Raw genomic sequence first — 288,358 nt, forward strand, 5'->3', positions numbered from 1 at the left:
CCACTGAATGACGCCGTTTTTGTGATTTTCAGCTTCTCTCAGTGAGATAAGACACTTTTGTCATTTTTAGCTTCTTTCAGTGAACTAAACTCCGTTTTTGAGATTTTCAGCTTCTTTCAGTGAACTGACGCCGTTTTTGAGATTTTCAGCTTCTCTCAGTGAGATAAGACACTTTTGTCATATTAAGCTTCTTTCAGTGAACTGACGCCGTTTTTGAGATTTTCAGCTTCTCTCGGTGAGATAAGACACTTTTGTCATTTTTAGCTTCTTTCAGTGAACTGGCTCCGTTTTTTAGATTTTCAGCTTCTTTCATTGAACTGACGCCGTTTTTGTGATTTTCAGCTTCTCTCAGTGAGATAAGACACTTTTTCATTTTAAGCTTCTTTCAGTGAACTGAGGCCGTTTTTGAGATTTGCAGCTCCTCTGTGAGAAAACAGTTTTGGTGCATGACACACCAAAATGTTTCTAACTTTTGTTTTTGGTGCTTAATTCTCCCAACACAGCACGTACATACAAGAATATCCAAGAGTACACATGAAAACGTGCAAAAGAAGTGGGTTGCATTTACATTATTTGAGATTTGGACATTTTCACTGAACTGACGCCGTTTTTGTGATTTTCAGCTTCTCTCAGTGAGATAAGACACTTTTGTCATTTTTAGTTTCTTTCAGTGAACTGACTCCATTTGTGAGAATTTCAGCTTCTTTCAGTGAACTGACGGCGTTTTTGTGATTCTCAGCTTCTCTCACTGAACTGACTCCGTTTTTGTGATTTTCAGCTTCTCTCAGTGAGATAAGACACTTTCTTCATTTTAAGCTTCTTTCAGTGAACTGACGCCGTTTTTGTGATTTTCAGCATCTCTCAGTGAGATAAGACACTTTTGGTGCGAGACACACCAAAACGTTTTTAACTCTTCTTGTTTGTGCTTAATTCTCCCCATAAAGCACGTACAATCATCAATGTCCAGGAGTACACATGAAAACAAATAAAATAAGGGTGTTGCTCTCCTACAAATGTCTTTTTGTCATTTATTCACTGAACTCATGCATTTTGGTGTTTTTCAGCTTCTCTAAGTGAGATAAGTCACTTTTGTGATTTTTAGCTTCTTTCAGTGAACTAAGGCCTTTCGTGTGATTTTCAGCTTCTCTCAGTGAGAAAAGAAGTTTTGGTGTGTGACACACCAAAATGTTTCAAACTCTTCTGGTTTGTGCTTAATCCTCCCCAAAAAGCGGTTGCATACATCAAGACACAAGAGGACACCTGAGAACAAACGAAAGAAGTGGCTTGCTCTGATTGAATTTGTTATTTGGACCTTTTCACTGAACTGAGGTCTTTTTTTAGATTTTCAGCTTCTCTCAGTGAGACAAGGCACTTTTATCATTTTCAGCTTCTTTCAGTGAACTGAGGCCTTTTGTTGTGATTTTCAGCTTCCCTCAGTGAGAAAATCAGTTTTGGTGCATGACATACCAAAATATTTTTAACTATTCTGGTTTTTGCTTAATTTCCCCTGTGGCGTCATTTCTTCAATGTGGTTAGTCAAAATTCAAAAGGTGTTTTTTTTTTTACTATTGTGAGTAGTTGCATGTAATCTGTCATTTCTGCCTGTGAATAGGATAATTATCGATTTGATACATTTGTTTCAGAAAGCTTTTTTGGACTTCTAATGGCGAAACTCAGTAGGTTATTTGCAAGAATATTATTTGAATGTTTTGGAAACTTTATGAATATAATGAGGGAATGTTAATACAATATAAAGATGCAATGTATTGAATTATATAAGCAACCAAGTGTAATTCGAAAGTTTCAAAGAAGAGGCCCCAAATTTATACAACCACACGTGTGGAATCTCTCACTACATGAAATTGTTATTCTGTACTCTGTGAAAGTAAGATTGGCACCTTAAAAGGTCAAGAGACAGTAACCTACACATCTGTAACATGTTCATTTAGCAGGCTAACGTGTAAAGTCTGGAATGTGTGTCTTTGCGTTCTAAGGCGCTATATATGTGTACGATTCTTGCCATCATTGGGAGACTCTGTATGTTTGACTGCTTGTGTGCAACGCAGTGTTTTATATTCCCTGCAAATCAATAATCAGAGATCAGAAACAGCTGATATTTTTTCCAAATTTCAACTTTTTGGAATTTCTGACTATTTGTTGAAAATTATCACGTTTTTCCTAAAATCTCTGACTTTTTTCATATTTCTGGATTTTTTTCTAAATTTCTACTTTAAAAATGTCCCACTATGTTGTCATTATTCTACCTCATTCATGTGGCCCTAAACCCAAAAATGTCTGCTCCTTTCTATTCCTTTTGAAACTTCTGGTTTCTTTTCTTCAAATTTCTGGATTTTTTTCCAAATGTCAACTTAAAAAAATGCCTGATTATTTTTTTCAAAATGTTAACTTTTTTCCTAAAATGTTTTTCGAATTTCAGACCATTCCTTCAAAATTATCACTTTTCTGCTAAAAGATCTGACTTTTTTTCAAATTTCTGACTTTTTTCATAATTTGGACTTTTCAAAATTCTCTTCAATTTTTCATTGAAGAGAAATCATACTTTTTGTCTCCCAAATGTTTTTCCTTTCTATTTTCTATTCAAACTTACACATTTTTTCCCAAAATTTGAATCTTTTCTAAATGTCAACATTTGAAAATGTCCGATACTTTTTTCAAAATGATCTCTTTTTTCCTTAAAGATCAGATTGTTTAGCAAATCTGTGACTGTTTTTCTAAATTTTGAATTAAAAAAATCTCACACTATTTTCTCATTATTCCAACTCCTTCATGTCGACCTAATCTTTTGTTTTTAATTCATACTTTTTGTCCCCCAATTTTCTTTCCTCTTGATTTTCCTTTGAAATTTTGACTGTTTTTCAAATGTTAATGTTTTCAAATGTTATTTTTAATTATTCTAAATCGTTCTTCATGTGATCATCCTCCACTTTTTGTTACAATTCTTTTTCCTTTCTATTTCTTTTTCAAACTTATGATTTCTTCAAAATTGTCGTTTTTTCCTAAAAGATCAGATTTTTTTTTCAAATTTCTGGATTTATTTCTAAATGACAGCTTTTAAAAATGATCCCTTTTTCTAAAAATTATGAACTGACTAACCAGAGATCAGAAACAGCTGTGCAGAGACTCTCATTTGTACAGTAACCGCAGCAGTCTGATAAATGCAGTAAAAAGTATAACATGTACCTCTGAAATGAGTACAAGTATCACGTAGCACAACATCAGAGTTGAGTAAATGTATGAAGTGTTGGACACATTCGAGACAGAGATGGTGATGCTGTCAGTGATGAGGAGTTTCATCTCTTCTGGGTCAGAGTGCAGCAGGGAGCGGCTGTGGGTTAATCTTTAACATTTACAATATAAAGTCATATACAGTTTTAAGTGAGTGCTGCAGCTTCACACTGCTTCCTCACACTGTCTGACACAGAGGACTGATGAAGAAGCAGAGGATTTACTCCTGATGGAGCACAGATCAACAGGCAAATCTTCTTTAACACAGACCTGGTCCTCACAGCTGATGGATTTCATGAGAAGAAACTGAGTAAGTGGGACTTTGATTCATTCCAGTCTCTAATGTTTGAAACAGCTGCTCTTTGTTGCTTAATGTGTTCACCTCCTTTCTTTATAATGGCAGCATAAAGGTTATCTGACAACTCATATCTGAAACTACAGCCCACTGTCTTTAAAGTATACATGTAGAAACAGATTTGATTTCCTGATCACTAACAAATATAAAGGACATTCAAGTAATAACGTAATGTGTGTCTCCATCAGATGGCTGAAGGTTATCAGAAACATGAAAAGGTATCACACTCAACACTTCACATTATGTTTGAAACTGTTTCACCCTTCAATATGTTCACTCTTACGTTATGTTTACTGTCTCTGCTCTTTCACCTGAACATTGATTTCATATTAAACCTATAAATCTATAAAACACATTCAGATTGAATCCTGATTCTGGACTGCAGTTTGGACTTTGATACTTCTCTTATCCTATGAAGGCTCATATCCCATATTTATTGAGGCCTCAGTTGGTGAAAGTGTTCTCATAGAAAGAAGGATAATTTCTAAACTGTTAATTAATAACTCAGAAACATTGTATTATTATTATTATGTTGGAATAACCAGTCTCTGAAGAAAGAACCAATGTATGCAGAGAGATCAGAGACTAGTTAAAAGGTCTAAGCAATAGTTGCATTGGTATAGGGACCAGTTTGCAGAGGTATAGGTAATTGTTCCAGAACAGATTTGTTGATGTAGTTTCAGTAGTTTAGAAAACTCAGATAGATTTTACATAGACATATTCTGGCTATAATGACTCTCAGTTTCTCCACATGTGTTGTGGTCTAAACCTTGGTCTGCATTATTAACTAATAGCACATCCGACTGACAACCAAATGCAAAAAAAGAAAATACTAGTTATTTGCACAGTAATAGATATGCAGACCTACCACATGTTTGTTGTATATTGCATGGAGTATTTATTTGAATGAACAAAACAAAGTACATTCCTGTTTCCATCAGTTCCAAGCAGCAGAGAGAAGAGTCTCCTGAACCCATCATCTGATTCACTTCAAAGATGAACGCCATTCTTATGACCAAGTTTAAGTACTTCAAAATGTTGAATTAACAGGTGGGCTTGCTGTTCTTGGTCGGATGCTGAATCGGTCGTCCATCAGTGTTATTTGCATCTGGTTTTTATGAATCATGGAATCACACCTTTAACTAACTGTTCATGAGTCTTTGGGACAAGTTGCATTGATTAGGGACTAGTTGCACAGGTCAAGAGACTAGTTGGAGACATGTTTACTAATTGAAGAGTGTTTGGGACTACATGCAGATAACTAGAGATAAGTTGCAGAAATCAACAGTCTAGTTGCAGAGATTTGTTTCCCTGCTTTTTCACTTGAACATTGACTCATAATAAACCTGTAAATCAATAAAACATGGCACTAACAATGTTGAGGATGTGGGTTTGTTCCCATGGACATATACTGAAAATGTATTCACTGCACTTCACTTTACTTATTAGTGTATGCTGAGAAGCATATATATACAGCTCTGCTCTCACGGTCAAATCGGTCACTAAATCTGCTTTCTAGCATCTTAAAAACATCTCCCGACTCCGACCTTCAGTCTCCGACGCTGTCGCAGAAACACTCATACACTCCTTCATCACATCGCGATTGGACTACTGCAATGGTCTTCTCCGGGGTTCCCAGCAAAACCCTGGAGAGACTCCAACATATCCAGAATCAGAGTTCTCACCTGCACCAAGCCATGGCAGCACATCACCCCCACCCTCATCCACCTTCACTGGCTCACGATCAAGTCCCGGATCACTTTCAAAACCCTCCTCCTCACCTACAAGTCTCTCCATGGTCTCGCTCCACAGTACTTACCTCCTCCATCCCTACACCCCTTCACGGAGTCTGCGGTCCTCGGACACGGGCCTTCTCTCTATTCCCTGCACTCGCCTCCGCACCGTTGATGACAGGGCGTTCAGTGTTGCGGCCCCCGCCCTCTGGAACGCTCTTCCTGCAGAGATCGGCAATGCTGCCTCCCTGGGCATCTTCAGCCACAGCCTTGGATACCTAGAAAGGCTCTATATAAATTCAAATTATTATTATTATTATTATTATTATTATTATTATTATTATTATTATTATTATTATTATTATTATTATTATTATTATTATTATTATTATTACTGGAAATAATCAAATGTAATACATGTTAGTGAGTATAACTGTATTAAAACGTTATTATATGTTATTTACTGAATAACATTTATTCAGAGATACTGCTGGCCTAAACTCTGATAGCCAGTAAAAAACAGGCCGTGAAGGCCTTGTTGGCCCTGACGGTTTGCCACTGCAAACAGGGTACGGTTGAGACAGCAGCCCTGTCTGGTTGCTCTTTCCAATGTGAATCTCTCTGATAGCGAGCCATTAATTTTAACTTGGGCTATTGGTTTGTTATAGATATATTTGATGCATTGAATTGTTTTGTTACTGAATCCAAAAGTGTCTAATGTTAGATAAAAATTCTCATTTGACCCTATCAAATGCCTTCGAGGCTAATCAGTGCTGCTGGTATTTTATTTTTAGGTATTCTATGTATGATGTGTAACGTTCTGATATTATCATGCGTCTGTCTACCTGAAACAAAGTCTGTTTGGTCCTCATCTATGAGGTCTGGTATTATTGTTTGTAGCCTGTTTGAAAGTATTGTAGTGTAGAGCTTGTAATCAATATTAAGAATTTAGATTGGTCTTTCATTTTGACAACATGCTTTATTCTTTATTAGTGGTTTGGGGATAACTGTAATAATTCCATGAGGGGGGAGTATCCTCTTTAGAAATGATCCAATAAAAGGCACGTAGTAGCAGTGGTGACACTTCTTTTTTTTGTTTTTTTAACTGCTCAGATGGGAATCCCTCACTACCTGGAGCCTTGTTTTCAGTTTTCCAATTGCCTTATGGATTTCACCTATAGTTATCTTTGCTGTTATACATTCATTTTGAACTTTATCCAGATCCAGAGAGTCTAGGAATGATTTTGTATGCATCTGATTTGTTGCTGAAGTTTGCATGTAAAGCTCTTTGTAATAATCTCAAAAAATATTTTCAATTTCTTTGGGTTCATATTTAGGTTGAATTGTTTTAGGGTCATGTAGTTTGTTGACTGTGATTGCTGCCTGTTGCTTTCGTTATCGTCTTGCTAACAACTTTGCAATTTTGGGGCCTAATTCATAATAATATTGTTTGAGATATCTTGCTTTTATCTCCATCTCATCTAGTAAGCTGTTGGTTTCTCACTGATTTCATTTGTTTTTTTGTTGATCTATCACTTTTTTCTTTATGTTTTAGTTCTAATTGTTTCGGGTTGGCTGAGAGATTATTATATTGCGTTTCTTTGCAGCTCTGCATCCTCTGGTATGCCGTATATTCTCAAGTTGTTCAGTCTGGATTTTGATTCTAAATCATCCAGGTTTCCCTTCAAAATCTTCTGTTGTTTTATTATTTCCTTCATATCGCTTTTTACCTCGTTACTCCAAAGCTCACTACATGCAATTCATAACGCCGTCTTTTTTTATCAATTTGCTGTCCAACTTCTGTGTGTATTTTTGCCAGTTTCTGGTTAATGTCTTCTTTGAATTCTGTCAGCTCGTTTTTTATGTGGGTGGCGATGTCCTCCTTAAAGATGGTCAAGTCTGTTTTCAGCCTTCTTTGCATGGCTGATTTACTTCCTAATGCTGTGCAGATTAGTTTGTGGTTTAGCCATTGCTGTGTTAGCTTCTGCCATTACTGTCCTTTTCTTTGTTATTATTGCTTTTTTCTTTACATTGACAGTCCACGCTTTTCTTAATCCTTGTTTTTGTTTACTGTTCAAGTGGCCATGCTGTTCAGAACATCCGGTGGAAGTCCAAAACTGTAAATATTTTTATTGCACTTTTGGAAATAAATCATTTGAGCACAACTTTTCTGAATGTCCCCATGCTTGATGGAGATTAAAATAGTTTACTCTGTTTACTCAAGCGGGGATGCGAGGAGGTTGCAAATAAACTCGGCAAAGTAGTTCCAAATACTCCAGGTACAACAGAACCATCACATACATATTGACCAGATTCCAACAAACCAACTGCGGGACAGGGTATGCTTGTGTGAGACGATGTGGGACATGTTACCAATGCTGAGTCTAAAACGTATGCCTTTACCTAACTTAGAAAATAATAACTTCTATTCTGCCCCCACATTCAATACAGTTCGGCCTCTGGTTGATCCATTAGCATGGATAGAAAAAAGCTTAAATGATCGAGAGACTCTGTGTGTGGCAGTGAGACAACACACACATGATGACAGTCTGCCTTGCTTTATTTACAGCTAGTAGAAAAAAGACAGAATTTAGAAAAGTGTTTTTCCTGTTGTGGTTTGACGTTCCAATGACAGAGGAATTGAATTTTGTTCCATTAAGCCCTTTTCACATATAATTCAAGTTTAATCAGTGTTGCGACAGTTACCTTGAAAAAGTAATCTGATTACTCATTTAAAAAGTAACTTAGTTACTTTACTGATTACTTGATTTTAAAAGTAACTAAGTTAGATTACGAGTTACTTTATTAGTTACTTTCAGCAGCTGCCGACAACAACCTCATGCTGAAAACGTGACTTAATTGTTGCATAGACGTCACTCCCCGAGACGCAAGAAGAAAGCAAAAATGTATCTTTTTACTAAGGAAAATGACAAAAATAGTAACACACAGTGACTTTGATAAGTAACTTTAATCTTACTGGTACTGATTACTGGTTTCAAACTAGTAACGCGTTAGATTACCTGTTACAGAAAAAATGATCAGATTAGAGTAACGCGTCATTGCATTTAATCAAGATTTCCATTTGGAAACGTTTTGAGTTTAACAATTTAGGTGATGAGTGAGGGGTTGATTGGAGGGCTGAATAGTAAACAGAGTCCATTAAACTTCAGTATGTGTCCCTGCTTTATGTCTTTATGTGAATCTTTATGCGAATTGAAACATTTGAGACTGAAGAGGAATTTACAAAAGCAGCACACAGACGGAATCATTATTATTGTCCATAGCAGCGTAGAAAGTGACTGGTGCTGGATTTTTGTGTCTGTGTGGGTATGTTAAAGTCCAGGTCCTGTGTGGGCAGGGTGGAGAGGTGAGATAGAGGGGAAAGAGTTCAGCCTCCTGACAGCCTGGTGGAAAAAGACATTTTTTCAGTCGGGTGGAGCTGGACCTCAGGCTGCGGAACCTTCTCCCTGAAGGCAAGAGGGTGAAGAGGCCGTTGGAGGGATTGGAGTGTTCACGGTGCGCTGCAGGGTCTTGCGGTTGGAGACTCTGCAGCTTCCGAACCACAAAGTGATGCAGTAGAAGGTGTGCATGATGGGTGTCAGTGCTCCTGCTTTCTTCGGTTTGCAGACAAAGTATGGCGCTGCTGGGCTTTTTCCTTGGCGAGTAAGGTGGTGTTGTTGCTCCAGGAGAGGTCCTCTGTGATGGTCACCCTGAGGAATTTGGTGCTGCTCACCTGCTCCACAGCAGCACCATTATGAAGACGATGAAGTCCAGGCTGCTGGTTGTTTTAGATTTTTTCAACTACAGGAGATCTAGACACAGCAGGTTTTGGGGTGTCCAGGAAGTGCTTTGCTCTGTAACAGAGGAAAAATGCTTGGAGATGTTCTTATTTAATAAATAAATTATTTTATCAACTTATTCATGAAAAGTGTTGACTTCGAGACTTCGAATTGTATCTAGTTTTTTTTTTTTATGGCTTTGAGTGGGAAGTACAATTGCTTTAAATATTCGAAATATGAGTCTCTTTTTCTGCTTTTCATCTTCTCATCCTGTAAAATAATTCCTCAAGTGAACATGTTAACGTCTGTGATTTTAAACAGGTTGAAAGAGTTACTCTCTGCTTTCAAGGTTTGATTTAACCTCCTTTGGGGGGAAGGGTGGGGATTCTGGGAAAACTAGGAAAACCTGCTACACAAAGAACTCAGTCTCTACTGTCTAGTGGAGTGTTATTAGCCAAATACAATTCAGTCATTGGTATAAAAAAATATAGGTAATAACACAAAACACCATTTAATAAAAACATATACTTTATTTTCCTGGTGCATTTCAGTCATTGCACTCGTCACTTCATTTCATTCCATTTCAACAACAAAATCCATTTACAATCAAAACAACTGTCAAGAGTCACAACACGCAACCAAACATCAGGTCCGACCTGCAGCTTGTTATGGAAATAGAAGTCATTTGAACCTAGTTCAGTTCATGTCTAAATAGAAAGCAGCTGGTATGAATCCTAATCCATTTCTCATACATTCTGAGATCTTTACATCTTTTGTACTCATTGATATACTCCAGAGAGTATAGTGGATACAGTGGGCTTACAGTTTATCTTGTCAACCCATTTTCTTCATGTGCAGCACAATGAACTAAGCTCAAAAGTGCACTTATTAGATTTCCTGTGCCTTCAGTTGTATATCTTTGGTGAACTACTTATAAAGAAGAGTATACAGCAAGCTTTCCCAACCTTGCTTGTAACTTGTCCTTCTTATGGTTGATGAGCGATAATGTGAATATCCCAGTGGACATTCACATCCAACATCAAACATAACACATAGACTTAAAGAAAGTTCTTAAAGCTACAAAGTGGACCTTTGAGAGAGATTTTGTTCCCAAGCTCATAACTTTCATAATAAAAACATTTCCCCTCACACTTTCACTGCACTTCTTGTAAAACATTCTAACAGACTGAGTTTCCCTCTGTGATTAAGTACATAAAGGAGATGACTTTACATAATGCTAAACAATAAATCAATCAAACACAAATGTTTAAAGCAGATGTGGCTATTGAAGTAATGCTGATGCAGATCACATGGAGCTCCAATCGTCTTGGCCAGTGGTCCCCCCTGCCCCCACGAGGGAAGCTTCCTGACTGTGGCTCCCCCGTCTCTCACTGCACAAGACCGGACCTGAAGAGTGTTCTCTCCTCCTCTGCTCTCAGGCCTGTCGTCTTAGTAACCAGCCTGTGGCTGGTGTCTGGGTTCCAGACAAGTTGTCATGTGGGGGCATGTGGTGCTCTACGATCCCCCTGTCACTTTCCTCTCCAATCGGTCCAGCTTGGCCAGGTTTTCCTTCAGGAGTTTGGAGCCGGGGCTCAGGAGCAGGGCCCGCTGGTAATACATCCTGGCAGCTGCATAGTCTCCCTGCAAACACACAACAATAAACAAATTACAAACAGGAACTGTGTGTTCAATAATATGTTTTGAGTCAGGAACCAAGTCTCTCATACATCAACAGTCAGTCGGAGTGCTTTAAAAGTTTTGAAAGACAGAACTTAGTACTTAAGCACATATTTTTTACACTGTTTGAAACTGTTACTGTTGTTAGGGAATTTTTGACTTTGGTAGTTGACCTTTGACTTTGCTCATCATTTTCTCCTTCCTCTGTCTGCATTCCCATGGCATAGTTATTTGGCCTTGGGATGCTGTAATCTCCCTTAAGGAGGGGCAGCTTGGGCGCATTGTTGATGTCACTATGACCGAGCACAAGCTACCATGAGTAGTTTATTGTACAGGGACGGTTCCCTGGCGCCAGTGTTAATTTCGTCAACGAAAACTATGACGAAAAATGTTCGTCAACAACCTTTTTTACATGACTAAGACGAGACGATGACGAGCTAAAAATAGATTTTTGATAATAAAAACTATATGACGAAATCTATATTAGTTTTCGTTGATGAGACGAGACGGGACTAAAGTGTTAATGACGGACTGTCGGACATTCAAAATGCAGGATATTTTATTTTCCTCTTCCGGCTTCGGGTTCAATAACCCACTTTGTCCAAATAAGGTAGACAGGCAAGCTCTTCTTCTGGAGGCCGTTGTCTTTATTAAAACCTGTTACACATATGCTTTTGTTGTTGCTGTTCCGCTCACTTCTCCAGACACATACACGCTGGCTCACTCTCGCTCGCTCTACCATGCACACACACACCTCTCTCTCTCTTAAAGGGATAGGCGATCTGCCTCTGTATGACCCTTATAGCGGAACACCAGATATTACACAAAGTGTTAAGAGAGTGAAATGTTGCTTTACGCATTTCAACACTTGATACTGTCACCTTGATTCCAATTTCAGATACCTGTGTTTGCCTAACTGAATTAGTTTATAGAGAGAAAAACATTTTGACTAAAAGTTGACTAAAATGTAATGATTTTTAAACGACTAAAACTGGACTAAAACGTTTTGAGTTGTCGTCGACTAAAACTATGAAGGATAAAAAGGACTAAAATGTGACTAAAACTAATAACCATTTTTGTTCAAAAGACTAAATCTAAAAAAGCTGCCAAAATTAACACTGCCTGGCGAACATTCTTTTCTATGGACGACACCTTTAGCTAGATTCAGGGTCCATATTTGTCTAATCTCGCTGATGAGGAATGCTGATTATACATTCTGAACTGGTTAAAATCTCGTATTGTAGTACAGTTCTTCAGAATTGGTTTGGCAACCACTTTGTCAACTCGTGGCTGCAGCAAATGTCTTGTCAATTCTCCGACCGTAACTTCAAATAAATCATCAGTGTTTGCCATCAAAGTTCCAGCTTTCCCTGTGTCTCTCTGAGTTTCGTATCCATTGCTCCAGAATTTTCCATCACAACTGTTATTATGGCAGGTTAGCCCTTGATCGAACCAATTCACAAAAATACTAGGAGTGTTTATAAATAATATTTAGATAAAACAATATGTAATTAGATACACATCTGATGCCATGTTTTCCCTCCTACACAAACAGTTTACCTTGATTATGAGAAAAAAAGCATCCAAAAAGTTTTGAAGTGGCAGCCATGATTCAAATTTCAGCTGATGGTCAGCTGTTCAAATTTTCCAGATGAAAGGAAAGAAGCTTCAATGTTTCTTTTATATTCTCCTTTATCTTAAGGTACACTGGATGATGAACGGAAAGATTAAAAATACTGTCCCATAGTTCCTTGCGGCCTGTGCTGTGTTACTGACAGAAATGACCAATAACCTTGATCTTGTCAGCTTAGACATTTTTAGAGATTGTCCTTCATGTACCATAGTATGAAACAGCATGATTGTGTTTTGAATTTATAACTTGAAATGATACCTTGATGTGCTGAATCCCCCCCATGTTCATCCAGGCCTGGGACTGATCCGGTTTCAGTTCCACAGCTAGCTTGTAGCTCTAGTGGGAGATATCAAAACAAACACAGTTTAGTGTCAAATGACAAATGATTTTAGTTCACTAGATTCCACTTCCTTATTCATACACATCTGTTATACACAATTCAAAGTATTGCATGTTTTATTACCTGTATACTCTACATAGTGGGGAATCTTGTTTTTAAGGAGTTATCTGTAGCTGAACGCACCATGTGAACACAGACAGAGGACTGCTGCTCTGCTAACAACAGCAGTGTGCACACGTAAGAGAAACCCAATCAGTGTGCGTTTAAAAAAGCATCTTAAAACATTTAATTGACATCATATTTTTATATTACGGGCTGTTGTGTTCCCGGTCTCTTACTTAGACCACTGCAGTGCAGGGGTCACCAACCTTTTTGAGACTGAGAGCTACTTGAATGATAACGAACTCTAAGAGGGCTGCTTGTTTGATATCATCTTTCTGAAGAATATACATTTGCAGTTTTCGTTTAAATAATGAATATTATGCATTTAACAGGCTACATATTGTTAGTGAATATTTTGCTTTGGTGTTTAACCTTTGACCTATTTCATAATTTTGTTCTTCCTCTGTCCAAAGTATTGCCATGGCATAGTTCTTTGGCCTTGCAGATGCTGTTACCTTCATTAAGGAGGGGCAGCCTGAGCTTCCTGAGCCTCGTTGTTCCAATACTGGGTATTGCTGACCTAAGATTGGTTTTATTGTTTTGGGACAGCTGGGCGCCAGTTGAACTGGCACCAGGTGCTCTTATACGCATATTCTATTGACATAGATGATAGTTTTAGTTAGATTCAGGGTCGATATTTGTTTAGTCTGGCGACTGAAGAAAGTTGATTGTCCATTCGGAACTGGTTAAAACCTTGTATTGTAGTAGAGATCTTCAGAAGTGGTTTGGCAACCACTGTGGCAACTGGGGTCTGTAGTAAATGTCTTGTCAATTCTCCGGCCGCAACTCCAAATAAATCTTTCAGTGTTTTGCCATCAAGTTCCTGCTCTCCTGTGTCTCTCTGGGTTTCGTCTCCATTGTTTCAGAAGTTTCCACCACACATATAAGTAAATTATTTTACTTAATACTGTTTCCCATGGGCGTCACTTTCTGTACTCACCAGTTTCCCTATGTGTTCGCAACACCTGTAGACTCAGGATTTACAGAGCCAGGCTGACTGTTGTCGCAGGAACCATTATATGTGGCGTTTGGAAAATGATTGAGGAAGCCAATAATTTCCTCTCTTTTTAGGAGTCTTGCACGTGATGTGCTGACACACATACCTGCAAACCCAATAATTGGGAAAAAGGTGACATGTTGGTAAACCAAGCCCCTGTACGGAAGTCTGGGGGAGAACATGTAAACTATGCATTCTGGTACTTTCTGAGAGGAAAATAAAGTGGAGGACAATATGAACAGGTGTCTGTCTGTGTGTCTGCCTCATACGTTGACTTTGTTCAGACACAGAGACTAAATCAGCAGAAACACATTTATCCCAGCGAAGTCGAAAAGTCGAAATGCAGCAGCGGCAGCAGCAGCTTTAGCTCAAAGAGACAAGAGGAGAGCCCACAGTCCGCAGTCACTATTTTAATCCTTCAAAATGATACCCAGACTTCAGATTTTATCCCTCTCATTTAAAAACAAACACTTTTATTTTCTTTGTTCATGGAAGGAAACAGTTATCTATTTATTCAGCGATGAATCGTGCTATTTCTAGAACACCCTCTGCAGGCGATTCATTGACTGCCTGGTCGCCCACAGGCACCGCGTTGTCTACCCCTGCTGTAGTGTATATGCTACTTGTATTATATTTACATATTATTAACATTACATTTTTCATTTATTATAAAGCACATTCAGACATTTAAACAATCAGAAAAAGAACATCTTGACTTTCGACATGTCCTCTTTAAAAAACGCTTAACGACCCATTGCGGTTGAATGCCTTAGCTGACGGGTTGAGTTTATATGAACTGAAATAAGTAAAGAAGAAGCCAATGTTTTTCTTATCCCCAACAAGGAAATGACTTTTTCCACTCTGTTGTGTTTCCATACATGACACACACAGATGGAATATACATGCAGAAACACAGCCATATGCAGATAGGAGAGGTGGCAGAGCAGAAAGGCTGCCAGTTCAAACTGACAGCTGTGTCAGAGGTCTGTCTCGTGTTTGAAATGCTTGTTCATTGGTACAGCTTGTGCACCTTAATGAATTGAGCCCTCTTTAATGACATTATTTCCAGCTGTGCTGTTCCCACTCTGAGCCAGGTCAACGTTGAACAACTTCTAAGACTAACTGGAGCATTCACTGTGGTGAGGAACACTGAGGTAACAGCGTATGACATTGTTCATTACATGTTGCTGCGCGCCGCTGTCCTGGGAAGTTTGTTTTTGGCCGTCCCTTTTGGAGCAAATTATCACAACAACCAGGGAGCTCATTCAGACAAACTGGGACATTTACATTACATTTCTGAAAGTTTACAGAGCTTACTTTTTTTTTAGCCCAGTCTAAACACATCTCGCAAATGCAGATATCCCTTGCCCTGTCACCCTCCTCCCAGCTGTCACAGGCCTCATCACTATCCCAGAAGTTTAATTGACTTGACGCTATACTCTGATTAATAGTGTTCCTTCATTTTTTTTGAGCAGCGTATAATGTGGTGTGACCTGTGTTAGAGACCTCATTCTTTTCAGTAAACGTATACCTTCAGTTGCATATACATGTTGGTTTCCTGTGTCCCGTTTCCTTATGGCCTCGCCTTTTCAAAAACTCAGTCAAGATTTCAGGGTTACATGAACCAACATCCGTATGGGCCCTGTAGCGTGAACCACACACGAGGACAGCTCTCAGTGGGCAAATATCACAAGGACCCTCAAAGAGAAGATCCAAGAGAATACTACCCAGTTTTATCACAGACATTGTAAAGCGACAAAGAACATCGGCCATTGGGTATACAAAAACCCATGTGACTTGATGCCTCATTGACTCTAAACCATTTGCTTTCCCCGACCTGCAGACACCCCTTTAAATCACATTAACATGTAATCTTTTATTCCATAATTCGTTTCTTTTGCAGGTATACAGATATGCATCTTGATGTATGAGAATTGTATGATTTCATGTTGCCTCATGTTGGATTGATGATTTAATTGTGTGATTTGGTTGGTAATTTTCAATCGATCTGTATTGTTTTTAGTCTCTCTCAACAGCTAGAACATTACAGATTTCAGATAGGGGAGAGTTAGACATTTAAAACTAGTACTATTTGTTTCATATAGTAAAGTTTCAGTTAAGGAAAACTCAGCCTACCTGAAATGTGGTTAAGCCACCTCCTTCTTCAAACTTACAAAAGAGATTCAAACTTTCTCTCACTCCCTTATTTATTTGATCTTCGTCCCCTCGGGTTGCAGACCCTGTGATGCCAAAGGACCCCCATGGAGACTCCTTTTGTCTCACCTATTTTATTGTAAGTCTTAAAAGATTTTACTTCAATGGACTCTCATTTTGGCAACTAAAGGCAACACATCTTCTGTTGACTTCAGAAGATGTGCTTCAAGACTTTGAAAGAACCCCGCTCTCTGAGCCATGTGTTCTGAAGAGCTGAAGTGCAAACGCATCGCCAGTTTCCATAGGTGCCGACCCGCAGTTGAGAACTGCTGGAATGTGGACGTGAGACGCAAGATCCACCGGCACGACAGCACCGGCCCAAACTATGCCGCTATGAGAGAGGAAGACCTGGCCAAAACCGGGCTTCATTTGACCGCATGTCGCTGGAAGAATTCCAGCCACCTTCGCCAGGTCCCCGGTGCCTGCTGTCTGCATCCGCCTCCAGCACCGCAACCACCCGGTCATCCACCCGTAAGGCAACAGCGATTCCTTACACTTGGGTTGTGCTCATTTTCACCTATGCAGTTTCAAGTTAGATTAGGGTATAAACTCCCCAAATAGTTCCCTGCATCTTTCAGCTGTTCAGCAGTTTTAACTTTACCTTCCGTATTTGTCCAAACCATCTGATTCACTGTCCATTTATATTGTGTAACCTTCCTTTCCTACATTCGCCATTCATATTATTTGTGTTACACTTATGTTTTCTTCATTGTGGTATAGTCTTAGTTAATAAATGTTTTATTTATAAAGAACCTATTTATGTGTTTTGTGTTAGAGGTAAATCAACCGCTGTTTACCGAGTACACTCCGACCTTCAGAATATGAAAATAACTGACTTATGTGCAACCAACATGACTGTGTTAATTCATTTCAACATTATCTGGTTACATTGGATTTAATTTATAGGTCTGTGTCCAGCTAACTAAACTGACCTATATAAATTCAACTCAATGCAGTTTCTTTTGCCTTACTTAACAGTGATGATTAATGCCAACATAAGGGTATTTTATTATACTAACTAACTCACTAATGTAAATGTAACTTAACAGTAAGAGCTGTGTTACTCAACTGTATTTGGTAGGATCAACCAAACAATACTTTGCAGTTTCAACTTAACATACTTAAATAAGTGTGGCAAACACTGCATTGTATTTTACTTAACTGGTTTTCATTGTTACAATGGTAATAAGTTTAAGTGCACTTACATTATGTCAACAATTTCCATACAGTGTAGTTAGGTAAATTCAAATGACATTACTTTGGTTCTGTGAAAAACATCATTTAATAGAAATTAAACACAATATAACACCATAACAAGTTTAAAATAAAAGAGACCTATGAACACTTATTTGTATCACCTAACCAACATTTTCTATCTTCTTTAAGTTTTACACTGTTCACAAAAAAGTAAATAAATAGAAATGGAGGCCCGATTCACTCATACAAATAAGCTTCCTCAGTTGGCAACCTCTGAATAAAGGTATGGCTGGATAATTTATCTGTATTCTTCATATTGTCAACAAATCCTATCAAAAGACCAAACCAACAACAATGAGGCTCTATGGCACACATAAATAACATTTGCAGGTGATAGATGAAATAGGCAATAATTCTTCATGTATTGTTGTTCTTGGTCTTTTCATGGGATTTGTCAACAATCAATTGTCAACAATAAGATACACATAGAGCATTGCTGGCCTTACCTTTGAACTGTCAGCTTAACTGTTACAAATGTTTAAAATCTCAGACCCTGAACTTGTCTGACTCAAAATGGTACAAACACATAATAATGCCTGAATAACAAAGAAATCTCATGGAAATTACGGGACCTACACAAAACCCACACTGAGAAACGTTCCAATAAGGGGCAGAATGAAAATGGTTGAAATCAATATTTAAATAAGAACTTTTTTTTTTTTTCCAATTTCAGAAAACATTTAAATTAAATCTTTGATAACTAATAAGTTTTAGTTTGAAAATATCCTTCGATTGGAACTTAAAAAACAAACAAAGGAAACGCACAGCATGATGCAATAAAGATCATTTCCAATTAGGATAGACAAAAACAGAATCACCATCTACATATAAAAAGGGTGAACCAATATTATGCTATGTAGGAAATACTTCAAAATAAAATAAATAAAGTAAAGAAATGTCCCTTTTTTTCTCCCTGCCACTTCAGTAGAACACATCCTACGGTGCACAGAGATTTGTTAAATTGACAATAAATAGTACAAATAGAAGTATTCCAGGAGTGCACCACATTTCGCTATGAATGGACATTTTCAAAACAGCGCAATTTATTTGAATCAACATATCACAAATGGCAACTTAAAACTTGCCTGTTAATTTGTTGCCTATGACTCTTGCTCCGTGCTCACACTATCGCTGTATTCTTGCCAAAAGCATCTCCATACATCTCTTAATGCCCTCGAATTCCCGTCCATCTCTCCGTCACTCTCTCCATTTCAAACTATTTGCCTCCCATTCTCTAATAGACCTTAAATGCAACCTCTCTCATAGTTTAATAGTAACTCTCATTCTGTCCTTTAGTGAACATTTTTAAATGTCACTACATGAACAATGATGGCAGCTAAATGTGCAATTTACCAATTTTTGAGATGTCTGGTCTAAATGTGATCTACATAGGTGAATTCGAAGTCTGCGGCCAAAGTGGCCATGTTTTACCCTGTAGTGCTTCAATAACTGATATCTTGTAGTTTCTTCTGCAGCACAGTCTTTACACTTCCACATTCATATCACTGAAAATGAAACAGACAAAAATACGAAACAAAATTACTATCATATATATAGGTTGTATATATGAGTTGCTACTTAATTGTAACCAAAATTAGTGTTAATCTTGAAGATGAACTTCGATCCTTCATTATAATGTTAAACACTAGCCATTTAATGGTAAGATGGCCATGTACTTACCGCTACTGAGGAGCAACAAAATAAATGTAGAACGTCTAGCCTTCAAGCTAAGGAATGTTATTCCAGACAGAGACATCCTGTAAAAACACATTTACCAGACTTGTGGTTAGAAAACAGTTACAACTATAAAGTATATAAAACAAGCACACTGATATTTATTTTTACAGTTCTGACTACATTGAAACATGACAATGATAGATCACTCAATTCATGCCAAACTCGGTTTGGTACAGGTTTGGCTACAGCAACTTGAGTCATTATTTGCAGACTACTAAAACAGCATATGCGTTTTAATGATTATGTATTAATGAATGGTTGTTTTGATACATTTTCGGGTAATGCCATCCCAACCGTGCAGGTTTACATTGTTCTATATGCATAGTGTGGTTTATTTATGATAGATATTGGTATGTAAATATTGAAATGAATGAATGACACACAAGAGCAATTTGTATTCATAAAGATAAAAGACAGCTATTGTCCCACTACAACAAAATTAACTGTAGGAATATAGGAATTTTGCCCAATTTATTACAGGGCTGGTCACAGATTCACAGAAATACGGATAGATCTATTGTATGAACAATGCTGTGGTATCAACGAGACCAGACTCAGTATTTCTCATGAATCAGAACTAGCAATAAAGACAGACAGAGGACCCCAAAGTACTTGTACTACTGTATCATATTATTTTCGATTAGGGCTGAACGATTAATTGCATTTGCGATAATATCACGATATGACAAAACAAGATTTTCCAACCACAAAGGCTGCGATTTGAATGGTCACGTGATCTGGTCACGTGACTTGCGAGCGAGCCGAGCGGAGCCGAGCGAAGCCGAGCAGGCAGGGAAAGAAGTCAACGCTGCGCTTGAACCTGTTGCACAATGGCCTCAGGCTCGTCAGAAGAGTGCACGGCTGGAAGGTTGGTACCAAAGAGGGGCGGCACGTCAGTTGTGTGGAATTATTTTGGCTTTAAAAAGGAAGATGCTGCGCAACGTCAGGTATTGTGCAGAACGTGCCTCGCTACTGTTGCTACCTCACGAGGTTCACGATTGTAATCATGATTTATTGCTTGTGTTTGTTGAAAAATACATGAGAAGAGGACCTTGAAAAAATAATCGCATATTAAATCGCAATTGCAATATTGAGGAAAAAAATCGCAATTACATTATTTTCCAAAATAGTTCAGCCCTATTTTCGATGGCATTATTGTACGATCAGTATGACAGATTAAAAGATCCTCATTTTTTCTTTGTTATATTCTTTATGTTGTGAGAAATGTTTCACAACATAAAGAAAGCCCTGGATGCCCAGGGCAGACGACGCCACTGATCAAGACAGGTCTATAGCTATCTTTGCACTTTGCACCAACATTTTAAACCAAACTGCAATGAAATCCATACTTTTTACCTGCTACAGCATACATGTCTGCTGTGTAAGTTACATGTGCTTTCCCTTCTGATAAACACATTTGTCATTTAAACAGTATCCTGTTTAGTATCCCCTTCTTCCTCTAACGTTACAGCTGGTCGAGAGGCTCATTGACAGCTTTACTGCTCCTTGGCATACATTCTACACAAAATTCAGCAACTTGGCTTGGTTCGGACTGCATAATTTATTTTATCACAAAATGTGCCTCATAGAATGTGTAACGTTACAGCTGCCTTCACAGTTCACTGCTCATCCAGCTCTGCGCCGATCGACACACATGCCCTGATGGCAGCCACACCGCCGCTCCCTCACTCTCGCTGGCCCACTCATATCACTAGTTTACCGTTAGCCAATTAGCCCTCACACTGCAGCTAAAACACTAGCTCTCTTCAAAACAACGGCAAACTAAACTTTATGTTTTCTTAACAAGCTACACAGTGTCTTACCCCACGACAGACAGCTCAGCTGCCGGTCCTGTCAGTCAAACACATATCCATAGTCCCGACCATGCCACACCACAAACGTCTGAACTGCATAGCGATTCATTCAGCATAATGTTAATTTGCTAACTAGCTAGTGTTATCTGTCATGTGCTGAAATATTGCCGATATTTCTGCGAGTAATGTCAATATCACTTCATATCCACATGATGATATGCCAACTTCTAATATTGAATTAGAAAAATATACTTACTCAGATAATGATTCGGATGCCGCTCAGTTCTTCAGCACTGATTCAACAGTAATCTTCGGACCTTGCGCTGCGCCCGACAAAACTCGCGCCATAGTCATTCCTGTTATTCCAGCTTCTGAGCATGCGCACATTGCGCAACGTTTGTGCTACATGAACTCATCTAGGACATCCTTTATGAACATTTTTTTGATTGTACGATTCATTCAGCTCTGTTACCTTGTATCAAATCAAATGACTTTTGTGGCTTTAACAAGTCATCAGTTTAAGTTACACCTGCTAAAATGGACTAGGTTTAAAAAGCTAACATAGATACAGTGGGGAGAACAAGTATTTGATACACTGCCGATTTTGCAGGTTTTCCCTTTTACAAAACATGTAGAGGTCTGTAATTTTTATCATAGGTACTCTTCAACTGTGAGTGACGGAATCTAAAACAAAAATCCAGAAAATCACATTGTATGATTTTTAAATAATTAATTTGCATTTTATTGCATGACATAAGTATTTGATACATCACAAAAACAGAACTTAATATTTGGTACAGAAACCTTTGTTTGCAATTACAGAGAGCAGATGTTTGCTGTAGTTTTTGACCAGGTTTGCACACACTGCAGCAGGGATTTTGGCCCACTCCTCCATGCAGATCTTCTCCAGATCCTTCAGGTTTCGGGGCTGTCGCTGGGCAATACGGAGTTTCAGCTCCCTCCAAAGAGTTTCTATTGGGTTCAGGTCTGGAGACTGGCTAGGCCACTCCAGGACCTTGAGATGCTTTCTACGGAGCCACTCCTTAGTTGCCCTGGCTGTGTGTTTTGGGTCGTTGTCATGCTGGAAGACCCAGCCACGACCCATCTTCAATGCTCTTACTGAGGGAAGGAGGTTGTTGGCCAAGATCTCGCGATACATGGCCCCATCAATCCTCCCCTCAATACGCTGCAGTCGTCCTGTCCCCTTTGCAGAAAAGCATCCCCAAAGAATGATGTTTCCACCTCCATGCTTCACGGTTGGGATGGTGTTCTTGGGGTTGTACTCATCCTTGTTCTTCCTCCAAACATGACGAGTGGAGTTTAGACCAAAAAGCTCTATTTTTGTCTCATCAGACCAAATGACCTTCTCCCATTCCTCCTCTGGATCATCCAGATAGTCATTGGCAAACTTCAGACGGGCCAGGACATGCGCTGGCTTGAGCAGGGGGACTGCGTGCGCTGCAGGATTTTAATCCATGACGGCGTAGTGTGTTACTAATGGTTTTCTTTGAGACAGTGGTCCCACCTTTCAAGTCATTGACCAGGTCCTGCCGTGTAGTTCTGGGCTGATCCCTCACCTTCCTCATGATCATTGATGCCCCACGAGGTGAGATCTTGCATGGAGCCCAAGACCGAGGGAGATTGACCATCATCTTGAACTTCTTCCATTTTCTAATAATTGCACCAACAGTTGTTGCCTTCTCACCAAGCTGCTTGCCTATTGTCCTGTAGCCCATCCCAGCCTTGTGCAGGTCTACAATTTTATCCCTGATGTCCTTACACAGCTCTCTGGTCTTGGCCATTGTGGAGAGGTTGGAGTCTGTTTGATTGAGTGTGTGGACAGGTCTCTTTTATACAGGTAACAAGTTCAAACAGGTGCAGTTAATACAAGTAATTAGTGGAGAACAGGAGGGTTTCCTAAAGGAAAACTAACAGGTCTGTAAGAGCCGGAATTCTTACTGGTTGGTAGGTAATCAAATACTTATGTCATTCAATAAAATGCTAATTAATTATTTAAAAATCATACAATGTGATTTTCTGGATTTTTGTTGTAGAATCCGTCGCTCACAGTTGAAGTGTACCTATGATAAAAAAAAAAATACAGACCTCTACATGCTTTGTAAGTGGGAAAACCTGCAAAATCGGCAATGTATCAAATACTTGTTCTCCCCACTGTATAAGGAACGGCTCTCCGTTATTTATAAGCTGTATATCTAATGTTATTAATATAGGATATAAATACATTAGACCACAGCCACTTAGTAACATTTAGTTTTTCACAGCAACGGAGCTGCTTGTTATCCACCATCTTTAATTAGAGAGCATCTTTGTTTTAAGTCATTTGTCAATCAGTGTCCTGCAAGAGCTCCTTGCAGCCTTTAATTTCAATACACAAGCTCCGTAGGCCCTCCCTATTAATGCAAGGGCCCCATCTCACCCTGGTATCAGGCTGGTGTCAATGTACACGACTAGGATGAGAGAACGTAGTCTATGTTAAGTTGGTGGAGATATTTTATCCTGGATCATGGTGGTAGATCGATCGACTGAAAGGGGGAGATTCCAATTTCTAGAGAAATGTCGCTATCGTGGCTTAAAACTGTTGTTGCATCAGCTGCAATGAGGTGACTGCTATGTTCCTAAATCAATACATTATTCAAACTCCTACATTGTTTTTCATCAAATTGCAACACTTCCAATTTCTTGGAAGTTGGATTAAATTTGAGGGGTATTTGGATGGAAACCTGGCTAAAGAGAGGCGGAGAGAGAGGAGGATGAAGACAGAGCAGTACCTGGAAGGCTCGGTCCAGCTGGTTCATCTCTCTGAGCTGGTTTCCTTTGGAGAAATACAGCTCTGCTCTCACGGTCAAATCACTGGGACTCTGCTGCAGGGCTTGGTCCAGAGCAGCCAGCGCCTGGTATGGACACAAACGGTCATAAACATACAGGCATACATGAGCGTATCTCATCTTGCTAATTGTTTGGATTCACTGAGAATCACAGCAGTACTGATATGAGTATGAGAGACAGCATAATCATTATTAAATCATTAATGTATTAATTTGTGTGGCTTAAGCAAACTCCATGTTGTTGTGACGTGCAGTTAGAAACAAAGTGTACGTACATTGTACATTTTGTATAGCAGGATAATCCCCACATATAAAACCACTAACATCATTTTTAAAGCGCAAATGTAATCGGCAGAAGTAAAAAAGCAATTTTTAGGCAACTAACAAACTGCATTACGGTCACACAGCTTCCCCACTGCTAAGCTAAAGGTGGCTAGCGTTCAGCGTGATGCTGTTTTCTCATTTAGTCACCTGATAGCAACCGCCTTTTAAAGACGGATAGAAGCTTCAACATTCACCAGCGGGGTATTTACTGATGTCTTTAACTCAGAAAGAAATGTGAATATCTGTGCAGCTTGTGTTAACCACATACCTTATTTCAGGAATGTAACCACAAACACATTAAAAAAACGTTGACTTTGAGAAGAGGGAACCGCAAGTGGTAAAATAATAACTCATTCCAGGGTTTGAGGACTAATATCTGCACCAATCTATATAACAATAGTGACAAACATGTCCACCGATTCCACACTGGAGCTTGTATCAGTATGCATGTAAGCCTTTAGTGGTTCTGTAGACTTTAGTGTGAACACTGTTCTTCCTGAGAAACTGGATCATAGGGAAGTGCAGATGGTGATGACAGAACAACGAGTGGCAGCTGCTGTTCAGATATACAGCAGAGGTTATGAGTTTCCATGGTAACATCTCCTGCTGAGTTTATCATAACTGTGTGTTACCTTAGCTCTATGAGACACACACTTACAGTCACACTCTCACCTGTGTGTAGTTTCCGCGCTTGCTGTAGATGGCAGAAAGAAGGCGGTAACACTCAATGCAGCCGCCCTCTCTGGATATGATGTCCAGCGTCATCTTCTCCGACTCTTTGCTGCGACCAGCCATAGCTAATACCTGAGCCTGGGACACAATGAGTGTGTCAATTGTATGTGTGTGTGTGTGTGTGTAAAATCCATTTTTTTCGGCAAACAGTTTCCATGATTCAATGAGTGTGTGCGTGTGTGTATGTGTATATGTGTGTCTGTGTGTGTGTGTTGACCAGAGCCAGCCAGATGTCGGTGCTGTGGGGCTGCAGGGCAGCAGCCTCGCTGTACACCTGCAGGGCCTCGTCGTAGCGGCCCGTGTTGTAGTAGAGAGCTCCAAGCGGAGTCAGGATGTCCACCTTCCTCGACACCTGCAGCGCCCTGCAGGAAGGTCATGCTTGTCTTTCTGTTTTTAAGGTGCCATACACAGTGAAAAACATCTAAATGTGTATACTAACTTTAGTTACCAAGGTAGCTGCTTCTTCAGTAAAGAAGCCCTTGAGGCCTTGCCGATTACAGAGAATGCCAAGTTTTCTCACGTGATGTTTAATATCCAATATTATCAGAAAATGTAACATCCAACACTATCACTATATTTACCAATACAGATATCCAAGTATTAATATTTTAAACATTTGGTAAGAGCTGTTCATATAATGACTTAAAAAGTCGACAGTGACACTTATTTTACATACAATTTAAATGATACCTTCTTTTAATTGAACAGTGGTGAACCGTCAAGGCCAGCGAGGCCTTCTCTACTGGCCCTGACGCTATCAGAGTTCAGGCCAGCAGTATCTCTGAATAACGTTTTAATATAACGTTATTCAGTAAATAACACATAATAACGTTTTAATACAGTTATTTTCATGTATTACATTTTATTATTTCCAATAAACTATTCTCTTCATCAGGGCTGGACTGGCATCTGAAAAGGCCCGGGCACTTTTGATCACCCAAGGGCCAAGCGCCATTTTTATATATATATATATAGCTTACTGAATGGAATCCCCCCCCCCCACCAAAACGTTTCTAGTTGTCTAGGCATAAACTGTAATGCAACTTGAGACAGATCAAAAGAGCGTAAGCTAGTCATTATGTCTAACAGTGGTTTTTTTTCGGACACTCGTCATTTTTTTCACCACAGCAAAACCAAGTGACCGCTTCTTATTGCTTAGGCTTCCAACATAACTTGTTAAAGTTCCGTGTACAATACGCCTTGAAACATCCAACTGCGTTGTCTCAACCATGAAGAAATTGAAACATCCATTGCTTTAATGCTTTCCAGAACACAACGTGGTGAATGGTAGGATAGCCTATCCATGACCACCACAGGAAAATGCAACTCATAAAGACACGATTAAAATATCAGATACACATTGCCAACAACAAAGCTAACATACCATGTTTTTACATGTCATGCAAATTGGAGTGAGCGCGTAGCTATCAGCTATCAGCTATCAGCTATTCCTAAACAGTAGCACGGCTAGTCAGCTTCTTACCTATCCATCTACCGTGCAAATAGGCAGCAAACTTAAGATAATACGAGATGTCTTGATAATGACGTGGCATGCCATTACAGAAGGAAAATATTACAAAAATACATTTTGTATAAAATCACAGTTGCACAACACACGACAAGCAGTAGTGTAGAAATAAGATATTTGTTGGATTAGAGAAAGTGAAAGGGGGGATGCCATAACTAACACGCACTAGCAATTACAAGACACAGCACATGTCGTCCTTGTGACAGCTGACAGCTCAAGACAAATGGAAGATTTCTATAAGCTGTCAAAACAATACAAGAAAGGTGTACGAAAATAAATCGGTACACATTTGTGACTGATTTGAGAGAGTGGGGGCGACACATTTAGTCTTAGTTTCAGGCAATAAATGGGAAAAACGCCGAAGCAGTGAATACCTAATCTGCCTAGCTAGCTAGGGTATTTCTAGACGGGACGGCACTAGCATAACTTCAAACACATCACATGACCTTGTAACAGCTCGACAAATGGAAGATTTATATGCTGGCGCAACATTACAAGAGAAGTGAATGAAAATATATCAAATGGGTACATGTTTGTGACTGATTTGAGTCAAGTCAGGATGACAACTTGGTCTCGGTTTCAGGCAATAAATGGGAAACGAAACGCCAAAGCGGTGAATAGCTACACTGCATTGGCTAGCTAGCGGGTGTGTTGAGCTGAATTCTAACCTCAATCTCTCCCTGCAGGGTCACGTCTCGTGACTCTCGTCTCTCCGTCTCCTCCGCCTCCTCCTCCTCTACATTCTCCACCACCTGTGCGCTCGTTGTCGTTGTACCGGCGGCCCCACCGCCCGAACCCGAGGTTGAGCTTGTGCTTTTGAATAAGTCGGTGATTTTTGCACATTTTGCTGCGTCGTCTTTAAGTTTTTGCTTTCTCTTTTCCATTCGCTTCTCATGGCCACTCTTTTGTTTCTCCATCTCGCGACCTCTCTATCCTCCACCATTCGCTTACAAAATTTGAGGTGATGACTTGGGTCAAGTGAGGGCCTCTAGGGAGGGGCGGGCCTTCGAGAACCAAGGAATTTCATTGGACTAGCCAAATGTGCCTCAAGAGAAGCATCCAATGGGCCACGATGTGTCATGTTTTTACCGTCGCAATCAATAAAAAATATAATATATATAATGTATGTTTTGTTTCCGGCCCTGGGAAGGCCCAAAACGTTGGAGGGCCTGGCGGGATTTGCCCGGTACGCCAGATAGCCAGTCCAGCCCTGCTCTTCATCTTATAGCTTGTCTCTGTGTTGCGCTCAGCTGTGCTGCGTCCAGTAATGGTTGTTAATGTTGGAGCTAATATCCAATCATATTTGAGCCAGAATGTGTTGCCGGGTCAAATACATCTGCCTGAGGCCTTCAGAATCAACAGTGCGGGCATTGTAACTTAAATCAAGTGGCAATAAAACTGTTGCACTGACCAATCAGATTTCGAGTTGGTGAGACGTGTCGGTGAGACGTGTCGTGGAGCGACCAATAGTTCCAAACACTGTAAGTTCCAGCCGTGAACCCCAGTCATTTTCAGTGTTTCTGAGGCAAGATCCCTGGTAAGATGATGAAATTACTACCTTTTTTTGAATTTTTAGCAGACCTCAAATGAACTTAGTTAATAGCGGTATTTTATGCAGCCAACTTTAGTTAATGTTTATCGTAAGATAATAGCTCGTTATATTCTAAATGCAGTTAGCTTTAACGTTTGCTAACATCAGCAACACTTTGTTTGCTACCGTTACCATAACCAGATATCAGTACATTTACCTAAAACAAATTGCAGTTATTGGTGTTCATTGGCATAGAGTTCAGTTATTATTTATTGTTAAAGTTAGCAACATTTAGTTTTGACCGTATTAGTACATCTAATTACAATGAATGGTAGCTAGCTCAACTAGCTTGTATCTAGCAAGGTTGTTATTCAGGAATTAACGTTACACACATCATTTTTCTAGGCAGTGCATCAATGACAAGTGATAAGCAGCATAAATGTGGATGATCAATTAAAACAAAGTATAACTGCAGGTAGCTAATTACTTCACATATTTTTCTGTTGAAGAGCTGACACGTGAAAGCATGGGAGGCTAACTTTGATGACCAGAGGTTTGTTCAAATTCTGCAAACAGAGGAGAACGTTGGAGGCAAGTCGTTTTTTTTTTAACTTTTAAATTTGAATGCTTTTCAGTAAACATTCAAAATTGTTGATTCAAGCAACCCTTTGTCCAGCTCCATGTGTGTTCGCAGAGAACTAACGTTACCTCCTCAGACTGTTTGCATGTGTTCAGAGGATCCAAAAAGCAAAAAGGTATGTAATTGTCATAATTTTTCATTAATGTTTAAGTTAATTTATTTATTTATAAGGACAACGCATTAATTGACATTTCTGTAAATGAGCCAGTGTTAGCCAGCTGGCTAATTTTCAACTGCAGTCCTTTGGCAAGATGTTTTAAAAAGGACTAAAGTGATAAACAATAATATAAACAATTACATTACCTCTCCATCTTTCATACCTGCAAACTAGTCACCTTTCGGCGAAATTCGCCGTTTTCAACTCAAAATATGTCATTGACGTGAATCGTGTAGATCCGAAGAGTTTTTTTTAGGGGGGGGGGGCTGACCGACGACTGACCAACCAACCAACCATAGACTGTATAACCGACTGTATAATGAGCAAGAAACAAGTTTGCTATCTTCACAATAAATCAAATCTTTGTTCAAATGACTCGCGTTCCACGACCACCGACCAATCATAAGCAAGATAAACCACAGCGTGCGTTTTTTTACCCATCGGTCCCTCTTGGAGTGGAGTGCTCAGTCGTCAGCGAGTGGTTCTTCTGGACAATTTTCTAACCTAGAAAAAAGCTAACCTCAGTGAATTGTGTTAAAGTTAGCCTAGCTAGACCAGTTCTACGTCACCTCGTTCAATGCGAAAAGAAGACATTTGTGAAGGCTAATCTCCACAGCATCCGTCTTGTTATCTGATATTACTGGCGGCTATGTCATTGTGGTCAGATATGAGAGGGATGAAAACGAACACGTAATGAACAAATACACATCCGTGTGTGGTTTAGTGAGTAGCTAGTAGTGGTGCAACGGATGATCCGTGATCCGTTCGGATCAATTATTTCAGTTTTGCATTCATCAACTTTTTAGTAGCTACGAAAAGTTTGGAGTTACGAACAAAATCTACAAACGCTGGCGACCGTGTGTAGAGTTTGTTTAAAGTTTTCGTAAGCACATATAACGCTTCACTGTTGGAAATGACATTATTCATATTGCGCTGTGTTATGTACACAAGACGCAGATGCCTTTGAAACACGCGATCTAAAAACGAAAACATATTTTATATGTAGTAACAATTGTTGGCAATTGGCAGGTTTAAGATCCAGATAAGGTTCATGGTTGTGAATTATCTATGTAAATCGACTCTATAGATTACACGTTCATTCTACATGTTGAATGATGATAGCGTAATACAAATATAGGCTATACATACAATGACAAAACTGCCGTGGGCTATATGTTATCCGTATCCTTTGTTAAAATTAATGTTCAATAGCTCTATGCCAATGGGAACAACAGAACGTGCGCATTACACATGGACCAATGCGACACGTTCATTACGGCCGTGGACCAATAAACACTCAGTGACGTACGCAATCCAACCGGCATTTGCGTGTTTAACACTGGCGTTACCGCCGCTTAACTTAAATAATGAAGAACTGCTTTTAATTACGACTTGGCCGAGATCTTAACGTGCTGTTCATGCGTTTCCCATGAATAGCCTACTACTATAACTCGGAGCGGAGCAGGATATAATGCGCATGCGCGGCGTTGCTAGGCAACGTGTACAAAGCGAGAGTACAGGTCGTTTTGGTCAGAGCTATGAAGAGAATATATTTGAGGAAGCTCATACATATGATGGGTCACCTGCTGCCACCAGATGCTGACACAGACCAAGAATTCTGCGTTTCAATGTTGACCAGGCGCTTCCCAGTTTTCAGCATGGAGAGGATGTTGTCAAGTGGTGAGCCGTCGTCTTCAATACAGGGAAGTACCCTGCACTGTGTCAGGCAGTCAAGGCTGCCCTCTCAATTTTCCATGGTGCCCTGGTTGAGTCTTCCTTCAGTGTCATGGGGACCATCATTGATCAACGATCAACGTCAATGAAGATCTCCACCCTCAGTGCTGTGCAGACTGTTAAATACACTTTGCAGACCAGGAACCAGACTGGGGTGGAAATGTTCAGAAGGGATGATTTGAGGTTTGGGGAGGTAGATAGGAGGTTGTGTTCTAACATTAGTGCAGCTGGAACTAGGGACAAAGCCCAACGACAGGAAAATCAGCTTGTAATCAGAGAAAGGAGGGTTGAGTTTGGCTGCCAGCCATCTACCAGTGCTGCTAGTAATAGGGCAGAGGTGGTGGAGAACGATAGTGTGGCCCGAAAGAGGCACATTGCCAAGCAGCGAAAACGGGCCCTTGAAAGGCTTGTCCAGGCCAAAAGGATGAAAAAATGAAAATAATATTACGTTGATATGTTGCCAAATTTGGCCAATGGGATTTACTGTTTACCTGTCCTGAATGCTTTTCCCATTCAAAATGTTTTTAACTGACCAGTTTATGGGTCAATAAATGTGCCATTGTTACCATAAGAAAAGGTTGTCTTTTCCCTTTCCCTTTTCCCTGCTGGACAGGTTACACCTATATAATGTGAGTGCATGGCCATGTCTACTTCAAACATGGCTTACGTTTAACATATAGGTTAAATTAAAATTAGGCAAGAGTATGTGCCAACGACATATCACACAGAACAACTAGCCTACCTGTAAACCAATCAGACAGTCTGAGATCGCCAATTTAACTTAGGCTATAATCAAGTTTGTCCATTTGGGCAGAGGAAAAAGCATGTCAAGAAAAAAATAATAAAATAAGCGTAACCTGAGTAGCCAATTGCCTCTTGCTGGAATGAGTCATTTACCAACAAAGATCCAGACTTCTGGTGTGATGCCAAGAACTGCTGGGCTTCCTTCACCGAAAAGAAGCGCCGTCTCGCCCCGTCGTCAGCCCTGATGAACAGTCGCGCTGATACAGTAGTGAAGGCTTAAGCTTGAGAGAGAACAGCTGACGCATGACTTCTTTGTACTCAGCTCGCTGGTCCATCACCTCAGGACAGTAATCGTTGTATAAGTACACCGACTCGCCGTCATATTTTAGGTCATCTCGCTTCTTGCGGGCAGCACAAATGAGTCCGCTGAGGCAAGTTGTTATTTTTTTGATTGTTTACCGCCGGGTTTAGAAATATTGGCTGGCTAAGACTGTTAATGTACCATTTAAAATGTAATTGTAGCGAGGTTAGGATTAATTCGATTGAATAATATTGAAAATAGAGACTGTGTGGCAGGAGCCTGGAAAAACACCACTACTCCATTCCACTCACCAACCGGAAGTCCATTTTTTTTTTTATTTGAATGTTTTTCTGCCTTAATGCAGCATTCATTCTTTTCTGCTTTTTCAGTGCTCTCTCTGCTTTTCTTCTCATTGCTTTTTCACGTCTCAGTTCTTCCCTCAGGTCTTCTTGACTGGCTCCTGGCTGACTGGCTCCTGGCTGACTGGGACCTGGTTGACTGGCTCCTGGCTGACTGGATCCTGGTGCACCTGAACCTGGCTGACTGGCTCCTGGTTCACTAACTTCTGGTTCACTGACTACATACTCACTATCTCCTGGCATGTCCCTCTCAGTCATCTCATAACTGCCCTCTCTTCCCTGAATTTCTCCCTCAATCTCTGTAATAACAATAAATTGTTGTTGTTGTTGTTACATGGCAGGAGTGTAGTTTAGACATGAAATGGGAAATATTAGCCTAGCAAGTATAATTATGTGTTCATATGTATCATACCGAAGTTTGTTGCTACACAATAGGTGTGGTCAGTGGTCATTGCAGTAACCGTTACCAATGCTTGCAGGATTTTCAGTGAAAGGGGCTTCCTCCTCTTAGTCCGAGGGCAATGTACAAATATGCTTATGAATACCAATAGAAGTTGGGCATCCCTGTCTCAGGCAGTAGTAGAGGCTCCCTGGCTCTCTGTTTTTGTTGTTCACACATGCACACATCTTTACACACTTACAATACACACACACACCACCATTTTGTCTTGTCCTGCTGTTTCTTATTACATTGCCAACATTGAACCCATTTAATAAATTATTTTATTTATTTAATACCTAAATTTGTGTCAGCCTCCCTTCTATGTTGCGGTCTCATCAGCCGGGCTGTAACACCTGACAAGTGTTTTCTTGAATGCAGTTGGTTGCCTTGTAAATTTTGCACTATTGACCAAACTTGCTTATTTATTATTTAAATAAGAGTTACAGGCACTTGTTGTTGTATGTGACAGTCTTAAAACAGTTGTGTTATTTGTCATGATACATGCTTGCATATAAATACATGCTTGTGTTGAATGTGAAAGTCTTAAAACAAATAATTAAAAGTATGTGGAAGTCTTAAAATAATATCAGTGATTGTGTTGTGGAGCTAGGTTACCACATTTGTCTCAAAAAACAAACAAAAAACTGGATACTAACAGAATGAATGGCCACTCGCTAACTAGCACATTAAAACACCAAATGTTTGACAATCAAGGTAAGTGATGTAGGCTAGTGCCGGCAAATCTTAATCTTAATATCAGAAAACGTTTAATTGTAACTACTCCATGACCTTGCGTTATGTAACGTGTGCTAACATTGTATGCTATCATGAACAAACTCTTTCCCTCGAAAAATAAAAACGAAATAAATAACTGATAAACTGATGAAGTTGTCACTCCGCCACTCTCCATACCAAATTGACATTAACTTATATACAGTAAATGTAAACGCAGTTTAAAAGTGAACATACATCGTTTCATATTTTAATATTTACCGTGTAATACAGTATTATCTGCTGCCTGTCCCATAGGAGAACTGACCGTGCAGGGATTGTTTGGAACTATGACAGTGTACATGAACCACGTGATGGCGAGATCAATCAGTGTCGTAACTCTCATTCAATGGCTCTGGCAGCATCTAGCAGGCCTATGATGACGTCAGCATTTCCACTCCTTTGATTGGATTGTCAGTGCTTACAAACAAGCGTTTGTAGCGAGATTAGCAACCTGCACAAGGTAAACTATTTCCGTGTAGATTTTAAAGCTGTTTTTTCAACCTACAATGGATGACAGCGGAGGAGAAATTGATTTTGGGAAGCTAGCAAGTCTGTCGCAGCCGGGGAAAGGGTAACAAGCAACGGTGCATTTGAACACTTTTTGGGAAAGCCGACTGGATCTACAGCTTAACAGACAAGTGTGCAGGGAAACAGCACCACAATGGTTTTTTTTACCAGGAATTCGCTAGTTGCACGGGATGCTGATTTTTATTTCCGCTTCATTGAGAGTGCGCTTATAAACTTCCGTTCTAAGGTAGGGCGAAGTGAAAAGGCTGACGTTAACGTTACCTCAGCAAGGAAAGAAGATTGCACAATTTTATACAAGATGTCTACAAGACCTGCCGAAGGTTAGCATCAGTGATGTACATCGGCTGGTACAAGCAGCAAGCTTAGCCCCGAGGAGCAAAAGAGAAAAGGGGTTCAAGATGTACATATCGAGTTATGCGTTTTGCAACAGGTTGCATAGTAACAATAAGTGAGCTCACATCAACTGGTAGCTAGCTATGTGTGTGTGTAGCATGAGCTACAGATTTCTTTTCGTTTTGTAACCCTGTCATGTAAAATGATAAATAAATGACCTAAACCCAAACTTAGCTTTCATGGAAACCCCAGAAACTGGTTGTGACGGCTGCTGTTCTTTACTGTATGTTCAGTATAATCCATGTAGGGTCCAATTATTTTTATTGGCCAGTGGTAGGTAAGTGCTGGTTGTGTACCCTACATCTATGTTAAGCTGTTCTACTAACACAATTATATGTATTTATAATATAATAATAAGACAATACATTGAGACAGGTGAGACAGGCTACACAAGCGTATCTGTTTGAATGTCCTTAAATTACAGTATTCCAAACAGCAGAACTTCTGTGTATGTGATGCAATTGATAACCTAGCCTTTTCCCACACCTACTTTACTACTTGCCTGGTCAGCCTGCTCTCAGCATTCTAATTTTTCTGTGCTGTATTCAAGTAGTGTCCTAAATGTGAAATGCCAGACATTTTGTTTTAATGTGTAGATTGTCTTTGAGGACTTCCCACCTGTGGAGATATCAGTGGCAGAGTGTTCCTGTGTAGCTGGAACAGCACTCTGCAACCACAATGTTGCACTGCTATTCCAGACTGCGCACCACTCCACACTCAACCTGGCTGCTGTAGCCCCTGTCCTTAGCTGCACAACCAAACCACGGTTTAATGAGTATTTCCTTTGTGCCAGGAGCTGATCTACTATGTTGCATCAATGACCATTTGAATTCATTTGACAATTATTTTGTGTAATTAATAGGGTATGTTCTTGAGGAAAGAAAGGAGGATGGATTTTGTGTGCACATAATCAAACGTATCGGTGAGTAAAGGCTAGTGACTTTTATTTACATTATTTGATTTTCTTGTCATTTTATTAAGTAAATAGTGATGCTTCTGCTAGAGATGATGTGGTGCAGCTGTGGCTGCAGTGAAAGGAGACTTGTTGAAATGTGTTTTTTGGGTTTCTTGCTTTAGTAATGACATTCATTGTCGCTACATTGGATACCTGTCTGTGATGCAGCGCCCTGTTATACTCCGCTTCTGTATAATATTAATGGTTTCTATAGCCATAACGTGATAATAATGGTATTAAGAGGTGGATTTATTCAGGTAGGACACTACTGAAAGCCTAGGAGGGAAATGCACGGCACGCCACTGTAATTGAATTGACATGGATAACAACCTGAAATGAAAATAACTGTTATAACTGTTTGTCTGGAACCACGGTGAGCTACACCGAAGGAGCCTTGCAGCTGATCAGGATTCTGCTCCTCAATAGCAGTATGGTTGTACTTCACTCACCTCTTGTACCAAGACTCCGCTTCTGTGTTCTCATTGGATGATCGCAGTAGACGGCCCAGGTTCACCATGGCAACATAGTGCGCTGGTTTAAGTCTGACAGCCTGCTGGTAGTGAGCGGCTGCCAGCTCCCCCTCTCCTGGGGAACATGAGAGGAAAATGGAAGGAAAGGAAGTGGGAGGATGGAAGAAAGGAGTGAATACATGAACAAATGTAAGATAAATATTGCAGGAATTAAGAAGGACATTTTAAAAAAACATACACGAGGGAAAGAAGGAGAGATTTAAGAAAAAAAAAGATTTAAGAAAAGTGAGGCAGGACACATGAAAAGAAAGATTGCAGGATTATCTATTAAATGTGTTAGCCTAGACTATTCAAACTGAATACCTGCAGCAGCCCATTTACAAAAACAGAGTTGAACAACATGAAAAAACACTATTATGTGTAAATGCTTACAATTAGTGGTGCACAATATATCGGCTGCCGATATAATATCGGCCGATATGGTCAATTTTTTTACACATCGGTATCGTTCCGATGTTGAAAACAGGGCCGATGTAAACAGGCCGATAACCATTCCTGTGTATTTGACGTGTGTGTAGGCTTTGATGTAAGTGTGGGGGCAGGGATGTTTGTTTTTGCACGAGCGTATACATTTACACATCACATAATGTGACATAATTTGCTGACGACACGACCGTCATCGGCCTGATCACAGATGGCGACGAGTGGCGTACAGAGAGGAGGTCAGAGCCCTGACATCTGGGTGCCAGGACAACAACCTCCATCTCAACATCAGCAAAACAAAGGAGCTGATTGTGGACTTCAGGAAGAGGCAGAGCGAGGCACACACCCCCATCACCATCAACGGGACTCCTGTGGAGAGAGTCAGCAGCTCCAGGTTCCTCGGGGTAAACATCAGTGAGGACCTGACATGGACACATCACACTAGGGTCATATCCAAGACGGCTCGACAGCGGCTCTTCTTCCTCCGCAGGCTGCGGAAGTTCAACTTGGACTCCAGGATACTCTGCAACTTCTACAGGTGCACCATCGAGAGTATCCTGACTGGCTGCATCACTGCCTGGTATGGCAGTTGGACCGCCCTCAACCGCAAGACTCTAGAGAGGGTGGTGAAAACTGCTCACCACATCACCAGGACGGAGCTGCCATCCATGGAGGACCTCTACACCCAGCGGTGAAGGAGGAAGGCCGGTAGGATATTAAAGGACATCTGGCAGACTGTACCGCAGCATCCGGACCAAGACCACCAGACTCAGGGACAGTTTTATACCACAGGCTATAAGACTGCTGAACTCCTGAGCTCTGTGAATGTCTACTCACATCTGTTTATAGTACACACACACATCACTACTATATATATATATATATATATATATATATAAATTATACACATCTGCCATACACATCTGTTTATACGTAATATATGTATCTGTCCATACCTCCTCATTCAACAGTGTAAAGTATTTAAATTACTGTAAAGTGTATTTAAATACTTTCAATGTATTCCACATATGTATATATTTCAAACCCTTAAATCTTTATTGTTGTTATTGTAAATATTCTTCTCTCTTTTTGCACTATTTTATTTATCTTATTCGCACCATGTATGTTGAGTTGTTGGAGGAGCATGGGATATAAGATTTTCATTGTCAACATATATGTTGCATATGACAAATAAAACCTTGAAACCAACAACCCATCTTTATCATGGCTGCAGGTTGAGGAAGCCTCATGTAGTACCTCCTCTCTGATCCCTGTTGTGCCTCCTCCTGACTTCGTCACCATCTGCACACTCCAGTAGTGTTGTAGTGAAAAACTGCCTTAGAATCTGGAATCAGTTCAGGCTACAGGTAATACCTGTTTTGGCCCCAGTACATTTTAACCCTCTGTTCACTCTTTATTGATCTGGAAAGACCTAGGGATTTTGTCAATAAAACAGCTTTACATTAGTGGGATATTTGCTTCCTTCGACCAACTCAATCAGGTTTTCAATTTGCAGCCCACTCATTTCTTTAGATACTTGCAAGTCAGATATTTAGTTCGCAAACATTTTCCTGGCTTCCCTGCCCTATCTTCCCATGCTCTCACTAATGCCATACTTGATGTTAACCCGAGTCTCAAAGGTTCGATGTAAACTGTCTCTTTGATTGTACCTTGTTTCACAGAATGAATCCTTGTATTAATGCCGGTTCATGCATGAGGTGTAATATGTATCTGTTATGCTCAAAATCCCACAAATAAATCATTAAAAAAATACATATATATATACATATATATATGTATGTATATATATATACACAAATATATACACATATATACATACATATATACAGTGGGGCAAAAAAGTATTTAGTCAGCCACCAATTGTGCAAGTTCTCCCATTTAAAAAGATGAGAGATGCCTGTAATTTTCATCAAAGGTACACTTCAACTATGAGAGACAGAATGGGGGAAACAATCCAGGAAATCACATTGTAGGATTTTTAATGAATTAATTGGTAAATTCCTCTGTAAAATAAGTATTTGGTCACCTACAAACAAGCAAGATTTCTGGCTCTCACAGACCTGTAACTTCTTCTTTAAGAGGCTCCTCTGTCCTCCACTCGTTACCTGTATTAATGGCACCTTTTTGAACTCATTATCGGTATAAAAGACACCTGTCCACAACCTCAAACAGTCATACTCCAAACTCCACTATGGCCAAGACCAAAGACTGTCAAAGGAGACCAGAGACAAAATTGTAGACCTGCACCAGGCTGGGAAAACTGAATCTGCAATAGGTAAGCAGCTTGGTGTGAAGAAATCAACTGTGGGAGCAATTATTAGAAAATGGAAGACATACAAGACCACTGCTAATCTCCCTCGATCTGGGGCTTCACGCAAGATCTCACCCCGTGGGGTCAAAATGATCACAAGAACGGTGAGCAAAAATCCCAGAACCACACGGGGGGACTTAGTGAATGACCTGCAAAGAGCTGGGACCAAAGTAACAGGCTACCATCAGTAACACACTACGCCGCCAGGGACTTAAATCCTGCAGTTCCAGACGTGTCCCCCTGCTTAAGCCAGTACATGTCCAGGCCCGTCTGAAGTTTGCTGAAGAGCATTTGGATGATCCAGAAGAGGATTGGGAGAATGTCATATGGTCAGATGAAACCAAAATAGAACTTTTTGGTAAAAACTCAACTCATCGTGTTTGGAAGAGAAAGAATGCAGAGTTGCATCCAAAGAACACCATACCTACTGTGAAGCATGGGGGTGGAAACATCATGCTTTGGGGCTGTTTTTCTGCAAAGGGACCAGGACGACTGATCTGTGTAAAGGAAAGAATGAATGGGGCCATGTATCGTGAGACTTGAGTGAAAACCTCCCTCCATCAGCAAGGGCACTGAAGATGAAGCGTGGCTGGGTCTTTCAGCATGACAACGATCCCAAACACACCACCAGGGCAACGAAGGAGTGGCTTCGTAAGAAGAATTTCAAGGTCCTGGAGTGGCCTAGCCAGTCTAAATACTTTTTTGCCCCACTGTATATATATACACTATATAGACAAAAGTATTGAGACACTCCTCTTAATTAATGAATTCAGGTGTTTCCTTCAGTCCCACTGCCACAGGTGTATAAAATGAACACCTAACCATGCAATCTGCCTTTACATACTTTTGTGAAGGAATGGGTCGTTCTAAAGACCTCACTGAACTCCAACCTGGTCCTGTAATAGGATGCCACCGTTGCAACAAGTCACAGCCAAGCGCGGGATGGAATGGTGTAAAGCAGCCACTGGACTCTGGAGCATTGGAAACGTGTTCTGTGGAGGGACCAATCATCTTCTCTATCTGGCAGTCTGATGGACCAGTCTGGGTTTGGGGAATGCCAGGAGAACGTTACCTGCCCGAATGCACTGTGCCAACTGTAAAGTGTGGTGGAGGAGGGATAATGTTATGGTATGTCTTTCTGGGGTTGGTCTGGCCCCTTAGTTCCAGTGAAGGGGATTCTTAATGCTTCATCTTATCAAGTCATTCTGGACTATTTTGTGCTTCCAACTTTGTGGAAACAGTTATTTTGTTCCAGCATGACTGTGCCCCAGTGCACAAAGCAAAGTCCATAAAGGCATGGTTGGATGAGTTTGGTACGGAAGAACTGGACTGGCCCGCACAGAGCCCAAACCTCAACCCCCCTGAACACCTTTGGGATGAACTAGAACGAAGATTGGCCCTCTCGTCCAACATTCCCACAGACACACTCCAAAATCTTGTAGAGCCTTCCCAGAAGATTGGGGGCTGTTACAGCTGCAAAGGGGGGGGACCAACCTCATATTAATGCCTAAGAATTTGGAATGGGATCTCATAAAAGCTACTGTAGATGTAACGTGGAGGTGTCTCAAAACTTTTGAATAGTGATAGTGTATAACTATCTGACCCATCCAGGGAGGTCTGTTGTTCCTTCCTTCAGACTCTACCAGAGGCCTGGGAACCAGAGGTGGGACCAAGTCACTGTTTGGCAAGTCACAAGTCAGTCCCAAGTCTTAGCAGTCGCGTCCAAGTCAAGTCCCAAGTAAAGACAGAGAAGGGCAAGTCGAGTCAAAGTCCGAGTCACATCAAAGCCAAGTCACGTCCAAGTCCCAATCTTTTTCAACATGTACTCTTCACTTAATATTGCAATTATTAGACCATCGATCATCATTTTAACATCAATCTAATCTACATTCTAATTTTATAAATACAGATTGAAATATTTTCAATGTTTCTGTATTGAAATCTTTTACGATATACACATGCGCCCTAAGACCTTCAAAGTATCTTAGAGAGGATGTGAGAGTGAATATTGGGTTTGAATTGTATTAGCACGGAAGGCACCAATGTGACCATAAAGTTAGTAAAGTGCCTTGACCAGTGAGGCATTTGAGCTGTGTGGATGTCTGAAAGCAGTGCTTGAGCATGCCAGTTACAGTTACATAAACAATTTCCTTTAATTACAGAGAGACTTAATATTTCAATAAACAATGTTTAATCTGCATTACAAAACTACATTACAAAAACAGCAGAGAGAGAAAAATATTTTACGGTTCACATCAGGAAAATGAAAAGTTAACCATTTTTTTTCCTCAGGTGTTGCTTCCAAAATGTAAGTGTGTGTGTGTGTCAGTGTGTGTGTGAGTGAGAGAGAGAGAGAGAGAAACTAAAATGAGAAGGTTGTTTTTTTCTCAGGTGTTGCCTCTGCAAGTGTGTTTGGTTGTGTGTGTGTGTGTGTGTGTGTGTGTGTGTGTGTGTGTGTGTGTGTGTGTGTGTGTGTGTGAGTGTGTGTGTCTTTGACAACAGTGTGCTCAACATCTGTGCACAACTAGAACATCTGTGCAACAGAAATCAGTACAGTTGAGAGAAAAATACGGGTACAGTCATCGGGAAAATACATTTTTCTCTGGTTGTGCCTCCAAATGTGTGTGTGTGAGAGAGAGAGAGAGAGAGAGAGAGAGAGAGAGAGAGAGAGAGAGAGAGAGAGAGAGAGAGAGAGAGAGAGAGAGAGAGAGGCAGATGCAGACCGGACATGCAGCTCTCGACTGGACATGCAGCTCTCGACTAGGCTTCCCTTCCGCGGCGCAATTGCATCTTTGCTGTTCTGATTGATCAGAACTGAGTGAGAGGATCAATAAAGATGCCGAAAGTAAAACGCTCCAAGGCTTGGCTTCATTTCACATCTAAGGATGCAGATTCTGCGACATGCAACACATGTCTTAAAGCAATAGCATGCAAGGGAGGTATCACTTCTAATTTAATGAAACATCTGACGGTGCATGGAGTTTATTTAAAAGCCGATCAATGCACCGTATTTGATAAATTACGTGACGAAAGGCCAAGCACTTCAACGGCAGCAGCCAGTGTCGGACAAATAGAAGAGAGTCCCAGGCTGGGACTCTCTATATTGGTTTATTTATTACTATATGTTACTTGTATTTATATTGTTTAAAGATTTAAGTTAATACTGTATTGTAATTCAATTTGGCCCTGGAAATAAAAGGGTATTCTTTTTTGACAACGTGTGTGCATTTTCGTTTTTTTAAGTACCGGTTCGAGAACCGTTTCGGCACCGGAACCGTTTCAAAAATACCGAGTAGGCACCGGTATCGGATAAAACCCAATCGGTACCCAACCCTAGTCTCGAGTTAATAGTATTCAAGTCCAAGTCGAGTCGCAAGTCATGCCGAATTTGATCAAGTCAAGTCTGAAGTCATTAAAATCATGACTCGAGTCTGACTCGAGTCCAAGTCATGTGACTCGAGTGTACATGTCTGCTGGGAACCTTAAGGTTCTGCACAGTATCTCAGCTGTTCCAAGGACTGCTCTCGGATATTGTTCCTGGGATTTGTTGGGAGCCACTGTACAGCAAAATCCCAGTTTGGGAGTTACTGCCCAGAGTGCCCCGATCACTACTGAACCATTGCTGCTTCACCTTCCACATCTTTTCCAGCTCCTCTCTTAGCCCATGGTATTTCCAGAGCTCCTACTGTGCCTTCTTCCTGATGTTGATATCACTTGGGATTACTTTGTACTATCTTAACTTTGTCATTCTCAGCCACCGCTGGGGGGGGTGCTGCACATATTGACCATGGAACTTCCAGCCCCTACTCTGCACAGAAGTTCCTGTACACCAGTGGTTCCCAAACATACTCAGTCAGGCCCCCCATTATGCAAAATGCACTTTTTAATGTCTTTTAAAACCTATTGCCCCCCATATATTAATATTAATCACGGCAGCGTTTAGCTGAGTTTCTCCCAGTAGAAAACTCTCTTCAGAGAGATCATGACACTCCAAAGGGGCGTGGCCAGCAGCAGCTAGTTCATTTAAAGCAGTGGTCGCCAACCCGTCGATCGCGGTAGATCTTTGAAACATTCCCTGTAGATCCCCAAAATAATAGAACAGGCGGCATTAAATTGACGAATAAGATCAAAGAAGGATACTGGCACAATAACTGTCGCAAAATGACAATATACGGCACTAGCAGGTGATAGCTAGTAGACGGCAATGATGTCAGCTGGCATGGCGGAGGCTCCGAGAAAGAAGTCGAAAACGTATAATTTCCATGAGGAATGGGAAGAGGAATTTATTTTCACCATGGTGAAAGACAAGTGTGTTTGTATGCTGTGCCACCAAACTCTGGCGCTGTCTAAAAGAGGAAATCTGGAGCGGCACCACAACACTAACCCCGACAAATTCAAAGACAGTTTCCCCGCCAAGAGCGCAATCCGCGCTAGGAAAGTTGCTGAGCTGAAAGCTGGGTTGAAGGCTCAGCAGTCGCTTTTCACAAAACCTGCTGCTCAAAATAAGGCTGCGACTGAAGCTTCATTTCGTATTAGTCACCTTTTGGCTAAACACAAGAAGCCTTTTACATATGGCGATGTATTCAAGAAGGCAATGGCCATCACTGCAGAGACGGTTTTCAACGGCTTCAAAAACAAAGACAACATCAAAACCGCGCTCCGCAGTGTCCAGCTTGGCCCCAATACAGTGGCGAGGAGGGTCGAGGAAATGTCAGGGGACGTGGATCGACAAGTGTTAAAAGATTTGTCACACTGTGAATATTTTTCACTACAGTTTGATGAATCCCTGGATGTAATGGACACAGCTCAGCTTGTTGTATTTGTCAGGATGGCGTTCCCGGACTCTACAACAAAAGAGGATCTGCTCACTCTTTTGCACTTAAAGGAGAGAACGAGAGGTGAGGATATTTACAACGCGTTTAAAAAATATGTCCGCGATAATGACATCCCGATTCACAAACTGGTGGCAATTACCACTGATGGAGCCCCATCGATGCGCGGTGTGCGCGCTGGATTTATTGCGCTGTGCCATAATGACCATGATTTTCCTGACTTCGTGAATTACCACTGTGTCATTCACCAGCAGGCCTTGGTGGGGAAGGTCGTGAACTTTTCTCAAGTTATGACTCTGGTGGTCAAACTGATCAACTCGATTAGAGCAAAAGCGCTTCAACACCGCTTATTCAAGGCGTTATTGGATGAGCTCGATGCCGCGTATGGAGACCTACTCCTCCACGCTGATGTCCGGTGGTTGAGTCACAGCAAAGTGCTGCACCGATTTGTTGATTTGCTGCCCGAGATAAAGACTTTTCTGGAGACAAGGAACGAGGAGCATGAGGAGCTGTCAGATGATCAGTGGCTGCTGGATCTAGGGTTTCTGACAGACCTGACGGCAAAACTGAACGCACTGAACAACGAGCTCCAGGGAAAAGACCGACACCTGCCCCACATGATAAGCGCAGTGAATGCGTTCAAGGCCAAGCTCGGTGTTGGAACACACAGCTGAAAAACGGGAGGCTGACACACTTTCCCAACCTGGAGAAAATGTCACAGGCCATCGGTGACAAGGACGCTTTTCACCCTGAGCAGTACTGTGTTCACCTGGACAAAGTGGCAGCAGAGTTCAGTCGGCGCTTTAGTGAATTGGACGTCATGGAAGATATTGCTGCATTCGTCTTAAACCCATTCCTGACCATTGATGTGGAACAGGTAGCAGCCAAATTCCAGCAGGTATTTGCTCTGCCTAGTGGGGTTGACATGGAGTTGGTTGATTTGCAAAATGGCATTGAGCTGAAAGTAAGATCACGGGACAGTACATTTTGGGGAATTGTCAGCAGGGAGAAGTTTCCACTCATCACCTCATGTGCACTAAGAGTGAGTGCCCACTTTGGATCCACTTACCTCTGTGAAATGGCGTTTTCACAGATGAAAATAATTAAATCAAAGTACAGGAGCCGCCTCACTGACAAACACCTCACAGACTGTCTCAGACTAGCTGTCAGTAGCTATGAGCCAAACTACAAAGCACTCACAGACAGTATTCAGTCACAGCCATCTCACTAACCTGGGTGAGTAATATGCCAGTATTGACATCTGATGGCAATGTGAAAAGTGATGATGCATAAGATGGTACATAACTGCACTGAGCTTATTTACACTGACTGAGAATTTTGTTAAAACACAATTACAGTTCTATTTTATTAATAATAATAATAATAATAATAATAATAATAATAATAATAATAATAATAATAATAATACATTTTATTGATATATATATTCTAAAATGCAGATGTTATGTAACTTGCATGAAGCTTGAGTGGATAAGCATAACACTGCATGTGATCTGCTCACTGCTAGTGTGTTTTGTGTGTGTGTGCCTTCTATGAACAAAGTACTAACCTCATACAAAAGGAAATAGGCCACACCTTTATTTTTTGTGTTGGACATGAAGCTGTACTTGGACTAATTGCATTTAGAATTTTGTTAGCATTACAGCTCTATTTTCTAAAATGCTGATATTAATGTGACTTGAATGAAGCTTCAGTGGATAAGCATAACACTTGATATGATCTGCTTGTCTACCATAAAAAAATACTGTTATATGTGGAAAATTCCACAAATTCCAAATTCCTTTTCTTTTTGTATTGAAATGAAATTGAATAATTTAGAATTGAAATTGATGTGTTAGAATTGAAGTTGATGTGTAGCTATGGCCAGTTTGATAAGCTAGTTACAGTGTTTTTGTTGCATAAATTTGAACGTAGGACCAAAGCATTTCACGTAATTCAAATACAGTTAGCCTGAATAAAAGGCGTCAAGTTGGAAGTACAATCTGGGCTGTCTTTTTCTTTCAACGCTTAAATAGGTAGATCTTGCCTCTCACCAAGGTGAAGGTCAGGGATCTTGGGCTTAAAAAGGTTGGAGACCACTGATTTAAAGCTACAGTCACAGAATCAGCACTTCAGGGTGAGGCATGCTACAATGGGGGATCTGTTTGGTATTTTGAGCAAAACACTTCACAGACATGTTTTGTATGGATATGGCCAGTGTTGGGTGTAACGCGTTACAAAAGTAACAGAGTTACAGTAATGTATTACTTTTTGCTGTAACGCAGTAATATAATGCATTACTTCTGAATTTTGTGTAATATAATACCCATTATAAATCTCAGTAACGCAGTTACAACACATTTTAACCCGAAATTATGTGGTGTTTTGTTTTTAAGAATATACAAACATCGCAAGACATTCCGACACCTTAGTAAGGTGGTTAAGATGGCTGCAGAAACCGATTCACGATTGAGAGCTGCTTGCTCGCAATGGAGAGGTGCAGGCTAGGATAAAAGAAAAGAAAAAGATAGAGTGCGTTTAGAAAGCTTGTCAGCCAAATCCCCGTTAACACACCGATGACAAGGTGAGCTAATGTTGCCATAGAGACTCGTTCATATACAGTAGGTGACTGGGCCATGCTGAGGCTCCACTAACATGTTATTGATAACAAACAGGGGTGGTAGTGACGGGCCATGATTGGCTCTGTATGCAATGTTAGCGTAGTTTTCTTAGCATTCGCCTATACTGCCTATGCCCAGGGCCGGCCCTGGTTAAGAGAAAGATTTATGCTTAAGGGCGCCCCCCACCAATTCGGCGGCGCCCCCCCCACCAATTTGGCTAGGAGGGCGCCTAGTTCACCTATGCCCAGGGCCGGCCCTGGTGTGGATTCTGGGCTGTTGGAACACATAAAATACCTAAAGTAACTAACTAATTAGATTTACTCAAATCATCTTGTAGAGAGATACTTGTACTTCTTCTTCACTACAATTTACAAGTAAATGTGGTACTTTTACTCGACTAAATAGTATTAATACCTTTAGTTACTTTGCAGATTTCGATTAATGATGGTAAATATAATGAACCCTTAAATCAGACTTTAGTTCACCTGGAGTAAATTCAGCAGCTATCCTGCAGTATACAAAGCCATTCAAACTAGCTGCACCTTTACCAGCTCTGAGAATACTTTAATGATCAATAATTATAAAACATATCAGAGATATTATTCTGAAATGGAAGAATCAAACAATGACTACTTTTACTGTCGCTACTTTAAGTACATTTAGATGAGAATACTTTTCTACTTTTACTTGAGGAACATTATGAATTCAGGACTTTTACTGTGACAGAGTATTCCTACACTCTGGTACTTCTACTTTTACTCAAGTACAAGACCTGAGTACTTATACTTTTACTCAAGTACAAGATCTGAGTACTTTTACTTTTACTCAAGTACAAGATTTGAGTACTTCTCCCACTCAAATCTATTATATACATTTATTTTAATTGTATCAAAGAGCCTGCAACCAATGTTAGTTTACAACTTCTTCCCAAGCTTCACACGCCCCCCAGTACCTCCGCGCCCCACTAGGGAATACCTATGTATGTAGTACATAAACACGTACATACATACATACATACATACATACATACATACATACATACATACATACATACATACATACATACATACATACATACATACATACATACATACATACATACATACATACATACATACATACATACATACATACATACATACATACATACATACATACATACATACATACATACGGTGGGGAGAACAAGTATATGATACACTGCCGATTTTGCAGGTTTTCCCACTTACAAAGCATGTAGAAGTCTGTCATTTTTATCATAGGTACACTTCAACTGTGAGAGACGGAATCTAAATCAAAAATCCAGAAAATCACATTGTATGATTTTTAAATAATTAATTTGCATTTTATTGCATGACATAAGTTTCAAGGTTTCAAGGTTTCAAGGCTTAATTGGTCATATGCACAGCATATATTACGTATATGTTGACAAATCTTATGTCGTGTGCTCCTCCAACAACTCAACATACATGGTGCAGATAAGATAAATAAAATAGTGCAAAAAGAGAGAAGAATATTTACAATAACAACAATAAAGATTTGAGGATGTGAAATATATACATATGTGGAATACATTGAAAGTATTTAAACACTTTACACTGTTGAATGAGGAGGTATGGACAGATGCATATATTATGTATAGCAGATGTATATGGCAGATATGTATAATATATAGATATGTGTACACTAAACAGATATGTATGGCAGTTGTGTATAATATATAAATATATATGTATGTGTGTACTATAAAAAGATGTGAGTAGACATTCACACAGCTCAGGAGTTCAGCAGTCTTATAGCCTGTGGTATAAAACTGTCTCTGAGTCTGGTAGTCTTGGTCCGGATGCTGCGGTACCGTCTGCCAGACGGCAGCAGACAGAACAGATTGTTGCTGGGGTGATTGGGGTCCTTTAATATCCTACCGGCCTTCTTCCTGTATTTGATACGTCAGAAAAACAGAACTTTATATTTGGTACAGAAACCTTTGTTTGCAATTACAGAGAGCAGACGTTTCCTGTAGTTCTTGACCAGGTTTGCACACACTGCAGCAGGGATTTTGGCCCACTCCTCCTTACAGATCTTCTCCAGATCCTTCAGGTTTCGGGGCTGTTGCTGGGCAATACGGAGTTTCAGCTCCCTCCAAAGATTTTCTATTGGGTTCAGGTCTGGAGACTGGCTAGGCCACTCCAGGACCTTGAGATGCTTCTTACGGAGCCACTCCTTAGTTGCCCTGTCTGTGTGTTTTGGGTCGTTTTCATGCTGGAAGACCCAGCCACGACCCATCTTCAATGCTTTTACTGAGGGAAGGAGGTTGTTGTCCAAGATCTCACGATACATGGCCCCATCCATCCTCCCCTCAATACGGTGCAGTTGTCCTGTCCCCTTTGCAGAAAAGCATCCCCAAAGAATGATGTTTCCACCTCCATGCTTCACGGTTGGGATGGTGTTCTTGGGGTTGTACTCATCCTTGTTCTTCGTCCAAGCACGGCGAGTGGAGTTTACACCAAAAAGCTCTATTTTTGTCTCATCAGACCACATGACCTTCTCCCATTCCTCCTCTTGATCATCCAGATAGTCACTGGCAACTTCAGACGGGCCAGGACATGCGCTGGCTAGAGCAGGGGGACCTTGCGTGCGCTGCAGGATTTTAATCCATGACGGTGTAGTGTGTTACTAATGGTTTTCTTTGAGACAGTGGTCCCACCTCTCTTCAGGTCATTGACCAGGTCCTGCCGTGTAGTTCTGGGCTGATCCCTCACCTTCCTCATGATCATTGATGCCCCACGAGGTGAGATCTTGCATGGAGCCCCAGACCGAGGGAGATTGACCGTCATCTTGAACTTCTTCCATTTTCTAATAATTGCGCCAACAGTTGGTGCCTTCTCACCAAGCTGCTTGCCTATTGTCCTGTAGCCCATCCCAGCCTTGTGCAGGTCTACAATTTTATCCCTGATGTCCTTACACAGCTCTCTGGTCTTGGCCATTGTGGAGAGGTTGGAGTTTGTTTGATTGAGTGTGTGGACAGGTCTCTTTTATACAGGTAACAAGTTCAAACAGGTGCAGTTAATACAAGTAATGAGTGGAGAACAGGAGGGCTTCTTAAAGAAAAACTAATAGGTCTGTGAGAGCCGGAATTCTTACTGGTTGGTAGGTGATCAAATACTTATGTCATGCAATAAAATGCAAATTAATTATTTAAAAATCATACAATGTGATTTTCTGGATTTAGATTCCATCACTCACAGTTGAAGTGTACCTATGATAACAATTACAGACCTCTACATGCTTTGTAAGTGGGAAAACCTCCAAAATCGGCAGTGTATCAAATACTTGTTCTCCCCACTGTACATACATACATACACACATACATACATACATGAAGGGGTGTTCTTACTCTGCAACAAGTTTAAGTAGGTAGGTGGTACGTGTCAAAGTAGCATCCACAGGAATGGCACGATCCAAGGTTTCACAGCAGAATATTGGCCAAAGCATCACCCTGCCTCTGCCAGCTTGCCTTTTTCCCATAGTGCATATTGGTGTCATGTCTTCCATGGCACCAGGATGCACAAGCACCCAGCCACATGATGTAAAAGAAAACGTAATTTAACATACCAGGCACACTTCTTCCATTTCTCCCAACAAACTGCAATACTCTGTGTGTTCTGCTGTGTACCTTTCCAACAGAAACAGCATTAACTGATTCAGCAGTTTGCGCTACAGGAGCTCTTCTGTTGGATTGGCACACATGGGGCAGCCTTTGCTCCCTACGCACATCATGACCCTGACCACTGGTTTTCCTTCCTTGGACTACTTTTGGTAGGTACTCACCACTGCAGACCGGGAACCCCCCACAACACCTGCAGTTTTGGAGATTATCCGACCCAGTTGTCTAGCCAAGACATCAATTTACCAATCAGCCCTGGGGCCAGATAGCCATTGGGTTTAACTCACCAGTATCCACAAGAAACACTCCGTAGTTATTATGCAGGTCGGAACTGTCCGGACACTTCCCTATTCCTTCCAAATACACTTCTTTGGCTTCAGCAAAGCGTTTCTGTGGAAGAAAGCAGATTCAATGAATACAGATGAAACATTAATTCACAACTCCTAAATTACATTATCTTGGTCTACAGTAGACAAAGACAATACCACAGCTCACTATACTGCTCATAGACAACATAAAACATACTTTAAAAAAACTAGCCTATACTGAGCAATATCTCCTGTCATCTTTATTTTTCTTTATTTTCTATTGTAGCATGTGTGCTGATATGACCTGTGACTTTTATCAAGTCATATTTTCAGTTCCTCTCGTATTGTGTGCATAATTGTTAAAGCAAATAAAGCTTAATTACTATTAGTATTAATAATGAGATGATGATTATAGTGTCCTCCTTATATCTTTGAGATGTTTCACCTGTTCAGCATAGAGTGATGCCAGACTGGAGTAAGCATCAGCAAAATGTGGACCGAAGTGTATGGAGTGCTTCAGCAGAGTCTCAGCTTCTTCTTCCTTCCCAAGTGACCTGGAACACATCGTCATCTCAGTATACACAATAATCATCCAAGTCTACTACCACTATAAATAATCAAATTACAATAATCATGACAACAAAAAAATGTTTTTTTTCCCATTCCAGTGACTCAGAGTTGTACTTATAGACACACAGACAGAACACTGACACATACACACTGTAACCCCACATGCACAGAAGAGATGGTTAAGGAGCTAACAAATAAAGAAGTCTTAATTTCAGCTTCTATCTTTGTTCATGAATCAGAATCAGAAATACTTTATTTATCCCAAACTGGGAATTTTTTTCATTGACTATTATACAAAGGAAAAAGAAACCCTGAGCATGAGACATCATTTTCACACATGGATTGGCCACCACAGTCCAGACCTGAACCCGATTGAGAATCTTTGGGATGTGCTGGAGAAGACTTTGCGCAGTGGTCCGATTATCCCGTCATCAATACAAGATCTTGGCGAAAAATAAATGCAAGACAAAAATAAATGTTGTGACATTGCAGAAGCTTGTGGAAACGATACCACAGCGAATGCATTCTGTAATCAAAGCTAAATGCGGTCCATCAAAATATTAGAGTGTGTGACTTTTTTTTTGGCCAGGCAGTGCCTTGCAAAAGTATTCACCCCCCTTGGCTTTTTATCTATTTTGTTACATTACAACCTGTAATTGAAATGTATTTTAATCTGAATTTTATGTGATGGAGATGCACAAAAAGTCTAATTGGTGAAGTGAAATGAGAAAAAAAATATAAAAATACTTAAAAAAAATAAAAAACAGATCATTGGCATGTGCATATGTATTCACCCCCTTTGCTATGAAGCCCTTAAAAAGTTCTGGTGCAACCAATGTGAAATGAAGTCCACCTGTGTGCAATCTAAGTGTCACATGATCTGTCAGTATAAACAAGCCTTTTCTGAAAGGCCCCATAGGCTGCAACACCACTAAGCAAGAGGCATCACACCATGAAGACCAAGGAGCTCTCCAAACAAGTCAGGGACAAAGTTATTGAGAAATACAAGTCAGGGTTGGGTTATAAAAAAATATCCACATCTTTCCCACGGAGCACCATCAAATCCATAATCTTCAACTGGAAACAACTTTGGACCACAACAAACCTGCCAAGACAGGGCCGCCCACCAAAACTCACAGACCGGGCAAGGAGGGCATTAATCAGAGATGCAACAGAGAGACCAAAGGTAGCCCTGAAGAAGCTGCAGAGTTCCACAGCAGAGACTTGATTGTCTGTGCACAGGACCACAATAAGCTGTACACTCCATAGAGCTAGGCTTTATGGAAGAGTACCAGAAAAACAATTCCTTACTGTTTACGACTCCCTAAATGTATGGCGGAAGGTGCTCTGGTCAGATGAGACTAAAATTGAACTTTTCGGCCACCAAGGGAAATGCTATGTCTGGCGGAAACCCAACACATCCAATCACCCCAAGAACACCATTCCCACAGTGAAACATGGTGGTGGCAGCATCATGCTCTGGGATGTTTTTCAAGGGAAACTGGTCTGAGTCGAGGGAAAGATGGGTGGTGCTAAATACAGGGATATTCTAGAGCAAAACCTGTTTCAGTCTGCCTGTGATTTGAGACTGGGACGGAGGTTCACCTTCCAGCAGGACAATGACCCGAAGCATACTGCTAAAGCAACACTCGAATGGTTTCACCGGAATAATTTAAATGTGTTGGAATGGCCTAGTCAAAGCCTAGACCTCGATCCAATTGAGAATCTCTGGTTTGACTTGAAGACTGCTGTTCACAAACGGAAACCATCCAACATCTGGATGGAGGAGTTTTGCCATGATGAATGGGCAAAAATCCCAGTGGCAAGATGTGGCAAGCTCATAGAGACTTATCAAAAGCGACTTGCAGCTGTAATTGCCGCAAAAGGTGGCTCTACAAAGAACTGACATTAGGGGGGGAATAGTTATGCACACTGAAGTTTTCTGTTATTTTGTCCTTTTTGTTGTTTGCTTCACAATAATAATAATAAAAAACATCTTCAAAGTTGTAGGCATGTTCTGTAAATGAAATGATGCAAAGCCTCAAGCAATCCATTTTACTTCCAGGTTGTGAAGCAACAAAACATGAAAAATGCCAATGGGGGTGAATACTTTTGCAAGCCACTGTATATAGTTTGCGATCAATAAACCTGTGTTTAACTTACATGAGCGTGATTCATTGCATTAAGGATGCAGGACTTTGGTGTCAGTGAGTAAATTTGAACACAAACAGGTATGTGGAAACAGCTTTAGTACTCAGATGGAAATAAATTATGAGCAGTACATGTATGAGCATTAGTCATGCAGTCAGAGACTGAAATTTGCCACCTCAGTACTCGGTACCCAAATGCAAGTCATCAATTACCCTATGAAAACACTACAGTCATTTCACAAACTTTGTGTAAATTAATGTAGAAATGACTGTTCAAATGACTGTAGTGTTCTCATTTCAGTCTCTGACTGCATGACTAATGCCCATACGTGTACTGCTCATCATTTATTTCCATCTGAGTACTTAAGTTGTTTCCACATACCTGTTTGTGTTCAAATGTACTCACTGACACCCAAGTTCTGCATCCTTAATGCAATGAATCACGCTCATGTAAGTTAAATACTGGTTTATTGGTTGTAAACTATGTATATACAGTAGGGAGAACAAGTATTTGATACACTGCTGATTTTGCAGGTTTTCCCACTTACAAAGCACGTAGAGGTCTGTAGTTTTTATCATAGGTACACTTCAACTGTGAGAGACTGAATGTAAAACAAAAATCCAGAAAATCGTATGTATGATTGTATGATTTTTAAGTAATTAATTTGCATTTTATTGCAAGACGTAAGTATTTGATACATCAGAAAAACAGAACTTGATATCTGGTACAGAAACCTTTGTTTGCAATTACAGAGCAGACCTTTCCTGTAGTTCTTGACCAGGTTTGCAAACACTGCAGCAGGGCTTTTGGCCCACTCCTCCTTACAGATCTTCTCCAGATCCTTCAGGTTTCGGGGCTGTCACTGGGCAATACAGACTTTCAGCTCCCTCCAAAGATTTTCTATTGGGTTCAGGTCTGGAGACTGGCTAGGCCACTCCAGGACCTTGAGATGCTTCTTACGGAGCCACTCCTTAGTTGCCCTGTCTGTGTGTTTCGGGTCGTTGTCATGCTGGAAGACCCAGCCACGACCCATCTTCAATGCTCTTACTGAGGGAAGGAGGTTGTTGGCAAAGATCTCGCGATACATTGCCCTTCCCTCCTCCCCTCAATACGGTGCAGTCGTCCTGTCCCCTTTGCAGAAAAGCATGCCCAAATAATGATGTTTCCACCTCCATGCTTCACGGTTGGGATGGTGTTCTTGGGGTTGTACTCATCCTTGTTTTTCCTCCAAACACGACGCGTGGAGTTTAGACCAAAAAGCTCTATTTTTGTCTCATCAGATCACATGACCTTCTCCCATTCCTCCTCTGGATCATCCAGATACTCATTGGCAAACTTCAGACGGGCCAGGACATGCGCTGGCTTGAGCAGGGGTACCTTGCGTGCGCTGCATGATTTTAATCCATGACGGCATAGTGTGTTACTAATGGTTTTCTTTGAGACTGTGGTCCCAGCTCTCTTCAGGTCATTGACCAGGTCCTGTCGTGTAGTTCTGGGCTGATCCCTCACCTTCCTCATGATCATTGATGCCCCATGAGGCGAGATCTTGCATGGAGCCCCAGACCGAGGGAGATTGTCCGTTATCTTGAACTTCTTCCATTTTCTAATAATTGCGCCAACAGTTGGTGCCTTCTCACCAAGCTGCTTGCTTATTGTCCTGTAGCCCATCCCAGCCTTGTGCAGGTCTACAATTTTTTTATCCCTGATGTCCTTACACAGCTCTCTGGTCTTGGCCATTGTGGAGAGGTTGGAGTCTGTTTGATTGAGTGTGTGGACAGGTCTCTTTTATACAGGTAACAAGTTCAAACAGGTGCAGTTAATACAAGTAATGAGTGGAGAACAGGAGGGCTTCTTAAAGAAAAACTAACAGGTCTGTGAGAGCCAGAATTCTTACTGGTTGGTAGGTGATCAAATAAAATGCAAATTAATTATTTAAAAATCATACAATGTGATTTTCTGGATTTTTGTTATAGATTCCGTCACTCACAGTTGAAGTGTACCTATGATAAAAAAAATACAGACCTCTACATGCTTTGTAAGTGGGTAAACCTGCAAAATCGGCAGTGTATCAAATACTTGGGCAAAAAAGTATTTAGTCAGCCACCAATTGTGCAAGTTCTCCCATTTAAAAAGATGAGAGAGGCCTGTACTTTTTATCATAGGTATACCTCAACTATGAGAGACAGAATGAGAAAAGAAAATCCATAAAATCACATTGTAGGATTTTTAAAGAATTAATTGGTAAATTCCTCGGTAAAATAAGTATTTGGTCACCTACAAACAAGCAAGATTTATGGCTCTCACAGACCTGTAACTTCTTTAAGAGGCTCCTCTGTCCTCCACTTGTTACCTGTATTAATGGCACCTTTTTTAACTCGTTATCAGTATAAAAGACACCTGTCCACAACCTCAAACAGTCATACTCCAAACTCCACTATGGCCAAGACCAAAGAGCTGTCAAAGGAGACCAGAGACTAAATTGTAGACCTGCACCAGGCTGGGAAAACTGAATCTGCAATAGGTAAGCAGCTTGGTGTGAAGAAATCAACTGTGGGAGCAATTATTAGAAAATGGAAGACATACAAGAACACTGCTAATCTCCCTCGATCTGGGGCTCCACGCAAGATCTCACCCCGTGGGGTCAAAATGATCACAAGAACGGTGAGCAAAAATCCCAGAACCACACGGGGGGACCTAGTGAATGACCTGCAGAGAGCTGGGACCAAAGTAACAGAGGCTACCATCAGTAACACACTACGCCGCCAGGGACTTAAATCCTGCAGTTCCAGACGTGTACCCCTGCTTAAGCCAGTACATGTCCAGGCCCGTCTGAAGTTTGCTAGAGGGCATTTGGATGATCCAGAAGAGGATTGGGAGAATGTCATATGGTCAGATGAAACCAAAATAGAACTTTTTGGTAAAAACTCAACTCGTCGTGTTTGGAGGAGAAAGAATGCAGGGTTGCATCCAAAGAACACCATACCTACTGTGAAGCATGGGGGTGGAAACATCATGCTTTGGGGCTGTTTTTCTGCAAAGAGACCAGGACAACTGATCCGTGTAAAGGAAAGAATGATTGGGGCCATGTATCATGAGATTTTCAGTGAAAACCTCCTTCCATCAGCATGGCACTGAAGATGAAGCGTGGCTGGGTCTTTCAGCATGACAATGATCCCAAACACACCGCCAGGGCAACGAAGGAGTGGCTTCGTAAGAAGCATTTCAAGGTCCTGGAGTGGCCTAGCCAGTCTCCAGATCTCAACCCCATAGAAAATCTTTGGAGGGAGTTGAAAGTCCGTGTTGCCCAGCGACAGCCCCAAAACATCACTGCTTTAGAGGAGATCTGCATGGAGGAATGGGCCAAAATACCAGCAACAGTGTGTGAAAACCTTGTGAAGACTTACAGAAAACGTTTGACCTCTGTCATTGCCAACAAAGGGTATATAACAAAGTATTGAGATGAACTTTTGTTATTGACCAAATACTTATTTTCCACAATAATTTGAAAATAAATTCTTTAAAAATCCTACAATGTGATTTTCTCATTTTGTCTCTCATAGTTGAGGTATACCTATGATAAAAATTACAGGCCTCTCTCATCTTTTTAAATGGGAGAACTTGCACAATTGGTGGCTGACTAAATACTTTTTTGCCCCACTGTATCTTTTCATGGGACAAGACTGAAGATATGACATTTTGACACAATGTAAAGTAGTCAGTGTACAGCTTGTATAACAGTGTAAATTTGCCCTCAAAATAACTCAACACACAGCCATTAATGTCTAAACCGCTGGCAGCTAAAGTGAGTACACCCCTAGTGAAAATAGCCAAATTGTGCCCAATTAGCAATTTTCCCTCCTCGGTGTCATGTGACTCGTTAGTGTTACAAGGTCTCAGGTGTGAATGGGGAGCAGGTGTGTTAAATTTGGTGTTATCGTTCTCAAGCTCATTCATACTGGTCACTGGAAGTTCAACATGGCACCTCATGGCTAAGAACTCTCTGAGGATCTGAAAAATAGAATTGTTGCTCTACAGAAAGATGGCCTAGGCTATAAGAAGATTGCCAACACCCTGAAACTGAGCTGCAGCACGGTGGCGAAGACCATACAGCGGTTTAACAGGAAAGGTTCCACTCAGAGCAGGCCTCGCCATGGTCGACCAAAGAACTTGAGTGCACGTGCTCAGCGTCATATCCAGAGGTTGTCTCTTGAAAATAGACGTATGACTGCTGCCAGCATTGCTGCAGAGGTTAAAGGGGTGGGGTCAGTCTGTCAGTGCTCAGACCATACGCCGCACACTGTATCAAATTGGTCTGCATGGCTGTCGTCCCAGAAAGAAGCCTCTTTTAAAGATGATTCTCAAGAAAGCCCGCAAACAGTTTGCTGAACACAAGCAGACTAAGGACATGGATTACTGGAACCATGTCCTGTGGTCTGATGAGACCACGATAAACTTATTTGGTTCAGATGGTGTCAAGCGTGTGTGGTGGCAACCAGGTGAGGAGTACAAAGACAAGTGTGTCTTACCTACAGTCAAGCATGGTGGTGGGAGTGTCATGGTTTGGGGCTGCATGAGCGCTGCCGGCTGTGGGGAGCTACAGTTCATTGGGGGAACCATGAATGCCAACATGTACTGTGACATACTGAAGCAGAGCATGATTCCCTCCCTTCGGAAACTGGGCCGCAGGGCAGTATTCCAACATGATAACAACCCCAAAAACACCTCCAAGATGACCACTGCCTTGCTAAAGAAACTGAGGGTAAATGTAATGGACTGGCCAAGCACGTCTCCAGACCTAAACCCTATTGAGCATCTTTGGTGCATCCTCAAACGGAAGGTGGAGGAGCGCCGTGATGTCATCATGGAGGAGTGTAAGAGGATTCCAGTGGCAACCTGTGAAGCGCTAGTGAACTCTATGCCCAAGAGAGTTCAGTCAGTCCTGGAAAATAATGGTGGCCACACAAAATATTGACAATTTGGCCATTTTCAATTAGGGGTGTACTCACTTTGGTTGCCAGTGGTTTAGACATTAACGACTGTGTGTTGAGTTATTTTGAGGCCACAGCAAATTTACACTGTTATTCAAGCTGTATACTGACTACTTTACATTGTATCAAAGGGTCATATATGCAGTGTTGTCCCATGAAAAGATATAATAAAATATTTACAAAAATCTGAGGGGTATACTCACTTTTGTAAGATACTGTATATATATATATATATATATATATATACACTGCCTGGCCAAAAAAAAAGACCACCACCTGGATTTAACTAAGCAAATAAGTAAGAGCTTCCAATTGGATAACTACTGCATGGGTGATTATGTTTCAGCTGGCAACCAGTTTTTTTTAACTCTGACTGATGCAGTGAGTAGCTTCTCATTTGTGAAACAGTCATTTCGAAAGACATATCCTGTGGTTGTGGAAACGATGTTAATCAGTTTCAGAAGGGTCAAATTATTGGCATGCATCAAGCAGAGAAAACATCTAAGGAAGTTGCTGAAATTACTAAAATCGGGTTAAAAACTGTCCAATGCATTATTAAAAACTGGAAGGACAGTGGGGAAACATCATCTTCCAGGAAGGAATGTGGTCGGGAAAAAAAATCTTGAATGATCGTGATCGGCGATCACTTAAACGTTTGGTGAAATCAAATTGTCGAAAAACAACAGTAGAACTCACGGCTATGTTTAATAGTGAAAGTAAGAGCATTTCCACATGCACAATGCGAAGGGAACTCAACGGATTGGAACTACACAGCTGTGTAACCGTAAGAAAACCACTTGTCAGTGAGGCTAATCGGAAAAAACGGCTTCAATTTGCTAGGGAGCGTAAAGATTGGACTCTGGAGCAATGGAAGAAGGTCATGTGGTCTGATGAGTCCAGATTTACCCTGTTCCAGAGTGATGGGCGCATCAGGGTAAGAAGAGAGGCAGCTGAAGTGATGCACCCATCATGCCTAGTGCCTACCGTACAAGCCTGTGGGGGCAGTGCTATGATCTGGGGTAGCTGCAGTTGGTCTGGTCTAGGTTCAGCAATGTTATGTGCCCAAAGAATGAGGTCAGCTGACTACCTGAATATACTGAACGACCAGGTTATTCCATCAATGGATTTTCTTTATCCCTGATGGCACGGGCATGTTCCAAGATGACAATGCCAGGATCCATCGGGCTCAAATTGTGAAAGAGTGGTTCAGGGAGCATGAGACATCATTTTCACACATGGATTGGCCACCACAGACTCCAGACCTGAACCCGATTGAGAATCTTTGGGATGTGCTGGAGAATCTCCCGTCATCAATACAAGATCTTGGCGAAAACTTAATGCAAGACAGAATTACATTTTGTGACATTGCAGAAGCTTGTGGAAACGATGCCAAAGCGAATGCGTGCCGTAATAAAAGCTAAAGGCGGTCCGACGGAATATTAGAGTGTGTGACCTTTTTTTTGGCCAGGCAGAGTATATACAGTGGGGCAAAAAAGTATTTAGTCAGCCACCAATTGTGCAAGTTTTCCCATTTCAAAAGATGAGAGAGGCCTGTAATTTTTATCATAGGTATACCTCAACTATGAGAGACAAAATGAGAAAATCACATTGTAGGATTTTTAAAGAATTTATTTTCAAATTATTGTGGAAAATAAGTATTTGGTCAATAACAAAAGTTCATCTCAATACTTTGTTATATACCCTTTGTTGGCAATGACAGAGGTCAAACGTTTTCTGTAAGTCTTCACAAGGTTTTCACACACTGTTGCTGGTATTTTGGCCCATTCTTCCATGCAGATCTCCTCTGCAGTGATGTCTTGGGGCTGTCGCTGGGCAACACGGACTTTCAACTCCCTCCAAAGATTTTCTATGGGGTTGAGATCTGGAGACTGGCTAGGCCACTCCAGAACCTTGAAATGCTTCTTACGAAGCCACTCCTTCGTTGCCCTGGCGGTGTGTTTGGGATCATTGTCATGCTGAAAGACCCAGCCACGCTTCATCTTCAGTGCCCTTGCTGATGGAAGGAGGTTTTCACTCAAAATCTCACGATACATGGCCCCATTCATTCTTTCCTTTACACGGATCAGTCGTCCTGGTCCCTTTGCAGAAAAACAGCCCCAAAGCATGATGTTTCCACCCCCATGCTTCACAGTAGGTATGGTGTTCTTTGGATGCAACTCTGCATTCTTTCTCCTCCAAACACGACAAGTTGAGTTTTTACCAAAAAGTTCTATTTTGGTTTCATCTGACCATATGACATTCTCCCAATCCTCTTCTGGATCATCCAAATGCCCTCTAGCAAACTTCAGACGGGCCTGGACATGTACTGACTTAAGCAGGGGGACACGTCTGGAACTGCAGGATTTAAGTCCCTGGCGGCGTAGTGTGTTACTGATGGTAGCCTCTGTTATTTTGGTCCCAGCTCTCTGCAGGTCATTCACTAGGTCCCCTCGTGTGGTTCTGGGATTTTTGCTCACCGTTCTTGTGATCATTTTGACCCCACGGGGTGAGATCTTGCGTGGAGCCCCAGATCGAGGGAGATTAGCAGTGGTCTTTTATGTCTTCCATTTTCTAATAATTGCTCCCACAGTTGATTTCTTCACACCAAGCTGCTTACCTATTGCAGATTCAGTTTTCCCAGCCTGGTGCAGGTCTACAATTTTGTCTCTGGTCTCCTTTGACAGCTCTTTGGTCTTGGCCATAGTGGAGTTTGGAGTATGACTGTTTGAGGTTGTGGACAGGTGTCTTTTATACTGATAACGAGTCCAAAAAGGTGCCATTAATACAGGTAACGAGTGGAGGACAGAGGAGCCTCTTAAAGAAGAAGTTACAGGTCTGTGAGAGCCAGAAATCTTGCTTGTTTGTAGGTGACCAAATACTTGTTTTACCGAGGAATTTACCAATTAATTCATTAAAAATCCTACAATGTGATTTCCTGGATTTTTTTTCTCATTTTGTCTCTCATAGTTGAGGTATACCTATGATAAAAATGACAGGCCTCTCTCATCTTTTTAAATGGGAGAACTTGCACAATTGGTGGCTGACTAAATACTTTTTTGCCCCACTGTATAATAAAATATTTACAAAAATGTGAAAGGTGTACTCACTTTTGAGAGATACTGTATATATATATATATATACTGTATAATATGTAATACCAGACCTGACACTCACAACTAAAACATACTTGTAAGGGTGTTTTAGCCCCAGGATTAATATTCCCATTGAGAAACAGACATGTACAGGTTTTCTCTTTTAGTTTAATGCATTGATACAAACTGTGTTTTGAGATTGCAAATGCAGTAATGCCATCAGAACTTCAGAAGAATTAACAACTTCTGGTTGTTCTCACACATGACAAGACTGTAAAGACTCAAGAATTAGGGGTGTAATGGTTCACAAACATTTTGGTTCGTTACGTACATCGGCTTTTAGGTCACGGTTAGGTACGTTTTTGGTACAGCAGAAAAAATGATAACAGAACATTAAAAAAGGGTTTTTAATTATTATGAAACTGTGAATATTCTCTCAAATGAATACAAAATATAATAAAATAAAGGTGCAGCATTTCAAAAATGAACTGTACTATACTATTCACAAAAGCAGCTTGACATTAGGACTTGCTTGTCAGCTTGTACATTCATTGTAGTTTCACTTTTTTTTTGAAAAATTAACTTTGCAAAAACCACATTGCTTGCAGAATGGGCAGATATCTGTTGTGACTGGAATTGTGTTTCATGGCCTCTCCAACTCCCATTCTGACACGACCTCCTTCAGTACCTCTGCCAGATGTATGCTTGTGTGCTGTTCGAAAATGGGGGGAGTTTGCAGGACGTGGCTTTGCATGTTCCAGTGGCAGTCGGGTGTAATGTAGTGCGCCGTTGCTGTTAAATAACTCTCGGTCAATCAGCTCGCTAATCCAGTAATGAGTGACCCAACAGACAACAAAGAATAAATGTATTCATAAATGTATTCATAACTAGTTCATTTTGTTGGAGAGGTAGATAAAAAAGCTACATGTGTATGGTCTAATTTGAAGTGTGTGTTTTGCTCCGCTCACCATCCATACCGTGGCGGAGCTGCAGGTGGTCAGGCAAAACTGCGTGTTCTCCGTCAACAGCAGCTGATCCTAATCATTGATCCCTCTCTGTCTCGCGTCAGATTCACTCGCGTTTATGTACATATCGATCAGATCTATGACTGCCTGCTTATCAAAGGACACCTAAACAATAAGCGTTGCTTGGCAACGGAGTGTAGCGGCAAATTATAGTGGCGCTGAGTAGCAGCAAAGTGTGAGTTGACAGGTGCTTGTCATCTTCCCTTTATAAGCTTCAAAAATGTATATATCGTGTGAATTTGGCAATAAAAGGTTCATATTCTGAAAGCCAATACTTTGCTTATTTAAAATCAGTCAAAAGACCTGAACCCAAGTTTTTTTCACAAATCCATGTCTATCTAGAAAAGAGCCGTGTACCGGACCGAAGGGCCCATACCGAATATTTTCGGTATGAATATGTATACCGTTACAACCCTATCAAGAATCATATTCCAATTCAAGCCACATTTTCCCACACAGGCTTCGAGTGGAAGACCAGGTTCGTCAATGGCTGCCAAAATATTTTTTTTTTCTTATAAAATCCACTAGGACAATCTACACCAGGGGCTGAGCCACATCCACAGCATCAGTGGATTCATCCAGTTGCAGAGAAAAACACTCACATGTGTCAATATCATTCCTCAATTGCTGTTCAACATCCCCCGCCATTCCCTCGCATCCCCGTGTAACAGAATTTCTTGATAGCTGCACATCCTGAATAGCAGACACAATCACCTTTCGATTTTTAAAATCGGCAAAAAGCGCATCTTCGGCTTCCATGAAGCTTCTTTCACAATCTCACCATCCTTGAAAGATTTCTTTCCTTTTGCAAGAACACGACAGACACGATAAGAAGCTATGGTTGCAGCCTTACTCGTGGTATTGGGCCTGGTAAAAATGGACTGTTGTGCTGCTAGCTAACTTTTCAAGTCCTTGACTTTTCGGGCGCGCAGTGTTAGCTGGGAAGTTTGTATCGTAGCTCTTGTGGACCGTCTTGAAATGCCGCTCCAAATTCCCTTTCTTTGGTAAAGCCACATTTGCATTGCAGATAAGACAGATGGACTTGGCATTCGAATACACGAAAAAAGAATCCTCCTCCCACTCTGAATGAAAATGATAAGTTTTAGATTTTTTAGCCATTCTGCCGCCATGGTAGTATCCACTCGCTCTAGTCAAGCTACTCGCGCCCTTCCGAGTCCTTAGTTAGAACCTAGCAACCATACCATGCGCGCGGATAGAAAGAAGCGTGTGACATTTTTTCTTTGGTTATGTCTGATCTACCTTACTATAGCTGTACAAATCTACACACTGCTTCACGCGATCAGCAGTTCATTGTGCCTATTTAAAATGTTTTAAGTTGGAAGTTTTAATGTAGGCCTATTTTACACAACAGTAGGAGGATAGCCTACACACAACATTTTCTCGCGATCGACTGGAACTCAGCCCGCCATCGACCGGAACTCAGCCCGCCATCGACCGGTAGACCGCGATCGACTGGTTGGGTACCCCTGATCTACACTAATGTCCTCGTGTGAAGGTCTACTGACATCTGCTCTGTACAGGAACACAGAAAAGCATATTGCTGTCTGGAAAGAATCAATCTGAGGTCAACGAGTGGTTAATATCATGAATTGCCCTGCCACATACTTTCATAACTTATGCATTCAAGACAACTCTGACAAAGTCATCCATCTATGTTCCTAACACAACACTGGAAAACCCAACTCTTTAAATTAAAAAGCCATCTATGTTTATATGCCTATACTTTATCAAAACCTCAAGTATTAGCCATACATATATATATATTTTTAAATGTATTATGTATGAGAAATCATTCCTCATAAACAGGTGTTCCATGGACATACGCCTAAACATAATAAAGCATTTATTCAATAGCACCCCTGTGTGATCAGTTGTTACGTGTTTGACACTTTGGCTTAAATATATTTGCAGTGACTTCGCCAAAACCTATTTGGATTTCACTTGGTAGTGCACCACATTTATTTCTTTTAAAAACAGAGGTAATTGTAAGAGACAACTGAACTGAGTTAATGTTTTTTTGTGTTGTTATTGATCATTCTTGTGAGAATTTTCCATTAGCAATAATTTAGAATTTGCTGCTTTAAGGGGATGTTGACAGTTAGCTAGTAAGCTATCTTCCTCAATGGCCTTTCTGTTTCTGTTCCAGAGAGTTTGAGCATTTCTTACTTGAGGAGGTTCCCCAGGTTAAACAGAGCTCGGTTATGCTGAGGGTTGGTGTCCAGTGCCTTCCTGTAGTAGCGCTCAGCCTCCTCTGGGTCACGAGTCAGAGTGCCCAGATTGTTCATGGCGCTGGCATGGCGGGGGTATAATCTGAAAGGAGGGGAGGAAAGCAAAGACAGCAAAAGAGGAGAGGAAAGGAGACGGGAAAGCATATTACAAAAAATAAACAAAACCGTTTTTCACTGGAAGGAGAAAGGCTTCATTTTCTTTGGACAGTTAATCAATGACGACAGCGTAGTTTCTTTCAAAACTCCCAAAAATACAAGTTACCCCATTCAAACTTTTTCAAATACCTTCAGGTTAGAACCTACGCAGGAAGGAGTCGGCTGCAGATTAAAACCAAGAATGATGGACGTCCCTTACTTAAGCGTATCCTTGATGAATATCATATAGATGAACAAGGTTAAAGGCGGGTATTTACTGTATGTGCATTTGTATGGATGGATGTGTGTTTCAAAGATTATTTATTTTATAGCCACTCTGTCGAGATTTGTGGTTGAGGGTGGTGCAACTGCTAAACCAGGAGATGATGAAGCCGCTCAGGATGCTCTCTATGGCGCACCCGTAGAGGGTCAGGATGCTCTCTATGGTGCACCTGTAGAAGGTCCAAACTCTCTCTATGGTGCACCTGTAGAGGGTCAGGACCCTCTCTTTGGTGCACCTGTAGAAGGCCAGGACGCTCTCTATGGTGCACCTGTAGAAGGTCAGGATGCTCTCTATGTGAACACAAAGGAACCTGAAGCTGCAGACTCTCTCCATAGTAGTCCCGTTGATTGCAATGTGGCGTGTTCCTCTCTCTGTTTCTTCCTGCAATCCACAATCAGCTCCTTGGTTTTGCTGACGTTGAGATGGGTATGGGGTCAGATCAGTCTCATAATAAATAAATGCGTACAGAAGGATTCACAAATGTAATTTGGGATTTATATCTAAATGTCTGCATCCGAACAAATATTTTTCACTGTACACACAAATACTTCTCATTCTATATAAATGTAAAAACTTTCACAAATATATTTCTGATCCACAAACAAATAAAAAACGCTTTTGGTGTGTGAATCTTCCTTTATTTGTGTATGAATTTCACTGAATTTGTGTGAATCTCTTTGCACTTGATCATCAAAACAGCTTGACAGTGGCTCTTCCTCCTCCGCAGGCGGAGGTTCAACATGGACTCCAGGATACTCTGCACTTTCTACAAGTGCACCATAGAGAGCCTCCTGACCCTCTACAGGTGCACCATAGAGAGCCTCCTGACCTGCTGCATCAGGGCCTGGTACAGCAGTTGCACCGCCCTCAGCCGTAAGGCTCTACAGAGGGTGGTGAAAACTGCAGAGTCAGAACAGAGCTGCCATCCATGGAGGACCTCTACTCCCAGCGGCTCAGGAAGAAAGCCCAAAGGATTATCAAAGACCCCCATCACCCGAGCAACAATCTGTTCTGTCTGCTGCTGTCTGGCAGGCGGTACCGCAGCATCAGGACTAAACCCACCAGACTCAGAAACAGATTCATCCCACAGGCCATAAAACTGCTAAACGCCTGAGCTCTGTTAAGTGCCTCCATAACCCAAAACATTCATCTGGTTTCACACCATTTATATAATTTGTTATCTTAATAGTTATTAGCAAAACAAAAACATGTAATTGTACTTCACTGTACAATATTTAATACTAAATTTTACATTCTGTATTGTATATTTAATTCTATTACATGTACAAAGAATCCTACATATTTTATCACTTTCAACATGACATTGCATAATATAACTTATTGTGCTTATATTCTGAGATGTATGAACTTCTTTTACTCTAATTTAAACTACTCTGTTTAATTTTGATACTGTTTAGCTTTATTTTATTATTTCGATTTCAATTTTATCATTATTTTGTCTTATGTCCTTTTATAATATGCTGCATTGTTGGAGGAGCTCTGGACCTCAGATTTTCCTTGCCATAACTACACTGTAGCTACTGTGCATCTGACAATAAAAACCCTTGAACCTTGAAACAGAGAGATTCACACACAAGAAGCCTTTTTTATTTGTACTATTTGTATGTGGATTAGAAATATATTTGTGAAAAGTTTTTACATTTATATAAAACGATAAGTATTTGTGTATGCATTGAAAAATATTTGTATTGATGCAGACATTTAGATATAAATCCCAAAATTAGATTTGTGATTCCGTCTGACTGCATTTATTTATTATGACACTGATCTGTGTCAGTTTAGTTTACCACTTAGAAAGACATGAACAGTCTGTCATTTTTATGGTAGGTTAATTTTTACAGTGAGAGACAGAATATTTAAAAAAAGTATTTGTTAATTAAGATGCATATGAGCAGTATATTGGCTCTTTATTAATCATTATAAAACACTTATTAATGCCTTACTCTACATGACCATATTCTACAAGTAATAGCCCATTAGTTAAGAGTTGTTCCTCACTAACCTTTTAATTAGCGCTTATTTATTGCAAGTAAAGAAGTTGTGTTGTACATGAGTTTTGGTCTTAATATGCTATGCTCAATATGGGCCTAATAAGGCAGTAGTACCACAAGAATAGTCATTCTCCCATAATAACACCAAACAAATATGGTCTAGTCTTGTTGATGGTGAATTTGTGTACCTTAATATAAAGTGTTACCAAAAAAAGATATACATTGATTTGCATTTAATTGGAGGAAATAAGTATTTGATCCACTGGCAACCAACAAAAAATCTGGCTCCCAAGGACCGGATAAATAGGTCCTCTTGCTTTAAGAAAGTACTCTGATGTCAAATCTTTACCTGGATAAAAGACACCTGTCCACAGTCAATAAATCAGATGACAACCTCTCCACCAAGGGCAAGACCATGGACAGGTCTTGTGATCATGGTGGAACTAATGTCTAAGACATCAAGGACAAGATTGTAGACCAGCACAAGGCTGGAATAGAAGACAAGACCACCAGCAAGCAGCTTGGTTAGAAAGAGACAACTGGTTTGATCATTAGAAGATGGAAGAAACACAAAATGAATATCAATCGCCCTCGGTCTGGCTCTCACAGACCTGTAACTTGTTCTTTAAGAGGCTCCTCTGTCCTCCACTCGTTACCTGTATTAATGGCACCTTTTTGAACTCGTTATCAGTATAAAAGACACCTGTCCACAACCTCAAACAGTCATACTCCAAACTCCACTATGGCCAAGACCAAAGAGCTGTCAAAGGAGACCAGAGACTAAATTGTAGACCTGCACCAGGCTGGGAAAACTGAATCTGCAATAGGTAAGCAGCTTGGTGTGAAGAAATCAACTGTGGGAGCAATTATTAGAAAATGGAAGACATACAAGACCACTGCTAATCTCCCTCGATCTGGGGCTCCACGCAAGATCTCACCCCGTGGGGTCAAAATGATCACAAGAACGGTGAACAAAAATCCCACAACCACACGGGGGGACTTAGTGAATGACCTGCAGAGAGCTGGGACCAAAGTAACAGAGGCTACCATCAGTAACACACTACGCCGCCAGGGACTTAAATCCTGCAGTTCCAGACGTGTACCCCTGCTTAAGCCAGTACATGTCCAGGCCCGTCTGAAGTTTGCTAGAGGGCATTTGGATGATCCAGAAGAGGATTGGGAGAATGTCATATGGTCAGATGAAACCAAAATAGAACTTTTTGGTAAAAACTCAACTCGTCGTGTTTGGAGGAGAAAGAATGCAGAGTTGCATCCAAAGAACACCATACCTACTGTGAAGCATGGGGGTGGAAACATCATGCTTTGGGGCTGTTTTTCTGCAAAGGGACCAGGACGACTGATCCGTGTAAAGGAAAGAATGAATGGGGCCATGTATCGTGAGATTTTGAGTGAAAACCTCCTTCCATCAGCAAGGGCACTGAAGATGAAGCGTGGCTGGGTCTTTCAGCATGACAATGATCCCAAACACACCGCCAGGGCAACGAAGGAGTGGCTTCGTAAGAAGCATTTCAAGGTCCTGGAGTGGCCTAGCCAGTCTCCAGATCTCAACCCCATAGAAAATCTTTGGAGGGAGTTGAAAGTCCGTGTTGCCCAGCGACAGCCCCAAGACATCACTGCTTTAGAGGAGATCTGCATGGAGGAATGGGCCAAAATACCAGCAACATTGTGTGAAAACCTTGTGAAGACTTACAGAAAACATTTGACCTCTGTCATTGCCAACAAAGGGTATATAACAAAGTATTGAGATGAACTTTTGTTATTGACCAAATACTTATTTTCCACAATAATTTGAAATAAATTCTTTAAAAATCCTCCAATGTGATTTTCTGGATTTTTTTTTCTCATTTTGTCTCTCATAGTTGAGGTATACCTATGATAAAAATTACAGGCCTCTCTCATATTTTTAAATGGGAGAACTTGCACAATTGGTGGCTGACTAAATACTTTTTTGCCCCACTGTACATGTAGGAGAGGTGGCAGAGCAGGGAGGCTGCAGGTACCCAGCGCCAGGGAGCAGTTTCTTTGGACCCAAGTCCAAGCCCTAACAGACTAAGCCACTGCCGCACTTAGTTTAGTATTCGTAAACCACACTGTGTTTCTTCGTGACTCATAGGGCACTTGTAAAACATGTTTAGCTTGTTGTACAGTTATGGCAGGATAATAGCTTGATAGGCTACCAGTTTGTCTGGCCCCCGGGAGCAGATTTGGTGCCTTGGCACTAGAGGGGCAACAATGGGACGAACCCCAAAACAGGAATGGTTTTTCAGGTGGAGGCCACTGACATTTTCCCCCTTCCTCATCTTTTCTGACTTTTTTCACTGGTATTGCGTTTGGCTAGGGTCAGTGTCTCTACTGGTAGCATGAGGCGATACCTGGACCCTACAGAGGTTGCACCGGCAGTCAAACTCCAACAGGATGGCACATCAATACATGCCATTGCCAGAAGGTTTGTTGTGTCTCCCAGCACAGTCTCAAGAGCATGAGATTCCATGAGACAGGCAGTTACTCTAGGAGAGCTGGACAGGGCCGTAGAAGGGCCTTAACAAATCAGCAGGACCGGTATCTGCTCCTTTGTTCAAGGACGAGCAGGAGGAGCACTGCCAGAGCCCTACAATTTCTCTGACCAAACAATCAGAAACAGACTCCATGAGGGTGGCCTGAGGGCCCGACGTCCTCTAGTGGACCCTGTGCTCACTGCCCGGCACCGTGGAGTTCGACTGGCATTTGCCAGAGAACACCAGAACTGGCAGGTATGCCACTGGCCACCTGTGCTCTTCACAGAGGACAGCAGGTTCACCCCGAGCACATGTGACAGACGTGAGAGTCTGGAGAAGCCGTGGAGAATGTTCTGCTGCCTTTAACATCGTTCAGCAGGACTGGTTTGGTCGTGGGTCAGTGATGGTCTGGGGAAGCATATCCATGGAGGGACCCACACACCTCTACAGATCTTCATGTTGCGAGAGTATGCAGGCAGCTCCTGGAGGATGAAGGAATCAATACCATTAACTGGTCCCCACGCTCGCCTGACCTAAATCCAATAACACCTCTGGAACATTATGGTTCGGTCCATCGGAGACCGCCAGGGTGCTCCTCAGCAGGTCCAGGAGCTCAGAGATCCCCTGGTCCAGATCTGGGAGGAAAAACCTCAGGACACCATCCATTGTGTCATTAGGATTAGCATACAAGCACGGGGGGGCAATACACAGTACTGAGTCTCATTTTGAGTTGCTGCATTAGAATTCAGCAGAATGGACCGGCCTGCCCCATCATTTTTCTCACTTTGATTTTCGGGGTGTCTTTGAATTCAGCCCACTGTAGGTTGATCAATTTCATTTCCATCAAACTATGTGGCGTCCTTTCGTTCCCAACACATTGCCCATTCCATATCAGTAGGCAGATCCAACATTTCCTTATTGAGATCTGATATATTTTCAAAGTGTTCCTTTAATTCTTTTGAGCACTGTATTTGACTCTCCTTAAGATAAATAATATGAAAAATATAAACATTTTCACAACAGTTCTTTCAAATGTTGATATTTAGAGTATCATTTATATCAGGGGTTTTCAACTGGTTTTGTCCCAGGGACCACCATTCGGACTAGAAAGCAATCCGCGGCCCACTGATGTGCCTGCGCGTGCGCGTGTGTATTTGGTGTTACATGCATAGCTCAATGCATGAAACATGAAAGAGAGGCCACGCAGATTTTATAATAATAAAAGTAGATTTATTAAATTAAATTAAATTAAAGATTATTTTAAAGAAAGAATAAAGAATAATAAAGTGTTGTGCAATTCAGTATTGGGAAAAGTAACTAAAAATGTCATGCAAAGTCAGTCTAGGTGTGTGACAAAACAACAACGGAGAACAAAAATCCAACAACACCGGAGAACCAAAATCCAACAAATGAAGACCAAGGCAGCCTCAACTGCTGGCTGGTCAGGGCTTTTATAACCCAGCCAGGACAGACCTGTCACCAATCACCTGCTGTAGAGACAGAGAGATTGAGAAAAGCAGAGAGAGATTGAGAAAAGCAGGGAGAGAGAACAGGCTTACCATTAACACAGGGCGGGGCCTAAACCCGCCAGGGTCGTAACAGTGAAAACATGGGAGAATTAGGCCTACCTGTCAGTGTGATATCTGGGCGTGGTGAAGTCCACACAGCCTGTCTATTCGTGGCGAAATGGTAGACAGAGACAGTCTCATGTCATTCTCTGGATCAAGCCTAGCCCTGTACTTATTCTTTAAGTACGCCAGTGTAGAAAAACCACTCTCACACAGGTATGTGGTTGGAAAGGGCAAAAGACACCTCATTGCTTTTGCAGCAAGCTGTGGAAATTCTGTCTGGCAACTTATCCAGAATTTAACAAGGGGCTGTGTGTCGTACATATGCCTCCTGACAGAGTCTGTGGACATCTCAATCAGCTTATCCTCTTCCACAGCCGTCAGACTTGACCCTACTGATGCATCGTCACTGAATGGGAGCAGGATCCACTTGCTGTCACGGCGCCACTCTTCCGAATCAGTGAAGTACTTTGCGAATTGACGCACAAGCTTCCTCAAATGCTCACATATAGTGTCGTTGATGTCAGTGCTGTCAGGGTATTCCTCAACTGAAGGAAACATCGCCAAGTTATTGCTCTCCACTCGTTCGATCCACTTTGACATTTTTTTCACAAATGCGTCGAGCTTCTCGTAGAGCTGCATGACGTTTGCATCTCTCCCTTGCATGGAGCTGTTCAACTTGTTCAGCTCTGCAAAAACATCTGTGAGGTACGCCAGCTTAGTTAACCAGTAACTATCGTTGAAATTGGAAGCCAGATCAGAATGCTTCTCGCACAAGAACTCGTAGATAGCTCCGCGTAGTTCAAACACACGGGCGAGCACAGCGCCGCGAGACAGCCAACGCACCTCTGAATGATAAAGGAGAGAGCTGTGTTCACTTCCCAAGTCATGGCATAGGGATGAAAACAGGCGTGTATTCAATGCGTTTCGTTTTATGAAGTTGACCGTCTTGACAACGACATCAAACACACCACTGAGCTCAACACTGAGATCTTTGGAGGCGAGAGCCTCTCTATGAATCAGGCAGTGTGTCCAAATTACCCCCGGAGCCACCCTCCTTACATGCGCAAACAGTCCAGTCTTGCTGCCACTCATGGCTCGGGCCCCATCGCTGCATAATGCAACGCACCTCTGCCACGAGATATTGTGCTCCGTGAAAAAATCGTCCAGTGCTTTAAATATTTCTACACCGGTAGTTCGCCCGGGCAGTGGTTTGCAAAAAAGAAATTCCTCGCACATAGTGCCACTGTCCTCGTATCGCACAAATGTTAACAGTTGCGCATCATTAGTAACATCTGTCGTCTCGTCGATTTGAAGGGAAAACAGAACTGTCTGAAGTTTTGCCATCAGCTGGTCTTTGACATCATTTGCCATTTCCCCAATTCGTCTTCCGATTGTGTTGTCTGACAACGGAATAGTTTTTAATTTGTTGGCACATTCTTCGCTTACCATAGCTCTGCACATATCTATGGCTGCTGGCAATATAAGCTGCTCTGCAATGGTATGGGGCTTCTTACTTTTTGCAACCCTGAGAGCGACCAGATACGATGCTTTCAGTGCGTTTTCATTTATTTTTGCACTCTTCCTCATGGTAGCCTGCTGTCCTTTGAAATCACGCAACATCTGTTGCATGTACTCAACGGGTTTGGCCTTCAAGTGGACGTGATGCGTCTCCATATGCCGCGTAAGTTTCGACGGCTTCATAGCTTCATTACAGAGAATTGTTGAACATACGAAACACAGTGGTACCTCCTCTCCTGCTCTGTCTGTCGTCACTGTGAATCCATATTTAACATATTCCTCATTGTATTTTCTTTTTCGTCTTTTTTGCGAAGTTGACGCTTCGGAAGCCTGTCCTTGCCCTATCGTGGCGGCCTGTCCCTCTGTCGTGGCAGCCTGACCCTCTGTCATGGCAGCCTGTCCCTCTGGCACTTTCCTCACTACAAAACGATCCATTGGTGCTAGATATATAGCTAGACTAGTACATATGTAACAAATGTTTGCTGTACTACAACCTATCTTAAAATACTCTCGTCGGCTATGCTTATAAATGTGTGTCAACTTTGCTCGCAAGACTGTACGTAATGAATAATAAGTGAGGTTAGCGACGCAACTCATTACCATTAGCGAATCACAGGCTACCATAGACTGGATAGGCGCAAGGCTACATTCTGTCAGCTTGAATTTCCTTTATATTATTTTAAACATATTTTTCACGATATGTAACGGTATTCTGGAAATGTGTTGAAATATCAAAGCGAATTTATATTAAAAAAAAACAATGGTGAACTGATCAACATAGGCTCTTGTCACGGACCACATGCAATGCCGCCGCGGACCACCAGGGGTCCGCGGACCACCGGTTGAAAACCCCTGATTTATATAATAGAACATAAAATGTGTTCCTGTCAGTTTAAAAAGTAACTCTTTTTACCTTATGCCACATAGACTTCTGAAGGGACCTCTGTCCTCCTCCCCAATGAAAGAGAGAATGGGGCAGCAAAATCAGTTTATTTAAACTGAGGGTGAGTGCTTGTTGTTATGAGTTAGATGGAAGCTACAGAGGCTCTCCTCTCGTGCTTTGTCAGGATGCTAACTTAATCAGCACATGGTTGTGATGTGGAGCACTCACATTGGGTAGATCTCACTTCTCTTATTTGTAATTTCCTCGGTCCTCTGTCTCACCAGAAGTTGATTTGTGTGCGCTATCTCAAGGAGCGTCCCATGGTGCTTATTTGTGCCAGAGGACCGAGGACCGAGGATCGAGGAGCGATAATCGAGGAACCACCAGACAATCCTCCGGTGAAATACTCAGCCACTCGCCCCGCCCCCTTACTGTGTATTTGCACTGATTGGACGCCGCAGCGCATGCGCTGATCTGATGCTTCTAAACATGAGAGCAGTTTAACAGCGGAGTGAATACATTAAACTTAGGGAATCAGTCCTCAGTTTATACAGTGCTTAATATTTAGTATCACATTTTTAAGAATGACTTTTATCTTTTTTTTGAAAATTAGTTCTTATTTCATTAACTTTTGGGTCTACACTGTAAAAACTGGGATTGGGGTCAATATAATATTAAATAAATAATACAAAGTAAATTATGCACAATATAAATGACTGTAGTTTGGAATTACATTAAGCTAAATTCAAACAATTTTGAATTATTTATTAATTGCATTTTACTTAGTTTTGTTTGAATAAAATCAGCTGTGGATTACTGAGTAGAAAATTAATGGTATATTTTTAGTAGCATCATAAATGCAAAATATTGATGAATTTTACTCATTGGGAGGTTGTCAGTTCTACTGCCTTTCCACTTCCGCCCCAGGCATTTTGTGCTACATGGTCATGTTCATCATCTGTGTCTGCCACACTTCACTTCTGACTGCCAATTTATCAAAGGTAAGACCTGCTTTATTGTGGTTAATTAACGCATATTTTTTTAAATCACGTTGCTGTTGCAGTTGAACATCGTTTTGCGTTACTGTAAGCAGTGTTCGAACTATGCCGAGATTTTCGGGGGGTCCCATTTTTCTCTCGGGGGGGGGGGGGCGCTTGCTCTTGCGCTTGACTCAGAGCGCGGATCTCGAAAACACAAGCCTACATACAGAATCATACGCGGACAGCACAGCTTTACGGCAATTACGCACATAGGCTCCACACCTCCACACACGCATCGCGTGTAAAGCTACTAGCCACCCATCGTATAGTGAATATTTGTCCGATTCTCAAAACCTGCATATTGAGGTCAGCAGCCGCCTCCTCAAGCAAGCGTGCATTCTTTGCGGACTGGTGGTACAGAGCATAGAGCTTGGAGATGAAAATCTCAAAGTGGTTACATCCAGCAACCTCCTTGAGTGAGTCATGGACAGCCAATTCAAGGCGGTGGGCGAGACAGTGGATTGACTGTATGTTGGGGAAATTGCGTTTCAGCCTCGCAATCAGCCCAGTGGTTTTACCGGTGAGGACTGCAGCACCATCTGTGGCGATGCTAATGAGGTTCCGGCCCACAAACTCGTCATCTAACCCAGCTTGGCGCAAACTCTGTCTCAAACTATTGAAAATGGATTCTGCATTTGTGCCCTGTGTCAGCTCTGCAATGTCCAAAAATACATTGTCCACGTCTCCTTTCCCACTCACGTCACATCTTACATACATAATGAGATAGGCACGTCCGTGCACTGTGCTCTCATCAATGGTTAGGCTGATTCTTGAATTCATTTCTTTTATGTTTGAAACTAACTTTCTTCTCATTTCCTGCGCAATATGACCAATCATTTCAGCACATGATTTGTCTGATTTGTGCACAGGACCCACTTTTGCCCCATTCAGCTCTTGCAATTTCATTATAGCAGGTAGCTTCTGATAGGCTAGCCTTTCCTTGGCCACCATATAGGCCGATCTAAAGGACAGTGCCGTTTCTTCTGTCGCTTTGGCATTAATCGCAGTAACTCTGTTGGGTAGAATGTCCTTTTGCTTGGTTTCTGTTATCTCGACTGCCCTTCTGTGCGCGTTGCTATCCCTATGTTTGTATATTTTTTTACGTAACCCGAATTGTGTCTGGCTACTTACATCCCCGTGTATCCATTCCTCAGACAGGTGTGTGCCACTTCCCATTTCCGATAAAAGGGTTTTTGTGTCCCGGCAGACAGAGCATCCCAACTTGCCATCCTTTGTATACAGCCAGGGGTTTCGAGACTTCCACTCTGTCCAGATGCTCGGGTGAGAGAGGGCCACGGACGTGGACTCACCGGCAGATAGCTCCACGCTGCCTGCTCGATCCTGCTGCATGCTGCATGCTGACCGTTGGTCCTGCTGCACGCTGACCGTGGGTCCAGCGTTTCCAGTAATGCACGTGGTTGCGGACGCTTGTCCACTGTCATGTGCTGACTGAACAACATCTTTTTCCTCAGAACTTTTGCTTTTTAAAAAAAATCCAAAATGGGAAAGAGTGCCTTGCTGTCGTTTAGCCATTGCTAACGCTGACCACTTGCACTTACACGATCTGACTGAAGACGGAATTATTAAAAAAACACTTTCTCAAACTTCGGCCACATCCACAACATACATTGTATCAAAATGCGCATGGGAAAGAGGCACAACCACACACAAACAGGCCTAGAATTTGTGAGAAATTATGGGGATAGACTGCAGTCGTTGTCATATCTGTTTATTTTATCTTTGATGTAAACACAACACTTCTGATATGCAAATAGTTCCCGTTATACACGATTTCAATATCAATAAAACACATTTTGCCAATATTTTAGAGACCCCCCAACATTTCCCAAATCATGTTTTCGGGGGATCTCGTGTCAGTTTCAGGGGGTCTCGGATCCCCCGAGTCCCCCCGTAGTTCGGACACTGACTGTAAGTGACCACACATGCCAGCTTTACTGGGTGTGTAAACCAACTTTTCAAATTTAGCTAACGTTAGCATTAGTGATTCGGTCAGCCTGTGTTGTCTTTGTGTCGACTAAAATTTAGATTTTCTTGATATTTAATCTTAATACAATGCTTTTAAGGTACTGGCTAAAGTTTGTGTTGACTCTTATACCAGATTTACAGAGGCTCTGTTGCATGCAGTTTCATGACTGTTCACTTAAGGTAATGGTGAGAGTCAGAGGACATAACGGCCTCGTCAGTTTTTCTCTCAGTTTCAACCAGTGGTCGCGTCTTGAGCTAACTGAATCAACCCGGTATCACGGTACCCCCCCCCCCAAAAAAACAAAACGTCACAGTTACACGGTATCGTTAACATGGAGAAACACCCGGATGTTGAGATTTTCAATTTGCAGGGTAGTCCTATAGATTTATATAGGGCTCCCTAAGCAGTAAAAGTCGACTTGAGGTCGCGGAGAAACGCTCTCCGCAAACCCGGTCTCACAAGGTTTATCAGCTTTTTTCTTACTCAATATCAAGCTACAATCATTGTAAACGGTGAGACCAACGTCACATTTCACGTCTTGCCATGATTCCGGGCTGGACTGAATACACTGAGCTGTGTTTGTCAATGCCATGCTAAAGTCAGTAAAGTAGAGCGTGGTGCAGACTTTGAGCTGCCAGAGAGGCTTCGTTAGCCCCTCGGTTTGTATCTACACATTTAACCGGGCATATTATGTTTGCATGTGCGTTGCTCAGTATATCCAAATGATATGGAAGATCCGCTCTTTCACTACTATGTTATACATAGAAGCGATTTTGCCAAAAGAGTGTATCCCCACAACAGCCACATGTAAAAACGAGGAGTAATACTTTCTCTTGACAGATAATTTGACTGATAATGTTGCAACCACTAATGGTATTGCTTAGGTTAAAGTAAGGACTTTAAGGACAACATATGATGAAACGCTGCATCATTCAATTTCATTGTCAGGTTTAACAAGATTTAATAATTATTGTTGCATTCAACAATTTTTAAAAATAAGTAAATCTACTGTTAGTGTCTAAGTAGTTTTCACTCGTGTTTATGAGGCAACTTAGTAATTAAAATGCAGATGTGTACTTAAGCAAGATCATAAAACTCTTCTGCCCCCATACCTCTGTACCTATAAATGGATGTTATCTTATTGTTCTCTTGTGGTTAAATACCAAGAGATATGTGTGGCCTTACATCTGATACATGGATGTCTCCAAACTATGTAGTTGTACTGCAGTTAGTTATGTTAAGTGTCCCTTGCACATAAATTCATAATGTATAATGTTTGATTAAGAGTTATAAACTGGTTTTTTTTATTTGAGCTTAAGAACACTGTAAACAATTAATGTTTGCAAACGTTTTTGGGTAATTTGTGTAGTATGGAAATGTATTGGTATTAAAAAAAATCATTTTTATATTAAGAGAGAAAAGTTATAGCAATTATCCTTAAACAATTAATTATTAAATCATTAGTAATTACTGTTAGGGAATATTTTGTGTAAGCTTGTAACCTTTCGCTCAGGCCTGTGACCTCTTCACACACGTGACCATTGGTCTTCTCACAGCTGCTTGTGTACTGCTTGTTTTCAAGTTAGCCAGTTGTGTCCTTCCTCTCTGTTCTCCTCTGGCATAGGCTAACGGCCTTGGAGGTGCTGTTATCTTCATTAAGGAGGAGAAGCCTGGGCTTCCGAAGCCTTGTTGTTCCCACAGTGGGTACAAGCTCATGCTGACCCAAGATTGGCTTTATTGTTTAGGGACAGCTAGCGCCAGTTTATCTGGCCCCAGATGCTGTGGTAAACACCTTATTTGTGACCTAAATGACAGTTTAAGTTAAACGTATTGTCCAAGCTTGTTTAGTCTAGTGTTTGAGGAATGTTGATTACCCATTTGGAAATGGTTAAAACCTCTTCTTATTGTTCGAAATCTTCAGAATTGGTTTGGCAACCGCTGTGGAAACTCGTGTCTACAGTAAATGTCTTGTCAATTCTCCGGCTGTAACTCCGAATAAACCCAACAGTGTTTCGCCATCAAGTTCCTGCTCTCCCGTGTCTCTTTGAGTTTCGTCTCCATTGCTTCAGAAGTTTCCACCACAAGTACTTGCTACGGAAACCTCATGTTCACTTGTTTAACTTTTGAATGAGAAAGATCACGTGTTTGAATAGAATAGAAGTACTTTATTGATTCCTATTTGGGAAATGTTGTTGTTGCAGCATCATCAACACACATGGTGTAACAAATGTGCATGATAAATAAATATAAAAAAACTTACATATGATACATTTGGATTTCTGAGTGATAATGTTTGTTAATCATATACACCCTTTGATTTGTATCATATTTGGAAAAGCAAGCATTGACTTTAAGTGTTTGTTTGAATTGATCCAGTTGCTGTGATTGACTTCAATCTTCAGAAATGGTCTTACAGTGAATTATCAAGTTTGGTTGACCAGTGACAAGCTTGCGCTAGTAAATGTAAAATAAGATATTCATCAATACACAAGTGTTATTTACATTCAAATACCTATGGATTTATTTAAATTTAAAAACATTTGACTCATTTCAGACCATCATTTATGTTGTACTTAAATTGTTGTTTGTTGTTGGTGAAATAATCACCTAATTATTAACTTATAATTATTATATAACATAAAAATATGCTATTGCAAATGCCTTATGTTCTATTTTTCTAAAACACTGATGTAATTAGAGAGCATTCATTTCAAGTTTTCTAATTATAATTTGGTAAAGCATTTTATATCAATTGTCATCAACTTCTTTGGAGGAAATCTCTGACATATACAATGTTTTTGCTATTTCAGGATGCAGATGAAGACAGCACATCAGAGTGCTGACTTCTCAGGGGATCTTTCCGAGGGCTTGCTGCATGCTCATTGGGATGGCCTATGAAGTCAATCATGCCTATCCCAAGCAGCTCAAGTACACGTTGGAAGCTGTACAGAAACTATTTCTTGAACTGGGCTGCCTGAAAAATAAGCTCCTAGCTTGAGAAAATGTCTCCGTCATAAAAATGTCACCTGGTTACTTTTGGCGTTTTGTTAAATGTTTGAGTCGTTTGTTCCTGTTTATTTAAGGACGCCCTTTTGAACGATACTCCATGTATCTATGGCCTTACTGGGCTCCTGGAAAACTGAGTTTCAGTGTTGAAGGTGGATGTTAAAAAAATCCAATGAACCATACTTGTTTAAAAAAGTGGCATCATGTTTTCAAATCAGTATTTGCACAGGCAACATTTCTTATACCTTTTAGTGCCACTGTAAATCAGGATGTGAATATGGTTTCAATGTAGACTTTTAAGATCCATAGAAATATTAGAATTATTTTTGATAATTTTTCATTTGGATCCATTTTAGTAAAAAGTGAATAAGTAATATATGAAAGTAATAGCACTTTTTAAACAGCAGATACACTGTCTTGCAAATTAGTAAAACAACAGTTGGAATGAATGAAAAAAACCGGCTGTATTCCATTTAGGTGAGCCAGTTTCATCGCTCTACCTTTTGCCTATAGTTTTCTCACTGACATGGCTTGCTAGGTCACCAAACAGAATGGGGCCTTAATTAATGTTATTGTTGACACCTCTGCTTTGACAGGCAACAATTATTGCTGTGAAAAAGGTGTATAACCTGATCAGAATCCAAGTGAATTTACCATGTAATATTTTCTTTTTTGTTTTCTTTCTTTTTACTGTTTGAAAAAACATTGTCCCCAAGTGTCTTAATTGGTTATGTTGCCTGTTATGCCCACAAGTGACTGACAGCAGTTAAAGGTCATCAGGCAGTTTGGGTTAAAAAACAATACATTGTTAGAAAGTCAGCAAAATAATTAACAAATAGGGTTTAAGTATACCTTGTGTCACATCCATGTTTTGTCCTTGTTTTCTTACAGACACACTCTCAATCTAATTAAACATTTTTTTTAGCATTTTACACTTCAAAAATGTTGGAAGAAGGTATTTGTGTAAAGTTACAAAAATAAATGTTTCAATAAATGTTTAGCTGTACGTTATATGCATTGTGATGTGATGACTGTACTTAAGTTAGCTGTGGCACTAAGAAGGCAGAATATTGAGTAGAATAGACATAGAATTATTGTCGCAACAAAGTGACATCCAATATTATTGAATAGACTTTAAGTTATTTCTCATCAATTAACACTTGTATTTAAACAACTAATGTAAAGGTAAATAATATTGGCACTGTAATTGTGTTGAATTAAGAAACCAATTAGCTAAAATATGAGTAGTTATACCTTATTTTATTTAGTGAATCCAAATCATTTTCAGCCAGATATTCAGAAGATGTAAATCAATTTCCTCCAGGTATTTAGTAAATATAACTTACTTTTGCTCAGATACTTGGTTAATAAAAATCAAATTTCCTTGTGAAATTGATTTGGAATTGTAGCGTCCCCGGCTAAATGATGGTCGAACTCTCAAACTGATGGTTCATATTCATTTATTTGCGAACCGTAATCCATTAAAGAACGCACCGTATGAACACACACCGTAAGAGCTATAAAGACAAAAGAAAAATACAGTTATCTTTCCTTTTACTTAAATGAAATTATTTTTAACTGCTTTTATCACATAAACAATCATGTAAGTTTACTCCCTTTTTCTCTATTTTAATTAAAAGACAATCTCCAATGGAGTGCTGTATTACCATGAAATAAACAGTTTTTAACCTTAGCAGACCTCACATAAAACAGACAAAATACGTCCTGTTGCATTAATAAAACAACCAACGAGTTAGCTTAGCTCCATCTCACTTCAATACAGACCGACACGGCAGCTCGGCCAATGCTAATAGTAGCTACGACTAACCAAAACACGTTCCATACATGAAACTATCAACGGCAACCAAACTCGAGCCGGGCATAAAACATAGCATGAAAGGGTAACTAAGGGTAACTAAAAGAAACCTTGTGCCCCTTATTAGCCAGGTGCTAGTGCGTTTCATGTGTTTTCCTTTCTCTTTAGTTAGGCACACTTTCAGCATTGAAGCCACACTTTTCCAACTGCCGTTAGAATCCGAAGCACCGGATTTTCATGAGGTCTCGGCAAGACGCTTTCAAAATAAAAGCACTGAATATAACGTCTGCTTAATATATAAGAAATAATGACCTGACCTTAACTAATGTTCAGAAACTAAATAAATAAACATAAAAACAACAAATGAAGTAATGTTCTAATCATATTAAAGGTCATTTACAGGAATAACTACATATATGTTGCAACTTTAACTAAACAGTTGGCCCACTACTAATTCATCCAACACATTTTAACAGCTTTTTTAGTTAACTTGTAATTATTTTCTTTTTGTTTAAATGTAGTCAATTTATTCAATTATTTTTAATCAAAGTTGTTGAACTTACATTTTATTCAATTATATTAATTGTCCTTTTGTCGCCATCATTTTATTGAGTAACCAATTGTCTTGTTTTTTAGGGTGTACAACAAATGATACAAATGTGTACTAACAGAGGTGTCAGAAAAAGACGCAAGTGAGGGACGCAGGGACGCAAGTTAAGAGAAGTGAGATCTACACTTAGTGGCACACACAACTCTGCCAGAGGAACACTGAAGAGGAGGGAATAGAGAAGGGATTTGGAGAGATGGAGAGGAAGGAAACTAGGAAGCAAAAGGCATGGAGAGATGAAAGATAAAACAAGATATCTAATGCAGGAATTTAAAGCATGGGAATAAAGACAAGGGTGTGTCATGTGCTACATAATTGCAAAATAAATTACAAAAAGCATTGCAACAACAGACAGTGGTAAAGATGAAGATGAAGTCATTTGAAGAGATATACAAAGCCAACCTCTAATTTGTAAGGATGGTATGATGGATAAAAAGCTGCCATGGTTCACATCTACTAATTTTGACAATTCAACCACAACCAATGACTCAGGGAGAGTTTATGTAACACTTCCTCCATCTCTTGCATGTCACCACTGCCACCCGTGGAGAGAACACACTTGACCGGGTGTACACAAACAGACGGGGGGCATACAGGGCATTCCACCGCCCTCAACTCGGACTCCTCCGAACACATCATGTTGGTCCCAGCCTATTGCCCTCTCAGTCAAGATAGCCAAAGACTGTCCCTGTGTGGCCTGCTGATGCTGACTCTGTGCTCAAGGATTATATAGAGGTCACTGACTCGCAGCAACAAGTTGGGGGGATGTGGACCTGGGGGAATATACATCTACAGCCCTCAGCTACATTAGTAAGTGCGTGGATGACGTCACCACCACAAAAACAATTAACATCTACCCCGACCAAAAACCCTGGCTAAATGCAAAGTTACAATCTAGGATGAAAATCAGGGACTCACCTTCAGCAACAGGAAACCTGAGTGTCCAAAAACACAGCCACATATGCTCTCAAAATCCAGGGCCACTTTTCCAACAATTACCCCCGGAATGTGGAAGGGCATTAAGAGCATTACTAACTACAGTGGATGGCAGAATGCTCCAGGGATCCAGCTCTTTCTGATGCTCTCAGCACTTTCTATGGCTGCTTTGAGGACTCCAACACCACTCCTGGCTCCAGGCTACCCCCACAGGGGGAGCTGCCCTTCAGTATGACTGTAGCTGGTGTAAGGAAGATTTGCAGACGACACGGCAGTGGTGTGACTCAAAACCAACAGCGATGAGTCCAAGAAAAGACAGGAAGTGAAAAACCTTGAGGCCTGGTGCAAAACAAATAACCTCTCCCTCAACACTAAGAAAACAAAGGAGATGGTTGTGGACTTCAGAAAGTCCGGCATCATACCCCCTCCCCTTTATATCGGAGGAGCAGCTGTTGAGGTGGTCCCTTTCTTTAAACACCTGGGGGTGCACACAACAGACACCCTCGCCTGGAGCCACAACACCACCAGCATCATTAGTGCCACTTTTCCACCAAACTGGATCTGGTTCAAGATCCAATCTTTTGCTTTTCTGGTTCTAGCCTGTAGCACCCCTCATGTTTCCACCGCTCAGAGTGGAGCTCGAGTGGAGCTCAAGTGGAGCTGCGTCATTGCGTCATCGTTTGCGTCATGACGTAACCATTTACGTGCCCTCTTATGACACACACACCATTTTACGTCACTGATTTTCTCCCAAACGCTGCTCACAACACCATCAACAGCTCCAGCTCCAGCTCCGGGTTGGTGGAAACTATAGTGGGTAATAAAGGCTGCACAGAGAATCATCGGCAGCAGTCTACCCGCCATCAGGGACAACTACACCAGCAGGTGCAGGAAAAAGGCCTCCTGCATCAAGAAGGAAGCTACCCACCCTGCAAATAAACTGTTTGCCTACCTCCCATCTGGCAGTAGACCGTGCAGAACCAGGGACAGAACCACCAGGCTGCTTTTTCCCTGATGATGTGAGACTGATGAACTATTCCTTAAAAAAACTTTCCCCTCACTGAGCACTGTTCACTTTGGGCTTGATTTGGTCAACTTATTTTTAATCAAGCATTTTTTTGTCTGAGCAGGAGCTTTATATTCAAATTTGAAATGTTATGCTTTCTTTAATAAACTGACATATTAATTTATAAAAATGTTTTTAGGTTGTTCCTCATGTATGACATGTTCTGGAATGACACTAATTTATGATTTGAGTTGTAGCTCAGGCAAACAAAGTGACTCTGTGACATAATACACAGTCTTAGATATTAAACAAGCAGTTGTGTAGAATTTGAACAGGACCATAACGAAGTTGTTTTAATAGCAATAGGCACAAACACACATTAGGCACATGCTGTGACCACAGTCATAGAGGTGTAGTGCAGAGGCAGACCTGAGGGCAGTGGTGTAGTGGTGAATGGCCTCCTGGGGCCGGCTGTTGTCTTTCAGGAAGTTTGCGTAGTTGTAGTGGACTTTGGCATTGTGTGGCAGAGTCTGGATACCAGAGCTGAAACAGGGAACAAGAACAGTAAAATGAGGTGCAGGCACTTGAGCAAAGTCACTGTGAGAAGAAAAACAAAGAATGAAACTGTATTGGAGCAGGAGTCCTGTCTATGTAGGGGTGGGGGAACATTTCTTACACTGGTCACTCATTCCATTTCTGTGCACGATAACATCAGTGTCACACTTTTAATACTTTAATAATGTCAGGGTCATCAGTTAAATAAACTAAACCTGTAGAGATGAGACACACACACACATACACACACACACACACACACACACACACACACACACACACACACACACACACACACACACACTCTTAATTAGGAATTTTGTAAATAGCATGTTTAAAATAGAATTGCATATATAAACTTAAGCTGTATTTCATCATAGTACTGAATTTCTGGTGCAAATGAAAGCCAAACGTTGGCATTTGAAAACAGGGACCACATACTGTAAAATGTTATGCTGGGGATTGAATGTACACAGAAAGTCACTTGTGTGCTTATTTCAGAACAAGGGCAAAAGTCAGACACACACACACACACACAAATACTCCCGCATACGCTCTTTTTACCGGAAGAGGGCCTCCCTGGAGAGCCAGACATGGTTCTGCTGGACGGTCTTCCAGGAGAAGAGCAGGAGCAGCAGCAGCATGGACACGCTGAGGACTGTGGTACCCCAACGGCCAACCAGCGAACACAAACGCCCCAGGCCGTGAGCCACCAGGATACAGTAACCCATACTGGAAGAGGGCGAAGGGAGGGAGAGATAACAGATGATAGCAGAAACAAAATGTCAGTGAATGAGTTAAATCTGTGCTACATTTTTTTTTGCTACATTTTTGCATATACAGTGTTTACCAACCAACCATCTCATATGAAACTGGTCTTCTTTGGAAAATACATATTATATATTGCATGAAGGTGTTTAAGTCAGGTTCACAGCAGTCAGATATAGCAACTGTCCAAGGAATACATATTAAAAAAAAGTATTTATTTATGTGGCAGTGGGGTGTGGTTAGGGCGCCGGCTGCTGGAGTGGTGGGAGTGGCTCAGCCGGTGGCCAGACAGTTGATCGGAATCAGGTAATGAGGCACTGATTAAAAGCATGGTCGTAACCTGGTTCTGGTCTCTTGCAGTAGACAGGGCCCAGTGTGAGGACTGTCTCCCCTCCCTCGCCCGACGAGAGCGACTACCAGTTTGCTACCCGAGTAAAATTGTTATTCCGCAATAAAGATTTCATTTTGTTTTCAACCTACCGAGCCGTCTTTCCGTCAGTGGGAACCCCGGTGTGAGCCCGAACGCTCACAATTTACTTAAAAAGATAAATAAAAGATAAGGAATCCCTCAACCAATATTGATGTGCAAAAGGAAAAAAAAATTGAAATAAATATCTTTACGGTCTGGAATTCCCATAGTAAGACAGTGGAAACTTCTTCACTCACTTCCATATTTTTTTGCATTACCACACAAGTTTATTTATGTTTTTACCCTTTTTTTTCACCCATTTTGAGTTTTCACTGTAACTTCAGCTATTTTGGTGAACTTGTGAAAAATTAATTATTGAGTGAGAGCCCTGACGGAACCTTTATGCTTTGTATAACCATCTTCTGGCTAACGTAGCAGATTTGAGAGTGAAGAAAAGGTGATTAGTGAAAGAAACGGACAGAGAGAATGACGTCACAGCACATAAAATGCAGAGTCACTAGATACACAGTTCTGTGTCTGAATGTACTGCAGTCTGCCGTTTGATTCTGCTGTGCTAAAATTAGTTGAAATAAATTACACAAAAAACTCTGCTGACAGTTTTGTTGCATCAGTTGTGCAGTAGGTTAACAGAACACAGTGTGATCAGCTTTGGGGATTTCTCTGAGCCCTTTCCCCGAGGGCATGAGCTTATAATTTGTTTGCTGTGGTTTTGTGTTGAGATGTTCACTTAAAGGTCTGATTAACATGTAAAACAATTGTAACTATGTTTTTTGGGACGAAAAAAAAATGCATAAAAATAATGCTGTATGAAAAAATACTGTATGAAAAATGAATACCAACACAGAAACCATTTATTATTGCAAAATCAGGCTAAAATAGAAGGTTCTAGTGGATACTAAATGGAGAGCCTTTTGGGAGCCGTAAAAGCTGGCTCCTCTAAGGAAGCCGAGCCTAAAGAGCCAAATCTCTGAAAAGAGCCGGAATGCACATCACCAGTCATTTCCTTTGTCTCAGCAACCAACCGTGAAAATACAAAGGGGGCTTTAGACCAAAAAACAAAATCTCATTGGCTGGTGTCAATTTCTGACAATGTGAATCGTTCAGATGCGTCGCGTGATGTGCTATGACACTTCCTAGTTTAGCTTTCCGTGGGACATTTCAATCTCAAAATGGAAAAAGAACAGTGAAGAAAACTGTCACAGAGAAGACGACAACAATTTTAACTTGCACCGAGCAAAAACTAAAAACAAATAAACCCAGACATGAGATACATTAACAGAGTGCATCGATGCACAAGCTGTCATCCAAACAACAGGTGTTGTAACATAATAATAATTGATTTAATGTTGTAATCCTTGACAGGATATGCTTTTATTTTGAAGTGCTAGTTGCTGTGTTTCCGGTTAAAAACAAATAAAAAAGAATACGAGATGTTGAGTGCATGTTTTCAAACTTTACCACCATTATCTTTGTGAACTGCTGTATTACAAGTAAATGTTCAGTTTGGACTAAACCCGCTTTGATCTTTATTTCACTACACAACAACAGGAGGGTTGGATAGTGCCACGCAGCAAAGGCTGATAACTCATGTAGCACGGTTGGATGAAATGCTCAGTGGGTTGATTCTGTTCAGGTCATATGCTGTGCTACTCAGTTTTCAGTTGTAATGTGTTTTATATGTTGTATATTGTTGTTGATTATATTGGATACTGTGTCTGTAAATACTATTTTCCAATAACAAAAGAAGGGAATTTGACAATACATATCTGATAAGGACGTTTTCTTAAAATGAGTTTTTTCTCATATTGGGAGCAAGAGATTTCCACTTCAATAGCACTTACATTACCAAACCTTCAAGTTTTATTCCTAACAATATTCTGAAGGTTTTTTACTGAAGGGTTTGTTCATATATCATTCATAGCCTGAATTATATAACATTTTATGTAAAAACATGGTGAAAATTGATATTTTACAGCTGTTGAGAGTATTTTCTGATTTAACGAGTGATAAAAAGAGATATCCAAAATCCCTTCTGTAAATACTTTAGACTGTAATAGGAGTAGAAAATGAAACGAGAATTTTGAACCTGACTTTATCAAAAGTTCAGAATTGTGTTCCTGAAATGTATTCAAATATGCGCATACTTAATTAGACAATGGCTCATTTGCATATTAAACATGCTATTTCAGAAAACTTGTAATATAAAAAAAATTGTCTTAATGTACGTAATTAACTGGAGAAATGTCATGCTGATATCTTTAAGTTAAAAAAATGACCCTATTCACCTGTAGTGTCTCGCCTTGGATTGATAAACAAAGAAACATGTTTGGAAGAAATGAGGATGACTTACTCCTCATAGAAGAATGGGAGTACAAATCGGACACCATAGATATATGACGGCATGTAGATGAACACACACAGACTCACCTTGGCATGTAGAGAACCCTCTCTGCTACGACAAATCCAACCCTGAAGAAAAGGTTACTGGCGGGAATGAAGGGAAACATCAGGAATAACATTCCAACCAACACCTCCCTGCTCCCCGGGCCCTGCACAGACAAACACACACTGTTTCGATAAACTCAGTCAATTCTCTGTGTAGCCGCTGTCATCAGCACGTTCTTCAACTGTGACTACTGTCGATTAAATGATCTAATTTAGAGTGAATGTTTTTCTGGGAAGCCCATATCTGACACAATTTATTTTTGATGAAGCGCATAGCCTCTGCCCTTCTCCCTCTATGGCTGTACTATCAGTATTAAGAGCTAGATATATGTGAAGCTGCACCACTCAGAGGCTTGTTCCGCTGAGGACAGCTTTGACACCTACCTGATGAGAGGCAAACCGAACAAAAAACAACAGAACAAAATAGCTTTGTCAGTCCAGAACATGGTTGTATCACAATAGCACATCTGGTATTGTGAAGTCACTACGTTTCTTCCCTCCATTCATTTCAAGTGGCCAGCGTACATGACGCATGATGTTCAAGTTCCTTTCACTGTGAACAAACAATATGGCAGCTCTCCTTTTATCCATGGTGATCAATTCGATATTTCAGGATAGATTTGTCATTAAAATGCATTCTGGTGACACGTTTAGTCCATCCATCCATCCATCTTCTCCCGCTTTTCCGTCAGGGTCGCGGAGGTAACAGCTCCAGCAGAGAGCCCCAAACTTCTCTTTCCCTGGCCACATCAACCAGCTCTGACTGGGGGATTCCAAGGCGCTCCCAGGCCAGCGAAGAGATATAATCCCTCCACCTGGTCCGAGGTCTACCCCTCGGTCTCTTCCCAGCTGGACGTGCCTGGAACACCTCCCTAGGGAGGCGCCCAGGTGGCATCCTCACTAGGTGCCCGAACCACCTCAACTGGCTCCTTTCAACGCGAAGGAGCAGTGGTTCTACTCCGAGTCCCTCCCGGATGACTGAACTTCTCACCTTATCCCTAAGGGAGATGCCAGCCACTCCGCTTGTATCCGCGATCTCGTTCTTTCGGTCATGACCCATCCTTCATGACCATAGGTGAGGGTAGGAATGAAAATGGCCTGGTAGACAGAGAGCTTTGCCTTCTGGCTCAGCTCTCTTTTCGTCACAATGGTGCGGAAAAGCGACTCCAGTACCGCTCCCGCTGCTCCGATTCTCTGGCCCATCTCACGCTACATTGTTCCCTCACTTGAGAACAAGACTCCGAGATACTTGAACTCCTTCACTTGGGGTAAGGCTTCATTCCCTACCTGGAGTGGACAGTCCATTGGTTTCCTGATGAGAACCATGGCCTCAGATTTGGAGGTGCTGATCCTCATCCCAGCCGCTTCACACTCGGCCGCGAACAGATCCAGTGAGTGCTGAAGGTCACAGACCGATGAAGCCATTAGGACCACATCATCTGCAAAAAGCAGTGGTGCAATCCTTAGCCCACCGAACTGCAGACCCCCTCCCCCACGACTAGGACTCGGAATCCTGTCCATGTATATCACAAACAGGATTGGTGACAAAGCGCAGCCCTGGCGGAGGCCAACCCTCACCGGAAATCGGTCCGACGTGCTACCGAGGACCCGGACACAGCTCTTGCTTTGGGAGTACAAAGATTGGATGGCCCTGAGTACAGACCCCCTCACACTATACTCCCGCAGCACCTTCCCGGTGTCTCCCTGGGAACCCGGTCATACGCCTTCTCCATATCCACAAAGCACATGTAGACCGGATGAGCGTACTCCCTGGCCCCCTCCAGGATCCTTGCGAGAGTGAAAAGCTGGTCCATCTTTCCACGACCAGGACGAAAACCGCATTGTTCCTCCTCAATCTGAGGTCCGACAATCGGCCGGACCGTCCTTTCCAGCACCTTAGAGTAAACTTTCCCGGGAAGGCTGAGTAATGTGATGCCTCTGTAATTGGCACACACCCTCTGATCCCCCTTTTTAAAAAGGGGAACCACCACCCCGGTCTGCCACTCCTTTGGTACTGTTTCCGACTTCCACGCAATGTTGATGAGACGTGTCAACCATGACAGTCCCTCAACACCCAGAGGCTTCAGCATTTCTGGGCGGATCTCATCCACCCCGGGGGCTTTGCCACTGTGGAGCTGTTTGACTACTTCAGTGACTTCCCCCCGTGATATTTGAGTTGATCCCCCTTCATACTCCAGCTCCGCCTCTAACATAGAGGGCGGAGTTGTCAAATTCAGGAGTTCCTCAAAGTGTTCCTTCCACCGCCCTAACACACTATCAGTTGAGGTCAACAGCGTCCCATCCTTACTGTACACAGCTTGGATGGTTCCCTGCTTCCCCCTCCTGAGGTGTCCGACGGTTTTCCAGAACAACTTTGGTGCCGACCGAAAGTCCTTCTCCATAAACTTCTCCGAACTTCTCCCACACCCGCTGCTTTGCCTCGGCCACGGCTGAGGCTGCAGCCCTTCGGGCGCGTCGATACCTTGCAACTGCGTCAGGAGTACCCAGGGATAACATACCCCGAAAGGCCTCCTTTTTCAGTCGGACGGCTCTGAAACATCTAATTTTAGTGACTAGATATGTGTGTTTGTGTGATGGGAGAGTCTGCACAGCCCAGTGCAACATAACCAGTTCATTGATGATGATTAATAGCTGCTCACATTATGTGCTACCGAATGGAACACTTCATTATGTTTAACAGCAAAAAATGAATGAACACCGAGCCTGTGGTCCTACACATTATCATTAGACATTGGATCTAAGAATAACATATAAATTGAACAATTATGTACTTTTTTTGCTTGAGGTACCACTGCAACTAAAATAATAGGATTTTCCTATTTTAATCTGCATATGTCCAATAAGCTTATTTCTTATGCATAAATTTGGTGTGACTATATTGCTATAGGAGAGGTCAGGATGAAATTATCACCACTGTCATCAACCAAGTTGTTGGTTATATTAAAATATCCTCTGCATGCTACTGCAGTGAATCCCCAGCCACTGGTATGGAGTCTTTCCGCTTCCTGGGCACCATCATCAGCCAGGACCTGAAGTAGGAGCAGAACATCAGCTCCCTCACCAAAAACGCCCAGCAGAGGATATTCTTCCTGAGGCAGCGGAAGAAATTCCACCTGCCAAAGATGATAATGGAGAACTTCTACTCCTCCATGATGGAATCCATCCCCACCTCCTCCTTCATCATGGAGTCCATCCCCACCTCCACCATCATGGAGTCCATCCTCACCTCCTCCATCATGGAGTCCATCCTCACCTCCTCCTTCATGGAGTCCATCCTCACCTCCACCATCATGGAGTCCATCCTGATCTCCTCATCCATCATGGAGTCTATCCTCACTTCCTCCATCTCCATATGGTACGCTGCAGCTACAGCCAAGGACAAGGGCCGGCTGCAATGTATCATCCGCTCTGCAGAGAGAGTGATCAGCTGCAGTCTTCCATCCCTCCACCAACTGCATGCCTCCAGGACCCTGTGGTGTTGACCCCGCTCCCCTCTGGCAGGAAGCTGCACTCCATCAGGACCAAACCTCTCCCCACCTGAACAGTTTCTTCCCCTCTACTACCAGCCTCATCATAAAGGCCCGGGACCCCCACTGACAGTGACCCTTTATCCCCCCCACAAACATGATGCATTACATTAATACACCTAATGATTGTGTGTGAACATGGTACTTTTGTCCTTTGTATCTGCCGTGATGACCACAGGGTTTTCTATGTAATCCTGTTTACTCTCGACTCTTTCCAGCTTGTATAACTCTTCTTGCTCTCTGAAGGATGTAGTACCATGTTACAGACAGTCAGCAGGAGGCAGCAGAGTGCAGAGTAAATGTAGATACCTTCCAGCTTGCTGCCACTTCATCCAACTGACCTGCAGTGAGAAGACGCAGCTGAGGCAGAGGGCGACTATCACCGCGGCCAGCAGCACAGTGGACACATTGCGGATGTCCCCCAGCGACTCCACCAGGGGGATACTGCCTACCTGCCAATCATAACACAGCACGACGGGGGCCAGCAGCAGCCAGGCATTGAAAGACAGCAGGTACGAATAGGTCAACATCCTGAAGAGCGCAAGGGGAGTGGTGGATGCGTTTGAGGCAGATAGAGACAAAGGAGAAAAACAAAGAAAATACAAATGAATCATACAGAAATCTAATTAGGATATGAATCAATCATTATAACCATCTTGTTTAAATACAACAATAAAGTTTGCTTTGGTTCGAACAGCAGGAGGCTTTTTTTCTAACCTGTGCTAGTCTCAGTCAGTTCCTCTACCTAGATTTCTCTCACTGGGTTCACAATCTACCTGGCTGTCTGGATTATTGATCTGTCCCCTAAATGGCAGCTCGCTGCCTTAGTTTAATCAGCCATGCAGTGTGGGACACAGTGGCACTGAGGTGTAGGAGGAACAATGAGTGAATGCAAAAACAGAAGTGGATGTATTTTGTCTTGGGATAATCTCTCCTGGTGTAGACAAGGGCCTAGTTGCCTTTCAACCAGTTAGAATCATCTTTGCAAGGGGGGATCATTTTGATATTGATATATGTGCATCCCCCATGATTGCATTCCCTGATTTTGTGTTTTAAAAACCTAACTGCAGGTAAGGCAGTATGTGAGCCTTGGACTTAAGAGTTCAAAGTCTTGGTGGAGAAATGGTCTCAGGTCAATAGCAGAATGTACCCTGTGTGTGTGTGTGTGTGTGTGTGTGTGTGTGTGTGTGTGTGTGTGTGTGTGTGTGTGTGTGTGTGTGTGTGTGTGTGTGTGTGTGTGTGTGTGTGTGTGTGTGTGTGTGTGTGTGTGTGTGTGTATACTGACCTGGTAAGCAGGTGTGGGGAGAAGGAGGCAGGGTTGTCCTGTTCAGAGAACAGAGGCATGGATCCTCCCATCAGCCACAGCCTGACGGACATGATGACGAGTACCTTGAGGAAGAAGAGGTCAGAGTGCAGCATGACTACAGTTACACTGAAACACCAGCTGGATTTTTTCATATTTGTTTGACCTAAATGTCTTTGAAATGCCTTTTACATTGTTTGCTTTTTATACCTTTGGGAGTTGGTGGCAAAGTCTGTATTGACTTGGCCTGGAAACCAGAAGGTCTTAATGTATCAACACCATATCCCAACGTGCACTGCAACTAAAACATCCAATCTCCGAGCTTCAACGATAGCTGAGGATTATGGGTAATATAATTTTTTCGGCTATCCAAAACTCAGAAACAGTAAATGTGTGTCAGAATCGAAAGGGAAAAACACAAAAGTATTGTACACAATTTGAACCAATTAATGTTGTGTAATTAAGGTTTCAAGGTTTCAAGGTTTTTTATTTGTCATATGCACAGCAGATACAGCGTATATGTTGGCAATGAAAATCTTATGTCGCGTGCTCCTCCAACAACTCAACATACATGGTGCAAAAGATAAATAAAATAGTGAAAAAGAGGGTTAGGGTTAGGGTTTTTGTTTAATTATCAAAGATAAACTGGTGAAGACTGGGCAAGATTTAGGAGTTGGGCTTACAAGCATAATAGCATCCTGCACATTTTTATATAAGGGTCTATGAACAGCTTTCAGATCTGAAAATGATGATTTTTACAGGTTCGTTATTGCATTGATCGTGTATACAAATGCACTGGGAAGAACCCTTGTTAAAAGTTTTAAGGATGCCTATATCTCAAACCAGGAAATGTATAGGGGTTTACAACAAACAAAATTGAACTCGCTGTATGTAAAACAAAGATTGGAAAGGGAAGGAAACTGAAAAGGAAGAGATTGGGAGGATTTCAGAGATACAATGGAAAACATCAATTCAACTTTATGGGGAGTTTTGTTGAAAAAACTTCATAAGGTTGTTTATTACTCCAAACCAAAAGGGACACTACACCATTCCTCTTCATGCTGTGTGGATGCCTTGAGGCAAATCAGTTTCACACAGGCAGTTCAAGGAGTTTTACAGAAGGATTTTCAGACAGACATTCCATTTAAATTTGAATCCATATATTTGGGTGCTTTACCATGAGAAAAGGTTTCCTTTAACAGGCAATGTTATCTCATCTGTCTCTCCCCCTTACACTCTAAAATCTTCAATAAATGCCCTTTGGCCCAAAAATATTTTAAACCAAAAAATGTTTAATTTAGAGATAAATATTTATTTCAAATCCTGGGTGCTGCTACCAATAAAGCCATTACAAGAATGTGGTGAAAAGAAGGAAAACCTACTGTGGATGAGCAGTTTGACATGTTTATGATATCTTTAAGATGTAAAGTATAACTTTTGCTTTGACATTGCAACAGGGAATGTTTTTGAAAAGATGGGAAAGATGGATAATGTATGTAATGTTACACCAGTAGGGCCATCATTTGTCTATCAAGGATTTTTGTGTCCACTATAGAAGAATGGGCTGCCTGGAGGTTAGGAAAATACATATACCATACCAATATCCCAGTGTGTCTCAATCTTTGAAAAAGGCCAACAGTAATTTAATTTCAAACCGACAGTAGGTTACTTTTCCGTGTAAAGAAATACTCACAAAGCCAGAGATGAGGCATGCTCGTTTGATGAAGGGACTGCAGACGGAGCGGAGGTCTCTTACTCTGGAGCCTGACAGCTGACTGCGGGACACACACAGCAGGTCAGTCACACTTTATCAGGGCAGCACACATATATATATCTATGTATATCTATATAGATATAGATATAGATATCTATATATATATATAGATATCTATATATATCTATATCTATCTATATATATATATATATCCATAAATATATATCCATACACATATATCCATACACATATATCTATTTATATATATATATATATATATATATATATATATATCCATAAATATATATATACACATGTATCCATACATATATATATATATATATATATATATATACACATGTATCCATACATATATATATATATATATATATATAGAGAGAGAGATAAAATAAGTATTTGATCCCCTACCAATTTAGTAAGTTTACCCTCTTACAAAGAAATGATAGTCTATCATTTTTATGGTAGGTTTATTTTCACAGTGAGAGACAGAATATCGAAAAGAAAATCTGAAATTTACATTAAAAACAAATTATAAATTGATTTGCGTTTAATTGGGGGAAATGCGCATTTGATCCCCTTGCAACCAACAAGAATTCTCGATACAACGGACCGGTTAAATAAGTCTTCTTGCTTTAGAGGAGACATGTCATGGCCATTTCTACTTATCATAATTCCATTGTTGAGGTCTACTAGAATAGATTTACATTGTTCAATGTTCCAAAATCACATTGAGTATTGGGTATGTTCTCATACAGCCTCTCTGCATCCACACTCTGTTTAAAACGGCTTGTTGGAATCTCCTGACACCCCCTCCCTGTGAGCCCAGTGCGCTCTGATTGGTCAGCTCGCCCACTCTGTTCTGATTGGTCAAATAGCAGAGAGGCTCTGCCACTGTCTAACAGAGCAACAGCCTTGTGGTAACAGCCGATCAGTGTTTATGTCTTGTCGGTACAGCCATATATGTTTGAACTGGAGTCCGATCCTGAAAGTGAGACAGACCAACGTGATGGACCTGAACCACCGTCCCAAACTACACTACAGCAGGCAGTTTCACAGTGGAAAGTTATTATTTTGAATCGCTCTTACATTTCAGATGTAATGTTATAACTGCGCCATCATTTAACTATATCACAATAAAAAGTTTACAATACAATATACAGTGTTGAACTGAACCTGAGCTTTACAACACATAGTAGCCTGGCAGCGGGTGTGGCTATTGTTCTATAGGTATTGGCATGCGACACTCTGATTGGTCTCCAGGTGGAGTCAGTCAGTTGTCTCCCCAGAAAATTCCTAAAAAATGGAAAAAGGGAGAATCCAACGAGGCATTCTGGGGGTGCACAGACGCGTCTGTTTTGTGAGAGTTTACTCGCTACAGGGGGTACTTTGAGGGGTTGTGACTTTGCAGACCGTTTACATGCAGAAAAACCTGCATAACACACGAGGGGACGGGTAATAACTGGAAAAGCATATGATGGCCCCTTTAAGAAAGTACTCCTGATGTCAGCTCGTTACCTGGATAAAAGACACCTGTCCACAGTCAATAAATCAGATTACAACCTCTCCACAATGTGCAGGACCAAAGAGCTGTCTAAGGACATCAGGGACAAAATGGTTGTCCTGCACAAGGCTGGAATAGGCTACAAGACCATCAGCAAGCAGCTTGGTGAGATGGAGAAAACTGCTAGTGCCATTATTAGAAAATGGAAGAAGCACAAAATGACCACCAATCTCCCTCGGTCTGGGGCTACACGCAAGATCTCACCTTGTGGGGTATTAGGGATCATGAGAAAGGTGAGGGTCAGCCAAGAACTACAGGAGGGACTTGTTAATGATCTGAAGGCTGCTGGGACCACAGTCACCAAGAAAACTATTGGTAACACACTGCGCTGTAATGGATTAAAATCCTGCAGCGCCCGCAAGGGTCCCCTGCTCAAGAAGGCACATGTACAGGCTGAATGAAGTCTGCCAATGAACCTCAGAATGATTCAGAGAAGGCTTACGAGAAGGTGATCTGGTCAGATGAGACCAAAAGCAAGATCTTTGGCATCAACTCAACATGTCGTGTTTGGAGGAAGAGAAATGCTGACTATGACCCCAAGCACACCATCCCCAGCGTCAAGCATGGAGGTGGAAACATTATGCTTTGGTGGGGGGTTCCCTGCTAAGGGGACAGGACGACTTCACTGCATCGAGGGGATGATGGAAGGGGCCATGTACCGTAAAATATTAGCCGATAACCCCCTCCATCACCCATTAAGTTGATGGAGGGGCCTAGCCAGTCTCTGCACCTCCATCCTATACAAAATCTTCGGAGGGAGCTGAAGCTTTGAGTTGCCAAGCATCAGACTCGAAACATGAAGGATTTAGAGAGGATCTGCAGAGAGGAGTGGACCAAAATCCCTCATGAGATGTGAGCAAACCTGGTGACCAACTACAAGAAAAATCTGACCTCTGTGCTGTCCAATAAGGCTTTCTCCACCAAGAATCAAATACTTATTTCCCCCAATTAAATGCAAATTAATTCATATCTTTTTTTTATCTACATTTCTCGATTTTGTTTTTTGATATTCTGTCTCTAACTGTGAAAATAAACCTACCATTAAAATGACAGAATGTTCATGTCTTTATAAGAGGGTAAACTAACTAAATTGGCAGGGAATCAAATACTTATTTCCTCCACTGTAAATTAATGTGCATTTAATTGGGGGAAATAAGTATTTGATCCCATTATATATATATTATATTTAAATACACACATCATTTTTAGAAAAGCAGAAAGCAATGAGCCTGTGTGCTTACTGGATGAAAGGTCTGCGGCACAGTACCAGGGCGTCGTAGAGCACGCACACGGCGAACACCGTGATGCCTGTCTCCTTCACTAGCATGGCACAGGTGCCCAGCAACAAACTGGCCAGCAGAAACCATCCTGACATCGTGGGTGGCAGTGTGCCCTCACACATACACACACCCACACTCCTATAAGGGAGAGAAAGACTCATCGTTTAAAATGAGAGACAAATGTCCACTAGTTTGTTAACAACAACCGGCCGAAAGAACCTGATATTTAAACTTTTTTCTGTGAGGAAGACTTTCACAAAGTTAAATAAATATTAGAAGCTTATGTGTTAAAAAGGCAATCGAGAATATTATAAGTGAGTTCTGCTGATTGCAGCAATTTAATCCATAAAATATATAAAGATTGTATATGTCTTCATTGAGCCATTGTTACATAACTTCTAAATATTAACCAAAGGATCTAAGGGTGGAGGTACAGAATGTGTGTCAATATGAGCAGGTGGCCAAGAAAGGGATTTAGACAGCTGTTTTCTCCTTTCAAAATGGATGAGCCTTCTAAAATTAAGAATATTAAAACACAACATTAATAATAACACAAAAAGGCACTATGATGGAAGACACAGAAACACTGAAAGTTTGTTACCAGACCAAAAGTTTATCCCAATCATCTTAACAACTTTACTGGATGTAAAGCAACTGCTTGGGATAGTCAGTTAAACTCATCTGAAATGTCGCTAAAACAGGAAAATGGTGTAAAGTGTGGGTTAGTAAACCACGATACATGTTTGTAACAGACAGATGTGGTTGTAGTTTTACTGTTCAACTGCATTAGCTCTCAAATGTATTTCGGCCTAACTGTCATTTCTTAGAGATGACCCTGTGCTCCCGGATCTCAGTCACTTCATTGTTGAGAACAAAGTTCATTCATACCATAATGACCATATCACCATAATGATAATTTCATACAGAGTACACATGACGCACTGTCAGTTTGGAATAATACAATTCGGTATCAGCCAATGAGTGCAACGTTTTCTCCCGATCACATGGTCTGAACATGTTTTGGGATAGATGAACAGGTGCTATGTTGAATGTCATGGATTGAAACTATACAACTATTTAAAACAACAGTAGCTTAATTTACCAAACAATTAGCAAACAATTGAAGTAGTCACAAGTTATTCCACAAACACCACGTAAGGGGGGATACATGTTTAAAACTAGCTAATTATAATTATAATAATTATATATTACCATCCTCTGTGCTCCTGAAGACGTTTAATCACGTACTGTGTGTATGTATGTGTGTGTGTGTGTGTGTGTGTGTGTGTGTGTGTGTGTGTGTGTGTGTGTGTGTGTGTGTGTGTGTGTGTGTGTGTGTGTGTGTGTGTGTGTGTGTGTGTGTGTGTGTGTGCACTTGAGTGTGTGTTCTGAGGCTGCTTAAGTTATCTTACCTGATGTAGGAGAGGAATGTCAGCAAGAAAAGGAGACATGCTAAGACATCAGCCCTGCCCACGATACCAGACACCTGCAACACACACACACACACACACAGTGAGGCGTGAGGGCAGAACAGATTTTAACCAGGAATTTGTTTTATCCCCTTATGCTGTCAATGTTTTTGTACAAAACCAGAGTGATTGATATTTTAACTCAAATTATAAATGATTTTACAATTGTATCGGCAGAAAAAGTGAACTGGAAAAAAGTAAGGCCATTTTCGGTGAGTGGCTTTGCGGGCTCCCAGTTCTTCCTGAGGACCTGGCCTGGAAAAGAGAGGGCCTAAATTTAAGGGAAAGGAGCCAAGTGGAAAGTCAAAGTCCACTTTATTGTTAAAATTTCCAGGTGTTATACAGAAAATTTAAAAAAACGTTTCTTGCAGTCCCACAGTGTGAATATAAACATGAACATATAACATAAAAAGATGAGATAAGGGCCTAGAAAAAAAAGGGGGCGTAAGGGCCTAGATAAAGGGTTATACAAAAAACTAAGTAATACATATGTTAGACACAATCAACACAGTTTGACAGTAGTGCACGTAGGTCTTTAGTGCACATAATTCTTAGTGCAAAGTACATTTTCAGTAGCAGTGGAGAATAGAAAGTGACAGTGAGGTGCTGGATGACGGAAGGGTGTGTGAGGTAGGGGGATAATGTCCTGGTACATTTCCATTGAGGCAGTGAGGAAAGGTGGGTGGGGGGGAGGGTAGAGAGGTCAGGGGAGAGATGGGAGAGGAGGTAGAGAGGTCAGGGGAAGAACAGGAGAGAGGGCAGAGGGAGATGAGAGAGGGGGAGAGGGAGGGAGGGACGGAGAGAGGGGGAGGGAGAGGAGAGAGGGAGGGAGGGAGGAGAGAGAGACCGGGAGGGAGAGAGTGTAGAGAGGGAGGAACGGAGGATAGAGAGAGAGAGAGAGGGAGGAGGGGAGGGAGAGAGAGAGGGAGGGAGGGAGAGAGTGAGGGAGGGAGGGAGGGAGGGAGGGAAGGAGAGAGTTCAGCTTCCTGACCACCTGGTGGAAGAAGCTGTTCCTCAGCCTGGTGGAGCTCGAGCGGAGGCTGCGGAACCTTCTTCCTGAAGGCAGGAGGCTGAAGAGGCTGTTGGAGGGGTGGGTGGGTGGGTGGGGTCACCCGCAATACCGAGTGCTTTGCGGGTGAGGCGGGTGCTGTAGATGTCCTGTAGTGTAGGGATTGAGACCCCGATGATCCTCTGGGCAGAGTTCACGATGCGCTGCAGGATCTTGCGGTTGGAGGCGGTGCTGCTTCCAAACCACAGCGTGATGCAACTGCTGAGGATGCTCTCAGAATGAGAGCATGATGGGGTCGGGGGGCTCCTTCTCGCTTGAGCTTCCTGATGAAGTACAGGCGTTGCTGGGCCTTCTTTGCCAATGCAGTGGTGTTGTTGTTCCAGGTGAGTTCGTATGTGATGGTCTGACCCAGGAATTTGATGCCGCTCACCTGCTCCACAGCAGCACCATTGATGGTCAGAGGGAGAGGGGGTTGGGAGTGGGTTCTCCAGAAGTCAACAACAATCTCCTTTGTTTTCCCCACATTGAGGAAGAGATTGTTATTTTGGCACCAACGGGCCAGCTGGTTCACTTCCTTCCTGTAGTTAGTCTCATCGTTGTGGCTGATGAGACCCACCACGGTGGTGTCGTCAGCGAACTTCACGATGTGGTTGGAGCTGTAGTTGGGTTTGCAGTCATGGTTCAGCAGGGTGAAGAGAAGGGTGCTGAGCACACATCCTTGGGGGGCCCCGTACTCAGTGTTAGTGTGTTCGATGTGTTGTTGTTGACCCGGACAGCTTGTGGTTTGTCTGTGAAAAAGTCCAGCAATCAGTTGCAGAGAGAGGGGCTGAGGCCCAGGTCTGTAAGCAGGGTTTCCCACAGCGCTTTCCTGTTAAGGCGGCCGCCTTAACAACACGGGGTTGCCGCCTTGACTAACGTCACGTCTCCAGAAAAAAAAAAAAAAATTATATAGATATAGGCCTATAGCGATATTCGCCGTTTTACTCTTTCATGTTTTCTACCTTTCATTCCAAACCGTGACTGACAGTCTATCTTCTCTGCAGAACGCATTTTAAAATAAAAAACAAAAAACAAATAAAAGAAACGTTTTAAAATGTGGGGCTATGCCTCCAAATATGCCTCTGAATCGCGTGATGCGTCCGAACAGCGGCATCTAGTGGTATATGTCATTGTGCTATCATCGTTCGACCAACATCCTTCAAAACCAGCATTTTTCGGAAAGACTACTATTTGGATAGCTGACAACCTGTCGAATCTACTATTTGGATGGCTGACAACCTGTCGTATCAAGGTAAGATTATTATTGAATTCTATACTAGTCTAATAATAGTCTGTCAACTGTTCACTAGTAGGCTACCTGGATAAGCGTAATGTTTTCTTATCAAGGCTAATTGTGTTTAACGTTTACACGTGGCTATATTATTATAGCCTAGCCTGCCTTTGACATTTGCACGTAATTTTCTCTCGCAATGTTCACAGCCAAATGGATCGAAAAACTCAGCCCAAAATCGCCGGCTTCTTCATGCGACGTAGCCAGCCGACTTCCGGCCCCCCCCCCCCGGAGATGAGTACGCCCCCCCCCCCCCTCACCACCTTGACTAACACATTTTCTGGGGGAAACCCTGGTAAGCTTACGCACAAGCTGCTGGGGGAGGATGGTGTTGAATGCTGAGCTGAAGTCTATGAATAGCATTCTGACGTAGGAGTTCTTAGTGTCCAGGTGTGTGAGGGCTGGGTGTAGAGCGGAGGTGATTGCATCCTCTGTGGACTGTTTAGCTCAGTAGGCAAACTGAAACGGGTCCAGGGAGGGAGAATGGGTGGATTTGATCTGCTTCATGGCCAGCCTTTCGAAGCACTTCATGATGGTAGAAGTCAGTGTGAGGGGGCGGTAGTCGCTGAAGCAGGATGGAGATTACTTTTTCCGCACAGGAATGATGGTGGTTTCCTTGAAGCACGTGGGAACAACAGCCTGGCTCAGGGAGGTGTTAAAGATGTCTGTGGGGGAACCGCTAGGGGCGTTGGGCCGCTGCTTGACCGTGCTCACCGCGTACCCGCTTCCCGACCAAAGGACGGAGAACGTCCACCCTCCTTCATATGCAAAGTTCATCTTTTTCAGGTGAAGGAGGCAAAACTGAAACTTTCACGACAGAAAGTGAAACTAGCGCACGGTGGCAGCCAGATTTTTATCTTCCCCGACTAAAATGCAGGGCAGAATATAACGAGGTGAAAGCTGTGCTTCGCAAAGCAGACGTGAGATATGGGCTCGGCACTTGGGGTCGCTTTCGGCGGTGAGACGAGGATTTTCGGCTCTCCTCAGTCAGTGATGACATTATACACTACGGAGGTAAAGCCTGCCAACGAGGACATGTGAACATTTGTGCAGTCTGGCGGGATGTCTGCTAAATCAAGCAGTGTTTCACCACAAACTAAAATTCAGCTTGGGAATGCTTAAGATGGAAGGAGCCGTCGGTGATGTAAGTCAGCTTTTCACTCTTTAGTCGCGCTTTTCTTGTTTAACTGACTACAGCAACGGCTCTCCTAATGTGAATTCGCTCTCTGCATTACTGTCTGTGTAATGCCCTCGCAGCGCGTTTCTATGCAAAGCTAGACAGGTAGCTAAAAACTTGAATCCTCCAATAATCATCACAAGGCTTTGTCTTTTCTCAAAGTTTACTGTAAGATTCTCATTGTGAAACTACAAAAACAATACAGAACTAAAGCATACATTAGTACATATATTACTGATATACAAACATTACTTCAATTAGTCTGTCTCATACACACACACTCATACATACACACAATGCCGGGGTGGCAATGGTATTATCCGGGACCTTTCCCGGCCCAAACCATCGACCTGGCCTGATTGGCCCATGGGGAAAATAGTTGTAACTAATTTTTGTCACTTATCTTATTCTTGCATTAATATCAATTCAACTGTAGTCTGCATAAATTCACCATTGCAGCGCAGCCGCCTGCTGCATCACAGCAGATTAAATAGGTTCTACCATGTAAGGGAATTCTCTCCTCCCAAATGTTTCAGATGGTTTGGCCCACGGCTCGTCTTTTAAATAACAACGGCGTGAAACAGAGCGCGTCAGTGATGGAGGGTAGAAAGAGGCCAGGTGGAACGGAGAGGGCTAAGCTTAAAAAAAGACAGGAGGTGGCAGCCAAATGTGCCAAATTGACAGATATGTTCTCAAGACAAGCTGGTAGGTTACTGAGAGATATGGATAATAGGCCTGGTTGTGAATTTGATCAAATAGGCTATAACGTGGCGAACGTTTGCAATGTCAACTCAACTGTCATCTGACTGCTTTTGTTGTTAAATATGTAAAATCTCACAATTTATATGATTTAGAAGTGTATTCCTATATTCAAAGAAGAACCGAACACTTTCTTTACATTCCAGTTCTGATGAACAATTGCTTAACGCTTTATCACACTGTATCTCCTCATCAACTGTAGCCTGCATTCCCACAGGCGCGCACATGTGGTTACTAACGCAATATTAAATAGGGACGATCACATTTGTTGTTTGATATTTGTTATTAAATGCATCTCAAACATGCAATTAAAATAAATATAATTATTTAGAAGTGCTGTATGCAAATATTGTACATGGTTCGCGTGTGCAGGAACAGGGGCAGTGCGAGCACGTTGGGGTGTTTAGTTGCCTTTTTTAATTACTGGAGAGTCTGCACGCGCGTTCTATCCGCGGGAATCAGCATCATGTTTCATGTTCAAGCCTTCCCCTCCCATTTATTATAATGTGAGCTGAGCCCGCTCAGACCCGTGCAGGGAATAGACTGCTCTATTTTCAAGTTGCAATGAGCACTTATCCGGACACCGCGCGGGCACGACGCTTTGATGTGAAAGGAAGAATCTGTTTTCTTGTCGATTTCTATCCATTTCGGACTGAGCACGAATGCAGATGCAGAGATGTTCACGTCCCGTGCTTGCTGTGTGTAAACGAACCGAACACTTGCTTTACATTCCATTTTTCCATTTTTTGACAAACAGTTTCAAATGTGCTGTCACGCTTATCTCCTCTGCAACTGTAACCTATTTCGTCTCGCCGTCATATCGTGCATTTCCACAGAGGCGCGCACACTGTGGTTATCAACTCACTATTAAATATATTTTTTTATTGTTATCGATTGTTTTCTAGCAACAGCTCAGCAGACCACTTCCAGTGCTACTGATGATCCCAAGGAGGGCACGACTACTGAAGGGCCAGGTAGAGGAAGATACTGTAGTTAGTCAAGATAGACATTTGTGATGTAAAATATTGGCATAGAGAAGAAAACCATGGTAGGGTGGTAGACTAAATCATGCAAATCATTTAACACAACCACAATTACAGTAAATAAATAAATGAATTAATCAGTGAATAAAAGGATAAATAAAGTGTGTCATGTTTTCTAGCAACATAGACAACTCTTAATGAACATTTTCTGTAGCCTCAGAGGATCAGGTGCAGTCTGAAGGAGAATGCAGTAGGCATGGAGAGGCCAGGACCACAGAGGAAACAAGTAGCAGGATTTAAAACGAACTAATTACTTGAAATGCATCAAAATAAGCCCAAATGAAATAAGTAATCACTTCAATCAATAATTAATCAATAATTGTCTATGTGACTAATTGCTATAATATAGGAGAGTCAGATGCTGAGAGGGAGGCTCGAGGAACCTTAGAAACAGCAGGAGTGCAGCAGGGGATCTCACAGGCAGCCAATAGCATAGATGAGGAGGCATTTGATTATTTTTCTCGTCCTCAGAGACAAGACCTACAAATGTTTTTTAGTTTCCATCCTCAGCAGCCCACAACACCCCCTGTAGCCAAAGTGTTCTACAACAAACAAGGCACCAACCGCAAATGGTTGACTTTCAGTGACAAAACAGAATCACTGTACTGTTCTGTTTGTTTGGCATTTGCGCCACCTGCTAAAACAAACAATCCCTTCATTAAGGGTGGTATGAAGGCATGGAAACATATCCATCAGCGCATTGAAGAGCATGAACAAAGTAAGATACATAGGAATTGTGCAGATGCTTACTTTCTGATGGCTAAAGATGCAAATGTAAACAGCCTTTTGGCAGGCAAACAGATGTCTTTACATCATGAGAAAGTTAAACAGAAGCGCCAGGTAATGGAACGCATTGTTGATGTGCTTAAAGTCATTGGAAAATGTGGTCTTAGTTATCGAGGGGATAAGGCAGAGGCTGCTTACACCCTAGAAAACACTGCAGTCAATCATGGCAACTTTTTAGAGTTGCTACTGCTTTTGGGCCGATATGATCCCTGTCTTCAGCAACACATTAGCAGTTGCATTGAGCAAAGCAAAATTCACCATGACAGTGGGGGAAAAGGAAGAGGGTCTCTTGTGACACTTTTTTCCAAGGACATAGTCAACACAGTGGTGGATGTACTCAAAATGCTGATAAAACGCAGAATCGCTGATGAGGTCAGAGAGGCAGGCATGTTTTCGGTACAGATAGACACTACTCAGGATGTGTCATCCACAGACCAATGTTCTGTCATACTAAGGTATGTGACAGATGTGATTCATGAGCGACTGGTTGCTGTGGTGGATTGTGAGAAGTCCACAGGTCAGCATTTCACTGACCTGTTGAAACAGACTTTGGATGATCTCAGCATTGATATTGGCACATGTGTGGGCAACTCCACTGATGGTGCTGCCAATATGCAGGGCCAATATCAGGGGTTCTCAGCATTGCTCTCTGAACTGGCTCCTATACAGATTCACATGTGGTGTTATGCCCATGTGTTAAATCTTGTTCTGACAGACACAACAGGCAGTGTGGTTGAAAGCACATCACTTTTTTCCATTCTGAATGATGTGGCAGTGTTTCTGAAGGAGTCGTGGAAACACATGCAAAAGTGGGAGGAGATGAGTGAGGACAGACGTCACCGGAAATTGGCTCCAATAGGAGCTACAAGGTGGTGGGCTAAGGATCAGGCCCTTACAAAGGTGTTTGGGAGCTTTGGCGATCCAAGGGATGCTCTCTATGTTGACCTCTTGTTGACCCTGGTGGCAATTGAAGCGGATGACACTATGAAGTCAGTGGTCAGGGCCAAAGCAAAGGGGCATGTGGAAACCCTTTTGAGATATGAGGTTATACTCACAGCCCAGATTTTCCTCCGCATCTTCAGGCACACCTCCCCTCTATCCAAGTATTTACAGACACATGGGATGAATATTTTGTCAGCTCAGCGTTTGGTTGAGGGGACAGAGGAAAGCCTCAAAACATTTGCCAGGGACTTTGAGGGAGTTAAAGGAGCAGCTGATGTGTTTGTGAGTTGGGCCAACAAGAACTGGAAGAGGCAGACAGTGAACTTGTTGTGGAGAGTTCTCTCCCAGAAAAACGACTCAGAAAAAAGAAAAGAATGCCAGGAGAGCTCCAGGAAGATGACCCACCAGTCTCACCTTATACTGCATTTGAGGTCAAGGTCCATAATGTTATTCTGGACACAGTTGCTGGCAGTATCAACAGGAGGTTTGCAGCCAATGCAACACTTGCCTCAGATTTTGCTTGCCTTGACCCAAACAACTTTGCTGAGTTGAGGGAAAACGGAATCCCCAGTACAGCACTGCAAGAGTTAAGCAAGTGTGTATTGAGGTTTGATGACAGAGCGACTGTCAGCAGGTTGCATGACGAGCTGTGTAGCCTGGCATCCCAGTGGGAGAGACTGAAAAAGTCTCCTCTGGAGGATTATGTGGTCAGGACAGGAAGAGAGGTCACACAGACTGATGAGGAGGGTAGTGGAATTTCATACATGGAGCCAGAATTTGAGCTGGAGAGCAGGACATGCTCTTCTTGCAAAAACTGTGCTATCTGCGTTTACTTGATCCTCACACAATATAACCTCCTCACAGATGCTTACCATGTAATCGGGTTGGCTTATAAGTTTCTCTTGACTCTTTCAACCACCCAGGTTGCATGCGAGCGGAGCTTCTCTGCCTTAAAATGTGTGAAAACCAGGCTACGAAGCTCAATGTCGCAGGAACTCCTTGATGCATTTATGCTCATGTGTGTTGAAAAGGACATTTTGATGTCCATTGACAATGACACTGTCATTAACGAATTCGCAAAGACAAGCACTTTGCTGAGGAAACTTTTGCTGTTTTAATCTTAAATACAGTATGTGCAGTTTGATTTTTGAAATAACTTTGATTTGTGAAATAACTTTTCTTCTTTATCATTATCTTTATTTTATTTGAATTTGAATTATATATTGTTAAAGTGACGCAAAGTATTATATACCTTTGTTTAAAACAAATAAAAAGCATTGAGAGAGAATTGTTTTTTGTTTGTTTTATCTTTTCATGGACTCAAATTCCTCCTCCATATCAGAGTGGCCTGAATTTGAATTAAATTCCCGGACTGAGAAAATGGCCCACCCCGGCCCTGCATACACAGCATCTGTATGTCATGCTATTAATTAAACCCATTTAACCAAACAAAATACAATTCACCATTCTACCATCGAAGGCATATGAAAACAACAGCTTACTGTAAATGTAAGTGCACTAAGCACACCAACATTTAAATGCAATAAGCCTAAACATAGTGCATTGACAATACTGCTACTACTAGCAAGCTAAATGTAAAGGTGGCTGCTAACTGCTTGCTAAATTAAGCATGTTCTAACAAACTCTCTAAATACAGGGAAAATGTTACAGACTCACATTTTCTTCAACATATTAATGTTACACAGGTTAAACATTATGTTCTGGTACTTACAGATAAATAGTATCCTAAGCAAAAGCGTAACACGCAATGAACTCTGCAGCACCGAGAGCCAGTGTTCCAGTTTAACTGGATTGCGGTTTAGCTGGTGGCGTTTGTTTACCTTTTCCACCAGATGTTGTGGTTGCCCGGTTCGTCATTTTCACATAACTTGTGTGTCTGAAGTGTGACCAGACAACGGAGAAAACCTTGGCGAAAATACGTTAACATCACCAGTTCATGTAAAATGTGCATGTCGAGATCACCTACAGACAACAACAGAAAATATGCTGGCCAAAAAATAAAAATGAAAATAAACAATATTCATAATCCAGCAACAGGATTCGAACCCTTACATTTGGGCAATATATATCTCAACCATGAGTGTTACTCATTACGCCACCGACCGGTTCAAAAAGTGCCCTGCTTGAACCATATAGATCTTGCCAGCTCTTGTCAGCTGTTTACAAATCACCGTTTAACATGGATGAAATAAGCCCCACCCATGTTAACTGGTGATATTCACAATATGACACAGGCAGACACTGCCAACACAAGCCTCAAAAATTAATGCAAAAGCCATGTGTTACGGACAAAACACCAGCTTGGCCATCTGAAAGGATATTGCTTTGTTTTTTTTCCTAAAAAGTGCATATAGTGACCATTACAAAGCACATATCAAACGCTATGAAAGTAGCCGCTCTGAGATACGAACCCAGTCATGCTTTCAAAAGGTATTAATCCACTGCCTTACTCCTAATGGCCTGAGGTACCGTTCAGACTTTGAAAAAGCAAGTTAAATATTTCATATTGACAAATTGCTTGTAGCTGTTCCCAACAATTGGGAAAAACAGTAACAATGACATTGAAATTGATCACTGGATGAATTTGCAAATTAGGTGGTAAAGGATATATACATAGCTGTTTAGACGGGCCCCTTATAATCGTCAGCATGGATGGAAAAAGTGCTGACATAATGTCAAATGAAGTATATAGACCAACTCGGCCATAGAGCCAGCACCACATGTGCCGCACAAATGGCAAACTGGTTCCCCATCTGCAATGACTGACCCATCCTCACCTCAGTCCCCGTCCCCACCTCAGTCCAGCCCTACATTTCCACAGGTACAAGAAATACAAGCAGACACTCTGCAAACTGGTAATTATGGACTTATTTTGTCGATTGTTGATGAAACTGGTGGCTGGTCCCTTTGATGAGCAGGGGATCAGCCATCTGCAAATGGACATAGCCCAACAGCTCATCAAGGAAACGGGTTGGGTTCTAATTTGTTTTCAGTTGTTATTGTCATGCAAGTGCTATTTATTTCATCCAATAACATGGCTATCTGTAATCAGCAGATGATTTGTCTGAGCTATGTCGGGTGCGTGGCGAACATGACACCCATGACGAATGGGTCAGGCAGTTTGGAGCACTTGAAGTTGATTACTGTAATGTTTTTATTATACAACTGTCCTAAAGCATATCTTTTTTTTTTTGCCCTTTTCTTCCAGATGGAGTGCACACTTTTTAAAAGCTGGTATCACAGCCTTTGTGTGGGGGAACCACCTGTGGACAAAGATTATTACTGTCCTGCATGTATTTGACGGCCAAACAATAAATAAAGTCCCTTGCCAAACCATGCCTCTATTTGAATGTATCCAGTGATGAATTTGTAGCCAATTATGACAGTTTTTCTCAATTGGGAGCAGCTACAAGCAAATAGTCAATAATAAATATTCACCTGTTGCTTCAACGTCTGAACGGTACCTCAGGCCATTAGCGGTAAGGCAGTGGATTAATACCTTTTGAAAGCATGACTGGGTTCGTATCTCACAGCGGCTATTTTCATAGCGTTTGATATGTGCTTTGTAATGGTCACTATATGCACTTTTTGGCTTTTGCATTCGTTTTTGAGGCTTGCGTTGGCTGCGTCTGCCTGTGTCATATTGTGAATATCACCAGTTAACATGGGTGGGGTTTATTTCATCCATGTTAAACGGTGATTTGTAAACAGCTGCTGACAAGAGCTGACAAGACTTATATGGTTCAAGCACGGCGTTGTTCGAGCCGTTCTGTGGCGTAATGATCCGATCATGGCTGAGATTTATATTTTCAGATTTACGGGTTCGAATCCTGTCGGTGGAGTTGGAATATTGTATATATATTTTCTATTTCTTGGCCAGCATGTCTGTGTTGTTGTCTGTAGGTGATCTCCACATGCACATTTACATGAAGTGATGCTTACGTTTTTTCGCCGAGATTTTTTAAAAAATATTGTCTGGTCACACTTCAGACACACAAGTAAGGTCAAAATGACGAACCTGGCAACCACATATGATTCGGCCCGTACAGCGTCATATGACGCTTAAGGAGTGGAAAACGTAAACACCAGTTGAACCGGAATCCAGTTAAACTGGAACACCGGCTGCATGTCTTGACCAAATTCCCCATTTACATGCACACATCCTAGGTACCGCAAACGAACACAGGGGGGCAGTATACACAGTGCAAATCAACCTTAATGATTTATATTGAACAGTTTTACTTTGAAATTAATATGAATCTTTAAAGAAAGGCAACACAGTCTGTGCAAGGGACTTCTTTTTTCGTTACCGTATTCCTTTTCACATCCAAACAGACGTCTCGTTCACGGGAACTGTTGGGATTCTCTCCCTGAGATTTCTGAATACAAGTTTGGCCTGTCTTGTTTCACCTGTTTACTCAGTTCAAGTTTAACTTCCGTAACAGTTAAATTAATATATTTGTTGATGTTTAACACATTTCGTCTCACTTGTCATAGTGGCTGGTACTAAAGATCATACAAAATAGATGTACAGAAGCGAAACTCTGTGAGGAGGTTTAGCTATGAGCAAAATACCTCTTACAATTATTTTATACTTTTATACTTGTTTCTTTGGGTCTTGTTTTGTGTTTATTCTTTTCAGTTGATAGCTGATGTAATAGTGATTCTAAAAGGAGTTCACTGATGAATAAGCTAATTCTGTTAACTGAGGACCGAAACAATGTTAGATATTGAGTTTATGGCGGTTAGTGTAAAGCCCGTTGAACTTTGGGAAGTAAACGGTTTGTGTAGGGAAGAGGGGAAAATGGGGAGAGGGATGTGTGATATATGTGTTCTTGTTTTCATGTGTTTTAGGGGTTATACTTTTCTTTTTTTTCTTCTTCCATGTTCTTTTTTCTTATGGTTTCTGCTATAAATGCTCTTGAGTACGGCACAATCTCAGCAATCATTTGTAAGCCATCGCAGGCTCTTATGACAACTACATTTATGCCCTTACATTATCTGTCAGTATATACCTATGTTAGGAATGGTTAAAGTTATTTATGACCAGCTTGCACTTCAGCTGTCCACTCTTTCAGTAAGAAATCTTCAATGACGACTCCATCTTGCCCTGGGATGGGTGGCTGCCGGGTCAACTTTATCAGCTGGAACTGTAAGGGCCTTAATCAACCTGTAAAACGTAAGAAGGTCCTCTCTCATCTTCAGAACCTTAAGGTAAATATTGCATTCCTCCAGGAAACACATTTAAAGATTTCAGACAACTCAAAACTTAAAACTCAGTGGGTGGGTGAGGTGTATCATTCTAAATGTAATGGTAAAGCTCGAGGCACTGCAATACTTATTCACAAATCTATACCCTTTATTGTCTCTCAGGTCACTGAAGACCGCAATGGTCGATATATTATTGTATCGGGCTCACTGTATAACACACCCTTAACGCTTGTTAATATTTACACCCCTTAACTGGGATGATCATAAGTTTTTTAATGAGCTTTTCTTAAATTTGCCTGTTGCTGAGGGGCACCAATTGATAGTTGGAGGAGACATGAATTGTGTTCTAGACACAAAGCTAGACCGCTCTTCAGCATGACACTTGCAGTTACCGAAATGTGCATTGGCTCTGCAGTCACACTTAGAAACACTAGGAGCCGTAGATGTGTGGCGGTTCCTCTTCCCATCAGCCAGGCAGTATTCTTTCTTTTCCCCTGTACATCAATCGTACTCGCGCCTTGACTACTTTTTCATTGACAAACGCCTTCTCTCGATGGTTAAAAATTGCTCATATAATGTTATAATAATATCAGATCATTGACCTTTACTCATGGAGCTATGCTTTTGGACTCAACCATCTCATTCTCCGTCTTGGAGATTTAACACTTACTTACTATCGGATGAAGCCTTCATTACATGTATATCTTCAGAAATTGACATATTCCTAGAAATACTGACAAAGATATATGGTGGAGTTCTATCTGGGAAAGTCTTAAAGCCTATATCCGTGGAAAAATAATGTCTTATAGCTCCTTCAAAAACAAACAAACGAGGATGCGCCTGCTAGAACTGAATGATTTCAAATTTAGATCAACAACATTGTACTTCTCCATCTCCCGATTTATATAAACAGAGATTATGTTTACAGACAGAATTTAATGTTCTTTCTACAAAACAGACTGAACAGGTGATTTTAAAATCAAGGGGAATGGTCTATGAGCAGGGTGAAAGGGCATCTAAAATTCTCACTCACCAATTAAAGCGCTCAGAGAACTTACGGTTAATATCTCAAATCAAAAATGAATCTGGCCACCTGGCCCATGATTCTGGTGAAATCAACAAAACATTTAGTAACTTCTATAGTGAACTTTATGCATCTGAATCCTGTAAGAATGTACAACTGCTGGATACATTTTTTGAAGGCATTTCTTTTCCCAACATAGACGAGGCGGCTAGGAAACAGCTCGATGAACAAATTACTGCAAAGGAAATTGAAGAAGCAATTAAAACAATGCGAGCAGGCAAATCTCCCCCTATCTCCCCTCCTCTTTGCAGTAGCTATTGAGCCCCTTGCCGTTAAACTCCGTTCAGAGGCACATTTTAAAGGAGGGTTCAGATCTGGAGAGGAACATAAACTTTCCCTATATGCGGATGATCTTCTGCTCTATATTTCTGACCCCCTGGGTTCACTACCCTATGTTTTCAGTGTACTTAACCGCTTCGGAGAAATCTCAGGCTATAAATTAAACCTTCAGAAGGGGTGAGCTGCTTCCTATAAATGTGATAGCAAAGATTCTTCCTCTTCAAAACTTTGGTCTGAGACAAACATCTGAGTATATCACTTACTTAGCATAACAAACTGTATGACCAGAATTTTACTAACCTCTTAGAATCACTCAGGAAAGATTTACAGAGATGGAGTACACTACCCCTGTCCCTGGCTGGCCGAATCAATGCTGTTAAGATGAACGTGAAGACAAAATGTCTGTATTTGTTTCAATGTGTGCCAGTATTGATTAGAAGAAAATTGTTTGTAATTCTTGACAAATTTATCTCAAAGTTTATTTGGAATAATAAACCTGCAAGAATTTGTAAGGCTTTTTTGCAAAGGCCAAAGCAATCAGGGGGAATGGCTTTACCTAACTTTGAATATTACAACTGGGCTGCTAATATTCGTAGCATGTTATTTTGGAAAACGTCGTTGCATAAACAACAACCATCCTGGTTGGTCACTGAAGCCTCATTTTGTAAATTATCTTCACTTCCTGCTCTCTTGACATGCCCCATACCAGTAGAACTCTCTGCATATAAAAATAACCCAACACTTGGACATTCCCTTAGGATCTGGGTTCAGTTAAGGAAAAGATTTGGACTTGTATCAATGCCCCTCTCAGCACCAATTGATCAAAATCATTCCTTCCCCCCCTCACTGCAGGACTTGCCTTTTAAAATCTGGAAGACAAAAGGTATAAAATATTTTGAAGATTTATATATTGATGATAATTTTGCCTCATTCACCCAGCTGAAGCAGAAATATAATCTTAATAACAACCAGTTTTTTAGATATCTGCAGGTTAGAAACTTTGCTCCAACTAATCTAGTTCAGTTCCCTTCCTAAAACCACATTAGACCATATTTTGGACATTAACCCACTTGGAAGGGGTGTGGTTGCTCAAATATATAATTTTTAATTTCGCAACTTGACTGTCCCTCCTTACAGTATATATAATTAAGGGCCTATGGGAAGAGGACCTGAAGTTACAACTGGACGAGGACACATGGGATTCAATTCTACACAAGGTCCACTCCTCATCTATCTGCGCATGGCATGGAGTCCTGCAGTTTAAAATTCTCCACCGTCTTCACTATACTAAAGCAAAATTAGCCAAATGTTATCCTAATGTGAGCCCCTTACGTGCTAGGTGTAAAAATCAAGTAGGGACTCTTATCCACACTTTTTGGACTTGTCCCCGGCTTTGTAAGTACTGGGAAGATGTATTTAAAACTCTCTCAAAGGTATTTGAGATCCCTTTCAATTAGTCTCCGCTGACAGCATTGTTTGGAGTGGTGACTGAAGAAGCTCACCTTCCAAAATATAAATTAAATGCTATTGCTTTTGCGTCTCTGATTGCTCGACAGCTAATTCTTCTTAAATGGAAGGACGAAGCACCACCCACACATACGCACTGGATTAGAGATCTAATGCAGTTGTTGCAACTAGAGAAAGTCCGGTCCACTCTGAGGGGATCAACTGATAGATTTTACAAGGCCTGGCAGCCGTTCATCACACACATAGAGAACTGCAAGCTGGGTTTAACAATTTGAGGATGATTGTGTCTAGAGTTGAGTGTTGCTGAAATGTGGGATTCATCAATTCTAATGAAATGCGTCTGATTTATTTAGCCTTTTTATTTATCTTTCTTTTTTGTTTGTTTTTGTCTCCATTGTCAGAAATAGTATACATATCGCTTTTATTCTGTTTCTCAAAATGATCTATGTATTTATCATTCACTTAAATTTTTATTTAGTTACTTGTTTTCTTTTGTGATGGGACGGGGGTGGGGGGTGTATTTGATCTGTGAAATGTTCATTGTAACACATGTTGTAGGTATTGGACTGCTTAACGACATTCTCTGTATCATTTTTCTTTATAAGATGAAACATTTCAAAATAAAGTGTTTTTTAAAAAAAAGATGTCTGTGAAGAAATGGCTGCTTCCTCCAATATCTTAGGGAGGTAGTGTACTATGGCACCGCTTGAGCTACATGAACTGTGTGAAAAGCATAAAAGGAAGGGAAAGATCAACAAACCGATCACGGCATGGTCAAACAGACTGGTAAGGTGTCTCTGTAATCAACCCTGTCGTTAAACTGTGTCCGTTTTAGGACTTACATTAAACCGTTTTCCACATATTTTCTGAATGTAACACACTCAATGAACTCTTGGCTCATTTAGCTCAGATTTGTGTGGAGTCTGTGTGGAGAAAAGTTCTTGAAATCAGAAGGGGAGATAAGATAGTACAGAGAGGGTCAGAGTGGTTTAGAACTAGAATGCAGCCAGAGTTCGAGTTTTATGAAATGATGGCGGATCTGCTGACTTTTAAAGAAAGGTTGTGAAACACAGACATAATTTGAACTTGTGATGGTGAGAAATTGCAATTGTCTTGTACAATGAACATACAATGGCAAGAAAAACTAAGTGAACTCTTTGGAATAACCTTTATGTAAACATTTGTATTAAAATATGGTCTGATACAAACACAAACACAATCTGTTTTACTAATATCACACAAATGATTGCTTTGTTCTGGTCCATATTGAAACATAATTCAAAGATTCACAGTGTAGGTTGGAAAAAGTCTTTGAACTCCTAGACAACAAAAACTAACCGAGTTAGGAGTTAGCAAACTTCGTTTTAATCAGTGAAACAAGATTAGGAGTATTGCTCAAGTTATTTAAACTTATAAGAATCACTTTTTAAAAAAAAGTTAAATATTTTGAGCTTGCTATACACAAGAAGCATCTGCTTATAGGAAACATGATTGATGGAGCTTTCATTCGGAAAAGTCTGCATTTTGAACAAGAGAAACAAGCAACTTTCGGACAACTTTTAACAATTAATGCACTAAACGTTGATTTGTGCTTTCACAAAAATGGTTATACAGTGCCCTTCAGAATTATTGAAATCCCTTTGTTAAAAATGAGCAAAACAAGTTGAAAAAATGTCTATTGTTTTTCCTCATAACATTTCATTCAAAATATTAACAAAATCTAACCTTTTTACTGAAGTAAAATTATTTTAAAAATGTTGACTTCAAATAAATATTTTTCTTCAAAACATGTGTGCCACAATTATTGGCACCCCTTCATTTAATATTTTGTGCAGCCTCCTTTAGCCAGGATTACAGCTCTGAGTCTCCTCCTGTAATGTCTGATGAGGTTGGTGAACACATGGCACGGGATCTGAGACCATTCTTCCATACAGAATGTCTCCAGATCCTTCAGATTCCGAAGTTGACGCAATGTGGACTCTCCTCTTCAGCTCCTCCCACACATTTTCAATGGGATTTAGGACTGGGGACTGTGAAGTCTTTATTCTGTGGTCAATAAACCATTTTTGAGTAGATTTTGAGGCGTGCTTTGTTGTCCTGCTGGAAGCTCCAACCATGGCCCATCTTAAGCTTCCGAGCAGAGGCTGTTAGGTTTTCATTTAATATCTGATGTTATTTGATAGAGTCCATGATACCATGTATCTTAACAAGATGTCCAGGGCCTTTGGAGGAAAAACCGCCCCACCAGATCAAAGATCCACCAGCATACTTCACAGTGGGTATGAGGTGCTTTTCTGTATGGCTATCTTTCTGTCTACGCCAAACCCACCTTTGACGCTTGTTGTCAAAAAGCTCTATTTTGGTGTCATCTGACCATATAACCCTGTCCCATTCAAAGTCCCAGTTACGTTTGGCAAACTGTGGACGCTTAAGTTTGTTGTTAACTGAAAGCAATGTTTTTTTCCTGGCAACCCTCCCAAACAACTTGAGGTCATGTAGGCGGCGTCTGATGGTCGTTTTGGAGATTTTCTGACCCCAACACTCGTCTGACCTCTGCAATTCTCCAGCTGTGATCCTTGGAGATACTTTTGACAGTCGAACCATCCTCCTCACGGTTTGTGTTGTCAATGTACACACACATCCTCTTCCAGGCTAATTCTTAACATCTCATGTTGCTTCATGCATCTTAATTTTGCTTTGATAGTGGAAATGGGCATTTTCAACTGCTTCGAGATTTTCTTATATCCATTTCCTAATTTGTGCAGCTCAACAACTTTTTTTCGCAGATCATCAGTGTGTTCTCTGGTCTTTCCTATAGTGATAAATGACAAAGGGAATTTTGGCCTGTGTCACCTCATATTTATACCACAGTGAAACAGGAAGTCATGGTTGACCTCTTAAGAGTTCCTAATCAAACAGGTGAACCTAAAAATGTAAGTTATGGCCGGAAGAAATATTTCAATTAGATCTTAATCAAATGATTTTCTAGGGGTGCCAATAATAGTGACACACATATTTTGGAGAGAAATATTTATTTAAAGTCCACATTTGCTTTTCTTTTAATAATTTTACTTCAGTGAAAAGGTTAGATTTTTGTTAATATGTTGAATGAAATATTAACAGTAAAACAATAAACACAGTTTTTGCATATTGTTTTGCTTATTTTTAATAAAAGGGTGCCAATAATGCTGCAGGGCACTGTACGTCTTAAATTAATCCTGAAATGTAAGTTCAGATTTTTTAAAGATGCAAACATTTTTTTTAAATTAATACTTAATAGGCTGGATTTTTTATTCCAACCATAATTCAGATTTAATAAAAAGCTTATAGATGGAAATAACACATGTCATGGAGGGCCTGCATACAGAGACAGGGTTTCTGCCTCTTCTGTATGGGGGTAGATTTTATTCAATATTATTGGTGTGAACAGAAAAATTATCTGGGTAAATGTGTAATCTGTAAATGTGAAACCACACATACAAAAAAACATTTGTAAATTCACCAAAATTATTTTGCAAAAAAGATCTAAAAATACACAGAAAAAATCCACAAGTCAAACGGAAATTGGATAGTGGCCCTTTAGAGTGACTGTGTTTCCGATGACCGATGGTATAAAGGTGGTAGGTGTTGTTCTTGTTAAGATGAGCTGTTTAATGCGATAATTAGTGCTATCAAGTGCGGTTTGTGCGGTTCATGCAGTCAACAGACATTAAACACTCCCCGAACTCTCCCCGTAACTAGTAGTGTCTGGAACTCAACTAAATCCTTAAGTTTCAAAAGTCCTGACTTGATAAACAGACTATTTGTGTGTTCTCTGAAGTCCACTTTACGAATAATTCTTAGTGCTCTTTTCTGTAACATAAACAATGGATTTATATTACTCATGTACGTGTTGCCCCACACTTCCACACAATAGTTAAAATATGGCAAAACCAGTGAGCAGTATAGAATTGTCATTGCCTTGTAATCAAACACATACTTTGCTTTATTCAATATAGAAATATTCTTTGACACCTTTTTTTTTACATGTGCTATATGTGATTTCCATGTCAATTTGTCATCCATTGTCACACCCAAGAACCTAAATTCAGAAACTCTTTCAATACAAACTCCATCTATTGACAGTGAAACCATATTTTAAGTTTGGCCATTTCATTTACAATGCTTTCTGCTAAAACCTTTAAATCATCTCCTGAACTAAAGAAATTGGTGTCATCTGCAAACAACACAAACTGCAGTATCTTTGATGTCTCACATACAGTATGTCATTGATATACAAAAGAAAAAGTTTAGGCCCCAAGACCGAGCCCTGTGGAACTCCACATTCAATGTTCATACTCTCAGATGTTTTACCAGCAAACTCTACGTATTGTTGTCTGTTATCTAAATAGCTACTTAACCAGTTTAGAACTATTCCTCGCACACCATATGTATGTAATTTAGAAATTAAGATGGTATGATCTATAATATGAAATGCTTTTTTTAAATCAATAAATACGCCCATTGTGTATTTATGATTTTCTATTGCTGTTGTAATTTCCTCTGTTATTTTCATTAATGCTAAAGCTGTAGATCGGTTTGCCCGAAAGCCATACTGACTCTCATTAAATAAATTATTCTTTTCAATAAATGTATCTAATTTTTGTACAAACAGTTTTTCAAGTACTTTGGTAAATTGTGAAAGTAGAGACACAGGTCTGTAGTTAGTAAAGCTGTGTTTATCTCCCATTTTAAAAATTGGAATAACCTTTGCTATTTTCATTCTGTCTGGAAAAGTACCTGTATTAAAAGAAAGATTGAAAATATAGCTTAGTGGTTTGGTCATACAGTCAATAGTCTCTTTCACTATAATCATGTCGATCCCATCACTATCAGATGATGTCTTATTGTGGGATTTTGCTACAATTTATCTAATTTCCATTTCACTCACTTCTCCGAGAAACATGGACTGCAACACTTTATGTTTCACATTCCAGCCACTCTCTGTTTGCTTATCCTCATGTTTTTTTATAGAATTTGCGAGATTAGGTCCCAACATTTACAAAAAAAGAATTGAATTAATTTGCCACTTCATTCATGTTTTTTATTTCCTTATTATTATCGTTAATGAAATAACTGGGCAGACCTGTGCACACGGGTTAATTTCCTATTACATTGTTTAGAATTTTCCAAGTGCCTTTGATATCATTTGTATTTTCTTTTAACTTCTTATTATAATACTTTTTTTTGGCTTGTCTCAATATACATATCAACTTAGTTTTATAAGTCTTGTATTGTTTTTCAGCAGTCTTTGTTTTAAACTTAATGAAGTCTGTATAAAGTTTATTTTTCTTTTTGCATGCATTTTGCAAGCCCTTTGTTATCCAAGGCTTTTTATTGAAACTAGATTTTTTATGTTTACATAACATTGTCGGACAGTGTTTGTCATACAGTGAAAGGTAGATCTTTAGAAATGCCTCATAAGCAGCATTTACCTCTTCTACATAAACTGCTTTCCACTCTTCTTTTAAGAGGTCATTCCTGAACTTGTTTATTGTTTCATCAGTTCTTACTCTTACATATCTATTGCAATTTTCCTCCTTCTTTGTCTTTATTTCACAATCATAGATTACAAATACAATTAAATGGTCACTTATGTCATTTATTAACAGCCCACTTTTAACAGTGTTCTCCATGACATTTATAAAAATATTGTCAATTAATGTTGAACAAGTGGAGGTTATTTTACTGGGCTTGGTGATCAATGGGTATAGCCCTCTGCTGTATAATGTATCCATGAAGTCTGAAGTTGTTTTATGTTTAGATACATTTAAGAGGTCAATATTAAAATCACCACAGATTATAAATGTTTTACTTTCATTTAGCCTATTCATTAATACTTCCAAACTGTCTTTAAATGTTTCAACTTTTGACCCTGGCGTTCTGTATACACAAGTCACAACAATATTTCCCCTCCTTTCCATTTCAATTTCCACAGTAAGGCATTCCATTAAATCTTCAATTACTATTGTCATATGTTCAACAGGTTTACAATTCAATTCACTGTCCACATGAAGGGCCACACCCCCTCCCCTCTTGTTGGTTCTGTTGATATAATGTAACTCATAACCCTCAATATGAAAATCAATACCTTTCTCTTGATTTAACCAAGTCTCAGATAAGGCTATCAGTTTGAATTTACTTTTAAATGTATTCAAATATTCATTGATCTTAGTGAAGTTTGCATAGAGACTTCTACAATTGATATGCATTAACGAAAATGTATTATCCAGTTCAACACTGTCATTAAATTGATCATCAGTATAATATTCACACGTGTCATTGATCTGACTAAACACATGATTCTCCGGGTCGATATCATATTCAAAATCATACATTTTATGCTTCGTGTTGACAAACCTTGTAAAGGTTCGCAGCGAATCAGTCATTTGTTTCGAAATCAATGAAATACCTGCTGGGAGTCACTCTCCCTGGGCCTTTGTCTTTGTTTTAGTAATCCACACATACCTTTTTCAGTATTTTGAAATAGCCCAGTGTGCTCTTTCAATTTGTATTTCATCGTGAACATCCAGTTTCTCCCGTATTAAGTTTTTCACAAAATCAACCATGTTGTTACCTTCACATTTTTCAGGCATTGAATAAATTTCGATTGTACCTCCGGGCACGGCCTTCCAGATCCTCACATTTGTCTTCCAGTTTTTTCTGTAGGCGCATACTGTGGATTAGCACTTTACTCATATAGATTTCACGGTCCTCATTCTCCGCAATTCTTAATTCTGCTACATCCATCCTTGTTTTCAGTTCTACGATGCCTTCTCGTGATTCATTTATTTCCTTTTTCAAGGCTCCAAAGATTCCTGCCGTTTCCATATGGAATTCTCAGATTTCTTTTAATATTTCGGAGAGTCCCAATACACCATCCGCCCCCTCAGATTGATGTTCCACAGGTGGATTGTTTGCACGGATTTCTCCCTGTTTCTGTTTCTCTTTCTGGCTCCACCTTGTTGACATTTTTATTGATTTTTTTCTGCCAAAAACGGCTTAAGGTAACTCCGTTTGAAAAGTTCCTTTGTTGCAATCTAAGTTTCGGAATTATTCCCAAACTCCGAAATTGTTTGTAGCGTGTTGCGTCTCCTCACCGGCATAGTCAGCCATCTTGGAATACTTAACACACATGTATGTTGTATTTATGATTAACCACACTGCAAAAACTTGAAGTATATTTGCCTTATTTCTAGTCAGAATATTTCTTTTCATTTGATATAAGACACAATAACTTAAGAATGAGCAATGCAGTGTTTCCTCTATTGACTCCAGTTAAATTGAACTGATGAGAGCTATTCTTCACTACATCACACGTATATACTGTATGTAGAACCTTAAGGCAGTGGGTCTCAACCTTTTTTGGACCAGCTCCCCCTTTCCATTATCCAGGTCCCTCACTGCCTCCATCACATAAAATGTAGGCTAATTGCCTACACCTAAATTCTAATGTTGTTTATCATTCAGTTTGTACTATTCTGATTATTCTTCTTAGTATTTATTATTTATATTATATGTGTATTATAATAATTTTGTATTTATATTCCTACATTTTTTTTTTTTATTATAAGGCTGCTATATTATGTGATTAGACAAAAATCTAATTCTCTGAGACTGTAGTCACAGAATAACATTTCTAAATAATAATAGATATGATATTATTAAAATATATAGAGAGAACACATTACTCCTGTTTTAGCTGCACTACATTGGCTGTCAGTGTCTTTTAGAATTGATTTTAAAATTATTTTACTGGTTTTTACTGGTAAGCTCTTAATGGCCTGGCACCCGCTTACCTCACAGAGTCTTTATCTGTTTATGTCCCAAAACGAGCCCTGAGGTCCTCTTCAGCTGGCTTTTAAAATATTCCTAAAGTCCTCCAACATAAAATGAGTGAAGCCACTTTTATACATTACGCTCCAAAACTGTGGAACTACTGTGGAAAACTCAGGAAACATCAGAAAGGCCAACTCACTGGACATTTTTAAACGACAGCTGAAGACACTTTTTTTAGATTAGCTTTTTTTAGCGGCGCACTCCTTTTAAATGGTCTTTTAGTCTTTATCATTTACCTACTTTTATATTGTTTTATTGGTCTTAAAGGGTTTTAATTTGTATTATTTATGTAACAGTTTTAAGAGCAACATTCCTTTTACGTTGGTCTTTCAAAAATGTTATTGTTGATTATTATATTACCATAGCTTTGCTAGAATGCATCTTAAAATGTTATACTTTGTTGTTATGCTGCTTGTCTCTGAATTGGTCTTAAACATCTGTTCTCGCTGTTTTTTTTCCACTTGTGATGTATGCTTTTCTGTAAAGCACTTTGAGCTGCATGTTATGTATGAAAAGTGCTATATAAATAAAGCTTTATTTTTTATTATTATTGTATATTTTTGACAGCTGTTGCTTTTACCTTCAATTGCCTAATAAGACATGTACCTAGGGAGCAAAAAATGCCATGTAAATAGAAATGTTAGTCAGGAGTGTTAAACAAATGCAAGGGTAAGAAGTATGAGATTCAAACAGCGTTCCAACGGAAAACAAGCAGCCTACAACGGAACATGTCTGAGGCTACTGGAAAACAGCCATGATTCCTTTTCACTTTAAAAGCAGATAAGCTATATGTTTTTTGCTTGCGGGAAAAAGTAAAAAGAAACACGAACCCGCGCTAATGTATCTTATTACTTTTTCTTTTGCGGCAAAAGTAGTCACACGTCGAAGCATGTACCTTTTTGGCATATAAAAAAAAACTGTCCCAACTGGAATCAAGCCGGCTGATGTCCTTACTTACTGAGGCTCAGCTGGCCAGCTGGCAGGTATCTGGTTTTAACACTAGAACCGCAAAGGGGGTCATTTTTACCCCACTGCATTTTCAAATAGCCTATATGTAACTTTATTAATATAAAACCCAAAACAGGATCAGGTTCTGCTGAGTAGAAATAAACTATTCTAAAATATGAACATCTCGAAAGCGAGCTGCATGAGACTGAAACGGATGGGCTGTCAGGAGAGGGAGAGAGGAAAAGAGAGCGCTCAGTTTATTATTAAAAGTTAATGTACATTTTTTAATAATGTAGTTTGTGTAAATGTATTAATTATGTTGTTTTTTGTTTGTAGAAGCGCACCATTTATTGATTTATTGTAAAATTAATCTGAACTTTTTGATCTGTTATAAACTGAATCACTTTAAAAATGGATTATTATAAATTACAGCGGGGTTTAAATGACCAGTTGTAGTGTTAATATTGTTTTCGAAAATGGTTTACTTTTGCATGTAGTCTTGTGTATACAGTTATGTCAATAAAGCCACTTGAATTGAATAGTGTTACAGTCTTTCAGCGGACACCCTTCTTGTCAATCTGTAACCACGTCAATAACACAGCGTTTATGGTGTATCCTTGGAAAAATATGAATGCTTTAGCAGTGGCGGCTGAGAGTTGAGGTGCCGTTTTTTCTTTTAAGAAGCACTTTATCGCTCGGCAATATAAAAGTCTCAAAACCACACAAAGTTGCCTGAACACTGGTCAGAATCAATTCAGAATATGGTTTATTGCCAAGTAAATTTAAACATGAAAAAGGACTTTGCCTCGCTCTTTTTTTCAAATATGGAGGGAAAGTTAATTTTAGTAAATTTCAGTTTGGGTATATTGTCACCATGACTTCATGATCTGTCCGATGTGTCCCCCATGTTCATGTTGTGAGCACCGCTGGTAAAATGCCACACAATATCTTTCACTCTCGTGTCTCAGTTGCTGTGTCCGGCACACACCATCACACACACACACACACACACAGAGTGGATGAAAGCAGAGACATTCTGCCCCACGGACCTGAAAAGTCAACACAGGAGCAGACATCCAGAGCCAGGAGGACACACGTACACAAACACATTGCCTCGCTCTTTTTTTCTAATCTTAGATTTAACAACATAGCATATAAAACGCCCCCCCAAAACACATAAAAGCCCCCCTTTCAAAAATATTGCTTCCAGCGCCCCCTGACGTTCTCTGAACGCCTGCCGTAAGGGCTTTGAATTATTTGAAGCTACTGTGATATTTCTGTATGGTTTATTGCACTTTTTGTAAGTTTTTTTGGATAAAGGCATCAGCTAAAGTAAATGTAATTGTGAGAATGCTGTTCATTGACTACAGTTCAGCCCCTTAAGGCTGCATGCTCAGCCCTCTACTCCCTGTTTTCAAACGACTGTTCACACATGACTGCGTGGCCATAAACAGCTCCAACACAACCGTGAAGTTTTCTGACAACACGACCGTCATCATCCTGATTACCAACAGCGACGAGACAGCATACAGAGAGGAGGCTAAACCCTGATATCTTGGTGCCAGGTTAACAACTTCCATCTCAATGTCTCGGCTCTACGGGGGGTGATGAAAACTGCACAGCACATCACCAGGACGGAGCTGCCATCCATGGAGGACCTCTACTCCAAGCGGGTCAGGAAGAAAGCCCACAGGAATATCAAAGACCCGCCCATCACCCCAGCAACAAACTGTTCTGTCTGCTGCCGTCTAGCAGGCGGTACCGCAGCAACAAGACCAAAGCCTCCAGCCAGAGACAGTTTCATCCCACAGGCCATCAGACTATTAAACTCCTGAGTTCTGTAAAGTGCCTCAACAAGCCAAAACATAGATCTGGTTGCATTTTGCAATTTATTTATCCAAGTAGTTATTAGTGTAATAAAAAGTATTTCATTTACTTTGACTGTACAATATTACATTTTCCATTCTGTTCTTCATACTCTAATTACGTGTATAGACTTCTTCTTGTACTATTTCTATTTTATTTTATTGCACATTTTGCAACATTCTCTTGCCATATTTTATTTATATTCAGTTATTTATTTCACTATTTGTATTGGTTGAATTTGTTTTATGTCCTTTATACTGTATTTTAATGTTGCATTGTTGGAGGAGCCTGGGACTTTTTTTTGATCGCCATCTACACTGTAGCTAATGTGCATATGGCAATAACGCCTTTGAATCATTGAAGATGTGAAGGAGAGACCGTAAGGGTTCAGCTCTTTAATTAAATCTGTTCTTTTCTCACTCTGAGCCAGTACATCAAATCTGTGGGTCATGTACTCACGGCTTCAGTGTGGATGGGGTGCACAGCAAACAGAAGTGCTGTGACAAAGGCCAGGCGTGAGTCTTCAAACACGCAGCGCTCACACGTGTGCATGAGCAGGCAGGTTACAGCGCAGTGCAAACACACGTTGATGATGTGGAAGTAGAGAGGTGTCATGCCGCCTAGCAGGATGTTCAACCTGATGGACACAAAGAGAGAAATCATCAGCACTGTTTGAGGAGGGAGCTGCATTTTAGTTGTATCTGACAGTGGGAATGTTTAAACATTCAGACTGATGGATCATTAGTACAGCAGGTTTCTTTCTCTTTCTCAATAACCTCAAACATATTAAGACAAAAACAGTCAAACTTATCTGAGAAAATAGCTCAGCTTATAGCAAAATACATTTTAAATTTCCTCAATGAAGTGATTGTCTCATCATCCTGAACAGAATCCTGATCCATTTCAATGAATTTCAAATGAAAGAGCATGATTGTTTTGAGAGCGAGATTAAGATTCCCAACACCAAATTGCAGTCTGTTTATCTCCTTCTAGAAACAAATCATTTAGTGAAGAACAATTTGTTTAACGTAATTTGTATTACAGCTAGTGGTGCACCAATTTAAAAAATGTGAGTTGATGCCGATGTTTTGAGTAACAATGGTGTGGATGGCGATGTTTTACTGTATACAATTTAATAGTAGCATAATGCAGAAACGGGAGTAGCAGCAGTATAACAAAGTCACAAGTATAAACAACAGACTCACAAGAACATTGAATGATGGATTTCATTTAGCGATCCTGCAGACACCCGCTCCCCCTGCAGCAGCAGCTCCTCACAGAGGACTGGAGAGCAGTACCACCCCACCCAATGACTTTAAAGTTACGGCAGACCCACAGTCAGAGTTCTAATCCTTTAAAATGATGGCCGGACTTCAGATTTTGTTTGTCCGATTTCAAAACATCAACACTAACGCCACTTCTGAAAGTCACCGAGCAAAACATAAACATCCGCTGAGGACACACATAGTTATGAAGCGTTAGCGGGGGCTCTGAAGAGGAGGTTTGGACAGTGTTTTCCTCCAGAGCTGCTCCGAAATGAACTGAGTAACCGCTGCAGGAAGTCTGGCGAGGCGCTGCGGGCGCTGGCCAACGACGTGGAGTCTGACGCGGCGGGCATATGTGCACATGCCGCCCGGAGTGCAGAGTGAGCTGGCGCGGGACCAATTCATCAGGGCCCTCCTCCCTGCTGACTTGCGGGTCCAGGTACAGCTGCAGCATCCACAGTCTTTGCAGGCAGCCTTGGAGATGGCTGTGGAAAGAGAGAATGTATGGGGTGTAGCAGCTAGGAATGGTGAAGCAGAGGGTCAACCCGCTGTGAGGGGCTGCCTAGAGGAGAGGCCTTTGTGGGTTGCTGAAATGACAGAACTGATAAGGGCGGTGTCCCTGCAGCCAACACGCAGACCAAGTACCAGGGCCTGTTGGGGGTGTGGTCAGCCAGGACATTTGGCCAGAGACTGCCCCAAGCACACAGGGCCCAGGGAAACGACTCAGGGTCTGCATAGAGGGGAAGATGCGGAACCAGGCCCCAAAACCCCCAACCAAACCACAACCTTATTTTCACTCTCACAGACATCCCTGGAAGTAGCCAGACAGCACAGCCGGGGGAGTCAGGCTCTACTCCCTCCTGAAGCAGATGACAGCACATGCTTTGAGCCTGTTGTCGCGTTTGGCCGCGATGGTGGTGGGGATTCCTGTTATGTCCCTGTCACTGTAGAAGGGGTGCCCTGCACTGCACTGGTGGATACAGGCTCGACAGTATCTCTGGTGAGAGCAGATGTGTTGCCCATTGGAACGCAGCTGGAGCCAACTGTTGTGCGTCCGCGCACAGTCACGGGAGAGCTGGCACCTTTGAAAGGCAAAGGCAGACTGTGTCTGTGGGGGGAGTTACCATGTGTCACCCGGTGTGGATAGCAGCAGTGCAGGACCCGTGTATTCTGGGTTTGGACTTTTTGAAGGCAACGAGCTGTCCTTATCCCTGGTGACGGCCACTCAGGGCAACTCCTCACCTGTCACCCCAAGTGTGTGCCACACCGCCCCAGCTCTCTTCGACCCTGCCCCAGCTTTCCCCGACCCGGCCCTAGCTCTCCCCGACCCAGTCCCGGCTCTCCCTGTCCCAGCTCTCCCCCACCCAGCCCCAGCTTTTCCCAACCCAGCCCCAGCTCTTCAACAGTTTCCCTGGACAGGGGTGGTTGAGACTCAGTCTGCAGTATTGGAGGTGTGGAGGAAGAACTGTTGCCGTCTTAATCCAGAGCAGCAGGACAAATTGCGGCAATTGCTGCTAGAGCTCCACGGCAGTTTCGCCATGAGTGAGGAGGAGGTTGGCCGAACTCATCTAGTCGAACACGAAATCGATACAGGAGACACACGCCCCATCAAGTGTCGTCCTCGCCGCCTCCCCCTGGCACGTCAGCAGGCTTGTGACGATGCAGTGCAGAGCATGCTGAAGGCAGACATCATCGAGCCCTCGGACAGCCCGTGGGCCGCAGCTGTAGTTATGGTCCCAAGGAAGACCGGTGGCTGGCGCTGTGTTCAGACTACAGGCCGGTGAACGGGTTCACCAAGAAAGATTCATAACCCCTCCCCCGCATTGACGAATTCCTGAACCTGGTCTCGGGGTCATCTTGGTTCTCGTCCTTGGACCTCCACAGTGGGTATTATCAGGTCCCTCTTGGCCCTGAAGCCAGACCAAAAACAGCTTTCTGCACTGGGCGGGGTTGTGGCAGTTCAAGGTCCTCAGCTTTGGCCTTTGTAATGCCCCTGCCACCTTTGTGCGGTTGATGGACAGGGTGCTGTCTGGTATTCCCCGTCAGCAATGTTTGGTCTACATAGACAACATCCTGGTGCATGGCAGCTCGTTTGAGGCGGCCCTGGGATCTCTACGAGTGGTGCTGAAAAGGATCAGAGCCGCTGGCTTGAAGCTACACCCAGAGAAGTGCCATTTCATGCAGAGAGAGGTCACTTTCCTGGGGCACAAAGTGGGGGGCGAAGGCATCGGCACCCTGCAAGAGAAGGTGCAGGCGGTTGCGGACTGGCCCAATCCTCTGAACCAGAAGCAGATGAAGAGTTTCTTGGGCCTGGTCTCGTACTATAGGAGGTTTGTACGGGGTTTGCTTGCACTGATGCACCCCAGCTGCTACAGAAGGACAGTGACTTTGTTTGGACTGAACAATGTCAAGGAGCGTTTGACAGCCTTCGGCACGCTTTGAGCGAGACCCCAGTTCTCCCTCCAGACCAACCCCACCCTGCCATTCACCCTGGACACGGACGCGAGCGGCGTGGGTGTTGGAGGAGTGCTTTCCCAGACCACACCAGAGGGGGAGAAAGTGGTGGTGTACTTCAGCCGGGCATTCAACAAAGCGGAGCGACGATACTGCGTCACCCACAAGCAACTCTTGGCAGAGGTGCTGTCAATCAGATACTTCAAATACTACCTGTGTGGCCACCCCTTCATCGTGAGGACTGACCACGCAGCACTGCAGTGGCTAATGACATTTAAGGAGCCAGAAGGGTAGATCGCCAGGTGGTTAGAAGAGCTCCAAGCTTTCGACTTCAAGCTGGAGCACAGGGCTGGGGTGCGTCACACCAATGCAGACGCTCTCTCCCGTCGCCCGTGTGCCGTTGACGGACAGTTTCCCTTTGGGGTCCCGATGGAGAGAGTAGCAGTTGATGTGGTGGGGCCGCTTCCTCAGTCAAACAGGGGTAACCGCTACGTCCTCACCGCCATAGACTATTTCACTAAATGGCCAGAGGCGTATGCCCTCCCTGATCAAGAGGCCGAAACATTCCCAGATGCCCTGTTTGGGGGCATGTTCAGCCGGTTTGGAGTGCCGGAGGCCCTGCATAGTGACCGTGGAGGAACTTTGAGTCCCAGGTTTTTGCCTCCATGTGCACACAACTGGAAATGCACAAAACTCGCACCTCCCCCTTGCGGCCTCAGAGTGAGTCGAGAGATTTCATCACAACATGGGCCAGCAGCTGGCCATCCTTACTTCTCAGCACCAGCGTGACTGTGACGATCATCTGCCCCTGGTGCTCATGGCATGTCGCTCTGCAGTTCAGGAGTCCACGGCCCGTTCACCTGCCCTCCTCATGCTAGGGAGGTAGCCACACACCCCTGCCGTTCTGGCGTTTGGTCTGCCGCCGGATTACCTGGATCCTCCCCCTGGGCCTGAGTATGCCAGGAGACTTCAGGACCGCCTCAATTCAGCTCACGCTTCTGCCCGAGGCCAGCAGTTAAGTGCTGGCGTGAAACAGAAACGGAACTACGACACCAGGACAAAAAGGGCAGCACTTCAAGGCTGGGGAGCTGGTCTGGGTTTACAGCCCCCAACGGAAAAAGGGCCAGTGCCCAAAGCTTGAAAGCCAGTGGATGGGTCCCTGCACAGTACTGGAGAGGGTGGGTGAAGTTGTCTACAGGGTACAGCTGCCACCCAAGGGGAGAAAAGTTGTGCTCCACTTCCCCATTGACCCGCCCGTATCAAATCCGGAGCCCCCTGTCCCTTTGACCCCAGCCCCACTGCCGAGAAGGCAGAAGAAACCCCCGAGTCGGTTCAGAGACTTTGTGTGTTAGGTGAGAAGTTAGTAGTAGTAGTAGTAGTAGTAGTAGTGAGACACCTCTGTTCCTGTAGAGGGCAAGAATGTGCCCTGGTCTCACTGGAAGTGATGGTAGTCCACCCAGATCTTCCTAGTCTAACATTTGTTTATGTTAATAAAAAAAAATTAAAAGCTGTTTAAGGCATTTATTTCTGTTTTGATGTTGTGTTTAGCTGTCAGTTTTATTTGTTCCTCGTGGGAGAGAAACTTTGTGGTGGGGGGGGTAGTGTAGCGATCTGGTTGTAGGTTGCTGTGTGGGTCAGTCTGCCGTCCCCTGTCTCTCAGCCAATCACAGAGCTGCCCAGTAAGGTTGGCGGTGTGCTGGGCTGTGATTGGCTGAGCAGGGGGGGATGGCTGTAGTGTGTGACATTGACCCTGTGTGTGTGTTTTTGGGTAATGAAGTTGGTCATTGAAACCAGTGTCCTGGAGTTGAAAAACGGTCTGTTGGTAACAACAGGTTAATTAAAATAACCCAACACTTCAGTCCTGACTCCGCCTCTTATTGGAACATTACAATATGTTGATACAAAGCTAGGCTCCTGCCTGACTCACTGCTACTGTTTTCCTCCGAGTTTGAGAAAGGAACACACGTTGTCAGGGATAATAAAGCTCCGTGTTTTGTTATGATGGCATGGATACGGAGGCACCTTTTTTCCAGCGGAGTCTGCAAGTCTCCTTTTGGGGCTCCCGTTACATGCTGAGAAGGATCGCACACTTTGGATATCCTGCCCGACAAAATGAACTGAAGGACCAGTGTAGCAAGTATGTCACAGACACAACACTATTTGCGCTACTGGACCAGTTCTAGGTTCTAATGGAGTGGGATAAACAATATAAAAATTGACCAGAGACCAGTATTAAAGGAACAAGCCGGCACTTTACTTCTGTGAACAAAGACAAACATTAAAACAGTTATTGAAGAAATACAAAACATTCCTACAGGTAATCGAAACACACGTTTCCCTTATATTTTCTTCAACCTAGGTTAATTTAATTGAATTCAAGCAATCTATTTTTGATTGCTTGCTTTAAGCTATGTTAGACCGGTGCACGAGTAACTAACTTATTTAGGATGTATAAGTTACACCTAATTTGAATGATCTGTTTTTATGAGATAACTCTTTTGCCTCTTTCCACAGGTAGGAAAGTGTAAGAAATAATAATCAATATTATGTGTAATTAAAATACTGTCTTATTCTGAAAACCGTTTTACTTTGAAACTGTTTATTTTGTAACCGGATGTTGTCTTTAGCCTCATATAGCATGTAGCTAATATTGTATTGTATATATGAGTAGAGGGAGAAGGACGCATGGAGTTACATACTAAACACACCACCTCTACCTCTCACTAATTGATGCTGCAATAATACTATTGCGTGTTTAATAACTGATAAACCTCAGAAGGATTGCATAATAGAATATGGTAGGTGAGAGCTTCAGGGCATCGCTAACAAGATGGCGATTGTGAGGTCATAGGAGGACTCGCCCCCGACGACGTCAGCCAATAGAAGAGTCCGGAGAACCCCATGTGACAAGCGGCCAACAGGAGCAATTGTGAGGTCAAAGGAGGACTCGCCCCCGACGACGTCAGCCAATAGAAGAGTACGGAGAACCCCATGTGACAAACGGACAACAGGATCCATCTTCTTCTCTCCAAAGCATTAACAACAGCTGATATTCCAGAAGGAAGTCCCCCCATAAAATTCAAAGACTGTCTGCATCACAAATGACTCTATCCTGCGATTCACCTTTCCAGTAGAGCTCTCTCCCCTCTCAGCTCCTCTGCCCTGACTCCTATAGGTCAATAGGGGTGGTGGTGTGATTATTATTATTATTATTATTATTATTATTATTATTATTAGGCTATTATTATTATTATTATCCACATAATCATACGTGAATCAGCTCAGCTCCTGTTTCACTGTGTATATCTGATGCTGGAGCTGATGCTCCAGAAGGAAGTCACCCAAAAGATAGTATATGGTAAAAAATAAAAATAAAAGACTGCACAGCTAACTCTATAAACAACCAGGACCTTCACAGTGCATTTCAGATTAACTAGCTAGCTATGTAGCAGCGTTCTTTTAGAGCTGAAATGTAACTTTTGACTGCAAAACAACTAAGGTAAGACGTGCAGAGATCTTCTACAGCACACAACACACGCTGTCTCCTGTACAGGGGGCTCTCTGCAAGCCCGGTTTTTATTTGTCAAACAGGGAGCATTTCGTTCATTAATTACATGGGACTTTCTGTTGTTAGCTGGGGGACTGGAGCTAACTTATTGTCACCAACAGCAGTGATCAATACTTACTCTCTTGAAAAAATGTCGTATATCCATTCTTGTTCACGTTCTTCTCCTAATACTGCTCTAGTCGGTTCTGTGTGCTCCGCTCCCGGTACACACATGCTGCGGATACCCAGATGCAGAGACGAGTGCAACCTAGGTTGCAGTGAAAACGTGGACTGGATTTCAGTGATGTGGGCGTGCTCTATGAACAAGTGGAATGGATTGGATAACGACGCACTGACCCTGACTCTCTACCTTTCACTATAGGGAAACTAAGATTTATGACCATATTTAAGTTAATAATGACTGGTTGTATGATTATTTATGTGAACTCATATTCTGGCCACATTATATTGAATTTGTCGGCATTTAAAAAAAAAACGAAACTGAAGCTGAAGTTCATCTGAGCTTTTTAACTCCACGAACTCCATTTGAAGCTGCACAAGTCCGAGCTGGTCGCTTATTTGCTTCATTTCATTGACCTCAATCAGGAATGGGTTTTTCACAAGTAGAAAAATATTGCTATGGTCCTTGAAGTCGTGGAATCTTGATGTGTAGTTTTGCTTGAGCTCAGTTAGCACATCACAGAATTGTGATTGACAGGGCAGGACAGCGTCTGCATGCATCGCCATCACTTTCTGCACGGTGGGGAAGAAACGGTAAACAGAACCACGGACACTTCGTTCGAGTACATCCAGTTTGTCAGAAAATACTCTGACAGCCGTGTAGAGCTCATACACGGTCTTGTTTCTTCCCTGCATCTTGAGATTAAGTTTGTTCAAGTGCTGCGTAATGTCACACAGGAACGCAACAGACAGCACCCACTCTTTATCATCCAAAAAGGAAAATCGGGAAGTCTCCCCTTGGCCGACAATGGACGTGACTTGTGAATGATAATGAAATGTTGATGAATTCTGCTGACAATGTTTTTGTTTTTCGTTTTTTAAAGATCTTTTTAGGTTTTTATTTTTTTTAAGTGGGACTTAAAAGAGCCGCAACTAGTCTTAAAGCGAGCCGCAGGTTGAGTATCGCTGGTCTAAGAGGTCCTTTTTGACAAATCTTATCAGGCTTAAGCTATATACACATAACTTACCAGTATTGTGAACCTACATGCAATTAAACAAGATAGATATGTACTTAATACAATCCCAAAAATAATGACATTAATCTACTAACAAAAACTTGTGTGCATACAGTACATCAAAGACACACCTGCTGACAATGGCAACCGTTGCATAACACTCATGGCCAGCATTTACATCTTTATTCCATTCCATGTCAGAGTTGAGAAGCTAAACGGACATCAGCAGGAAGGAGAGTCTATTGAAGCATAGCACGCTCTTGGGAAGCTATAAGATTTCCTTCCAGAAGGTGAAAGCTGGAACGCTGGGAGGAATGGGTAGATCTACTGTTAAAGTCTCGGTGTATTATCGATATGAACCCCACAGACCTTTTTGTCCCTTGCCATTTTCTCAGTCTTCTACACATTTCGCCGAATAAACTGTATGCAGTAAGCTTATGTTTTAAACTGATAGTACTTTGTTATTATAATGTCAGAAGTGATCCCAAAGAGATCCCTTTTAACCATGCAGGAAAAAATAAACATGGAGTCTTGGTTTCGTATTGAGATTAGGCTAAACATCCAAAACAATTCTGTCACCCAGAATTTGAACTTTCCAACTATAACCACATCGGGAAAAAAATGGATTAAGTGGTTAAATGCTATGTGGAATGGAACAAATCCAAAAAGGGAGAGAGCTGAACAGAGCATGGCTTCACATCTGAACTCTTTATCTCTGATGGTAATTAGATCTAAAGGTGTCCTCTGTAAGCCCTCTTCCACTCCATTATGTGAAGGAGACTCTGGCCTCCACTACCAGTCTTTTATTTATAATTCAATAGGGATGACTGATAAAATAAGTTTGATCTTACATGATAGAATTGAATTGACGACTAGAAAAATCTTTAGTCGAGGACAGCCCTAGAGGTGACCTACACGCCTGAAGAAAACTCTAGCTGTGAACTTTATTTGATGGGCCTGTAACCACCACTCTATAACATGAATGATGATCATGCAAAAACCTATGAATTGAAAGTAAATTCTGACGTCAGAGGCTCTGGTGCCAGGAACATGTGGGCGGGGCTAAGGACGATGACTACAAAGGGGCAGTGGGTGGTGGTAGAGGATTTTCTGTGTGCGTCTCTCCCAGATGACCTGAACGTGCAAGTTTTGAGAGCAACCAGGCTGTGGAGGTAGAGAAGGCCCACGAGCCCTGGCTTTTCCTTTTAAACAGGGCAGATGTATGCAGATCCTTTAAATGGGTTAATCCACACAAAGCTCCTGGGTCCTGGGAGTAACGCAGCTTCAGGGCAAAAACCAGCAGACTTAGAGACAGCTTCATCCCACAGGCACACCTGAGCTCTGTAAAGTTCTCCATAAGCACTCTTCTGTTGTCATCTTTAATTTATTTATCTTAATAGTTTTCACTGCAAGTATTTCATTTCATCTTACTGTATATATATATATATATATATATTTATCATTGTGAAGAGCAAGCAGACGTTTTCCTGTTTTGTATTATAGCAGCTATCAATAAATGGTTTTCATGTCACTATCACAAATAGAATCATAAGGAAAAAAACGCCAGTAAAATATGCCTGTAGAAAACGGCTTATGCCACAATAGGATAGCAAGTTGTCAAGACAGTCAGATTAGCTTCGGTTGCTATGCTAAATTCACTCATCTAATAGCAGAGAAACCTTAATAACAGCGTTGTGATGCCAAACAGTGTCAGTTCAGAATAAAACACCAAAGCAGTGGCGGAGACCAGAGTCAGATTGCTCCGACCAACGCTGCACTGTCCCGGTCACAGGTCGATCCCTCTTCAGTCTCTGCCGGTAAACGGGGAGCAGAAGAAGAAATATGTGGTCTGACTTGCCGAAGGGGGTGCGGGGGCGGGCTTTATATCCATGCTGGAAAGGAGTGTTAACATGGTCCAGTGTATTTCCACCGCGAGTGGGGCAGCTGACGTGCTGATAGTATTTCGGCAGGACTTTCTTCTTGTTGGCTCTGTTAAAATCCCCAGCCACCATTAATGCAGCCTCTGGCCGAGAAATCTCTGTCCTGTCGATAATCCCATACAGCTCCTCCAGCGCTGTGTTGTTGTCAGCGTGCGGCGGAACATACACTGCTGTTAAAACAACAGATGTGAACTCCCTCGGCAGATAAAAAGGCCGGAATCCGATCATGATGTGCTCTAGGCTGGGAGAACAGTCCGAAGAAATTATTTCCACATCTGAGCACCACTTGTTGTTAATCATGAAGCACACACCTCCTCCCTTGCTCTTCCCTGAGTTTATTGTCCAGTCCTGGCGATGAATGGAGAATCCGTGTGGAGCAATGGCGGCGTCCGGTATCGTGGGGTCGAGCCAAGTCTCCGTGAAAACCAAAACATTACAGGTCTTAATGTCCCGTTGAAATGCCATCCTGCTACGGAGTTCGTCCAGCTTATTATCCAGGGATTGGACATTTGCCAGAAGTAAACTCGGTAGAGGAGGCCTGTTTTCCCGTTTCCTCAGCCTGACCAGGACCCTGGCCCGGGAGAGCTCCAGCAGGTAAACACAGAGACTCTCCATTGTTTGCAGGTTGTGGTGGATTATTGCTGTCCACCAGCGACCTGATGTGTAAAAGTTGTTCTCTATCATATTGGATGATAGGGCTCGCTTGGGCGGTTTGCATGTTGCAAAAAAAGTGAAAAACAACCAACAAAGTAAAACAATAAAAACACTAAGATGTGGAGTTGGTGAGCTCGAGACACGGCAACCATCCTAGGCGTAATCTTGCTTACGAAGATAGATAGATAGATGGATAGATGGATAGACGGACAGACGGACAGACAGACAGACAGACAGACAGACAGACAGACAGACAGACAGCTTTAATTTATGAGTTGCAATAAACTACATTTTAGCATTTAAAGCCATACTTTTGCGGTTATTTCGGTGAAAGTAACTCAATGTAGCGCAAGTAACTTGCCTAACACTCTCAGATGGTGAATACTTTCCAGCGGCGGCTGTCGTGAGTTAACTGCAGACTAAACGCCAGTGGACGAACAGCGCAGCAGCGGTCTGTAAATGTCGCTGAAACACCTTTAATAAACATTAAACAATGCTCTGGAGTAAAGTATAAGGTTGGAGAAGTAGTTCTTTAATTTAATCTGGTTGCGTATGAATAAAAACAACACGACCACCGACCCGACGCAGTCCCCCATTGTTGTCGTGAGTGGCGTTGGGGAGAAAATCAGCGACGTAAACGGTGATGTCATGACGCAACACCAGTCTGGCTCTGGGGGGTGGAAACGCACCTGGGGCTACAAAGAAGAAACAGTTCGGAACCAGAAAAGCACAACACAGAGCTAGAACTGGAACTTGTTTGGTTTAAAAGGGGCATAATACCACTTTCTTCCAGCCTGACACACACTGCACATATCCAAATCCATCAATACAACAGGTGGAATATAATAAAGTACATTTATAAAATGTTCAGGTACTTGTATTTTAAGTTAAGTATTTTCATTTTATGCTACTTAATACTTTTACTCTACTACATTTTAGAAGCCAATAATGTACGTTCTATCCACCACATTTATCTGACAGCTTTAGTTACTATACAACTTTGTATATTAGTAAATATAATATAATTTCAATAGTAAATAATAAAAGGTAATTTGCATAATAATAATACAAAATGTAATTAACGAATAAATTAACATTGACATATGATTACATGTTTAGATATCGAGCAGCGGAATACAACATAAGACATATTATTATTTGCCAGCTGTGGTGTGAGACACATTAATCCAGATGTCATCTGAGTTGGTTCAAACCTAAAGAAATAGGTTGTACTGTGGTCAGGGGGCTGCTCTCCTACTCTCACTCATCTATACTGGCAGCGAGGCATTAAGACTGACACATCTCTAGCATATAAACTACCACGCATGTTGGGAGTGAGAGTATGACCAGCACACTTTGAGTATTTTGCATGCCACGTGAAGCCCCTCCAACAAGGTGTCACTTCGAAATGTGTAGTTTGTATTATTCTAAGGGGTTCTGCAACCGTTTGTCTTCACAAGGGGAAAGTTGTATGACGTCAGCGTTAATAGCGTTTTAATATAGCATGCAGGCGCTAGTTCGCGACATGTTTTACACTGCAGGTGATAACACTGCGCTTTAACTAAATCAGGTGTTATTGTTATGAAGCGAAGGTGGAGAAACGGAGCTGGCAAAGCTGGGAAAACTGACCTGAAGGTGAGTATGCACAGCGGTCTGTAGGACTTGTGGCTCGTGTTGTCCGCCATCCTTTTGCCCCAGAAGTCGTTGCTGAAGACGTTCTTTAGGCTGGAGCCGGGTCGGACGTCCGGGTTGTTGATAATAGCCCACACGTCGTCGTGCACCAACTCTCCGTGGAGAGAGCTGCTGTAGCAGAGGGCGCACACCGCGGCGAGTAGGGCGTATCGACCCACAGCCAACACCGCCTCGGGCTGGACGGTGAGCCGTGGCGGCAGGCGGGACTTCTTCTCCCGTCCCAGTGCTCTCATGTCGGGCCTGGCTTGTCCCGCTGCAGCGCTGTGCTGAGGATAGATCCAGGGGGCCGGGATAACACGTCCATCCCGCCGATAGAGAGCGGCTGTGTGTGTGGACCAGAGCGTGAGTACGTTGTGCTTGAGTTGTGATGCATTCAGGTGACGTCGGGGAATGCCAGAATCATGGTTTCTCCGTGCCCTCCTGTCTATTCGGTTATTTTATTTCGTTGTGGCTATTATTTAACTTTAATTGGTTTATTAACACATTCAGCTATAAACTTAGGCATATTTACATAACATTTTCTATAATTTCTTGTCTTAAAATATGCTTTTGAAATCATTTTGATATTAAACACTTTATAAGCTCGTCAGCTTCCAAATGCATTTCCTTGTCTGAGATCTCAAGTCAGTCCTTTCTCTAAGAACATTTTTTTTAAAACGCAAAGGTAAGTTCAGGAATGTAAGGTAACAGACGAAACCTAAAGCAATGTGGCTAAAAAATACCATAAATGCGTTTGTCAGATGATGACAGATGGTATATTCTCATCTCATACAGCAAGAATAAACAGGTGCAAAAGGATTCTTCTGAAGGAATGAGTTTAGGTAGTAGCCTACCACTTGTGCTGTCTGTAATCAAATTAACTGAAAAAGTCTGATAAAATGTCTACATGAGGAGATGAACGGCAAACGTTTAAGTAGGCTAAAGTATGACTATTCTATGAACTGTTTTTGTTATTGACCGGTCATTAAGTCTAGAAATTGAAAAAAGGCACGATTAAGTCATTATTTTAGAATACACGAGCTCATGTGCAGTACCATAACGCAACATCAGCACTGAGAATCCGCCTGCGAACGCATGCGCAGGAGCACTTGACAGGCCGACAAACACTGTGCAGAAAACCAATAAAGCTCTATGGAGCTATAACAGGGTCAAAAGTTTTGATAATTAAAAAAAAAAGTATCCTGAATGTATCCTTTCAAACTAAAAATAAGTGTTTGAAATGTTTTTTCAGGATGAATATTATTTTTGAATTAATTAACTTTTGAACATATTTTAGCATGTGAATCTTTTTTTCAGTTGTAGATTTTACGTTTTCAGATTCAAGACAATTATTTTATTACTTTCAAATCTTGTTTTTCAGGTTTTTCATTTTTTTTTCACCTTCAGATGTTGCTTGTGACAGCCCCTCCCTCTGTCATGTTGCCTTCATGGTGGCGCAAGAAATATAACTCAACACTTTCTATTCACAATACTCCCGTGATTGGTGGTAAACAAAATTGCATCAAATTGCAATGAATTAGAATGTATTGGTGTCAATATAACCATGCCACAACAAATGTGATTTGTTTTAATAGTTATTTATCGGCCTCCTTCTTCAAAAAATATTTTTAATGAGAATATTAGTAAATTATTAAAAGAATGAAATTTTAACAAAGAAGTTCTTTAATGGCCGATTTTACCATCAACTCGGAGGATAAATCTGCTAGAAGGAATCTTAAACAGATAACCGATAACCTTGACCTTGTGCAACTGATCAATGGACCTACAAGAATCACTAATTCCACCAGGACACAAATTGATCTTATATTTAGTAACAAACCAGAGAGAATTTTAAAATCTTTTAATATGTTTACTGGCCTCTCTGACCACAATATGATTTTAGCTGCCAGGCAACTAACAAAGAGATGTTTTAGCCCTTCTGTCAGGCAAAATGACTCTTATGGAATTCCCCAAAACAAAATATGAGACCTTTATAAATGCTGTTCAACAAATTAAATGGGATGATATTTTAGCTCAGTAGAGACCATGAAAAAGACAGTAGGATGTTCTCAAAAACATTTCCGTCAGGGTCGCCGAGGTAACAGCTCCAGCAGAGAGTCCCAACTTTCCTTTCCCTGGCCACATCAACCAGCTCTGACTGGGGGATTCCAAGGCGCTCCCAGGCCAGCGAAGAGATATAATCCCTCCACCTGGTCCGAGGTCTACCCCTCGGTCTCTTCCCAGCTGGACGTGCCTGGAACACCTCCCTAGGGAGGCGCCCAGGTGGCATCCTCACTAGGTGCCCGAACCACCTCAACTGGCTCCTTTCAACGCGAAGGAGCAGCGGTTCTACTCCGAGTCCCTCCCGGATGACTGAACTTCTCACCTTATCCCTAAGGGAGATGCCAGCCACCCTGCGGAGAACTCCCATTTCGGCCGCTTGTATCCGCGATCTCGTTCTTTCGGTCATGACCCATCCTTCATGATCATAGGTGAGGGTAGGAACGAAGATGGCCCGGTAGACAGAGAGCTTTGCCTTCTGGCTCAGCTCTCTTTTCGTCACAACAGTGCAGTAAAGCGACTGCAGTACCGCTCCCGCTGCTCCGATTCTCCGGCCCATCTCACGCTCCATTGTTCCCTCACTTGAAAACAAGACCCCGAGATACTTGAACTCCTTCACTTGGGGTAAGGCTTCATTCCCTACCTGGAGTGGACAGTCCATCGGTTTCCTGCTGAGAACCATGGCCTCAGATTTGGAAGTGCTGATCCTCATCCCAGCCGCTTCACACTCGGCCGCGAACAGATCCAGTGAGCGCTGAAGGTCACAGACCGATGAAGCCATTAGGGCCACATCATCTGCAAAAAGCAGGGGTGCAATCCTTAGCCCACCGAACTGCAGACCCCCTCCCCCACGACTACGCCTCGAAATCCTGTCCATGATTATCACAAACAGGATTGGTGACAAAGCGCAGCCCTGGCGGAGGCCAACCCTCACCGGAAATCGGTCCGACGTGCTGCCGAGGACCCGGACACAGCTCTCGCTTTGAGAGTACAGAGATTGGATGGCCCTGAGTAGAGACCCCCTCACCCCATACTCCCGCAGCACCTCCCACCCTCTCATTCACTGGGGTAAACTCCAACAAAGCAGCACTCAACCGGGGGCTTGTGAGTATCCCCACACCCGCTTGGCGCCTCACACCTTGGGCAACTCCGGAGAAGAATAGAGTCCAACCCCTATCCAGAAGTAAGGTTCCAGAGCCGACGCTGTGCGTAGAGGTGAGCCCCACCCAGAGGTTGCGCTAGACTTTTTCATTGTCCGTCATTTTGACGGGCAGGGTCGTAAAAAATCCGTCATTGTCCATTATTATCTGTCATTGTATTTTAACTTTTAAATGGTTATATTAGGCCTAAGCCATAATGCTTATATTTAATAGCCTCAATTGTTTTTTATTGACTTATTGTCATAAAAAAAATAATTCACAGAACAAGCGTGTTTTAATAATAATTATTTATTTATGCATTTCTTTCTGACGATCAGAACTTTTTCAGCTGTGAAAACATAGCGGCTGTGCCTTAGAACGATGGGCTATTTTAGCCGAACGAAGTCAATTATAGTGAAAATACAAACAGCTCAAGCAGCTCAAACTTTCCTTCTTGGCCGCATGGATTTGAACAGTGCGCTTGCCTGCGTGTAATCAAAAGTGTCAATGGATTCTGCTGCCGAGGCGATTGACATTAAATGCTGCGCCTTTGCCTCCGACAGACGACTTCTCGTGGCGGTTTTTATTTTATTTTGAAGGCTGAACCCCCGCTCAGCTGCAACACTAGACACTGGGATAACCAGCGCCACCTCAGCCAACGCTCTAAAATCGGGAAACATTTCCCCTAGCGAAGTGATGAGCAGCCGACAGGAGCCCCTGAACGAGGGATTTCCCGACCCTGCCAGCACTCTCTTCATCGGGAGAAAATCCCTCTGCATGCGGTCATTTTCAACCAGTGGTGCAGCTGCACCCCGCGGTGACCCGTATTGGTCACAGACGCGCTCCAATGCCTCTAGTCCGTGAGTCTTCAACGCGCTGTCAGCTGTGGGATAGCGCGAGGCGTTGAGCACGGTGTCGAGATCTGCGATGATTCCCAGATGCTCTTCGGGGAATCTTTTTTTCACTGACTTGGTGATCTCTGCCAGGTATTGAGAGCGCAGCTTGGAGAAGGCCTGAGCATCTGGCTGCGTGAGGGTGATGCCACAGAATCTGCCGTCCTGTGATGCCTCGTTGAACTTTCTCTCCGCCACCCCTGGCTCACTTATCAGGTCATCCAGGCTGGCAAGTGTCATGTTGACCACTGGCTGGATGGAGGAGATGTTGACGTCCTCTTTTTGGAACGTGAGGTTCATCCTGTTGACCACAGACAGGACGTCAGTGAGGAGGTGTGTCAGGGCAGGGAATGTGGACTTCTGGAGCTGCCTCCTCAGACCCTTCGCTACCGGACAGTCTCTCGCGGCTTCCTCCTCCTCCAGCTCCAGCACCAGAGCAACCCAATTTGCCCGCATGCCCTTAACTGCCCTCTCCAGGGACAGCCAGCGCGTAGCAGATGGCTGCTTCAAACTCAGCAAGTCGTGTTCATCCATTTCTTTCTGGAGTTCCTTCAGTCTATGGGTTCGGATGGGGGAATTTTTGTAATACGTGTAGGTGTTGTTGACTGTGGTGACATAAGCATCTATCTCACGCACAGCTTTTGATGCGTCTCGGGCTGCCAGTGCCGTCCTGTGCGCACCACAGTGTATGTTTACAAGGTAGGGACAGTCATTCTGGCGCAGCTGTTGTGCGACTCCGTTTTTTCGTCCCACCATCACATTGGCCCCATCACTGCCCAACCCAACAACCCGAGACATCGCTACTCCACGACCTGAAAGCACATCTTTAATTTTTGCTGCGATGCATTCAGCTGTGCCAGAGGGTATGGCATAGTTGCCCATGAACACAGTTTCAGGCTCCCCATTCTGTTGAAGAGATAGGTACGTTATGAGCATTTTCTCAACAGTTATGTTGGTTGTTTCGTCTACTATCACCCCCACATATCTGCTGCTTGCGATGCGGTCATCTATGGCAGAGGTTATGGTCGCTGCTATCGCTTCCTCCATCTGGTATACTGTGTCATGGTGTGTGTACGTGTGTGCAGTGTTCAAGTTTGGACACCCGGCAGACTGTAAGAGATGAATCAGTTTTGGGTACTGATGGCTCGGTGTACTTGTATTTGCCATGTGTAACACAACCTTAAGTTGTGTTTTTAGTGCCTCGTTACAGGCAACCTGGGACTTTTCTACGTGCTTCTCCATCTGCACACTCTGATTGACCACCGCGCAGGATTCGATGTGGCTGTGGCTGCTTTTGTGGTCATTGAGGGCCGATTTCTGGATGGTCGTGCAGCCCTTAACAAATCCATTGTTCGCTTTTGCCCTTCTGCAGATGTCGCAAAACATTTTGCCTCCTTCTGCCCTCAGCCAAGTAAACTCCCTCTCCCACTGAACCCTGTACTCCCGCCTGACCTCCTTCCCGCTGCTTGTTGCTTTCGCTCCCGGGGCCGCTGACAGAACAGCCGTTACTGCAGGTCCCCCTTCTTCATTATCCTCCAGTACATCACTCCCTCTCTTCTCTCCTCTCTCAAGACCACCGGAGCTGGGCTTTTTTAAAAATCCTGTTACACTAAGCTGCCGTGACATCTTGCTACACCTTATCGTAACACTGATTTTTATTTTAAAGGGCTGTGATCGTAATGCTGATCTTAACTTGTGATGCTGACCGTATACTCTATCCGGATAGACAACGAATGCACGAGCGATGAAAGAGATGACAGCTAATGAACGGCTAATAATTAGCTCATTAATATGCACGAGCACGCCACCAACAGGTCAGGAGTGAAGGCTACCGGTAGCGATTCATTAGTCTATCTGTCAAAGTAACGGACGGCCATCGGATTCTGCCGTAGGATAAGATGTCCACCCCTTGCACAATGTAGGCCTACATGTTGGTTTGTTTGCCTGTACTTTCATTAAAATGATCGCAGATATTTGAGCAACCGTGATCCTAGGCGTCCTTAACAATAACAGCACTGATCACGTACAGGAGACAGCGAAGTGACACAAACGACTCAATGCATCTCTTTTAAATAGCAAAATTACGCCCACATGCTTTCTGCAGATGATTGAGAAGGGGAAACAGCCCACTGAAACAGGTAGATAGCCTACACTACTGCAGCCATAGGCTACATCTCAGACTGTGCTAATGGCACAGACCGCTAATGGTTTTAAATCGGAGCATGGCTTTGAGTGCGATGGAGCTGAACTTGCGCAGCTGGCTACAATGTATCGACCCACTGAACACCAGAACAGCCGTAACGTCGGCTCAGATTGAAAGTTGGTGTCGGCAATGAAGCTTATGCAGAGTAAGAAAACTGTCACAACTTGCCTGGTATTTCAATTGTGATTTTTATTGTTGTGTTTATTATTGGTAATGATCATTGTAAAAATCTGTCAAAATGACGGACGGCCTTCAGATTTTTCCGTCATAGCTAAAAAATATCCGTCAATGACGGACATTTGTCGGTTAACGCGACCTCTGGCCCCACCAGATCCAACTGGTAACACTCCACCTCCCGCACAAGCTCCGGCTCCTCCCCCCCAGAGAGGTGACATTCCACGTCCCCAAAGCCAGCTTCTGTCGCCTGAGTCTGGTCCGTCGAGACCCTCTGCTTTCACTGCCACCCTTCTGGCAGTGCACCCGACCCCATCGTTGTTTCCCGTAGGTGGCTGGCCCGCGGGACGGAGAAGCGGAGGTGTTGCCCACGTTGCTTTTTCGGGCTGTGCCCGGCCGGGCTCCGTGGCAAGCCCGGCCACCAGACACTCGCTGATGAGTCCTCCTTCTGGGCCTGGCTCCAGAAGGGGACCCCGGGCTTCCTCCGGGCTGGGTATCCTCGCTTTCACGTGTGTTATTCATGCGGTCTTTTTGAACTTGCAAATTCAAGCAAAGAAATACGAAAAACACTGTCCCTTGGATAAATGAGGATATTTTCAAACTAATGAAAGAATGTGATCTAGTCCTAAACAAATCTATCAAAACTAAGTTAGGCCATGATTGTTTTACTATGCTGAAGAATCAAGTGGTAAAGATGTTAAGAAAGACTAAGGCAGACTTCTTCTTGACTATAATAGACAAGGCAGGGGGTAATTCTAAAATGACCTGGAATCAGTTAAAACTATTTACCGAAAATAATTATGAGGAAAGAAAAATGTTGAACTTAAAGTCAATGGAAAGCTTATAAACAATCCAGCTGTGGTAGGTGAAATTTTATACCTCTAATTTATCGATGCGGTTGCAACCATTGCACAGTGTTTTTTACCTGACTGCACACCTTTTGGCCATGATAATATAATTGAGTTGGCTTTCAGCATAACAAATATCAATGAATCTGAAGTTACACAAGTGATTAGATCTCTTAAACAATCTAAAACAAAGGATATATTTGGCATGGACGTGGTCATGCTTAAAGATCTCAGCACCTCCCATTGCCAAAATGGGGGGTCCTGCCAACATCTACTTCTGTTTCGTTGGGGGTCCTGCAGTCACCTGTTCCGATGGGGGTCCCGCCAACACCTGCTCCGGTGGGGGTCCCGCCAACTCCTCACCCCGTCAAGTCGGTGGTCCCTCCGACATCTGTCCTGACGGGGGTCCCGCCGACTCATGTCCCTGTACAGTCGAGGGTCCCGCGGACCTCTGTCCAGTCGGGGGTCCCGCCGACTCATGTCACTGTCCAGTCAAGAGTCCCGCCGACTCATGTCACTGCCCAGTCAAGGGTCCCGCCGACTCATGTCCCTGTCCAGTAGGGGGTCCTGCCGACCCATGTCCCTGTCCCGTCGACTCAAGCTCATGTCCCGTCGGTGGTCCCGCCGACGCCAGGACTACCGGGGGTCCCACAGAAGCCACCTCCTGCCTCTTCGGGGTCTGTAGGAAATGTTCTTTTATTCGAAGTCCAGGAGTAGATTTAAAAGAAAACGAAGTGAAGCTCCTCATATAAGTTTTAAAAGGAGTATTTAATAAAAGGATGTAGCAGTAGGCCTTACAAAAGTTTCACAGCTGTGGCTCAATAGTTCGGAACATGCTTCACAGGCCACTCTCTTAGCGGTTTACTGTCTGGCGGTTGGGAACAAAAGGAGAGCGATTTTACAATACAAACATCTTTTGTGCTACCATCCCTTTCCGGTTATAAAAATAAACAACTTCAAAATTAGACGAGCTCCGGTCTCGTCCTCTCATTGGTTAGTAGCGGGGGCTGGATCCTGTTGGCCGCTTGTCATCACATGGGGGACGCCAGACTATGACGTCACCGTCGCAATCTTGCGTAGTCATGAAGCTTCCACGTACAATATTCTATTATGCAATCCTTCTGAGGTTTATTAGTTATGAAACACGCAATAGTATAATTGCAGCATCAATGAGTGAGAGGTAGAGGCGGTGTGTTTAGTATCCAACTCCAGGAGTCCTTCTCCCTCTACTCATATATACATTACAATATTAGCTACATGCTATCTGAGGCTGAAACCAACATCCGGTTACAAAATAAACAGTTTCAAAGTAAAACGAAGTTAAAAATAAGACAGTATTGTAGTTACACATAATATTGATTATTATTTCTTACAGGTCCCGCTGACAACAGCTCATGTCTCGCCAGGGGTACCGCCGACAACAGCTCATGTCCCGTCGGGGGTCCCGCCGACAACAGCTCATGTCCCCTCGGGGGTCCCGCCGACTTGTGCTCTTGTCTCCTCGGTTGCCCTGCCGCCTCCTGCTCCAGGTGCTCCTTAGCCTACCTTCCTCCGAAGCGGTCCTGCCGGCCTCCTGCTCGTCCTCCTGAGGGTTCCTTGCCTTGCCCCCGGGTCATCCGCCCGAGACACTCTCATCGTCCTCTGCCTTGCCCTGGGTCGTCCGCCCAAGACACCCTTCTCGTCCTCTGCCTTGGCCCCGGGCCGTCCGCCCGAGATACCCTTCTCGTCTTCTGCCTTGCCCCGGGTCGTCCGCCCGAGACACTCTTCTCGTCCTCTGTCTTGCCCCCGGGCCACCTGCCCGAATCCCTCCTCCGGACCCCGTCCACCCACCCTGCTGAACTTTTGGGACTTCGTTTTGGGACGTCTGGAATCCGCCCCTTCAGAGGGTTCTGTCTATTCTTGTTTTGTGTTGATAGTTTCCTGTTTTATTTTTGAAATGTTCTCCCTCTGTTGTGTCTGGTGTTGTTTTACTTCCTCTTTGGTTTTCCTTATGTCTGATTGTTTCATTGTTGTCACTTGTTGCCCTCGTGTTTCTTCCTCCCCTCCCCAGCTGTGGCTTATGTTGTGATTATTGTATCTTTGTATTTAGTCCTGCTTTCGCTTGTGTTCTTAGTCAGTTCGTTGTCGTCCTTCACGTACCAAGTGAAGTATTTATCATGTTGTAGTGACTGTAATACACATAATTCACCTCCTTCTAAAGTGTGGTTCTACACACTGTTGTTTCATGCCTGTAAGTATGACCGTTGGTTTATGCTTGAAAGTACAACTGTAAAAAGGGATCGTGGTCCCTTTAATTAATCTGTGTTTACGATGACGTGGAGCCCCATGCTGGTTGGTCAGGACAGCGCCATCTTGTTTTGTTAACTTTGACTGTGTGATTAAACGAGACACGCATTCGTGTGCTGAACTGTAATGAACGTCTCCTGCGTTTCAATACGATCTCCACAATGTCTCATTTCTCTAAACTTTGTATTTTTGTGAACGGCTTTTTCTTTTTCTTTTTTTTTAATTGGTATTCCACCTCCTTTTGCTGCACTTGGGTCCTTAATTTTCCCCCTCCCCGACAGAATATCAGTGAAGGAGCTTTGTTTATACTGTAAAGCAGCTGTGTGCAGCATTTACTGTAAGAATCACACACACTTATTCAATATTGCACACTTATTATATGGTATTACGTGTGCACGCATTTCTGTCTTTGGGTGGGGTTGGGATGCCCATGAGCTCTCAGTGTCCAATCCTGCCTCGCTTATATTGCCTGTCTGCTCATCCAAAGTAGCCTATTTGCCCATTACTCCGCCAGCCCTTAAGGGGGCAGCAGCACTCCCAAGTCGCGTCGTATGTGGACAGAGAAGAGGAGGAAATCGTAAAGCGTTTGTTTACTTTGCTTTACGTCCGCAGATAGTTGATAGCCGGTATAACGGGTCAGGGCCATCTTCTCCGTCAAAACAGCCAACATATCACAGGAAAGAATAAAGCCGCTCAGAGATAACCTGTACCGACTGTTCCGGTGTCAGCCTGGTGTGTTTATGCCCGGGAGCTGTGTGTGTGCCAAGGAGCGTTGACGCTGTCCCGGCCGCCGTGAAGGGAGCACCGCCTGGCTGAATATAAGGCAGCAGCGCATGCTAACGCTACATGTATGTGATAATAAAAACACGGAGAGAACCGTGAAATTCAGCATATATGGATCCAAACCGGATCATCCAGGCCCTGAAGGGTACCATCGACCCGAACCTGAGGATAGCGGCGGAGCATGAGCTCAACCAGGTGAGCTGAGAGGCGGTGGGGGGGGGGGGGGGGGGTCAATATATGATGTGTATTGTCAGTGGAGTAAAGTAACTAAAGTAGATTCTCTCACCTCGGTACAAATTTGAGGGACTTGTACTTTACCTGTGTATTTTAATGTGTTGCTACTTTGTTCTTCTACTCCACTACAGTTCAGAGGTAAATGGTGTACTTTTGCTCCAATACATTTATTCAATACCTTTAGTTTCTTTACAGATTTGGATTAATGATCAACCCTTAAATCAGCATTTAGTTCGACCTGGAGTAAATTCAGCAGCTACCCTGCAGTATACAAAGCCATTCAAACTAGCTGCACCTTTACCAGCTTTGAGAACACTTTAATGATCAATAATTATAAGAAGAAGAAGACATACTTTATTAATCCCTTACAGGGAAATTGCTTTCTCTACTCTGTTGTGTTGACACACATTAAACACACAGAGGATATACATGCACAAACACAGAGGAAATACATGCACACACAACCACATGCAGAGGAGAGGTGGCAGAGCAGAGAGGCAGCCAGGTACCCGGTGCCAAGGGAGCAGATAGAGGTTAGGTGCCTTGCTCAAGGGCACCTCGGCAGTGGCCTAGGAGGAGAACTGGCACCTCTCCAGCTACCAGCTCACTCCATATAAAACATATCAGAGATATTATTCTGAAATGGACCAATCTGCACAATGACTACTTTTACTGTTGTTACTTTAAGTACATTTTGATGAGAATACATGTGTACTTTAACTTGACTAAAATTTGCAATGCAGGATTTTTACCTGTAACAGAGTATTCCTACACTCTGGTTGTACAAGATAAGATAAGATAAGATGGAACTTTATTTTGAATTCAGGAGTATGAACAGCAATAGGGTCAGAGTGAAAAACAGTACAGATTCACACAAGGTAAAGCAAAAAGTAATAATAATACAAACATTTAAAATAGATATGATGACATAGTAACTGTTGAAACAAGAAATCACAGTAAAACGTTGATCATTTGGATGAACATGTATACAAATTTGGATTGTTAAATATATTGTCTATAGTCATAAAGTGAGTATGTTTACATGTAATCTATGTTCTTTTTTAAAACTGATCCTGATTTTGATATCATTTTGCATAATGTAAATATTGAAAAGGAAAAACCTAGGTATTTGTTCCACTGTGTGCATGACATAAAGACATTACCAGGTATTTGATGGTGTGCATGCAGTTTGGTCATTGACTCTACAAATTCATACTTCTAAACAAATGAGTTACCTCAACAAGCTGAACACAGTTTGTGTTTCTGCCTGTTGGGAGTTTGTATGGTCCTCTCTCTGCTGGATTTTTATTTTCCTAATGGAAGACATACAGCCGTGGCCAAACGTTTTGAGAATGATAAATACTAATTTTGACAAAGTCTTCGGTCCCAGTTTTTATAATGGCAATTTGCATATACTCCGGAATGTTATGAAGAGTGATCAGATGAATTGCAATTCATTTCGAAGTCCCTCTTTGCTATGAAAATGAACTCACTCCTAAAAAAAGTGAGAGGTTAAACTGTTGTGAAGGAGGCTTCATGGCACCCAAGAAAGTCCGGCAAACACAAGGACTGTCTCCTAAAGTTCGATACGGCAGCAGGCAGGTGCATATGTACAGTGGGGCAAAAAAGTATTTAGTCAGCCACCAGTTGTGCAAGTTCTCCCATTTAAAAAGATGAGAGATGCCTGTGATTTTCATCATAGGTACACTTCAACTATGAGAGACAGAATGGGGGAAACAATCCAGGAAATCACATTGTAGGATTTTTAATGAATTAATTGGTAAATTCCTCGGTAAAATAAGTATTTGGTCACCTACAAACAAGCAAGATTTCTGGCTCTCACAGACCTGTAACTTCTTCTTTAAGAGGCTCCTCTGTCCTCCACTCGTTACCTGTATTAATGGCACCTTTTTGAACTCGTTATCAGTATAAAAGACACCTGTCCACAACCTCAAACAGTCATACTCCAAACTCCACTATGGCCAAGACCAAAGAGCTGTCAAAGGAGACCAGAGACAAAATTGTAGACCTGCACCAGGCTGGGAAAACTGAATCTGCAATAGGTAAGCAGCTTGGTGTGAAGAAATCAACTGTGGGAGCAATTATTAGAAAATGGAAGACATATAAGACCACTGCTAATCTCCCTCGATCTGGGGCTCCACGCAAGATCTCACCCCGTGGGGTCAAAATGATCACAAGAACGGTGAGCAAAAATCCCAGAACCACACGGGGGGACCTAGTGAATGACCTGCAGAGAGCTGGGACCAAAGTAACAGAGGCTACCATCAGTAACACACTACGCCGCCAGGGACTTAAATCCTGCAGTTCCAGACGTGTCCCCCTGCTTAAGCCAGTACATGTCCAGGCCCGTCTGAAGTTTGCTAGAGGGCATTTGGATGATCCAGAAGCGGATTGGGAGAATGTCATAATGTCAGATGAAACCAAAATAGAACTTTTTGGTAAAAACTCAACTCGTCGTGTTTGGAGGAGAAAGAATGCAGAGTTGCATCCAAAGAACACCATACCTACTGTGAAGCATGGGGGTGGAAACATCATGCTTTGGGGCTGTTTTTCTGCAAAGGGACCAGGACGACTGATCTGTGTAAAGGAAAGAATGAATGGGGCCATGTATCGTGAGATTTTGATTGAAAACCTCCTTCCATCAGCAAGGGCACTGAAGATGAAGCGTGGCTGGGTCTTTCAGCATGACAATGATCCCAAACACACCGCCAGGCCAACGAAGGAGTGGCTTCGTAAGAAGCATTTCAAGGTCCTGGAGTGGCCTAGCCAGTCTCCAGATCTCAACCCCATAGAAAATCTTTGGAGGGAGTTGAAAGTCCGTGTTGCCCAGCGACAGCCCCAAAACATCACTGCTTTAGAGGAGATCTGCATGGAGGAATGGGCCAAAATACCAGCAACAGTGTGTGAAAACCTTGTGAAGACTTACAGAAAACATTTGACCTCTGTCATTGCCAACAAAGGGTATATAACAAAATATTGAGATGAACTTTTGTTATTGACCAAATACTTATTTTCCACAATCATTTGAAAATAAATTCTTTAAAAATCAGACAATGTGATTTTCTGGATTTTTTTTTCTCATTGTGTCTCTCATAGTTGAGGTATACCTATGATAAAAATTACAGGCCTCTCTCATCTTTTTAAATGGGAGAACTTGCACAATTGGTGGCTGACTAAATACTTTGTTGCCCCACTGTATGCACAGCGAAGAGAACACTTTTGGAGGATGGCCTGGTTACAAGAAATGAAGCAACAAAGCCACTGTTCTCCAGGAAAATCATCGGGGACAGACTGGTTTCCTGCAAAAGGTACAGGGTTTGGACTGCTGAGGACTGGTGGAAAGCCATTTTCTCTGATGAATCCCCTTTTTAATTTTGCCTAAGAACACAGCCATGAATAAAGAATGGTACCAATACATCCTCCGAGAGCAACTTCTCCCATCCATCCAAGAACCATTCGGTGACCAACAATGCCTTTTCCAGAATGATGAGCATGTTTCCATAAGGCAAAAGTGATAACTAAGTGGCTTGGGGAAACAGAACATCAACATTTTGGGTCCATGGCCAGGAAACTCTCCAGACCTTGATTCCATTGAGAACTTGTGGTCGACCCTCAAGTGGCGGGTGGACAAACACAAATACACAAATTCTGACAAAGTCCAAGCATTAATTATGCAAGAATGGGCTGCCAGCAGTCAGATGTGGCCCAAAAGTTAATTTACAACATGCCAGGGTGGATTGCAGAAGTCTTAAAAACATGTTAATACTTATTTCAATGCTTGAAAAGAACAACATTCATCCATCCATCCAATCCAACTTATTTTATTCTATGCTTTTCAGTCCTACAAGATCATCAACTTTGCCCCCACCCTGCTTCAGATAATTGTGTCGGAGCAGGTGGAGTTTCCTGTTCGCCAGGCAGGTAAGGCTCAACAGTCCATAACCACACACTGTTGTTTTGTTGCTTCGCATATCCCTGCTGAAGGGTTCTTTGATCAGAATGTTTAAACACTGCCCCAATTCCAAACATACCCCTTTTCCACTGAAAATCAGTTCATTTTAGCTCTGTGCTGGTGTTTGTTTAGTTCTCAGTTTATTGAGAAGTGGGAACTCCTTTCATTTTTCACCGCCCAAAGTCCAAATGGTGCTACGTAATGACATCATGGTTTACATCGCTGATTTTCTCGGCCAAGTCCGCATACATTACAACAACAACAATGTCGGATGGATGCTTATATGAAGCAAGACTGAATTGATCATGAATTCCTCCAACTTCTCCAGAGTGCAGTGGTTCATTGTTCATTAATTTGTTTGTGGCATTTACCGCCTGCTGGAGTGCTGCTCGTCCACCGGCGTTCAGTCTCCCGTTAACTCACGGCAGCGCCTGCTGGAAAGTATTCACTGTGTGACTGTCAACAAGCAGCTGATGCATACCCCCCCATCCCCATCAGTGTAGCGGTTTTCAGTTTGACACTGTGTTGGCATCGTAACGCCTTTATTAAAGTTTTCCTGGTAATAGATGGGAGATTTTAGCATAGCCACCAAAGCACACCACCACATGCTGTGACATGTCTATGAACATGCCGCTTGGCTTTACCCGAGCGGAGAGCCCTTTGTTTGCACTCGCCTATCACGTCAGCTGGAGGGGACCACTGATTTGCTAAACTTGCTCGTAGGAATGAAGTAACAAAGATGCTTAAGGGAAATTAAACTGAGTAAAAGTACATATATATTGTTTGCACAACAGCAGTGTGAATGCAATACAAAACGACCTCTTCCACAAAGTTTAGAATAAGTGCCTAATAGAAGTTATTAACAGGAAAGGCATCCCGCCTCCAAAGCTTTATTCAGTTTTCTCCATACATCCACAAGGGCAGCTGGCTGATCGGGAACGATGTAGACTTGCTTTTCTAGGGTTTAATATCTTCCTTTTGGATCGATACAGGGTATACAAGTATAAAAACTCAAAGTGTGTGTGTTTATGCTTGCTCCCTGACTCTGTGTGAAGCGGCAATCTACTTGAAGAACATGGTGAGTCAGTACTGGCAGGACAGGGAGCCGTCTCTGGGGGAAGTGGTCTTTCCCTTCAACATCCACGAGAACGACCGGCAGCAAATCAGAGACAACATAGTGGAGGGGATCATCCGCTGTCCTGAGTCAATACGGTAAATAGAAGGAGCATGTGCCCACACACACATACTTGTCATTCATCACAAATGTCTGCATTTCTTCTTTAGTGTTTGTAATGGATAGGCTTGTTAATCTATTAGGAAAGCATTATTACAACTTTTTTTAAAACTTTCTTTTATATTTGTATATTTAGAAAACAGTTGGATCCTGAAATGTATGCATTGAAAGAATACACTTTCCTCCTGACTGATACAATAACTGACTGTCCGTAGTGCGCAGCTGACCATGTGTCTGCGAGTTGTCATCAAACACGACTTCCCAGGCCGCTGGACAGCCATAGTGGATAAGATTGGCACGTACCTGCAGTCTCAGAGCAGCGGTAGCTGGTACGGCAGCCTGTTGGCTCTCTACCAGCTGGTCAAAACATACGAGTGAGTAAGCTGTTTGCAAACTACGTTGTTGGTGCTCCGTTTTATGTGTAGGGACCCTAGTCATGCTACTGCAGAGGTTTGGTGGTATTTCGAGCAATATTAGTGGTTAAAAAATGCAGTTTCGGAAGCGTTCTGCGCACTACCCCGATCGAATGCACTGTAAGCCATTTGGGCTATTAGCGTTGCTCCAGGCAAGCTCTATACTGGTTGATGAATGAAAAAAACTCTCTGGAGGGCTTATTTGATCAGTTTTCATGCAGAAAAAGACCCTGGGGTCAGTTTTCGCCGGACTATCCCTTTAAAGGAGGAGGGTCCAATAATAACCTTCATAAAGCTTTCATGAGGGAAAACATTCTCCTAGCAATGCCATGCTGCTATCCGATATACAGTAAAATAGATCCCTGTGATGTGCTGCGGCAGCATGCAGGGCACTATTTACCCTCATTAGATCTGTTCAAAACACCAGCCTATATATAGACAACAGTGGACTAGATCAAGTAGAAAAAAACATGTGTATGGCCCCTAGTGAACCACAAATAATATCTTTCCCCAGAAAAAATATTAATAAAAACATATGTTTGTGTCAATCAATGAAAATACTTTATTAATCACAGGGGGAAATTAGGTTTTGTGACAGTTACACCATATTATAATCAGAATCAGAAATACTTTATTTTTTCCCAAATTGGGAAATGTTTTTGTTACAGCAGCAAAATACAATACAATATGAAGCATAACAAAAAATTTGAAAGAAATATACAGATAGTAAATAGTGCAATGTAATGGAATATTCAATGAAAATATAAATGTAAATTGTAAGATTAATGTGTGCATGTTATGTCCAGTTAGCAGAGAGGCTATGGAGCAGTGAGTTGTCTGCCAGCCAGAGGGGAATTATTGTAAAGTGTAATTGCAGTGGGCAGGAATGTTCTCCTGTATCTGTCCTTGTGAGCAGTCTGTTGGAGAAGGAGCTCCTCTGTCCTTCCAGCTGCAGGTGGAGAGGGTGGGTGGGGTTATCCATTATGGACAACAGTTTGTTCAGAGTCCGCCTCTCCACCACAGCTTCAAAGGGTTCAGTTTGATGTCGATGACAGAGGCCAGCTTTATTAATTAGTTTGTTAAGTCTGCTGGTGTCACCGGCTCTGATGCTGCCCCCCCAGCAAACCGCAGAAGATGGTGGACACGTCTACCCTCATAGCCTGCAGCTTGTCTCTCAATAGCTGTGGCTGGATCGTGTTGAATGCACTGGAGAAATCAAAGAAGGTGATTCTCACAGTGCACCCCAATCCATCCAGGTATGAGTGAGCATGCTGCAGCAGGTAAATAATGGCATCGTCCACCCCCAAGCGACGCTGGTAGGCAAATTGCAGAGGATCTAGAAATGATCCCACCTGTGGTCTGAGATGGGACAAGACCAGTCTCTCCAGCACCTTCATCACATGAGATGTGAGGGCTACTGGCCGATAGTCATTGAGCCCAGAAGGAGTAGTCTTTTTAGGGACAGGAACAAAGCAGGACGTCTTCCACAGCACAGAGATGGTCTCCAGGAACAGGTTGAACAGGTGTTGAAGAACAGGAGATAGCTGTCTGGCTCAGGTCTTCAGAACCCTGCAGATTTGCCTTGGTGTTGTTTCTCCAGCTGTCTTTTTACCTGGGCTGTAGTCACAGTGAGGCAGGGGAGGGGGTTTGATGCCTCGGTAGCAGGAAGGAACATCATTGGTGAAGAAGTACAGTTTAGAGTGCTCAACAGGGGGAAAGTGGGGGGGGGGGGGCGTCAGAGGCAAGGAGATCAGTGGGAGGATGTTGAAGCCCAGATGAGTGGTGGAGGTGAGGTGTGAAGGATCGTTAGCCCTCTCCAGAGTGCCGGTCGTCAGCCTGTCTCTCCCCTTGAACCCCGTGATGGCCTTCATTCCAGTCCAGACATCCTTGCTATTGTTCTGCTGGAGCTTGGCCTCCAGCTTCTTCCTGTAGGAATCCTTGCTCAGCCTCAGCCTGTCCCTCAGGTTGTGCTGGATGCTCCTCAGCAATGACTTGTCCCCAGACTTGAAAGCTTCCTTCTTCTTGTTTAAAAGCTGTTTCAGGTCACTAGTGATCCAGGGTTATTGTTTGTAATTACTTACTTTTATGTTGTAAAAGTGTGCAATCAAAGCCATTAGGCACAGAGAGAGACTCTCTGAAGACCCACCCCAGGTGCTACCCTTGGAACGTGACATGACCAAGTACAGGGCCGGTTCTTCCTACAGGCCATCAAGGCGACCGCCTAGGGCGCCAAATTGGCGGGGGGGGTTAATCAATGTTGTTAAAACATTTTTGTTTTAACAACATTGATTAACACATTTTTTTTTTTTTTTTAAAGCATGGGATATAAAACCCTCATTGAATTAAATGAACATGCCCCAACCCATATTTTGAATGAAAATGTAATATTATATTATATAAAATATACGTGCATGGGGGGGGCGCAAAATCTCAATATCACCTAGGGCAGCCAATGGGCTAGAACCGGCCCTGACCAAGTAGCAGCAGTTATTTGAACCAAAAACGTAATTTTTATGAGGCTGATCATAAGATAATGCCACAAAAATAATGTGTTGAAGTAGTACAAGTACTTTCATGTGTTAGCATGCCCCCGGAGCCCTGTAGGGTAGTGAGCTCCATCCCCCTCATAAATCTTGTTCACATGGTTAGGATACCAAATTGATTGCATACATTTTATATAGTGCATCATGTTTATATGTTTCTGTTTGGGTAATAGATTGGACTATTATAGAGAGGTTTAATTCATTATTTACATTTCATATTACTGGATACTCTATTGATATATTTTTGAATGTACAATTGTCAGGCTGGGCTAAGCCCCCGATGTTACTACTGTATATCCAAGCAACGCGCCTGTCTGGATCTTTAAAACTGTCCTTTTTACAGTTTTACTTTTAAAAAGGGATTTAAATGTGCACCCTGCCACCCTCTGAGTCTGTGCCCCTGATTGGCCACCCCACCAAAACATTACTAGACCTGCCCCTGCTCAGGCTCATGGTGAAGACTCAGGCTCATGGTGAAGACTCAGGCTCATATTGAAGACTCAGGCTCATGGTGAAGACTCAGACTCATGGTGAAGACTCAGGCTCATGGTGAAGACTCAGGCTCAAGGTGAAGACAAGGTAAAGCTCTCAATGCAATACTTATTGGTCCAAACAGACCAAAAGCCATCAGAGGAAATATTAGAAACGTTGTTGATGAAAGCGTTGCACGACCAGAAGCCAACGGTGGAAATAAATCCTGGTGCAGCCATATTTCAGTAAAGCAAATTAAACTAAATCTAAATCTGGACCCAGCTCTCCTCCTTCGCCTCTTCGATTACCCAGCATCCTCTGTGTCTTCCAGTTTTCAGCGGGGATATCCGGTGTTCCGACCACCATGCTAGCCAGCTTTAGACAGCCATGGGGTTGCTGCACAACAGTGGCGTGGATACACAACAGCAGCAACCCAACGTCACAAAAAAACAACAAAATGTCTCTCCTCAAAAGAGTTTAGAGAGATCACATCTTAAGTTACTAGCAGAAGTTATTTATAAGAGAAAAAAGAATGTTGCAAACGAGATCCATTCTATTATTGATTTTGCTTACTTGCATATCTACATGTTCCAGGTACCGGAAGGCGGAAGAGAGGCAGCCATTGTTGGCAGCAATGCAGATCTTTCTGCCGAGGATTCAGCAGCTCATTAGCCAGCTGCTGGCCGACGCAACCATCTTCTCTGTCCTCATCCAGAAACAGATCCTGAAGACCTTTCACGCTCTCGTACAGGTGTGTGTGTGGGTGCGTTGGTGGTTGGGTGGGTGGCTGCGTGGGTGGGTGGGTTGTGTTGTAACAGCAGGTCAGACCTTGTAGCATTCACACAACTGAACCAAAAGACACGTCAACTCCAACTTTATTGTTATGGAAAAATTATATTACTTGTTCCCCCTTCTTAGGATCACACATATATAACATAATATAATTAGCTACACATATGAAATCACATTCAATAAATCAACAATCTGTTATCCAAACTGAAAACACTGAATGTTAATTTGAGATGCTGAGGTTATCCATCACAGATCAGTCTATAAAAATGTAGTGTCCCCTTGTGGATAATTCCTTTCATCTAGTATAATCATTAGATCAGCAAAAAGGCTGCCCCCCACTAGTCGACTAATCGTTAATGGGCGTAAAAAAACCTTCGTCGACTAATTTTTTATTAGCCGATTAGTCAAGAGGTCCATCTGCGCGCTGCATGTGCTATGCCTGCTGCTTAAGTTAATTTTGTCCGGCAGGATATCCAAAGTGTGCGGTCCTTCTGAGCATGTAAGGGACAAGCCCCAAAAGGTGACATGCAAACTCAACTGGAAAAAAGGTGCCTCCGTATCAACGCCATCATAACAAAACACGGAGCTTTATTATCCCTGAGAACGTGTGTTCCTTTCTCAGACTAGGAGGAAAACAGCAGCAGTGAGTCGGGCAGTAGCTTAGCTTTGTATCAACATATATAAACCTATAATATATAATCATTCTGAGCTCAGAAAACAATCATTTTATTTCATGATCAGGGCGTAATGTGTGGAGGGATTTTTGCCGACAAGAATACTTTTTCGCTGTATCCAGTGTAGTATTTATTGGGTTGTTATATTCAGATATGAATTATAGAAACAAGAACTAAATGCTCAGTGTGTGTGTGTGTGCTCGCTGCTTGTTCGCGTACACATGGTTCTGTTCTTGCCGGTGGGCGTGTCTGGCGCTTGGGGTTAACGCAACCAACAACCAATCACATTAATCTCCCGCCCTGGACACACATACACGCGGTTTGATTGGCTAGCGCTTGTGCTGGCATATTTGCATACGCGAGTTTGATTGGCTGGTGCTTCCGTTGACGCTTGAAAAGTTGAACTTTTCTCAACTTTCCCTGTGAGCAACGGAGCCACAATGCAGTTCTGCAACGCTTGACGTCACCCCATTCAAACGGAATGGGAAGGTGCGTCAAGCGTCATACCGGAGCTTCTGCTGTTTGTACCGCTGACGTACGGACCGCTCCCTCCTAGCGGTGCGCTGTGACTCTCATGCGCTTTCTACTTGTACAGTTTAATTTATATTTCAACGGTTAATTATTACAGTTTTATTTTATATTTCATGTGAAGCACAACGTACCTTGCTGTTCTAATAACGTTATTTATCAGCCTTTGAAACTGAAACCATTTTGGGAGAAGAAAAAAAAATGTATTATGTTTTTTTTCCTTTCATAAATCATGATGTTTCATATCCGTCAGATGATTAGTTGACTAATCGCCTGAATTGACAACTATTAGTCGACTAGAAAAATCTTAAATCGAGGGCAGCCTTAGTCAGCACCCCTTTCACAGATCATGCCAGTTTCTTCAGTTTTTGACATCCTCTGTACATGAGACATATGAGACACTAATTAAACATTAATCCCAAATGAAACCATTTCTTTCTTACTGCATTGTTGGTTCCAAATCCAAGCAACACTTGCAGTATTAAGAGCAACTTCATTTGTCACACCGACAGCACTGAACAAAGTGTCCCTCAAATTCATAATTGATACATTTAGAATCTGCTCTGGGAATGTTGTGCTGACCATGACGGTCCAAAAACAACATTTCAGAAAACGCAATTACATTTTAATAAAAGCTAAAACATTTAAAAAGACATACAGCGGGTAAAATAAGTATTGAACACGTCACCGTTTTTCTTAGTAAATATATTCCTAAAGGTGCTATTGACATGACATTTTTATCAGATGTCGTTAACAACCCATGTAATCCACACATACAAAGAAATCAAACCATAGATGTCCATAAATTAAGTTATGTGTTTTTAAAAAAAAATGATGTCCAACAGTACTCGCTGCCTCTCCAGCTGATCAACAACACGGTGATGACTCAGTGGATGGAAATCCTTCGAGCCATAATGGACCGAGGCATCCCAACTGTGAGATACACACACACACACACACACTCTATTACTAGGCCACTAATAGTGTTACTTACTGTGACGGAGACTGGAGAGCGACCTGATGTCTGGCAGACTGAAGGTCTAATTGAAGCTTGATCAAGGAGGATGACACTGACACACAAACAGGGCGCAGTGATGCATGCTGCCATCCATCCTGAAGCCCAGCAGTCCTCTCCAATATTTATTTAGATAGGAAATAGCTCAACAATTATTTGAATGTGTGCCTGTTATCTGGCGAGGGAATTTGTGGCAAAGGTCTACTTGACTCTAGGATGAACTATGTAGAATTGTGTTGTCATGGTAACTGGGAACTCATAGTTGGTGCTATTCCCAGAAATCATTTGAAATCTAGTAAAATTACTAAAAAGTATGTTGTGTATTCTTTGTGGTATATGTCTTTTCTTCTGAAGATATGTACTGTATGTGTATTTGCTGTTTACGTTTATTTCTACTTTTATCTCATAATCTTAATTCTTTATTTCACCTTTTAAATATTGTAAGGCCTGAAAACACTGCTCTGTCTGTCGAAAATGATGTTTTTTAGAATGTTAAAATATAATTCAAAAAGTTTAGACTTTGCTTTATTTCAGAGCAGGTTTCACATGGAAGGAATTTACTTTGTTGTATAATGCATACATAAAAGAAAAAAGAAAACAATACATTAAAAAGTAAAATAACACAAATATTGAGAGGTGGAAAACCATTATTAAATAAATGTTATAGAATCAACATATTTGTACAAGAAAGAACACAAGGGCAATGGAAACTTTAATTTGTGTGTGTGGTGTGTGTTAGGAGACACTGGAGGTGGATGAGGACGACCGCCCTGATCTGGCATGGTGGAAGTGTAAGAAGTGGGCATTACGCATCATCACCAGACTGTTTGAACGGTGAGTCCAGACATGCTCTCACTTCACTAACAAAAGGTTTTTGGTGAGCAGAGGGACCGTCTCATGAACTGAAAGGCTTCTCGTGTCCCTTACAGGTACGGAAGCCCTGGCAATGTGACAAAGGAGTATAATGAGTTTGCAGATTTTTTCTTAAAGACATATGCAATTGGCATACAGCAGGTAAGAATGTGTTCTTAAGACTTAAACATTTTGGTTTGATTCAGTTATCAATATCACAGTGTCAATTTACAAAGGTAAGGCACGTTTATTTATGTTACACAAGTCAATCTAAAGTGCTGTGCAAGTTTTTGATCCAGGATGTGATGGTGTCTTTAAGTTCATCAGTAGTTCATCAAACAACCTTTCTGTGTGTGTGTGATGCGTGTCCAGGTCCTGCTGAAGGTGGTGGACCAGTACAGGCAGAAGCAGTACGTTACTCCTCGCGTCCTGCAGCAGTGCCTCAACTACCTCAACCTGGGCCTATCCCACTCACTGACCTGGAAACATATGAAACCACACATGCAGGTAGGACAGGCATTAGGAGTGTGTGTGGATAGGTATGACATATGCAGTTAATCTGCATAGTTATATTGAAAAGCGGTTTTGCATTTCTGTATCTGCATATCTTGGGTTAAGGAAAGAGGCGAAGGAGGATTCATATGGACTTGCACTAGCCGGCATATTTAAGATGCGCCTCTGCTGTGAGAAAAAACAAAGTTTTCCTTAGATGGACGACTTAAAGCACATCTCACCCCTTTGCGTGTGCATTCATATCCTGCTGTTTAACGAGGGCTCTAGATATGTGGACAACACTGAAAATACATTACTTTATTTACCAAGAATTACATTTCTTTTTAAATGAAATTTAATGGAAATGATTACTAGCATGACTGTATGGAACTATCTGAATAAATAATTAAATGACTTTGTTATGCCTACACGTCTACTGCTGAGCATATCACCATTCAACAAGAAATGCCCCCCCCTCGTAACATAGCAAAACTGTATTTCATCATTGTACAGTAATAAGCTAAACGTTTATCTCCTAAAAATCACGTGAGTTTAATTAGCCTGTATTATATAAATTATATGTGCGAGTAGGACCTGAACGATATCAATGATGTGACGTCAGTGCGCGGTGACTCAGTCTATGCTTCAACTGGATAGCTTGGGGTCATGGGGAAATGCAATTTATCTGACCTCTGGTTAGAGGACTCGAGATTCAAAGACTGGCTTAGGCCAGTAGTTGGTGACAGCCGAGAAGCTTATTGCAACGTCTGTAAAAAGACAATAAATATCACCTGGATAGGAGTAAATGCCATCAGGTCACACATGGAGTATAATAACCACCAAACAAGAATGCGCAGATGTAGTGAGCAACTACCAATTTCGATGTTCTGCGCTGGTGCAACGGCTACATCACCGCAAACCACTGTCCTCCCCCAAACCTGCACCGCTCTCCCGCAAGCCACTGTCAGCGGTAGGCCTACCAGCACCGTGAGTAGGCATACGACAGACGTCAGACAACAAACTCTATGCCCCACTTCAACGTTGCGAGCTGAGGTTCTGTGGTGCTTGGAAACAGCGACTAAACACCACTCGTACAACTCTAATGAGGGGATAGGAGAGCTCTTCCAGAACATGTTTACTGATTCAGAGATAGCAAAATCCTTCGCGTGTGGCAAGGACAAGATGAGCTACATCATCAAATTTGGTGTAGCACCATACTTTAAGAAGAAACTAGTTGCAAGTGTCAACAAAGCTGGACCGTTCGTCCTCATGTTCAACGAAAGTCTTAATACGTGTTAAAAAAAACAAAACAGATGGACATACACGTTTGTTTCTTGGAGGAAGGTTGTGTGACATCAAGGTACTTTGGTTCCGAATTCATGGGACATGCAAGGGCAGTTGACCTGTTGCAGTATATCAAAGTAAGTATATTTTCTTATAATTATTGGTATATGCTAACATAGGGGCATTGTTTGCATTTGAACATTTTCATGAATTTGTGATGATTTAACGTACCGTGGATTTTCTGTAATGGTAGCTATAATATTGGCAAATTTATTTAATTAAAAGGGCTGTAATCAGCCGACAAAGCTAGTTACTTTATGGAAGTTGGAGTACAGTACCTGCAAAATAAATATACCTACTAATTCAGGTTCAATAGCTCCAGTCTAGGCCACAAAGTAGAGGCAGAGCAGGCAGGCCACAGGGTCATGCTCAACCTCTCATATTGGCTCAATATCTAGCCCAGTGGTTCTCAAATTTGGCTTGCAGGTACCACCATTGTGAATAACATTGACCTACAGTAGCTGGGCTTGTGTTATAACCTTACTGTAATGCTTAATCAGAAGGTTATACATTGATCTGATAAAGCCAAAATGAAATTATAGGGATGATGTTTGAAAGATTGTATTGTTTATGTTTAATGATTATTAACCTAGTCATAAAAAAGGGAAACTCCAGAGTATCACCAATAGGGAGCCACAGTTTGAGAACCAATGATTTAGGCTTTTACTCTGACAAAGCAGCTGACTGAACTACATTTTAGCATCAGGTTTGATCGATGACCTATGTCATATGTAGCCCAACACCTTGCTCACATTGTACTTTAGGGAAATGTCATGCCATAATTGTAGGCTAAGGTTGTCTGAATGCTCAATTTTGAAGCATGTATTACTGTCTGGATACTAAGTGCAGTTTATTTCTATAAATTGTTATTTTAACTTTTTTTCTGTGTGACAATTAACAGGAAAGTGTTGCACAACTGAACATGAGGCAGCTTCTGTCAGTCAGAATGGATGGCCCAAATGTAAATTTTGAGCTGATGGATCTCCTTCAAAAGGAGCATGCTGAGCTACATGGAGGTGCTCAAGTCATCAATGTTGGGAGCTGTGGACTGCATACCCTCCACAATGCAATGAATACAGGCTTCACAGCATGGCAGCTAGAAAAACTCCTGCGAGGGATGCATTTTCTATTCAACAATAGTCGTGCCTGGAAAGAGGACTTCACCAACCTCACCAGGTGCTCTTGCTTTCCCCTTCCTTTCTGCGGCCATAGATGGGTCGAAAATGTTCCAGTCGCAGAGAGAGCAATAGCAGTTTGGCCCATGCTTCAAACATACGTGGATGCTGCAGAGAAAAAATGGTCCAAAAACCCAGCACAGCCTCATACGACACCATCTTGGCAGCACAAGGGTATCCTCTTATCATCCTGAAACTGCAGTTCTTCCTTGCCATATCAAGAAGCTTTAACCCCTTCTTAACCAGATATCAAACGGACGAGCCGGTGTTGTCCTTTTTGGCCAAAGATTTGACCGAGCTCTTGATGGTAATTATCACTATTATCATTTTGATTAATTAATTTGAATTTGATTAACCTATATCAATTGATAAGAATGACTTAGTTACTAACTGCTTGTTGTCATTATAAGAGTTTACTGCGGAGGTTCGTGAAACGGGAGCTCCTACAGGACCAAACCCCCCTGCACCTGACCAAAATTGAGGTGTCTGAGGAGAAGAACTGGGTCTCCCTTAAAAATGTTGACATAGGCCTGGGTGCTGAGCAGGCTTGGAATTTCATCATTTTAGGGGCAATGCCATTTGGCCTTTGGTGTCACACATTTTTTTAGGGTACAAAGGCCACATGCCAGGGCACAAAGGCCATTGAGGGAAAAAATAGGATTTGGAGCTTACAAATAAATAACTTCACTTTCTGATAAGAAAAACACACACATGACATGGAAAACAAATCCCTTTTTTAATATCAATAATGTCAAACATTATATCATATAGGCCTATGCCTCCTTTTAGAGTATTACCGTAAATCAATTGAAAGATGGATGGATGGATGGATGGATGGATGGAAATTGAAATTGAATTACTCTACTTTGAATAATTAGTGTTTGGTATGTTTTCTATCTACTACTTTCTCCCATTCAAAAATCCAAATCAAATCAAAAATTGTATTAATATGTAACAAATATATTTAATTTCAGAGCAGAAGAAACAGCCTTCAAGGGTCAAACTCTGTACATAAATCATTCAGCAGTGCACAATGAAGGTCTAACATGCAACTGTATGAACAAGCAATACTTTGGTGTGTGTGTGTGTGTGTGTGTGTGTGTGTGTGTGTGTGTGTGTGTGTGTGTGTGTGTGTGTGTGTGTGTGTGTGTGTGTGTGTGTGTGTGTGTGTGTGTGTGTGTGTGTGTGTGTGTGTGTGTGTGTGTGTGTGTGTGTGTGTGTGTGTGTGTGTGTGTGTGTGTGTGTGTGTGTGTGTGTGTGTGTGTGTGTGTGTGTTGTGTGTGTGTGGGTTGTAGTGGTGTGTGTGTGTGTGTGTGTGTGTGTGTGTGTGTTTGTGTGTGTGTGTGTACACGAGAGTCTCTTAATCTGGACTCCATCATCACTTGAGGATGGACATAGGGGTAAGTGGAGTAGGGCTAGCTTTCTGTGGGTCAGGGTTGAAGTTTCAGTCTGCGCCCATATGGTTGGAATGTTGGTCTCTTTCTCAAGAGACCAGCTGCCCACCCATCTTGCACTGCCTCCTCGCTCTCGTATGCAACAGGGTCACAGCCCTGGGATTTGATTTAAAAGGAGATCCTCAATGGTCAAAGTCTTCAGCCTTAAGCACCAGTCTCCTTGGATACGCTTCATTGTGGAAAACTGGCGCTCCACTTGAGATGTGGAACGGAATACCAGGCAATCCTGACGAGAGTAGTAAGTTGGGGTACTTGCTCTCTATTTCCGTCAGCATCCTCTGCCCAAAGCACAAGAAAGGCCTCCCTCTTATGGTGCCACACAATATCATATTTGGCTTTTAACCATTCTCTCTCCACCTCTGCCACATTGCAGCCATTACTGGTGAGAAGTGGCTCGAAATGTTCACAAAGCTTACGCAGCTCACCGTCTCCATACTGCTGAATGGCACTGACGTTATTTTCAGCTGGCATGTTAACAGGATCGAAGACTTCAGCAGCCAGGAGCACAGGATCTGTGGAGAATGTGGAGAAACGCTGACCAATACATGCAGTGATGGCGTTAACTATTTCACTCCTTTGGCGATGGAACGCCTCAGCAGATGTTGATGAGGTGCTGATCTCCACTCCCTTGTACATAAAGACACCAGTGCGGCCAGTGTTGGTAAAGGCAGTGATGACAGGGTGCAGGTAGGGGCCAGGTTGTTCCTTCTGTTTCAGCAGAGCAGCCTTGGAAGCCATGACCCTACTCCTGACAGAGGAAAGGGACAGCTCATCTGACTGAAAGTCAAGGGAGAGCTCTGCCAGGTCCGCCAGCAGTTCCTGGTACAAGGCCATGTAAAGGACAAACTTGGATGATGTTAGTTGCCACCAGTAAGCATTGAGCTTCTGTTTACCTGGTACAGAATCCTGCTGCCTTTCCAGAAGGTGTGCTATGATGCATCTGTAGTTGGAGGCGATGGAGGATAAGGCCTTTCGCCTGTGGTTTATCCATCGTGTGCCCTGAGAGCGACTTGGCTTCATGACATGCTCTTCAAGAGCCTCTCCAATGGCCTTATGGCCTACACCCCCTTCATTTTTTGCTGGAACGATGGTATAGGGAGTAGAGGTGCATGAGCAGCTCATCAATCTGAGGCGGAAAAACAACATAAGCAAATTCTTCCATACTGTGATGGTGTAAACAATAGTATATAAGTAGAACATGTAGCAAAACTTTACTAAACAATTTTTTCAAAATGAATTGTTAATTAAACATACCTACTGTATGTGAAGTAAGAATCTTTAAAAGCACCCTTCAGGCACAGCTGATCATCCATGAAGCGGATACCTGCTGGAGATGGGTAAGGACACCGTTTGTCATCCCAAAATTGACAGAAGCCCCATCAGCTGCTGTTGCAGTCAAGCAGTTACTGAGGTTAAGACGGTTCTCCTTACACTTTTCTCTAATGGCCTTCAGTATTCCTGCAGCATCACATGAGTCTGGCTCTGTAATACAGAAAAGCAAAAGCAGAAAAATACATAGTTATTTAAATTAGTTATTTAAATAGTTTCATGCTGTGTGGCACTGGCAGCTCTCATTGTCTTCAACTGAAATGGGAGACTACAGAAATACAAGACTTTTTGATTGATATCAAAGACATACCAAAACAAATGATCCAAACACATGAATATGAAGAATAAAAATCTTACCCAAGTAGTCTGATTCCTGGTGTGCCATTTTCAATTAACTTGATGCTGACCACCTCTTTCTCTGATGTGCCTTTGTCGATGATTCCATCAAAGAGCAAGGAGCAGTAGAATGGCTTACGTTTAACCAAAGCATGAAGATGGTCTCTCATGGTCCCTGCAATGTGCTCTATGAAGATGCGACAGGCTTTAGAGTTATGATACGTCACCCCCAGCTCCACACCATGCTTCCTTTCCACGGACACTAAGGTTTTAAACAGCCTGAAAGGCTGCTTACAGTAGGCCACAGTATATGCTATATCAAATAGCTTGCACATCTTGTCTTTGGTCTTATCATGTAGCTTTTGTAGATTTTGCACTGTCTCAGACATGGTAGCTGTTGGGGCTGTGAAAACTTGACATGCTGTAGCATGGGTTTTGGACTTGTTGTGTGTATTGGCAGTGTCTTTTTTCACATTTGTAGTCCCCGAAATATATGGTTCACTCCTTTCATAGTAATCCCTATACAGTGGGGCAAAAAAGTATTTAGTCAGCCACCAATTGTGCAAGTTCTCCCATTTAAAAAGATGAGAGAGGCCTGTAATTTTTATCATAGGTATACCTCAACTATGAGAGACAAGATGAGAAAAAAAATCCAGAAAATCACATTGTAGGATTTTTAAAGAATTTATTTTCAAATGATTGTGGAAAATAAGTATTTGGTCAATAACAAAAGTTAATCTCAATACTTTGTTATATACCCTTTGGTGGCAATGACAGAGGTCAAACATTTTCTGTAAGTCTTCACAAGGTTTTCACACACTGTTGCTGGTATTTTGGCCCATTCCTCCATGCAGATCTCCTCTAAAGCAGTGATGTTTTGGGGCTGTCGCTGGGCAACACGGACTTTCAACTACCTCCAAAGATTTTCTATGGGGTTGAGATCTGGAGACTGGCTAGGCCACTCCAGGACCTTGAAATGCTTCTTACGAAGCCACTCCTTCGTTGCCCTGGCGGTGTGTTTGGGATCATTGTCATGCTGAAAGACCCAGCCACGCTTCATCTTCAGTGCCCTTGCTGATGGAAGGAGGTTTTCACTCAAAATCTCACGATACATGGCCCCATTCATTCTTTCCTTTACACGGATCAGTCGTCCTGGTCCCTTTGCAGAAAAACAGCCCCAAAGCATGATGTTTCCACCCCCATGCTTCACAGTAGGTATGGTGTTCTTTGGATGCAACTCTGCATTCTTTCTCCTCCAAACACGACGAGTTGAGTTTTTACCAAAAAGTTCTATTTTGGTTTCATCTGACCATATGACATTCTCCCAATCCTCTTCTGGATCATCCAAATGCCCTCTAGCAAACTTCAGACGGGCCTGGACATGTACTGGCTTAAGCAGGGGGACACGTCTTGAACTGCAGGATTTAAGTCCCTGGCGGCGTAGTGTGTTACTGATGGTAGCCTCTGTTACTTTGGTCCCAGCTCTCTGCAGGTCATTCACTACGTCCCCCCGTGTGGTTCTGGGATTTTTGCTCACCGTTCTTGTGATCATTTTGACCCCACGGGGTGAGATCTTGTGTGGAGCCCCAGATCGAGGGAGATTAGCAGTGGTCTTGTATGTCTTCCATTTTCTAATAATTGCTCCCACAGTTGATTTCTTCACACCAAGCTGCTTACCTATTGCAGATTCAGTTTTCCCAGCCTGATGCAGGTCTACAATTTTGTCTCAGGTCTCCTTTGACAGCTCTTTGGTCTTGGCCATAGTGGAGTTTGGAGTATGACTGTTTGAGGTTGTGGACAGGTGTCTTTTATACTGATAACGAGTTCAAAAAGGTGCCATTAATACAGGTAACGAGTGGAGGACAGAGGAGCCTCTTAAAGAAGAAGTTACAGGTCTGTGAGAGCCAGAAATCTTGCTTGTTTGTAGGTGACCAAATACTTATTTTACCGAGGAATTTACCAATTAATTCATTAAAAATCCTACAATGTGATTTCCTGGATTTTTTTTCTCATTCTGTCTCTCATAGTTGAGGTATACCTATGATAAAAATTACAGGCCTCTCTCATCTTTTTAAATGGGAGAACTTGCACAATTGGTGGCTGACTAAATACTTTTTTGCCCCACTGTATATGCTACACCAGATTTTGGTAACGACACCGCTTTCTTTTTCATAGCAGAGCCAGTCATATCCCCAGGAGTACACAGTATGGGCTGTTGTGGTCCTGGTTTTCAGTTGGCCTGCCTGGGTTCCTGTCTGTGCTTCTCGCTGTGCTGCTTGTTGTGCTTCTTGTTTTCTCTCCATACTTTCCAACTGTGCCTCTCGTTGTGCTTCTTGTTTTCTCTCCATACTTTCCGACTGTGCCTCTCGTTGTGTCTCCCTGCACATCTACTGTCTCTCCTTGTGGCTCTTGTTGTCTTTTTCCCTGTATGTCTCTCTGTGCCTCTCCTTCTGTCCCCTGTTGTTTCAGTCCTTGTGCACATCCTTGAGCCTGACTGGCCTTACTGCAAAGCATTAAGACATATACACAAATGTGTTTATTTTCTTTAGCCTAGCCTTACTCATTGAAAAATTATAGAAATGCGTGTCAGTACAAAGTGCATTACTTAGGGTTTTCTTTGAAACAATTGTACCTGCTAATTCCAGGTCTTCCTGAAGGTCTCCACAAGTGGTCCTTGGCTCATGGACAACTCTTCTGATAATTTTTTTCACTCCTCTTTCAGAAATCTTGCGAGGAGCACTTGGTCGTGGCTGGTTTATGGTGAAATGATGTTCTTTCCACTTCCGGATTATGATCCCAACAGTGCTCACTGGAACATTCAGATGTTTAGAAATCTTTCTGTAATGCCATCAGTATGTTTTGCAACAATAAGGTTGCGAAGGTCTTGAGAGAATTTTTTGCTTTACCCATCATGAGATCTTTCTTGTGTGACACCTTGGTAATGAGACCTTTTTATAGGCCATCAGTTGGGACTGAACCAGCTGATATTAATTTGCACTGACAAGAGGCATGATTGATTTCTAATTACTGATAGATTTCAGCTGGTGTCTTGGCTTTCCAAGCCTTTTTGCACCTCCCCTTCTTCATGTGTTCAATACTTTTACCCTGTCATTCCATTTTAATACACATAACTTAATGTATGGACATTTATGATTTGATTTCATTGCATGGGTTGTTACCGACATCTGATGAACATTTCATGTCAATAGCACCTTTAGAAATACATTTACTGAGAAAAATTGTGACGTGTTCAATACTTATTTTACCCACTGTATATCTTAATTTTCCTGTCAATATTGTAGGTGATTTCATCATTCAGCAGTTCACAACCTTACTTTCTGTTGAGGGCAGGGATGAAGAATTTGTTTCCTTTCGACCACTGTAGCAGCATCTGGAGGTCTTTCTGCACTCCAAACTCAGTGCGTCCCACCCTGAATGCTAAGGTTCTGCCAAAGTGTTCTCCTCCTGTCCCATGGACAAGCCATGGTAGAGAGAGGCTTCTCAGTTAACAAGGAGGTGGAAACGGGCAACCTTCTTGACGAATCTCTTGAAGCACTGAGATTAATTTGTGATGAGGTCAGTGGCTGTGGTGGCATTCCAAAAGTGCCTTTGACCAAGGAGCTCTTGGCCTCTGCTGCTTCAGCAAGGTCACAGTACAGGCTGTACCTGGAACATGAACGAAAAAAGGAGAGTGACACACAACAACTCAAGAGGAAAGCAGCCGAGGATGAGCTGGAGGACCTCCGGAAGCAGCACCGGGTCCTCAGCAGTGTGACTGAGTAACTCCAAATAGACGCAGACAGGTTAGCTGAGATGGCTGAGGGAAAGGCTGGAACGAAGTCTAACACTCTTCGCAGAAGATTCAGAGACAAAAAAGCTGAACTGCTACAAAGGGACACAATAATACAGGAAAAGGCCGCACAGTTAAGGCACTTGTAACTCTCTCTCTCTCTCTCTCTCTCTCTCTCTCTCTCTCTCTCTCTCTCTCTCTCTCTCTCTCTCTCTCTCTCTCTCTCTCTCTCTCTCTCTCTCTCTCTCTCTCTCTCTCTCTCTCTCTCTCTCTCTCTCTCTCTCTCTCTCTCTCTCTCTCTCTACTCTTCCTACACATAACAATGAAATCACTTTTTGTTTTGGGTTAGGATTAAATAACAAATAATTGTGTATCGGTCAGTGTTTTTATTGAGGCAAAAAAGTAACAAAGTATCCAGTAACTGTAGTAATAGCTACTTGATTTGAATTGTAAGCATTACTACACTTACTAACTCAGGAAGTTAAGTAACAAAAGACAGTAATCCGTTACTTTATAATTAGTTACCCCCAACACTGAAGTTTGAAAGGTTGCCACTACAGTTGCAGCTCGAAACCGTGTTGGTATCAAAAAATATTGTGAAAGAATTAAAACAGGTATTAAGTTCAACTTAAGAATTTCTGTATATACCCTGAAGTTATGGCATGTGAAATGCTTAATAAACAGCTGCAAAACGTAATAATCATCTGTGTTTGTCGGCCACAATCGCTTGTTTCCGTAAATGGCCGAATGGTGTGTCACTGAAAATGTTGCGGCCGCAAGGCATTGTGGGACAGTATATTTTCTGGTCTCGTTTCGAAAGGATTGTCCAGTGCATCCTATGCTGAAAGAGATAAAGGAGGCATCGAAGCTCCTTTTCTATCATTTAGAGCAGCGCTGTCCATCTCTGTTAAATGCAGCCCGTTGTCCATTTTGAATCAGCCATCAGCGAATTCTAAAAGTATAATGGAATATGGCCCTTCTTTCACTTCATCTTAAAATGTACTTCTTAAATATATATTGAAATATAATACACAGCATTCATTTGTAACCCATTTAGGCCTAAAACGCCTGGAAAAATGCCTGGAAAACCTATGGGCAATTTTAGAATAACCCCCTAATACCTGAAGTTTTTCTGGAAATTCAGCAATTGTGTCAATGCCTACTAAATAATTGATTCTCAGCCTCTGTAGATAGAAACTAAATTCAAAAAGTATTTGAGAGCTTACACCTGTGGCTTTCATGATAAATTGAGTTTATTTATATACACCTTCAATAAAACATTTTAAAAGTTTAACAAACTCAGCAAAATGAAAAACAATAAAACGGGAAAACAAATATGATTAAATACCTACATTAAATCGACTTTCACCCCTGGGGTGCGGTTGAAAAAACTCTGTGGATTAGAGTGGTAGTTCTCCGTTCTTCACTCGGTTTCAAAACCTTCAAACTCATGGTCATCACCGTCGCCGTCTTCAAACATATGTCCCAATAACTTATTTGCATAACAAGCTTGAAATATACCCTTCATATTCCCCCTTATCAGCACTGAGGCTTCTGTTTTAAGGGATGAGCTGCGACAGAATAAATGTACCCTACCGAGAGCTGTGATGGAGGCTAGTTTTTTGTAAAGCATTTTCAAGTATCAAGCCTCATTAACCTACATTTGATTGAATTTGCTAACTTGTAACTGAAGCTATAAGGTAATATTCCTCACCTCTAGTGAGCCCTTCGTATGTTTTTCTGATTGTGGCCCTCATTGAAAAAAGTTTGGACACCCCTGATTTAGATTAGAAGACAAGCCATTAATTGGTTACCAGCAACTAAAAGAAAAAAACTGAATGGATTAAAAATACATTCACTACTTTGCGAATCAAATTTTCTTCAGTTTTTTGTCCCCTACCATTACGGGAACTTTCAGAGGGGGCCTAAAACCTGTTTAAAGCTTAACCTGCCCTGGGTGAATGAACATGTAGATATGGTGTACATGTATTCTGTGGTCTTCTCTCACATCACTTACTCACAACTTCTCTCAAGCCAGTACAACTATGAAAGCAGTATTGCCTTTGTATAAAAACTAAAAAATCTATTCATTCTCATCACTGCCCAATACTACGTTTGTAGCATCTGCCCAGCTTTAGATGGAAAATGGCCTCTTGGCTATCTGGCGCATTTACATCAATAATTATTCATTTCAACTGTCCCTGAATAAAAAGATAAATAAACAAATAGTTTAAGTGTTGAGTTAAAACAAGAATGAACTGCTCTAAACCACTCGTCCTGTTCAGGGTAAAGGATGGAACCCATTTTGGTAACCACAGAGCCTCGAAACCAGCAGCTTACATTTCTATAACTGAACGATTATTAAGGCCCGAGCACCAACAAAGTTTGAGTGGTTTATTAATTATTATGTTTATTTGCTGAACTCCATAGCATCTTTGTAAAGTGTAGCTTCAAACATATATTTTTGTCAACCCCCCCCGCCCTCCCTGTTTAACATTCACTTAGACTTATACTATTTGGTAGACCCGCCCCCTTACATTATGAACTCATGATTCGTTGGCCATTGACACTTGCAGGAGGGACAATTTCCCCCAGCTCAGCTTTGGCATGGGAAACTTTACTCGCCAGTAACCCTAACTCACGAGGGCTTACTAAAGGCTGGTAGCAGCTCTAATTTTAAGTTTTTCTTTTTTGTGCTTAAGAATCAGATCTGAACAAACCTCATAAATTCATACCTCTGTCCACAATTAAAAGTGGGCATAGGAATGCAAATGTTCATCCAACCTTAGTGATTCATTTTTCTCCATGGTATTGTGTGTTGTTTTTAAGAAAATTTATTCCTGCTCCTGAGCTTATGAAAATCCTCATCTCTTACAGACCCTCTGCCAGGAGGTCATTTTCCCACTGATGTGTTACAAAGATGAAGATGAGAAGCTTTGGCAGGAAGACCCTTATGAGTACATCCGCATGAAGTTCAGTGAGTACTGCAACATTTACAACAGGTGTTCAGATACAGATATAATGAAACACTTGATTACACACAGGTGAACTTTATTTGAAGGTCATTGTTTGGGCCAAATACTGAAGGGACTTGCACACACCACTTTTCAGTTTTGCATTTTTTAAAACATTCTCTTTTCTATTTTATCTTCACCAATTTTGACTGACTTTGTGTGGGTTCAAGCCATAAAATCCTAATAAAAGTATTTTATTATTATTTGTTTTAATGCAAGACAATAGGAAAAATGCCAAGGAAGGTGACATTACAGCCAATGCACTGACATGTTGGATATTGTTGTTATACTGATGTATTCTATCATGGGCTTCAGATGAGTGTGATAGTAGGACTTGTATGTTGTGGCTTAAAGTCACCAGAATGTAGGCTATGGATGTCATCCTTTCCACAACAAACGCACACAAATAATTAATATGTATATACTGTATGTATAAGTATATAGCATGTATGTGTGTATACATATATATCAACATATACTGCATTTATATATATGTATGTACGAAAATGTATATGTACATTCACTGGCCACTTTATTAGGTACACCTGTTCAACTGCTCGTTAACGCAAATATCTAATCAGCCAATCACATGGCAGCAACTCGTTGCAAACAGAGCATCAGAACGGGGGAGACTTTGAACAGGGCTTGGTTGTTGGTGCCAGACGGGCTGGTCTTAGTGTTTCAGAAACTGCTGATCATCTCCAGGGTTTTACAGAGAACGGTCCGAAAAGGGGAAAATATCCAGTGAGAAGATGCCTTGTTGATGCCAGAGATCAGAGGAGAGCGGCCAGATGGTTCAAGATGATGGAAATGCAACTGTGACTCAAATAACCACTTGTTACACCCAAGGTATAGGAGACCCTCTCTGAACCACAACACATGGAACCTTAAAGTGGAGGGGCTATAGCAGCAGAAGACCATACCGGGGCCCCTCCTCTCAGCTAAGAATAGGAAACTGAGGCTGCAGTTTGCACAGGCTCACCCAAACTAGAAAATAGAAGATTGGAAAAAGTTTGCCTGGTATGATGAGCAGCGATTTCTGAGTCATTCCGACGGTAGGGTCAGAATTTGGCGTAACATGAGAGCATGGATCCATCCTGCCCTGTACCAGCGGTTCAGGCTGGTGGTGGCGGTGTAATGGTGTGGAGGATATTTTCTTGCCTGCCTGAGCCTTGCTGCTGACGACGTCCATCCCTTTATGACCACAGTGTATCATCTTCTGATGGCTACTTCCAGCAGGGTAACGCGCCATGTCACAAAGCTCAAATCATCTCCAACTGGTTTCTTGAACATGACTATGAGGTCACTGTACTCAAACAGCCCCCACAGTCTGCAGATCTGAATCCTATAGAGCACCATGGGGATGTGGTGGAACCAGAGTTGATGCTATCAGGTCGATGTGGACCAGCATCTCTGAGCATGTTTCCAGCGCTTTGTTGAGTCTATGCCACCAACAATTAAGGCATATGTATATATTTGTGTATACTTTCAGCTAATTACCTTCAGTTATGTGTTGGTAGAGGAACAATGTCCAACATGTTTTTGAACACATTCTTTCTTCCCATTCTTTTTTGAGAGTGTGTCTTTCTGTCTGTTGCAGACCTCTATGATGACCATGCCCTACCAGCCACTGCTGCCCAGAACTTCCTGTGTAAGTCTGCTCGCAAAAGGAAGGAGGTGAGGAGCTGCAACACATTTATATGCACAACATAAACCCAACTACAACCGAACATTTGTTCCCAGTGGCTACCGTAATAATGTGTTTTATTTATTAGTTTTTGGTGATATTTGTTTGTTAAACCAAGGTCTTTCGTTCAACGTACACTTTTTGTTTTTGTCTTCGTAATACCCATAATGTAAAATGAGCATGACAAACCATTGTTCATATTGGCAAACAGCTTCCTTAGCTGCTATAGAGACATGTGAGCAGCCCTGCTGGAGCAGTTTTTCCCCTAATTCTTGTAAAAGAAGAATTGTCATCCATGTCCTGTGTTAGTCTGTAAGGCTGTGTTTAATCAGTGTGAAAGGTTTGTCGGGATCAGATCAGTAGTGCAAGCTCTCAGTCAGTAAAGCTTTCTTTAGTCCGAGTGACTTTACTCTGTACTTTACTCAGGCCCTGCCCATGTGTGACGGCACATAATAGGGCTTCCATGGATGCATCGTTAAGAATGCAGTGTCCTGCAATGTGAACACAGACACAAGAAAGATTTAATTGTTTCACAGTGACTGGTTTTGGAATTATTTTTGATAGCTTGTATTCCTTGAGAGAGAGGGATTTGCCCTCTGCTTTGATCCCATGTCCCAAAAATGTCACTTCCTGTTGAACAAAATGCAGATTAGACAAATAATAAATCATCAAGATACTGCAATAGTGCACTTCCTGGTGTCATTTGTAATGAGCTCAAACTGCAGTATGTTCATACAAACATAAATACACACTAACAATGGGGCAAAAAAGTATTTAGTCAGCCACCAATTGTGCAAGTTCTCCCATTTAAAAAGATGAGAGAGGCCTGTAATTTTTATCATAGGTACACTTCAACTATGAGAGACAGAATGAGAAAAAGAAATCCAGAAAATCACATTGTAGGATTTTTAAAGAATTTATTTTCAAATGATTGTGGAAAATAAGTATTTGGTCAATAACAAAAGTTCATCTCAATACTTTGTTATATACCCTTTGTTGGCAATGACAGAGGTCAAACGTTTTCTGTAAGTCTTCACAAGGTTTTCACACAATGTTGCTGGTATTTTGGCCCATTCCTCCATGCAGATCTCCTCTAAAGCAGTGATGTTTTGGGGCTGTCGCTGGGCAACACGGACTTTCAACTCCCTCCAAAGATTTTCTATGGGGTTGAGATCTGGAGACTGGCTAGGCCACTCCAGGACCTTGCAATGCTTCTTACGAAGCCACTCCTTCGTTGCCCTGGCGGTGTGTTTGGGATCATTGTCATGCTGAAAGACCCAGCCACGCTTCATCTTCAGTGCCCTTGCTGATGGAAGGAGGTTTTCACTCAAAATCTCACGATACATGGCCCCATTCATTCTTTCCTTTACACGGATCAGTCGTCTTGGTCCCTTTGCAGAAAAACAGCCCCAAAGCATGATGTTTCCACCCCCATGCTTCACAGTAGGTATGGTGTTCTTTGGATGCAACTCTGCATTCTTTCTCCTCCAAACACGACGAGTTGAGTTTTTACCAAAAAGTTCTATTTTGGTTTCATCTGACCATATGACATTCTCCCAATCCTCTTCTGGATCATCCAAATGCCCTCTAGCAAACTTCAGATGGGCCTGGACATGTACTGGCTTAAGCAGGGGGACACGTCTGGAACTGCAGGATTTAAGTCCCTGGCGGCGTAGTGTGTTACTGATGGTAGCCTCTGTTACTTTGGTCCCAGCTCTCTGCAGGTCATTCACTAGGTCCCCCCGTGTGGTTCTGGGATTTTTGCTCACCGTTCTTGTGATCATTTTGACCCCACGGGGTGAGATCTTGCGTGGAGCCCCAGATCGAGGGAGATTAGCAGTGGTCTTGTATGTCTTCAATTTTCTAATAATTGCTCCCACAGTTGATTTCTTCACACCAAGCTGCTTACCTATTGCAGATTCAGTTTTCCCAGCCTGGTGCAGGTCTACAATTTTGTCTCTGGTCTCCTTTGACAGTCTTTGGTCTTGGCCATAGTGGAGTTTGGAGTATGACTGTTTGAGGTTGTGGACAGGTGTCTTTTATACTGATAACAAGTTCAAAAAGGTGCCATTAATACAGGTAACGAGTGGAGGACAGAGGAGCCTCTTAAAGTAGAAGTTACAGGTCTGTGAGAGCCAGAAATCTTGCTTGTTTGTAGGTGACCAAATACTTATTTTACCGAGGAATTTACCAATTAATTCATTAAAAATCCTACAATGTGATTTCCTGGATTGTTTCCCCCATTCTGTCTCTCATAGTTGAAGTGTACCTTTGATGAAAATTACAGGCATCTCTCATCTTTTTAAATGGGAGAACTTGCACAATTGGTGGCTGACTAAATACTTTTTTGCCCCACTGTATATACAGTGGGGAGAACAAGTATTTGATACACTGCCGATTTTGCAGGTTTTCCCACTTACAAAGCATGTAGAAGTCTGTAATTTTTATCATAGGTACTCTTCAACTGTGAGAGACGGAATGTAAAACAAAACTCAAGAAAATCACATTGTATGATTTTTAGGTAATTCATTTGCATTTTATTGCATGACATAAGTATTTGATACATCAGAAAAACAGAACTCAATATCTGGTACAGAAACCTTTGTTTGCAATTACAGAGATCAGACCTTTCCTGTAGTTCTTGATCAGGTTTGCACACACTGCAGCAGGGATTGTGGCCCACTCCTCCTTACAGATCTTCTCCAGATCTTCAGGTTTCGGGGCTGTCACTTGGCAATACGGAGTTTCAGCTCCCTCCAAAGATGTTCTATTGGGTTCAGGTCTGGAGACTGGCTAGGCCACTCCAGGACCTTGAGATGCTTCTTACGGAGCCACTCCTTAGTTGCCCTGTCTGTGTGTTTCGGGTCGTTGTCATGCTGGAAGACCCAGCCACGACCCATCTTCAATGCTTTTACTGAGGGAAGGAGGTTGTTGGCCAAGATCTTGCGATACATGGCCCAATCCATTCTCCCCTCAATACGATGCAGCCGTCCTGTCCCCTTTGCAGACAAGCATCCCCCAAAAATGATGTTTCCACCTCCATGTTTCACGGTTGGGATGGTGTTCTTGGGGTTGTACTCATCCTTGTTCTTCCTCCAAACACGGCGAGTGGAGTTTGGACCAAAAAGCTCAATTTTTGTCTCATCAGACCACATGACCTTCTCACATTCCTCCTCTTGATCATCCAGATAGTCATTGGCAAACTTCAGACAGGCCAGGACATTCGCTGGCTTGAGCAGCGGGACTTTGCGTGCGCTGCAGGATTTTAATCCATGACGGCGTAGTGTGTTACTAATGGTTTTCTCTGAGACAGTGGTCCCACCTCTCTTCAGGTCATTGACCAGGTCCTGCGGTGTAGTTCTGGGCTGATCCCTCACCTTCCTCATGATCATTGATGCCCCACGAAGTGAGATCTTGCATGGAGCCCCAGACCGAGGTAGATTGACCGTCATCTTGAACTTCTTCCATTTTCTAATAATTGCACCAACAGTTGTTGCCTTCTCACCAAGCTGCTTGCCTATTGTCCTGTAGCCCATCCCAGCCTTGTGCAGGTCTACAATCTTATCCCTGATGTCCTTACACAGCTCTCTGGTCTTGGCCATTGTGGAGAGGTTGGAGTCTGTTTGATTGAGTGTGTGGAGAGGTCTCTTTTATACAGGTAACAAGTTCAAACAGGTGCAGTTAATACAAGTAATGAGTGGAGAACAGGAGGGCTTATTAAAGAAAAACTAACAGGTCTGTGAGAGCCGGAATTCTTACTGGTTGGTAGGTAATCAAATACTTATGTCATGCAATAAATTGCTAATTAATTATTTAAAAATCATACAATGTGATTTTCTGGATTTTAAAAATGACAGACCTCTACATGCTTTGTAAGTGGGAAAACCTGCAAAATCGGCAGTGTATCAAATACTTGTTCTCCCCACTGTATAAGTCACATGAAGCACTTCACTGTGTTTGTCATATTTGTATTTTGTGATTTAGGATAAAGATTTGCATGTTCTTTGGTAAAGGTTTGTGTAGGCCGCCACATGTATGCTTGGGATGTGTACATGTGTGTGTCTCTTATGAACCTTGATAATTCTTCCCTTATTTGACACTTCTTGGAAGTCTCTCATTGTGTGTCAGTGAGTCAGTTAACGCTCCTCTTACCCTCTGCTCAGGCCCAGCCGGGGTCAACCTGAAGTGTGATTTTTAGGGCATGGATACCTGCATCTCCAAGTTCGGGGCAGTTTGAACTTGAGCCCAGTTGTTGCTAAATGTAATTGGCTGTAGTTGTTCTGAACTCATTGGCCCCTTTCTGACCAAGGAGAGGTGTGAAAAAGCTTCCTTCAGTTACTGGTTCACCTTCTGCTCCTCACCTCTCCGTCACAGGCCTCATCACTGTATCGTGTCCTTTAGAGGCTGCCTTCATGGCTGATGTCAGTGATGTGTATTCAAGCCTGAGTCGAGGTTGGGATCCTGCATTTTGAGAGACTTGAGGCATGTTCTTTCTCTTGAATAAGAAAGACATTAAATGTATATTTCTATTGCAGTAAAACCCATCTAATATTTACATTTCCAATACAGCCTAAATGACTGCATCAGCCTTTCCTCCAACCTTTGCAATTCCTGGCAGGTTCTTCCTCAGATGATGGAGTTCTGCCACCAGATACTGATGGACCCCTCGGCCGACCCCCGCAGGAAGGACGGGGCCCTGCACTGCATAGGGGCTCTGGCTGAGATCTTACTGAAGGTCAGCCTTGCATCAGAGACACCTCTGGAGAACACTTGGCCTTTAAGCCTCTCTAGTGATTTGAATCCTCTTGTTACCGGTTGTATGTTAATACTCGATGTGCTGTACGTATGTGTCTCATCCTGCAGAAGCGGGGGTACAAGGAGCAGATGGAGCTAATGCTGCAGAACTATGTTTTCCCTCTGCTCAACTCCCCTATGGGTTACCTTCGAGCCAGGGTGAGTGCCCCCCCCAATCATTCCTTCACATGGATATGGATTGTATCTCTACACTGGTTCTCTGGAGGATAGTGTATAAACAGAACATACAAGCACTGAATGATGAGCGATTCTCTTATGCTGTGTAGTCAATGTAACGGTGTAACAGACCATAAATCATTGTATCTGACTCATAGCTCTTCTCTAACACTACAACTGACACATCTGTTTAATGCTTGAACTGTGACTGGCACTACAGACCCTTCTCAGTGCACGTGGTTTGTTTGTTTTTCTTTGGGGCTAATGGTGTGTCTGACCTAACTATTGTAATATAAAATTGTCCCAGTATTTGAAGACTGTTTATTTCATTAATGTTACCTTCTTTGCTGTGTCCTGCCAGTCATGCTGGGTGCTTCACTCCTTCAGCCCCCTGCGTTTCCACGATGAGCTCGTACTGAGGAATGCTGTGGAATTGGTCAAACAGGATCTGATTGAGGACAAAGAGATGCCTGTCAAGGTGGAAGCCGCCATCGCTCTGCAGACGCTGGTCAGCAACCAGGAACAAGGTCTATAGAGGCATACACTTGTTTTTTAGTCTTACAACCACCTTTACCACTTCAATCAGCGTTTACTACTCTAAGATTCTATAGGAAGGAAGAAAAACAGGGTCTAGTAATTGAAAGGTTGGCGCAAACTACTGGATAAATATGCCTAATAAAAAAAGTGCATGTGACCAAGAGAGATCAGTCAGTCTTAGTCAGGAACTGGTTAGCCTTCTACATCCAGTGATGCAAAGTAACTAAGTAAATGTACTCAAGTACTGTTCTTAAGTGCAATTTTGAGATGCCTGTACTTTACTTGAGTATTCAAATGTTATGCTACTTTGTACTTGTACTCCATTACAGTTCAGAGGTAAATGGTGTACTTTTACTTCTCTACATGTATTTAATACCTTTAGTTACTTTACAGATCTGGATTAATGATGGTAAATATAATCAACCCTTAAATCAGACTTAACTCCAGTACCAGATCTGGGTACTTCTCCCCCCTCCGTCTATTTCATGAAGGCAAATAGCAGGAGAAGGGTCAGCATACAGTATATTGCTTCAGCAGCATTGCCCAAATATGTTATATTTGAGCAATAAATATGTTATAATCGATATACAGTGGAGGAAATAAATATGAGTTCCTGCTAATTTAGTTAGTTTACCCACTTACAAAGACATGAACAGTCTGTAATGCTTATGGTAGGTTTATTTTAACATTGAGAGACAGAACATGGAAAAAAAAAAAGATATAAATTAATGTGCATTTAATTGTGGTATAAGTATTTTATCCCCTTGCAAAACATGCCATACTTCTTGGTGGAGAAAGCCTTGTTGGACAGCACAGAGGTCAGATGCTTCTTGTAGTTGGTCTGCAGGTTTGCTCACATCTCAGGAGGGATTTTGGTCCACTCCTCTCTGCAGATTACCTCTAAATCCTTAAGGTTTGGAGGCTGATGCTTGGCAATTGGAAGCTTCAGCTCCCTCCACAGATTTTCTATGGGATGGAGGTCCGGGGACTGGCTAGGCCCCTCCATCTGCTTAATGGGCTTCTTCTGTAGCCACTCTTTAGTCATTGTTGTGCTGGAAGACCTATCCATGTCCCATTTTTATGAACTCACCTCGCACACACGCCACTGAAAACATCTGGCCTTGCACACACACTACTGAAATACTCTTACATTCACTACTGAACACCTCACACACACACTACTGAAATACTCTCACATTAACTACTGAACACCTCACACACACTTAGAAGTAAGTAACCAATGTGTGTAAACAAACGTTCCAACGCAGAGGCTGGGCAAAAGCAATGTTCACATAACGCTGAATACAGCAGCAAAGTAGAGTGTCAGTGTTTTTGACTCAAGTTGTTCACAACTGGAGTCCAGTAATTAATTTAACGCTTTAATCACGTTTAAATTAGTAACACAAATAGTATAACATCTTAATAACATTTAGGTTTGATCACCTTAATGTTTATCAAGTATTTTTCATTGATATTTCTAGCATAATAACTCATAATGAAGACACTCTGCTTTGCTGCTGTATTTAGTGTTATGTGAACATTGCTTTTGCCCAGCCTCTGCGTTGGAAGGTTTGTTTACACACATTGGTTACTTACTTATATTTGACTTACTGTTAACTAACTAATGTTAACATAACTGTTGGCTAGAAGTACAAAGCTTAATTTACCTTATTTACCTGGCCATTGTCCTCTCAGCCTGATATATCATCACTTCAATAAATGGGCTTTTCGGCTTAGTTAGCTTTATGCTAGTGGGTTGCTAGGCGACCTCACGAGCTGCGCTGCCAAACAGCGCGTGTCAGGCAGGTGATGTAAACAAGAACACCTCGATATACCAGACTGTCTAAGTTTGTAGACCGCTTGGTACAGGGTCCTGCCTGCAGCTGCGGTGCTGGTTCTCTATAAATCCATGCTGAATTGGACCTTCTGCTTCATTATTTTTCTGCTTCTTTTTAATGGCGACTTGCGACCAGACGAGCATTATTGCCACCTACTGTATCATTGTTGCATTGTTCTTCAATCTTTGTACTTCCGTGACATTACAATGATTTCCGTTACAGCAAGAATCCCCCTCACACACTCATAGGTGAAACACATGGACATTCCCTACTGAGGTGTGTGTGTGTGTGTGTGTGTGTGTGTGTGTGTGTGTGTGTGTGTGTGTGTGTGTGTGTGTGTGTGTGTGTGTGTGTGTGTGTGTGTGTGTGTGTGTGTGTGTGTGTGTGTGTGTGTGTGTGTGTGTGTGTGTGTGTGTGTGTGTGTGTGTGTGTGTGTGTGTGTGTGTGTGTGTGTGTGTGTGTGTGTGTGTGTGTGTGTGTGTGTTCAGTAGTGAATGTGAGAGTATTTCAGTAGTGTGTGTGTGTGAGGTTTAATTTACAGTTGTGTGTGTGTGAGAGGTGGTGAATGTGAGAGTATTTCAGTAGTGTGTGTGAGAGGTTTAATTTTCAGTTGTGTATGTGCGAGGTGTTCAGTAGTGAATGTGAGTCTATTTTAGTAGTGTGTGTGCAAGGTCAGATGTTTTCAGTAGTGTGTGTGCGAGGTGAGTTTAAATGTTGGCCTACACGGCCCCTCGTACATTTTCAGTGTTTCTTCCATCTTCTAATAATCAAACCAGTTGTCTTTTTATCACCAAGCTGCTTGCTGCTGGTCTTGTCTTCTATTCCAGTCTTGTGTTGGTCTACAATCATGTCCCTGATGTCCTTAGACATTAGTTCCACCATGATCACAAGACCTGTCAATGGTCTTGCCCTCTGTAGAGAGGTTGTAATCAGATTTAGTGACTGTGGACAAGTGTCTTTTATCCAGGTAACGAGTTGACATCAGGAGTACTTTCTTAAAGCAAGAGGACTTATTTAACCGCTCCGTGGTAGCCAGAATTCTTGTTGATTGTAAGGGGATCAAATACTTATTTCCCCCAATTAAATGCAAATCAATTTATATCTTTTTTTATCTATATTTCTGGATTTTTATTTTGATATTCTGTCTCTCACTGTTAAAATGAACCTGCCATAAAAATGACAGATTGTTCGTTTCTTTGTAAGTGGGTAAACTAACTAAATTGTCAGGGGATCAAATACTTATTCCCTCCACTGTATATGTATATCTTACGCAGGGATTGAAGCCAATGTCCAGAGGAAGATGGTGTTCGCAGTTTATACTCTTTCCTACAAACATTAAGCACAATGAACAATGGCTTTGACCTCCTCTTTCGCCCTGGTAAAAAAACATAAGCCTTTCCACTGCTCAATCCCTCCTTCATCTGAGCATAGCATTACATACCGAAGGGCCTGGTGCCCAAAGCTGCCTCCAAATTGAAACATAAAGAACTACTCAAATGACTTAAATAATGACATGAGTAATAAAATAAAGATGAGTCCCTGCTGCCCGAGATGTCCCGTCTCCTATGTACAGTGGGGCAAAAAAGTATTTAGTCAGCCACCAATTGTGCAAGTTCTCCCATTTAAAAAGATGAGCGAGGCCTGTATTTGTTATCATAGGTAAACCTCAACTATGAGAGACAAAATGAGAAAAAAAATCCAGAAAATCACATTGTAGGATTTTTAAAGAATTTATTTTCAAATGATTGTGGAAAATAAGTATTTGGTCAATAACAAAAGTTCATCTCAATACTTTGTTATATACCCTTTGTTGGCAATGACAGAGGTCAAACGTTTTCTGTAAGTCTTCACAAGGTTTTCACACAATGTTGCTGGTATTTTGGCCCATTCCTCCATGCAGATCTCCTCTAAAGCAGTGATGTTTTGGGGCTGTCGCTGGGCAACACAGACTTTCAACTCCCTCCAAAGATTTTCTATGGGGTTGAGATCTGGAGACTGGCTAGGCCACTCCAGGACCTTGAAATGCTTCTTACGAAGCCACTCCTTCGTTGCCCTGGCGGTGTGTTTGGGATCATTGTCATACTGAAAGACCCACCCACGCTTCATCTTCAGTGCCCTTGCTGGTGGAAGGAGGTTTTCACTCAAAATCTCACGATACATGGCCTCATTCATTCTTTCCTTTACACGGATCAGTCGTCCTGGTCCCTTTGCAGAAAAACAGCCCCAAAGCATGATGTTTCCATCCCCATGCTTCACAGTAGGTATGGTGTTCTTTGGATGCAACTCTGCATTCTTTCTCCTCCAAACACGACGAGTTGAGTTTTTACCAAAAAGATCTGACCATATGACATTCTCCCAATCCTCTTCTGGATCATCCAAATGCCCTCTAGCAAACTTCAGACGGGCCTGGACATGTACTGGCTTAAGCCAGGGGGACACGTCTGGAACTGCAGGATTTAAGTCCCTGGCGGCGTAGTGTGTTACTGATGGTAGCCTCTGTTACTTTGGTCCCAGCTCTCTGCAGGTCATTCACTAGGTCCCCCCGTGTGGTTCTGGGATTTTTGCTCACCGTTCTTGTGATCATTTTGACCCCACGGGGTGAGATCTTGCGTGGAGCCCCAGATCGAGGGAGATTAGCAGTGGTCTTGTATGTCTTCCATTTTCTAATAATTGCTCCCACAGTTGATTTCTTCACACCAAGCTGCTTACCTATTGCAGATTCAGTTTTCCCAGCCTGGTTCAGGTCTACAATTTTGTCTCTGGTCTCCTTTGACAGCTCTTTGGTCTTGGCCATAGTGGAGTTTGGAGTATGACTCTTTGAGGTTGTGGACAGGTGTCTTTTATACTGATAACGAGTTCAAAAAGGTGCCATTAATACAGGTAACGAGTGGAGGACAGAAGAGCCTCTTAAAGAAGAAGTTACAGGTCTGTGAGAGCCAGAAATCTTGCTTGTTTGTAGGTGACCAAATACTTATTTTACCGAGGAATTTACCAATTAATTCATTAAAAATCCTACAATGTGATTTTCTGGATTTTTTTTCTCATTCTGTCTCTCATAGTTGAGGTATGTCTATGATAAAAATTACAGGCCTCTCTCATCTTTTTAAATGGGAGAACTTGCACAATTGGTGGCTGACTAAATACTTTTTTGCCCCACTGTAGAAGTCACACTTTCTTCTAAAGGGTCCAGCTATGAGAAGGAGCTGAGTGTATGGCTGAAGGAGAGAGACAAGTGAGGAAAATATGAGGATGAAGAAGCAGAGGAAGAACTTGTCAAACAAACGGCACGTCTGTTATTTGGACGTATTTTCCTTTCAAGATAAAGTTCTAGAAACAAGAGTTTCATGAAGCACACGTGTGCTGACCACCGGAGGGAACACGGGGCTGCAGCAGCATAGTTATCCTATGAGTTTTAAGAACTCCTACGCTCCAACTTTTTCTATGTTTGGGTCTGCATAATGTCTAAGCGCTTTGAGCACCAGGAAAAGCGATAAATAAATAACATGTATTATTATTAATGCAACCACTTGCTTTGTGCGTGTGTGCAGCTAAGCTCTACATCAGAGCGCACATCCGGCCCGTCATGCAGGAGCTGCTGCACGTGGTCAAAGAGACGGAGAATGACGACCTGACCAGCGTCATTCAGAAGATGATCTGCGAGTACAACCAGGAGGTGGCGGCCATTGCTGTGGACATGACACAGAACCTGGTAGGGACACACACACACACTGTATCATTTTACCAAGGACAAATCCATAAATGTTCTTTATATGTAACTAAGAGCATATCTATGATTTGAGGTATGCCTCCACAAGTCTCTCATGAGATGGATGAGTCAGCACGTAGCAGGGTGTGTCGGGACTGTCATGTCCTTTATCAGCTCAGTTAAATAAAGGGCTAAAAAAAACTGGATTTGACTTTTTGTGCATGTCACTACTACTTTGTCACTGATTGACTCGGTAGACCCACCCTATTGCCACTACGAAAATTGGATTCAACGTCTGGCTCCCTTTCTGGGGGCTGGTTTCCAGTGCTTTGTCTCTTTATCTGCATCTTAACAGCTGAAGACATGTTGAGGTGAACCTGTGTGTAACTACTGTGTGTGCATGTTTGGCAGGCAGAGATTTTCACCAGGGTCCTCCAGAGTGAAGAGTATGAGGAGAATGAGGACAAGACCGTCATGGCGTTGGGCATCCTCAGCACCATCGACACAATCCTAACCGTCATGGAGGACCACAAGGAGGTCTCACATGCACACACACATAGAAAGGTGAACTGTTTTGCTCTTGTATGTGCAATTTGATAACTTACATTTGCTCCTCTTCCTCTCAGATCACTCAGCAGCTGGAGGGGATCTGTTTGCAGGTGATCGGTCTGGTCCTGCAGAAGCCCATCATAGGTATGGCAGGTGTGTTTGCACAGGCGCCTTGGTGTTACATAAACACACTCGTTCCTACAAACATACTCTCAATCAGGGTTCGGGCTGTTTTTTTCTTGACATACTGCTGCCCCCAAGGCAACATGGCATTGAAATGTTTGTTGATCCGATTCTTGGAGCAGACACCAACTGACCCCTGTAGAAGGGCCCATGCTCACTTGGGGGTACCAGAAGCTCAAAACAAGAGTCAACAGCAACAGTTATAAAAGGCTGTTTGGTATAGGCAGAGAGGATTTGGCCAAGTTTTCATGGGTGCAACCCACATACTCTGCTCTGCTGCTCACACCACAAATGCATGTTCCTCACAAATGTGGCACCATTTAAAAGAAAAAAACAGTCCAACGGTATAAGATGTATTGCCAAGAAGCATTGTTATAATAAAATAATAAATAATCGAAGAAATACACAGTTCCTTACTTTTCGTGCTATGTTTATGTTGTTATTGAGTACGAAGCTATTCCATGGCTAAATTAAATTATTATAAATAAACACATTTAGGTACAAATGTGTGTCCCCTTACTCCTGACCATTACTTCCATAAGCACGACGCCACCATGCTTTTTACACAATTCTCACAAGTTAACATCTTATTGTGTTTTTCAAACACCAGCTGTAGCTCTACCTGTGTGTACAGCCTGCTGTGTGGCTCCAAGTTCCTGTCACTCAGTACACATGAACACAAATACAAACACCTATCCTTACTCTGACAGACCCCCACTCCGGGAAGTTATACCGGCTGTGTTGTGAATTAGTATATATCCATGAGAGAGAGACACTAACAGCGTCCCTGACCTGTGCAGAGTTCTACGAGGAGATCTTATCCCTGGCGTTCGGCCTCACCTGTCAGAGCGTCTCACCTCAGATGTGGCAGCTCCTGGGAGTCCTGTACGAGGTTTTCCAGCACGACTGCTTTGACTACTTCACGGGTATGTGAACACTTCAACACTTTAAGTAGAAGGTGCAGTCTTTTGGTCTGTGGTCATGTAAAGGTACAAATAGGACACTTAGCTTACTGCTGTGCTGCTCTTTGATTCTCATGTTAGCAACCACTTTGCTTTTGTAAATTCAAAACAAAATGCACTGACTTCTTTCCTGTGCCTCTCCTTTAAGAATGACTATAGTGAAAAACAATACCAAAACACTTTAATAACAAGTCCTATCCACTCTACTGTATAAATAATGAGAATCAGAGTATCTTTATTCGTCCCACAGAGGGGACATTTAAGAGACAAAATGTTACTGAGTTCTTCTTTTACTCTTGTAAAACTGCAACAATACTGAAATAAAACACATATAATTGTGCAGGCTTAATAAAACACACATACATTGCATTTACAAGTATAACGTAAGTAGCACTGTACTTTTCCATGGACACACATACTACACATACGAGATAGCTACCATTAGCATCACAATTTGCTAGAAAAACTAAAAATTAAACTAGCGTCTGAAAAAACGTTACAAACTATGTACTATGATTTACAAAACCTGCTCCACAACGTATTTCAGAAATGTTTTAGCTTTATAATATTTATTAAAGCTGCATTAGATACCTTTTTGTTTAAATGTTTTTCTAATCAATGAAAAGCTTCCAGTTATTTAATAGATTAGTAGTTGCTACTTAGTTGTTACTTTAGAAATCTAAACCGTGCCTTGTTTTAACAAATATCCAGCTCTGAGGATCCATATCCAAATGAATGCTGCGGTATATATGTATTCATCATAAGCTAAATGATGAATAGAACTCTAATATTCAGTTTTAGCTCTGTTCTGCTTTCTTTACTATCCACTGTTGTCTACTGTTTCCAAGGTTCAAGGGTTTTTATTGTCAGCTGCACAGTAGCTAGTGTTGTTATGGAAATGAAGATCTGAGGTCCTGAGCGCCTCCAACAATGCAGCTTATTAAAAAAGGACATAAGACAACAGTAAAATAAAGACAATATATAGAACAAAAAAATAGTGCAAGATGAAACAGAGTAGTTTAAATTAGAGTAGAGAGCTGCCACAGAGCAGCGGTGTGTTCATCAGTAAGGTTTACACTCAGATAACTGATGGATAGTTTTGATACAAACAGGGACTAGAACATCTTGGAGGGTCTGCAGCAGTGTTAATTTCGTTGACGAAGACTATGACGAAAAATATTCGTCAACGAACCTTTTTCACGGACGGAAACTAAATAAAAACTAAATAAAAAGTCAGATATGATGACGAAGACTGTGACTAATATAACGGACACGTTAGTTAACGAATAAAAATAAGACGAACATATTAGGGAGGGACGAATGGAGAAGAGATCCCATCAGAATTACTTTTTTTGTGTGACAAGTTGGGAAGAAATCCAATCAAAAGTTAGTTGCCAACCGCCATAAAGAAGAAGAAGAAAAAGTCCAATCAGAGCGAGTCTCGTAGAAGCAGCCTTTTTGCAGCAGTCATTTCAAAGGGCGGCAAATGACTTAAAGAATTAGCCTAAAGAAATGTCAGAACTGGGAAGAAAAAGAAGAATTGATATCTGGTCACACTTTACTTATCATACTAATGAAAACAAGACCACCTGCCAGCCGTGTGGAGCCAAAATAACTGGAAAAAACACGACAAATTTGAAACGACATTTGCAGTCGGTGCATCCAGAGATACATGCGAAGGTAAGCATACACGTTATTTTATCACATAAACCACTGTGTTTGCGCTAAACTTGGAATAAAATAGAAGCTAAATTAAACCACCAGAATTCACGTGGATGTGTTGTTAGCTATTTTTTACAGTCTATGGTTGTTAGCCTAGAAGCTATCATGAGCTTCGGTTCGCTAGGCAAAACATAAAAAGTTTGTTTTGGGGCACTGATGGCAGTCAGGATTATCTCTAACTAGCCAGCTATAAGATAGTATTGTTCAGTCCATGTCTATAACATGCTTTAATTGCTACTTGGATAATTTCAGTGAATGTTTTTAAGGTAAGATGAACGATAAGATCATTAACCTTTACTGTGATGGAATAAAATAGAGGGGGGGGAAAAACAGAATTCATGTGGATGTCTTGTGAGCCTAGAAGCTAATATGCTTCGGTTCCTTCCGTTCGCTAGGCAAAACGTTAACATAAAAGGTTCGTTTTGAGGCACTGATGACAGTCAGGATTATCTCTAACTAGCCAGCTAATATTGTTCATTTCAAGTCTATAACATGCTTTAATTGCTACCTGGATAATTTCAGCGAATATTATTAAGGTAAAAGGTGAACTATAAGGTCATTAAGCGTTACTGTTCAGTGGGATGTTGGTTACTAACGGCATCGTTTACGAGCCCGCTAGTTTAACACAATCTCCGTGGAAACTAGACTTGATTACTTGATTCACAACTTGATTCTCCCTTTATTCTCCCTCACAGATACAGAAGACGTCTGATGACCATGGGCCAAGGGGAAATAAAGCTAGTGCTGCTAGTGCAAGTTCAACCCAGCAGCAGACTATCTCTACAGCTTTCCAAAGTTCTTCAAAGTACAAAATGGAATCAAAGGAGCAACAGACCAAGGAGCAGGCCATAGCCAGATGGATTGGACGCACAGGTTTACCACTCACAACAATTGAAGACGAGGACTTTGTGCAAATGATGGAGATAGTAGATAGGAGACTAGCAATTCCAAAGAAAACTAAAATTAGCAATTTGATTGAAACACAATATGAACATGAAAGACAAAAATTCAAACAGAGACTGGCTGCTGCCCGGAGAGTATCCATTGGCCTTGACTTGTGGACAAAAAAAGGACTGACCGCCTCATTCCTTGCTATTAGCGCATGCTACTTTTGTGTTGAACAAATCAAACCTGCACACATATTGTTGGCCCTTGAACAAGTAGCTCACCCACACACTGCACTGTCTATTAAGGCATGTGTGGACGAATGTATACAAGAGTGGGCCATACCGAAGGAGAAGATCCTGACGGTAATAACGGACAATGGAAGTAACATGGTGGCAGCCTTTAAAAACACCACAGCAGAAGAAACCAGCTCTGAGGCTGACTCCCCTGGGTCCGAAACCGCGATGGAAAGTGACTCTGAAATTGATGACCAGCGGTGAGCCATGTTTAGTTTATTATTTTACATTATAGTCAATTATCACATGAATGATGTCCCCCCTGCCACACACTACGTATATACAGACCCACACCAGACACTTTATTAGGTTTAGACTTATTTGGTTGTCTTTTCTTGTTATTAGGTACCATCATGTCGACATGGAAATGGCCCGGACGCCGTGCGTGGTGCATACCATACAACTTGTGGTCCACATGTTGCAGAAAGAAACAACTGTCAAAAGAGTCCTCGATAAAGCAAGGTCTGTGGTGAAGCTCTTTCGCAAGTCCTCAGTTGCAACACAGAGGCTACTAGACCAGTGTGGTGTCATTGTTGTAAATGACTGCCCCACACGCTGGTCAAGCACATTCAACATGGTCACACGACTCCTCACAGTCAAAGATACTGTCTGTCAAATCACAAATGACATGGGATGGGACAGTTTGCTTACTAGTGAGTGGCAAAAGCTTTCATCATTGCGTGACCTACTGCTTCCTTTTGCAGAACACACTAAAACCCTCCAGAGTGACACCACATCTATGTCCCTAGTGGTTCCTGCCCTCTTTGATCTGCTGAGCCACCTAGCTGACTTTGCAGAGAACAGCCGGTACAGAGACCTCGCCACTCTTGCAGAGAAAATGAGATCAAATCTGAACCTGCGTTTTGCTTGCCTCTTGGATCCAACCGATGAAAAGTTCTCACCACTTGCAGCAGCTGCCTGCTTTGTCAACCCAACTGTCTGTGAAATCCTTGTTAATGTTGATGTAGCTGATGGAAATATCCAGGAACTGCTGAAACAGGCAGAAGACTATGTGGTCAAATGCACTTTCCTCCCACACACAAGACAGGAGGACCACCAGTCTGACGATGATGCAGAAGAAGTCATTGAGGAACCAGAACCAGCGCCATCTTCAAAGCAGCCGGTGTTTAGGTTCCTCTCAAAATGCCGCACCACAAGACCTAAACAGAAAACCTCCACAACCAGCGTCAGGCAGCAGATCATTAAGTACAAGGAAGAACTTTCACATCCCATCACTGAGGACACAGGAACAGACTTCTGGCTGGAAAAGAGTGACAGTTTTTATCACAGTTTAAAACCTTTTGCTTTGGACTTGTTGGCTATGCCAGCTTCTCAAGCTTTTGCAGAGAGAGTATTCAGCATCACAGGTGACCTCACAAGAGGACGGCGCAACAGAGGAAGGGTCAGCTTGGAGCGAAGTGCTTTCCTTAAAATGAACAGAAACAAATAGAACTGTTGTATTCACTGCTATTTACAGCATTACAGCTGTAGCAGTATATGCACAACTTAGAGTTTCCGGTCTGGTATTTGTTTTGTTTTTTGTTTAATATGAGAGCAGAGAGATTTTTCTTGTTCCATGCAATAATGGCATTACAGCTGAGCATGTAATTCACTTGTCTTGAGTTGAGCTCCTTGATACTAGCTCATTGATACTACTTCGAATTATTAACAGAAGAATATTTTGTTTTGTGTGCAATGACATTTCAACCAATGCATATTTTCTTTTAGGCTACATATGTTTTGTTTTTCCTTTTCAAATCTAAGTGATTTTGCTCACAATGCACAGAGTAATAGTTGATGACTAAGAAGATGATGCTTAGTTACAGAGTTGTGTGCTTTTTAGTTTAATGTGATATTTACCTGTATTTTAAATGCTGAGACAGCACAGCAGGGTGTTTTTTTTTTTCATTTACTTGAACATTAAGGAGTATTACAGCCAATACATCTTTTATTCTACTTTTGAGAATTCTTGTTGATTTTGTAAGGCATTGTAGCCTAACAGTAATTTAAGTTATCTTGAGGTACAGTACGTGAACGTTATCAGTAGTGCATTTTCTGTATCTACCTTGTGCAATGGCATTACAACCAATAGTTGTATTATTATTTTTGAGAATTGCACTTTATTTATTTGTTTATTTTTTTTGAGTTAGGTGATTTATTCTTTCAAGATGAAAGACAATATTATTGAAATAGATGTCATATGCAATACATATCATTCAAGGAGAATGCATATCTTTTTCAGGGAGCATGTATATTTTTCAGGGAGAGCAGGCCTTATGCTAACTTTATTTGAGATTATCTTTTGTGAAAAAGCCATGGTCAGTGTTTTTGACATTAAAAGTAAAATAAAATACATGTTTTGTTCTGTTAAATCTCTGTCTGTATTGCATATTCAAACCTTAATACCATTCCAATTCTGGTGAAACATTTATTCAACGAAGTCCACGGTAGATTTAGTCGACTTATCTGCTATTAGGTGGTCTGCTAAAACTAGACTAAGACTAAAAGACTTAAGACTAGACTAAGACTAAAACTGATGATATTTAGTCGACTAAAACTAGACTAAGACTAAAAGATTTCAGATGACTAAAATATGACTAAAACTAAACGGTCTGTTATTCAAAAGACTAAGACTAAGACTAAATCAGAATTTACTGTCAAAATTAACACTGGTCTGCAGTCCACTGTGCAGTCAGGTGTTGTTGCAAAGATGGCATGCAAACCGTTTGCATAAGATAATGGATTATCTATGTTCTAAGTTAAATAAACAAATTGGAAGTGACTCGTCACACAGACAAAATAAAGCTTTCAGTATGTTTTCCTATGCGATATCTGAAGACGATGTATCACCCTAAATGTTTAGGTCCTTTGCTCTGTTGCATATAGATTTGTTATTAGCATTCTCCCAAATGTTGCTGTTTGTCGATGCACGAGAAATGGTGGTAATGTTAAAGGTGCTCTGTGTTTCCTTTTACAGATATGATGCCTCTTTTGCACAACTATGTTACCGTGGATACAGATATGCTCCTGTCCAACCCTAAACACTTAGAAGTCATCTACAGCATGTGCAAAAAGGTCAGGCTATAACTGTCCTTACCTGCTGTTCACTAGTTGTATAATGTCAACCCCATACTCTGGGTCAGGTGAAGCTGCTTAGCCTTAAACTCTTTCTACTCTTGTCACATTATAGGTGTTAACCATCGATGCAGGGGAGGATGCAGAGTGTCATGCTGCCAAACTTTTGGAGGTCATCATCCTGCAGTGCAGAGGCAGAGGCATTGACCAGGTCTGAACCAGCTCCAAACATTTAGTTTTACAAACATCTGTGGTACAGTCAATACAGTAGGTGTTTGACCCCGCACTTAAACCAGTTTAACCAATGACTGTCTTTCGCAGTCTATAATCACACTTTTCAACACATATTTTAGCCCGAAACAGTCATGGAGCAAAACATGGTAACTCCTACAGTTACCATGTTAAAGCAGTGGTTCAACACTTTGGGAAAAGCCCTGCTTGTTATCTTTCAGAGAGTAAGAGAAGGAAATGGGACTGTTGCTTACCAGCTGCTTTAGCCTACAATTGTAGACTAAAAGTGCTCATTATGTATTGACCCACCAAAGGTTTAGCTGTAGAGTAATCCCTCCCTCATTCTTCTGTTTTGTCTGCAGTGCATCCCTCTGTTTGTTGAGGCGGTTCTGGAACGTTTGATGCGGGGGGTGAAGTCTAGTGAGCTGAGGACCATGTGCCTGCAGGTAGCCATTGCTGCTCTGTACTATAACCCAGCTCTGCTCATCCACACTCTAGACAATATGCACTTCCAGCACAACCCCCAGCCCATCACTGCCCACTTCATCAACCAGTGGATGAACGACACCGAGTTCTTTCTGGGGTGAGGATGCTTCTGTTGTTTGCAACTGGACAGGTTGGAATCATGTCAGGTAGAAATACCCCAGAGAACGTCCTGGTTGAGTTTTAAGCAGTGAGGACACCCTCAACAGTAGCTTAAAATAAAAATAAATAAGAGTAAGTTAAGACAATTTTCTACTGTGTATTCTAAGCCTCTGTGAAAACTAAGGAAAGAGAAACCCGTTGGAAAATGCTCAAAGAGATTAATCAAAAGTTGGCCCTGAGCAGCAAAGTAGGGCTCAGTTTATGAAGGAAACACCCGAGCGCTGTCAGGTGGAGTGGACTGCAGCTCCAGTCTGTGCTGATCCTAGGCAAGGCAGAAATTTTAAAACAAAATCTAGACCGGGATTTCATTGGAAAACACAGAACTTCAGGGTTGCCCGAATAAAAGAAGGAAAACAAAATGCACCCAAAAAAAGGGTTTTTCACGCACAGAAGGACCAGCATAGGCAGAGCCCTCAAGCACTCTATAAATAAATATTATTATTATTATTATTATTATTATTATTATTATTATTATTATTAGTAATAATAATAATAATAATAATAAAGCCCTACGGAGACACCACTACACCTGCTTGCCAGTTCCTGGTCATGGAAGACATTATACAAAATGGGATGTCCATGAAGGATCTGACCTTCCAACGTCAACAGATGGAAATCTAAGGGAGCCTCAGTGTTCACCTCAGCCAGAAGTTTGACTTCACACTGCGGGTCAGAGAGCTTCTTTATGGATCCCGGGGAGGCTTGTTGGTATACAGAGCGCCATTCGGACCTCCAGATATGAAATAAAGGAGGCTCACAGTGCTGGCGTCTTAAGATCATTTTAAACTTACACTGGTTTAATTACACATTTGTCGATTAACGTCACTGAACTGAATGATTCGTTGGGCATTAGGTGGTAACTGTCAGAATTTTCAATGTGTGCTGTATGTTTTAACAAATGTCCTGGGCTGATGAGTTTGTTCACTAGCTTGTTGTGGTATTAAATGTTGAAGGGCCTTTTTTATTCTACTGGATGTCTACAGAGTAATAATATCTGAAGTAACAGAGGTGCTCTCTTAATATGAGGAATGGTATCAACCCGAGCTTGTTTTGACGGGAGGGGATTGAAATCTGACACATGATGAAAAGCAAGATAGATGTCCTTCCAATTATAATACTAATCAATGGAACATTATTACATTATTTTCTTACTCCAACAACCTAATAGATATATTATGAGGGACAGGAATCCAAGTGACAACCACTTTTCATGGATCAAACCAAATGGTAGTTGTAATTCCAGAATACATTTGTGGTTAGGAACCGCTGAAATGTCAAAATATGTCTCAAACGTGTCTATTAGCAGTACTCCTGTGACAGATCACTGTGTAATAAGTCTTACATTATACCCAGAAAATAGGACTCCATTTAATATTCCTTGGATATACCTGACAAATGTATCAAAACAATTAATCGATAACTTCAATTTGATAAGAAAAATAAATAATATTATATAAGACCAATGTAAAATGTGTGATATTGGGCTATATAAATAAACTTTGATTGATTGATCCTTGACAAAATCAGCTTTTTTATGTTGGGTTTGGTCCACATATTTATGTCTGTTCATATGTTGTGTAGTTGATTAAACTTTGGCCTTTATCTTCCTTTTCTCTTCCACTCCCCAGGCTCCATGATCGTAAGATGTGCATCATTGGCCTGAGCGTGCTGATGGAGCTGCCCAGCCGGCCAGCCGTGCTGGAGGGGGTCTCTGCCCAGATCATCCCCTCAGTTCTGCTTCTGTTCCTGGGCCTGAAACACCTCTACTCCTCCCGCCTCGTCAACAAACCAGACCTGCTTGCCAATGCAGGGGCACAGGACGAAGACCAGAATGGTGAGAAAATAATCGGGAAAGCGCAGGATGAGGACGATTGGAGGATAATGAATGTAAAAGGGGTGGAGGATGCAAAGTAGAATAAGAAAGATGGAAAGCAGAGAGAACAGAAGCGATTGACTTGATCATGAAATAATAATCTCTAATTTTTGCCAACCTCAGAGTTTCCATTACAGCATTTTCCTTCAACCCTGAACTCAAGTTAGCTTTATTATCCCCACAGGCTTTCCTTTGCTTGAAAAGGTAAAGGAATTAGATTCCAAAGCTTGTGAGTGCAGAGTTTCTCCTGCAGCCTGGTATTTAAAGTGCACTGATTTCCTCTCATTAAGCAAAGAAAACAATATACCTATTGAACATGAACAAGCAGATTCAAAAAGGCAACAGAAAACATGCTGAAGAATTATGGATTTTTGTGGGAAGGAAAGTGCTGACAATGAATTCAGAGAAAAAAATGAATAATAAAAAGGAATTAAAGAGCTGTGTGGATGCAGCTGATCATCTCATGTTGTGGCAGGGTCAAACTGTCCTGTGAAAATGCAGCTTTCTTTAATTTCCCCTAAGATTTTTAGTTTTCTGTTTCTGTTTCTATAAGTTGAGGATGCTTCATTTAGAATGTTGAAACAGGTTTCAATTATATAGGAGTGCTGCTCTGTTTCCACAGCAGTTGGAACCATCACATTTCTATTTTGATAGGACCATGGTCAACTGTAGTGGGTGTGATTTGGCTATTTTATCCCTGGAGGAATAAATACACATTATACAATTGTACAAATACAAAAAGCTTAACCTTAACATAAGTCAGGACTTTAAATGGCCTTTTATTGTAAAATGGGAATGAGATAGATATTTGTATCATGCAGTTCCTTGTGCTTGTTCGGGTTCAAGAGAGTATGAAGTCCGAAGAGAAAGGGAACTATGAAGGCTGTGATCCAATTGATTGTATTTTGTTGTGTATGGGCAGAGGAGATTCCCAGTGATGAAGACGAGGTGAGTGAAAACCAAAGCGCCATGCAGCATCAGTCCAGCATGCCCAGCGGTCAGGCCGGGGAGGGGGTGGAGGAGGAGGAGGAGGAGGAGGAGGAGGAAGAAGATGAAGAGGATTACTGGGATGACGAAGGGTTTGAGGGAACGCCCCTGGAGGAATACAGCACTCCACTGGACTACGACAACGGAGAGGACGAGTATCGTTTCTTCACTGCCGCCCTGCTCAGTAAGTCAAGTTCAAAGGGGTCCGCTCAGACACTGCTCCATGCTACGCTGAAACACTCACTTATTCTTTGATCTGACATTTCTTAATCTAAACCTGTGTGTGTTAGGGATCCAGACTGCTGATGCAGCATGGTACCAGAGTCTGACCGAGCCGCTCAGCGACGACCAAAAGAAACAGCTGCAGGAGATCTACAGCGTCTCCCAGCAGAGGAGGAGCTCTGCTGCCAAGTGGTGAGGCAACACATACACACACACAAACACACACACACAAGAGGGATGTAGAGTGTTAATAATAAACTAACATAACCACATAGTGGAAACAATCAGGAGGACACATCTGTAGCTTTGTTGTAACGACATATGAAGTAGAGTCAAGTCATTTTTAACATTTTTTTATTTCTGTTTGTGTACAGTTAAAAAAAACAACTAGATGCATACTAACTAAAAGCACGAGTCGAAAACTGAATTAAACATCTTTAAATGTAGACAAATTAGGAACTCCTTAACAATAGAAGCATGGAACACATGTTTGCACAGCAGGACTCTCATATCTTCTTAAACCGGTTGATATTACTTTCAAACAAGCTTTCAAAGCTTTTTTTAATTAATTAAAACACCATCATTGCACTATACTATCCAAATTCAACCTCCTCAGCTTTGACAATCTCATTCTGTTCTCAAAGTGTGATTGGTATCCAGATCAGATACAATGGTACTACACTTTGAGAAGCTTTTTCCAGCCCCGTTCGTAGCAGATGGAACAAAAATCTGCTCTAAACACAGATCTACCCTGATGAGGCGCACTGCATGTGCAAAATCTGCTTTCTCTTTTAGGGACATCAAACACTGGAATCTGCTTCAAACCTCTTTCTCCCATAGTGCAAACAAGTGGATATTGAGCAACCAGTGTTGCCAACATAAATTTGAGATGTTAGTTTAGTTTAACTGAATTGTAGTTATTGTTACATGTGCTGGTGTTTGTATTTTATACATCTGTATTTTGATCCGTTTTAATTGTTAGCGTGATTAGTTCTAATTACTTGTTATGCTTCTTTTTGTATTTCGCTGCTGCAATGAGAAAATGTCCCAATTTATAAAGTATTTCTGATTCTGATAGAAAAACTTTTTTTTTTTGCTTCTCTTCTCTTTTTCAGATTATAATTTATTTGTATGCATAGTCCTTGTTTAATAAATATAAAAGAATTAGTGAGCTTAAGAGGTTTTGTGTTTGTGAACTTTGAAAGAAGCCAGTCCGGCCATGTTTACGCTAAGCTTGGCTAACCATCGGGAATCTAACGCTGTACACACAGTCCAGATTAATCTTGAAATAATAATTATTTTCACAAATATTGAACTGTTCCTTTAAACGAAACAATAGCACAAAAAAATATATTTTATTTCCATGACTTTTCTGACACCAGTTAGTAATTAGGGCTTCAAGCTAGTAGGTAGCATTACTCCCATTTAAAGCAATTAATAGTACTTTAAAACAACTCAAAAAAAAAGTTTTATTTTGGGGCTTTTATTTTGAGGTAAATATTGGGAAATATTTACATCTTCAAAATGTTTGTGATTTACCTTTTTTACCATTTCAGATTTCAATCTAATGTGTGTTTTCAGATGCTGTGGAGACAGATGGACTGCAGAATCAGAGGGGGAGAAGGCGTGTGTGTGTGTGTGTGTGTGTGTGTGTGTGTGTGTGTGTGTGTGTGTGTGTGTGTGTGTGTGTGTGTGTGTGTGTGTGTGTGTGTGTGTGTGTGTGTGTGTGTGTGTGTGTGTGTGTGTGTGTGTGTGTGTGTGTGTGTGTGTGTGTGTGTGTGTGTGTGTGTGTGTGTGTGTGTGTGTGTGTGTGTGTGTACCAGCAAAATGAGTACTGTGCAGTTCTTGAGCGGTGTGTGTGTAACTACTAAAGGCACAGTGTGTGTGTACTGCAAGCTCTTATCTTGTTATAGCTGAACACTTTTTATCATCTCATGAGACCTATGAGGAGGGAGGGGCCTGATTTCTGTCACGGTGCCTCTATACAGACTGCAGAAGATTGAGGTCAAAGGTCAAAGACCTGTGGCCTCTCCCCATGACTCACATCAAATGTGAAATCGGAGGGATGTTGGTGTAACTTTTTTTTGTCACTGAGTTTAGTGATTGAAAGGGTTTTCAGAGCTTATTTCAGAAAATCATAAAACTGAATGTAACATTTATTAAGTTGACGTTTCCTCCTGTACTCCTTCCCATCTAGACTAAACAACTTGTTTGGTGTTTTTGCTATGTAAATGCTTTTAGTCGTATTAATCAACTCAAAATACACCTTTTACTTGTGGTGGAGCTAAATTAAATCATCTTCAACTTTGTCTTTTTGTTACAAGAACATTAAAAATAATTAAGACACCATCTGTATTTGGATTGGTTCCCTTTGCAGCTCTCTTTCCCTGCCTTCAGTCTGCCGGCCAGTCAACACACAGGCTCACTGCCTAGCAGAGCAGTTCACCTAAAATAAATTCAACAAATGTCCAAAAGTAGAAACTTCCATATTGCTGACAGGAGTTAACATCAGTTCACAAGGAGCATTGTTAACTTTGAAAACTACCCAGCAAAAGAGTTGATGGAGGAGAGTGATGAAAAAAAAAACACCTCGTTTTACTTAGCTCAATCATTAAGCCTGCCTACTATTCATACTGTCTGGTGTTTCCCTTTGCTGACTTAATAAAACTGAGGTTGGAATTTCTCATCACGTGACGCACAGGGTGTTATTTTTTAATGTTGCGCAAGCTGTGTGCCCGAGTCTTCCTGTCTATTGGCTAAACTTCGCTGCTCCGGGATGGCGGTTTTACTTCAGGCAGCTACATAAACTACAGGTGCGTTCGTTATTAGCAACTGTGTCACTCTGGCACAGACTGGACCCATGGTGAACAAATTTAATATCCACATACAGATTTTCATGTCACCTCCTATTGTTTTTAACTTGGGATCATATGCCCGTTTTAGTCTAGAAACGGTAAAACTGCATTTGATTATAACCTTTTGTGTATTTACAGGGAATATTGCTAAAACTAAGCAGCTTATAAACATCATATTTAAATTTCCAACAAAGACAAATAAAACTCCCAAAATCTTTAATGGCGTTTGCCTTTCTAAGAATAATCAATATATTGAAACAAAACATTAGATGATATAATTCACTGTTTCCCTACGGACCAGATTTTGAATTTCCAGTCATACCTGATGTTATTGTTTTTAGCCTCAGTTAAGCATGTAGTTTATATTATATCTTATATGTGAGTAGAGGGAGACTGGCGCGTGGAGTTACATACTAAACACAACGCCTATACCTCTCACTCATTGACGCTGCAATAATACTATTACGTGTTGAATAATCAATAAACCTCAGAGGAATTGTATAATAGAATATCATAAGGGGAAGGGTCTTCACTTCGCCAACAGATGGCGACGGTGACTTCATAAAAGGGCTAAGCAAAACGTGCCCTGGACCAGCCTCCCTCGACGTCAGCCAATAGAAGAGGCGGGGTTATGCCCATGTGATGAGAAGCGGCCAACAGGATCTGGCCCCCGCTGCCAACCAATGAGAGAAGACGAGACCGGAAGGACCAGAGACTAGAAATGCATGATGTTAACAGAAGCCTTTCCTCTACGCCGCTGGTAGACAGTTAACTGCTTCAACGTGGACTGTGGATCAGTTGGCGTGGGGGAGGACCGTATCTGTGTTTCCCTTGTGGACTTACTGTGCCGCTATGCTAAAGGTCCCCTATTATGCTACTTTTCAGGTCCATATATGTATTTTGTTGCTCCACTATGACATGTTTACATGCTTCAATGTTGAAAAAGCGCTTCATTTTCCTCACACTGCCTGTGTATAGATGCGCACATTTCACTCCATCTGAAAACGCTTTGAAGAGCCCATGTCCCCACCTTTGCAAAAGTGCACTCTGCTCTGATTGGTTAGCTGGCGACTCTGCTGTGATTGGTCAACCACTTAAGAGATTTGTCAAATATCCCACCCTGAATAAAACTGAAAAAATGGCATCGCTTGTTGTACCATACTAGTTTATTACAAATAAATAATGGTGGATTATCAGTAATCATTTCAAAGTGACACAGAGACTTTGGATTAACCTTCAGCATCATTTTTATGCCCTTGAACACAACTTTTGATCACAAACAGCAAAGGTAAGACATGTTTGTAGTTATGGCTCTGTAAAGTGAAGCAGTTTTCTTAATAATAATAATAATAATAATAATAATACATTTTATTTATGGGCGCCTTTCAAAGCTCTCAAGGATACCTAACAGAGCATAATTAGGAACAAGCAACAACAAAGATCAAACAGTGATTCCAGACTTTAAAAAAACAAAGATTTAAAAACAACAATCAATTTAGAGTAATTATGGCACAGAGTAGGCCAGTTTAAAAAGGTGGATTTTCCGGCAGGATTTGAAGGTTGAGAGTGAGTCCACATTGCGGATGTCTTGTGGGACAGAGTTCCAGAGACGGGGGGCAGAGTGGCTGAAGGCTCTTGACCCCATGGTGGTCAAGCGGGCAGAAGGTACAATAAGATGGAAGGCAGATGAGGATCAGAGAGCATGAGAGGGAGTGTAAGTTTGAAGGAGTTCAGAGAGATATGGAGGTGCAAGAGTGTGATGGGCCTTGAAGATGAGGAGCAACATTTTAAAGTCGATGCGGTATTTAACAGGGAGCCAATGGAGTTGTTGAAGAACTGGAGTGATATGATCCATGGAAGGAGTTCTGGTGATGATACGGGTGGCTGAGTTTTGGACCAGTTGGAGCTTACGCAGAGATTTTTGAGGAAGACACGAGTGGATGGAGTTGCAATAATCAATACGGGATGTAACGAGGGCGTGGATGAGAATGGCGGTGCTGTTGGGTGTGAGTGACGGGTGGAGACGCTTAATATTGCGGAGGTGGGAGTAAGCAGATCGAATAATGCTGTTGATGTGAGCTTCAAAAGATTAGGGTGCTGTCGAGGATGACACCCAGTCTCTTAACTTGGGGGGAGGGGGGGACTGTGGAGTTGTCAATGGTATGGAAGAATTTGTCGGTTTTGGCCAGAGTGGACTTGGAGCCAACTAAAAGAACCTGGGTTTTATCACTGTTTAGTTTGAGAAAGTTGAATGAGAACCAGGATTCAATTTCCATTAAGCAGTCGGACAAGGTAGTGGGGGGGAGAGTGGAAGTGGGTTTGGTGGAAAAATAGAGCTTGGTGTCATCCACGTAACAGTGAAATTGGATATTGTATTTTCTGAAGATATGGCCGAGAGGTAGGAGGTAGATGATAAAATATAATTTACCTCATAATTATTATAAAGAACATCTATCATATTATTTACACAACATCATTAGTTCTATAGCTAACTCTTACTTTAAACCCATAAATCAACATTATAGCTGACCATGATTAATATAACAAATTTCCCAATTTTGATATCCCCCTATGTTTAGCTCGCCACTTGGTCCCTCCCAGAACCTTCTTCTGTTAATGTTTGTTTCACACCAGGACTTTTTGGCCGAACACACTAAGTCGGACACAGGTTTAAGACAGCAGAGGTTAGTGGTGGTTGTAAACTTTGCCCAGGTACACTGAAGGATATTATTAAAATGTGTATTGCTTGCTCATAAAGACATGTTTATGTATAAATGCTACCAGAGAGGGTTTTAAACTATGAAGAGAAGTGAGCTTCATGACAGAGTTAAAGGTGAGCTAAAACATAAGAAAGGAACTGCATTCTGCTATTTTATTCAAAGTGAACACTAACTGCACTTTCCATAATTGTGGGAGAATGTAGAGTGGCCCAAGAGAGTGAAGAAAGAGATAGTGGTGCCAGGCACCTGGATACTGCATGTGAAAGGAAAGAGTAGAGAAGGATTAGATGATAGGCTAGACACCCGGAACTCGTGAAGCCAAGAGGCAAGGACTCTGCCTGTGATCCAACCACAAACCAACACGCACCACACTCAAAAATATACATTTAAAATGTCATAAGGGACTGCCCCTTTTTCTTTCAAAAAGTATAAATATTGTGTTATGTCACATGTTGAGGCTCTGGGTGGAAATAAAAGACAGTACCTGCTTGCACTGCTGTCTGTGGCTCACTAAACCCAGAAACCTCAATATTGAGTATGTTTATCTTCATCACAACTGGAAATAAATCAGCTTTATTATAACCTCACCACTTCATTTGGACTCCTTGCTTCATAGAGAAATTTTGAACACAACAATCTTCATTGATGTACCCTAGATACTGTGCCTCGCATTTACGGGGATTGATGGTCACCCCAGCAGCCTGAATGCAATGGAGGACTTGTTGTAGGTGGTCTGTGGGAAAGAACTGCTCCTCCACCTCTCTTCCTCCACTGGCTGTATGAAGAAGTGTTGTGACACTGTCTCTGGTGGATCTTGGAATTCATTTAATAGGTTGATGTGAAACATCTGGTGCTTTTTGGTTCTGTCTGGCATATGGATTTCATAGTTGACTCTTCCAACCTGTTTGGAGACCTTGTACGGGCATTGCCATTTAGCCAGCAGCGTGCTCTCACTGGAAGGTAGCAACAACAGCACTTTCTGGCCAGGTTGAAACACTCTTTCCCTGGCTTTCTGGTCATACCAGGTTTTCTGAGTCTGTTGAGCATTGGTCGGGTTCTCCTTGGCTAGGGCTGCCATTTTCTCCCAACGTTCCCTCATCTTGACCACGTAGGACACAATGTTCTCAACAGCAGGCTTCGGATTCTCCCAGCTGTCTTTTAGCAAATCCAGGGTGCCCCTCAGCTGTCGTCAGCAAAAAACTTGTCCCTGAGGTTTGGGCTTTGGACAGGCGCTGCTTGTGTGTACTTGTTTTTTGCTCAGCGTTATAAAATGGTAGCTCACCAAGGGTCTCCTTTGCCGTCTGTGCCTTTGTAGTGATATTACACATCTTAATCTGGGTGTCTGGGATTACTTATAACTCATCACCGGGTTCTGACTCCCCGGGCACTTCTACACACTGAAAATCAGAGGGAATGACTGGTGTAGGACCGGACAGAGCATTTGGTGGTGGTTGTTCCTGCACAAGATCTAACACTGTTGAACATCAAGACCTAAAATGACTGAATAGGGAAGCTTGAGTGCTAGTGCCACAGGAAGAAGGAAAGTCTTTCCTCCAACAATGACATAGACATCTGTAGGGTAAGGCTTTTCATCTCCGTGGATGCACCTGATGGTAGCTTTATCATGGGCCCATTGATCTCTGACAACAAGACTTGTCCTCACAACTGTCTGGAAACTGCCACTATCCACCAGTGCTTCCTCACACTGACCATGGAACTATACATGTTTTTCCCTGCCTACCCACTGGCTGCCTGGTGGGTCTGGGAACAGTGCAAAGGAGGGAGGGCTTACTCTGCCTGGCCACTGGGCATGTGTGTTGTGTGTGGCCAAACTCTTTACACTGGTAGCACATTACTTCTGACTGCGCTTGCTTCTTGGCATAGGTTGAATGACTTGGCATGTTCTGTCTGCTGCTGCTGCTGCTGCTGCTGCTGCTGCTGCTGCTGCTGCTGCTGCTGCTGCTGCTGCTGCTGCTATTTCTACCATAAGCATAACCACTACCCCTTTCGCCCCCATAAGCTTTACTGTATCCAGATGGGTACCTGTTCTGGCAGTTCGCAAAGCTTTTGCTTTCTTTCCTTGCTGAATACAGCTCCTGTGGTGTCTCGTCCTGTTGGATGTCGAGGGCACGAAACCTTTGCCTATAGGTGTCAGCAGTGATTTTGTATTTGGCCAGGATTGCTGCCTTGACATGTTGGTAGTATTCAGAATCTCAAATGTTCATTTGCACGTACGCACTGTGAGCTTTACCTGTCAACAGGGGAACCAATCGGACAGCCCATCCACAATTCAAATGTTTCATCAGATAGGCCTATAATTGAATGCTCAGTCGCCGACTCAACCTGAAAACTGTTGTGTTCTATGATTTCTATATGAAGCAAGGAGTCCAAACGAAGTGGTGAGGTTATGATAAAGCTGATTTATTACCAGTTGTGATAAGGATAAGCAATATTGAGGTTTCTGGGTTTACTGAGCCACAGACTGCAAGCAGGTTCTGTCTTTTATTTCCAACCAGAGCCTCGACATGTGACATCACACAATATTTATACTTATATAAGAAAAGGGACAGTCCCATGTATGTGTCCCCAGACATGTTAAATGTATATTTTTGAGTGTAGTGCGTGTTTCTGACAGGCAGAGTCTCTTGGCTTCACGAGTTCCGGGTGTCCAGCCTATTATCTAATCCTTCTCTACTCTCTCCTAGCTTTCTCTGTCACGTGCAGTACGCAGGTGCCTGGCCCCACTATCTCTTTCTTCACTCTCTTGGGCCTCTTGGCCTTCTCCCACAATTCTGGAAAGTGCAGTTAGTGTTCACCGTGGAAAAAATAGTATTATGCAGTTCCTTTCTTATGTTTAAGCTCACCATAAACTCTGTCATGAAGCTCACTTCTCTTCATAGTTTAAAACCCTCCTTTATCCTTTATATCCTTTTTATTATATATACTCTCATTTAGCATTTATACATAAACATGTCTTTATGAGGATGTAATAAAATTCAATAATATCCCACAAAACCAATAAGTATATCTCTTTACCATATTCAATATAAACATATGACTATAATTTGGAAATGCTTATTTGTCATTAACCCAGCATTTCCATAATATAGAAGTCATACCTGGTCAATTAACTCTCGCAGCTGGACATCTGCCACTGAATCACTTTTGAAAACCTTCTGGTTTATACGTCCACTACAGAGGTAACTGTAAGTCCATGGGCTGAAGAAGGCAGGGGTGGGGCCACCCTGTGCCAAACTAACAGCCAAAATCTCTCCCACTGTCCTATTAACACAGATTGAGCATGAATGCATTTTTATGTTATATAACATTTATCAAAAAATGAACAGTTGGTCCTTACTGTACATCCTTAAAAGTAAACAAACCTGTAGAGGCCACTGACGAAGTCAAAGAGTACCGTGGGATCTGCTGCAGTTGAGGTCCTTCAAAGAAACAACACTCAGTTCTTGCAACCACTTCTACACACAAAAGTACAAAGACCATTTACTTTGATAATCAGGGTCCTATTTTAGTATTACTATTTACTATCAACAAGTAGTATTTTATTATTGTCGCCTTTACAATAAATAAATGGACATCAATAATGTGCTACCAATTACTTTAGGCCAGAAGTTGTCAGAAATATATACAAAAATTGTCTAACCCCGTTTAAATACAAAAAAGGATAAGTAGTTTATGACGAAGACTAAAAAATAAAAATATATCATGAGTCTTTGTTAATCTGCCCTTTAACCAACGTTTCACAGACATATCCATAAATCTAACCCAGATGGCAATCTGACTCCGTACCGGATCCGCCCCGGAGGTATCATAGGCTCCGCAACGGATCCACAAAACGGGTCCGGATCAGAGTACACTTGCACGGCGGAACAGATAAGGATCACGGATCCAGACCAGATCTGGCACAGACCCTGCCCATATCCGTTAGCCACTTCATGAACGGATCCAATTTGGTTCCGTTCATGAAGTGGCTCATTCGGTCCGGACCCGTTCCGGATCCCTTATTCAAAATGGCTCCCCAGACAGCAAAAGGGAACTGGAGCAGATCTGGGCCAAATCTTGGATAACATTTGGTGCAGATCCGCTAAACGGGTCTGGGCCGGTGTCTTTTCTTCCAACGGCCCAATATCAGAACAGGTTGGAATTACGGATCAGGAACAGATCTGGGCCAGGACTCAAATTCAACATCTGGGGCTCATCTGACACTGGTCTGTAGTTCATATTTAGGCAAAAATAACACTAAGTGCTTTCAGACAAAACCTTATAATGAAATATCACAAATAAAAAGGCAAAAGAGAACAATAGTGCAATGCAATGAACGGATATTTACGAAAATGGACAACAACCAAGAGGATGGCAAAATGAATAAAAAAAATATCTGGCAGGATTTGACACATTAGCCTCTCAGTTGCTGCTGGGTGTGACCGGGCATGGCGGCCAGATTGAACCATCTGATCGTGATCTGGTTTATCTCGATGTCTGTGGCGTTTTCACTCCCACGACTCTTCCTCACTGCTCCTGTAAGACATACAAAAAGCACACAAAGCAAAGAAACAAAGAGTAAAGCTTAGATTCAATATTCAAAGATTCGTTATTATACATGAGTTTCAACGCATCACTGTAACTTTGCTCCACCCTGAAAGGGACAGAGAAGCGCACTGATAAGGACCTTGTTCAATAACATCCCATCACAACCTGTTGTCTATCTAGATCAGGAATTCCCAAAGTGTGGTGCGCGCACCCCTGCCACCAGGGGGTGCACGAGATGAAAAATGTAATTTTTGGTGTAAAAATATTACACAGTGTTGTTTTTTAAGTGGGATTTTTCCATAGGCTACAATAAAAAACAGGAACAATAAACATTTCCTTTGTAATCCCTTTTATTTTAAATCAAAAAACTATAATTTATTAGTTTTTGATAGAAACAGAGGCTGTCTTCTACGTTTCACTGTAGCCTGGGATATTTGCGTGCCAACTCATTTCATTCATTCTTTCAAATATGATTAACTGGCCGAAATCAGGGAAACTGTCAAGTGGAACGTCTCATGACAAAGTCTTTAGTCATGAAGGAGGAGAGGGACCAAGAGAGAGTGAGGATTTGGAGGCAACAGAGACGGAGAGAATAGGAACGAGTCCGAGGGAAGAAAATGAGCGGGAGTCAGAAAATGATGTGCCGGAGGAAACCGAAGAGGAGGGAAGGAGATGGCAAAAAAGAGGTGATGAGGGTGAACACCAGATGGGGAAAAAAAATAAGGAAATATGATGAAAATGATCTGGGTCTGGGCTTCACTTGGATCGGCGATACAGATTGCCCAAAGCGTGGTGTGTAGTGAGGTTCTAGCAAACAGCTGTCTGAAGCCTTCTTATCTCCGTCGTCACCTGCACACGAAACATGGCAATATAAATCAAAAGCCCCTTACATGTTTTAGAAACAAAGTTGGAGGAGTTGCAGAAAAGCCAAAAACAAATGCAGTTTCATTCATGCGTTGGGTCGACGAAAGACGCATTACGGGCTTCATATCTGCTCAGTTACAGAGTAGGGAGAAAGGGGCTGCCGCACACAATTGCCGAAGACGTGTGTTTGCCAGCGGCCAAAGAGATGGTGGAGACGTATGATTGGAGAGAAAGAGGCAAAAAAGTTGGACATGATTCCTCTGTCCAATAACACTGTGTCGCGCCACATTGATGCCACGTCTGAAGACATCCTGGCTACACTAGTCAGCCGTGTGAAGAAAAGTGAGTTTTACTCTCTGCAAGTAGACAAATCTACAGATGTTGTAAATCTGGCCGATGTTCTTGTGTATGTCCGTTACCTTTTTGAAGGAACGTGTTAGCAGGAGTACTGCCAACACACAGCAGGAGTCCAATAATGCAACACTAGAAAGGTAGGCGAGACGAATTCTTCCTTAAGCCTTTAGGGCATATTTATTATATAGCAAACCAAGGAACTGCTCTTCCAGCCTTCATCATATTGGGAGCGGGCCAAGAGAAAAATCACGCGCAGAACATTCATATATATAGTAGGGCTGTCAATTTCCTCTATTATCCCATTCGAATTTCATTCATTATTTTTTTTTTAAATTCGAATTATATTCGAATATTTAATGGTCAATTTTGACTTATTAATATGTACTATTTATCTATCTACACACACTGTAAAAACGGGCTTATGAATTGCCACTGCCACTATGACATCGTAGTTGACTTGTTTTACATTATGTCCACTAGAGGGCATTTCAGTATTACTAATAAACATGTAATTACCAGGTGATAGCTGTCTTGCTAAGTAAATAAGGATAAAGCTTAGACACAAAATGAATAAAGTTGTCAACTTTAATGAACATTGTCAACAGTTCTCTTCTCGTATGAAACAGAATAACAGTAAGTGCGCTGTTTAAGTGCACACACATTACTTCTAAAATTGGCAGGAGTGGTGATCTCCGTCTCCGCACCGCTGGCCGCCATTTTAGATTGTGCATTAAGAGTGACAAGCGATTTGTTAGGCCTATCACACCTTCGCTAAAGATAGTCAACAATTTAAAAATATATATATATTTTTTTTATTTAAAAAACCCATTCGAATTCTAATTTTTACATTCGATTAGTATTCATTTTTTACAAATTCGAATTACATTCGAATACCGAAATTCGTTCCAACAGCCCTAATATATAGGGGGTGTGACGTCACCAATCATATTCATCCCATACAAAATCAACAGCACCCCCTTATGGTGTGGAGCAGGTAAGTAGTCAGTACACTCAGAAAACATACAAAATATTCACACTCCCACTTAGATGACTTTTTGTAATTTTTAAAAATCAAATAAACCCAAAATAAATTAAAACATTACAGTACACATTACTTAAAACAATTTAAGCCACCCCTTTAACCCCAAACGGGCTCCTAAAATTTCACATTTAAACCCTTTGGAACCTTGGTAAAGCACTCTATCATTCATCATAAACAAAAACAAGTGTCATCCCCTTTTTTAATTTACCTTTAAATATACTTATGCACAGTTTATTTTTGTCTGCACCGGTTTAAAAGTGCAAGGGGCCCCCGGGTTTATCCTCATGACAACATTTGAACTATCTAGGAACCTTTTCCTTCAAAATTGCCTAACGTTACACTCCTTATTTTTTAAGGCTAAACCTAATTCCCTTCACAGTCGATAACGCTACGGGGTTTTGTTTTTTTTTTGCTTTCCAAATACCTAGCTGTTTTTGTCATCTCAACAGACCAGATGTCCCCGTTTTTCACGGTGGGCGCCCCAACTGGTCACGTCCCCATTCCTACTATCCTCCTTAATAGAGTAACCCACCTCCCCTCCCACTGTCTTCTCCCCTTTGGGAAAATTTTGGCGGGAAAATTTTGGTTTTCTAGTGACGATTCGTCCCATTGCCCACTTCCATTTACCTGCGTTGAGCCAACCTTTTTAAAGGGTCAGTGGCCCCCCACAATGCTCGATAGAAAAATTCAAACGGTACTCATCATCACACCATTTTCTTCCTGGTACGTAATCACAAAGATAACTGGGGGGCTTCGCTCTCTGTGGGTATCTCCCACTGGGGGGCCCTTGGGGGCGTACCCTGTGGTGCTCCTCCCCATCCCCTCCGGGGTTGTGGACTGTAGCTGTACTGTCTCGTCAGGGCTGTGATGTGTTGTCTTCTCACTTTTTAAAGGGGGCAAATCCTAACCTATCTGAGTTCACGTCCATTTTCTTTGTGAAAAATTTGCCAACTGTTTTTGCACTTTCCCTTGGGGGGGGTTGTAAACTAAAAAAGCGGGGCTCCCTTTTGGCGGGCCCCTCGAAGAGCCCCTCTACACATGGGACTAGTTTACCCTTTTTTGGTACGCGAAACACCTCCCCGAATTTGGATCTTAGCTAATCACTTTTTCCCGAAATGCGTTACGGTGTTTTCCCAAGGGCTTGTTAAGCATCTTTTCTGGTTGGGGTGCTTCCGAACAAAATCCAAGGTTTTGGGAAATTTTGCTGCAATAATTTTTACACCAGCCTCTCGAAGAGAGTGCCCCCCCCCTTTCCCACTATCCCTTCTGGTGTGGAGAAAGGACAGGACGTCTCATGTTTTATTTGTTCTTATTTATAGTGACTAAACTCTCGCAGAAACTGGTCCCTTTTCTGACCAGCACTTCCACCCAAAAAGGCGCTACGTCAGCCAAAATTTTTCAGTACCCCGACGGCATCACCTTCCTTTCAGAAATAAGTGAAACTACTCCTGTGACACATTTTAAAAAGATGCTTACCTGTAACCATAAATTGAACCTTTGCACGACCAGCAAATCATGTTTCCCAATAAATTTGGGGTTGCCCCTTGTCATTGCATTCTTTTCTCGTCTGAAAAATTTCCCCCTCTATCACACATCTTCTTTGTCACTTACCTTTGCCCCTTTTAAAATGTATGCCTACGTTACACCCTGCAGTTTCAGTATGTCTCAAGTAAAACCCCATAATTTCGTCCGGGTTTGGATATCAGGGCTAACATTGCACACATATTTCACACACCGTTGCAAGAAATACTTCTTTTACACACTTGAATGTTAAACCTTGGCCTTTAGACCCACAAAAATTGTTCCCTTTCCCGAAGAGTACCTTGGCCCCATGTGCAGGGGGCACATTTCACAGAGAAGAGTTCGGGGGAATAAAGGGATGTACAGGGCGTTTTTAAGAGTCACTGTACATCTCGCCTTCGCGTCGATGAACACACCTGCGCTTTCCCTTTGCCTTCCGCAACCCAACCCGCCTCCCGCGCCCCCATGCTGGGGCCCCCACTGTTTGAATGTGCTGCAAAGGTCTTAAACCGCTTCTTCGTTCAGCAGGGGGAGTCGCACCTTGTCGACCATAAAACCCTTTTTCCCCTCATCTCCCGCTGCTGGCGGTTTGCAGTGTCCTCGTCTCGGCCGGAATACTTTCCCCCCGGGCCCCCCGCCCCCGCCCCGTCCTCCACCACCCCTGCACACCGCCACCCTCCCATCTTCAGGCGGCGCACCTAGATTTGGGCACTCTCTTTCTTCCGCGGGTTTTGTCGCGGGGGTGCTTTTGCGGAACCGCCCCAAAAACTTTCTCTGCATTCCCTTTTTCAGTTTCCCTTTCCCCGCACCGCCAACACGCCATGTCGTCGAAGTTCCGCCGCTCCTTTTTCTTCGTTGCGCGGGCTTTCACACCCTTTCTCCCCCATCTCGGCTACGGGCTCTGCATCCCCCAACCCTCAATTTCGACCTTAAAATTTGAACTCCGCCATTTCTCCCCGCAAACCCAGGGTTTACCACACGAAAGGGTTTTTTAATTTCTGGAATCCCCCTAATCTTTGCCATCACAGTCCTCACCGGTGCCCCCGCACCTCTGAGCCGAAAAGACTGCTCTGCCCGATAATTACTCATTATTTTGGGGTCCGTTTTGAAAAAAACTTTACAATTTTTTTGCTATACTTTTTCAACATTTAGCCCCTTTTTCCTCACATTTAGCGCTTTTTTCCCCATTTGGAACAAAATTCAGTAAAAAACGGGTTTTAGTAATTTAACAATGTTAAAATTTAAAAAAACACGTTCATTTTATATCAAATTATTTTAAATCAAATTTTTATATCAAATCTAAATTTAAATTAAATAAAAATTTTAAAATTTATTTAAATTTAAATGTTATTAAATTTAAATTTTAATCAAATGTTTATTAAACAAAAAGTTAAAAAAACTAATGTTATATCTAAACAAAATTTTATTCTAAATCTAAATGTTATATCAAATCAAAATTTAAAATTTTATTCTAAATTTTAAATTAAATCTAAATGTTATATCTAAATCTAAATTTTAATCTAAATCTAAATTTTATTCAAAAATCTAATTTTAAAATTTTATAAAAATTTTTAAAAAATTTAAAAATTTAAATTTTTCTAAATTTAAAATGTATATCAAATGTTAATTTAATCTAAATGTTTATTAAACAAAAAAAATCAAACTAAATTAAATTTTATACTAAATTTTAATCTAAAGTGTCCCCAAATGAAAACAAATATTTAGAAAAATTAAAAATTCCCCAAAGGAAAAACCACGCCCCCGAGGGGCCCAAAGATCGCACGGCACCCCCCCCACCCAACACGAAGATGCTGAGAAAGGTCAAGGAAACCCAACCCCAAAAAAAATCAAAAAAAAGAGGACTTTAAAAGGGCACATGGAGCAGGGCGGGCGGGCCCTAGAGACTTAACGGGGGGTTACTGGGGGGGCGGGCTGCATCAATGTTTGCTCCCCCCCCAACCAAAACATAAACTAAGTTAAGCTGTTTTAATTTTTAGTTCTTTTGCATATGGACGGGGGGGTTTGAACTACCACTATTACAAACCCAAACCCAGTTGCGTGTCGGATGCTACTAGATTTTTGTTATCCACTTAAGGACTTTCTTACCTATTAAAATTTGATGAAAAGGGAAACTTAATCCCCAAACCTAGTTGACAGGTTCCAGTGACAAAAGACAATTTCCTATGAACCTTGCTTTTTCAAATGTGTATTTATTGTCTTTCTAAAATCGGGCTTTGTTTCAGGTTTCAACCCCAGCTCCCAGTCCACAACTTAAAACTTCCTCCACCTTCTCATCACGAATCATAAGTTGTGTATACGAAAACTTTTATGTTACCCTAAAAAAATAAAAGAATAAAACAATTAAATTTAAAATGGGTTGCTGGTTAATATTGAATTAAACTTTGTCATTTAGGGGGCAACAAAGCAAAGGGTAACTGACTGCGGGGATTTAAAAAGGGAATGGAGTGGGGTCAGGGGTGGGGGGGTGGGACATAGTGTCGATCCTGGGGTTCTAGAGCTTTGCATTAGCAGTGTGAAGTACTGTTTTTTCGTGATCCCATTTTGCATGAAAAAAATGACCAATTTCGAGCAAGCATTTTCCGAACGTTAGTGAACTTGCCTGTTGTATGCAAAATGACTGAAATTTTACTTAAATGTTGTTTTTCGCTGTTCCCTTTTGTATTTCATTTCATCACAAAGTTGGTTTGACAAACATAATTGCAATCTCCAACCCCTTGTCATTCCCCTGTCCTACGTACATTGTTTTTTTGTTTGTGAACCAGGGACCTGAGTTTTTTCTGTGCAATTTATGACTGGAAAAGGCAAATCCCAAATCTTACATACACACATGCAATACAACAACCAAAAAAGTTGAAGAGGATATTTAAACTCTTTTTGGTGCTTTTTTATCATTAATTTTCCCAATTATAAAGAATTATTATAGAAAGGAACCCCAGTTTTGTTCTACAAATTTTATGCCAATTGAAAGGGGTCACAATAAGCCCCAACTTTTTGGGGTTAAAATTTTAAAAGTTCAACACGGTCAAGTGGGCTAATGTAAGTTTTTAAAGGTGCACAGTATATGCGTTTTGGGGCCCTTTTCTAACAAAAACTTTTAAAACTTCTCCTCACTCCCTACCCTTCCCGGTATCTGTAAAAAAAATTTTTGTGCTGGGGTCATCCATCCCAAAAACCCGAAAAATACAGTACCAATAACATTGTGGCGGGGGGCTCCCCCACAAATATTTACTTTGGTGACGAAATTTCAACTGTAGAATCTGAATGCGTAACTGTTAACCACAGACATAGTTATTTTTTGGGTTTAAAAACTTAAAACAAAAATAGCATCTTCTTACGAGCAGTTTAGCCAATTTTTTCCAGCAAAATCAAGACGCCTGGAGGGAGCTTAAAATTTTTTGAAAACACAGTCGAATGTAAAGAGAACGGTGAACAAACTGCATAGGTACCTTAATGTAAAATGTACAAATTTGATTCATATAATATTACATCCTGGCAGGCAAAAGGACTTTAATTGCTCCCACAAACTAAGTCACATGGAGGCCTGACAGTTCTTTAAACATTACTGTGAATTGGTCACTATCATCTCTATTAAGAAAAGTCTCTTGGTCTGTTTGGTTTAAATGGGCCCCTCTTCCATCATTCCCTCGACGAAAAGGGGGCCAAAATCGGGATACTAGCAAGGCATGCAAAACAAAAAAAGGGTTTTTTGGGTTTTTCCCTTTTTTCACCAGGTTATGGGTTTTCGTTATACCCGGGGAAAAACTCGGCCCATTTAGCACGGCTGCCGTTGGAAAAATTTCTTTTCCAAAATTGTCTAAACCAAGTAAGCTGAAATAACACCATCTTCGGGGGGCATTGGGGTTATCAAGACCATCCTTCCTTTAGTTTTTGACAAAATCAAGGGGGGGAAAAAACGAGAAACCAAAGGCACCCCTTTCCCCGGGGTGGAAAAGAAGTTCCCCGTGTGTGGCACGGCGAAAATAGCCAAAAGGGGTTCCCGGGCCGGGGTGAGCATTTATTAAAACAGTTGGTCTCGGGAAAAAAAAAGCTCAGTCAAAAGGGTTCTGCCCATTTTTGAACCAGAAAAAAAACAACATTTCAACCAAGAGCCCATCTTTGCTTTCACCCAAAATTCCCAATTTTGGCCCCTAATTTCCACAATCTTGGGCCTTGATCTTTACGCACGGGGACAGAACACCCCCAAACCCGGGATCCAGGATCACACCCCTGATCAAGACAAATCACCCCACATCCTACCAACACATAGCTACCTCTACCCATCAAAACCCTAGATGTTTAACCCCCACACTTCAAAATAGAATTTAAAAAATCAGTAAAATTTTATCTGCCACATTAAAGTTTTCCCCTTTGAAACTTGCCTTTTTTACATGGGATTCCCCTTTTTTGTGCAACTGGGTTGGGCAAGGGATGTGAATGACTTTAAAACCCGGGTTGTACAAGGGAGAGGTGAGTAAAAAGGTTTAATTTGGTCTGACTTTTTTTTTGGTTAAATTTGGTACTTATTGCTTATTAAAATTTAAAGAAAAAGTATTTTTTAGCTTTTTAAAGATTACTGATAGATTCTCTTTATTAGTGAGTCGGGTGCACCGTCCAAGGCCCGGGAACATGTAGAGCAAAAGAAGGGGGAAGCCATGCCCATCCGATTAAAAAACACGGGGACAGCGGGGGCCAAATGAAGATAACACTTTGCAGATTTCATTACGTTAAATGTTTTAAATTTAAGGGTTTTTCTCATTAATACTTTACATTTTTTTGTTCCTTTTTGTTAGGGAATGTTCCTCTTTTATCCTCTTTGCTTATTAACAGCCTTTTGATATGAGGAAGATAAGCTTTGAGAGGAAAACAGAGCTTTCCTTTAGAAAGTCCTTCACCCCTTACGGGTTCAAGGAAAACTTCTTAGAAATTTTTTATTTTTCAGTGGACCAGTCAAAAAAGACTTTTTTTGGTAAAAAACCATTATCCTTTTTTGTTGGAAGGTTTGCAAAATTTAGCAAAGAAGAAGATGGGAATTGTAAAGCTCCGGGAAAGGGGGTTTCAAAAACATACAGACCATCTACTCACAGAGGAACTGTGGACAATCTCCCCCGACATTTTAAAGAAGACGGAAATTCACGGAGACCCCCGATCGCGAGTCCCCTTTTCCCCTGACGAAGGCACCAACAAGATGGAGAAACCCTCGGAGGGCCAAGGCGAAATTCTTCCGCTCTTGTAAAGCCATCTTAAAAGAGAGTGGAGATTTGAAGGTAATCTTTGATATAACTTAAATATAAAAGGGATTTCTTGCTGGGGGGTTAAAATTTTTTTAAATACGGGGTAAATCCCCTCTAAAAGTTTGGTAACAAACAAATAATTAATAATTTATTACCGATAAACTCCACAAATACAGTACGGTTTTCTTGTCACATTACGCTTTTAGGGGCTATAGGGAAGACGGTACATAAAAAAATTAGACCACAAAAGGGATCCACCTACCACCATTCAGCGCTTGTTGAAATGGTAAATAGCAAAACAAAAAATAATTCAGGCTACATTTGCGTTCGACTTTCACCCTTTGATTTGAATGAAAATGGGGTTTTATGGGGCCAAAAAATTAAAACCCAACACATCTTCAAAAAACATTGTAACATTAATTATGCCAATCCTTGCAGTTTTTCTGCAGTAAAAAGTTTTCGCCTATTTAAATTTTATTCCATTACGATTTTTGTTTATATTAATGGGATTTAGATTATTGTATGTTCTTTGGGATTTATATTTTTATTTACTGAAAAAAACAAATTTTTTTTGTCCTTTTTTTCCCAGAGTCTCTAAATCTTCACTCCAAGAAGAACTTTTTCTTGCAGAATGGGGTGTACCCACTATTGGCCAATTAACTACCTCTCCTCCAGGGTGGTGAACCCCCCCTTCCTTTCCCTCTGGGCAGGAAATACCTACTGACAGAATGCATCTTTCATTAAGGTCACTCCCGATGAAAGTACTGACATGGACCTGAGAAAGCCCCGAGAAGGGAGATTGAGTGGATCAAAATTTTCGCTTTTAATCCCAGCTTCTAACTTTATTTGATTCGAAAGCATCTACAATCCTTATTTTTTTAATTGCACCTTTGGGGGTTTAAGCTTTAACCACAGATGAGCTGGGGCAAGCAGTGGAATGCGTACCGGGATACCAAAAACGAAGGGCTTCGAACCCCTCACATGGCAACAAATATGCATTTGTGCGAATGCAATACTTTTCATGTCCTCATCCAACGACAAAAGGGTGCTATGATCATTGGGTTTAGGGTTTAAATACTACAGGTAAGTTTAGACTTTAATGTAACTGTAATTGATTTTAGTGTACAAAAGATAGTGAATTTTTTGTGCATGACTTTTAAGCACACGGCACATGTTCATCCCATTTGAAAAAAACAATGGAATTACCTATAGATTCAGGGGATCCAACACCGATTACATACTTGCCCACCCACCCCAATCGCTTTTCCTTTTTTTTAAAATATACGTGTATATATATATATAATAATTAAAAAAACCCATTCATTGATTTTTTTAAGCACAACCCTTTTTAAATAAAAAACTCTTACTGAAAAAACTAAGTTTATCAAACGATTTGGAGGTTAAACAATTAAACTGAAAATGTCTCTCCCTGACCCGGAAAGCACGGGGGTCGCAGCACAGAGGGCAGTGAGTTCTCCTCCCCCTTCTCTGCTTTAAACACACTAGCTATTGCGGAACTGCTCTTTACTCCCCGGGGCACAAAAGCCCTCATTTAAGGGGTTTAACCTTTTAAAGGGGCCTTTTGTTTTTTCACAGGGGTTTTGCCACCCTAAAGAAAGGGCCCTTTCCTTTGGGGCCTTCTTGAATCCCAAAGAACCAGGATTTCACGCAATGTTTGGGTACCCTCCTAAAAACTAAAATCCCGTTCGGGAAGAACAGAAGACCAAGAGAGGAGTTTAAATTTTTGGTTTTAATTTTAAGAGTTTCTTTACTTTACAAGGGAAATGGAGAAAATGTCTATATGGATAAAAATGATCTTTCCCCGAAAACCTTTAAATTTGCTAAACCATTATTTCATTTTCATTTTAAATTCCAAACTTATTTTTGCCCCAAAAATCAAAACAAAAATTTTCACCGTCCAAACCAATTACCCCAAAAATTTTTTCGTTTCCCGTATCCCATCCCCCAAAAAATTCATTTTTTCTTATAAAATTAACAAAAAAAAATCCATTTTAAATTTAATCAGTTTCCTCCATTAATTTAAACAAAAAATTTTAAAATTTAATTAATATTTAAAAATTAATTTTCACTCAACTTTAAAAAATCTCTTAAAATTTAATAATTTTTTTTTAAATCAAATTTCAAATTTTTTCCCAAATTTTTTAAACCACTGATTAAAATATTCATCATTTATAAACAATTTTCACTATCAACCCATAATTTAAAATACTTTTTATAAATTTTCTCTTTTTTTAATTCCAAAAATTCCTACTTTAAAAAAACCCCTTTCACCTAATTTTCCCTCAAACCAAAAATTTTACTCAAAATTTTTAACAAAATAAATATTTTTTTAATAACATTTAACAAAACGTTCTTAACTTTTAAAAAATTTAAAAAACTTGGGGAATTAAACCCCAAACCTCCCCCCCAAAAAGGGTTTATCCTAATTAACCTACACATCCTAGCCCTTTGCAACGGGGAACAGCACTTCCTCAATTGGTTTTTTTCCCATTCAAAACTGACTTTTTTTCATGAACATAACACTTTCCCCATTCTCACACAGCTCAAATAGCTTCAGATATTGTGAACAGAAAAATCAGAATGACAAAAAATTTTATTACAATTTTTTGGGTTATAATAACAAATTTTTTGCTTATCTACACAAAAAAAAAAAACATGCTTATTTACATTTTGGGCCTCTTAATATACATTTGGTTTACAACGGGAAACTGTTTTAGCATTTTGGGCAACATGAAACTCTTTTTTTAATTTTTTGCTTTTTTGATTCATTCACGTTTCATATGTTTTTTGCGTTCTCACTTTTTTTGTTGATTAAAACATTTTAGCGTTCAAAAACTATTGCACCCTTAATGATTTTAAAAGCATATTTTTAAATAAGGCCCTTCCCCTAAATAACCTTTTTAAAACCCAATAATTTTTGTCCTTTAGTAATGAACAAAATTTTTTATTATTGATGGGATTTGATTAAATCCACTTTCAAAAAAAATTTGCTTTTCTTGCCTATCAACAGGTTTTTAAAAATTCATGAAATAAAAAAAATCAAAAAGGAATTAAAAGAAAAAAGTATATACTTTAATATTTCTAAAAACTCACAGGTTTATCATCTTACAAAGCAATTACGTTGGTTTTTTCACACTTCACTTTTTTGCATGATATAACCCCCACACACCCCCCCCCCCCCCCCCCCCATTTCTGCTTGGCTATGTTTCAAATTTACAATTTTTTGTAATACAAATTCCTTACCTTTACAGGTTTTCCCTTTTACCACATTTTCAATGGGTTTTTGTAACAACTAATTCGCAAGTCCGGGTGGTACGGGGGAAAAAGTAATGTGCATGAGGAGATGATAGGTCCATGTTCTTTTCCTCACTGCACTTCTGGTATTTAAAAAAAAATGTCCTAGGTAAAAAATGAACTGGGGGCCTGTTTTTCCTTTAGGAAATTGAATGATTTTTAAATGCCCATTTTAAAACCCTCCAATGTGCGATTAAAGGGGAAAGTACACATAATAAAAAAAATAAAACTGATCATTGTCCACATTCAAACCCCCTTTGACTCATTCATAGAAAATGGGGCAAAAATGACTGCAGTTTCTTTCAATCCCGATTGAACTTCAAATTTGCGGTTTTTACAACTTCCATCAACACAGATTTTCACCTCTGTCATTCCATGTCCTTCCCAACCTGGACATTCTCCCTCCATGACAGTTTAAATAAAAAAGGGGGCCGGGCCCGTTTGCTGAAGCTGAAGAAAGTTCTAACAGTTTCAGCCCCCTTGTTTTTGGAAAACTGGAGAAAGTTAACATTTTAGTAACCTCCCTTTCCCCAGTACCACTAATTTCATGTAGATTTTTTGGTTCCGCATTCCATAATGTTTGGACAAGGGACTGAAACACGCTTTGTCGTTTTTTCCCCCGGACTCAACACCAGCACCATCAACCCGTAAAGGGGTCCTGAGACTGTCGCTGCACCACAATGTTTCTGGGGCCCCAAATTCCATTTAGCAAACTTCCCTACATTGGGTTTTTTGCTTTTATCTCACTATATTATCCCAAAACCCATCAAAATTTTCAAAAATTTGTTGTCTTATGTTTTTAAAACCCCATGACTTGTATAATGGGGTCGGGGTCCCAGGGCTGAACTACTTCAAAATTTTTTACCTACAGCAGCAAAAACCCCAATTCTTCTTTGGAATTAAAATTTTTCTTCATCCAAAAAAAAAAAAAAAAAAACAATGACATTCTAAATCATAAATTTTTTTTTTTGCCCTTAAGGGGTAATCTTTATTCCAACCCAAAAAATTTTGGGAAAAATTAAACGCCTAATTCCAACTATTTTTTAAAATGATAATCGATTAGTATTTTTTTTTCTTTAAAAAGTGCAAAAATTTTCTTTTTCCAATTTCCAAATATTAATAATAATATATAAACAACAATGTGCCCCGACGATCGACCCCGATAGATCGGCCCAAAATGGGGAAAATCTTGACGTAAAAAAGTTCCCTTTGCAGTGTATTCGTGCTAAATTTCTGAGTGGGAAACACCCCAAAGCATTTTAATACCACAAACGAAAACATGCCCCAATAACTCACCGCAAATCCTTGTTTTAAATTCCACTGACTACAGGGGAAAAAAGAACATTTTACTGGACTTTTTCGAATTTTTAAAAATCTTCAACAAACGTTCATAAAAAAAACTAAAATTCCTTAAATTTTTGCAGTTGCAAGCCCCCTTTTGCTGCATACATTTTTTAAAATTCCGTAAGGCCCAAACTGGGGGGGTTTTAAAAAGAAAAACGCTGCTAAACATTATAAACTAGGGACACATTACAAAAGGAATTTCAACTGAACAAAATTTCTTTAAGGGGGGTACAAGCCACATGTATCCTTTCTATATTAATTAATTTTCTATTTTTTGCTTATTTGAACAAGAAGGCGTTAACTTTATTGTGCCTTTAAAAAACTGTTTTTTGGAAATCCCTTTTTAATAGTGTAAACTAATGAATTTAAAAGATTTTTTTCCCCAAATTTGTCCGGGGCGGGTTGGGGAACGTTGCACAAGCACCAGCTTTTTTTTGGGGAGGCCCTTATTTCTGTCATTTTTGCACTGGGAACCCTAATCAACTAGGGTTTGGGAACTTAAGTACCTTCTCATACATAACTATACAGAAAGTCCTTCATGGGGTACAAAATTTACTAGATCCCCACAACAGCAACTGGCTGGTTTTTTTAAAGTGTCAACCCCCCGTCCATAGAACCCTTCATAAAGAACAGAACAAACAACATTAAACAAATTAAATTTCGTGGTCGGACCGGGGGGAACACCATTGAGGCACACCACCGCAGTAAACCCCCCCCGTTTAAAGCCCTAAGCCATGCCTCCTGCCTCCTTTTAAGACCCCTTCTTCTTATTTTTTTGGGCCTTGCTTCTCCTTGCCTTTCTCACTCCTTCGTGTTGGGGGGGGGCGGGGCCCTGCGGTCTTCCGCTGCAGTGGGGTGTTTCCTTTGATTTGAATATTTCAAAATTAAATTTTACACTTTTGGGGACACATTTAGATTAACTTTGAAAAAATGAACATTTGATTTTAAATAACATTTAATTATTAAAAATTTAGATATAAATTCAACTTTAGATATAATTTAAAATTTTAAAATAAATTTTAAAAATTTTGAAAAATTAACATTTAGATAAAATTTAACATTTTGATTTTAATTTTAAAATTTAATTTAGATATCATTTAGATATAAAAGTAACGTGTGTTTTTTACATTAAAAAATATTGTTGCAATTACATAAAAATTTTTTTTTAACATAATTTCTGCCAAATTGAGAAAATGCCTAAAAAGGAGGAAAAGGGCTAAATTTTTAAAAAGTTCAGCAAAAAATTTTTAACAATTTTTTTTAAACCCCCCAAATTTTCACCCTGATCCGCTTTTTTCCCGCAGGGGCAAGTAATTTCAAGAAAAATCCGTGGCCTCCTTCCAAAGTAGTGCTTCCGTCTTGCAACCTCACGTCCTGTTTTTAGTCTCTGAAATCAGCCCAAAAAACCCCGTTATAGAAGGCCCAACCCATATCGCCACATTCATTCATTACCTTTCCTCGTCCCCAACGCCCGCGCCCCAGGGCCCCGAAAAATCCTTTTTTTCCAACACGGTGCTGCAAAAACGATCCTTCTCCCAAGCTCTTTCTTCGGCCCTACCCTCAAAAGTCGGCCCTTTTCCTTTTGGTTTCCATTTCTTTTCCGCTTTAGCTTAGTCCCCGTTTTTACCCCTAAACATACCACATTTTACAAAAAGCTAACGTTGGCCCCCCTTTTCCCTTTTGCAAATACTGTCGTCGTTACTGGGCCATAATGTTTTTCAGGGGAAAGCCAAAACACGAAAGGGGCCAATAATGAAAAACCCAGAAAGGAGAACGAGCGAATTCTTCCCCTTTAACCTTTTGGGGGTATTTTTTAAAACAAAACAAGGAACTGCCTTCAGCCTTCTCAATTGGGGGCCCCAAGAAAAAATCACGCCAAACATTCATAATAGGGGGGGTTTACCCCAATCATATTTATCCCCTACAAAATCACAGCACCCCCTTTTGTGGAATAAGTTTAAAAATACATCTCAGTCAACAAAAACAATTTCAACAGAACGGACAAAAGGGTTTTTTTTCTGCGGCCCCTTGCTAAAAGAAAAACGAAAGGAAATCTCAAATTTTAAATTTAGCTTTTATGAGGACCAAAACATAAGCTTGTGGGGTTTGCACAAACGGGGGAAAATCAAAAGACGGGGAAAAACCCGGGGGGGTTTTTTCCCTATAGGGGATCTTCACCCACAGCTGGTTACAACCGCAGTGTTCACAGAGAGGCCCTCGCAGCCAAAAACATGCCAGCTGATCTACTTGCAGTGCTGAACGACGCAGTCAGACTGGTGAACTTCATCAAAGCTCGCCCGCTAAATTCAAGAATATTCACACTGTTATGTAATGAGATGGGAGGCGAAAACAAATCACTGCTGCTGCACACAGAGGTGCGTTGGCATTCCGGCTTCAAAGTGCTGACAAGCCTCTTTGAACTCCGGCATAAACTGCAGCAGTTTTTTGAGGAGAATCCATTTCATTTGGCCGCCAGTCTGCATGACGAAGATTTTCTGAGAGGCTCGCCTATGTAGCGGACATCTTCTCAGCTCTGAATGAACTCAATCTAAGTCTGCAGGGAGTCAGTGTAACTGTGTTCAACACACAAGACAGGATTGAGGCCATGATAAAGAAGCTACGGTTCTGGGCGAGTTGTGTGAGTGGGAACACACACCTGTGTTTCCCTACACTTCACGAGTTCTTGGGGGAAAATGACGTGGACCTGGGCATGTGAAAAGTCTCATAATTGAACACCTCAACCAACTGGCCGAGCAGCTACGGAAACACTTCCCACCTATGGACACACCTCGCGCTTGGATTCGCAATCCATTTGAAGTTTCCCTGCAGTCCCACAGCTGTCATTTCATGAGCAGGAGCAGCTGATCAAGCTGTCCCAAGCTGTCATCTGATGGAGCACTGCAGTTACAGTTCAAACGAAAGCCACTTGTGGATTTTTGGACCGAGTCACTGACATCATACACAGTCCTGGCAAAGCAAGCCTTGAGAGTTTTGATGCCCTTCGCCACAACTTATCTCTGCGAGGCTGGTTTCTCTGCTATGGCAGCAGTTAAAGCTAAACATCGGCAAAGACTGGATGCTGTTGAGAAGGATTTGAGGCTTAAACTGTCTTCCATTGTGCCAAATTTCGGAAAGCTTTGTGCCAAGATGCAAGCCCACCCGTCGCATTAATATGGGTAAGTATTTGTCGGTATTGATATTATTGTTACAAATATAGGCCTCCTGGGAATACTCACACATCATCCTCCCCGTCTCCCACCCCCCTCCCTCTCTCGCTGCAGGCTGAGCGACTTTTGCGCTGCTCTTGAAAAGTTCCAGATGGATCCTCTTTTATCCTCTTTTAATTTAGACCTATTTTATGTTTCTGAGCCTATGCTCTTTGTTACTTATGTTGTGGATCGTGTGTAATTTTATTGTAGCACTTGAAAAGTTTCAGATTGATCCTCCTTTTTATTTATTTGATCTGTTTCTGAGCCCATGCTCTTTAATGTTGTGGATCGTTTGTAACTTCATTGCAATTTAATTCAATGTAGGCTACTGTCTGTGTAATCTCCATAACCGTTGTGTTATGATGATGTTGGTGTTAGCTCCACGGTCATTTAAATATTGCTGCAATTTTTCTTCGTTGCATTATATTCAAACTTGGTTGATGTTGTTATTGTCATGCGTGTTCTGGTTATTTGCGCATTATTAAACATGAGTCTTTATATGGCGATAAAACAAAGCTTTGTTGCGTTTTTTGGGGGGGTGCCTCAACCCGGTTGGGACATTAAGGGGGTGCTCCGCAAAAAAGTTTGGGAACCGCTGATCTAGATCAACCCCAATTGGTCCTAAATATCGCGGCTGCAACAAAAACCTCACGTGACTGAAATCCATGTATATTTAAACGCTTGCACAAATAAATAATTATAAACATGTGACTAAATTGGTGTGGAGTGAGTAACGCGAAATAATGAGAGAGTGGTAATTTAGTAGCCTAAATCTTTAGTAAATCTATAGCTAACACTTACGAGCCAGAATGGCATTGGTCGCCATTTCACTAAATTTTCTTTTGTGGTTTACACCCTTCCAATTGATGGATTTGGCTACACTGTCCGAAAACATGTGTGCCAATATGTTGAATATTAGTTGCTTGGTCTCATGCCCACCAATAGAGGACAGCATCCCCACCTGTAGAAACAAGAGACTAAACTAGCAAGTTTGAAGTCATTGGGACAGTTAAAAGGGGTATGAGATGCTTTTCTGATGCTATTTTTGCTAATTTACTTCTCCAGCCTTTTATTCACATTCATACAAAGCTTTTTTGTTTTGCAAGTTTCTTTTTAATTGTATTTTTTAATATTGATATGAGGCATAGTGTAAATATACACTAATTTGCATGAATTTCAGAGAAAGAATTCTGAACACAGGATGCAGGTATAGGTCTTATAATAATGAGGAGGGTGTGATGTCAAGTCCCATGTTGGATCTCATCCTGAGGTATACTTTCAGAAAATATATGGTTTCGGTGTTTAAATCAGTTTTCCCTATATCAAATTTACCAATACACAACATATTATGCATGGGCAATAAAGTAAAGAATGTCACAACTCGGGGTATATACAAAAATGTATCAGCCATAAACACAACTAAGCAATACCAACATAGCAACATAGCAATGAGGAGGGTGGGACATATTACATCTTGGGGGTATATGCTTTTAGAAAGGATGTGGTTTATATGGTTGTATCAGTTTTCCCTTAATGGGAAACGCTAAAATATAGTAGCTGTAAACCTAATTCCAGAGAATCCCATTCATTGCAGATGCCCCTTGACAACAACAAACAGCATGAATACCATGTGCACATGTTTTTTCAAAGTGTTAGTGGACTTAGATGTAATATAAGCATAAATACCATGTGCTGTTTTGTTAGAGGCTAGGGGGAAAGTGATCTCAGCTGCATCTCCATAGGCTTAGCTGCAGCATTATTTCTTGCCATCATTACACTCATCATCATAGATAACTGATTGATTTGCTGCTTCATGTTCTCCATGAGAGTTAGCATGTGGAGGTCAGCAGCTACAAAATCACCAAATTTAGAGACATATTAAGAATTCTAAATGTAGCAAAAGCAGACAATTACAAAGAAACCACTACATAATCAAATTCAAATCATGTTAAAGTATCGATAAACGTACTGTTACCACACAACTGCCAATGTCAATGTGAATTTATTTATAAAGCACATTTAAAAAAGAACTGTTGACCAAAGTGCTATAAGAACTCAAAATAAAATAAAAAGTAATAAAATAAAAGGCAGGAAATATAAGTTATAAGGGAAATATTGTAGTGACATTTGGTACTAGGTATTAGGAGTTTAAAAAAACACCAATTTAATAGTTTAACAATTGATTTGCACAGTTGGAAAACCAAAAAATCTGAAATGAACCTGGTTAATACTGGTTATATTTATCATCGTGATGTTACTGGGGGTCCTGACGATTGACGATTTGGTGATGGAGTTGGTGCCTTCTTTGCCACAGGCTCCCTGTCACTGTTCTCCGTATCACCATAATGGTGGCTATTTTTTAGGAGAGAGACACATTTCACTTGGACTGACACAAACACTGAGAGACACTTTCATACAACACACACAAAACTACATAATCACATCACTTGGACTGACATTTGCACTTTCACATTCTAGCACCTCTTACACTAACACTGTGGACACTTTGCACTATGTCTTACAGTAGTATTTCTATGTATGTGACGTATAAAATCCTTGTATCCTTGTATTATATCCATTTAAACGTGACAAATATCATAAACATGATTCTCTCTTACATAGGTTTGTGTGGTCTTTTGCCTCAACCCCCTGCCTCCATTTCATCATCGGAGTCTAGCTCCGATGTGTCACATTGTCAGTGACTTGTTCATCCCTTAACAGGCTGACGTGAAGTCACCTAAAACAACATTTACATAGGTAAATCACCGGCATTGATCTTGATGTGAGATATTATCAAAATAGTCAATGTTGGGAGAAACTGTACAAGGTACCAAAAACAACTAGGTGACTCAAAAATGTAAACCATAAGTCTTCAACAGTCTGACAGGATGCCTCGACCAGTTCTGGCCGGGCACCTCGGCGAACTTCACTGCTTTATTTATTCTCTCATCACTGATGTCATTTGGCCAGAGAGTGAAGCCGTCTTTGTACCAGGATTTAGGCACCACAGATACAGACTTCTTGGCGTCAAAATATTGCACAACACAGAACATTCTTTAAGAGAGGGTGAGAGAAAGAAAACATAGCATTAGACATTTACAGTGCCTTTAAAAAGCACTCTCCAGCCCCCTGAAAATAATCAGGTTTCAAGTATGATTGGTGAATACTTTTTCATAAGCACTGTATATTGCTGGTGTATCTGTCATGTATGCATATTTATAAACAAAATACATTTTACTGGTGTTATGGAAGTGTACTTACATGTCCATAAAAGATTTACGTAAAAAAAGTAGAAGGATGATGCTAAAAAAACTAAAACCTCACCACAACTATCAGCTGAAATATCACCCTGCCCATAAATGAGAAACTACAAACTATCAAACAACTGATCAAATAAGATTTCTCCTAATTCACAACTGGATGCAGTTTAAAGTCATACCCAGGACAAAGACAGCAAACTTTGTCTAGGAGTGTCTCACGGAATGCAGAATTGGTATGGATACCAAACCTCCCCTATGGGGGAGTAATACACATTTATGTGGAACTGCACTCAATTTGGCATACATATTTTGTTCAGATAATTGAGAGACACTGTAGATATTCAGGAAGTCTGAATTGAATGGATATGTAAAGAAGGCTGACTTATCAGAAAACCTTCTATAAACTAAATAAATATCATCATGACACCCAACAATATTGCCAACCACACAAATGTCACCTGCAATGTCAAATACATTGTATCCTGTTGAGACTTTGATCGTCCACTGGTCAGAAACCATTTGGCTGTACTGCCCTTTAACCCTTCTAGAGGCAAGCTCATTCGGAACTGGTCCAACAAAATGTGGCTTTTCAAAGAGACTGATGTTCTATAAATGATTTGATTCTGTTGCATATTCTGCTCAGACAATCGACGTAACATTTGCGCGAGGGGATGTTCTGGGTTTCTTACAAGTTTCTTTAGTTTCTGCAGGTGGTTCTCATAAAGGAAAGGTGAAATGTTATCGAGACGACCGTGCTGACTCACATCCTGGGCCAAATGTACTAATGAATGCACATTATACACAAGGGCCTCCTTGCCACATATCTGGCCAAAATGGGACACAAACATACAAACCTATCCTTTAAGCCACCTTGCGGTTAAATGCTTGTGAACAGTGTTGCCACAGTTACCTTGAAAAAGTAATCTGATTACTGATTACTCCTTTAAAAAGTAACTTAGTTGCTTTAGTGATTACTTGATTTTAAAAGTAACTAAGTTAGATTACAAGTTACTTTGTTAGTTACTTCCGAGTAGTTAGTTACGACAACCCGCCGCCGCCGCCTCAATATAAAAATGAGTCCAAGATACTGCCCAACCAACTTCTTCATCTCTCCCCCACTTTGTGGTTTTTGACTGAGGTCCAGCTTTTGTTGTTTGGGTGGTGGGGGACCTCCTGCTTTAGTCGCAGCTCTCTGCTTCGCTCCACCTGGTGGGACCTGCTCTGTAAGTTTGACCAGTGGCGGCTCTGGCACGAAAAGACTGGTGGGGCCCGGTCGCGTGCGCACGCGGGGGGCTGTTGAAGTAGTACACATATATTCACTGTAAGTGAGTCGGGTAAAGTGCACCTACCTCCTTACATTTTAACTAAGAGAGATCACATAAGCCAGGTGTAGTAGCCTCTATAGTACAATAATAGCTGGTCTTTGAGCGTTATCAATTTGAGCTGCTACATTAACCCTTCCAAGCAAGCCTAACCTAACAGCATTTTAAACATGTGAACCACTGCTTTCGTGTTTATTCAGATGTTCCGAAAGATGTTTCAAGTCCTTGAACCCTGTTGTAGTCCAGGTAGTGTCCCCCCCAAAGAGCAGGCAAGAGAACCTTTAGCCACACTCGCAGTTAGCCATGCCTTTTTTTTGAACCACTCTGAATTAAAGGAGCGGTTTCTGTCCTTTCCAGACTCAATACTATTAAAATTAACTGGCTGCAAACGCTTAATCTCCAATTTCTGCTCTAATGGCAAGGTACTAAATTTAACTCTTAGTAAATTATTGATTTGATTCATTTTGGACTGGCTTCACTCACCATGATTGCACTCAGTCCACAAGAATCCAGTGGCAGTTCTCCGGTGGGCCTAGCACCTGGCAGAAACAACTCCTCCGTCCTCAAGCAAGATGGGAGATGGAACGTTAACAGCCACACTAGCAGTGACAGATGAGGTAGTGGCAGCTCCCGGTTCTCCGGTGGGCCTAGTACCTGGCAGCAGTCCCGGCGTCACGGGGGGCGTTGCCCCCTCACGCGGACTGTCCGCCCCCTCAATCAAAATAGTATTTTTTTAATGTATTTTTTATTGTTTTTAGTTTTATTACAACAGTTTATGATGTGTTAAAAACAACAGAAAACTCCACTGACAAACCAAAATGAACAGCATGGGTAAATAAAAAAACAGCTTTGCAATTTACGCAGTTTAGGCTACGTCAAATTGACGGTTAGCCTACTGACGGTCAGTGCGTCATCCCGATTCCCGCCATAAAACAAAAACAAACGAAGCAACGTAGCAGCTATTTTAATTCAAGCGGACATTCAGAATATTTTATACATCTCTGTCTATGGACAGAATGGATATTCGCAAATGGCTGAAAAAGCCAGAAACAACCACACCGTCGGCGGCATCACCGCCGCCTGGCAGCAGCAGCAGCAGGAGCACCGGAGAGGACGAGGAACACCTGCCGAGGGAGGAGCCGCGGGTTCAGCCTCGCAGTGAGGAGAGTGAGCTGGGTTCACTGGGACCGGAGAGCCCGCTGTCGCACTCACAGCATGGTTTAGGCCTACCAGAGGACCTCGGAGTTGACAAGCCAGCTCAGGTTCATCTCAGGCAGTTTCCAAAGAAGCAACAGCATAATAATGACTGTAAACGGTCATTTTCGGCTAATTGGTACAACGAGAGAGACTGGCTTGAATATTCGCAGCAATTGGATGCAGCCTTTTGTTTTCCCTGCAGGAAATTTGGAGGGAGTGACTCCGTTTTCACAAGAACTGGATATACTAATTGGAAGCATGCTAATGATAAGGCAAAGGGATTTAGCAGGCACAGTAACAGCAAAGAGCATCAAGCATGCAATGGTAGCTGGAAAGAGAAAGAAATGCGATGCAACACAGGCAGTGAAATTTCAACCATGGTTAACTCTCATCAGCTTGCGCGAAACCGCCTGTATGTGTCTGCAATTGTTGACATAATTGAATTTCTTGTCTCAAACAAACTGCCACTGAGGGGTGAAGTGGATTCAGTCAATAGCAGAGATGAACTGGGAAGCGGAATGTTTCTCTCCCTGTTTGGTTACACGCTGAGGCAAAACCAAGAGCTTGCAAAGGCTTTCAGTACAATTCCAAAAAACGCAACTTACACATCACATGATATTCAAAATCACATCATTGAACTGATGAGCACGATCGTAACAGAGCAAATTGTTAAAGATGTCGGGGAGTCATGGTTTACACTCAAGGTGGATGGAACTAAAGACCCGACAGGCAGTGAAAATGTATCTATAGTTGTGCGTTATATGGACAAGGACTACAAAATGCAAGAGAGGCTGTTATCAATGCAGACAACGGACAAATGTGATGCCCAGTCATTCACTAATGTTGTGCTTGATGAACTGTCAAATGCTGGCCTTGACGCAAACAAAATTCTTAGTCAGTGTTATGACGGAGCCAGCGTCATGTCGGGACGAGAGGGAGGCATGCAGAAGCTTATTCAAAATAAGTTAAACAGAGAAGTGCCTTACATCCATTGTTTCAACCACCAATTACATTTGGTGATCGTGCATGCTATTTCCTCAGAGAGTGCAGTTGGGGATTTTTTTGAAGTGTGCAATTCCCTTTATAAATTTATGAAAAAGCCCACTGTAGCCGCACAGTACAAAGGAGAGAAGCTTAAAAGGCTGTTAGAGCAGCGATGGACCGGACACCTTGACACGGTGTCTGTGGTGCTGAAGTCACACACTGCACTGGTGGACTTCCTGAAAGAGATCGGAACCATGGGAGCAAGTGCTGATGTGAAAATTGAATCTGTTGGACTTCACAAGGCCATTACAGAACGGAGCTTCACATTTCTCACCGGTGTGATGCACAAACTATTGGGGCTGATGGACCCAGCCAATCGGATGCTGCAAGCCGAAGAAACAGATCTAATCACTGCAGTCCAGCTCATTCAAAGTGCCTCTTCTTGCATAGAGGATCTATGATCAGATGCGGAATTTCAGAAACTGTGGTCTGACAGCGATGCAGGTGATGGCGCCGGCGTGCCTGCTCCTCCAAAACGGCAGCGGCAGGCCACCAGGACGTTACAAGACTACGTGGTGAGTGAAAGCCTTGGGCAGCGCGAAGTGGACATTCAACAAGAGTGCAAGCGGCTGTTTTTTGGCATCATCGACTCTATTCTGAGTGAAATGGCTGCACGTTTCAGCGAGCGTAACGGGAAATATATGTCAGCTTTGGACGCTTTGGACCCCGCCAGTGTGAATTTCCTGGAGGCTGAGAAAGTGAAACCACTACTGGATTTAACAAACACAGACATGGTTGAGGCACAGTTCACAGTTGCGCGAGAGTTTTTGAAAAGCCGGTGCACAGGCCAGGGAGAAGTGAGAGTGACTTTGAGTCACCTTGTTGCAAAGGAGTCCAGGGTATTAAGTGCCATGCCAGCGGTAATGACAGCATTCAAACACGCACTAACATTCGGGGCATCAACTGCTACATGTGAAAACTCGTTCTCCACGTTGAAGAATGTATTTAGTGAGCACAGACGCAGCATGTTGCATCGACGCTAAGCCCATCTCATCCAGCTGGCCTTTGAGAATGACCTCAGTAGGAAATTCAAAGATGAATGGAAGGAGATGCTGCTGAGGAGGTTCCACTCGTCAGGAAAGAGGAGACTGCAACCAGAAGTAGGTCATCCACATATTGTATAAGGGTTACTCCTTCTGGTAGCTGCAATGCACTTAGATCCTCTTTCATGGCACGGTTGAACAATCCTGGACTGTCTTTGAAACCCTGTGGCATACGATTGTAAGTATATCTTTGTCCTTGGTAAGTGAAGGCCAATATATCTTGGACTTTTGGGTCCAATGGTATACAGAAGAATGCATTAGCCAGATCTATTACCGTGAAATACTTATGACTTGGATTCAGATTTTGTAGTGCCACATATGGGTCGGGGACAGGGATGTTATGAGTCTTAGTGGCATTATTTACTTCTCTTGGGTCATGAACCATTCTCCATCCTTTGTTCCAATTCGAGGAGGTAGGTCTGATTACTCCAGCTTGTAATAACCCCTGCATGGTGTCTCCAATTCCATCTATTTGTTTTTGTTTTAGTTTGTATTAAGGGCGCCAGCATGTGTATTGACAGTCTTTTAGTTCCATGGAGACTTCATGATTCACCAAGCCTACATCACAATCTCCAGTAGTCCATAGATGTGTAGGGACCTGTGTCAACATGTCTTCTGTGTCTTGATGATTAGTATGTTCTCTTCCATGATCTCTATCAAGCTCCTGTTCTTCTAAAAATCCTTTTTCTACACTGTTTTGTCCAATTCTCCACATCTTTTGGTCCGCTGATTGCCAGAGTAAGGGTGATGCAGTAGGTTAACCACTCTGAGCCCAAAGCAGTCTTTACCATTTGCCCCACTGATCTAGATTCAGAACCTATAGCGATGGCTAAGGTAACATGAGGGACAGCTTCTTCAGACAGTACATTCCATTGTTTTTGTTCTTTAGTGTGTTTGACAGCTGCTGCTACACCCTGTGGTCCCACATAGATGTCTGCAACAGTTAAATCTTCCATCATCCCTTCTTTATCTTTGAACCAGTCTTCTTGATATTCTTCATCTGGGCGTTGCAGATAATTGTACGTAACATATAGGGGATCTTTTGGGGGCCCATAAGGTCCCAAGGTGTTTATCCATGGCTTCCATTCCATATAGGTTCTTTGTACTTGTGGGGTATCGTTTTCAGTGGTGATTAGACGGCTCCAGAACACCGCTGTGGTGTTGTTTTCTTCATCATTTTCCGGATGAGCTGCCATCATCATGATCCTTTGTTGACCATCATAGGATAGGTATATTGGCACTTCCCGTGGGAACTGGATGATCAGTCCATCTGGGGTACATAATATTATTGCTCCAGTTTTTACAAGGAGATGTCTACCCATTACATGTATGGGACATTTGGGGGCGTAGAGGAATGAATGTTGCAGGAGTTGTTTTCCAATCCTTTTGACTAATAGTGCTGTATATCTCTGCTCTTCAGTTCTTCCCGAGTATCCAACTGTTTTAAGAGTGTTGGTAGAGAGTGGAGGTTGTTTTCCTTTTAATGAGGTCAAACAGGAAGCTGTAGCTCCTGTATCCAACATCATTTCCTCCTTCTCTCCTTCAATCTCACGGGCGACCATTGGTTCATTTTGGGCTGGAATTGCATCACCTGTCGTTGGATCCTCTAGGCAGCCTCATTGTTGTGGATCCTCCCAGGCTGACATTGGCATCTGATTCATGTTAGGCACCCCTCCTCCTCTCTGATATCCCTGAGATCCCCTACATCTGTTGAAACCAGAGATGGGAGTAAGTCACACATATGCAAGTCTCAAGCAAGTCTCAAGTCTTAACCTTCAAGTCTCAAGCAAGTCCCAAGTCATTTTTGTGAGAGTCGAGTCAAGTCAAGTCAAGTCATAGCTTAGGTCAAGCAAGTCACAAGTCAAGTCATAGAAATATAATAAGCTGGAAGACAACCGTCTTAAAACTTTAAGAGACTGCAGCCTAAGTTTTATGTAGCCCTCCTTTGCACAAAAGGGCTAACAAATAGAGGAAGGGGATATAAGGCTAAAGAATAATTATAAATACTCACTCGGACCAGCAGGATCAGAATTACTAGGAACGACTACAGGGCCTGGTGTACCAAACAATAATTACCAGACAGAGTACTCAACACAGTAGTTTATCTTGGGAACAGCAGCAAACCACTTCCTTTTATTTACAACCATTTTTTCAATATGTTGCAAAAGACAGAAGACAAAGAAGTGCAAGAAGGAATGAACTTGAACAAATACAACTTCTATGTCCACTACTCCTTCAAAAAGGCCTCATTCTCTCATACTGTATGTTGTGAATGTGTGTGTGTGTGTGTGTGTGTGTGTGTGTGTGTGTGTGTGTGTGTGTGTGTGTGTGAGGGGGGGAGAGAGAGAGGGTGTGTGTGTGTGTGTCTGTCTGTGTGTGTGAGAGAGAAAGAGAGAGAGAGTGTGTGTGAGAGAGAGTGTGTGAGAGAGTGTGTGTGAGAGTCTGTGAGAGGGAGAGAGAGAGAGAGAGAGCGTGTGTGTGTGTGTGTGTGAGAGAGAGGGTGTTTGGAGGAGAGAGTCCTCTGTGTGTGCGCAACTGCGCATGTGTGATAGTGGAGTGTGTTTGCATGTATCAGAGAAATCACAAATGGAACACTGCTAGCTTTTTCTTAACAATGGTGAAAAGCCATTTACAATGCATTGCATTTGCAGAAAATCAAATTTGACAGAACTCTGTCACTCAGCCGTGAACGATGGGGTCGCATTATTATCCCGCCATGACTGTAGACACGCTCAACAGGTGCACTTGATGCAGGGATTGCCAAGACTCTTACCGCCACCTTGAACAAAGAGGGGAGGGTGTGCCTGTTCATGGCCCAAAACTGAAGGGCATTTTGTCCATCGCAAATACCCAAGTAGTGGTTCAGCTGAATATGGGGGCTTGAACCTGAATCCTTTTTCTGCCTCTTGCGGTACGCTGAAAACAGTCCGGATTGATGGTCTGGCTCCTCTGTTGTGGTTTGGTCCTCCTGCTCACATGGGGTTGGGGTGGTCTTAGAAGCCTCTTGGACAATCAAATCTGATGAGTAAAGGCAAAAACAGGAAAGACACTATTGAATACGTAGTATTAGTAACAACCATGTAATGACAATCTGTATGAAGTGAATCGACACCACCCTCCAAAATCCTAGTTATAACATGGGTAAACTTTACATTTGATGTGCTATAAAAATGTTACATACCTTTAATCATCATTGACACAGCCTCCTTGGTGTTTTCAGGGACCAAAACGTCATGGGTCAACCACATGGTGCCAAATAAAGGGTCCAGTAGAGCAGCCTTTAGGTATAGAGGGTCAGAAAAGGGCACTGACTGCATGTCACATGATTCTTGTACCATCCGGACATTCACAAAGACTCCCCTGAACCGTCTTTGGAGTGATGTTTGTAGGCTACAGATCAAACCCCCCATGTAGCACATATTCCCTTTTTCATTTTCCAGGTGGTGGTTAAGAGAAAGGATACAAGGTACCACAGCGCTTATGGTCACTTTTTTTCCCCCCTGCGTGAGGTCTGTGGCTTCTGCAAAAGGCTGAAGGATGTGCACCAGTTCTTTCATCTGATTCCACTCTCTTGCTGTGAATACCGTGTCCTTATGGCCCGAATCAGAAAGAAGTCTAGAAAGCTTAAGCTGATCACAGTTGAGCACTGCTTTTAGTTGCCTAAAAGTGGAATTCCAGCGAGTGGCAATACAGGCAGGGATTCCACGCTGACCAAACTCACACTCAAACATTTCTTTGAATGAGCAGCTTGTATGGAGAATGTGGCTCAACCTGGAGGCTTTCGCAATGGCTGCACCAACAATTCTGGTCTCTTTCAGGCCATCTCTCACGACCAGTTGCAGTGTATGTGCAAAACACTGCATTCTGCATTCACTCTTCGCCATGATAAAGAGGTCAACCCTCTCTTGATCCTCTGGTGACAGGTCATTCCACAGATCAGCATCGTCTAGGTCTTCTTCTTCCTCTTGACCTGGAAAGCAGGTGGTGAAGGCCTTCTTCATGTTGGCCGCATTATCACAGATAATGTGGTCCAACTTCCTTCTCAGCTTGAAATCTTCACACACATGCTGAAACTCCTCACAAATCCTTTCACCAGTATGTGATCCTTTGAAATGGCTGCATGCCAGTAAAGCCGACTTCAAGGAGAGGGAGTCATCAGCTGAAGTCATCAGCCAGTGTACTGTTACCCCAAAGAACCCCCTCATCTGTCTGTCGGACCATATATCTACAGTCACCGACACACTATCTGCATTTCCTAGGTCTGATTTTAGCTTCATCCGTCGCTCAGCCACTACCTCATCCAGCTTCGTGGTTATTGTCCTGCGGCTCACAGGGGCGTACCTGCTGTCCACTACAGTCAAAAAGTGCTGAAAGCTTGGGTGTTCAATTATGGATAGTGGCAGGTTGCAGTCAATTATCAGATCCGACAGGATTGAGTTGCTGATGGCTCTCTGCTGTGGATGATTAAAGCTGTGGGTATTGCTTGGAGTCCTTGAAGTAATAAACTGCGATATCATTGGCTGAGTGGTGTCAAATGTGTCCTTAGTAGTGATGTACTCTTCAAATCTAGACAGAGGGGAGAAGTGCAAAAAAACTACTTTTAGCTCATGCTTTCATTGCATAATATTCCATTAATAAATACCATACGGAAATGAAATGGAGACACTTCTATGTTATATACTACGATTTACTCTTGAAAGTGGCCCATTTCTCATTTATGTCACACATCTCTCATATATCATATACTTATACCTACATTTACAGTAATAGGGTTTGTGGGTGTTGTTTGGCTGTTATACTTTATATATGATTTAACAAAAAGAAAAGCAGCTAGCGCTAACAAGCTAACAGCTACATTGATGTGGTAGACTTTGGACTAGCAACTAGCGTGAATCAATCTGGCAATTTCAGATAGGCTACCGTATTTCAGTCAAATTGTCTGTTATTTGATAGGCGGGATCAATGTGAAACTAAGTCAACATGATTAAAACTTAATGTGATGCAAACAGTAAGCTCTTGTCACGTTTGACTGATGGAGATGGGATGTTAGCTGCCAGCTAACGTTAGATTAAAAATAATGTGAAATTAGCTAGAGACATTAGCCTACTTACTTTTCTTTGTGTAGTCGGAAATGGCGGATGAAATTTGACGTGGTGCTGGATGTGTCGGATATTTTTGCGCTGCACACCTTGCACACAGCGAATCGTTTCTTTTGTTGAGTTGAATAGTCTTTAAATCCAAATTTTATGATTTTGGGAACACTGGCTGCAGTAGCAGCAGAACTGGTAGCACCTTCCATCTTCCAAACCCCGAACGCTCTACTGTAGATGGCGGGCGCATCACCTAGTAGAGATTACTGGTTGCCAGGTTCGCCCACATGCAACAGGAAACATCCAATCGAAAACATTTTTTATTATTATTATTCACCAATTAACCAAGACAGCAATGACTTGTCGAGTCATTGCATGCAAGTCTAAGTCAAGTCTCAAGTCATGAGTAGCAAGTCCAAGTCAAGTCAAGTCTTTTCTCACTGTTGATCAAGCAAGTCACAAGTCCTCAATCTGGTGACTTAAGTCTGACTCGAGTCAAGTCACTAGACTCGAGTCCCCCATCTCTGGTTGAAACCATTACAACAGTGGTTCTTAACCTTGTTGGAGGTACTGAACCCCATCAGTTTCATATGCGCGTTCACCGAACCCTTCTTTATTGGAAAAATAAAATATGATTTTTTCAAATTCAAGACATAGGTATATGTTTTACTGGTGCACAAAATGAACCGCGCATCAACATCACTGTGTTCAAAGAACAAAACCAGCAAAACATGATTTTCACACAAAAACAAAAACATAATAATAAATACTTACTGCAAATCAGTGTGACTTCTGCTGTTGCCTTTGAGAGCCCAGTTCAGAAATGCACGGCTTCACCTTGGCAAGTGCCACTCTCATGTAATTTTCGCAAAACAAAGTCTGTTCATTTTCTTCGTTTTTCTGTCCAGCACCTTCGAAAAGGATTGCTCGCAAAGATATGTTGTAACAAACGGTATGAAAATCTCCAGGGCTTTCTTAGCAATAACAGGGTACGTTACCATTTGTTGACACCAAAACGTTGAGAGGGTTGTTGTTCTGAAGAGTTGCTGTTGAACCGGGCTCTGCTGAATTTCAATGATTTCATCGAGGTATTCATCATTGACATCTGCTATCTAAACACCAAACGTGAACGGCTGTCTCACCCATATGACTCTCTTGTAGGGAAGTATCCATCGAGAGACTTTGCAAGCTCATCCAAGTGCGTGGCAATTGCTTGCTTCAGTTCCGCGGGTACAGAAATGTCTCCAATTCCAGACACATCTTTGATCTTACTTACACAGTTGTCCAGCAGGGGAACATTTGCGAAGTTATCGTTCTCTGTTCGTCGTTTCCACAACGGAAGCTTTTTTTGAAAAGCCTTCAGGTTTTCTTCCGCTTCGATGATGTTGACTCCACCGCCCTGAATCTGCTGATTGAGACGATTGAGAGCTGCGAAGATATCAGCCATGTACGTTAAAATGAGAATGAACTCAGAATTTTTTAAGCAATCTGCATGAAAATGTTGGTGCTCTTGCAAAAACAGGGCTAATTCCACACGCATGGCAAAAACACGATTCAGCACCTGTCCCCGGGATAACCACCGAACGTTAGAATGGTACAGAAGTACCTCGAATTCAGAGCCCATTTCTTTACACAGCTCACTGAAGATGTGGTGCCTCAGAACACTATTTCGCACATAGTTGTAATTGTAATACTTCTGCCAGTTTTGGAGGCAAGGTTTTTGTTGCCAACGCATGCCTGTGCAGAATACAATGCGTAACAATGATGTGTGGTGCATCAGCTTTCACTAGCACACCAAAACCAGAATTTCTTCCCAGCATGACTGGAGCTCCGTCCGAACAAACTGCAGAAACCATATCTGGCGAAAGATTGTTGTCTCTGAAGAAGTCATCCACAAGTTTCTTCACATCGGCTGTTGTTGTTGTAAGAAGCTTACAAAATAAAAAATCTTCCTGTATCACGTCGTCTTTCACATAGCGCACGAATACAGCAAGCTGGCTTAGATTGGAAACGTCTGTGGTCTCGTTGAGTTGGAGGCTGAATTTTGCCGGGCTTGAAATCAGATCTGCAACTACTTGAGCCGAGATGTCTTTGCTCATGTCCTCTATTCTGTCGCTGATGGTGTCATTTGAAAGAGGAATTTGGGATAACTTAACTTCAGCTGCTTTTCCCAGCATGATATTCGCCATCTTCAACACAACTGGTTTTATAAGTGTTTCACCAATGGTGTGTGGTTTGCCCTGCTTTGCGATCAGGTAAGCAACTTCGTACGATGCTGTGAGGATCGGTTTGTTGATGGGTACAAAGCTGAGAACAGGCACAGTAGCCTTTTCATCGAATCTGGCTCTCTTCACCTTGAATTCAGCAAGCGTTGTGTTCTTATATTCCCCATCTCCATGTTGCTTAAGGAAGTGTTCCCTTAGTTTGCCGGTGCTAGACTAGAATTGCTCAACTTGGCATTGCAAATCATGCAGTTAGGACGCTGACTCCCATCACGTTCTGTTATACATGTGAATCCATATTGTACATATTCGTCCAACGTTTTTTTGCTCGACATAATTAGTATGAAGGGATTAAAATTTAAAAAAATTAAAATTAAGAAAGAAATCACACAACGTACCATCACGACAGTCACAAGTCGACTACTGAGCGCACCAAATTCCCTGCAGCACAGATAGGCCAAGCAATGTAGCGTGATCACCTGCAGCCAGTGATGGCCAAGCGGAGCGTGTCATCACGAATCATATGAGTCGAGTGTGTGTCTTGACCTCCGCTGAACCCCTGAGACTGACTCACCGAACCCCCGGGGTTCGATCGAACCCAGGTTAAGAACCACTGCATTAGAACCTCCTCTTTGTTGATAGTGTGGGGGGGAGGTATATCCTGGTGCTTGTTGCAGTTGTGTGGGAAAATACTTTTGCGTTTGTTGTTGTTGGAATTGTGTGGGAGAGTACTCTTTCGTTGGTTGTTTGAATTGGCAATCTCTGGCCCAATGTGTCATCTGCCACCCATTGTTCTGGAACCCTCTTCCTCGATAATTCCCTCTGCCTTGGCCCCTTAGTCAACCTTGGTTGCGGTACCCTGTCCATTCTTGGTTTTGGTTCGGTGAAAGTATCAGTCCAGCTTTTTGCGCTAGCAGTAGCGTATGGGGTCATTTTGCACTGTCCGGAGCTGACAAGTCAACTTTAACATTGCGTCTAGCATACACAGCAAATATACGAGTGTTAAAAGTTGGGGGATGGTGTTAAGTGTTGGTGTTGTTTTAACACCACTGAATTCAAACTCTGATCGGTGTCGATCCGGTAAATTGAAGCCACGCCCTAACGTAATGGTTGACGTTCTCTGTTTCAAGTCTAGAGAGTATTCTTCAGCGCCATTTTCCCCCTCGCTTGTGCAAGGCAGAATCCGACTTCTCAAGGTAGGCAAAACTCTCACATGGATGGTATTATTTGATGAAAACATATTTTTGCCTCATAACTTTGGTGAATAGTTACATTTGAGCTGTCTGTTTCATACTGATACAAACAGGTAACAATAATTAGTGAATTTGGCCAACAGCTCCGATTCCACCTCATGTTCACATCTAACGTTAGCTTTTAACGTTAGCCCAGGTAAATTTATCAAAATAATATTAGTCACAGCTTTACATCCTGGCGAACATGGCATAACTATTATCTGGCTTTTAGTAAGCGAGCAGTTACCAGGCTATGCTATTTGGAATTTGGAAAATGTTACTGTTTTGAAATGCTCAGCTAGGCTAGCGATAGCTAAAGCTAAGCTGTCCGTCAAGCCAGATTGCAGCAAGTCTAAATGGAAAAGTGCTGTGCTAGCCACACAAACGTTGAGATATTTGCTGTTGGTGGTTAGTCAGAATGTGGTAATGTAATATGTTAGGACCTATTATCCATTTACAATTATCTACATATCTGTAGTGCTATGTATATTGTGTAGTCAGACGCTGAGTTTTTGTGTTTTTATTTCAAAGAAATGCTGGTTCAAGTGGAGCACAGGGAACTCCAGAAATGGGTACGTGTACCAAAGAATGAGGACTGCTATGATTACTCCAAATTCATTCAAGAAGGTAAGCGATCTAACGGTGCTCATTGGTATTCATCAAATCCTAAAGCTGTTTGTTCCTTTTGATACTCCGTAGCAGCATAGGACGGCATGGTTTCTACCGCGAGTTTCACGTGCATGTTCGTTTTTGAGAAGTAATGCTAGCACTCCGTAGCTGCCAATGGGTACGGACCCAATGGGTACATCGCCACCATTCGATTTCCGTTCTGAGATGGGAAACCCAAAATCGGAAGACGACTCACTTCGCGATTTTCGTTTTGGAAATCAGAAAATGAAAAACGGGAAACGAATCGATATCCATTATCTGATTGTCTTTGCTGAGTTTATGAATGGAAATAATGAATATGATCACCTGGGTCGTTTTTTCATTCCCGATTTTGCATTAAGGTATTTCATCCGCAAATTTACATATTCACAGAAATTTACATATGACCCTCCCTCACCTCTTCGAAATTACATCAATAAGCTTACGTTGTTCAAAATCTTGGGAAGTGGATTAAGGCCACATGAAAACATTTTTGGGGGTATGGTAAAATTCTGACTTTTTTAATTAAAGTCAGAAGTACGGGTTCCTGTAGTGGCCCAACTTCAGTGAGAGACTCTCAAAATGCACTACGGAACAATGAAGGAGGTAACAGAGTTTCTGCGCGCCAAAGGGGTCCCGGAGGAAAGCATATTCCAATGGCAGAACAAAAGGTGAGTTATAAATGTATTTGCGTTGTTTTGACATTCGTAAAACAACGAAAAGGCATTAGAATGTGAATGTGAAATGCAGACAATGATGAGCTAACAGTTAGTGCATGTATTAGCATATATGCTAATACATGCACTCATTCAGTAAATAGTGGTTTAGTTCGTTGACAGTGATGACTAACCAAGGCAACCAACTGCCTGGTGGTTTCGTGTCCTGTTTCTGTAGAGACTAAATTAAGTGTGTTTAACAACGCAGCTAGCTGCTAGCTGAGAGCCTGACAGCTACAGTTGACCTGACTGCGCCAATATATCGGTGGAGGGGAGACACATATCGCCCTCGGTACTGTAGCAGTGTTACCGCAGGTGTTTGGGCCATTGTCCTTTACCCCATGATCTCAGAATTATCAGCATATAAATATGAATCCTGCTGTACTGTCTGAGGGGGATTAAAACAGCAGGACAGTGTTGGTCATTTTATAAACGTTAACGTTACTGAGTGTAACTACTTCGGTCTTAAAAGAAAGTTGCGCATTGAACTTGTGTCCACAATCTTATTTATTTGCCTCTAGGAACAATTATGACACACCTTGAAAAGGTGTTCTCCTAGTCAGGCCTGGCCCTGACCAATGTGTGACCAATCATGGCCCGTCACTACCTCTACCCTGAACTTTCAGGTAAACAGGGAAAATATAAGTTTCCGTTTTTTTCTAGAAGTGCCATCATGGCAAAAATGTTGGCTTTTTAAGGGTTAATATTCTTTAAATTAATGAATGTTTTGTATTATGAACAGGACTGATTTGGTCTGTGAAATGGCTAAATAGTGTATCTATATACAACGATGTACAAAGGTTGACAATAGTTATACAGGTGCACAAAGTTGATTGTTTTTTTCTTTTTCTTTGCAGATTCTTTGCCAGTCTTCAAAAATACATCCTGTCCTACGGAGACCGAATTGCCATTTTTAATTAATGTAGAAATAAAAAGCCCACATCAAAACGAAAAAAAAGGGCTTTTAGAAAAACTGAAGGAAAAAATGACATTGAGATCGGAAAGCTCTCCAGGAAACGCATCACGTACAGCAACAACAACAAAACTGCCAAAGAAGCTGAAAGCCACAAGAAGTATTGCAACACTAACACATCCAAACAAGTAAGGGCAAAGCAAGGAGGTGGCACTAGAAAAATAAAACTATCAACTAATGCTGGTTTGAAGGAAATCCTTGAAATAGGAAAGGAACTATTTTTTCCTGATAGAATATCACCTAAAGGACCAGAATCATCTTATAATGCTGCTAAGATGTTTAAGGATTCAATCAATAACAATGGCATGCTTCATTGTTGTTGTATGGAAACAGTCAAATATAATGTAATGATTGCTCCCTCTTAATTTTGTTTAAATTGGAAAATGTTATACCAATTACCCAGGAGAATGACTTAAGTAGTAGCATGCAGCTAACCTCTAATGTGACCAGTGAGTGGAATAAAAAAAAAAACAACTCAGATGTGGTTATAAACACACTGAACTAATGTTCTGCCAGTTATCTTTTAAGTTATGAAAAGTTATGGTTACAATTGTTTGCTTTGTTACTAAAACATATTCTGAAGGTATGTTGTATTAAGTCTCGAAATCTGTTTTGTAGGCATTGTTATGTGCAAAGAAACCTATGTTTTATTTTTGGATACTTTAATAATTGTTATTGCACTGGCACAATGCAGGCAGATAATTGATCAGTTTCTACATTTCACATCGTGTGGATCAACCAATAGTACAAAAAAAAGCAATGCAAAAGGGCTGTCATTTTCCGGTTATCCTTGTGCTGAGTTATCATGTTTTGTTAAATGTTACTTTTAACATTGAAATGTAAGTTAAAGTTACAATGTGAATAAAATGTATTTTCTTACAACACATTTTAATTCAGGTCTTCGCGTCTCTATTATTCCCTAGTTTTCTAAAATATCTTATAGTCATTCATATTTGACACAAATGTGAGAAAATGAATTAGTCATTTGGCATTAAAAAAATCATAAAAATAATTGCTTATTAAGAACACTACCATTTAAAATTCTGTTTATGTAAGCTTTGAATTCTTGATGCCTTTTTTACATATTCAAATGTATTTAATTGTCTAAAAATGATATCCTTTATTGTCATAATAAAGTTAATTGGGTTTTTCTTTGCCAAAAGTAGGTTGCAATGTTATGGTGAACACAGTTAAAAGACTGATGTATATCAATATTGAGAACATGATGAATAGTGCACTGACACTCATTGTATCAGCATTGGATAAAATCAGCTCTTATTAGTAGGAACTCACAACCAAGCATCCCAAAGTCTGTTCACCTCGGGTTATGATGGCTACATAGTTTCATTGAGAATACATAAATGTCACCACAATGTGAAATACTCAAAGTAATTACAATAAATGCTTAAAATGTGTTACTGTATAAAGACAATCTGATCCATTTAATTCATGTTTTGCAAAAAGTTGTGAACAATGTATCTATAGATTGAATCATCCAATGTGTGCTTAAAATAACATTTTCATTTGTGTATGCATATGTGGCAATAAGGACATATCGTGTAATTACATTTGTACCCTCCTCACATTATTATTTGTATCTTTACTATTAGCTTTGTGTTACCTGGAATACGGTAAAAACTCACTGCTCTGATGCTGAGTCGTTCTAAAGTGATATTTGTATTCACCAATACATAGCAATCAGTTGTTACCATTGTGTAACACATAGTAAATTAATTGTGTATACAATGTAGGAAAATGTAACAAAGATTTGGGGCATACCATTAAAAGAACTATCGAAAAGCTGTAAAGATAGACAAATTAAACCAGTGTTGCTGAGAGAAACATTTAAGGAATACATGAAATACCATTAACCATGATAACTATTGATACATTTTTGACAAAATAATTACTTATTTTTTAAGGTCACACAAATTTTGTTGTGGACAGTATTTTTTGTTTTGCATATTGACCAGTACCACATTTCACTTTGGATAGTACAAAAAATAAGGAATAGTTTTGTGTAATGAATACACACTTGTGTTCCATTTGACTCTAGCAGGTAGATGTTAACTCACCTCCAAACAGCTGTGACCTTTACCCCTATTATGTTGTAGGGGAGGGGGCACAACTCTCAACACTAATGTGAGACATAAAAAATATATATATATACATTTTTCTTTTCAATTTCAAAATGTTCATTTGGGTGGGATTTTTTTTTTTAGGTGGGCTGAAGTTCACCTAAAATAGGTATAGCTACGCCACTGGTGTGCTCCCTCACTCTATTCCTCTGTGCACCTCTCTATCTCTCACACATAGAAAATGAAAATCTAAAAATGTACAATAATTGACACACAGACACACACACTCAAAGACACACACTCCAATAGTGACACACTGTCACACAGACAGACACACATACCTCTGCTCAGCCAGACTTCTTGTAAATGTCACACACCATGATATTGACAGAAAGTGTTAAGATCAGAGGCCAGTTATTTTCAGCCATTAAGATTGTGTGCACTGCCTCACACACACTCTCACTTAATCATGTGAAAACTATTTTTGTATTACTATGCATGCTGGTTTTTTAAACTAAGTTGTCATTCATTGCCTTGAACACTCCTTTACAAATCTGGCTTACAATATTTAAATGTTTGTATTTAAAACAAACCCATGACTAAGGTTGGTTCAAATATTGATTCATGACAGTTACTTAAAAATAAATGAAGTGTATTTTAGTTAATTATCCTCTCATGATAACTATCTCAACTTTTACCTAACCCTAAGACTGGCAGAAGCTCTGCTGACAGAGATGCACTTTCTCTCTTATTTATTTCGTTATCGCGATTCAGCAACTCAGGAGTCCTTCTGTGTTGGTGGCCAGCTTTCCGTGAACAGGCCCTCTCACACACATCTACAACTGCAAAGTGTTACCGTTTTGATCTGACAACTTTGTATTGAGTTATTACGGTTTTATCTGAGTTTTATTTTTCGCCGTTCAGAAGCAGATCTCTCCCTTCTCTGTCACACCGCGAATGCAGTAGAACCCGCCCCCTGTACTGCAGGATCTGCATTCTGATTGGCTAAAGTACTTCTGTGTCGAAAACTCTGTGTAACGATTGGCCTGGAACTTGTGTGTCGTTAACCCTTTTTGAACCTGGATACATATGCGCAAAAAAAAACACACAATTAAAATTCCATATGAAGTGAGGAGCCGCATGAGACTGGGCAAAGAGACGCATGCAGCTCGAGAGCCGCGGGTTGGCCACCCCTGATCCATACAGCCAGTGGCGTCATTAGGCCTATTTTAGGGAGGCTTCAGCCACCCTAAAATATTCTTAAGCCCCCCTAAATAATGTTATGTTCATTTATTATTATTTTTTTTATTTTTTTTAAATGCCGACAAATTCAATATAATGTGGCCAGAATATGAGTTCACATAAATAATCATACAACCAGTCATTATTAACTTAAATATGATCATACATCTTAGTTTCCCTATAGTGAAAGGTGGAGAGTCAGGGTCAGTGCGTCGTTATCCAATCCATTCCACTTGTTCATAGAGCACGCCCACATCACTGAAATCCAGTCCTTGTTTTCACTGCAACCTAGGTTGCACTCGTCTCTGCATCTAGGTACCCGCAGCATGTGTGTACCGGGAGCGGAGCACACAGAACCGACTAGAGCAGCATTAGCAGAAGAACGTGAACAAGAATGGATATACGAAATTTTTTCAAGAGAGTAATTATTGATCACTGCTGTTGGTGACAATAAGTTAGCTCCAGTCCCCCAGCTAACAACAGAAAGTCCCATGTAATTAATGAACGAAATGCTCCCTGTTTGAGCAAAGATTTTGCAGTGTAGATGCAGGGCTACTAAAAGGCATCCAGGCATGCAGTCCGAAATCTGAGAACTTCTTGAGTGAATCACACTTGAATGAACTTGCAAAACACTACAGCACTGACCTGAAAACAGAGGAGGTTCTGGTGGCCAGAAACTTTCTTGCCCGGAAAACAGAGGCTGGATGTTCACCCAAAGATATGTTGACTGTGCACAACCTCCTTGATTCAGACATGTTTCCCTCCCTGAAGGCAACCATCCAAGTTGCTTTAACAGTGCCTGTAAACAGAGTGTGAAAGGTCCTTTAGTGTACTGCGCCGGCTGCACTCCTGGCTACGCCAAACAATGGGTCAGAAAAGACTTCACAGTCTTGCAGTCATGTCAATTGAAAAAGACGCACTTCAGCACCTAAATCACAATAGTGATAGACGCCTTTGCCACCCTTAAAAACAGACGACATTCTTTGATGCTTCCACCCACCAAGTAACTGCCAATTGTAGGCATGTTATTTTAAATGTACTTAGTGAGAACACAGTGCTCTTTTTTTTGCATAGTTTTGGATAATACATGTGGGCTGTTAATGAATAAGAAGCATTGGTTAAATAGGGCACTGTAACTATGTGATTGTTCTTTTTTTGTTGTTGTTAATGCTGTGAACATACAGTACTTCCTGTGTTTGTTGTTGTACTGTATTAAAGATGTAATGGTGGCCCGAAACATTTACACAGTAAAGGATCTGTTAAATCTGTCCAAAAAGTGTAAGGCAATTTCTCAGTTTTTGTTAGCTGTTTGTGAAATTAAACGTTCGCTCACATCCTGTGCATCTCCTGGGGGCTTAGCCCCCCCTGTACTTAAAACCTAGTGACGCCCCTGTTTACAGCCGTTAATGGCAATGCCATAGGGCTTTAGCTTATCATAGCCATCAATGTGCCAAACTGCATTTGGCCCTCTGCATCTGTACTGACGTCTTCTCAAGCGGCGGGCTCTTCTTAATTCCACACCTTGTGGATCAACCAGTTTGATGATGCGTCTTATGCTATCTTGTGACACAACAAGGCCCTGTTGAATTGCACGGAGATGTAGCCAACGGTATCCCTGCATCTGTCCATTGGTTATGATCTCATGCTGTACAAAAGCTAGCACTTCCTCCAAGTCAGACTGGTTCTTACTCCTGAACAGGTTAAATCTTTTACAGATTCTCTTTAAAGTTCGGACACTAATTACAATATGATTAGTATCATGTGCCAAAATAGCAAGTATTTCTTTGTTACTTAGGGAAAGTCTGAAGTATACTTTAATAAACTCATCCAAATCCGGCCCTGCCCTCCGGCATTGTTGTGAGCAGATCAGCAAACTAATAACAGAAACAGAATATAAAGAAGACAATTTGGTCACTGTTGAAGGGGATGTAATGTTGCACTTGAAGTTGAATTGTACATCAGACAATAATGTTGCTTTTAATCTGCAAAAAATAAAATAAAATACATTGTTTAAATATTGTAAATATTGTTCTGCCATTTGGAATATGCTTTCCTCCGGGACACCTCTGGCGCACAGAAATTTCGTGAACCCATACTTCTGAGTTTAAAGTCAGAATTCTGAGAAAAAAGTCAGAATTGTGACATCCCCCCCAAAAAATGTTCATGTGGCCCTAATCCTCTTCCGTAGATTTTGAACAACGTAAGCTTCTTGATATGTAATTTCGAAGAGGTGAGGGAGGGTCATATGTAAATTTCATTGAATATGTAAATTTGCGGATGATAGACCTTAATGCAAAATCAGGAATGAAAAAACGACCCAGGTGATCATATTCCCTATTTCCATTCATAAACTCAGTAAAGACAATCAGATAATGGATATCGATTCGTTTCCCGTTTTTCATTTTCTGATTTTCAAAACGAAAATCGCGAAACGAGTTTCCCGCGCACGCTGACATTCCTCACCAGGACACGGTCACCTTCAACTAACTCAGCAGAATCTCTCCAGTGTTGTTTGTCCTTGTCCTCCAAGGTTCCGAGCATGCTTAACAGGGTCCTATTAAAGCGCTCAACAGGATTTCCTTGGGGATGATAGGGTGTAGTACGGACCTTCTGTGCTCCAATCAGTGAACACAGTTCTTTGATCGTGTGGGATTCAAAATCCCTTCCCTGATCACTGTGAAGGCGACTAGGAAACCCGTAATGGACAAGGAAGTTCTCCCAAAGGGCCCTAGCAACCGTCCTTGCCTTTTGATCCTTCGTTGGTACTGCTACCGCGAACTTCGTGAAATGGTCAGTGATGACCAAAATGTTCCGGGTGTCATGGCTATCAGGTTCGAGGGACGGTAGTCCATGCAGACCAACTCCAATGGGTAAGTTGTCTTGATGTTTACCGTTGGTGCTGCCCTCTGTGGTTGAGCTTTCCTCCGGAAACAGCTTTCACAGCTTTGAAATTCCTTGTCAATGGACTCCTTCATCCTTGGCCAATAAAATCTGGCTCTAGCCAGCCTTAGCACACGCTCAGGTCCCAGATGACCAACTTCATCATGTAATCCATGAAGAGCTCCGTCTCTATAGTGCGCAGCCAACACGAGCTGATAGACCATATCTACTCGATCAAAGCACCTTCTGTGAGTGAAGAGTGAAGGAAGAGACTTCATGTTCAGTGCCCAGAACAAAAGGGCGTTCTGTCCTTCGGCTGTGTCTAGGTAGTGACTTAGCTGTAGTGCTGGAGTGGTCCCAACATCTTTTTTCTGCCTCTTATGGTATGCAGCAAACAGCCCTTCTCCTTGTCCAAGGTCCTCTTGCTGTTCTTTATCAACCAGAGGCACAGGTTGCTCAGTCTCTGCAGCATCTTGCTGGATCAATTCTGGAAAAACATTTGACAGCAGCAGAAACAAAAGAGCCCTTATTACCATTGGTGTTGGTGATACAGTGTTAGACTGAAAAATGCAATTATTGATGCTGTCAATAAGATCAGACTACGAGAAAAAAAAGTTGCATTGAAGTCAATAATATTTACCTTTAACTTGTTGTGCCACCTCTGCCTTGATGTCACGATTGACCAGTACATGGTGCTCCACATACAGCAGAGAAAAGGCTGGATCCAAGGCGGCTGCTTTGAGGTAGACTGGGTCTGAAAAGGGGGCAGTGATCCCATCTTGAGTCCCGACCATTTTCACGTTAATGAAGATCCCAAGAAATCTTTTGTTCAGGGATGCCTGGAGACTTCCGACCAGGCCGCTCAGGAAACCAACTTGAGGCCTCAGCTTCTCAAGGTGATGATTGAGGGACAAGACGGATGGAACAACTGCACTGATTGTGACGACCTTCTCTCCCTGTGTCAAATCAGTTGCTTCTCCAAACGACTTCAAGATGTCCACCAACTCCTTCAACAGATTCCACTCTCGTGGTGTGAATGACAACTTCTTATGCCCAGCCTTTTCTAGAATGGCACAGAGCTTTAGATGATCACACTGGAGAACTGCCTTTACTTGCCTCAGTGTTGAGTTCCATCTTGTGTTGACTGCAGCAGGGATGCCTTTCTGTTCCTCAAATTCACTATCAAACACATCTTTGAAGGTTGTGCTTGTGTGCAGCAATGAGCTAAGTTTTGATAACTTGGAAAGAAAAGGACATGCCACTTTTGTTTCCTTCAAACCGTCTCCCACCACCAGCTGAAGAGTATGCGCAAAACACTGCAGGCGCTGTTTCTTTGCCATAGCAGCATATACCGTTTGCTGTTCTTCCAGGGTTAAGTCACACCAGAGATCAGGGTCATCAAGATGATCTCCGTCATCATCCTCTTGTTCACTGGGGAAGCACACAGTGAATGCCTTTCGCATGTTAGCAGCATTGTCACTAATAATGTAGTCCAATTTATCTTTGATGTTGTATTCATCGCATATTGACTCAAATTGGTCACAGATTTGTTCAGCTATGTGTGAGTCTTTGAAGCGATTGCAGGCCAAGAGATTTGTATTTAGCTGTATCCTCTTTTTAGCTGTCTCTTTCTCTATCCAGTGGACAGTGACACCAAGGAATCCTCTCATCTTTCGTTCAGACCAAATGTCCACAGTGACTGAAACATGCTCAGCGTTGCTCAATTGAGTTTTTAACCTTGAACGTCTCTCCCCAGCGAGGCTCTCTGTTTTTGATGTCAACGTTCTGCGACACACTGGGCTGTACTTACTGTCAATTACTGTCAGAAAGTGCCGAAAACTCTCGTGTTCCACAATAGACAGCGGAAGGTTGCAATCAATAATCAAGTCGGACTGGCAGCAAGCTAAAATGGTACACATATTTATAATATAAAGTACATTCAACTGACCTTGATTTGATTAGGCTTCCTTTAGTTTTGCTGCTTGCAGCAGTCTACTGTGTATGATCCACTGACTAGCTGCTAAGTACATACAATCTTGCTTCAAAAAATCCTAAACTATCCTTTTACAATATGAGTATGGATAAGTTCACTATTTTGCACTTTGAGCCCCATTTCTGGTTTGTATAGGATGAAATAGTGTGTTTGACACCGACATTTTAATGATTGGTCCCCCATGCTTTATGTACGGGCATTCATAAAGCGGTCATTAAATCAACCTTAAACGTTCGTTTTCAAAGATGTGCAACTCACTGAGTGTTCACTGGTTAGTGGTGATGTTCCAAAACGAGTGTCTTAGCGAAATACAGTTTCTGTCGTGTTTAATTTGCCATTTTGTATTTCAAATATCAAGCAGAAGTCAATAGCCTACTCAGTGAGGTATCTGAAAACATAGCCAGTTCCACAATAGCAAATAACACGGATGGAAACCAAATATTTCGTCGATAGATTTTTTTAAAACAACTACGAACACCACTTACCACTCGGTGAGTTGCTCATCCTTGAAAACAAATGTTTAGGGTTGTTTTAAGGACAATGTTATGAATGCCTGTAGCCAACCATTCTGAAGCAGGGGGTGATTCCAAATTAGCCAAAAGCTGGAGACTGGACCAGTCGTCAACATTTCTATTTCATCCAAGACGACCCAGAAAAGGGGGCTCAAAGTGAAACATAGTGAACTTATCCATTACTGAACCCACAGGAGATACCGTTTAGCGTGTTCGTAAGCCAAGGTGACGTTTACAGTCTCATTGATATGTAGCTAGCTAGCAATTAGTCAATAAGCTAGTGTTGGCTTTCATTCAAAACTTACCGTTCTTTGTGCAACTTCAAATGTCGAACGAAGTTGGACGTTGTCGCGTCTCCGTCTGTTATCTTCGTCCAGTGGCGGCTGGTGGAGTTTTGTCCAGGGGGGGCTATAACTCTAAAATGTATATATATGTACTAAGGTATCAAACGAGTGTATTTACATAAATGAAAACAACAAAAGCAACATTATAGATAGATAGATAGAAGTGCAAAGAGAAACAAGTGCGATATATAGAGTATGTACAGTATATGCAGTTAAGAGTGATTATGTAAAGATAAGGGCAGTATAAAGAGGTGGGAATAATTGGCATAGTATAAACAGATGTAGTATGAACAAATATACAGATGTGCTATATTACGATACAGAGGGCCAATTTACATATATAATAAATATCTATCTATCTCTATATCTATCTCTCTATCTATCTCTAGATATATCTCTATATCTATATATTTAAAAAATATATATCATATATAACATGGACAATACACATACTTTATGACAGAAGGCTGTGACGTCAGCCCCGCCGCCAAATCCAGCTGCATTCAGCAGGAGAGGTTCGCCCCAACATCGTCCTATCTCTTGTATTGAAGAGGAGCTACTGCGCATGTACAACTTTTAACGAGAGTCTATGGGCAAAGATTCCTGCGCCCCAGGGCGGAAATACGTCACCAATCAGACAATGTCAACGAACGAAACAACTTTACTCATCATTAACTATGAAATATTTATCTTGCACATCTAAAAAAATATATACATATATTTCGAAATATTTTTATTTTATTATTTCATTTTAATTGAATTTTTTTTATGTCTTATTCAAGGAAATGTGGTGAGAGGTGAGTGGTGGGGCGGCGCCCTAGCGCCCTCTATTGGCCAGCCACCACTGTCTTCGTCCCGCATGTTTTACAGACTGCAGTTCCTTTTTTTTTTGTTGACCACCTCAACGTTTTTAAATCCAAACGAAACTACCCGTGGTATCGTTGTTGCCTACTTGCCTTATAGTTTGTTCCGCCTCATTGGTTGTCCAGTACTTTGATTGACACACGTTACGCACACAGATGCACAAAGGTGCAAAGAGAGATAGCGCTGTCCATGTCAACATACTTTTTAATCTTTGGGTTTGGGGAAAGTAGCAAATCTTTTCGAGTCAAAAGGGGCAAGTCCAAGTCCAAATGCGAGTCACTGATGTTAAAGTCCAAGTCAAAGTGCAAGTCTTTTTAGATTTTGTCAAGTCAAGTCTAAAGTCATCAAATTCATGACTCGAGTCCAAGTCATGTGACTCGAGTCCACTACTCTGTAACCAGATACCTTGTACTAGAACCACCTCAGTCGAGGTGCCAGCTGAGCTGATAGAAAAGTGGTCAAGTAAAACACTGCAGACCATTGATTGGTCAGAAAAAATCATCACTAGCGGGACATCATGCAAAAACCCGCCATTTTTAAATGCTGATCACCCCGACTCCGCTATAGCGGTTGTGGTGTATTAAACTGGTCATATACAAAGGTAGATACTCTCTGAGGTCATAGGTTGGGTAAGAGGAATGTTGGGTGATAGGAGAGTGAAAAACAACATCTGGAATAGTTAGGGGGCCCCTATGAACTGACACATGTCACTTTAGTGGGGCACGCATTGTTATTGACCACCTCATGTGAGCACACACACTTTGGATACGCACACACATTTTCTCCCATATATTGCATGCACAAAGACAGTTCGGGGGGACTTCCACAATTGGCTCTGGGAACCTCGTATTGCCCGTGTTGGTGTATGATACTATGCTGTTGTAATAAACCTTATTATATACAAGCTGGTGTCTCCGGAGACTTCTTCATCATCTTCACAAACATCGCTAAAAGATATACCTCACGGTACTATCTATCTGCAATGGAAAGCGAAATTCTGTGAGTTGAGTCGAGTCGAGTTGAGTAGAGCCGTACTGTGTGGTCGAAAATCGGCTTTAATGCCTTTCACCAACTTCATGTCTGAGTTTTCTGAGATGCTCACCTCTGTCTGCTACAGATCTCCATCCACATTACTGCTTGGTGAATTTCCATGTCCACTCCAACACATGCACCTTTGCCTCAGAATTTCTCTCACTGCTCAACTGTTTCAACATCACACAGCACGTCCAAGGTCCCACTCACACCAAAGGACAAACCCTGGACCTAGTGTGCTCTATTGGCACTCCTCCATCCCATCTCCAGTGCCTGGACCTAGCAGTTGCGGACCACCATGCTATCCTCTTTTCTGTTCCTGTCCTCCTACCAATCCAGCGTGCAAAACGTACCTTCACATTCAGGAAAACCAAAACACTGAGTGCACGGGCCGTGAACAGTACGATAGCTTCCCATTTAGCCTCCATCCCCCTTCCCACCACAGTGGAATGCCTGGTTGCCCACTACAACACAGCTCTATCCCTCAGCCTTGACTCTCTTGCCCCCCTCAAAACCTGATCAAAAACCCCCTCAAAATCTATTATTATTATTATGCTGATCGACATCAGAGTACAGTGATATAATTTACATGCCTTGCTCACACACTGGTGGCCATGCTAGAGAGCAAAGCAGCTAAACTAATCTAGTTGAACACAATGTCAGCTAGGATATTCATTTTAACGTGTGGACGGTCTGACTGACAGTGTGTTTCGATCAGCAGCACACGCAGACACAAACGTTGACCCATTTATTTTCAACCATTTGTGCCCCTCCACATATGCTGCCAGCAAAAGCCCTGTGTGGGTCTTTCCTGCTCTGATTCCAGACCGCAGTCATGAAGCACCAGACTGTGATCTAAAGGTTACTAAACGCTGCAGTCTTTATTTATTTACAACAGTGACTTTCACTGTTATCAGCTGGCTACTTTTCTGTAGCCAATCCTTTGATTTGATCTCCAACTGTTCATCTTGTCTCATTTTCTTCTGTGGGGTACTGAGGACCAAATGGAGAGCAGTACTGATTGGGAAGTTGTTTTAATCAGTGGTTCTGGAGAAATCACCTCAATGTAAAGCAATTCACAGCTATCTTTGAGGTCAAAGATCAGACCAAGCACAGTACCTGATTTTACACAGGAATAAACCTCCTCTAAATGGCAGCCTATACTTAGTTTATAATGTTTATTCATTAATTCCTTCATCAAGCAATCAATTTAAATATTTTGATATGCTTCTCAATTGAAATATGGATGTATGTGATGACTAAAGACTTTTGATCACAAAGCATGTAACTAATTAGGCACATTTTAATGGCTCAACATCCCCAATAAATACATCAAGATATCAAAAATATATTTAAAAATAAATGACTAAATACAATGAAAAATTAAGTGTAAATTTTTTACACTGGTTATTAAGCAAACTATTATAATAGCAATCAAATCAGACCAAACTGCTTACCTTGTGGTGAGCTTAGGTTCAGTTCCTTGCTTCTGAGCTCAGACAAATGCAAGTATACCACCTTTATTACACACACACACAAATGTTTTCCTTTTGGGGACCCGATTACTTGTCCCCAAACTCTGAGGTCCCCATGATGTACACTACACACGCACACACTTTATATTCAGCATATGTTACCTCCAGACATTAATTGGGAAATTATAAACAAAAGACATAAGGAAACGATTAAGCACAAAGAATGTACTGCTCATCTTTTATTTAGACACATCAATAGGACCACAACGTCTCTATAGCAGTCTGTTTAGGCCAAATGCCTGATTGTTAAGCACCATTCCCACCACCAACAACATATATTTCCTTCCTTAGCGTCACATTTAGCACAAGACACAAGAGCCCATCAACAAGACGACAGTAGAGTCAACCACAATTAATTACATAAATCAGACAATAGTTAAGCCCATCTAGAAAGTTGTCCGAAGCCTTCCAGAAAACAAAAGAGGCACAAACTCATAACATTGAAATCAGTGACCTGATGAATGAATGGGTGACAACACAGGTTGGTTGATCACTTTTTCCTTGTGACTGATACTAGTAGAACGCATTCATGGGACATCAACTACTTTTGGTTTATCTCAAGTCACAACTTTAAATATAGATGGTGCCATTGGCTTGTATCTTGAAATGTCCTTTTTTCATTGTATTGTCAAGTAAAGGGAAAGTCCTCACACTGGAAGAATATAGATGTTTGATCAGGTTCAATCCTGGTAGAGAAGGAAGCCAGAGAAGGTGCTGTACTTCCAGGTGCTTCCATAGATTGCCCCCCGATGCAAACGGAGCCACACTTGGTCTCCCTGAAAGAGGGGCAGGATAGCATGGTTGCTGGCTGTCTCGTGATCTGGGGCCCCATCGTTGGCGTATGCAGAAACCATCACCTCTTCGTTGTTCATGAGGTTAATATAGAGAGGCACGTTGATGGCAAGCTTCAGGATGTGGAAGAGGAAGACATAGGTTCCATTGACAGGGGAGGTGAAGCGGCCGGTACGGGTGTCAAACATCTCTCCGAGGTTGCTGTGCAGCTGGTCGAAGACAATGGGCTGGTCCAGGTTGCCTGGGACAAAATTGGCCGTGCGAGAGGCATTAAAAGCCACTCTCATTGGCTGGGAGAGTGGGTAGAGTTGCATCGGAAGCAGGGCTTGACGGTCGCCGTGGGGAGAGAGAGGGACCTCCATGGTGGACAATGACAGGGAATCCCCATGACCTGAGTCCACAATTGTAAACGCTCTCTCCCGGTCTGGGGTGCTCACCTGGGAAGAGTCACTCCAGGCTGCTGCAGAGTCCAGACAAAAACAATATTCAGTGATGACACACTCAGGGGTATTCAAACTCAAGTAACTTAGTTGAATCTTATTTAATCAGATGTGAACACGGCAATCTTATTCTGCTGCTGACCAAAACAACCTCACCAAATCTTTAGAGGCATGTACTTTTAGCTTCGTCCAATTAAAAACACATTCCACCTCCCCAAATTCAGTTGCTCTTTAATGAATAATTTTACACACAATTAACAATGGCTAATAAAATGTCAAGGTCATAATATCCTATTATGATCTCTGGCTTCAAAGGCTTTCCAGATTCAGAATTTGTCAGCATTTCTAACATTGATCGGATCTGATTCGTTATGTCCCATTAGCAGTGCTTATTACAGTAATAGAATCAATTCATTTTTTAAAACATTTTTTTTGGGGGGCTTTTTGCCTTTAGTCGGGGTGGGATCCGGAAAGGACTACGGGTCGGGAATCGAACCTGGGTCGCCGGCGTACGGTGCAGGTGCCCCAGCCAGTTGCGCCACGGCCGGGGCCTATCAATTCATTTTTAACAGTTATTCTTTCGAATTACCGTACTTTAGGGAAGCGCTTTAGAAAGTGTTGATACAAAGTCTTGTCCAAGAGGAAAATGATACTATTAGAACTATAATCTTACCACTCAAGTTATGCCTCCCTCCTCCACGTCTATAGCCATGATGGTATCCAGCATCCTGGGAAAATATCACGGAGGAATTTTAGAAGTGTATAGACTGAGCAGCAAGAGAGTACTGGAGTCTAAGGTGCTGCTTGCAAGAGTACCACTTTTTTGGCTGGGCACAGTTTTTTGTGACCCCTTTGCTGGATAGCCATGGTTGTCTGTAGCATGATTACCCACATTGGCTTTTCTGTAGTTTAATGATTGTCTGGGATACAAAATACATTTGACGATAATTCTGCTGAATTTACTGATATGGACACCACATTTGGCTAACATATGACCCGTCTCCTTATGCATGTCCTATGTCCCTGTAATCTAGTGAGCGGAAATTCAAAAATTGTAAATTAAACAACAAACCATGGGTGACTGAGCAATCAATTCAATTCACAAATCTGAAAAGCAAAACATAAAATGTAGGGAAAATTTCTCACAAAAATTGGACAAAATGCTTCAGACTTGGGAAGGTAACATTTGAGAAGACAGCAAGAAGCTATATTTTCAAAAATGAGTCAACCAACAAACCAAAATCATTTCCAATGCAAGTAGCTAGCAACACTAGCTCCAAAGACTGCTTAATAATAACAAATCAGTAGTCGGTTTGGCCTTTTGACTGCCTTGCCTCCAAAACGATCCATTAATCTGGAAAAGGGCTGTTAGTTCTCACTGATGTAAGATGGCAGCTTTTGGATGAGCATTTTCTATGACAGATTTTTGTTGGGATTAAGTCAAGCACATCTTATTTGTATAGTCTAATAGTCAAATGTTCCCTCAGGCAAAACAGAGGGGTGGAAGAAACCTCAGGATTCAACTCAGTCGTTTTGATAGACTACAACAGCCAAGTTCGCAGATTTCATAAAAACAGTAATTCACTCACTCTGGCAGCATAGAAGACAGGGCCACAGTCTCTCAGATGATTCTGGGGAATGTAGGATCCTCCTGAAGAGTAAAAACCAGCAGAGCTTCAGAATGACCTCTCAATGATCAAGAGTTTGGAAGCAAAGATTTGATCAACATACCTGGTTGTGGTTCGTCTTCCGGGGGACAAAACTCAGCTGGTGTTTGGGTACTGGCAGTGCTGTAACTGGGTTCAGCAAAAACTGAAGAATCTGATTTGTAGTTCAATTCTCCATTCTTAGAAAAGGTGGCATTCTCCTTGAAGACCTATAGTAAGAAGAACAAGTGCTACAAAGAATCAGACCGTGTCTTTGATTAATAAAGCATAGTGACAGAGTCCAACGAAAGGGTGACACTCAGCACACAGGCTACAGTCCGAACATCCTCCAGAGCAGTTTGTGCCACAAGTCCAGTCTGGACAGTTGGACCTGAGGCCAGGCAGGCAAGAGGGGCTCTCACCATCACACCACAACCAGTTTAAAGTTATCATGGATGGGGTTATCCGCTCATACAGAAAAAAAAGAAGATGAATCTTCTTGATCGTACAGGCAAATCAACCTTCATGCTGTACGTGGCAGAAAACATTGTTAACGACAGGACACTTGGTGGCCAATGTCTTAGGCAACTTAGACAGATGAATAAACGTGTAAATGCATTTAGTTTTAGAGACTAACAGAAATTGATTGTTATTGCTCTTTCCGGAAACGTTTTTAATCTTCTGGCAAAAAATAACCACAGCGGCCCCGGCGCAACTGGCTGGGGCACCTGCACCGTACGCCGGCGACCCGGGTTTGATTCCCGACCCGTGGTCCTTTCCGGATCCCACCCCGACTCTCCAACTTTCCTGTCACTCTCCACTGTCCTATCCGATTAAAGGCAAAAAGCCCCCCAAAAATATCTTTAAAAATAAATAAATAAATAACCACAGCACCTTTTCGGAGAAAAAAGTAATGCTAGGCCAACTGCACCAACATGATTTACATATAGTGAGATCTACACAGTGCAAAGATAACACTTTGGGCAGGTTATGACTCCCAATACATTTCAGATACCTGCTGACCTTCGGGCCTCAATGGATTCAACCTAAAAGACAATGAGGCATGCTTTAGTGAAACTAACCGACTGGGTGTACTGAAACTGAAGTCAGAGTTCGTCTGGTGGGAGGTGTGGAGAAAGTCTTTCCCTTAGGAAGGGGGACAGTGCAAGACTCAACCCTGTTGCAGGAGGAATGCTTTTTTGAAACTGGAGTCTGGAATACCAGCAGGGTAAGAAGTTGCATTAAAAGCATCGAAAACACTTCATATCAGCCTAATATTTGGTACATTTACATAAGGACCGCTCTTCTCCTTCAGGCTGACAGGTATTGTGGCCTCCCTGCGGTACATCGGCGGTGAAGGAAACTTCTTTCTTTCAGCCAGCTGCAGTAGCTCCTGCAGAGAAAAGAAGGCTTCAACCACTAAGACAGACAGGAGAGGAATCTGGTGCATCTTATAAGGCAATATTATCCTTCTTACATGAGGCAAGTCCTCTGAAGGAAGTTCTAGTGCACAGGTCTCCAAGCACTCATCCCCCTTAGTCCAACTGGCTCTGCGCTCAATAAGCCTGGTAGGCAGTGGGGTGGACTAAGTGGGGGGGTGAAGATGAAGGGATAAATGGTCTAAGTCATTTCAAATTTCAACAGAACTGACTCAAACACAGAACACTGTCAGCTTACATGCATTGATTTTGGCAGGACATCACCTGGACTTCCTCCATCTACATGTCCTGGTTAGTTGAGGAAACCAAATCAAGAAATTAAACAGTCAAATTCTCAAACTTTAAAACTTGATGGTTACAAAAAAAAAGAACAAAAGGTCATGTTAATGATATGATTTGAAGGAAATGCCAACAAATGTTATGCCAGTTTGGTGAATAAAGTTCACAGGAATTTGCAAGAATTTGAATTCAGTTTCCAAAAAAAGCCACAATTTCCCTATGTGGTACAAGTCACCTAGAGGGGATGAAGATTGAGACGACCTCCGATTCAGTTTATGGTGGCCATTGATGGGGGAGATCTCACCCTCCAGAAGAGAGTCCTGAACAGGAAAGAATAATTTAAAAACTTTTAACTATCTTTATCACTGGCTAAGATTAAATAGTCTCATCCTCTACAGAGTGGTTCATTATACTCTCGTGGGTTTGCAAACAGCCAAACACCACCTGCATAAAGCTGAAGGAGCCATGGATCTTTGTCACAAGATCCTCTAGGTGCTGCTTTCTGAGGAAAGGGTCTTTGGGTAAGGCATATGAAGAGTTGAAAACCTCCACAGGCATATCGATTTGGACTGCCTGTTGGGAAGAGTGAAGTTAAAAACAGACATTTCTACATACCGTACACAATAAGCAAACAAACCACTTGTACTCACAGAGTTGGCGGATTGCATTCCTTTGGCTCTCTCTTTTCGCTGAGGGAATATCATGTCTAATTATTATAAGGACACCTTTGTTGAACAATAACTTCCTATACCAGGGCCCACTACAGCAAAGCAAAGAGACTCATCATTCGTATTAGAGTTTATCTCGGGGATGTATGGTCATTCCCTGAAGCAGCTGCTGTGGAACTCCACATTTGAACCATCTTTGTTTATTTGCTAGGGATGTGGGTTCCTGAATGCAAACAAATGACCAACTGCTTCCATAACTTGCAAAATACAGATTGTTTTCAAGCTTACAGAAACAAACGGACATTTTCCCGATATACGTGGATTCACTCTCAAAAAACCTGTGGCATGTTAATACTCAAGTCTGACTCGGATTCCCTTGGTATGATCCAGAACACAGAGGGTCTCATGCTGCCTCACCTGTTTGCAGCCAGCAGATTGTTTTTTGGTGGTGACTAGGCCTTTGGGGATGAAGGTGGCAGCTCCTCTCCATGGCATTTGAACTGCAGCCCGGGGGGAACAGGGTCCAGCAGAGGAGTCCAGATCCCAGCAGTCAGGAGGCTCCTGCTCCCTGGTGTGGAAGCCCCCCTTCCAGTTCTGAGTTGGAGGATTTTCCATATCAGTAAGTTATAGTCAGTTGAAATACAAGTGATTCCTGGAGCATGTTTACAGTGGAACTGAAATGCAGCTTTAAAGATACCAACTGGATATCTGGCTTACCTCCTTGGAAACTTCATTTGAGTTTGTTGTGGCTGACAGGGGGAAACATAAATATGAAATTCACCATATTCAAACAAGGACACAGTTGTTTTAGTAGTTCATTAATCTTATTCTAGCATGATTTTTAAGTTCAATTGTACCTATAGGGCTGTGGCTGTCGGCTCTCAGCAGCTCCTCTGGAGGGTTATTGGGTCGAGATGGAAGACGAGTGAAGTACTTGCAGTTCAACAGCTCAGCGAGTTCTTCTTTGAACAGCTTAACTAAAACATAATAAGCACTGAACATTGTATTATTTTGACCAGTTTTTCATTTCCTACAAATAGTTTCTCCAAATCAAACTTGCCTATTTGGAATTTTGGAGATTTTTGATAAAGATTTGTCAAACGAAAATACATAAATGATATCATTTTTGCACAAAGATCATACATTCAAATGTGTAACATTTTTTAGATTGCGTTAGTATCAAATTACTGGTGATTCAGGAAATGTGATAACTTCACTCAAAAATCTCAGGCTTTACACGTTTAAAGAAAAACCAACATTATTCATATCTTATTAGACTCAGATCTAGGTTTTTGTTAGCTCTTTTACTCACATGTGGACCCAGCCACCGGCTTTTCGTTCCCTTCCAACAGGTCCAGGTGGGCCAGAGCCGCCCGCTCCATCTGCTCCTCTAAACTACAACAGTGAGGACAGCTGAGGTCATCAAAGAATTCCAACATGGAACTCTTTATACCAGTACAATTGTGTTCTGATTCACCGCAATTTGCATACAACACTCTTAAAAAGCAACATACAAACATGAGAAGATTGAAAATAACTTAAATTGCACTATTTGCCCCCTTCAAAAACGGGTGCAAATTGTTGGTTTTGAGCCTAAAAAAGAGGCAGTATTTAATTCATTTTAACCTAAAATTTCGAGTAAAAAATGCTAAGCTGGTTAAAATAACCATCTTTTAATCTTCACTCGAGTGTGTATAATGCATATTGATATAATGTAATGTTGTGATGCCTAGTTATCATTTCATTCTCCACGCCCATGTTCACGGGGGTTACCTGGTATGTCGAACCTAACGCTTTCCGTACTATGAAGGGCTCTTAACCTGGCTAGATCACCATGGTAACTTAAACTGCAGACATAACATGCACCGGACCAGATTATGTTCAGAGTTTAGGCTTGAAATTGGCTTAAACCACCGTTCACTTACTAGTTTCTTTTAGCTAGCGGGTCTTTGTAGCCAATCCACGAGGAAAATATTCTTAGCTGATGGAATAAGCGATAACCGATCAAAGCCGTGCAGTTACAGCAGCACATTCTGTTTCAAACACACTACATAGATATGTGATGCATAACCGCAGAACAACATATTATCAGTATGAAGTTTTCTTGCAGATGGAATGCTATACAATTCCCTCCATTATTTTACCAAGATCTTGTATTGATGACGGGATATTCGGACCACTGCGCAAAGTCTTCTCCAGTACATCCCAGAGATTCTCAATCGGGTTCAGGTCTGGACTGTGTGGTGGCCAATCCATGTGTCAAAAAATGATGTCTCATGCTCCCTGAACCACAATTTGAGCCCGATGGATCCTGGCATTGTCATCTTGGAACACATCAGCTGACCTCATTCTTTGGGCACGTTGCTGAACCTAGACCAGACCAACTGCAGCAACCTCAGATCATAGCACTGCCCCCCACAGGCTTGTGACCTTTTTTTTGGACGGGCAGTGTATCGTAGCGTATACAAAACCGATTAGAAAAGCCATTAGTCAATATATCACATAAAATTCAATCATTTCATTTCACTTTGATTTGGCCAAAAACATTGTATTTCTCTGAATCTTAAAGGGGACCATGTCCGACCTAAATGCAATTTGAAATATTGTTTAGAACTCCTGACCCATAGAATGCCCAATTGTCAAAATAGAAATAAACTGGAAGCACCGTTGGCATTGAGTGGTACATTACATACAGCCCTGGAAAAAATTAAGGGACCACTTCAGCATTATCAGTTCCTCTTGTTTTATAGGTACGTTTTTTTAGTTAAATGTTTATGTTTATTGTATTCTATAAACTACTGGCAATTTTTCTCTGTGTTGGAATTCAACACACACTGGAATGGCTGCCATACATGTAGAGATAAAGATTTAAGAAAAAAATGAGTGGTCTCTTAATTTTTTCCACAGCTGTATACAAGTCAGAAACGTTTAGCACATTTCTTCCAATTTTCATCTCTTATTTGCAGCACCAGGTTGGCTTATGCCGTGATTTATTTTTGTATTCTTTTAAGAAGGAAATAGGCGGCGATTAATAGCTTTCATGTGGTTCACAAGTCTAGTTATGCTCCAACCCCCCTTTTTATGTGAGCGTGCATAGAGTCTGAAGAGGAAGCCTGGGTTCACACAGGCAGGTGATAACCAGCTTCGGAGTGCCAACTATCCCTGAATAAGAGTTTCCTTTTTTTGAGCCAGCTAAGTAGAAGCAACTCTGGCTCTTCTACAGGTGCACCATAGAGAGCATCCTGACATCAAAGAACATATACAACAGCGATAAGGTGCTGCGATGACATTCACCTCAGTGTGTGGTCCCTTTTGACTCCCAGCAGGGTGGCCAGCTGACTCATGCTCTGCAGCTTCTGGGCTGTGATGGGGGGGGGCTTGTTGTGTCCAGCCAGTAAGTCTGTCCTGATGTGTTCCAGCTGCATGATGTGGAGAAGGTGCTGGACCTGCAGCACAGAGGTCAGATTCCTCCTCTCTGTCTCCTCCTTTGCTACTTTCTCCTTCCTCACTGCCTTCCTCTGGGCTCTCAACAGCTGCAGAGTCAGGAGGATTCAAGGAGCAGTTCAAAAACATGCAATTGAACTTGTTACAAAAGACCTGAGTTTCAGAGTACAAACTGTTTATACAACATTTTGAACACAGTGTTTAACTGCAGGATATTAGAGTACAGATCTCAAGGGAAAAGACTACTAAAACCAGAGGTGTTTAAAAAGGATGTTGTGGACAACAGCTTTACAGATTGTATAAAAACACCCTGGGATAAATGATTAATTAGTGGTATTGGAATATACAAATAAAATGTTCATAGTTGTGTGCTACAGCAAAGATTAATAATTACTTTGTTTCTAGGACTTGGGTGTACCAGATGTGCAAACTTTAAAGGTCACATTATGCAAAATGCACTTTTGAATGTCTTTTATAAATAAATATGTGTCCCCAGTGAGTAAGGAGACTCACATAGTGCCAGAAATATCAAATATAGCATAATAGGAAACCTTTAAAAAAAAAATATGAATGAAAAATACACCAATTAGTCATCATTCTTTGACTAAGAGTAAAACAAAGCACAGGCTCCAAACTATCCTTAACATGCCATTGAAACTCAACCGTTACTCATAGTAGTCGGATTTCCAAAGACTTACATTCTGAGTCAATTCTTCTAGGGTTTTGTGCAGCTCCTGTGCAAAGGCCAGGTTATGAAGCACCTCCTCGTACTTTTCCGCCGCCGCCTTGAAAATGACAAAAAAAGCAAACAATGCACAAACCCCAGAAAGAAACACAAGATAATACTTGGTTGCCAATCCATAGCCAGGGCTTACCATCTGATCATGGTTAAGTTCCTCGCCCCAGGTCAGCCTCCTCTTGTAGTCTTCAAGTTTCAGCTGTGGGCACACAAGAGACATCACAAAATCCAGGTGCCTGCCACCTAGCCACTGTAAAAACTGAAATCAACTCAGTCTTACCTTCTTTTTCTCCAAGTTGCGCAATTTGTGTTTCAAGCAGATGAGACCATCTTCGATGTAGAGGTCATAGCCGTGGTAGGCAGTGGAGCTCACCATGCCTAGCTGCTGGGTGCTCAGACCCAGGGACGAGCCCACCTTTTGGCCATCAGCCACCACCAGGTCCCCCATTCTTTCCTCTGTGTCCTCAGAGTGCTCAGGTGGTGTGACATTCAGGTTAGAGGAAGGGGACAGCTGCACCATGTTGAGCTTTCAAACTGGAAGGAGAGTTACACATTTAGTAAAACAAAAACATAGAAACAAACATAAAAGGGGGGGCACACTGGTGCTGTGCCATTAAGCTGCCACAGGAGAAAGAGGCTACTGGTACCAAGCAGAGTGTCTCCCAGCCCTCCAGTTCAGACTTGCTCCCACTTTGCCCGTTTCCAAATCTTGTTTAAATACCCACATTCTCCCGTGGGTTTGCAGACGACGTATAAGACTTGTCAGTTTTTTATATATTGATAGATGTGCAGTACTTTGGTCAACTCTGTTGTTTTTAAATGTGCTATAGAAATAAAGTTGGATTAGAGTGTTTCAATAGAAACACTGCATTAACAGAAACCACGTGCTCTTCAGTTGGCCACATTCAGAAAGCGCCAGCTACACACATGCAGGAGCACGCAGTGTTTAACCCCCTCAATTCCCCAAATGTTCCACAACTATAACAGAGGATTATTTACACAGGTGAGTGATTTAGACATTTTATCTGTAATGGAAAAAGCTCAATCTTATTTCATAAAATTGTCTATTTTTCCTAAAGTAAAATCATCTGTAAAATCTACCCGGTTTCTGAATTTAAGAAAATTTGAAGTGGACCCATGTTCTTTTTGTTATTTAAAAGTTTTATCATTGGAACATTTATATTTCTCATGCCCTTTTTGTAAATTATTTTGGTATAATGTGAGGGATTGGTTGTTGCTTAAATCGACTGACATTCTTGCCTTCAAACTATGTCAGAATGTATTTTATATTGATAATTGTCAATCTTCAATAGGCCTACTGATTTGGTTGATATATTAATTATTTTGGATAAATACACTGCTGTAAATGGAGCGGTAGCAAGCTCTCCTTTCCTTGTTTTATTAACAAATTCCAATCGTTTTTTCTGTTTGGAAATTGCCCAAAAAAATCATAATGATATTTTTTAAATGTGTATTATTTTAAATATTCTCCTTAATGCCTATTTTATGCTTCTGTGTCTTCTTTTTATCCCCCTAGCTCTTATTGGTTGTGTTATTTATGTTTGTTGTCTTTAATGTGAATTCATGGTTTTTGTTGCACATATGACGATAACTTGAGGGTATTTGTATCCTCATCAAGCTTTTTGTATTGCACTGCAAGAAATAAATATGTACAATAATAAAAAAAAAAAAGAAGACAAACCTCAATTCAATATCCTCACGTGAATGTGATGACCAGAAAAGAACTACTTTTCGCACGAGTCATACTTCTACTGGAGGTTAGGTTTAGAATTAATTAGCAGAGTCGTAAATAAGAAAGGGGAGCAACTATAGCTTGTTCCGTCACGTGTGTTATCATGGCGCAATCAATGCCCGATGTCTACAGTCCAGTTTAAATCTACACAAATTTCGCTGCACAATCCTTCCCTGTTCACTTTCACTAGCAGTTTAATCACACGTGTCAGCATTTTTTTTTTAAACCACCGCAATCCAAACAGCTGATTTACCTTACATTAAGTGTTCACTCGCTTGGAGGCTCTCACACACCGGATGTTTAACTGTCTAAGGCCCGGTCGTTGTCCGCTCAAACCTTTATATACCCTGACGTTCCACTGACGATCCACCTTGATCACATCCGGTCCTGGCACCTGTCTCGGTCCACCCACACATGATCAGATTTGAGAGAACCTATAGATATAGTGCAAAATAGGAGAGCTTGTAAAACCTGATGTGAGCGCTTGTAGAGTAGGGGAGAGCGGGGTAATGTGAGACACCGGGTATTGTGAGACACCCCCTGTATCTAGGCAACGGAACACATTTGTGGTCATGTGACCATTATGTTTTCAAACCCCTCCCATTCCCCCCTTGCCAGGAGAAGTTGGTGCTGGTGCTGTGGTAAGTATGTTTTTTTTTCACAAAAATGTGTTTTTTGCATGTGAGAGTAAATTTTCTTGCTGTGAACTTAATCAACTGTTGTGTCAAAGCAAATTGATTCAGGTAGAACAACTTATATCATACACGTTGATGAACTTCAAACATATCCAACCATGTGATTGATGCTAGTTGAAGATTAGCCTGAATCCCTAGTGATGTTGTTCCTAGAGGCGGAACTAATTACTGCCGACCTAGTTTCCCGCACGGCACAATTAATCAACGCACCCTGCCAGAACAGCGCTAAAGAAGTAAAACAATAGATGAGCTCTCTAATTAAGTTTGAATATAAAAGCAATGAGCACATAAAGAAGGAAAGAAAACAAAGATAAGGAAGAATCAAGCAAGATATAGTCCCTCTTTAGTAGTAAGCAGCCTACGAGGTATGTGTTGGTTCTAATTCATTTGTATATGGTGAAAAAGTGTGATAATTATATGAGCATATGTTACTGCTACGTTTTTTCTATGATATGTGAAGTGCATAATTTACATGCTATGTGAGTGTATGTAGTGAGTATGCAAAGTTACGTTTTTATGAGTGAACAAATAATTTAAGGTTAAGCTGTGCTGTGACGTGTGTGAAGTGTGTATTATCTTATGTTATGATATACCAACTTTTGTATAGCTGTAAGGACATACTCCTAGTTTCCGCTGGTAGGCAAACTGAAGAGGGTCCAGCGATGAGCTGACCAGGGGCTGAAGTAGTGACAGGACCAGCCTCTCCAGGGACTTCATCAGGTGGGACGTCAGCGCCACCGGTCTGTAGTCGTTGGAGGTGCTGGGCCGCGCCTTCTTCAGTACCGGAACCAGGCAGGATGTCTTCCACAGCACAGGGACCCTCTCCAGAATCAGTCTCAGGTTGAAGATGTGCTGCAGGACTCCACTCAGCTGGGCTGCACATGTTTTCAGGACCCTCGGGCTGACGCCATTTGGACCTGCTGCCTAGCCTGGGCGGAGTCTGCACAGCTCGTTCCTCACCTGCTTTGCTGTGAAGGTCTGTGTGCCGTGTTTGTTGATGGGAGTGGGGGAAGGTGATGGTGGTGATGGTGGGGGAGAGAGAACAGGTAAGGCATTCAGCGGCATTTAACGTTTAGTCTGCCGTTAACTCACGGCAGCGGCCACTGGACAGTATTCACTGTTTGACTGTCAAACAAGCAGCTGATGCATACCCCGATCCCCATGACTGAATGTGTTTCAGTCTGAACTGACGCTGTTTGGCATCACAAAGCTGTTATGAAAGTTTCTCTGGTATAAGATGAGTGATTTTCAAGGTTTCAAGGTTTTATTGGTCATATGCACAGCATATACAACGTATATGTTGGCAATGAAAATCTTATATCCCATGCTCCTCCAACAACTCAACATACATGGTGCAAATAACATAAATAAAATAATGCAAAAAGAGAGAAGAATATTTACAATAACAACAATAAAGATTTAAGGATGTGAAATATATACATACACTGACTGAGGAGAACAAGTATTTGATACACTGCCGATTTAGCAGGTTTTCCCACTTACAAAACATGCAGAGGTCTGTATTTTTTATCATAGGTACACTTCAACTGTGAGAAACGGAATCTAAAACAAAAATCCAGAAAATCACATTGTATGATTTTTAAGTAATTAATTTGCATTTTATTGCATGACATAAGTATTTGATACATCAGAAAAACAGAACTTAATATTTGGTACAGAAACCTTTGTTTGCAATTACAGAGATCAGACGCTTCCTGTAGTTCTTGACCAGGTTTGCACACACTGCAGCAGGGATTTTGGCCCACTCCTCCTTACAGATCTTCTCCAGGTCCTTCAGGTTTCGGGGCTGTCACTGGGCAATACGGACTTTCAGCTCCCTCCAAAGATTTTCTATTGGGTTCAGGTCTTGAGACTGGCTAGGCCACTCCAGGACCTTGAGATGCTTCTTACGGAGCCACTCCTTAGTTGCCCTCGCTGTGTGTTTTGGGTCGTTGTCATGCTGGAAGACCCAGCCACGACCAATCTTCAATGCTCTTACTGAGGGAAGGAGGTTGTTGTCCAAGATCTCGCAATACATGACCCCATCAATCCTCCCCTCAATACGGGGCAGTCGTCCTGTCCCCTTTGCAGAAAAGCATCCCCAAAGAATGATGTTTCCACCTCCATGCTTCACGGTTGGGATGGTGTTCTTGGGGTTGTACTCATCCTTTTTCTTCCTCCAAACACAGCGAGTGGAGTTTAGACCAAAAAGCTCTATTTTTGTCTCATCAGACCACATGACCATCTCCCATTCCTCCTCTGGATCATCCAGATAGTCATTGGAAAACTTCAGACGGGCCAGGACATGCGCTGGCTTGAGCAGGGGGACCTTGCGTGCGCTGCAGGATTTTAATCCATGACGGCGTAGTGTGTTACTAATGGTTTTCTTTGAGACAGTGGTCCCAGCTCTCTTCAAGTCATTGACCAGGTCCTGCCTTGTATTTCTGGGCTGATCCCTCACCTTCCTCATGATCATTGAAGCCCCACGAGGCGAGATCTTGCATGGAGCCCCAGACCGAGGGAGATTGACCGTCATCTTGAACTTCTTCCATTTTCTAATAATTGCACCAACAGTTGGTGCCTTCTCACCAAGCTGCTTGCCTATTGTCCTGTAGCCCATCCCAGCCTTGTGCAAGTCTACAATTTTTTCCCTGATGTCCTTACACAGCTCTCTGGTCTTGGCCATTGTGGAGAGGTTGGAGTTTGTTTGATTGAGTGTGTGGAGAGGTCTCTTTTATACAGGTAACAAGTTCAAACAGGTGCAGTTAATACAAGTAATGAGTGGAGAACAGGAGGGCTTCTTAAAGAAAAACTAATAGGTCTTTGAGAGCCGGAATTCTTACTGGTTGGTAGGTAATCAAATACTTATGTCATGCAATAAAATGCAAATTAATTATTTAAAAATCATACAATGTGATTTTCTGGATTTTTCTTTTAGATTCCGTCACTCACAGTTGAAGTGTACCTTTGATAAAAATGACAGACCTCTCTACATGCTTTGTAAGTGGGAAAACCTGCAAAATCGGCAGTGTATCAAATACTTGTTCTCCCCACTGTGTATATATATATGTATGTGTGTACTATAGACAGATGTGTATGGCATATGTGTATATGCATGTGTCAGGGATTCTTGAGACAAGGGACAAAATGGGTTTTTAATTTCTAAAAATAAAATGTTGATTTTTCCAAAATATATCTATATATTATATTTGTCCCAGGTGCTGGCCTTTTGATGCTGTTGAAATACAATCTCCCAGGTTTAACATTTTAAACATTTTTTTCATGTTTGCTGGACAAGCCTGGGATTTTGCACACCGTAAGACACAAAGAAACATAGAAATATGTATTTTGAATAAACTTATTGCAGTTATTTTGACTACTGGAGGTTATTTTAATCTGTGTTATTCAATCCATGTTTTTAAACTAATACTATTACTTTAAAATATATATATTATCAAGCTGCCAATTATTATAACTGGGGAAATATACATGTTCACATTTATTTTTTAATCTCAAAAACAAACAATGTTAGTCAGCAATACAGAAATTACACATTTATTTAGGAAATGCAGTGCTTTTGTTGAGATAATGTGAGAAAATGTAATAAAATATCTTTTTAAAAACAAAAATGAACAGAAAACTCATCTTATGGAGTTGACCAGCTGTTTACGGTGTTGACGCACATCTTACGGTGTTGACGAATTAGAAGAGAACTGGAGATAACTTGATTTAACATGGCCATTGAACTTCAAAAACTCAACTTTTCAACTGTAACATTTCAGGATAAAAGGCCATTTAATATCAATCGTTATTTTTGCACTCACACCCACTTTAAAAACAGGAACTTGGCAGCAGGCATATCGGATCTCTTGAAAAGTCCATAAACTCATATCTGATCTATTGAACAGTCCATAAACTCATATTGGATCTTTTGAACAGTCCATAAACTCATATCAGATCTCTTGAACAGTCCATAAACTCATCAAATTTACAGATCATGGAGAAAAACACTAAGAATATTCATTAATTCAGCCTTTGGAAATGGAAAATTCTCTGTAAATCTTGAACTCATCTTATATCATGGCATGAATTTAAACACCTGGCAACAACCGATTGAAAAGGTCCTCATCTAGGAAGTCCATGACCTCTGAGGAGAGCTGGTAGATATCCCTTGTGCGGCTTGTGCGGACTGGTAATGATGGGTGAATTTTGACTATGATGTCAGTAGATGGAACATAGCAGACATCCTGGCACCCTTGTTTCCTTTGGAAACGACTACATGGCCCATGAGGGTGGAAAAAATCCACTTGAACATCCCCTTGTTCTTGATCTGTTTTAAGCACTTTAGCCAGCCACCAATTGTAGTCATAAACCACAGCAAGCCAATCCTCTGTGTTGATGTCACTCGGCCCCACTGCTGACATTAAGCCCTCAGGTGCTCTGGTCGGCTCCTCCTCCATTGCCTCCACTAACATGGCAAGAGGACTCTGAACAGCCCGATGCTCATCTGCATGCTGTGGTGTGTGTGGTGTGGTGTGGTGTGCAACTGGATTGTGGTGGTGTGCAACTGGATTAAAACAGCGGCAGATTTGTGGCTCATTACAAAAGCATGAACTATGCCTACAGTAGATGGTATTGCCCCGAGCTACCACTTGATGAACCTTTCTTGTTCCTGAGATGGGTCGTAGGGACTTGGGGAGGACAGCATCATAAGCCAGGAAATCATCAGTGCTGACATAGTGTAGGTGGACTCCACTTAGCCTGCTGGACACAAGCTGATGAAAAGTCATGCCATTGACGATGTCCACTCCTCCAAGAACCATTCTGTCAGCACACCGCTTAACTGTTGCCCCAATACCATCCGGGGCGCCCTTTCCGTGGGATGTAGGGAAGAAGTTCCATGTTACATTGTTGAACCCCAGTCGAGGAGGGATGGTGGAGAGGAGGAGAAAGTTCTTTTTATTTTTGTATTGTTTACTTGGACCATCAGACCAAAAGTGAATTGTGTCAATGTGGGGGAATCTGGTATGAATGTCCTTCAGAACTTCATCCATGTAGGTCCATATTGCTGCTGCGTCTTGGCGCTTGGACTCGGAAATTGTGCAAAAAGCTTGTTTTTCTTGCTTGGTGTAAAACATGCCTGTATGGAGCGTTATCAGTGGGAGATTTTGGCCATAGTGGCAGGATTGTACTTCGGAGCTGTATTTGCATTTCCATGCTTCAGAGAAATCGATATGCACAATCACTGTTCTTTCATTGCAATTTTCAATCATGTTTCGGTACTCTTTGGATTGATTTTGAACAAGATGGACATGGGTGGTTGTTTCGTTTCTTAATTTGTCTTGGTAGAGATCCATCAGCTCCGACAGAGTACCCGTACGTTTCTGTAGTCTGGTATGAAAGTGAACTCCATCCTCTGTTTTCTCTTCGACCCGTTCCCACTGCTTCCAGTCCACTTTTGTTTTCCCTTGCTCTAAAGGCAGACTTGATGATTTGTGAAGGCATCTTGCACAGGTGCGCAATAGACACGATTCACTTGGTGGAGAACAACAGACAAGCTGAAAACTCTCTTTAAGCTTGCTGGTTGACACAGCCTGGAAAGATTTCAAAACATCAAGCATGAGCGTGGCGTTTTCATGGATCTGGCACTGACAAGTGTTTCGATCTGAGGTTTTGGGTGGTGTTATGTAGAAGGGACGTAGTGCACAGAAAGAGGAATAACTCAGGCGAATGCTGGGGTTTTGCTCAGTATATGACTGGTGGAGATTCTGCATTGTGTCTGTCATTACCATCCTTTGACGTTTCACTTTTTTTCTTGTGATGGTGTCTTGCTTGTCTGTCGTGATTCTTGAATTGTTTTCAAAAAATGTGTGAACCACTGAGGAGATTGTCTGGAGGTAACTGGGCTTTCTTTGGATTGGTGTGTTTTCTCTGAGTGTTTTGTAGCTAAGGCCAAATTCACGAACCTGATGCATGAGGCGATACTTTTTGAGGATTTTGCCAGACAATGTGGTGTGTGGATGCCGTGGTATGAGCTTGTCTCTTCTCTGGGTGTGGTGTACATTTTTGTTTAGCGCTTTACTCAAAACATGGTGGAAGAGTAGTGTTTTCCTGATTAAAGGGTTTCTGAGTTTGCTTCCTTGAAGCATAGACTGTGTTTGGGTCCGAGGTGAATCTTCTGTGCTTTGACATGAATCTAACTTCCCGCGTTTCAATCTCTTCCTAAGCTTGTCCTTGTCTTTCTGCACCTTTTCCAGTTTCTTCATTATGTAAGTACCTTAAGAGGAGAAGATAACGTGTATTGTATTATAACTTACTTAACTTATTACATAATGAAGACACACACACACACACACACACACACACACACACACACACACACACACACAGTGTACACACACAGTGTACACACACAGACACAGTGTACACACACACACACACACACACACACACACACACACACACACACACACACACACACACACACACACACACAGACTACATACAGACTGAATTCAGCATTACAACAGAAATGATGATATTCATTAAATGTTAAATGCACAGAAGATATATTATTAAAATAGGAAGTAATACAACTACATGATTAATGTATAAAATTGAATTAAATGGGCAAATGATACATTTAAATCCCATTTGTCAACACCATAAGGTAAGTGGTCAACTCCATAAGACAACATTTCTTACGGAGTTGACGTCTGGTGGAGTCTTACGGAGTTGACGATATCTTCAATTTTTCATCATAACATGTGATTTCTTTGCAGAAGCCATCTTGTTTATCACTAGCTGCTAGTGGCCTCAACAATAACGTTAGATTAAACTTTTATTTCTTGATAAAATCACATAAACCTTGAATTTTATCGACCATGGTGTTGACACTCTATGGTTGTGACATAGCTGGTTTTGTAAAAGAAGATAATTAAGGAAAAATATGAGAAATATTTACTTACCAGAGCAGTGGCCTCATGGCATGTCCACCAAACAGCAAGTGGAAAAGGGGTCCTTAGAGTATGAGTTGGCCAATATAATGGCTGTTTTTTTGCATTTTTAGAAAAATCTTATGGTGTTGACAGAAACTCCGGACGCGATTTCAATCACGTAAAAAGTACATAAATATATATTTTTAATTGTAAATTTCTATATAGTTTGAATAATTACTTAAAATACATGATCACAGTAGCTATTGTGTTTGTTTTATTTTAATTTTAACAATTATTTAAGTATTGTAAAGTCATGGAACTTGCTTTCGGACAAGGGTATTTTGGGGTTCAGGCAGCACACTAGGTGATGTAAAATAAAATATATGTGTAAAAAAGCATTAATTCACATTTTGTGGTATAAATAAGTTCTTGTTTTATTGTTTAATCAAATTATTGGACATTTTTTAAACACATTTTAAGAATTACAATGAGTTTTATCTCTCGGACATGTTTTGTCCCTCATCTCAAGAATCCCTGGTACATGTGTGTATGTATGTATGTATGTATGTATGTATGTATGTATGTATGTATGTATATATATCTATATATATATATATATAAATCTATATATAGATATAGATCTATATATATAGATATATATAGATCTATATATATATATATAGATCTATATATATATATAGATCTATATATATAGATATATATAGATCTATATATATATATAGATCTATATATATAGATATGTATATGTATATATACACATACATACATATATATACATATCTATATCTAGATATAGATATATATATATATATATATAGGGATAAACCCGTATTTTAAGTAGGACTCCTGATATTGTCTTTTAAATGCAGATTTTTTTTTCTTGGAAGTCTTAGGCTCTTCTTCTGTCTCTTCATTGGGCCTTTTCCCCTTCCAAAGAAGCTCGCTAAAGATGTTTGTTTTTTACTTATTTTTGCTATCTTGTCGGTTTAATTTTCGCGGTAACGGCTGGTGACGTATTACTTGACCGAGACTTGTCAAGAGGCACAGACGCATGCGCCATTCCGCCAGAAGTCACTTTTCAAAATAAAATATATTTAGACTGATAATCAATTACACTTTTATTGTGACCTAATGGCCCGCGGCCCGGTACCAGGTCGCGACCCGGTGGTTGGGGACCGCTGGTGTAGAGGTCCTCCATGGATGGCAGCTCTGTCCTGGTGATGTGCTGAGCACTTTTCACCACCCTCTGTAGAGTCTTACTGTTGAGGGCGGTGCAACTGCCATACCAGGTGGTGATGCAGCCAGTCAGGATACTCTTGATGGTGCACCTGTAGAAGTTGCAGAGTATCCTGGAGTCCATGTTGAACTTCCGCAGCCTGCGGAGGAAGAAGAGCCGCTGTTGAGCCGTCTTGGATATGACCCTGGTGTGATGTGTTCTTGTCAGGTCCTCACTGATGTTTACCCCGAGGAACCTGAAGCTGCTGACTCTATCATAGCAACCAAAGCTAATCTGCCTATCTTGACTTCTTGCTACCATATTGTGGCATAAGCCGTTTAAGTAAGTAGTAAGGCATATTTTACGGGCATATTTTTCATTATGATTGTACTTGTGATAGTCTGACATGGCAACCTGTGTAGCCCATGTATTGATTCCATCTGATAGCTGCAATAATACAAAACAGGAGAACGCCTGCCTGATCTTCACAATGATCAATAACAGCGAGCAGCTGGTCATTATAGTAAGGTAAAAATAAACAGCATCACAGTAAGCCTGTTTAGTGTTGCCTGACTTTATAAAGTGTGTGGTCGCTATCTAGTCACTTTGCTCAGCACTACTGCTTGTTACAACTTGTGTTTGCCATACTCGCCACTAACTGACCATACGCTGGGCATATGACTGTGACTGTGAGAGTGAACCGAGCTTGCGCCTCGTCGTTCTGATTGCTCCGCCCCTTCGGTCCAACCCCCCTCCCTCCCCCACATCTACAAGTGAAAATTACTTTAGCGACGCATTCATCGCAAGAAGCTTGGCAACAGTCAAGGCCGCAGATTCGTGGATTTATACTGCTTTATCAATAGAATGGCTTTTACTTGAGTGCAGGGGTGTAGTGCGGTGGCGTAGCTAGACCTATTTTAGGTGGGCTTCAGTGTCTTCAGTGCAATCTTTGTGTCCCACAGAACTTATTGGAGACACAGTCTGGTACTTGCATCTTATATATGTTTCAGTTTGTCAATGGACATATCAAATAAACCATAAACAAATAAATAAAGTCACGTTCACTGCAGCGATCTATTTTAAACACAAAACTATATGAAAACTTGGTGATATACAGTTGCGTTTTCTCCTGGAGGCCCTTTATGCCGTTATTATATTTTTAATAATAAAAAATATATATTCTTGTCTGTGGCGTTAAGGGCATTCAAGAGGTGTAACATTATTTATTTTAATACCAAAACTATATTGAAATAGAGTCTAACTTGATATAACCACAGCAACCAGATAGCTGTAACATTGCTGGGTTATTTGGTGATAACTACTAAAGTAATTTCAGACGTCACGTAGCTTCTCAGGCGAGAGTGGTGGCAACGTGAGTGTCATATGTTACTTCTTTCACACCATAGTTCACGGCATCATACACGACGATCAATGGCTGCTCAGTTAGATCTTATGTTGGCACAAATCACACCCCATACAACTAAAGACAGAGCCACTCAAAAAACACGACATGTGTATGACTCCTTCTGCTACTGCAATTTCTGAAGTGCCGGAGGGTGCGCTCCGGCCCCACACTCAACCCTGTTTAAGTGTATTATATACTGCCCGGCCAAAAAAAAGGTCACACACTCTAACATTCGTTGGACTGCCTTTAGCTTTGATTACGGCATCGCTTCCACAAGCTTCTGCAATGTCCCAACATTTATTTCTGTCTTGCATACATTTTTCGCCTAGATCTTGTATTGATGACGGGAGATTCGGACCACTGCGCAGTCTTCTCCAGCACATCCCAAAGATTCTCAATCGGGTTCAGATCTGGATTCTGGTGGCCAATCCATGTGTGAAAATGATGTCTCATGCTCCCTGAACCACTCTTTCACAATTTGAGCCCGATGGATCCTGGCATTGTCATCTTGCAACATGCCCGTGCCATCAGGGATAAAAATCCATTGATGGAATAACCTGGTCCTTCAGTATATTCAGGTAGTCAGCTGACCTCATTCTTTGGGCATGTTGCTGAACCTAGACCAGAACAACTGCAGCAACCCCAGATCATAGCACTGCCCCCCACATACTTGTGACCTTTTTCTTTGGCCGGGCAGTGTATCAGCAAAGAGACAACACAACAAAATAAACCTGGGGCGGCGCCCTAGCCATACTGGGCATACAGTAGATGTTATCACCTGCACTGGCCCAGTCTGTCTCTCTATTTGACAAAATGGGTTTACTTATACATTTAATAGGTTAACATAGTGAACCTTTAGTCTATTATGTCCTTTTAATTTCAAACATTTTTGATAGTTCACCTGTGATAATTTCTGGTTCAATACATTTAATTTGTATTAGCACTCAGTTTGTTTCTTATTTTGACTGAAAATGTTAGATTGCACATTAAAATCTGACCGCAGATTGGCAACATTGATTTGTGACGTTGCAAATTCTGTGATACAAGCCCCAAGTATTGTGAAGCTTATAAAGTGAGGCAAATAGAAATAATCATCTCATCAATTGGTCATGTGGAAATAGCAACGAAATAGGTGCATTCGTTCAGCTTTTTGCCACACTTTAAAGGCCTGACAATAACCACGCTTTCTCTGAGGTGCAACGTCACAAACAAATGATGGTCCTGTTAGACCACAAAACTATTCAGAGTGCAGATCTTTGTTTTCACAATAAAAGTGTAGTTTCTCAGTTAATTTTATTGGTCTTGAATCTCATAACATCTGATTTTCATTTTCCTCCTCGATGTTCTTCTGGACCCTTGGAGAAGGAGAAAATGGTTATGCAGCGGTGTCTTTCAGGCATGCCCTTACCTAACAGAAATAGCAAGAAACATAACATAACTGAAGAGAAAGTTATTTAGGAGGCATGTTTGTGTCTTTAGGGGCTGTAGATATATTTTTACATTAAGTGTTTTTTAAATTCAGTGGTGTACCACGATCAGATTATCAACGAACAGTTCATCAACATTAAAATATCTGTTTTTATTGAAATAATATTTAACTATTATCAAAACTTAATGTAGAATCATGCTGTTTGGTTGTCTCACTACAATAATCACTTTTACAATGTTTTTTACAGACAAAATGTATAGACAAATGTTAGTAATTCTTTCTCACTATATGTGAAAGAATCTTTGCCTTAAATACTTTCAAAGGCCGAAACTATTTAAATAAAAACACCAGTAAAATATAATTAGAGAACTAGAATTGACTTACCAAAGACACCACATTAATGGACTGTCTGGTTTAATCGCAGAGCTAGCCATGAGTCAAGTCCGATATTTCTATCAAATATCCAAAAGAAAGCAAGACAACAAACACTGCCTTGCTCAAGTTAAGCTAATTTGGCTGAGCCACCTGTACCACAGAGCTGCTAACAGAGAGGAGGGGAAGCTAACTGCCACTCTGTTTCCCTACTGCATAATGTGAAGTGAGTCTCTCACTGAAGTTGTTTCACTACAGGTACTTGTACTTCTGACTTTGGAGCTCAGCGCTCTAAAGACAGTGGAGTCCTTCTGCTTTCTGGGCACCATCATCAGCCAGGACCTGAAGTGGGAGCAGAACATCAGCTCCCTCACCAAAAAAGCCCAGCAGAGGATGTTCTTCCTGAGGCAGCAGAAAAAATTCAACCTGCCAAAGACGATAATGGAGAACTTCTACTCCTCCATCACAGAGTCCATCCCCACCTCCTCCTCCTTCATGGAGTCCACCCAGACCTCCACTATCATGGAGTCCTTCCTCAGCTCCTCCATCATGGTGTCCTTCCTCAGCTCCTCCATCATTTAGTCCTTCCTCAGATCCTCCATCATGGAGTCCATCCTCACCTCCTCCATCATGGAGTCCATCCTCACCTCCTCCATCATGGAGTCCTTCCTCGGCTCCTCCATCATGGAGTCCTTCCTCGGCTCCTCCATCATGGAGTCCATCCTCCCCTCCTGCATCATGGAGTCCATCCTCCCCTCCTGCATCATGGAGTCCTTCCTCTCCTCCTCCATCATGGAGTCCATCCTCACCTCATCCTACATCATGGAGTCCATCCTCACCTCATCCTACATCATGGAGTCCATCCCAACCTCCACCATCATGGAGTCCATCCTCTCCTCCTCCATCATGGAGTCCATCCTCACCTCCATCATGGAGTTCATCCTCCCCTCCTCCATCATGGAGTCCTTCCTCACATCCATTATGGAGTCCATCCTCAGCTCCTGCATCACCATCTCGTGCAGCTACAGCCAAGGACAAGGGCAGGCTGCAGCGTATCATCTGCTCTACCTCCAAGACCTGCACGCCTCCAGGACCCTGAGGGGGGCAGTGAAGATTGTGGCCGACCCCTCCCACACTGGACACAAACTGTTTACCCCGCTCCTCTCTGGCAGGAGGCTGAGCTCAGGACCAACACCTCTCTCCACCTAAACAGTTTCTTCCCCTCTGCTACCGGCCTCTTCAACAAGGTCCGCCACCCCCACTGACACTGACCCTCAGCCACTCTATAGACTCTCTGCATCGTAGTAATGCTCACTATGTAAACAACATCTTGTTTTCGCGGTCTACCAGTCGATGGCGGGCTGAGTTCCAGTCGATCGCGAGAAAATGTTGTTTGTAGGCTATCCTCCTACTGTTGTGTAAAATAGGCCTACATTAAAACTTCCAACTTAAAACATCTTAAATGGGCACAATGAACTGCTGATCGCGTGAAGCAGTGTGTAGATTTGTACAGCTATAGTAAGGTAGATCAGGCATAACCAAAGAAAAAATGTCACACGCTTCTTTCTATCTGCGCGCGTTCTTATCGTGTGAAGTATATCTTGTAGCGATGTTTGTGAAGATGTGGAAGAAGTCTCCGGAGACACCAGCTTGTATATAATAAGGGTTATTACAACAGCATAGTATCAGACACCAACACGGGCAATACGAGGTTCCCAGAGCCAATTGTGGAAGTCCCCCCGGAATGTCTTTGTGCATTTAATTTATAGGAGAAATGTGGGTGTGTGAGCAAATGCGATGTTCTATAAGAATGTGTACCCAAATAAGGTGAGCTATACATTTGTACACCATGTCTTGCATGTACCCAAATAAGGTGAGATGTACGTTGGTCTTTTTCTTACTCGTCAATGGAGGCCTTCTGACATATTCCAGAGGTTTGTTGTACAACATCACTCTCTGCACTCTCTATGACCTCAGAGAGTAAATAACTGTATATGAACTGATTTAACTAACTGTATGTATGAACAGATGTAAAACACCACACGTGTCTGTCGTGTTCTTGCAAAAGGAAAGAAATCTTTCAAGGATGGTGAAATTGTGAAAGAAGCGTTCATGGAAGCCACAGATGCGCTTTTTGCCGATTTTAAAAATCGAAAGGAGATTGTGTCTGCTATTCAGGATGTGCAGCTATCAAAAAACTCTGTTACACAGCGATGCGAGGGAATGGAAGAGGATGTTGAACAGCAATTGAGGAATGATATTGAAACGTGAGTGTTTTTCTCTGCAATTCGATGAATCCACTGATGCTGTGGATGTGGCTCAGCTATGTGTGTTCATTAGAATGGTTTTCGACAATATGAGTGTAAAAGAAGAGCTGCTGACCATTTTGCCTTTGAAAGGGCACACAAGAGGCACAGATATTTTTCAGGTTTTTATGGAATTTGTTAGTAAGAGCAAGTTGCCCCTCTTCAAACTCGTCTCCATTACAACCGATGGGGCTCCAGCAATGATTGGACATACTGCTGGGTTCATTGGATTGTACAAACAGTCTGAATCTTTCCCGGATTTCCTGAATTACCATTTTATAATTCAAAAGCAAGGGTTGTGCGGGAAGATTTTAAATATGAAAGACGTGATGGATGTGGCTAACAAGATTGCCTGTTCTGTTTGGGCCAGGAGTCTGCAGAGGCGATTATTCCATGCGCAACTGGAGGAGACCGGTGCAGAACACACAGATCTGCTGCTGCACACAGACGTAAGGTGGCTCAGCAGAGGTACATTTCTGGAACGGTTTTCTGAATTGTTGCCCGAAATTAAAGAATTTCTGAAACTTTCAAACCATGCTGAATATGCACAGCTAGAAGACAGTCAGTGGCTCTTGGATTTAGCCTTTGAAGTATATCTTGTAGCGATGTTTGTGAAGATGATGAAGAAGTCTCCGGAGACACCAGCTTGTATATAATAAGGTTTATTACACGGGCGATGCGGGGTTCCCAGAGCCAATTGTGGAAGTCCCCCGAACAGTCTTTGTGCATACACTTTATAGGAGAAATGTGGGTGTGTGTGTATGTCAAACTGGATGTTCTATGAGGATGTGTACCCAAATAAGGTGAGCTATACGTTAGTCTTTGTCTTACTCATCCCTGGAGGTCTTCTGACGTAGTCAAGAGGTTTGTTCTACAACCTCCTGTCGTACCACATCACTCTCTGCACTCTCTATGACCTCAGGGAGTAAACAACTGCATATGAACTGATTTACTATACCACCTAGGCCATAACTTTGTATGCCCCACTCGGTGACCTAGGGCATTTTTAACGTATTCCAGATGTTGTTTTTCAGTCTTCTTCCACCCAACCTTCCTCTGACCTCAGGGAGTATCTGCCCTGCTATATCTCCAGATTTAATACACCACATATTCCCCCCTTCGAGACTACACAGAGTCTCGAAACTAAAATAATAAACCATACATGACTACAATTTTGATATAGGTAACAATTCCTCCACTACATGCTTTCTACAGCATAACTTTAACACTAATATAATTTTATGGAGTGTGAGAGCAAAAAACCTGTCCGGCAGCCATCTTCCCAAATTACCCTCAAACAAGCTAGACAGGAAAATTCTCCCACGGCCCCTCTGCCCTAGGTGACCACACAAAGAACTCCAGACCTATCAAAAGGAGGAACTCTAATTATTCTTAACAATATGTGTAGAATGTAACCTAAGCAAATACATATGGAAACCCCAAAAACCAAAATCGAAACGATGTCCAAATTCTGGCTGGTCGACCCATCGCACCTTCCAATGGACCTTTCCCTGCCTAGACCCAATTTCCCTAGGCGTTAAAGAAAAAGAAAACATCTGAGGTCCCAATATATATCAGATAACATCATTCCCCACACATTGATACAGTGACAATATTATGGACGTTTAAGTCTAACTCATACAAATATATGTAAGAAAAAGACACAATAGTGGTTCACACTGCAGCTCCTCTGCAGCAGCGTTGACGACTCTCAGTGTAGGGTCGCTCATATGTCGAATCCGAACACTTTGTCACAACGTCCTTGTTCAGAATCCTTCAGTCCATTTTAATTGTCCAGTTTGAGTGTCTGGATCCCTCCAGTGTAAATTCCCCCCTTGTCCTTATGGAAGGAAAGAAAAACAAAAACCAGTATCTTTGCAGAAAACAACAGATGCAAAGTAAAACATCAAACACTGATTATAATGTCAGATTCACAATATCATATTATTAGAGGTTATGATTTCCATATTCCCCCCTAAACCTAAAATCCCCCAGTATAACTACCACATGACAACACTCTAATAGATATAAATGTCTTCTCCTTCTTCTTGGTATCCATCAACTGCACTTGGTTGAGTTTTCGGAGGATCTCTTGATCCTGTACTTTCTGATCGCTTTCCTTCTTCCTGTGTAGCTCCACCTGATGAGCTATATGGTCCATATAAACACTCTTCGTCATGCTTCCAAGACCAACCACTTCGGCTAGTTTACTCTTCAATGGCTGAGGAAGCCCCTTCAGTATTTTGGCTCGTAAAACTGACTGCTCCATTCGACCTAAATCCGGGTCATTTCCAGTAATGTTTCTCCACTTTTGAATGGCTCTTGACACATAGGCCCTTGGATTTTCTTCTTGCCCCAGTGGTTCAATAAGAACATTGTCAGGGTCTAAATTTGTTGGAAATGTATCTCTCAGTGCTCTCCACACTCGAGCTCTATTTGCCGAAAACAGCTCTGGATCGTTTACAGCAGTTCCCACATATCGGTTAAGTCCATCTCTCTGTAGAATGTCTTCCATAGCTGGAACCCCAAGAAGGTTAGCTAACAATCTCTTGATATCTCCCATGGCGAATTGCGTTCCCACCATTTCCCATGTCCACGGATGTGCTCCATCTTGAAGAGTAGGCAACTTCTCCATTATATCTGACATATCGGTATTCTGCCAAGGCTTGTACTCCAAATTCTGTCCACGAACTATTACAGGAAGCATCTTCTTAAGTGTTCCTTTTCTTGGGCGAAGTGAATATCTTGCATTTGTTCCTCGGGATTGATTTCCTTGCAGCTCTTCCTTCTCCGTCCGCAATTCTTCTATGCGGCATATCAACCTTCTTTTACGTTCTGATGTAGTGGCTAACTCCAAAGCCGCTATACTTTCGTCGATCATTTCTTCCATCTGTTTTATAACCTTCTTTCTGTCTTCCTTCCTTGTAGTACTGGAGATTGTAGGATCAAATCCTACTGACGTCGAGGGGCCCTCACCCCCTGAATATTCATTGTCGTCTCCAATGTCACATTCACTAGATTCATCATCTCTCGAGTCCTCTTCTGTCTCTGTGTTATCTCCTCTCTTTTCCGCTTTAGCCAGCATCCGCCTGACTGCAGGGTCATATCCGCCCATATCCTCTTCTTGATCACTCTGGTCATCATCCTCGGACTTTCTTCTCCTGATCCTCAGTTTCCCCCCTGTTTCCAACCGGGTCGTTTTCTTCTTACTTTTGGCACTTGGATACATTCTTATAGTTGTTTTCGCTCGTCCCGTTTCTATTACTTGGTCATCTTCATCTCGGATGCTGTAACCACCCCTTTGGCTGATCACTGGGAGTTGGGGATAGATTTCCTCAATGGTCGCCTCCTTCTTATGAGGTGGAGGGCTCTTTATTGGTTCCGTATGCGAAAAAGGTGTATTAATTTCCGCCGCCAGTTTTTGTATTTCTTTTGCATTTTTCCGAATTACTTCCGCGCTTCTATCATTCTTAACTGTTGTTACTTTTAACCGTTTCTGTCCCTCATTTTCAAACAACTGAAGAATGCTGAGCTCTATCTGTCTCTTCTCTTTACGTTGCCTCCCTTTCTTGCCCTTCTTTTGGTCAGTTTTGTAGGTAGAAACGAGCACCTGCATTGTTTTGATTACATCGAGGTTAAGCGTCCCTTTCACTGGCCATGGTTGTTCAATATCAGGCCAACGTTTTTGCCATTTCTCAGACATCTTTTCAATACCTTTAATTAAAGGATTATTTTTCTGTACTACATCCCCAGGAGTAATTACATTTGGATTGGTAGTTTTAATGTTCTTTTTCTTCATGTTAACACGTGTTTTACGTTCCCAAATCCTAAGTTAACCCTATTGCTGAAACTTCTCAACTACTTAAAGCTATTGTAATCACTTCTCCCTCTCTTTTTATTTATTTTATTATCAATTTTTCCATAAATCATCCACTCAATTAAACCAATCAATCAATCAATTGATCGATCTGCCAAATCAAGCCGTGAATTAATTAATCAATCAATCATTTAATCAATGACAGAGTCAAGCTCCAAAACCTAACACTCTGATAACTATTTCAAATGCGTGTACTCAGTCTGTTGCCAAGCCTTATTCCAAACCAACTACAGCAGGTATACTCGTGAATGCAAATCCTGCAATTTATTAACCCCAATTCGGTTTAGAAGTGTTTAAATACTCATATAATAAAATATATGAAAGTACACCAAAGGCATATCAGTGATATTAACTATAAATGAACACACTTGAATATAGTCAAAAAGCAGGTATAGAAGAGTTGTGGACAAGAACTGTACTGGCCTAGATTCAGACTGGATTGGTGCTGCACCCTCTGTAGTCAGCAATCCTCAGTCCCTATCGGATCCTGGCCAGGTTTTCACGTCCTCTGCAGCCCCTTCTCTGCGTTTCAGCTCCCCCACATACAGATGATGGGGAGGAAGGAGGAGACCCCCCTTTCTCAACCAAACTCCAACAGAATAAAATAGAAAAGGAAATTGAAGTTGCAGGTCTCCGTTTGACAAAGACAAACTCAATAGATAACCATGCTTGTATATTACTTCAAAAAGTTACTTTATAGTCCTGCATAGGCACATAAGTATCTCAAACGCTCTCTCTACTTTTCTTCAAAATCATAAACGTCTTTTCTGGGGGCTCATACACTTTAACCAATTTAAAAATGTTCCCTTAACAGAGACTCATCATTTGTAGCAGATTCGAAAATGTTCCCCAGAAAGCTCATCAGTTTTAGCCAAATAGAAGTCCTCTGAGATAAAGTTCATATATATATTTACATATATTTTTTACTGTTTCCAAATGTCCTCTTCTTGGAGGCTCATATATTTTACTAGTACGAAGTCAAATCATCTTCTTCAAAGAGGCTCATATGTTTTAACAGTACACAGAATCCTTTTTCCTGGATTTTACTGAATCTCTTTGTCTTTCTCCCTCAAATGTTGGGCTATTTTTAGCCCTTCACACACACAGCTGCAGCAGAGGCCAGCTCCGTCCAGCACCCCATAAATTCAGCATTCTTCCAAACACACAGTAGGCATTCAATCCTAACTTTCACCCAGCGTGCTCATTCATACATTTCCCTATAGCATGCTTTTCCTTACCGCTCCTATTATCCCTTTATTTCTAAATTTCTGCTACCTTAATAGGTGTAAAATACTCAAATGACTAATCCCAACATTTGTTCGTCAACAAATGCCAAATAGAAACCAATGAATTTCTTATTCTACACCCAGTTCCCAGAACAGACCCAAAAAATCAACCTAGTAACTTTTCAGGATTTTTAGGCCCATCTAACATCGCCTCTTCTGAGGGCTTTATCGAAATCCGCGGCTATTTTTCCTTTTATTTCCTTTATCCTTATTCCTTTCTATATTTTTACCGTTGACCAATTGCCCTGGGCCAGTGGTTAATTTGAGCCGGATCCTGCCGGAACAGGATCCGGCACCTCTTCATTTTGGCCACCCTGTGTTCCGGCACCTATTTGGGCAGATCCGGTACCTCTCACAAAAAATAAAAATAAAAAAATGGTTAAAATGAAATAAAATATACAGATATTAATTTACAGAAAAAAATCCCAAGAATTTCATGTCGTTTATTAAGATTAAGATTTGAAAGAGTCGGAGATCTGTGTTGACGCACTGAAAAGCTGGACCAACGGACAAACGCGTTCACTTTTGAAATTCGCCACATGAGGAGCACTTCGCAGAGAGGAAGAAACTAATTAAATGCAAGCATGTCAAAAAGACAGTTAAATTTACTGTCTTTCTTCAAAAAGAAGGAAGAGGTAATAGACACTTCAAAACGAGTCAGAAAAGCCTCCACAAGCAGCGACGAGGGCAGCTGCAGCGGTCATGTTGATGGTCAAAACCAGGAGGAGGTTAGCGCTGCAACAGCTAGCCAGCTAGCTAACCGACAGCTAGCCAAGCCCGGGCAGGAGGCTGGCACCGTGTCAGCAGCGGGTCAGGTTCACCGCCAGCCGGAGCAGGAGCCAGCTACCGTCGGCCAGGTGGACCACCAACAGCAACCGGTGGGTACCCTGGCATCAACTAGCCCGGTACAACAGCTGGAGCAGGCAAGTGGAACCGCGACATCAGGCTTACAGCAGGAAGAGTCAGTAGGAGAGGAGAGCGTAGAGGAGTGTGGGACGTCCAGCGACAGGTCAGGGATGGGATGCACAACTGCTTGGACAGAAGCTCAGCTAAAACAAAGTGAAGCAGACTTACTATCCCTGGCTTTTTAGGGGAAAATCAGGTTTGGGTTGCACAACGTGTAAGGCGGTGGGGACTTTGGGGGCAGAGAAGACGTCGGGGATGAAACTGGCAAAAGAGTGGGTTTTATGCACAGTAACCTCATCTGCTTCAGATATTATAAAACAGCAACGCGCACTTAGAAAAAAGGTATTTGAACATGCCCGTACCAAGGCTCACCTAGCAGCAGCAAACATTCTCGAAAAGGCAAAAGTGGACACTTTAGGACAATCTATAATTAATAGTCAGTCTGAACAGATGGCCACTACAGCTCGCGTATTTCGCACGGCGTACAAGGAGGCTAAACGCCACCGTCCCGCATATGGCTTCGAACAGGAGATTGATTGCCAAGAATTAAATGGACTCGATATGGGGAGAATTTTACATTCCAATGTTGCATGTGGAAACATACAGAAACATATTTCTGAAGAAATGAAAAGAAAACTGTTTGAAAAAATAGTACAGTGCACTCCCAAAATCAGTGTAATACTGGATGAGTCAACCAGTTTAAGCAAAAAGAGCTGCTTGATAATATACATTAGGGCTCAGTTGCCCGATATGGACAAGCCTACAAACATTTTTACTGAACTCGTAGAGCTAGATGATCTAACTGCTCAAGGTATTGTCCACAAACTGTTGTCTGCTCTGGAGCGCCTCCATTTGACACAGGATTTTCTCTCTAAGACCCTCATTGGAGTAACTTGTGATGGTGCTTCGGTTATGTTAGGGCGTAAAAGCGGAGTGGCGAGTCGGCTCCAGGCCATGTTTCCCAACATTACTGTGTGACACTGCTCAGCCCACAGGCTTGAGCTTGCAGTCGCAGACGTAGTGAAAGAGATGGGTGCTATAAATCACTTTAAAATATTGATGGACAAGATATATGCACTGTATAGCACATCTAACAAAAATCGAATGGAGCTGAGAGAGTCAGCTGAGAGCTTGGATGTTCAGCTATGCAAAATAGGTCGTATTTTAGACACTAGATGGGTGGCATCAAGTTTTAGAACCGTTGAAGCAGTGTGGAAGAACTACCCAGCACTTTACAAGCATTTCAAAACTGCATCAGAAGATCCCTCCCGTAACAGTGTCACAAAGCAAACATACAGTGGGCTTGCTATGCGCTTATCTTCGCATGCGTTTGTGAACAATTTAGGCATAATGTGCGATGCATTGCAAGAATTATCTGAGCTC

General features: G+C 41.6%; 5 protein-coding genes and 1 long non-coding RNA gene across 15 annotated transcripts; 3 read left to right on the plus strand and 3 right to left on the minus strand.

The window, feature by feature from the left end:
* The first annotated feature begins 3,404 nt into the window (after nt 1–3,404).
* On the plus strand, nt 3,405–5,098 carry LOC134879351 (uncharacterized). The gene is made up of 3 exons (XR_010167831.1): nt 3,405–3,556; nt 3,790–3,819; nt 4,543–5,098. It is a non-coding gene; the product is annotated as an uncharacterized LOC134879351 (long non-coding RNA).
* A 3,116-nt stretch (nt 5,099–8,214) lies between these two features.
* Nucleotides 8,215–137,016, minus strand: tmtc1 (transmembrane O-mannosyltransferase targeting cadherins 1). Of its 6 annotated transcripts, XM_063905480.1 has the most exons (19): nt 136,613–137,016; nt 124,387–124,564; nt 98,071–98,144; nt 96,620–96,796; nt 93,776–93,857; nt 92,065–92,168; nt 91,121–91,310; nt 87,214–87,335; nt 84,153–84,320; nt 83,463–83,576; nt 63,656–63,799; nt 50,088–50,196; nt 49,622–49,724; nt 35,382–35,517; nt 25,064–25,208; nt 24,787–24,924; nt 23,734–23,856; nt 12,682–12,759; nt 9,624–10,754 (listed from the first exon to the last, which is right to left on the minus strand). In XM_063905480.1, exons 1-19 carry the CDS (start codon nt 136,906–136,908, stop codon nt 10,629–10,631), a joined length of 2,607 nt encoding a protein of 868 aa, XP_063761550.1. In that variant the 5' UTR covers nt 136,909–137,016; the 3' UTR covers nt 9,624–10,628. The 6 variants fall into 6 exon arrangements, 3 of the variants coding, with proteins under 3 accessions (XP_063761551.1, XP_063761550.1, XP_063761552.1); XR_010167797.1 differs by lacking the exons at nt 9,624–10,754; nt 12,682–12,759 and adding an exon at nt 8,215–9,188 and having other exon boundaries at nt 25,064–25,233; XM_063905481.1 differs by lacking the exons at nt 9,624–10,754; nt 12,682–12,759 and adding an exon at nt 8,217–9,188.
* On the minus strand, nt 69,760–72,570 carry LOC134878979 (protein FAM200A-like). The gene is made up of 2 exons (XM_063905181.1): nt 70,292–72,570; nt 69,760–70,153 (listed from the first exon to the last, which is right to left on the minus strand). The coding sequence occupies exon 1, from the start codon at nt 72,374–72,376 to the stop codon at nt 70,295–70,297; it is 2,082 nt and encodes a 693-aa protein (XP_063761251.1). The 5' UTR covers nt 72,377–72,570; the 3' UTR covers nt 69,760–70,153; nt 70,292–70,294.
* A 9,774-nt stretch (nt 137,017–146,790) lies between the features above and the next one.
* ipo8 (importin 8) lies at nt 146,791–199,767 on the plus strand. Of its 2 annotated transcripts, none has more exons than XM_063905587.1 (25): nt 146,791–147,236; nt 151,136–151,217; nt 152,304–152,460; nt 152,698–152,856; nt 156,504–156,660; nt 158,749–158,838; nt 159,658–159,752; nt 159,848–159,932; nt 160,143–160,277; nt 172,568–172,667; nt 174,305–174,381; nt 179,010–179,126; nt 179,255–179,344; nt 179,724–179,889; nt 185,286–185,446; nt 185,855–185,980; nt 186,070–186,145; nt 186,976–187,101; nt 193,018–193,115; nt 193,231–193,326; nt 193,709–193,929; nt 195,620–195,825; nt 196,787–197,035; nt 197,142–197,265; nt 198,655–199,767. In XM_063905587.1, coding segments are annotated over exons 1-25 (3,078 nt in total). In that variant the 5' UTR covers nt 146,791–147,152; the 3' UTR covers nt 198,656–199,767. The 2 variants fall into 2 exon arrangements, with proteins under 2 accessions (XP_063761657.1, XP_063761658.1); XM_063905588.1 differs by having other exon boundaries at nt 146,792–147,236; nt 186,070–186,136.
* On the plus strand, nt 188,429–192,412 carry LOC134878928 (E3 SUMO-protein ligase ZBED1-like). 2 transcript variants are annotated; one of them, XM_063905109.1, is made up of 4 exons: nt 188,429–188,817; nt 189,555–190,240; nt 190,386–190,502; nt 190,745–190,918. In XM_063905109.1, the coding sequence occupies exons 1-4, from the start codon at nt 188,650–188,652 to the stop codon at nt 190,752–190,754; spliced, it is 981 nt and encodes a 326-aa protein (XP_063761179.1). In that variant the 5' UTR covers nt 188,429–188,649; the 3' UTR covers nt 190,755–190,918. The 2 variants fall into 2 exon arrangements, with proteins under 2 accessions (XP_063761179.1, XP_063761177.1); XM_063905107.1 differs by having other exon boundaries at nt 190,386–192,412.
* A 55,702-nt stretch (nt 199,768–255,469) lies between the features above and the next one.
* caprin2 (caprin family member 2) lies at nt 255,470–267,006 on the minus strand. 3 transcript variants are annotated; one of them, XM_063905121.1, is made up of 20 exons: nt 266,783–266,925; nt 265,052–265,305; nt 264,908–264,970; nt 264,731–264,817; nt 263,883–264,121; nt 261,901–261,983; nt 261,446–261,565; nt 261,306–261,337; nt 261,006–261,182; nt 260,571–260,609; nt 260,365–260,493; nt 260,156–260,240; nt 259,880–259,929; nt 259,680–259,787; nt 259,494–259,595; nt 258,288–258,432; nt 258,146–258,207; nt 257,230–257,284; nt 256,554–256,576; nt 256,009–256,357 (listed from the first exon to the last, which is right to left on the minus strand). In XM_063905121.1, exons 2-20 carry the CDS (start codon nt 265,289–265,291, stop codon nt 256,232–256,234), a joined length of 1,965 nt encoding a protein of 654 aa, XP_063761191.1. In that variant the 5' UTR covers nt 265,292–265,305; nt 266,783–266,925; the 3' UTR covers nt 256,009–256,231. The 3 variants fall into 3 exon arrangements, with proteins under 3 accessions (XP_063761189.1, XP_063761188.1, XP_063761191.1); XM_063905119.1 differs by having other exon boundaries at nt 255,470–256,576; nt 266,778–267,006; XM_063905118.1 differs by having other exon boundaries at nt 255,470–256,576.
* Nucleotides 267,007–288,358: the final 21,352 nt, after the last annotated feature.

The sequence above is a fragment of the Eleginops maclovinus genome, chromosome 17 (genome assembly GCF_036324505.1).
Source record: "Eleginops maclovinus isolate JMC-PN-2008 ecotype Puerto Natales chromosome 17, JC_Emac_rtc_rv5, whole genome shotgun sequence".
Lineage (NCBI taxonomy): Eukaryota > Metazoa > Chordata > Actinopteri > Perciformes > Eleginopidae > Eleginops > Eleginops maclovinus.

Excerpts from the sequence above, each read along its gene's own strand:
- LOC134878979 (XM_063905181.1), bottom strand. The coding sequence starts at position 72,376 with ATGGTAGCCTGTGATTCGCTAATGGTAATGAGTTGCGTCGCTAACCTC.
- ipo8 (XM_063905587.1), top strand. The coding sequence starts at position 147,153 with ATGGATCCAAACCGGATCATCCAGGCCCTGAAGGGTACCATCGACCCG. Across the intron at positions 179,890-185,285 it reads GGTCAGCAACCAGGAACAAG|CTAAGCTCTACATCAGAGCG; the intron begins GTCTATAGAGGC and ends GCGTGTGTGCAG. Across the intron at positions 193,327-193,708 it reads GAGGCAGAGGCATTGACCAG|TGCATCCCTCTGTTTGTTGA; the intron begins GTCTGAACCAGC and ends TTTTGTCTGCAG.
- caprin2 (XM_063905119.1), bottom strand. The coding sequence starts at position 265,291 with ATGGTGCAGCTGTCCCCTTCCTCTAACCTGAATGTCACACCACCTGAG. Across the intron at positions 264,122-264,730 it reads TAGAAGAATTGACTCAGAAT|CTGTTGAGAGCCCAGAGGAA; the intron begins GTAAGTCTTTGG and ends CTGACTCTGCAG. Across the intron at positions 258,433-259,493 it reads AGGAGAAGAGCGGTCCTTAT|GTCTTCAAGGAGAATGCCAC; the intron begins GTAAATGTACCA and ends TTCTTACTATAG.
- LOC134878928 (XM_063905107.1), top strand. The coding sequence starts at position 188,650 with ATGTCAGAACTGGGAAGAAAAAGAAGAATTGATATCTGGTCACACTTT. Across the intron at positions 188,818-189,554 it reads ATCCAGAGATACATGCGAAG|ATACAGAAGACGTCTGATGA; the intron begins GTAAGCATACAC and ends TCTCCCTCACAG. Across the intron at positions 190,241-190,385 it reads TCTGAAATTGATGACCAGCG|GTACCATCATGTCGACATGG; the intron begins GTGAGCCATGTT and ends TCTTGTTATTAG.
- tmtc1 (XM_063905480.1), bottom strand. The coding sequence starts at position 136,908 with ATGAGAGCACTGGGACGGGAGAAGAAGTCCCGCCTGCCGCCACGGCTC. Across the intron at positions 91,311-92,064 it reads TCCCCACACCTGCTTACCAG|GATGTTGACCTATTCGTACC; the intron begins GTCAGTATACAC and ends TGCGCTCTTCAG. Across the intron at positions 24,925-25,063 it reads CCGACATCTGGCTGGCTCTG|GCTCAGGTATTAGCTATGGC; the intron begins GTCAACACACAC and ends ATTGTGTCCCAG.